Source organism: Equus caballus, chromosome 19, assembly GCF_041296265.1.
Source record: "Equus caballus isolate H_3958 breed thoroughbred chromosome 19, TB-T2T, whole genome shotgun sequence".
NCBI lineage: Eukaryota > Metazoa > Chordata > Mammalia > Perissodactyla > Equidae > Equus > Equus caballus.
In genome coordinates this window covers 47,008,797-47,297,154 of record NC_091702.1, presented here as the reverse complement: position 1 = coordinate 47,297,154, position 288,358 = coordinate 47,008,797, and the positions used below count along the sequence as shown (strand labels likewise).

General features: G+C 39.3%; 7 protein-coding genes, 1 long non-coding RNA gene and 1 other non-coding gene across 20 annotated transcripts; 5 read left to right on the top strand and 4 right to left on the bottom strand.

Annotated features, from left to right (window-relative positions):
• Positions 1-10,614: 10,614 nt before the first annotated feature.
• MIX23 (mitochondrial matrix import factor 23) lies at positions 10,615-33,545 on the bottom strand. Of its 3 annotated transcripts, XM_005601937.4 has the most exons (6): positions 32,543-32,659; positions 29,009-29,066; positions 24,163-24,288; positions 18,637-18,783; positions 13,831-13,890; positions 10,615-10,915 (listed from the first exon to the last, which is right to left on the bottom strand). In XM_005601937.4, exons 3-6 carry the CDS (start codon positions 24,271-24,273, stop codon positions 10,865-10,867), a joined length of 369 nt encoding a protein of 122 aa, XP_005601994.1. In that variant the 5' UTR covers positions 24,274-24,288; positions 29,009-29,066; positions 32,543-32,659; the 3' UTR covers positions 10,615-10,864. The 3 variants fall into 3 exon arrangements, with proteins under 3 accessions (XP_005601994.1, XP_023479427.1, XP_001502187.1); XM_023623659.2 differs by lacking the exons at positions 29,009-29,066; positions 32,543-32,659 and adding an exon at positions 33,144-33,545; XM_001502137.7 differs by lacking the exon at positions 29,009-29,066 and having other exon boundaries at positions 32,543-33,509.
• A 9-nt stretch (positions 33,546-33,554) lies between these two features.
• Positions 33,555-58,689, top strand: FAM162A (family with sequence similarity 162 member A). Its single transcript, XM_001502128.7, has 5 exons — positions 33,555-33,788; positions 50,044-50,166; positions 52,607-52,715; positions 55,956-56,064; positions 58,426-58,689. Exons 1-5 carry the CDS (start codon positions 33,755-33,757, stop codon positions 58,516-58,518), a joined length of 468 nt encoding a protein of 155 aa, XP_001502178.1. The 5' UTR covers positions 33,555-33,754; the 3' UTR covers positions 58,519-58,689.
• A 1,656-nt stretch (positions 58,690-60,345) lies between these two features.
• Positions 60,346-63,024, bottom strand: WDR5B (WD repeat domain 5B). The gene is made up of 2 exons (XM_070243709.1): positions 62,891-63,024; positions 60,346-62,495 (listed from the first exon to the last, which is right to left on the bottom strand). Exon 2 carries the CDS (start codon positions 62,420-62,422, stop codon positions 61,430-61,432), a length of 993 nt encoding a protein of 330 aa, XP_070099810.1. The 5' UTR covers positions 62,423-62,495; positions 62,891-63,024; the 3' UTR covers positions 60,346-61,429.
• A 46-nt stretch (positions 63,025-63,070) lies between these two features.
• On the top strand, positions 63,071-65,152 carry LOC138919228 (uncharacterized). The gene is made up of 3 exons (XR_011429232.1): positions 63,071-63,157; positions 63,289-63,498; positions 64,844-65,152. It is a non-coding gene; the product is annotated as an uncharacterized lncRNA (long non-coding RNA).
• A 3,619-nt stretch (positions 65,153-68,771) lies between these two features.
• Positions 68,772-142,314, bottom strand: KPNA1 (karyopherin subunit alpha 1). The gene is made up of 14 exons (XM_023623658.2): positions 142,065-142,314; positions 118,321-118,454; positions 103,637-103,744; positions 100,917-101,016; positions 99,090-99,184; positions 92,215-92,346; positions 91,131-91,219; positions 90,698-90,797; positions 89,937-90,100; positions 88,378-88,456; positions 84,762-84,887; positions 82,507-82,634; positions 73,566-73,744; positions 68,772-72,151 (listed from the first exon to the last, which is right to left on the bottom strand). The coding sequence occupies exons 2-14, from the start codon at positions 118,447-118,449 to the stop codon at positions 71,964-71,966; spliced, it is 1,617 nt and encodes a 538-aa protein (XP_023479426.1). The 5' UTR covers positions 118,450-118,454; positions 142,065-142,314; the 3' UTR covers positions 68,772-71,963.
• A 15,734-nt stretch (positions 142,315-158,048) lies between these two features.
• Positions 158,049-199,722, bottom strand: PARP9 (poly(ADP-ribose) polymerase family member 9). 4 transcript variants are annotated; one of them, XM_005601933.4, is made up of 11 exons: positions 199,585-199,722; positions 196,167-196,269; positions 195,333-195,366; positions 192,652-193,499; positions 189,461-189,688; positions 188,055-188,273; positions 179,915-179,975; positions 175,850-176,227; positions 172,314-172,450; positions 171,522-171,696; positions 158,049-160,593 (listed from the first exon to the last, which is right to left on the bottom strand). In XM_005601933.4, exons 2-11 carry the CDS (start codon positions 196,179-196,181, stop codon positions 160,214-160,216), a joined length of 2,475 nt encoding a protein of 824 aa, XP_005601990.1. In that variant the 5' UTR covers positions 196,182-196,269; positions 199,585-199,722; the 3' UTR covers positions 158,049-160,213. The 4 variants fall into 4 exon arrangements, with proteins under 4 accessions (XP_005601990.1, XP_005601991.1, XP_014588338.1 ...); XM_005601934.4 differs by having other exon boundaries at positions 188,055-188,171; XM_014732852.3 differs by lacking the exon at positions 158,049-160,593 and adding an exon at positions 171,128-171,347.
• DTX3L (deltex E3 ubiquitin ligase 3L) lies at positions 199,703-208,592 on the top strand. The gene is made up of 5 exons (XM_023623656.2): positions 199,703-200,103; positions 201,563-201,774; positions 203,601-205,136; positions 205,581-205,798; positions 206,647-208,592. The coding sequence occupies exons 1-5, from the start codon at positions 199,920-199,922 to the stop codon at positions 206,714-206,716; spliced, it is 2,220 nt and encodes a 739-aa protein (XP_023479424.1). The 5' UTR covers positions 199,703-199,919; the 3' UTR covers positions 206,717-208,592.
• Positions 208,593-212,014: 3,422 nt separating this feature from the next.
• Positions 212,015-273,584, top strand: PARP15 (poly(ADP-ribose) polymerase family member 15). 7 transcript variants are annotated; one of them, XM_070243706.1, is made up of 15 exons: positions 212,079-212,327; positions 221,922-222,324; positions 223,186-223,419; positions 229,016-230,415; positions 230,922-231,038; positions 234,386-234,619; positions 240,107-240,328; positions 241,498-241,576; positions 242,814-242,963; positions 257,828-257,890; positions 260,617-260,784; positions 263,865-264,056; positions 267,979-268,112; positions 270,526-270,700; positions 271,009-273,584. In XM_070243706.1, the coding sequence occupies exons 6-15, from the start codon at positions 234,458-234,460 to the stop codon at positions 271,308-271,310; spliced, it is 1,647 nt and encodes a 548-aa protein (XP_070099807.1). In that variant the 5' UTR covers positions 212,079-212,327; positions 221,922-222,324; positions 223,186-223,419; positions 229,016-230,415; positions 230,922-231,038; positions 234,386-234,457; the 3' UTR covers positions 271,311-273,584. The 7 variants fall into 7 exon arrangements, with proteins under 7 accessions (XP_005601986.1, XP_070099806.1, XP_070099805.1 ...); XM_070243707.1 differs by having other exon boundaries at positions 212,215-212,327; positions 222,058-222,324; XM_070243704.1 differs by lacking the exon at positions 229,016-230,415 and having other exon boundaries at positions 212,056-212,327; positions 222,058-222,324.
• On the top strand, positions 226,089-226,194 carry LOC111769129 (U6 spliceosomal RNA). Its single transcript, XR_002801926.1, has one exon. It is a non-coding gene; the product is annotated as a U6 spliceosomal RNA (small nuclear RNA).
• Positions 273,585-288,358: the final 14,774 nt, after the last annotated feature.

The following is a 288,358-nucleotide window of genomic DNA, read 5'->3' as shown; positions in this document are numbered from 1 at the left end:
TCTTTCTCTTGGCGTAATGTTTTCAAGGTTCATCCATGTTGTTGCATGTGCCAAAATTTTATTCCTTTTATGGCCAAATTATATTCCGTTTTATGGGTATACTACATTTTGTTTATCCATTCATTAGTTGATGGATGTTTGAGTTACTTTCACTTTTGATTATTATGAACAATGTTGCTATAAACATTTGAGCACAAGTTTTTGGGAGGACATATTTTTTTTTTCATTTCTCTTAGGTATATACCTAAGAGTGAAATTGCTGCTTCATATGGTAAATTTATGTTTCATTGTTCAGGGAACTTACAGATTGTTTTCCAAAGCAGCCGCCTTATTTTACATTCTCACCAGAAGTGTATGAGGGTCTATATCCTCATCAACACTTGTTATTATCTAACTTTTTGGTTCTAGTCATCCTAGTGGGTGTGAAGGGGTATCTTATTGTGGTTTTGATTTGCATTTCCCTGATGACGAATGATGTAAATCATCTTTTCATGAGCTTATTATCCATTTGCATGTTTTCCTTTGAGAAGTGTCTACTCAGATCCTTTGCTCATTTTTTAATTGGGCTGTTTGTCTTTTTATTATTGAGTTGTAAGAATTCTTTGCATATTCTGGCCACAAGTCACTTATCAGATATACGATTTGCAAATATTTTCTCTCACTGTGTGCTTGTCTTTTCACTTCTTCATGGCGTCCTTCAAAACACAAAAGTTTTTTATTTTAATGACATCCAAATTATCTATTTTTTCTTTTGTTGCTCATGCATTCGGTGGCAGATCTAAGGATCCTTTGCCAAATCCAAGCTCACGATGATTTACTCCTGTTTTCTTCTAAGAGTTGTGTAGTTTTAGCTTTTATGTTTAGGTCTTTGATCTCGTTTGAGTCCATTTTTATAAATAGTATGAGATAAGTGTCCAACTTCATTCTTTTGCATGTGCCTATCTAGTTGTTCCCACACTATTTGTTGAAAAGACTATTCTTTCCCACATTGAATGATCTTGGCACCCTTGTTGAAAACCAGGCACATGAGTTCATTTTTGGACTCAGTTCAATTTCATTAATCTATTTGTCTATCCTTATGCCAGTACCACACTTTCTTGATTACTGTTGCCTTGTAGTAAGTTTTGAAATCAACAGGTGTGAGTCCTCTAATTTTATTCTTCTTTCCCAGAATGTTTGGTTTCTCTGAATTCTTTGAAACTCCATATGAGTTTTAGAATCAGCTTATAAATTTTTGCAAAGAACTCAGATAGGATTCTGATAGGGATTGTGTTGAATCTGTAGATCAATTTGGGCAGGAGTGCCATCTTAACAATATTAAACCTTCCATCCCATGAACATGGGGTGTTTTCCCAATTATTTACATCTTCTGTAATTTCTTTTGACAATATTTTATAGTTTTCAGAGTATAAGTTTTGCACTTATTTTGTTAAATTTATTCCTAAGCATTTTATTCTTATGGATGCTATTATAAGTGGAATTGTTTTCTTAATTTCATTTTGGCTTGTTAATTGCATGTGTGTAGAAATAAAATTTATTTTTGTATATTGGTCTTGTATTCTTCAAACTTGCTGAACTTGTTTATTGGTAGATTCCTTAGATTTTTATATCCTTCAAGATCATGTTATCTGCAAATAGAGATAGTTTTACTTCTTCCTTCAAATTTAGATACCTTTTATTTCTTTTCTTGTCTAATTGCACTGGCTAGAACCTCCAGTACAAAGTTGAACAGAAGTGGTGAGAGTGGACATCCTTGTTTTGTTCCTGATGTTAGGGGGAAAGGATTCAGTCTTTCACCATTTAGTGTGATGTTAGCTGTGGGTTTTTGTAGATGGCCTTTACCAAGTTGAGGAAGTCCTCTTCTAGTTTGTTGAGTGTTTTTTATCATGGAAAGACATTGGATTTTTGTCAAGTGCTTTTTTTCTGCTTCTATTGAGATGATAATGTGGTTTTGTATTTTATTGTATCGATTCAGTGTATTACATTAATTTTCTGATATTAAACCAACCTTGCATTCCTAGAATGAATCCCATGTGTTTGTGGTGTGTAATTCTTTTTTATGTGCTAGATTTGGTTTGCTAGTAGTTTAGGAGTTTTCATCCATATTCATAAGATATTGGTGTGTAGTTTGCTTGCGATGTCTTTGTCTGGTTTTGGTATCTAGTTAATACCAGTCTCACAGAATGAGTTGGGAAGTGTTCCTCCATCTTCTATTCTTTTGGAAGAGTTTTTGTAGACTTGGTCTTAATTCTTCTTTAAATGTTTGGTAGAATTCAGCAGTGAAGCCATCTGGGCGTGGGCATTTCTTTGTGGGAAGTTTTTTATTATTAATTTAATTTCTTCACTTGTTATAGGTCTATTTTGATTGACTATTTCTTCTTGAGTGGGTTTTAGTAGTATGTCTTTCTAGGAATTTGTCCCTTTGTCTATATTATCTAACTTACTGGCATACAGTTGTTCATAGTATTCCTTCTTTGGCCCTACCTAGTAGATTTTGGGCCAAATTGTTTAGGAAGGAGAAAAGAAGAAGTGGAAGAGAAGGAAGGAGAAAATAGTGAAAAGCCTGGGCGGGGGGGTGGGGGGGGGGTGGAGAAAAGGAAACTTATTTTAAAGATGCCCTAAATAATGTCTTCCTCTGTGTTCTGCATTCTGCTTACCACTCTACTAGTGCCACTTGGCCAATCTCCCTCCTATTATAATAATAGTTCATATTAAGTGCTTATTATACACGAGAGAGCATTCTAAAGACTGTACACATATAACTCATTTAATTCCCATAGCAAACTCATGAGGTAATTACTATTATCCCCTGTTTACAGAATACTGAGCATAGAGAGGTAAAGTTACTTGTCCAAGGCCTCATGGCTAGTTAGTACAGTAAGAATATGATCCCACACTGTTTGCCTCCAGAACCCAAGCAAACACAAGCTCAAATTCATTTGCCCTGCTATTCTGACCCCTGAAGAGGATAAGTAACGAGAGCTTGAAAGAGTGGGTTTTTTTTATAGCCAATGATAGCTCTAAATGCTTCATAATAAAGAAACTGTCCTGTTCACCTTCCTTCAGCTCCCAGCACATAGTTTAGTTCAATCAGTCAACTAAAAGATCTCCACTGGCAGGCTAGTATTAATGCCATAGGGCTTTTAGGTAACAGAGACTACCAGAGACGATCCCACTGGCCTAATAATAAGAATGCTTTTCTAAGCAATGCAAATATGGACACAAACATCTACAGCTGTATACACAGAGCAGCTGGTCAAAGATATACAAAACTTCACAATCAGATTTATTTTTACTTTATCCTGATGTTAGTATAGAAAGTCTGAGTGCAGCACATGTTTAAGGATTAATCTAATAAGGGACAAACAGAACATATGCAAAAACAATTATAGCACTTCACTGTCAGAAATAAAGGACTTCAATAAATGGATAAACATATTCTGTTGCTGGTTAGGTAGACTTCATGTTAAAGAGAACATAATAATAAACAGGAATGAATAGGAAAGAATATCAAGTAAAGTGTGCAGTGATTCTCAATCTTGCCTGCATGTTAGAATCTCTTCACTAACAAATTGAAAAAAAAAAAAATGTTGGGGCCCCAGTGCAGACCAATTAAATAAGGATCTCTGGGAAAGAGTCCATGTGATTCTAATGTCAGCCAGGGTTGAGTACCACTATGACATAAAGGAAAAAGGAAAAAGATTTAGTGGGAATACTTGCCCTAATGGCATTGACAATATATTTCAAAGTTTAAAATTTATTACAAAATATTTCACTTTTCTGATAGTAGGTTAAAAGCACAATAGATGACGGGAACAAAAAAATATATATGTCAGAAAATATCACCCAAATCTGCTTAAGCTAGGTAAAATAAAAACTGTGAGGGGCTGGCCTGGTGGCACAGCAGTTAAGTTCACAGGTTCCGCTTTGGCAGCCTGGTGTTCGCCAGTTTGGATCCCGGGTGCAGACCTATGCAATGCTTGTCAAGCCATGCTGTGGTAGGCATCTCACATATAAAGTAGAGGAAGATGGGCAAGGATGTTAGCTCAGGGCCAGTCTTCCTCAGCAAACAAAAAAGAGGAGGATTGGCAGCAGATCTTAGCTCAGGGCTAATCTTCCCCTCCTCCCTCAAAAAAAAGAAAAGAAAAAAAAGTGTGAAAATAATTTTTGATTCACTAAATGCTGATGAAAAATTACATTTTAGGGAGAAATAATCATTTGGATCCATATTTCATATCTACTATAATAAATTACAAATTAGTTAAAAAGTGAAAAAGTGGAATAGTTTAAAAACAATTTTAACATAGAAGATGATTTAAATGGGAGTGGCTTAAAGGATAAGGAAGTGGTATTTGAGCAATTTGACTTATTCCCCAAGAATTGTTGGGATTTTTCAGAGTAAACAAAAAGAAAATAGACCTACAACTGGATAAATGGTTCATGGAAAGTATATTCAAAAGTTCGTTGGCCATTTAGGGTTTATCCAAGTAAAGGAGCAAGTTTCCCTCCCCCACAAAAAAACCGTCTTCCCTTAGCAATACAATTGCAACCAAAGGAAAAATTACATTTCTAAAACGTTTCCCCTAAATGAATCTGGGAAGTGGAATCGGAAGCAAGAATTTGTACTCTATTGTAAAAATCCTTTTGCCTAACTCCAAAGAGAGAAACTGAGAGAATGTACTCTTGCCTTGCAAAGGTGAGGGACTCCGCCTGTCTGTCAGGCACTCCCAGAATCCTCTGCCACAGACTGTTTTCAAATGACTGGTATTGGACCAAGCGAAGATTCAGAGGGCATGATTCTGCCCCGGGTTGTAGGCAATGCCTACTCTGGTGTCTCTTGGGAGATAGGTTTCTTCACTGACCTAAGGGAGTGAATTGATGAATTTCTGCCTGGTTTCTTTAGGAGAGAGCCAAAGACTCACCCTGGATGCTGGAGGCTTCTGAGGCTTCCCTTGCTGGAACTTAAAGTTCAGACACAGTGGGGAGTTTCTCTCAAGGAGCTATCCAAGCACATCCCACGTGCTCCAAACGACAATATGAGAAAGTATCAGATGAGGAAAAAATGTCCTAAAGTCAATGGATTACTTAAACAGGGAGATATGACTTGGCCACCTGACTTGCTGGGGATGTTCTTGATAGGCTCCTTTGGTTCAACAGAACTTAATTTATTTTATGTAAGGCAGAGACTTATAAAGATGTATCTGCTTAGGAATCTAGGAAATGCCCTACAACCAGGCCACGCGGAGAAGAGGGACCCATACAGAACTGGGTCTCACAGCCAGAACTGGAATCCAAGGCAGCTCTAAGAATGTGGGGAGCTGTGGGGAGGGGGCGGTTTACTCTTGGTCTCTTTCATTAACGGGTCTCGGCTATTCCCCAGGCAGCTGTTTGCATCTCTGTCTCTGTCCACTTTTCTGCCATCTCCAACAAGCATTGTCTTCTATTCTGTATATCTTGTCTCTGCCTCATGGTGTGCATCCTCACAGCTCCTGCTTTCTCAGAACGCTGGACTGCCGTAGCCCCTGTGGTACCTCATCACCCCTCTCCTTCAAGCTTTGCCTCCCACTGCTAACCACACCATTCTCTCAGTATTTCTCAGGTCAAAGCCTTGAAGAATTTGATTGTTCAGATCACCTTTTTGCTCCAGGACATGTCATAGCACATTGGGCAACTTAAGGTTTGGCAGTTCTTGGGTCAGTTTCCCAGCCCTGGTCCAGTCAGCATAGTGGAAAATGGGCTACCAAAGGGTGCTCTTTAAGTCGGAGCTGTGAGCCAAAGTCTTCCCTAGAACGGGCTCTGGTGTAGCAGGTGTCTGATCCACGTGACAAGTAGATGGATGGATGGATGGATGGACAAATGGATGGACAGATAGACAGGACTACTTTGCCCTTAGAGAAGTAAGGCATGATTGATTAGGGGGAGAGAGAGACTTAATGTGGGTTAAATAATTGAGCAAAGACAGAAGTGCATTTGCACATTGCAATATTTGAGTGAGATCTGACTCCAATCCTTAGGAATCAAGTAATGGACAGGCCCTGGTTGAGCTGGCTGTTAATGCCAAATCTTCCTTCTTAGGGAAATGAGGTGGATTTCCCCCCAAATTCCTTCACAAACCTTTCCCTGTTCCTTCCTGTGGGGCCTGGTCTTCTCTAGCCTTTCCCTATCAGAATCTCCCATGGTTCATCTCCCAGTGGAGCAGTCATGTAAAGAACCCAGAATGGTCCCTAATTTGTAGTTAAGCACTGAGCAAATGAGCTATTATTATTATTATACTCTTCATTCCGTGAACAAACATCTGAACAGTGAGCTGCCTATAACAGAATCCCAAATATAGAGGCTTAACCAAATAGGTTAACCACTCCTGTTACATCCCTGAATGAACAGATAAAAATCCCTACCCTCACATAGTAACAAGTTTGGAGACGCAGATAACCCAGGGCTAGAATGGCAACCCACAGTGGCATCAAGGATCCAGTCTCCTTCTATCTTTCTGTTCAGCCATCCTTAACACGTAGCTTTTATCTTTGTATTTGTCACCACTGGGAAAATAGTTAGACCTTATCCTTGTCACTTTTAGACACTCTAACCACACTCCAGGTAGAAAGGAGGAGGAAGGGACAATGCTTTTATCAGGAAAGTAAGTTTCTCAGAAACGCCCCAGCAGCCTTCTGCTTATATCTCATTGGCCAAAACTGCCTCGCTGCTGTCTGGGGCTGCAAGGGAAGCTGGGCACATTGCCATTGTAGACAAGATCAGGATTCTATTATCAGGAAGGGGAAAATGGGCATAGGGCAGAAAACCAGCAGTGTCTCAGGCTCATCCAACCCAGGCACTGAGCACTACAGTGCTAGCCCTCAAAAGCTGGTGGAGGAGAGGTAAACCAGCAATTGAACAGCATGATAAAGATCATGATAGAGGTGTTTATCATGGGAGTCCATAGAAGGGACATCTAACTTGTATTTGAGAGGTAGGAGAGGCCTGCTGAAGAAAGTGACAGCTGACACATGAAGCACGGGTAGGAGTCAGCCAGGGAGGAGGGAGCAGGTGCAGAAGTTCAGGAATGAAACTGGGAGTTTTTTTTGGGTTTTTTTGCTTAAGATTGTCGCTGAGCTAACATCTGTGCCAATCTTCCTCTACTTGGTATGTGGGACGCCACCACAGCGTGGCTTGATGAGCAGTGTATAGGTCCACACCCAGGATCCAAACCTGTGAACCCCAGGCTGTGGAAGCAGAGTGTGCGAACTTAACCACTATACCACTGGGCTGGCCTCAAAACTGGGTCTCTGTGGGAACAGAAAGTAGTTCCCTATTGGTGGGGAATAGAGTGCACTGTAGAGAGCAGTGAGGTTGGAGGTTAGCAGGAGCCAGAGCATGAAGGACTTCACCAGCCATTTTAAAAAAAAAGTATTTCTATTCAAGGCAGTAAGAAGCCACTGAGGAATTCTGAGGAGACAGATTTTGCTTGCTAGTTTTTAGAATTGGAGTGGAAAAATCACTCAATCCATAGCAAGTATCTTTAAGTGCCAGTGGATTTGCTGTCCCTTCCTAATGCACCAGAAGAGCCACAAATTCACCTATGCCAAGTCATCTCCCCTTTACAGGGTTGCCCTCAGCTGGCCACAGTGTTCAGAGGCTGGAAGCTATCTTTGCTTACACTTCTTATTAACATGTTGGGTTTCCTCCCTTACATGATGCTGTGGGGTAAATTAGGCTGCTTCTGGAAATGCTGTCCCTATCAGGAGTAGTCACTTTTTGACTATTTTCTTTATTCTTCAATGTTCATGTTCAACTAAATAAGAAGTACTTTTCTAAGAATCAATCAAGGCCTAACTATAAACCTAAGTACACACAGACATCATGAGTAACCTGTCATCTCTAACGTATTTGATTAAATCATCTAATTCTAGGCAGAATATTCCTTTTTCTTGATTTGAAATGAGACTACACATTTATACCTGATTTACAAGTTATTCCTGGACGATCTTAAATGGGTAGGGCAGCACACAGCCTGACTACTGCAGTCGCACTGGGTACATTATTGCTCCATTTCCTGAACTGCTATCTTTCGAGCACAATTTAAAGAGAACGACTTACTAGAAAACATGCTTATTACTGCACTTATTTGGTATATTTCAGTCTCTCCTACATCAGCTTTTCAAAGACAAAGGCATTATAATATTCTCTAATCAGCTGAAAACAGTCTTTTGCAATCCCCTCTCCCCTCCTCCTTCCCGATTCCTTTTTTTGGAATGGAACTTTATCACCTTTTAGCACACTATATAACTTACTTCTTTTCTATCGTCTGTCTCCCCTGACTACATGCAAGCTCTTTGAGAGCAGGTATTTTTACCTGTTTTGTTCAGTGATGTGTTAGTAGTGGTTAATAGTGCCTAGAATATGGAAAGCATTCAAATACTTGTTAAAAGAATTTGCAAATAGATTATCATCAGTGTTTCTTCTATGGCTAACTTCTGACCTACAGAGGAAGGGCCAAACTTATCTCTGAACTTTTGCACATTCTGTCTCTTCTCTTTTTGGTTAAATCCTACCTATCCTTCAAGCAACAAAACAAATTGTTCTAAGGCAGCAATTACATGCGAGATGCTGTTTCTGTAGGCAAATCAACTTTCAGGAGCAACGCACCACTTTTCTTTCTTCATATTGCAGGCTTTAAATGCCATTCATCACAAACATACTAATAGTCACTTATACCGAAGTCACTCCACACTGCCATATTTGCACATTTTTCATAATACAGTACATTGGAATGATTCAGGCACAGTACTAACATAACTGGATTAGCTAGATACTATTTTAGCAGACCTGAAATTCTGGAAAGGCTGTTATGAATCCTTCCCAAGGATTCTGTTTCTGAATTCCCTCCTGACCATCAGAAAGATCTTTGTTGACTCTTAGTTTTATTTTCGTATGCTTTCTTTCAGTTCAGTCATCCATCCAGTAAACATTAAATTTCAACATTCTGTCAGGTACCATTCATTAATAGGTAAGTCCTACAGAAAATGATTTTTTAAAATTTTTTCACTGCTGTCACCAGAAAATTTTTTCTTCTTGAGAGGATTAGATTGTAATCTCCACAAAAGTAGGTCTTCTTTATCAATATCCTGAACAACTAAAACAGTATCTGACCCCTAGTAAATGACCAAGTTTTATTGAAAGAACAGTGGGCACTTTATGTCTTTATTGCTCACTTGCAAGTGCATGATCTGACGAGAGTCAACATACTCAACACACAGGCCTACCCGTGCCCATTTGGCCCATCTAACTGTGCCAGAGCCAGGTGGCTTGAGTTGAAACTGTCATGGTGAGTAGAATCCTAAAACAGCTCCCGAAGATGTCCACCTTAATCCCTCAGACCGTGAAGCAGACGTTACTTCTACGATCTCACTTAACATAGACAGCAAAAGGGATGTGCAGATGTTATCAAAGTTATAATCAGTTGACTTTATGTTAATCATAAGGAGGTTATTTTGGCAGGTCTAATCTAATCATATAAACCCTTTAAAAGGCTTTGTCTCACTTATAGCAGAAAAGGAAGTAAGATTCCAAGAAGGATTCGATGCACCACTGTTGGCTTGAAGACGGAGGGGACCACGTGTCAAGAAATGTGGGTGGTGGAGCTTAGAGTGGTTCGTGACAGCCAGCAAGGAAACAAGGACTTCAGTCCTACAAACGCAAGGATCTGAATTTTGCCAACAAACTAAGACTAGAAGCAGATTCTTTCCCTAGAGACTTCAGACAAGAGCCCACCTGGCTGACAACCTGATTTCAGCCTGTGAGATGCTGAGCAGAGAGCCCTGTCAAGCCTACCTGGACTTAATAAACAAGTGTGACTTCAAGCTGCCAAAGTGTGGTAATTTGTTTAGCAGCAATAGAGAACATACAATCATCCTGTACTAGAAAGCGCTTTTCTGCAATGACCAAATCCTGCAGTTACAGCAGGTTTTCGCTGACTCATTTGAATACTGTCATGCAAGCCGTCCTCTGCCTCTTCTTTTTCTGAATTTGTTTGACTGCTTTCCTTTTCATTGTCCATGGAAATACTTTCCAGAAAAGAAATTCCACCCAAAATTAGTTTTTGCGTATGAAATAAGTTAAGGTACTAAGAGAAAGCTTCTTATCCAGCCTATAACACTACCTGTTACTTAAGAGCAATAAACCCACAGGGATAAATCAAGGGTTAAAATCATCAGTGACTAAAAAAGGTCCATGTTCATGCCTATAAATTTGATATCAAAAAGGTATAATACAGGGGCCGGTCCCGTGGCCAAGTGGTCAAGTTCCCACGCTCCGCTTCGGTGGCCCAGGGTTTCACAGGTTTGGATCCTGGGTGCGGACATGGCACCGCTCATCAACCTATGCTGAGGCGGCATCCCACATAGCACAACCAGAAGGACCTACAACTAGAATATACAACTATGTACTGGGAGTTTTGGGAAGGAAAAAAAAAAATAAAGGAAGAAGACTGGCAACAAATATTAGCTCAGGTGCCAATCTTAAAAAAAAAAAAGGCATAATACAAATCAAGTCAGATACTGAAATTTTTCTCTTACAAAAACTTACTGTCTCAACTTGTAAAACAATCAAATAAATATGTACACTGAGTCAGAAAATTATTTTAATAGTTACAAAACATCTTTTTTTCACAGAATCAGTATAAAATAGTAGTTGATTTATCCATAATTATCAGAATTATTTATACTTGAGGTCTTGGCTAAGCGGGGCTGAAATCAACACAAGGTCTTGGACTGTTGGCTCAGAAACCACCCTAGGAAGCCCGCCTTGTTGATGTCTGTCATGCTCAGCTCTTATGAGATGACCCGGTCCTTTTTAAAAAAGTATCTTTTTATTCATTCTTTGGAGGCTTGAAGTGAATTCGGCAGCGTTCATTAAACACCTAAGATATTTAAACAGAAACAAAAGTCACTGAGTTGTCCTGTATAAACCAGGCCTGGAACTAAATTCAATTTGGCACGATTCAGGAGGATATAACCGTTTCTGTCCCACGTCAACATATTTAGGAAACAGAGGAGTTTCCTCACGGCGTCAAACTGACTGAACTGGTGCTGAGAGCACGGATTAAGCATCTACAAGGTGCTAAGAGCACAGAAGGCCTTGATATCCATTTATAAGACAATTTTAATAAAATTTAAATCATTCAAGGAAAAAATCATCACAAGCTAGCTTATTTAGCAACTAGCAAACATTCAGTTCCATATGGTGGACATATTTTGGACAGTTAGACAAAAATATCTAAAATAAGTTTAAGATAAAGCTTTTTTTTCTCTTTTTACAACAGATTTTATTTAGACACCTGTTATGTTTTTCTAAACAAGTGCCAGATCCTTCTCACAGTACATATACTTGAAGGGAGACCAGTCTTTTGCTAAATTGTGTGATTGATGTAATGTTTTGTTCTATTTACCTTGTTCCTAAAAATCTAAACAAATGAAGTATCATAAATGTTAAAAGAACATTCTATGACTGTCTGTCAACATGGGACTGTGCTAAACAAAAATTTTGGTACAGCCATTCAATGGAATACAATGCAAGCATAAAAAAGAATAAGGAAGCTCTTTATGTTCTGACTTGAAAAGATTTCCAAGACATATTAAGGGGAAAAAAAACCAAACTGTGGACAGTACACTTCCATTGGTGTGCAAAGGGGAAATATGTGTGTATGTGTTTATGAGTTTATACACACACATACATACATAAAGTTAGAAAAGATACAAATATCTGAAAGCATATACAATCCTTTCAGAGAGAAGGGAAAGGAAGCAGCTGAAAAAGACGACAGGCAGAATTTTTACCGTATACCCTTTAATATTTATAAACAATTTAAATTATGTGTCTAAACATTTCAACTGTCCAAATAAAAAAAATTATAAAAATCTAAAAGAATTTCTTCTCAGAATCTACCCTTCATACTTGACGTAAGGAGAAATCATTTTTAAGGTTAAAAAAAAAACCCCAAACCTAGGCTGGCCATTGTGGACTATCATAAAAATAAAAGAAAAATCTACAGAGGAAGCTTTTAAGATAACCGGTATTATTCAATTTCTTAAGCAGGGTAGGAGATACACGAATGTTCCCTTTATTAATATTCCTTAAATTCTACATGTTACATACTCTTTGGTATGTGTATCTCACAATTAAGAGAAAACATCTAGCAATTATACAGACTCTTTCTGGCTCTTTTGTCTAACAGCTCATCTCATGTCAGTTCCCAGCCCTGACATTTCTCTGGCGTTCCCAATGCTCAGACCAGAGGAGTATTCCGTTTGCTGGCCATGACACACACTGGTTGGGACAATATAGACAACTTGGCTGAGCTTCCCCGAGTCCTTTTCCTTATTGACTTCCTAACCACTTTTGCTAGCCTACTGCACCATAGCTACATTTTCTACTTCTCAAAACAAGTAGAGAGGGGCCAGCCCGGTGGCACAGCGGTTAAATTCGCAAGTTCAGCTTCTCGGCGGCCCGGGGCTTGCTGGTTTGGATCCTGGGTGTGGACATGGCACTGCATGGCACGCCATGCTGTGGTAGACGTCCCACATATGAAGTAGAGGAAGATGGGCATGGATGTTAGCTCAGGGCCAGCCTTCCTCAGCAAAAAGAGGACGACTGACAGTTAGCTCAGGGCTAATCTTCCTCAAAGGAAAAAAAAAAAAAGTAGAGAACCTCACTTTCTATGGAGTAGATGGAGCATATTTAAAACTAATTATCAAGTCCAAAAGTGCTTCACTCTTCCCACTGCAATACATTTACATACATCATCCTCTGCACTTGGTTTTTCAAACCTAATATTTATTCTACCACTCCCCCATCCCCTCCCAAGAGTAAATATTGTCTCTCTGGAGATATAAATGGACAGATACTGCCAAAATCTTTCAAGCAGCAAACACCTTATCACATTGGTAGAAATGGCAGGAATAGGAAATCTTGGCAAAGAGGACAGGATAAAAAAATGTGATAAAGCAAAGAAAATCAATTTGTATTTTGCAATTTATTCATGGCTCTGTAAGTTGGTATATTCTAGTTTTTGGTTCAGTTAACGTCTCTGTGGGTTTAACCCCATTCTGCTGGTTAATTTCAAAGGAGAAAATAGAATTTTCAGTTAACTGTGTCAGGTTTAATAGATTTTGCCCTTTGGAAATCTTGGGAATTTTAGAGAGGGGTACACAAATATAACTTTTTAGAAAACTAAAGTGAGAATTCTGTGATTTTTGACTACATGTGAAGCCCTGGGATCTTGGTCCCCTAATCTAATTCCCAATCACAACTATGCAAGTGGTAATAAGCAGCATGTGAATCTAAGAGCCATACAAGGCCCTATTATCAGATACCAGTAAAGCTATATAAAGAAAAAGTTTCATGATCAGATATGTCAGAAAACAAGCAACTGTGAAGGGTAGCTAATGATATGAAAATTTATGGAAAGTAACTGGGCTCAGAAAGGCTAACTTTAACAAATAACCTCATTGAAGGTTCTGAGCTAACCAGAGTACTAACTCTAAATATCAAATATGCCCATAATTAGTATTACGAAAGATATAGAATGTCTCCAACTCTGTTACCATGACGGGTCATACAATTCTACCATAGGACTGCAAAGCCAGTTTTCCTAAGATGGCTATTTGGATGCTAACCACGCCCCCCTCAAAGAGTTAAAGCCTTCAGTTGCTGTCAGCGGAGGGTCTGCATTCTGCGGAGCCCCAGGGCACTCTTTACTCCCCTCCTCCCTTGGTCTCCCTTTGCTAGTTCAGCTTCCTTCCTAGTTATCTCCAAGAACTAACCACCATTTTATACCTTCCAGCTCCTGTCATTTACCACTTCTTCAACATTCAGTTCTGACTGCATCCATTTCAACTGCAAGAAAGTAAAAAAAAAAAAACAAAAAACTGAAGTTATGAAAATTTAAATTATAGAACTAAAACCAAACTCTGCAACATTTTCCAAACAAAACCAGCTGCTGCTCCTGCATTCTTTGTTAATGGTATTACCTAGGCTAGATGTTGGAACCCTCTTTGACACACCCATTCTCCCTGTATGTAATCATCAAATCTTATAAAGCCATGGTTCTCAAGCTTTGCTGCATACTATAATCACCTTGAGAGCTTTAAAAAAATCTCAAATGCCCAGGTAGTTCACAAAAGAAATACAAATGGCCAATAAACATATTTTTTAAATGCACACTCTCACTCATGTATAAAGAAATGCAAATTAAGCCATACTATGACAAAAATTTTAAAAAATGAAGAAGTCTAATAAAACCCAGTATCAGTGAGGGTGTGGGCAAAGATACATTCACACACATTTTTAGTAGAAGTATAAATTATTGCAACCTCTATGGAGGGCAACTGGGTAAGACTTATCAAAAATGTAAATTCACAGGTCCTTGAACTCATTAACTACAGTTCTAGGTATTGATCCTACAATGCAGATTTGTAGAGATAGCACAGAGGGATAAAAAGAAGGACAAGGAGGTGGCAACCTGATTTGGATAAAGAAAAAAGAATCAGGAAGAAAAAGAGAGAGAGAGGAAGGAGATGTCTAAGGCCTACGTGATGTGCAAAGGCCTGAGTCTCCCACGCCGTCAGCACAGAGCCGCATCTGAGGCTACAAATGCTCAAGTCTTGCTAACTTTCTTCACACCTGCCAACGTAAGTATCCATCAGAAAAATACCTATTCCGTTGCTAGGCCCAGACGGCAGGGCCCATCATACTCCTAATCACCTCTGGTCAGAGAGCTTGAGAAGAAAGAAGGTGGCTAGTTCCAGAAGGGGGCTTGACAATATACAGGAAAAATTATGAGAAAAAAGCATGGACTAGAGGCTGAGCCAGCCAAGAAGTTAAAACCAGGATGATTTCCTTGAGCCAAAGTCAAGACCAGGCCAGGAGATTTGGGAACAAAATGCCAGAGAGCTAGCCAAGATCCCAGGCAACCATGCTTCAGGGACCCAGGCCAAAGAACCTGACCAATGAGGAGTATGGCTCGGGCAGGAGGTTTGCGAAACGTGCATGTAACACCAGTCACACTGGAACCTGGTGCCGATCCAACAGTTCCTTTTAAACTCCCTTCCTGGGCTCAGAACTGGTGTCAGAGGGTAGGCGGCACTGGCACTGAAACTGTGGGACAAGGGGAAGGACTGCATTCTGAGGACTGGTGCACTGCGGAGCAGGAACAAGCCTAGAGAGGCTCAGCTGCTGACACCAAAGCAACCTCCATTTCCGATTTTAATCAGCTATACAGACCCGAAATCATGAAAGTTGCACTGCTCTGTCAAAGCCTGGACTGAATGCAAAGAAGTAACACCTCCAGACAAAGAACAGTGTCATCATGTGCCACTAAGACAGTCTCCCTAACTACTCCCAAGATTTTCTGTTTTTTTTTTTCTGAGGAAGATTAGCCCTGAGCTAACATCTGCTGCCAATCCTCCTCATTGTGCTGAGGAAGACTGGCCCTGAGCTAACATCTGTGCCCATCTTCCTCTACTTTATATGTGGGACACCTACCATAGCATGGCATGCCAAGCAGTGCCATGTCCGCACCCGGGATCTCAACCGGCGAACTCCGGGCCGCTGAAGCGGAAAGTGCTCACTTAACCATGCGCCTCCAGGCCGGCCCCCTGCTCTCAAGTATTTAAAGGGATGTCATGCAGAAATGGGTTTAGACTTATCCTATACAGCTTCAGAGAGAAGACTAAGGAGCAGTAATAACAGATTTTCATAGTACGTAAGAAAATCTTGGAACAATTACAACTGCCCAAAAAGAAACTGCACTGCCTCAGAAGATGATGAGTTCCCCCACCCCCTGAAGTAGTGGTTAAAGAAAAGGTGGAAACCACTGGTTGGGGGATACCGGAAGGAGGATTAATGTAGCACATATTGAGTCCCAGAGACTCAAAAAGGAAAGGAAAAGAGCCACTACTTTCTACCAGCCAATATGCTGGCTCTTACATACATTATACAATTTAATCCTCACCAAAAAAAGAAAACAGGGACGTTATTAAGTATCAAATACATTTTACAAACTAAAAGTCAGAAGTTTCAGAGCAATTAATTTATAAGGTTACAAAGCCACCAAGTGATAGATGGGATTTATTTCCTTAGAGTTGTCTGCCTTTATAACCTACATTCTTTCTACTCTTCAACCTTGCAGATACTATAGCCAACTTCTAATACAATTTCAGCACCACCAACAAAATGCTACCTCTGAGACGATTGTTTTTGAGACTCTGAATCTTAAACAGACAAACATCCTCTCAAAGGCTGCTACCAGGTGACAGTAGTTATATAGTTCCAGCAAGGAATGTGCCTTTTCTGAGTTAAGGGCTCAGGGAAAGAACTGGGGACTTTTAGACTGGCATCTCTGTACATAAATATGTTCACTAAAGTAATCAGAATTTGACTATTACTCACAACTTAACGTAAAAACCCTGACTGGATCCAGAGTCAGAAGAGATGGGTTAAAGTCCCAGTTCTACCTCTTACTAGCTTGTGACTTTGTGGACGTCAGGTAGTGTCTGAGTCCCAGGTTCCTCCTAGAGAAAATAAAGACGTAGAGCCGGAACGTCTCTAAGAGCTGTCTCTTTCTGATTCCACAGTCATCACAGCAAGCTTGAAAATAAAACATAATTCAAGTGTCCTTATTTGCTTAAGTACTCCTCATGGTTACCCTCTAGTCCTAAACAGTATCGGGCTAGAAAGGTCCCTCTCATAACTGGCCAGCTGCTTTCTAAAACCCCTCCCTGCAGCAGTCATCCAGGGAAGTCTCTCTGGGCCCTGGAGGCAGAAGGCAGAACTGAGGGCGGACCAAATCATGTGCCTCGATCACTCCCACTCAGCAGTTTCTGAACTTTGCTCTCCACTAACAAGAGTCACTCTATTCTTTACCTCACTTAATTTGCAAATAGTGCTTTTTCATTTTCTGATATGATAGCCCTGCCCTGCAGTTTCCTTTGTCAATACCTTCCACAGTCAGTCAAAATACAAAATCCAAAAATAACTAGATTTTAACCAGCTTTATCTAAATTATCTATAGGTCTTCATAAATACTGAGAGTAGAGTAAGATGACCATAACAGCCTAAGTTCCCTGTCTGAGGAATCCACCACGGCCTGATGAAAGAATGAGCAGCCATGGCGCAGCTGTCACGAACAAAGAGAGCAGCGAAGGCAGTGGAGAATCTTGAATCCAGTGAGACTGCATCGGTGGGATGACTGAGAAATGGCACACACTCACCTGTGTGCAGCTACAAAGACAAAGCCTTGAGAGGGATGATAAGGTCCCCTTTCCAAGCTTGGCTATATCTACTAAACAAAGGGCAAACCTCACGACTGTTCAGTATGAAAATGATTCCATCTCACACTGGATTTTCAGTCACCCGACAGGCAAGGATCAGTAAGTCACCTATCGTGCCATGTTAAAATACAGATAGGATTTTGATAATTGTACAGTGGTCATGTAAGAAAAAGCCCCTGATCTTAGGAAATAACCAACACATGTATGAGGAAAGGAGAAAAATGTGTCTAACATTCTCTCAAGAAGGTTCACGAAAAAAAAAAGTCTATGTGGGGTCAGGAGGAGACAAAGAAAGAGGGAGGGAAGGACGGAGGCAGAAGGGAGGTGGAGAGAATGAACTGCAAAGCAGGCGGGGCAAAATGTAAACAATAGGAGAATACAGGTAAAGGGTACATGGGAGTTTCCTTGTACTATTCTTGTAAGTTTTCTGTAAGCTTGATATTATATCAAAATAAAAAGTTAACCTTTAGCCCCCATTCCAAAAAAATGGCAATACATTCCACATAATAAAATATGGTATCCATTTCAAGTGTTGTCTTGACACGTCACATTTAAGGGCTATAAAGAAATAGTTCTGCTTCATTAACCATCTCTGAGGTGTACACCCTATCTGTATTACAGCTGACTTTGGGAAGATAAGGCTTCCTCTGACCTATCACTCAGTGGACACTTGCTGTTTTCTTAAAACCCACAACTTCAGGGATGGGAGATGAAGTGGAAACAAAGGAGTGTCCAAAACCAGCCAAAGACCCATAGCAACTTCTCCACAGCAGGGAAATAAATTACAATGAGGTTCTAGTGTATCTGGCTGTATTTAAATAATACTACATTTTTATGGCTGAGAAGGGTAATATCCTGAAGTTAAACATCTGTATTACATTTCAGCAGATTTCTATAGATGAAACCAGAGGTAAATATTTTCAAAATGTAAATATATTAGAAAAATGTTTCTGCTCAAGCCTCAAAAGAGATACAGATGTGACTTCCCTAGATTTTAAGTGTTGGTCTGTATTAACCCTTTTATCTTTAACAGTGGAATATATAAAGGAATGGAAATAAAATATTATTACATGCTTCTTTTAGCTAAAGCTGCTACATTGCATATGTTTATGAAATACACATTAATTTACGAATTAATATCCAAATGCAATAAAATAAAGCCCACTAAAAATGAAGTATTACTCTCCTGGTCATTTCTTTTTTTAGGTAATAAGCATATCTTACTCTAAATTTTTCTTATTAAAAAGTGCCTTTATTTTGAAGGCTAACTTTGGAAAAACTGTCTCAGATATGTAAATCTTGTTCAACTTACCTTCGTCTGTTCTTTTCTAAGTTGCTTTAATAACGTTAAATCATCCAAATTCTTTTCTCTCTCTTCTCGGAGGTGTTTTACTACTGCTGAAGTCTGAGCTATACAATTTTTTATGACTCTATCCCTACTAGCATGAGCCTCCATCAACTAAAAGAACAAAGGAATGAAAAGAGAAAAATCACATCAATTTATCACGTTAGTGTTTTTTTAAAAACCTTACTTTCAGACTACAGAAATGTAACACTCTCTAAAACAATTTTTTTTTTAAGATTTTATTTTTCCTTTTTCTCCCCAAAGCTCCCCAGTACATAGTTGTACATATTTTAGTTGTGATTCCTTCTACTTATGACACGTGGGACGCCACCTCAGCGTGGCCCGACCAGCGGTGCCATGTCCTCACCCAGGATCCGAACCTCGAAACCCTGGGCCACAGAAGCAGAGCGTGCGAACCCAACCACTTGGCCACGGGGCCAGCCCCCTAAAACCATTATTAAAAATTGAATCTATTGAAGAGAAGATTGTGCTGAATCAGCTAAACCACCTAAAAACAGATCAAAAGAAGCACCTCTGACCGTAGAAGGTGTGAGGTCGGGTCGTCTTCTTCCTTGAGCTACTCCCAGGGCTTCCTGTTCTTCCTGCATCCCCCACACTGGGCTTTTCATTTCCGTCTCCTTTCCCTACAACCCCTTCTCTCCCCATTATTCCATCCATGTGTTCCTCTATCCTTTGCCCACCCTCACACACCTTCTGGGCCACTTCCTACTGTTACTCCTCCTCTCTTTTTTTGTCCTTTCAGCCTCATGTTGTCATCAAGTGCAATAAATTCTAAGATAAGCGATATAGAGAAACTCTTAGGTACAATAAAGAAAAACAAAGAATGCTGCATTTACCTATGTAAGACAGAGCCCTTTTCAAGATTTTAAAGTTTAAATATTAATAAGGAAAAATTGTGTATGAAGTACAAATTATTGGCTCCATCAATTATGTTGATCTGACAGAGCAATTCTTTACTAACTTTCATCTTAATGTAACAAATCCAGTACAACAATTCACATCTATTTTCTGCCTTGAGATTCACAAAGTATGATGTTCATGTTTGGCTACACTCCCATGACCACAGCCAAATTTTGATGACACCCCAAAAATTTGGGGAAGAGGAAACAGCAAAACACTAAAATAGTATGTAATCACCATTATAATTATGGTACCTAAATAATGGTGTTCACCTCCAACTAAAATTTAAGTGTTAACTTGCTCCGTGTAATCATATCATATCATTCCTTCTTCCCTCTGAACAGAGAATATCCTAATGCTATGCTAGTGATAGTTATAATAGGGTAAACCTAACCTAACCATTATATATATATATATTTATATAAAATATAGGACTAACTTAGCCATCCTATAAGCATTCTTCATAAGTTACTTGAAATACATCTCTTAAATGATCATATCAGGATCCAGTGGTTGAGAACTACTGGTCCAATAAATGCCAAGAAAGAATAAACCTTTGCACTTCTAGAGTGCAATACTAAAAGTGCATTAATTATAAATCATACCAATGTGAAAAGAAGGAAATTAAACTGCCTAATAGCCATTAACCCCACCTCAATTTCTCTAATATGCTAATTTTTTTCATTGTAACATTTAAGATTCACAAGGACAGCCTCAAGGTCCATATTTCATTGGGTAATATGCTGCTTCTGTTACCTCTTCAGGTATAATTACAGAAAATTAAAGAAGCCATTGAGGGTACGGAACTACTCTTCTCAAAACAGAATAAGAAAAGAACCATCTTCAGAGTTAAGAAGTTCTCCCTGTAGCTGTGTGAGACTGGCTAAATAATTAAAATTTCCAGGCTTTAGTTTCCTCTTTTGTAAAATTATGGATTATGAGTAAATAATCACTACTATCCTTTCTACCTCTAAAATTTAGGGGCAACATGATCAATGCACTGCTCAGATGTCAGATGCTATTTAACCACTTTAATATTTTGTCTAACTCGCCAGCAACTGGTGAAATAGCATGAGCACCAACTAGGAATGCATCACAACATTCTCATTTTTCTGTCTGCATTTTAAAATCAAATTCAAATTGTATGCCCTTTTTTAAAATGTTCAATATTTGACTTTCAGTCTCTCTCACCAGTCCCCCTCCTTGGTTGGGCTTTCCTCTGCTCTCCTCCTCTTGAACATGGGCCCCTCTCCTGTGGAGACACTTCTAGCCACAGACCACTGTCCTATCCTCACCTGCTTACTTTTCCTTCAGATCAGCCCCACTGTGAACCCACTCCCACGTGGACAGAAATTACTGGGCAAATCATCTTTTACTTTATATCATCAATTATTTCTGTCTGGTTTTCATGACCATCCTTCAGCAAAATTCAGAATTAAGACCCATATACAAGAGGAGTATGCATGGACTTCTGCACATGTATGTCAAAGAAATGAGGACGCTTGTAACTAGTGATAGACTGTGTGACATGAGCCTACCAGAGAAATATACAGCACTAAACCAGGCTTATTAGCTCATTAGTAATTCAGATGCTTGAGGATTTGGTCACACGAGAACTGTTTCTGATTATATATAAAGTTGTTATCAAAGGAACTCAGATAAAATTTATTAAGAAACTCAGTAAGGTAAAAGGCAAGGCCTTTGGTTAAAGGAGAAAAATCTTGAACAATAACCATATCACAACCATATTTCTTTTGATTTGGGGCAAGCAATTTTGAAATGAAGGCATTTGGAGTGGGGCAAGACAAAGATTCAAAAGTAGTCTAAAGGGGCTGTACCTAGGACTTCCTAGTGTTACTTTAGTGTACCAGAACTCTGAAAACTTCTTTTAGTCCAAAATTTTCACTTACTATCTTTTAATCATTATTTTAAAACAATGCTTTTTGACTTTAAGGAAAATATAAGGCAAACAGTTTCCCTGATTATAGTTTTTTGGTATTTTTCTTTCTAGAACAAAGGTTGATTGTAAATTAACTCTAAATTAAATTCTGATTTCCCAAACATCTAAAACATTTGTTTTAGAACCCTGACAATGACCCTTGATTTAACTATCATTAAAAACAAAACAAAAATTATAAGTTTTTGTCATGGCCTTTTTTATGTTGTAAATCTTCCTCCAGAACTTCTGACAAAAGGATGCAAGGGGAAGCAGACCATTTAAACATATATTCCAAAAGTTCATTATATTAAAGAGATACTTTTCAAACTTAGCCTAAATCAATCATTATGACACCAAGAATAGTTTTGCATTTTCAAAGCACTGTTCCAAGTTCACAGACTTCTTATTGTTCAGTATTGACTTTTATGTTTATCTTGAGAATAAATGATAAACAACGTAAAGCTAGAAAAATTTCATAGATTGAAGGGAATATGCTCTAATAAGGGGATTTCATTGAAGTTATTTTATTTTTACTAAGAGTATACTTTTAAGGTTTAGAATTTCTAAAATTAGTGCTTCATAATAACTTTGCTGATCATCTCCTACGAACACGTTATTATCATTAGAGAATGCAAACATTCCTTCACTGGCTATAGAAGGAAGGGTCAGGGACTAAAGTAAGTCAGAGTGACCATAAGCAAGATGGACATTTCACAGTGTTCCACTTGTTTTTTTTTGAGGAAGATTAGCCCTGAGCTAACACCTGCCGCCAATCCTCCTCTTTTTGCTGAGGAAGACTCGCCCTGAGCTAACACCCATGCCCATCTTTCTCTACTTTATATGTGGGACGCCTGCCACAGCATGGCTTGATAAGGGGTGCCATGTCCGCACCCAGGATCCAAACCAGTGAACCCTGGGCTGCCGAAGCAGAATGTGTGCACTTAACTGCTGCACCATGGGGCTGGCCCTAGAGTTCCACTTCTTAACCCAGACAATATTTAAGGGAACTCAGTGGTACTTATTAGCATGGGCACTCTGCTGCAGGCCTGATCCCTGGCTCAAAGCTCCTGGATAACCAATCCTTTACATGACATTTGTGTTGCTGGATCCCTCTAGGATACAGACAGACAGAGAAAAACCCAAACATGTACACAAGAATATCCAAAACAGAAAGGTTCCAAATGAACTAGGCAAGGTTATCCTGGTTCAACAAAGGGATAAGAAATACTGCTGCTACTACTACTACTAGTACTACTACTACTAGTACTACTGCTAACAACAATGACAGGAGCAGCAAGCGGTTACATGTAAAACATTTAGTACAGTAAACACTTCATATTAACTCATTTAATCCTCTAACAACCCTATCAACTAGGTACTATTATGATACTATTTGACAAATAAGGAAGCTGAGGCAGAGGTTATGTAACATGTTCAAGGTCACCTAGCTAGGAAGTAGCAGAGGGAGGAGTCAGGATCTAGATGTGGAATCCCGGTTGTTAACCACTACACCATAAACCTCTAGGTTACTCAAAAGGCTATAAATGGAAACAACTGAATACATTATCAGGTAGTGTGGGGACTATGAGTAGCGGGGGGGAGTCACTAAAATGTTGGTAAATTTTTAGTTCTTTAGACAGAGCTACCCAAAGAAACTCAGTGAATGTCAAACAACCTAACAAACTAGGACGTGGACCCACACTCCACACTTCCAATACTGGATTCCACTCATTAAAGCCCACAACCCTGCAATTTCCTCCAGCCACAGGAATTACCTGACCACTCAATAACATAATGTACTTTCACATAAAAGCAGAACAAAAATATCAGCAGTTAATGCTCTGAATTTAATTGATATGAACAAACTGATTTAAAATTGATTTTATTTTCGTAATTGAGGAAGGAACTTCAGGTTTTAAGTAATACCTTCTTTACAAAACTATGAGTCCAAATAGTAATCTTGTGGTAAAGCCTAAGAAAAGGAAATGCCATTTCAACATTAGCTTCATTAATGAAAAGATATAAGTAAACTATAAAAAAATACTTAGCTACATCATTATCTCCTTTTGCTTTTGGAAATTAAAAGAGAAATAAAGGAAATCTTTAAGAGGCAGTGAAAAAACATCTATTTGAGAAAACAAAGCCTTTCCTCTCTTCCAGCCGCCAAATGCTTCTATTCCCCTTCCTGAGGAGGGAGGGAGAAAAGAAGGGGAGAAGGTGTGAAAGGTTTAATTCCTCCTTATATCAGCTATCTGGCTCCTTACAATTGATTCACTCAAAGCCCCTGCTCTGGTTTCACGTAGGAGGGTATGTTTTACTTAACTGTTTCACTCTCTCCTTCATTCTTTGGTGCATGAGGTTTCCTTAGTTAAAGGCTGCCCACGAGGGGGCCAAAACCCGACTGCTCTCCTTCCTTAGAACCGTCTCTTCACACACATGTGCATAAGATCACGTATTTTCCTTAGTTTGTAGAAACCAAATCAAGACTTACACACAGCCTCAGGTATGAGCAAGAAAACATAAAGATGTCACTCTTTTATCCACAGTATAATTATATGTCGATTGCTTTCTCATTTTATCTGCAAAGAAGGTATAACAGAAGCATAAAAGAAAGACTCAAAAGATACACTTACAGACTCATAAAGTTGTTTACAGGTTTGGCTGGCATCAATTTTCCCTGCAAAGGAAGCTGTTGGAACCGTAGTGTTTAATTCATGTACTATTCTGTCATCAATCGTCCTCATCACCTTGAGTAATTCCTATACATATTAAAAATAAAAGAAGAATAACCTGCATGGAAGGTTAAGTGATAAAAAGGAAGCATTTAAACAAAAAAATAAAGCTCTTGCATATTTTACAACTCTCTAAGTTAGGAATGGGGAAACCACACCAAATATACTACAACCACAGGAAAATCTTTATTACAAGAATGATAGGAGGTTATGTAATAGTAATTCCAACAATGGGCACCAACTCTGATTCCTTTGCTGAAATGTGATTACCTTAAGGACAAAGATGATTTTATTCATTTTTAAACCCTATTTGCAGGCACAGTGCTTAGCAGATAGTGTGCTCTTTCTGTCTCCATCATACAGCCAATAAAGGGTTCTACTGAACTTGATTACCTCAAATTGGCCAAAACAATCCAGCAAAATTCTTGCTCTATTCCTTTGTCTGTCATTCTAAAGCGTGGTGCTAGATAGAAAACTTCTAGAAAGCTATACAAGAAACTATTAATAGTGTTTAACTTGCAGAAATTAATCTATACCCTTTTAGGCTTTTTTTTAAAGTTTTTTTCTATAATTGTGTATTATTTTTGTAACAAAAATAAGTAAAACAAAGCACACTGCTAGAAAGGGAATTAAGTCTCTTTGTGGCTTTCTTGGTCAAACAAGTAGAAATTGGTTTTACCTTTTTATTTCACATTTCCCAAGGATCTCTTCCCCCTGAAAAAGGCTCCAACTCCCAAAAAACAAACCAAAAGAAAAATAGTACCAAAACGGTAGGGGACTTAGAAAGACTCTGCTGAGTGTACCTACACAGCATAGTCCCTTCTCCCCACATTTTGATTACAATACTTCTTTTCACTTGTCACCAGAGAAATGCTGGGCATCAGCTACGTTCTAGCTCCAGATAACATGAATTCTAGAAAAAGTTTCTAACAGTATACCCTTCTCTTTCTTTTTCAATTGTTTCTTAAATTCTCCCTCCCTCACCTGCCCCACAAAACAAAATATGATCACTGAAAAATCATCAAGAAAATAGAAGTATATAATACTAGGAATATACTTATTGAAAACATACAATAAGTTAACATTCAATATTAATGTGTACTAAAAGCAACTTTGCTTGATCCTCTACCTCCCTCAACATATCAACCTATTTCTTTCCTTTACCAAACTTAAATCCATGACTGAAACCTACTCCTTAATTCTTTCTTAATCCATTTGTTAAAATAAAAACTTTTATTATGATTAAAGTATTACACAATCATTCTAGAAAGATTAAAAAAAAATTTTAAAGAAAATAAAAATCATCCTTGTTAACCATTATTAATACTACAAGATGTCCCTTTAGTTTTTTCTACACATACCTAGGAATATTTTTATAAATTGAGGTATTATATAACATTTTAAAGTCCTGCTTGACGACACTGTACCATGAGCATTTTGTCCTCATTACTAAAACTGCCTTGAAGACATTTTTAATAGTTGCACAAATATTCTACCCTATGGAGGTATCACTACTCATTTGACCTCTTCCCTAATAATGAACATTTAGGTGTTTGCAATTGTAATAACCATTCAGGCCATTCAGTCTAAGCCTGCAGTCTAGATTCTGTTCCGACCAGTCTATTAATCTTTAGTAATTTAATAATTTAGTAACTTAATAGCCCTTTCCAGATCCCAACCTAAAAGTAAAACAGCTTGTAGAAGGCTCATAATTTAGACTAATACAACACAGGCAAACATCAGGTCTAAAACCAACTTCACTATCTTAGCCTCTCTTCTTGTTATCTTTCTATTTTTGTCAATAGTATTATCATTCCCTGTAAACTAGAATTCTTTATTTTTTTTTTTTAAAGATTGGCCCTGAGCTAGCATCTGTTGCCAATCTTCCTTTTTTTCCCTTCTTCTTCTTCTCCCCAGTGCATAGTTGTATATTCCAGTTGTAGGTCCTTCTAGTTCTATGTGGGACACTGCCTCAGCATGGCTTAATGAGCGGTACTAGGTCCGTGCCCAGGATCTGAACCAGTGAAATCCTGGGCTGCTGAAGCAGAGGGCACAAACATAACCACTCGGCCCCTAAACTGGAACTCTTAAGGAATAATCTCAACATACTCAGCACTTTAGAGCAACCACCACTATAAATAATCTTTGTAAGTGGTAAATTCCAAATGAATGGTGACAGCACTATTTAGGGAGTCAAAAAATAGGTAAGTAGCAGACAGGAACCTTTCCTGCCAGCTTTCCCTCCTACAACTTGCCTATTAAAAAAAAAACAACAAAAAAACGCTCCTTTAAAATCTCTCTCTTCTTTTCCCATATCTAAATCAAACTGATCTTCTGAGGCCAAGGTTTAAATTATACCTTTTAGATGAAGCTTTCCCTGGTGGTGAGTCCTCAACAATCTTTCTTCTTTAAACACATGCAGCAGTTATAGAGAGTACCGCAGAGTTAATTCATTTATTAACTCACTCTGTATTCAAAAAATATTTACCGGGGTGGCCCATGGACAAGTGGTTAAGTTTGCGCGCTCTGCTTCAGTGGCCCAGGGTTCGCTGGTTCAGATCCTGGGTGCAGACCTACACACCACTCATCAAGCCATGCTGTGGCAGCATCCCACACAGAAGAACTAGAATGACTTATAATTAGGATATACAACTTTGCACTGGGGCTTTGGCAAGGAAAAAAAAAAAAAAGAGGAAGACTGGCAACAGATGTTAGCTCAGGGCCAATCTCGAAAAAAAAAATTACCAATGTCTACTATGTGTCAGGCACCATTCTAAACACCAGGGCCACAGTGGTCAATAAAACAGAAAATGTCTGTGCTCTTACAGAGCAAAATTCTCATGGGGAAGGCAGATAATAAACAAGTACCCCAATAAACAAGATAATTTCGGTACTGAAAAGTACTACAAAACAGAAACCAAACCAAACCAAAATGGGATGAAGAGCAAACACCTAGTGCGCTGTGGCCGAGGGGCTAATACTTTAGATAGGGAGATCAAAAAAGGCCTCTCTAAGGACGCAGCATTTGAGCTGAGGCCGAATGATATGGACAAGCCAACTAAAAGAACATCTGGGGAGATAAGTCAAAAATTATGAGGCAAGAATAAATTTTGGGGTGTTTGGAGAACTAAAAGACAGCAAGTGGGCTGGGAATGAGTAAGAGGAAAAGTGGTAATAGGTGAGGTCAGAGTAGACCACAAAATGGAGAACAGAGACCATGGAAACAATTAAATACTGGGTTTTTGTTTTAAGTTTTTTGCAGGGAAAGATTCACCCTGAGCTAACATTTGTTGCCAATCTTCCTCTTTTTTCCTCCCCAGGGATCGCGAACCTGCAAACCCCAGGCTGCCAAAGCACAGCGTGTAAACTTAACCACTACACCACCAGGCCAGCCCCTAGAGCTTGGCTTTTAATATAGTAGACACTAGCCATATGAAATTATTTTAATTAAAATTAAATACAATTTAAAATTCAGTTCCTCAGTTGCACTAGCCACATTTCAAGTGCTCAAGAGCCACATGTTGCTAGTAGCTACAACACCAGACAGCACAAATTTCCACCATCATGGAAAGTTCTATTGGACAGTGCTCAATTTGAGAAAACATAGTGACAATCTCAAAGCTGATAATGTACTTGTTTAGGGATTGCTGAGAACTATAAGCTATTCTTAAATGTCACAGAAAAGATACTAGAAAAGCTAAAGATAAGGGGGAAGGGGAAATGAGATTCAGGAAGGAATTTCTTTCACAATCGCAGAGGAAGAACGAAAAGAACTCTAAATACCTCATTAGGCACACATTTCTTTATAGCACAAAAAGTGCCAGAGCTCTTATGGCAACTCCCAGAGGGTCTAGAGAAAAGCCTGGGCGACCCTCACAGACGGAAAGAAACTGAAGGTTAATGTAGGCACAAAAGTGCTGCCGTTAAGTCACAGGTATCATTCATAAGGAATTACTGGCTGCATATCTGATGCCTAGCTCCAACAGCATCCCCTCTCCCTCTCACAAATTCACCGAGAAAATATACAGAAGATGCCCCTGAGCAGACATCATACACAAAAACAGCAACACGAGCCCACAGAGATAATACAGAAATACACATAGTTCAGTGGCTGTCTGAACACTACGTCTCTATATGGGATCTGGAACCCTAATCAGTTTCTAAATGTCAAAGTATAGCAAAAGATAACTCCCCAAATTTTATAGTGTCTCAACTTCTCCTATCTTTCATCCTCCTCAAAACAAGAAGAGATTCTGATATATCATGAATCTCTAATTTTAGCTGACCCCTTAAAATTCTTCAGGTACTTACCTTGGAATTGCATTTTATGTCTTATCTGTAATTGTGGGGTGAAAATCTCATCCTCTTGGAGGGCAATTTCACTACCGAAGGAGTGCCCATATTTAGTCGTAAGGAAGGGTAGAGAAAACTTTCTGTTGTCCCTACAATTATACTATACTCCATTCCTAAGATTAATCCTTAGGAAAATTCCTCTTATTATTTTGGGCAGCTTTTAGGGTATTTGGGGGAGTGGTAAAAGGTCTATTATATGACAGTAAAATAAAAATGTACTTCGAAGAATGATCCAGAATGTCTTAACCTTTCCTCTCCTCACCCTCTGCCTGAAGGTACCCAGAAGTAGATCTCACTCACATGGTGCTCTTTTCAGACAGACCTGATTCCTTGAATTCCATTTTTATAGCAATGTTCACGCTGTGCTCCCCCCAAGCCAGAAATACACACTTGCCTGAAACTGTCAGAGTCCTCTAACACCCAACAGCTCCAGGCACAGGAACAGAGAGCAGCTGGGCATGTTGCAAAAGGAAACATCATTGACGCTAGAAAATAGTCTATTTAGTCTGTACCTAATTACCATACAACTCAAAATCAATTGTGTATAAATGAAAAAATATTTCTAACAGAAATACCAAAACCCAAACATTCTGGGGAAGAAATACTTAGTTGATTTTGTTCAGGTGAAATATGAACTGGGTCTCAGGATGAGGAAGAAAGGATTTCAAGGGGGCAACACGTGAAAACAAGCACAGAAATGACAAAGAGCACAATGTGTTTAGGGAAAAGTAGGCCTATGTGGCTGGACAGCAGAGTTGAAATGTATGTTGGAGGTGGTGGGGCTGGGAAGAGAGAAACGTATGAATAAGGACAGAGGTAAGAGATAAAACTAGGGAGAGGCACTTTGGGATTGGATCCTGTATGCCATGTTAAGTAGTTTAGACCTGGTCATATAAGCCTGAAATTAGATGCACGGTTCAGATTCTAAAATTTAGAAGATACCAGTATGAAGCCAGAGTATTATGGAGATCAGATTGAAGAGGGGATATATTAGAGAAAGGAATGCTGCAGACAAGGAGGGCTATCGCAAAGCTAGTTGCAAAAACTATAGGGCATGAACAAAGACCATGGCAGTAGTGATGAAGCTTCCTAAAGCATCTCTGATAATTTCACCCCCTCTGCTCAAAAATGACTCCCTAATCTCACACTTGGCATTCAAGGCCTTCCATAATTTGGTTCCAATTTTTTGTATAATCCCAATGTGCCTCTGTGTAAATCCTCAATTCCAGCAATACTGATTTGCTATTTCTCCCAAATACATAAGATTTTCTGCCTATATATAGTTCCTTCCACCTAGAATTCCCTTGGTCCTGTCCACCTAAGGCCCTACTGAATTACTATCTTTCGATTTATTTCTTTCTGAATTATTATTGTATTCAAATTCTCAGTATCTTCAACACATTTCATATCCCCGCTTACATTAAGTTCCTTGTTTTATATCCCATCCACTGGGTTTCCCCAAGTGCCTCGTACCTGGCAGGTATCTGTTATGAACTAAACTGTGCGCCAAATTTATATGCTGAAGCCCTAACCTCCACCGTGACCGTATTTGGAGACAGGGCCTTTAGGATGGTAATTAAGGTTAAACGAGGTCATAAGGGTGGGGCCCTAATCCCATAGAACTGGTGTACTTATAAGAGAAAGAGACACCAGAGATCTCTCTCCCTCTGCATGCAGACACCAAGTGAGGACACCCATGATGAGATGGCAATCTAGCTTTAGGTGTGTAGTAGGCTACACCATCTAGGTTTGTGTAAGTACACTTTGTAGTAGGCTATACCATCGAGGTTTGTGTGAGTACACTCTATGATGTTCATGCAATGACAAAATCGCCTAACAACACATTTCTCAGAACCTATCCTATCCTATGCGTTCAGTGACGCACGACTGTATAACAAATTAGACTGTAGAATCTAGACGGTGGGTATGAGTGTTCACTGTAAAATCTTCTCAAATTTTCTGTAATGTTTGAACATCTCCACAATAAAATTCTGAAAAATCTATCTAAATCTTTACAATAAAAAATACATGATTTCCCATTTCTCTTGCACAATATTCACTGCAGTGCTTTTCACATTTAGGGTACTTACATTCAAATGTAATGGTTTCATAGCTTTAAAAAAATATAAACTTTGATTATTTGTGAGTATGCCAATTAATCACAGTTTATAATTTTATCAAATTCGTCGAAGCCTAAATGTTATACTAAAATTTTACATTTTTACAGTGCCTTCGTTTATGTGCCTCTGAGGCAGCAGGGGCAAATGTTCTTACACTCATTTACAATGAGGTTAAATGATATGCCAAAGCCAGCCCTGGAAAACGAGATCTTCTGACTTTTAACCCAGGATATTTTCCGTTATAAACCACAGATTTGGTTTATAGATAAAGAAACTATCTACAAACTTCCCCCAGGTTTCCTTAATGAGACTCATTTTATGATCTTTTTATTTACATTATCTCTGTGAATGGAATGGTTCTGCAAGACAGTTTAGCTTTTACCCCACTTACAACATCTTACCTGACCTGCCAGAAGGAAAATCAAAGTGTTCTTTAAGCACTGCTGGATGTTTTAACAGCTAAAAGAGATCTTTTGAAATTTGGTTTTAGAGATTCAAAAAATAATGGAGATAGAAGGAATTTTAAATGTTACTTATTTTACAGATTCAAAAGTTAATTCCTGAAAGGGTTGAGTGATGAACTCAAGGTCTCAAAGCTGTTAACAGCAGAAGCAGTGCTAGAACCCAGAACATCTAACTCCCTAACCAGGGCTCTTTCTGATTAACCTTAAGGCTACCATTGCTCAATTATCTGAGCTCATGAACTCAAGTTAAGCCACAGTACTAATGTGACAAGACCAAGGCCACAAATGGGCCAGTTAATCTTAAATATTCCATTTACTTTAGATTCCAAGTCTTTCTGCTATCTTAAGGTTTTTATTTGTATTTGCTGACCACTTTGATCACATCTGAACTCGGCTGCTCTTGTGCTGATCTAATCTGAGGAGCAGCTGAAGTGGTGAAGAGGGTTGCAAGAAATGATGAAAAGACCCCATAGAGACTTCTTTGGCCAAATCTCTGTCAAATAATTCAGTTTGTTGAGGCTATCTTCAAGAATACCACTCCCTACAAAACGGCTCAATGCAAAAAGCTTACTACAGATAGGCCAACGATATGTGAAGTAATTTTTCAATATCTTTAGTTAAAAACACATTTGTACGGTCATGATTTCTTAACTCTTTACCTACACTGCAGCACATTTATGCCTACATTGGAGCAGATAACTTTCACAGCAACGTGGTCAAAATTCAGATCCCTGTTCTTTAATTCCTAGGGTTAATAATTAGCCCTAGACTTCCGGTGACTGAATATATACACGACACAGCCTTTTTCTTAAATGTTACGTTTTCTCGAATGATTAGGAAGACAGTAGCACCAGAGCAGGTATTAGAATTAATGACTCTTCCAAGGCTCCAAACGTTCTGCCCCACCAAAATAGTAAAACTTCTACCAAGTGTTTTGTTTTATCAAATAAATAAATTCTCCTTCACTTTCTTCTGTCCTACAAACGCTCAACTTAAAGGAGGGGAATGGCACAGCCTAGGAACTGAGTTCGGGGATGGCTAAAAGGTTGTTACAACCTCTATCCGTTGGGCCCGAGCTCGGCTCTACCACCGCGGAACCACCCAGAGTTTCCCAGTGCGGTTACTCAAGGCCTTGGCAGCGCCGGGAGAACCATGAGTCCCGCGGAGCAGCCTCTCTCCTTAAGGCCAAGCCCGCGCCCCCATGACCTCCAATGGCTCGAAGAAGGAACCTTGAGTTGCCCGCTTCTCCCGCAACTGGTTCGCACTCCCTCCCAGGTCGAAACAAGAATATGGTGAGGGGACAAAAGGAGGGACGCGTCTGTCACATGAGGAAAACCCCATCACCTGGAACTCGGCGAACTCCTCACAGTTCACACCGCCACTGGGCGCCGCCATATTGGACAAACGCGAGGCCCCCGCCGCAAGCCAATCAGCGCGGAGCAAAGGTGTCCACGACGCCGCCTAACAAAAAATATTCCGAGGGAAATCAGCGAGCACGGGGTTTGTCTTTTCCCTGGTCCTCATCCACATCGAAGGCTGTAGCTTTGCTGTCCTTTTCACTCCTACCTCTTTAACATATTCTCCTAGAACTGGCCCTGATGCACGGATCGAAGAATGTCAGAACTTAAAAGGGATCGTTTTACTCCAATCTCATTTTCTTAGAAAAAGAGAAACAGTTTTCTGGTCGCACCGACCAGGTCGTTCGAGGAAGAAATCTAGAATAGAAGTGAGGTTTTTTTAAGCCTTTCCTCTCCATTATTTACCTCCCATCCCTGGAGCAGAGGAGTCTTTGTTCGTTAAGAATTTGGGACCGCTAAGAACTAATGAAAAGACATTTCTGGCAATGTGGGGTAAGGGTTGAATAAAGTGTTTAGGTATGGAAATAATAAAACGTTTAGTTTTATTTTTTTAAAAAGGCAAATAGCAAACAAAATAGAGACCATACCTGTGAATTTCTCAGGTAGCCTGAGAGGTACTCCCAAAGCCAATAAGAGAAAGGGCCACCGGTCGCCAGGAGCCCAATTATGTGTTTTTGATAAAGGCAAGTATTCATTGAAAACACTAGAAAAAGTGTACTGAAATACGGGTTTTTCTAGGCAGTGTGATTTCGGGGTCTACAGCTCACAAAAGTTCTACAACGAGCACATTATTTCTCTTCTATTTTAAACGGGTACTTCCTTAGATGCAGCGAACTTTGCAAACGCCCCTGATACCTAGACTCCGCAAAAGCATCCTCAAGGATGCGTTCGGGACGCCGCGCATGGCAGGACAGGGCTCGGCGCGCCGCCCGCACATTCGGCTCGTCACGCACGTCCTACACGCTCGGCGCAGCGCGCAGGCCCCACCCGCACGCCCCGCCCTCAGGCCCCGCAAATCACACGGGCCCCGCCCCCACGCCCCGCGAGACCGGCACGCCCCGCTCGCTCCGCCCACACGTCCCTCACGCCCCGCCCCCCAGCGTCGTGGCGTCCTTCCTACAGCAGTGCTTGATGACATTGAACGCGCTGGCACCGCTGCCATCACCAGGTGCTGTGCTGGTCGGCGAAGTAGGTGGCCATGGGGAGCCTTCGCGGCCTGCGGCTGGCGGCAGGTGAGACGCGGGCCTGTCTAGGGGAGGGCGGGAAGCCAGCTCGGCCGCTGGGGTGGGGGAATCTTGCAGCCTCCCCGGGGCTGGTAGTTGCTCCGTTGCTTCTCTCACTCCCCTCAGGTGGCTTGGAATCCTACCCCCATGGTAGTAATAATGGGAGAGAGCGAGGGCTGAGCGAGAACTGCTAAGCAGACACTGGGGCCTGGCCCAAGTGACCCTTGCACCTGGCAGTCCATCCACGCAGCTCCTGCCAACTTAACGAGCCCTTGCTGCCCGATCCCTCTCCTCCGCCCTCCTCATCCGTAGCCTCCTCTGAGCTCAGTTCTTAATGCACTTGCCGCCCCTAGAACTCCATTCCTTGTTTTCCACCCTAATCTCTCCCCTCCGTTGCTCTACTTGAGTCTTGAGTCTCCCATCCCCCATCCCCCACCATCCCCAGAGTTTATCCTTGCTCTCAAAGAAAACCTCAAGTCTAAGGTTTCTTACCCATTTAGTGTTTGCTTAGGCAAGGGGTTTTTAAGGTCTCACAGAATAATAGTATTTGTTTTCTTAAAATGGGGGGTACATTTCTTTTAACCAATTCTACAGTTAAGTGATTTGAATTTCTTGGATGGAAGTGTTATGTAAATGCGGGATCTGGAGTTTGTTTTCCTAGTAGACATTTGTGTAGTGAGTCTGTAGAGTCAGAGCTTAATGCCCCTTTTTGGGAGCCAGTAGAGCCTTTGCTTAGTAGGGGCTGAGAAATCAGTGTTTGCTTCTTGGCCCTTTTCTAGGCACCAGGGCAAATCACTCTTTCGGTCACCTTTATGAGCTTTGATAAAGCGTTGTGATTGATCTTTTATTCCTTCGTACCAAATTACTAAAAAGTTGTTAATTCAAATTTTAGAGGAAGAATCGCCCCAAACTTGGCTATTGAAATAATATCACTGTCCATTGTAAATGTAAATAATGTAAAAAAGAAATTATCCTTTACATGGCTTATTTTGCGTTCCAGTGGAGAACGGACTGGAAAACATGTCTCAAACTGGAGAATATTGTTTAATTTCTTTAAAACACACACCCCTTCCACTAAAAGAGATTGATTTTATTGATTTGTTCAGCTTTGTTGAACTAATTTGCCTAAAATCTATTTTATACGTCCTGTTAACTTTTCAGCAAGGTAAGTGAAAGAATCATTGCTCTGTAAAAAAGCTACAATAGACTGAGTGAAAGGGATTTGATGCCGTAGGAACTAAGACTGAGTGTGTCTAAGTAGTTCATCTTCTTCCTTGAGAATATATTTATGTGTTATAAAGATTCCAGAGGCTGTCTGCAGACTCGTGATGTTTAAAACTTCACCATCGGGCACTCACTTGGAACAGAATTCTGTGAGCAATGTAAGAACGATTTCTTTTACTCCAGATAGATCCACTAAGGATGTTACATGAGCAGCTCTTCCCAAAGGATCTTCTCTGACTGTCTTGTTTTGTGAGCAACTCCAAGCGAATCTGCTCAAACTTTCACCCATTTTTGTCTACTTTATAGCTGAATACTTTGACGTACATTATTGTATTTGATTGATTATTCATAGCAGCACTCTTATCCTCGCCTTTCCATTTTACAAAAGAATAAACATAAGTCAGGGTTAAATGACTTGTCAAAGATCACTTCCGCCGTAAAATGTTAGAGCAGGAAGGTGAGTCAGTGCTCTCATCTTGGAACTTGTGCTTTTTGCTTTGTCCAAGCTGCTTATTCAGGATAGGTGTGTATACATATGTGTCATGCTAATTGGGTCTCTGAAGTGAAGTGGAAGATTCATGAAATGCAGATTTACTTGTGAAATGGGAGCACACATTCATATGCAAATGAATTTTCAGGTGAGGGCATTTAGCAGGCAACTTTTTTGTTGTTTTTAAAAGATTGGCACCTGAGCCAGCAACTGTTGCCAATCTTTTTTTTCTCTGCTTTTTCTCCCCAAATCCCCCCTGTACATAGTTGTATATTTTAGTTGTGGACATGCCCTTCTAGTTGTGGCATGTGGGATGCCACTTCAGCATGGCCTGATGAGCGGTGCCATGTCCACGCCCAGGATCCAAATGGTGAAACTGGGCCGCCGAAGCAGAGCGCGCGAACTTAACCACTCTGCCATGGGGCTGGCCCCTACAGGCAACCTTAACCAAAGGAATGATAGATCAAGTAGAAACATAATCTAGGCACGCCTCACTCATTCAGAATATCATTTGGAATAAGATACTCTAGGTAAGTGAAATTTTAAATAGCCAAAGCTTAATCCTGTAAATGATAGCCCTTTATTTTTAATTGTTTATGTTGAAAATCTTTACTATACTCCCTTAGCAAACAGAACATAGGCTTTTATGAGCTTGAATTTGTTTATTGTTTTGTAGATGTGGCTGTAGATATAGGTTCGGGTTGTTAACTTGTGGTTCTGGGACCCCTTCACAGATGAGAGATCCTGTGAACCTCTGGAATTATATCCAAATTTTTCTGACTATATACCTGTTTGGGAAAGTAAAGGTCCACAGCTTGCATCCATTACTCAGAACTGTCTGTGCTCTTTAAGTTAAAAAGCACTGATATGATGATTTGGAACTAAATGGCTAATGACCCACACTACGTGGGTTCCACCAGGTGAAGACTGGGTCTGTTTTGTTTTTACTAAATCTGCAGCACTTACCAGTGTCCACCTCATAGTAGACAGGCAATAGATATTTTTTTCGATAATTATTTTCAATAATTATTTTTGAAAATAATTATTTTTAATAATAATTTTATTACTTTCTACAGAATAATTATTAGGTCAGAAATGGAATGGCCTTGCAAGAATGTTTCTTCACACCTTCAGAAAAGTTTAACTGCCCTAAACTCCTTTGACTTATCAGATTTTAAAATGAATTTATTATTATCATTGTTATACCAATGCAGGGGACAATGGGCAGCCTCCATGTCAGTTTAACTCACATCCCAGAGCGTTCGAATCAGGAGATACCTTACAAGTCTTGTCGTCCAGTCCCGTAATTTTACAGATGAGGAAACCTATGGCCCAAGAAGGGAGTTAACTTGCTAAGGGTCACACAGGTACAAAGCTAGGACGTAACCAGTTATCTCCTGGCTTCCATTCTGCTTTTTTTCCCACTACATTCTGCTCCTTCACTGTTTTTGCTAACCAACTCTATGAGTACATGCTCATTTTTACAGCTCCAATCTTTGGCTTTGCTTATCACTTCCTCCGGATCTTGCGAACAGGTTTTTACTGAGCATTCCTGTGCGCCCTGTACACTGTGAAAAGTCTAACATGAGCGGACTGCCACTCTTTGTAGGGCTAGAGTTTATTGCAGTAACCAAATATTGCTATATAATACACCTGGAGAGCTTATACAAGACAGTATATATTAAGTTCTAGATTGCAGAACGGAGTTTAAGTGCTGCTGTGAAGTCCTCAAGCAGGTTCCTACTGGCTTCATGCACATCTCTTCCCAATTTCACAGTCATGTTACATTGGTGGCTTGAAATCTACCATGGTGAGGGTTATTGGCAAACACTACAAATCAAGGCGTTTCCCTGCCAACCCTCTCGCAAGAGCCAGTATACCACAGTATACCACTGGCTTTAAGAATTCAGAGCAGGGAAGAGTAGCGTAGGTTAGGATTATCTACTGAAGGCTCCATTGGAACCGAAGGGAGAGGAGAATGGCATGAGCAAAGGCAGGGGCAGTAGTGAGTCTGGAGACGTGGGGGCTGGGAAGGGCAGTAAAGAGAAAAGGTTACCTTGGATTTTGGTGAGGAGCTAATAGGAGATACGGTGTGGCCTTTTGAGGGTTTTGAACCAGATGAATTTGGACAAAGAGGAAGCCTTCAAGCAGAAGTCATTGAAGAATCATTTTTGGACAATTAACATGGCCTCTGAATACAACATGAATAGCTGCTACATGTGAAGATGTTACAGTAATCCATGTGTGAGGTGACGATGGAAATGGCAAAAAAAGAATATATCTGGGAAGTGTTTGAAGAAATTATTAGTATGACTTTGAGACATAGAGTGATTTAAGGAAGGACTTAAAGATTGAAGTTTTTGAGCATGGAGTACTGAAGGAGTGTTGCCCCACTATAAGAAATAAAGTTGGGAAAGGATACTGGTTTGGCAGAGAGGACGGTGCATTATTGGGTGGTAGGTGGCATTGAGCTATAGGTGAGGATGGGACCTCTCAGTTGAAGACCTGAGGACAAAGGAGAGGTAAAGTTAGGGAAATATATGGGAGCCACTAGTGTGGAGCTGATTATTAAAACAGAATTGAGTCCTCTCAGGAGTGCGGAAGAGAGGCACTGAACCTTGGAGGCCTGACATAGTGTAGGTAATAGGCCATGGCAAAGAGGACATTAAAGATGGCAGATCACAGAGGTCAGAGATGAAGGGAGAGAATGTGGTGGTATAATATAGGGAGGGACTTAGACCTTGTGGAAGGATGAGATCAGTAGAGTCATAGCCACAAAGATGGGAAGAGTAGAGTCAAATGAGCAAGTAATGAGATTCTAAAAAACATACTCATGACTAGAAAGAGATCACGAGTGTTGTTAGAAATCTTGTTAAAATGTTGTTAAAAAAATAAAAAAGAATCTTAAAAGGGTTCATAGCTTTTAACCTTCATATCCTTTAGCCTTTCACTACCAGGATTCTATATAAGAAAATAATCAGAAGTGCCATCAAAGATTTATGTAGAAACTGTTTGTTCAAACATTATTTGTAATAGTGAAAAATGGTAAACAACTCCAGCCATAGGGAATGTTTCAGTTCAGGTTATATCTGTGTATTGGATGTTATACAGCTATCAAAAGTTGTTTGTTTTTTAATTTAAAGATTGGCATCTGAGCTAACATCTGTTGCCAATCTTCTTCTTTTTCTTTTTTCTTTCTTCTTCTTCTACCCAAAGCCTCCCAGTGTATAGTTGTATATTCTAGTTGTAGGTCCTTCTGGTTGTGCTGTGTGGGACGCAGCCTCACCGTGGCTTGACGAGCAGTGCCATGTCCATTCTCAGGACCTGAACCGGCGAAATCCTGAGCCGCCAAAGTGGAGCGCGTGAGCTTAACCACTCAGCCGCAGGGCCGGTCCAAAAATATTTTTCAATGAATATCTTGGAAAAGTGTTTGACATAAGCAAGATATAGTATTATCTGACTTTGAAAAATGTATATGTTGTATATAAGCATAGGAAAAGTCTAGGAAGAAATAATCAGGTTATTATCCCTGGACGGTGTGATTATGGGTGCTTTTATTTTTCTTCATGCTTTTTTTTTAGCTTCGTTTTCTGTAATGAGCAAGTGTTACTTTTATAATTTAATTTTTCTCTTTTTAAGAGTGGGAAGACAACATCTGGCAGGAAAAGGACAGTGGAAAGGCAGGATCTAGAGGTTGTAAGATAAGTTGAGTACTCTGTCCCTCAGTGAGAGGCATCACAGATGGAGTGGTTCGCTAGTCCAGAGTGAAGGAAGGACTAGTGTGCTTCCAAGCCTCCAGGGAAGGATGAGAAAACAGATGGAGAGATAGGGAATCTGTTTCTGTCACAAAACCATTTAGGTCAACAGCTAAGGCCAAGAGAGTTTCAGGTAACCACTGTTGGAAAGTGGGCTGGAATGTTGATGGGAGGGAAAAAGATCACCAAGGAGTGGCTTCATCTCACTGAAGTTTGGCCACCAGATAAATAGTATTGCAAGACTTTTTTCCATACAGTTTCCCCTCAACGTAAAAACTGGCTGGGTTCCAAAGGTTTATTTATAAATCTGTTTTTTGAACTCTAGAAGTTTTTCCCATAGAAACAATGTTAGAAATGGTGATTAGGATTCTCGCCAGCCCACAAAAGCTCATAATGTCAATCTGTCTTGTCCATTTTTCCTCCCTAGTATTTTTCACATCTGTTAGGTCCTCTCCATAGGACCTATAGCTAAGCCTGTTTCCTTTACACAACCCACTTGAACTACAGAGTTGTGATACCACCTAAAAGGAGGTTTGCATATTCATGTCTTCCTACTTCTGCTCCCTTTACCCCAATTCTCTCCTACCCCTGGCTTGTCCTGCATTCTGCACTCAGATTTATCTTCCAAAATCATCATTGTTAGTGTTATTTTCCTGCTCAAAACTGCTCAGCCTGTTTCCCAAGTCCTTTCTGGGGTGTGGTAGACAAAAGGATTCTCACTGTAGGGGAGCATGGATTGGCACAATACCTAGAGCCAGAGTGAGTTAGTGCCAGGATCATCACTTAAATTCAGAGCCCTAGAACATCAGCATGGACCTCATTAACAAGGCGCTGTGACTTGTGAGCATTGGTAGCCTGGCAGGCAGATCCAGAAGTCTGTCACATACAAGAGCATGGTAAATCCGAGTTTGAAGTCAGAAAAAATACATCCCTTGTCAGAATAGTTGCTGACAGGAGCTATCAAGCTGTTCAGCTCTGGTCATTGAAAAAGCTCAGAGCAAGTTAATATCTCAGGTCCGTTCATTTCTTTTGTTGTGGTAAGCCAGGTTTACTTCTAATGTGCAAACTAAGTCAATGGTTCTCTATTCCCAATGAGCTCTGGGTGGGAATAAGAGCTCCAACTTCCTCAAGCAACATAATTCTCCTAAATTAATCATTCTTCTTTCTACTAGGTCTACTGAGCAGCTACAGACAATTGACATACAATTTCATCATAATTATAAAATATGGTATTGAGTAGATAGTATATGTGTGTGAACTTTGCCATCCTCAGAATAAGCATACATTTAGCTTTTTCCTCCTGAGACTTAAAGTTGACTCAGACTCGCCGTCTCCTATCCAGCAAACATTTTAGGACTAGCAGTATTCTATTTCAATTCTAAAAGGATTAAATAGGCATTTGTGGGCTATCGTGAAAACTGCCTCAGTATTTAAGCTTAAAAAATCTTTCCATGGGACATGAAAAAGGAATATTGTTGCCCCAGAAACAATCGTCTTCCCCCAGCTGAGGTCAAGGTAGCTGCTGCTGCTTCTGGAACACTTGGAAAAGAGAACAGTCTGACTCACAGCAGTGCAGTAGGATCAGCTCGGAGAGCTCTGGTCATTCATTGTGAGATAGTCAGACACTGGCTGTTGACCAGGGAGGGGCAGCCAGCCAGCGCTGTGGTGGAGGGATGTGAAATAGAGCCTTTTCCATGGGGGATGAGGATCAAGGCAACCGTGCAACAGTTCACACTGCATGTCATCAGTACGTAGCGTATCAGAGACTGCTTGCTCTGTAAAACCTGAAAGCTGGGCATATTTTAATATACTGCACAGGGATTCCAACTCTCAATGTAATGAGTTACATATTATTGATATGCAGAAGTGAGAAATAAAGCAGAGCTTCCTTTCAGTAAATTAGCTGTTGAAAAACGGATTTTGAACCCAGCCAGAGACATGGGTATGTCCTGTGTCTGCTCTGCAGGTGTGCCCTGGTCATTCACGTAGCCTGTGCTCAACAGGGACTCTAGCTGGTTATGTAGGAGAGCAGAGATTCGCAAACATGGCGGCACATTAGAATCACTTAGAGAATCTTAAAAAATACTGATGCCAGAGTCCTGCTTCCAGAAGTAGGGATTTAATTGGTCTGGGATGGCCCTGTGCGTTTTTGTTTTTAAGGTAGTCTGGTGATTCCAGTATGCAAAGTTTAAAATCCACTTTTCTAGAGCACTGCTTCTCAAACTTTAGTATGCGTAAACATCACTTGGAGGGCTTGTAAAAACGTTTTTTTAGGCTCCATCCCAGGAGATTCTGAAGGTTTGAGGTGGAGTCTGAAAATTTTTATTTCTATGAAGCTCCCAGCTGAGGCTGAATAGCACTGTTCTAGACTCTAGGGTATGTGGTTTTGGTTTCCATGTGTCTGGTACACAGTAAGTACTCATCAACTGTTGAATGAAGGTGGGTGTCTATTTGCTTCTCGAACTTTAATGTTCATATAAATCACTTGCATATCTCATTAAAAATTCCATACGTCTAGGGTAGGAGCTGAGAGTGCATTTCTAACAAGTTCCCAGGTGATGTCAACTACACGTGAGAATAGCAAGGTGTGACAAGATACATACCACCATGTGTAATTTGCTCCTCTCACTTCCACCGGTGTACACTAGTCAGATGACCTTCACCTGCACGTCTTTGGTCTGCCCTATATTGGGCAAATTTCCTGCTGTACTCCATTCATTTCTTTTTCTATCGCATTCCAAAAGCATCGTGGAGTGCAAGTGCGTGAGAGTGACATTTTTATAGAGGTAACATCAAATTCTCTCTAATTTTTTAAAATATTAAATATCAAGTAAATATAAAATGTTCATAAACTATGTATAAAGTAAAAACAATAAGATATAAATAATACCCAAGTATCCATGTTTTAAAAAATGTTTTTATTTTGGAATAGTTTTAATTTACAGAAAAATTGCAAACATTGTACAGAGTCTGTATACCCCTCGCCCAGTTTCCTTTAATGTTTACATCTTACATGACTACAGTACATTTGTCAAAATTAAGAAATTAACATTGGTACATTGCTGTCAACTAAAGGACAGACTTTATTCTGTTCTCACCAGTTATTCTACTGATGTGCACTTTCTGTTCCTGCAGCCAATCCAAGATACCACATTGCTTTTAGTTGTCACGTCTTCTTAGTCTCTTCTGGTCTGTGATAGTTTCATATTCTTTAATATTCATGACCTTGACAGTTATGAAGAATGCTGGTCAGATACTTTGTGGAATTTCTCTCTTTTGGGTTTGTTTGATGCTTTCTCATGATGAGACTAAGGTTATGGGTTTGGGGGAAGAAGAAATAGCACAGAGGCAAAGTTCCCTTCTCATCCCATTATATTAGATGGTACATGATACCCACATGATTTATGACTGGTAATTTTAACCTTGTCCAGTGTGTTTCTTGATGTGAAGTTACTGTTTTTCATTTCCAGTACTTGGTTCTTTGGCGGCAAGTCACTAAGTCCAAGCCACACTCAAGGGGAGAGGAATCCAGGAGAGAAGTGTTTCTACATATATTTGGGATTTTTCTGTAAGGAAGATTGGGACAAATGTCCCCCCCCCCCATTTATTCATTCATCCAGTTATTATGTCAGTATGGACTCATATTTTATACCTTAAGTTATCTGTTACTACATTATTTATTTTCTTGCTCAAATTCTTCCAGTTTAGGCTCTATCAGATCAGCTCCTGTCTGTTTACATGCCCCCATCCTTTTGTCTTTTGAACATTTCCTTACTTTCTAGCACTACAGGATGTTCTGGACTCATCTTGTATTTTCTCTGCCCCAGCCTAGAACCAGCCATTTTTCTCCAAGGATCCCCGATTCCTTTTATTGAATAATGGTATTTAGAAACCAAGATCTGGGCACTGAGTGTGCTTGTTGCTAGTGAAGTGTCACTGATTCCAGTGGGTGGAGCTGGGAGACACGTCTACTAACCCACGTGTACACACATACTTATAATTTTGTCTATATCCATCTATCTAATATCTCTCATCTCTCTCTATATATAAGTACATACAAATTTTATATATATATATGTGTGTATATATATATACAACATATAAAGCTAAAGGACTGCAGACTGAGTTCTCTGACTCTGATCCAGCACCAGAGAGTTCATTCTAGCCTTCCATCTTTGCTTTTGGAATTTCTTTCTCTGACAGTGAGAAACTGGCTCTCATTATCTACCGTTTATTTACTTATTTGTCAACCCTAGTATACTTGTAGTTTCAGAATTGTTAAATCATGCTTCTATAAGAAACTAATTTGTCAACTGGGGTACAGTGTTTATACATAGTTGTTTTTGTCTTTAGTCTTAACCGTTTCCAGTCAAAAGAACATTTTCCAGAGTTACTTAGGTCAGCTCCTTTTTTCCCCACCTTGAAGGTTATGAGGCTAGGTTATGTCATACATTTCTAAAACGGTTAGATACATTTGGCACAGTCTGCATTTCATCCTGGGATTCCCTCGATGTCCTGGTTAATTTTAAAATTTGCATATATTAAAGCTCTTTGTGATGTACAGTTTTATGGGTTCTGACAAATACCATGATTTTATTCTTTAAGCAAACCATTGGCAAACTTCATAGCCAGCAACATACTTGCAACACACCTGACACTGATCTTGACACAGGTTAAGAGACACTAAATTAGATAATCTGCTAAAGACCTTTCTTCTCTAGCGTTCCTTGAGCCTTCATTTATCATCACTGATTCCCAGAGATTGGTCATGTCCCAGGTCACATCACTAATGGTCATGTCCCAGGTCACATCACTAATGGTTATCTCCAGGAGGGTCTTGAAGGATTCTGAGGAAAAAGGCATCCCCACCCCTCCGCACTGTCCGTCACGGGGTTGGAAAGGCTTTTTATGGAAAGGAGAGGACAACAGGGCAGAAGCCGTACTTGAACCAGCCTCGCCTGGGCTGACCCACTACAGCCTCCAGCTAGCAGTGAGACCTCTAAGGCACTGGTTTTCAAATTGTGAGCTCCCAGACCAACAGTATCAGCATCACCTGGGAAATTGTTAGAAATGCAAATTCTCAGACGCCACCCACGCTGAGTCAGAACCTCTGGAAATGGGTCTAACAATCTTTGTTACAAGTCCTCTGGGTGATTGTGATACACACTGAAGTTTGGGAACCTCTACTCTTAAGATTAACCAGCCATGTGCCAGCCAGAGCCTTGGAGGCAGCTGTGAGTCTTCATTCTGACTTCCTGCTAGGGCCCTGGGGATGCAGAACTGGCCAGCCAGGGGCAGGCTACAAGTGCAGCCAGAGGGTTAAAGGGCTGTTTTTCTTTTGGTTTGTTTTTAATTGTGATCTACCAGAGGATGGAAAATTTCTGACTTGGATGTCTGGGGCAATATATTCTATCTCTTTGAGACAGAAAAAGAACGTCGTAATAATGATACTAAAACTTTTTTATGCTTTAATTTTTTTTTGTAATTGCAAAATGAAAACCAAAATCACATCAAATGCTTCATGTTTTTTTAAAAGATGTCAGTTCTTTAAATTGTTTTTTACATTGGTCTGTTATTTCTAATGTGTGTAATATGATCATATTGGTTTATGTTCTAATCAGCATTCATACTTTAGGGAGGTAATGATTATTGGCCAGTATGAAATTGTAGTAAGAAAAAGTTGGGAGATTTACGCTAGCCTTGAAAACTTTTAGGGTTGCAATCATAGTAGCTATGAAAACCAGCAGCCTAGCAGGCACTGAAGATGGCAGAATGTATTTGGAGCACTGCAAAACCCCCAGCCCCAGAGAATTGTTACTGTTCAACCTGTCTGGCAGTTGCCTGGAAACCCTTCCTCACAGAGCTCGCCTTTTTTTTTTTTTTTTTTTTTCACCTGTCTCACAGCTAATTCAGTGCAAACAGCTTCATCACCCGGGCCACCCTCCCCCCCCCCCCACAACCCAGGGTGTGCTGCAACACACACACACAGCCTTTCAGCAAAGGCTGGCAAACTTGTTGGTGGGAGGCATTTAAGGAAGTCTCTGTCCAGTTGTTAGCTGACTACTAAGCTAACATAGAAGATAGACTCTTGTGGCAAAACACAACAAAGAGTACAAGGGAACAAGGGAATATAGATTAGTGGAATAGAATTGAGAGTCCAGAAATCAACCCTCGTATTTATGGTCAATTGATTTTCTATATTGTGCCAAACAATTCAACAGGGGAAAGAATAGTCTTTGCAACAAATGATGCTGGGACAACTGGATAACCACATGCAAAAGAATGAAATTCGATCCCTTCCACACAAAATATTCCAATATTAACTCAAAGTGGAACAGAGATCTAAATCTTAAAGCTAAAACTGTAACATTCTTAGAAGATAACATGGGAGTAAACCTTTGTGACCTTGTATATGACAGCAAAAGCTCAAACAAAAGAAAAAATGGGTAAGTTGGACTTCATCAAAATTAAAAATTTCTGTACTTAAAGGACATCATCAAAATAATGAAAAGACAACCCATGAAATGGGAGAAAATATTTGCAAATCATATATCAGATAAAGAACTTGTATACAGAATATATAAAGAACTCTTAAAACTCAATAATAAAAAGACAACCCAGTCAAGAAATGAGCAAAGGAGCTGAATGAACATTTTTCCGGGAAGATATACCAATGGCCAATAAGCACGTGAAAAGATCCTCATCATCTTTACTCAGTAGGAAAATACAAATGAAGACCACAATGAGATACCACGTCATACCCACTAGGATGCCTTTAATAAGAAAAACATAAGTGTGAGCCAAGATGTAGGGAAATTGGAACCTTCACACATTGCTGATGGAAGCCTAAAATGTTGCAGCCAGTGGGAAACAGTCTTGCAGTTCCTCAGATGATTAAACATAGTGTTATCATGTGACCCAGCAATTTCGCCTCTTCATATATATCCAAAAGAAATGAAAGTAAATGTTCACTCAAACACTTGTAAAGAGGGAGCTGGCCTTGTGGCGCAGTGGATGAGTTTGCACGCTCTACTTCTGCAGCCTGGGGTTGGTGGGTTCGGATCTGGGGCGTTGACCTACATGGCTCATCAAGCCGTGCTGTGGTGGCATCCCATATACAAAGTAAAGGAAGATTGGCACAGATGTTAGCTCAGGGACGGTTTTCCTCAAGCAAAAAGAGAAAGATTGGCAACAGCTGTTAGCTAAGGGCCAATCTTCCTCACACACATACAGAAAAACTTATACAGAAATGTCCCTATCACCTTTATTCATAATAGCCAAAAAGTGGAAACCACTTAAATGTCCAGCTGACTAATGTGTAAGCAAAATCTGGGATAGCCATGCAGTGGAATAAAATTGGTCAATAAAAAAAATCAAGTACTGATACATGCTACAACGTGGATGAAGCTTGAAAACATGCTAAGTGAAAGAAGCCAGTCATGAAAGGCCGCATATTGTATGATTTCATTTCTATAAAATGTCTAGAATACGCAAATCTATAGAGACAAGGTAGGTTAGTGGTTCCTAAGGCGGGAGAGGAAGCAATGGGGAGTGAGTGCCCGTGGATTTCGAGTGTCTCTCTGGGATGACGGTGGTCTTCTGGAATCAGTACTGCTGTGTACACAACTTTGTGAACATAGTGAAACCACTGAATTGTACACGTTCAAGATTTTATTTTTCCTTTTTCTCCCAAAGCCCCCGGTACATAGTTGTGCATTTTTAGTTGTGGGTCCTTCTAGTTGTGGCATGTGGGATGCCGCCTCAGCATGGCTTGATGAGTGGTGCCATGTCCGCGCCCAGGATTCGAACTGGCGAAACCCTGGGCCACTGAAGCAGAGTGCGCGTGGGGCCCGCCCCGAATTGTACACTTTAAAAGGATGAATTTTTATGATATGGAATTATGTATCAATAAATGTAATTTTGAAAATCTTTAAACAAATATAAACATATGCCCATGAGAAGTCCACAGCAATATCTTTTAAATTGTTATGTTTAGTTTTTTTTTTTAACAGCAAGAGGAAATAAGTGAGGAAATCATATTTCTCACCAGCTTTGGGAGGTCCACCTGTGTAACTGTGTTTTACTCCTATTCCCTCTTTTGCCTCCCCTTAGTGCTCCAAACTCTGAGGCTGTAAAGACGCCCACATAGGAATTTGGAACTTCAAAGATACAGACTATCTGTCCACTCACAAATAGATTTTAAAAACCATGTGAACTCTACTGTGAGCTTTTAACCACAGAGCTGTGAGGGCACACTCTAGTTGCATTAAAGGCAAGTCTCGGGCATTCCTTTTTTTGTCACCAGAGCATCATGGTGCACCAGGACCCTAGTCATATTTCTCACTGGTGCCTTTCCAGCTTTCTTTTCTGATCCGTTCTGCTTCACAGTGCTCGCTTTCTTGCCTGTGCTGGGACCCTAGGGCTCTTCTGTGGTCTAACTCTGAATCCTATACCAGCCCTGGTTTATCTTGTACCGTGACCCTCATATTCAGAATTATCCCCTTTCTCCCACATTCATGCAAACTGTTTCTGGCTGTCTCTGCTTTGAATTCTGATCAATTATCGACTTATTAAAAATTTTCATGCTGAAGGTGAAAATTGACAACTGAAACTAAGTTTTTAAGCATACTTTTTTTTAAAGAACGAATGTATTTCCCAGCTTTTGTTCACTGACAGGGCCTGGAACAATAACATACCCAGTAACAAGGAGCTTCCCTAAGGCATCTCTAAAAACATTTCCTGCTTAAAGGAACCAGAACCCCTGGAGGAATGTGATTCCAAATCAGGGGCAGGAAGCATTCAAAATGAGTCAGGACATCTTGTCAGAAAGTAAGGAAGCTATCAGTGATCACACACATTGAAAGGACTCAGGAGCCAACTTAGAAGGATTCCCAGTGACTAAAAATGGCAGTATCTGAGCATCAGAAAGCAAAAAAACAATGGACTGGAGTACGTCATGTGTGTTAAAATGCAAGAGTTTCTTATGCTACTTTTAAACAAAAGGTCACCTGTGGAAGTTGCAAGGAAACCAATTCATTAATTTGAAAACTGGCAAATAAAGGGAAAGAATCAAGCATTTATTCCACATTTCCTGTATGACTTTTACCTTAGGATAACCAAATAGTTAACGTGGAAAAGAATTCTACCATATTGCAACCCCTAATGAAACAATAGATCTAGGCTGCGATCACCAATGTCTACTAAAAACATTAAATGAAAGGTTGATAAAGAACTTTATAAGGGATGGGTCAGACTGATAGCATCTACTGATCAATCTTAATATCACAAAAAGACAAAACCGATGTATGCCCCTTGATGTGATGCAGTAGGAAGTACACAATACCATGTCTGACATGTTGCTAAAGATTCTAACTTGAATCTGATCAAACCTCACAAGATCTGTTTACAAGAAATAGAGGAGTTAGAAAAATATGTTAACACTATTGGGATGCAATCAGCAAAATCTAAAATAAGGAAAATTCTATAAAACTAATGACCTAGTTTCTTCAATAAATAAATGACAAGAAAAAAGGGAAGGGGGTAGAAGGGACCTACAAGCACCAGTCATATTCAATGTGTGCACCTATTTTCAATAAACCAACTGTAAAAAAATTATGTGCCCATTCAAGGAAATTGAGTCATAATATTATTTCATCATAACATGCTGATATCAAGGAAATATTTTTTAGTTGTATTAATGGTATTCTGGCTATGATTTTGAAAAGTTACTATTGTTTTGAGATGTATACTGAAGTATTTATGGATAAACTAACATGATGTTTGGGATTTGCTTTAAAATAATTCAGTAGTGGGGGCCGACCTGGTGATGCAGTGGTTAAGGTCGCATGTTTCGCTTCGGTGGCCTGGGGTTTGCCAGTTCGGATCCCCGGTGCAGACCTACGCACTGCTTATCAAGCCATGCTGTAGCAGGTATCCCACATATAAAGTAGAGGAAGATAGGCACGGATGTTAGCTCAGGGCCAGTCTTCCTCAGAAAAAGAGGAGGATTGGCGGCAGATGTTAGCTTGGGGCTAATCTTCCTCAAAAGAAAAAAAAATTCAGTAGGGGTTAAGGGAGTAGGAGGGGCTCAGATGAAAACAATATTTATTGGCCATGTATTAATAAGTGTTGAAACTGGGGGGTGAGCACATGGAGATTTGTAATACTACTCTCTGTAGGTGTTTAGAGTTTTGATTTTAAAAATTAACTACCTATGTTCTTATCTATAGTAATATAGTTTTATACATTTATATATATATATATATATATATATATATATATAGTTTCAAAATTACACATAATTCATGACTACATCTAAAGTTGATTTCTAATTGGAGAATTATGGCTTGGAAGGAACAAGGCTTTCTAGCGCCCTTTGCTAGCCACTGGAGCCCCCTCCCCAGAGTTTACCAGAATAGTATTGGTAACTTTGTATCTTGGTTTATTACTTCTGAGCGATTGCTGATCTTTACCTAAACAGCTGGGTGCCATAATACATAATGCTTCTATCAACCATATTGTTATAATAAGACACAAGTGAGAGGTACTTTTGTAAAACTTACAGGTGATAAAATGTTTATGTCGTAAATTCCTAATTTCCTAATCAGCAAAATATGTATATTTTAAAACAGCACCAGGCATAGCACCTTACATATATGTATCTCACAGAGAGAGTAGTATATTCATTTTTTAAATGAGTTAAACTTTATAAATGAAATATATACCTTACAGTCATTTCTCATTTTGAGACAACATAAAGTTTTCTTTCTCTGAAACATGTTTCTCTCTTTTCTAGGAAGTTGTTTTAGGTTATGTGAGAGAGATGCTTCCTCGTCTCTAAGGCTTACAAGAAACTCTGATTTGAAGAGAATAAATGGATTTTGCACCAAACCACAGGAAAGTCCAAAAGCTCCATCCCGTAAGTTTTTGTTAGTTTTTCTAGTTATAGACTAGGAAGCTCCCAAAGAGTTGGACAGCTTGGAATCAAAAGAACCCAAAAGAGAGGTGGGCATGGGTCTTCCCACGTCATGTGCTATCATGTAGTTCAGGCCTTCCAATTGTACTTATACTGGCTGGCTGTGCCCACATGTAACGTGTAGCAATGATGTCTTCATTTTCCTCATTTGTCATTTTCCTCTCTTGCCTCAAGGGTTGGACTGGAGCTTTTTGTAGGAAAATAGATGCACCAAAGTAAATAGTGGTCTAGAAAATATCTTTTAAGGAACCCCAAAGATGAAACAAATCAAGAAATTAGGTTTGGGGAAAAATATAACTAGGGCTTGGGCGTTAACTTCAGCCACGTTTTGTCCTGTCCCTAACTAAAACTCTGGTTACTGTCACCACCATGGGAAGAAGGAGCATAATGGATATCCTGTAGTGTCCCAGGAACTATTTGCTTGTTGCTTCTTCATGGGAGTATGCTAGGGCAAGGCAGGTCTGGGTGAGTGGAAAGGAACCATCCTCAAAGATTAGCAAGAGCATAAAAATGTTTATCCCCTTCAACCTGGTATTTCACTTCTGGGATCTAGCCTTATGAATAACCCCTTTATGTGTATAAAAGCTTTGAGTGTAAAGGTGTTCCCATTTTTTTGTATATAATGGGAAAATGGGAAATAAATCTAAATGTCAGATAATCTGGGAATGATTAATTATGTAGGTTAGATCCACTTGATGAGATTATGTAGCTCTTGGAAATGGTGCTAATAAATACCATGTACTGGCATGGAAAATGTTTGTTGTAATGTTAATGAACAAAGCAGGATACAGAACTTTATACTTTGTGCAAGCACAAGCGTGATAGACATATGAATTATACATACATACATATGAGGATAAGACTTAGGAAATACACCAAAATTAAAATATAGTGCTTATGCTATGACAAGGGAATTAAGGGTGATTTTTATCTTTTTCTTTTTTCACATCTATACCTTCTGAATTGTCTTTAATGGGTATATAGTACTTAAAATGAAAACAAAAAAAACTATAAAGAGAATTATGCCAAGTGCTGGAAGTGTTAAAAGGTAAAACTACAGCGTTACTATTTCTCTATTTCCAAACCTCTTTTTTTGCCTTTGGTTCTTTATGGATTTTTTTCCTAGTAACTTTCCCGTTCCTTCTAGTGTTGCCTTCTGATGAAGTGGACAGAACAGCATAAGCAAAGATGTGGAGGTGGGAATGAGTGTGATGTGTGGGTAGCGGTCAAGGAGATGGTCTGTCTGCAGGAGAGACGTGGGCAGTATGTGGAAGCTGGATGAAATTACCTCCAGGTGCCCTTCTAACCCTGACATTCTGTGCTTCCCTGACTTTTTTTACTCTTTATCTTCGATGACTTCCCCTTTCTTTGCAGACCCTTTCTCTTACAGTCAGTGGTTGTGTACCTTTCTTGTCCATATGCCTCCTTGGCCGCTCCACTCATTTTCCTCAGCTGCCTCTCTCCTGTCCGCTTTGCTGGGTCATACCCCAAGGCTCAGCTCTTGGCCTTCTGCTCTTCTTTATCACCCTTACTGGCTCTCCTTTTGCACCAATGGTTGTCTCTACCTCTTGACTTATTAATGAAACCTGCTCAGGTGGCATAAATTTAGACCCAATAGATCTAAAATGGCATTCCTGCTTTTTCCTTTCCTAACTGGTTCTGTTCACAGTTTCCTCATTTTAATTAGCAGTACTGCTGTTGTCTCAGTCATCCAAGTTTGAGGTTCTTCATGATTCCTTCTTTGTCTTAATCAGTCTCCAAATTCTTGCAGTGATCCTCAGATTGACTTTTTTGTTTCTCTTCCCACTGTTAGATCTCTGGTTCAGACCGCCTCACCTCAGCCTTGAACGACAGCCTCCTCTTTGCACTTGTTGCCCCCTCCATCCTGTCCTTCCTTTCTCTCTTCCGTCCATTGTGCAGAGTAATCTTCCTAAAACATTAACTTCCTCCTTGCTTCAATGTGTACAGTGGTTCCCAAATCAGGTCTAAAAACCTTAGCCTGGCATTCAAGGTCTTTTATAATCTGATTTCACCTTACAAACTTTTGCTTAGTCTGCTGAAGTGAAACAAGCTCCTCACTGTTCGCCTCTGAGTTCATCCTTACCTTCATATCTTTGTTCATGGTGTTCTTTCAGCTTCCAATGGCTAGGGCTTATATTGAAAAATAGTGTTTTTATTTTACCTCAGTTCTCAAAGAATTTTGGAATCTCACTTGAGAAATAGGCATCCTAAGAAATTCCATTCAAATTAAGGCTCCAATTATGTTGAGGTTTCTCCATGGTTCTGTTTAGTGAATAGCTAAAAAGCACAAATAGCACTTTTCTGTTGCTAAATTTGACAGTCATAATCTCAAATAAGATTTCGTGTTTTGTTTTTCTCATAGACACTTACAGCCACAGAGTGCCATTACACAAACCTACGGATTGGGAGAGGAAGATCCTGATATGGTCAGGTCGTTTCAAAAAGGAAGATGAAATCCCAGAGACTGTCTCGTGAGTGCTGAACTTAGGGTTGTAAGCAGCTTTTATTTCTCACTGATCTGTTTTAGAGGGAAAGCACCTCCTCCGAGTCTAACTATTTAAACCCTTTTAATCAAATTTTAAAACAGTTTTCACTTCTCTAAATGTTTCCTCTTTGGCAAGTACATGGAATAAAAACAGTGCTGGAAACTCCATCTCTTATCATTGATGTGTTCTGTAGTGCCCAGTGAAAAGCTGTCAGGTCCCTAAAGTCAACTGATTTGCTTTCCTCTCCCAGCTACAGAAACATAACTGGTCAGTGTTTGAGTTATTAATCTGGATATATCAGTTAGGTACCAGTGACAATAACTTTATTCTATAAAATCCACTCAAGTATTCAGCCATTGGCATAGAAGTATTTAAAAGCAACATCTCTTTCTGGGATCCAGGAAAGGGTGCCTCCTGTCATGGGCTTCCTTAAACCCAGCTCTGGCTTGGATCTTGGGATTTTTTCAGAGTCTGGAGATGATGAGTACAGATTCCTCTAAGCTGGGGTTTCTCAACCTCACCACTATTGTCATTTTGGGCCAGATAATTCTTTGTTGTAGGGGGTTGTCCTGTGCATTATAGGATGTTTAGCAGCATCCCTGACCTCTTTACCCCCTAGATGCCAGTAGCACTCAGTTGTGACAATCAAGAATGTCTCCACACATTGCCAAATGTCCCTTGCGGGGCAGAGTCACCCGTAGTTGGGAACCACTGCTCCAGCCTGATGTTAAAGACCCTGTTTGGTTTACATCTTGGCGGAGAGAGTCTGAGAAATAGATGCCATCTCCCCTGTGGGGCATCATCCTCTTCAGAGACAGGGACTTGGGACAAAGCTCCTGGATGTTCCCTTCTAGCAAGAACCTAGACCTTCTGGCTTGTGGTTTCAAGTCATGATTGAAAAAGATATGGGTTCATTCAGGGTATCTTTTTCCAGGAAGTTAAATTTCTGTTTACAACAGCTTTAACAGAGCCCTTCTGCTTCCGCCAGTCAAATTAAATAGCACATTTTGTCCACTAAAATTATTTCAGCAGGAAAGCCCTGGTTCTTCTTAGCTTAAGTGACAGTGTACTCTCCTGGGAAATAAGAGCATGCTGGAAATAACAATGCCATCAGTTCTTGCTTGTACCCTAATTTCTTCCTGAATATCCCAGCAGAAAACAAGCTGGTAAATACCCATGGCCCTACTAGGTGCTGTCTAGACTTTGCTATGGAACACCTTCCTCAGTCTGCCTTGTAGGCGGTTCCAAGATCCCCTCAAGCCCGAAGTACTACCTGATGAGTCATCTTAGAAGGCTCTTCTCTGGGCCACCATTTATCCTTGTGCTGGTGGTTCTGAACAAGCACTGCTGAACTTTCCCATTCTGATTGCTCTCTGTGGAATGGAGGGCAAGCTCATGGCCTTATTTAAATGCATTTTACCTTTTTAATGCTCTCTCAAATGTAAAATATTTCACTTTTCATAAGGATCACAACACTTCAGTTGGAAATGCCAATTCCCATAAAATATTGTAAACATTAGTAGTTAGTTTGTGGTTAGCGGGACCTCAGATACTCTTAATAGAGCAATTCACTGTCCTTAGCAGATGTCCCTGGTTCTTCCCCTCCTGCAGGCCCAGCTTCAGTGCCTGGAGAATGCCGACCACACTGCTGCCTCACTGGGTCCAGCTCTTGCATCACAGTGTACATGCTTTCAGGGGTCTTCTCCTACCTCCTGCAGCATCCTGGACCCTGTGCCTCCTTCCAAGTATTTTTAAAGTACTTCCCTTCAATCCCCCCAATTTCAAAAGTAGTATGTTAAAAATCTGGGGGAAAAAACACTCCAAATCCCATCATCTGGAGATAATCACTTCCTATTTACACCCCTACTGAGTAAGCCAGTACTCTATCTTGGGCCCATTAGGCCTCCACATGCCCTGCCCTGAGACTCTACCAGCCACCCAGGTAATAGAACTGCAACCCACTGCCTGTGTGAAGAAGCACCAAGGTGAGGTGGCCGTGTCTTTAGACTTGTCCTTGTTAGACCTCTTAGCTTTCACACAAGAATGATAATCCAACCCTCAACTTTCTTTTTCTTTTGTTTCTTTTTTCTTTTCTTTCTTTCTTTTTTTCCTCAGGAAGATTCACCCTGAGTTAACATCTGTTGCCAGTCTTCCTCTTTGTATGTGAGCCACCACGACAGCATGGCCACTAACAGACAAGAGGTGTAGGTCTGCACCCAGGAACCAAACACAGGCCGCCAAAGCAGAGAGCGCCACACTTAACCACTAGGCCTCCGGGGCTGGCCCCCTCAACTTTCTGTTAAGGCACATGGATTCAGTGGAGAGGTTAGGAAAGGCACAATCTCAAGTTCACTGTCACTCAGTTTTAGCAAAACGTTAAAAGATAAACATTGCTTAAAGGATCTTTCTGCTCTTCCTGATACCCTCAAATCTATTTCTGGTTCAAGGCAAACAGCAAAAAGCTGGGTATAAAGAGCATATTGTTTAACTCTCTCCCAGTTTAGTTTTCTTCTGAATTCTGCTTTGTGCTGAAACTCATGAAGCTCATTGCAGTATCTGTTGTCAGGATATTGTTCAGATAATCATTATATCACTTATCTTCTTAAGAACCCCAGGGAGAAGGAGCTACTGCTTTCACTTTTAGATTGGCTGAGAATGTGACACTTGAGAGCCAAATGGGGGCCTGCCATAGCAAGTGTGGATTAATATGCCTTTCTTCCTTTTTTTTTTTTTCTTTGTTCCTGGCTCCAATTTGTCTTCACTCTTTCTTCTTTTTTTCCTACTTTATTTTATTCTTTTTGGTGAGGAAGATTGTCCCTGAGCTAACATCTGTGCCAATCTCCCTCCACTTTGTATGTGGGACACTGCCACAGCATGGCTTGATGAGCATTGTGTAGGTCCACACCCAGGGTCCACACCTGTGAACCCCGGGTCACTGAAGCAGAGTGCATGAACTTAACCACTATGCCACTGGGCCAGCCCCTACTCTTTCTTCTTTTTTCCTGCTTTAAATTTATACTGTCTATTGTATTTTATATACATATATGAAGTTGTGAAAATGCCCCATTCTCCCCAAAGTCATACAAGATCTCCAGGCCCCACTTCCTTTTTTATATTTAAAGGCACCACTCCACTTCTGATTGTGGTACACAGAGCTTTATACCCTGCTGGCAACTTCAGAAAGAGAAAAGTTAACTTTCTGTCATGATCTCTTTATATTATTAGGTTTGAGATGCTCGATGCTGCAAAGAACAAGATCCGGGTGAAGATCAGCTATTTAATGATTGCCCTGACAGTGGCAGGGTGCATCCTCATGGTTATTGAAGGCAAGAAGGTGAGAGTGGACTTCCTCGCTATCTCTGTTTGTTTTCTGCAAAGGACCTAAAGGAAATCAGAAGTTGACCCTCATGTTTATTCTCTGAGAAAAGAGGCGGCTGCTTTCTACATGAGAAATGATAACAAAATAAGACATAGTAGGGACAAACCTGGGATTTCATGCCTTGGATAAATAGCAAATGCTAACTTTGACAAGGTGAAGGACTAAATCAGTTTCATGTAAAGTTAAAAAAAGTGTTTAGGGGCCAGCCCCGTGGCCGAGTAGTTAAGTTCGCACGCTCGGCTTTGGCGGCCCAGGGTTTCACCAGGTTAAAGCACACTCAGTACATGGGCTTATTAATCCTCACTCTGCCTTAATCCTGGTGAGAATTCTTATCACCATTCTTTACTCGAAGCTTAGCCAAACTGGGCCATATGTCTAAGGACCATAGCTCCTAAGTGGTACCTAGGAATTCAAGTCCATAAATCTTTGTTTTAGATTATTATTTAGATTATTTGGATCATTATTAATGGCTGTCATTAAGTGTGTACTCACTGTCTTCCAAATACTTTGCTGTTATCTCATTTGAACCTCACAACACTGCAAGATTGGTACTATTATTTGGACCACATCTACAGATGAGGAAGCATAGCTCAGAAAGCTTTAGTAACTTACCCAAGGTCACACATCTCCTTAATGGCAGAACCACAGTTTGACCTTAGACGTGTCTAATTGAGGTGATGGTAAAGTTGCTCCCACTTACCAAGTGCTTATCATATGGCAGGTACTGTTAAACACACGTAATCACCACAATAACCCTAAGAATCTCAGAGGTAGGTTCTGTTGTTATCCATGTTTCATAAAAGAGGAGCCTGAAGCTTAGAGATGTTGAGTAATTTTCCCGAACTCACATAGCAAATAAGTGGCAAGATAATTTAGAGCCAAGTTTGCAAGATACTATAGTATCTTGTGATTAAAATAGTGAATTTTATATGTAGCAGCATTGGTCAAACCCTTATTTTAATACCATGTGTAATTCTGTCTATCACAACTTCCATGTGGAAAGAGATTTCTTGTATCTATTATCAAATATTAAAAAAGGTTCTTCTACAAACCCAGTGGCAACTGACTTATCCCCAGTGAGTCCAGAGTAAAATAAAATGAACTTCCGGCTCTAGAATCTTGGAATGGAAAATACTGACCATTTAGGACCTCATGGGAGCAGGAAGGGCAAGTTTGCAGACCTGACTGAAGTTCTCTGGACAATTCTGTTCCTGCTCCACTTCAGTTTTTCTTCTGTCTCCCTCTTTGACCTCTCATGCTTAGTTCTCGGACGTGAAACCTGCAGAAGCATGTGGACAGGACATAGGGGATTCTAGAGTTCCGAGAAATCTGCATTGCTTTTGTATACTTGATTATACTAGCTGGGTTTAAATACTTCAGAAACAAATTACTCCCTGGGATTTCTGCTAGCCTCATCTAAGGGTATCCGCTGTGTACTTTAGAGAGTTCCTTTCCTGTTCTATACCATAAAATTGTATTTGTCTTTTATGGAACTATCCATTTCTAAAAAGTTGGTAAGTGCTACTGGAATGGAGAACTTTTGAACTTAATGTAATTTGGAAGAAAGAAATATAGCCATTGTATGTTTTGGCCTCACTATCAACTTTACATTCTCATTCTCTCCCCATGTGTAATTCTTTACATGTGAAATTACACAGGTATAAGAAAATACTGCCTTATAGGGTGCTGGTTTCAGTTATTTGGTATACAAATTTTGAAACTGGTCTGTTTATGTAAGCTTCAGAGGATGTGACAGGCACATGGAGGGAAACAAGGGAGGAGGATGGTTGCCTCTCCCCGACTGCTATTTGTTCTCACAGGATGGAGTGGAAGGATAGGCACCGCTGGAAGTCATCAGTGGTAGTAGTTGGTAAAGTCTCCGAGCCCCAGAGCTGAATGTGTTTGGTACAAGAGGAGTAAGGAGCTAGAAGGGTGTGAAGGTATACCATGAGTTGGGGAAGGAGAAATGGTAGCAACAAAGAAAAGTGAGAGAAGACATTTGATACTAAAGAGAGGAAAAAGAAAAAGATGGGAATAAATTATAAGGGAAGAAGAGGCGCTAGAAGGTTTAAAGAAAGAGGCCAGAAAAGGAGAGAAGGCAGAGGTGTGGTATTTCTGTGCTTGAGTGCATGGGCTATGTCTGTGAAGCATGAGAGAAGCAGAAGGCACATGGAGGGGACTGCTGTGCCCCGTGTGCAGGCAGCAGACCGTCCCGTGCCTGTACTGCCCTAGTTACCTGCTGACATCAGTGCACGGTAATGTCGTCCTCCCCAAGCCGGCTTAAATAATCACCTATTCAAATTTGTTTCACTTTAGGCTGTCAAAAGAAATGAGTCTTTAACAAGCCTGAACTTAGAAAAGAAAGCTCGTCTGAGAGAGGAAGCAGCTATGAAGGCCAAAACAGAGTAGCAGAGGTATCCATGTTGGCGGGATTTTGAAAATCCAGGAATAATATTGCAGCAACAAGCCTGTATTAAAAAGAATGTGGTATGAGGATCCATTTCATAAAAGTATGATTTGCACAAGCTTATACCATGTCCCTATTTCTGCTCTAAGTACAAATAAATTTTCCTAAAGAAATGAATTGTCTATATTTTATGGCTTTGATTCAGATAAAGGGCAGCCTCTCAGCTTTTTGGAGAAAATGAAGAATGAAAAATGAGACAATTTATTTCAACTTAAACTCTCCTTTAGAGAGTTAGGTACCATTTCCTACTTTAATTCTCGTTACCAAAGTGATTTCTCCACAGAAGCCAAAGTGACCTCTAGTTTTGCGTCTCTCTCTTCTGTATACTCATTTCTGGAGAGAGAAAGGCGGCCAGCTGAGTACACTGTCCAGGTGCATCTTGGAGAGCTAACCTCCCCAGATGCCATGGTGCTTCTCAGAGCCTTGGGAGGCAGCCAGACACGCTCCGCATCTTCGGGCATGCTGGCAGACAGAGGCTTTTAGGAGGGCAGACTTTGAAACAAAGTCCTGGCAAGGGGATGGGAGTGGTCTTGCCATGAGTTTCAGAGGACTTTGAAACCCTGGCATCGTGGAGTAGCTTGTGGCCAGCACAGTCACCTCCTCTGCTCCACGGCTTAGAATTCCCAACTGGTCCTTTTCCTTCTGCCTTTACACTAAATTTCTCAGTTATAAAAATCTGTCAAATGCATTTTCTTATTAAATGAGTGTTGAAAGATAAGCATTTGCACCTGGGACGTATCTCATTTACACTTTGGTGTGGATGCTGGTTTCTGTTTTAAGTGTTTCATTTATTCTCACATGCTGCATGAGTGTTAATGGATGACAAGTCCTCATAGCCATCCCAACCTGCTAGTTCTCCCAGAGGGTTGTAACAGATTAAAAAATAATATATGCAGCTGCTTGGGAACTTGGTTTAATACAATACCCAGGAAACTGTAAAGCACCAATCCACCTGTAGCTTCATAAACTAGCTGATGATGTTAATGATGTCTGTATACTTTAGAGTAATTTGACCTTAGCTTCTTTTTAGATATCAAGTTCTTTGATTTTTATCACTTGCAAATTCATCATCAAAAAGCATTATTTCTTATACATTTTAACAGATTGGTTTTTCTTATTTTGGAACACTTGTTAAATCTTACCTAAACTAATGTTTTAAATATGGGTAAATTTTAATGTAGTCCTCTTAAAAAGAAGGAATCTTTCTGCATAGAACATTACCAATTTTAACTTCTAAAGAAGCATTTTAAAGTGTTGTATCTTGGAGATTTATTGTAATAAAAATGTTTCATTAAACCAAAGCTCACAAATGTTACCATGGAGCAAGAATTTACACAATCATTTCTCATTTTTGTCATTCTCCTACTCAGTAACTTATGGTGACTACCTCTTTATGGGTTAAATATAAATGTCTTGGCCAGAATTTCAGACCTGCCCCTCTCTAACACCACTTCTCCCAGTACCCTCACATACTAACTTCTTAGCAGTCATACCCTACTACTAATTACTCTAATATCTTACATTCCTCAGAACTTGTCAAGCAAATCAGATTTAACGAGCACTACTATAAGGTACTATAAAATACAAAAGAACGACAACACTTTTGTCCTTGTTGCTTTCAATTAAATTATTCTTGTACTGTTTTTTGCTTAATTTTTAGACTTTTTTCATGTTTATTATGTCTCTATAGGTAATGTGGGCAGAAACCATTTTCCACTTTATATTTCCTATAAGCCCTATTTGAATAAAGTTAATACGTGAAGCTATAGTTGGATACTTCTAATTTTAATCAACAAAAATAATAGTATGAGGAATTAATTCCAAAAATTTACTGAAAGCAGGCCACGAATGAATGAAGGTGTGGTGGTGGTATAATTCATTGTCATTCATAAACGTTACTTGAGTCTCTTCTATATATAAAAACTGAGAATACAAAGATGCATAAAAGATACTTCTTGACTCCACAGAGCACATAATTTACTGGAAACATGGCCCATGAAACCATTACAATACAAATTAGTAAATGACATTCTAGTTTTATAACAGGAGCTATAGAAAGAAGCAAGAAAACCTAACAGCTGTGATGGCTCCACAGTGGTAACTTCTGAACTGAACTTGAAGCATGGGCAGGAATTAGTAGGTCAGACACATAAGGGAAGGGAGCAGCCTCACCGTTCACACATTTAGCTTGCCTGAACATCAGGAGAGGGCACAATCTGACAAGGTAGTGAGAGGTCCTTCAGTAAAATGTCGTTCATAATGTTTTGGTTTGTTTCTGGTTGTAATCTTGATAAAAACTTAAAAATTTCAGACTCTCAGAAGAAACCTAACTGTGGCTTATTTTTCCCAATTTACAGACTTGATTACACAGACCATTTCATATCCCATCATGTAAGCTATCAAAGTGTGTGAGAGGCATCTTCTGTCTCCAGTCCACCACCGTCCCAGGCTTATGCTCTTAGCCCTCTGATCTCCCAAACCAAAAACCTGGGAGTTATTCCAAACTCCCTAGCTCCCCACATTTAATCAGTCGTCTTGTTTTCTGAACCTTCTAAATATTTCTCAAATGTACTGATCCTCTAGAACAGTCATTGAGAGAAACAGAATGGGTATCTGTTCAGGGACAGACATGAGATTAATAACAGACCTCAAGATTAAAAGTCAGAAGCCCTAGGTTCTAGACTTGCTTTTCCAACTGTCTTGCTTTGTAAATTTAGGTTATAGGTATTAAAATCTTAAAACCAAGGCAATATTAAAAAGAAATACAAAACCGTGCCAAAATTAAGGGAAACCATCTTTTGAATACCTAACTTTTTTTGCCAACTTGGCTCTACTACTAGATTTCTAAAGGGTTTAGTAGTTACTCGTCCACAGTTTAATTGTTCTGTCATTTCCTAATGCTGCTGATGCAATGATGTTTTCTGTAGGATGACAAGCTGCTGAGATTACGACATCTGTATGACCTTGTAATGTCTGTACAATCTCTTTAGTCTGGAGGTTCCAAATGTAAACCAGGTTATCCTCTGAACCAGACACAATCCACTTTCCACCAGTAACTGAAAAATTGGCAAATATGCAGTATTTCTCATTCTTATGACCCGTGTATGTCTTCAGGCATCTGCCTCTGCTATAATCCCATAGTTTGAGAGTATTGTCCAAAGTTGCAATGAGCAGATATTTACCATTCGGAGAAAATTTTACAAAAGAGACTGGAGGATTATCATCATCAACAAGCATTTTTAAACACTGACCTGATGCAGCATCCCAGATTCTACAGACACCATCATAGCTACCTGACACTATCAAGGAGCCGCTACAATTAAAATGAACAGCAGAAACTGGGTCAGAATGAGCAGACAAAGTCTTGAGGCACTTTCCTGTTTTCACCTCCCATATTTTCACGCTCTCATCAAAAGATCCTGAAATGATGAGGTTGGATGGTGGATTGAAATTACAGCAAAAAACATAATTACTGTGCCCCTTCAGCGTTTTCAAACATTTTCCAGATCTCACATCCCAAATCTTTAGAGTTTTATCATCTGAGGCAGAAACAAGACGACTGGAATCTGATGACCACGCAACGTCTGATATTTCCAGACTGTGACCATAAAGTGTTTTCTCATATTTTCCATCATAGGCTCCCCAAATAATAATTACTTTATCAGCAGAAGAACTTGCTAGCCATTCTCCACTAGGACTAAACTTAACTGATGATACGGCTTCCGTGTGTCCCACGAGAGTACACTTGAGGGCATAGTTTGGTTTTTCAGAGGCTTGCTGGCTCGGATTGGCTGATGGGCAGAGGGCCGACTCCGCTCCTGCATCGCCCGACTCCTTCGCCGCCATGGCTCTGAAGCTCCGAGTCAGCAGGTTGGCTAGGCGAGCGGCCCTGGACTCGGCAGCCCAGTATTTTGGATATCTGCCCAGCAAAGTGAAGATAAAAACATCGGACTAAAAAAAACTGGTCATTTAACGATTCTAACTTCTGGGTGGTCTTTAAACTACGATATACACTGAGTCGGCAGCACAGGTTGGACCTCTGTCCTCGCTTCCTCCTTCGTCAACAAATACCTGAAAAATACTATTAAAAGTCTTCTGTGCGCTGTCGCAAGTCAGGCACCACTGCTGGGTATTTCGCCAACGTACAGAACTGTCCGCAGCCGCGCTACAGAAAGTAGTTTTCGCCGCCCTTCCACCCACCTCGGAAATGTTTGAGAACACCGAACCGCCCTACCAGTCCGACACACTTCAGGTACTTCAGTGAATCACCGCCCTAAACAGAAGACTTCGAAAGCTAAGAGAAAACCTGCGTACCCGCCGATACTTGAGGTCCAGGCCACTGGCTACTGTTGTCAGAGACCAGCAGGTCCGCACAACCTCGACACCCACCGAGACAGCGGGCTGGACCACCGAACGCATGCGCAGAGGGAGCCCCGCCCACCACCACCACTTCCGAGCCGAGGTGGCCGATGGGAGAGGCCTGTCTGCGCTTGCGCAGAAGGAGGCGCCAGGCTTTGTGTCCGGTCCTCTATGCCTCTCTTCTCCACAGGCAGAGGCTGGGCGGCCTTCCTCGGTGGCTGGGTAGGTGGACAGCGCTTCTCCTAGACCTGACTGGCTAGCGTGCGAAGCAATGAGCATTTCAAAGAACATTCCCTTCTCTTTGGAAACCATGTCACGAGAAAGGACTGAATTTTTCGATGCCCCTTCTACAGGGTTAAGCCCGCTTTTGGCCCCTGAGCTGCCCAGACGGTGCGCATTTCGGAGATGGAGCTAAACAACCGTCGGTCCACGCAGCCGGCGGCGAGCCATGCCCGCTCTGCTTCGCGGGTGCCTTTGGTTCTGCTCGCTGCTACTTGTGGTGCAGAGCCTGGTGGCGTGTACGTAAGGCTGCAAATAGGCAAGGGGAGCGTGAGTCTTGTGGTGTAAGTTTTCCCTGAATGTTCCGGGAAGGATAAAGAATATGTGTTAGGGACCCTTCAAGGTCAGTGCTCGGATAGCAGGACGGGGTAGTGCCGGGGAAACGAGCAAACGTTTGTTTTAGCGCGTCCTTATAGTTTAAACTTCCAGAGAAAAATTAAGAAAGGTGTTCAGGTCTTCCTAGGCGCTTGAGACAAAAAAGGACAAAGAAGTTGGTGGAATTGAGTGAGAAATATGTAAGGTTACTCCGATTAGGCTTTAGAGAGCTTTCCCTAGTTTTAAGAATTAACCGCTGTGAAAGTATTATGTAAATGATACATGCTTTTCAGATGTAAATTACTGTAGTTAGACAATAGGTTTACTAAAAAATTGGAAGCCCCTAGTTTCTCCAATCCTGTGCTCAATAAAGACTGCCCAAGAGAGGGAGTAAGTGTTCTGTTTAAAAGGCTTTCCCGGTAGCCGGGTTGAAGTCAAGAAGCAAGTCTCTCTCATGATGTCTTCTGTCAGTCAAGACTTAAAGCGTTTGGAAACAAAAGGTTTTCTATTGTATACTTATTAGGGGTAATTGAAAGTCTTGCCTTTATAAGGCAGAACAGCATAGGTCACCTATAATAATCGACTATAGTAAAAACCTCGTTACTTTAAGACCCTACTACTATAGTTTAGAATTTAGACAGGAATTGGACAAATGCTTGTCTTAGCTAGTGCAAATTAACCGTGTAAACACAGCGAGGAGGGGTGGGAATGGGAAGGGCATCTTTAAGAGGGTTTGGAGCATCCATTTATATACATTAAATTATGACTTCTTAGCTATTAAGGCAAGGCCACCAAGGACCCCACCCCTAACATTTTAAGAGAAAACTTTTTTCCCTTTGTAAGATGTCTTAATAGTTCAATTCTGATTAAATTGCCTCCTCCTTCTTCTTTCCTCCTCCCATTAGCCTGGATTAGTGATTTTACTGGGAAGCTTAGAAACACTGTTCTGCATCAATTGAAACTATTTCCATTTTTATTGTCATTAAAAAATAAACTTAAAAGCACTTCAGAGAACCAAGTGTAGGCTTTATTTCAAAGAATTTAAGAAAATCTATGTTTTCCCAATAACTTTTATGCACTAAGAGAGGAAAGAAAGAAGAAACTGGAGAAGGTAAACACATGACCTAAGAGCTAGGTTGGGGTGTTGGTGCTGGAGTATATTTAGCCCACTAGAAATAGCACAAGCAATGAGGGCACACAATGAAGATGTCTTGATAGGAATATCTAGACATGATTTACCTTCATATTTTCCCAGAGTTTGACTGAAGAAATTTCCAATATTAAAATCCATGTCTTTTTTTTTTTTTGAGGAAGATTAGCCTTGAGCTAACTACTGCCAATGCTCCTCTTTTTTGCTGATGAAGCCTGGCCCTGAGCTACCATCCATGCCCATCTTCCTCTACTTTCTACATGGGGCGCCTACCACAGCATGGCATGCCACGCGGTGCCATGTCCGCACCTGGGATCCAAGTTGGCAAACCCCAGGCTGCCGAGAAGCAGAACGTGCGCACTTAACCGCTGCGCCACTGGGCCAGTCCCTAAAATCCATGTCTTGATGTCTGGAATTTTTTGTTTACAAATGGCATCAGGAAATCGTGTAAAGAAAATTAAAGCTATGAACATAACTAGTTAAATCTTTATTCATTAGCCATGTTCAAACAGTAACATGTAGTCCTTATGAATTAGGACTAAGAATGTCATAGTTTACTCCTTCGGGAGGAGGGGAGCATCAGCAATTGAGGAGTGTGTAGGAGCAGGGAATCCTGATATAGGTAAAACCAAAGTGGCAGAAACTATAATTAGAGATTTGCATTTGGGGCTCTCATGCAAAGTTCCTTACAGGGTTCTGTTTTTACCAGTTTCTAATTTTGCTGAACTTAATCTTTACCAGATAGGTGATTTGGAAGTTTCCCTCCCTGTCGACATCAACTCGTTTTAAATTTCCCATAAAAGTTTTAGAACTGAGTCTCATCTATAGTTGAAAGGTTTATCCCTCTTGTCCTTCAATAGTTTGCAAATATTCTAAATAGAAAGGCTGCCACAGATGGGTCATGTGTTTCTTTTTTAATTAAAAACACTGTGTGTGACAGACCTAACCATGGCCTGGCAGTGATTCCTACATTAAGGAACGTCTTGACTGACTTCATAGCAACTTGTTACCAAATCCAGTACTCAAAAATCAAGCATAATCAAACCACATACATATCCAGTTGCTTAAGACCACTAGCAGTTTAAATATATGAGAATCTAGTTGTGCTAAATATGGTCTGGCCATATAATTTATCTAAACTGAGACATTTTTTAAAGTGAAAGGGGGTCACTAAAATAATTTAACTAATCTACACTGGAACTGCCCCAACGAGCCAGTACAGTCACTGCTGACTTCCCAAGGGGACTCCCCTCATAATCACAACTCAATTTTGGAAAATTCTACTCTTTACATGGTAGTTTACACCCCAGCCTGCCCGTATCTCTGTCAAATCCTATACTATTCTCTCCCCACCACTGTGATCTTCTGGGTTCCTATTTTCTCTGTACTCATCACTCTAAATAATGGTGGGCCCAGGTGTTTTAGATAGGCAGTGATATATATTGGGGACACCCACCAGACTCCATTTGCTTCCTCAGGTTAAGTGGGTACATAAAGGAATTGAGTAATTTTATTCTTTGCAAAAAACATTCAAGATCATAGAAATGACCATATACTGATTTTAAAATTAGAAAAAACATAAGACTTTTTCAAACTGGCAAATGAAATAGGGGCAACAATCATCTAAGCTAGCTTTAATAAACTTGTAAACCCAACAGTTTTTGTACTATAGATGACAGTGTTAGTCTACAGGAACTAAGGCTATGTTTTGCTTTAAGAATTTGTTTTGTTCTCAGAAAGAATACCTGATCAGTGGACTCTCAAAAATGATAGAGAAGCAATCATGGAGTGAAGAAATACACCATCTTTCTATTTCTACAGATCTGTCACTTAAATTCAAGGAATGGATAAAGAAAATGTTCTCATGCAGCAATACATACAATACATAAAAATGAAAAATCCCTATCTAACAGCCTATGGCAACCACCAGCTTCTACATCACTTGGATGTAATTGGCCCCCAAAAGTTTTTTTCTTAACTTTAGAATATGTTAAAAGAGATCAATGAGCTATTCTTGGTATATATAAACACATGGGGTTGATTATAAGTTATCCTGTAAAATATACCCATTAACTTTTCTCAGACGGCATAGGTTTTTTTCGGCTTTTATGTAACAAACCTCTGCTATGACAATGTTTACTTTTGTAAACTTTGGGTCAAATTATGTCTCCTGAAAGGTAACTACATATAAAACACTTACATGCTAAGAAACTAGCTCTAAGAGTTGTTAATCCTGGTTTCAAACAGCAGCATAAAGGAATTCCTTTGAACTTTCTTTTGAAACCGAGTACCCTTTACTAATATCACATAGATGCATATTCCTTCAGTCATTTAGTAAGTATTTATTCAGTGTCTACTCTGTGCAAGGCACTCACTCAGGGCCTGACAGACCGCATTCAAGTACAAAGAATCATTAAAACCATTCCAAATCAAAGTGTAAGAACACTTTGAAAAATGATAGAGTGGTCAGAATGACGAGGTGAACAGAACATAACAACATACATTAAAAGGTGATCTTTTAAACTTCGGACACTCCTTGGGCCAGTACTCCTAAAGGAGGAAGTCAGCTGTGTTAAAGTCACATCCAGGGATGGCACTGCTAAGGCGGTATTCATTCCAAAGCCTTTCCTTCTGTCTCAAGACCTTCTACATTTTTGTTGAATGGAAACATGTTTCTGAGTTTAGCCATTATGCTACTAAACTCAAAATCAATCACTTGCATTTTCTTTTTAACTTCTGTTGTTTTGTCAGGTCACACAGAATTTTAGTGCCACAGAAGGGCAAAGATGTTTGGGCTGAGAGGATCTACACACCAGAATACGTAACTTCAAAGTAACGTATACCTGAGTTAGTCATTTTAAGGGTGCTGATGATGAGAGGAACAGTCAGAAAGAATGGTCCAGCAAAAAGAGAGCTGGCCCAGCTCTGGCTGCTCTAATTCTGGGGGTTGCTGGGACAGAACACCTCCACCGTGACTGCTGCTTTGTTCAAGACACACAACCTGCAGGGCTCTTGCCCACCTTTGGACAGAGAGTCTAAGAGTTGTGACCTTGGGGCAAAGTAAATTCTCAGAAGTCTTGATTTTGTGACCGATAACATAGTGACAGTTAACCACCTCAAAGGGCAGTTGGACTAAATGAGAAAAAGTGAAAGCCCTTAGTCAGGCACCTGGCACACAAGTCTCAAATAAAGACTGGTTGCCTTCATCTACCCTTTCTATCTTTTCTTCTTACCCCAAATTTCCAGATGCATTTTATATCCAGAGCAATTTGATATTTGTAAAATTAGCATATAATGATCTTAGCTTTACTTTATCACACATTCTTCTGATGCCCTGATACCCACTATTAACCTTTTTCTGACAATAATGCACGTTATAGAATATTTTCCATATTATAGCAGATTTACTGTACTAGTGCCACATCTGGCCTTCAGTTACTTTAGTAACTTGTTTTAATATATTACTTTAGAGGAGGACTGGCAGTAGTTAGCTCAGGGCTAATCTCCCTCAATAAATAAATAAATAAATAAATAAATAAATATCTAACTTCAGCTTTTGATGATAGAAAAAGGTAGCCAAAAACATTTCCCAACTGGGCAGATGTTTACTCTGCTTACAGAAGAAAATGGCTTTGTTAATTTCAGATGGCAAAAAATTCAGATTTGAGACTTCCATATATAGGTATACCTATCTGTGCAAATCAGCAAATTTGAATGTAGGAGGTAGAATATAGTATACAAGTATGAAAAGCAAAGAATGCCCATTCTAAAAGTGGATCCCTTTTCTTTCCTGAACGTCATACTTAGACATCACAATTTCCTATATAAAAGTCCCAAGCCCTAAAACAGCTATAATGACTTGCCTATTAATATAAAAATGTTCACAAAACTAATCAGCAAGAAAGAAAAGAAATCCTTCAACCTGAGGATGCAATCCCAAATTGGGGGATTCAATAACTGAAATGTTTATTTAGCACTAGAAAGTAAATTCCTAGTTGCCTGTGGGTGGCCATGTACAAGAGGATTTAGTTGACAAAGTTTGGTTTATAAAATAGACTACGTATTTCTTCTTAGGCAAAATCAGCAACAATCTGGAATAATTCAGATTTATTATGGGATAATTGTCAATGTTTATATCTGTGACAATAATGACGAAAACGACCCAGAGCCCATTCAGCTTTATCTGGCAGATGGAAGAAACAATCCTAGGGCAATAGAGTTTTCAAAAACAGTACAGCTGACAAAGGTAAGTTTAAAGCATCCTAATTACTTAGTGATAAGAACATAACTGAAAGTGTTCCATGGAGAACTCTGTCTCCTAAATCTCACCATTCTTCCTATCGTCTTTACCTTTCCTGGTGTTTCTCAATCAAACCATATCTACCTGTTGGTCCTTCAGATACAAGGTGCTTTTATATCCCAAATGTTCTCAATGCTTTCCATCCCCCAACCAAAGTTCTCATTTCAAAGAAGGTACTCTGAAAGTTTGGAGGAGGGAAAAAAAAGGGAAAGAAATCAAGCCACTCTCCCCCGATCAATATATAAAACTGCAGAAGAGTTTCTGTGTGTTGAAATTAACATGCTAGTGTAATGAGTAACATCTTAGTGATGGGGTATTGAATAAATTGAAAGTAAATTAGTAGAATCTACCAGGCAGAGAACTAAAAATAGGATTTACAGTTACCTCCTAAAATGTAATTTCAGTTACCAAAAGGCTGCTTTATCAGTTCCAACAGTTATGCTGGAATTTTTTAGTTTAATTCCAATTTTTATATTAAAAAAAATTTTTATTGCAAAAAAAAATTTAGCTCCTATCTCATGGCTCATCAACTTGTGGGCCAAGAGCAAGATAAACTCCTCTGATTTAGACAGAAAATGGATCCCATTAGATAAACAGACTTTCCTTGTTTTAATTCATTCATTGAAACACCTGCAAATGCTAGTAAAAATTCCCAATGTATGTTATGTACTAATTTGGGGAAACAACTGTGCTTTATATTTTTTCCATTCAAACTGGTTTATCAAAATGAACTGAAATTTTTTAAAATTATCCAATAGAAGGTACATAATTTAAAACATCCTAGAGAAATAATGTTACCAGTAATTTACAATTTAAAAAAACTCAGCCACAAAAAGTCAAAGCTAAAAACAAGATTTTTACTATGAATCAGTGCTTCTATTACCCTTCTGAAAGAAGTTATATTTTAATGTGATGTAAAGGCAACATTGAAAGTTTTTCTTTAAATTAACCACCTAATTTGTCCCTAAAATTACAAAGAATCAAAGTCTTTTACAGGTCAAGTGCAGTAAACTAAAATGTTCTTTCAGCACAAAGCAGCACTAGAAAAAGTAACAATTATAGATGGGAGTTGCCTAGTTTTGCAGGGACTGCTCCATCAATAACAGACAGACATCAGACGGTACCCATCCAGAGCACAGACACAACTACAGATTAGATGTGAAGAATGCGTCACACGCTTGGCTGATAAATGTCCTTTGTCTTTGTATCTTTCTACTTTGAATGAAGTGGATTTTTTAAAGTTTAAATCAGGTCACATAAGTTGGCTGCTTAAATAACATGATGAGGTATGAAAGCTCTGAATATCCCTATCATTCAGCAGGATTTACCAGAGATGTATAATAGCTCGTCAGGGGAACTTCCAAATAGTTACACTTTGGGGTTATAATAAATTCTAGAAGAGGACAAGATTAAAGAGGTTAAAAGGGTATTCTCTGAAACAGAAGTGAGCAACTTTTCCTTCAGAATTCATTTTGAACAGCACATCAACAAAAAATCTTCTCTGATACTGTGTCCCAACATTGAGTCAAGATGGCCAACTAGCACCAAGAAGTCGTATTGAACTCAGTTGCAGTTCTCTTGGCAATTAAGCTTATTCTTTCATCCCAGTCCAAGCACAAACGTGGATCACTGAAGACAGTTCTGGAAGCGCCATTTGCAGGTACAGATTGCAGTCATCATTGAATGAGGCAGAAGGTAGAAACTGCTTTTATTTATGGGAGGGAGTTGACTGGGCAGTACTAATAGGAGATGAAATTAAATGATTAGGGAACAATGAGGTTATAAGGAAAGATCACTGCCCTTATTTGGGTTAAACAAGTCATGTTGAAAAGATGGTTATTTGTTTAAGGATGCTACATTAAAGGGATCATATATGCAGCATGACTACATTAGAATCAAGCTGCACTGGACGAAGAAAATAATTCCCTAAGTAACCTTTAAAAGTACGTGTGATCTGCCAGTCAGGGGAAAAGCACCTAGGGTGAACTTTCAATTTAATGAGGACCTTGATCAGGACCACAAAGCCTGAAACATTGTTTTAATGCACAAACACAGCCTCTAGTCACACTGGTTGAGTTTGTGAAAATTGGAGGAGTTTTTTTTTGCTGTTTTTCACTTTTTTATTGAATTAAAAGATATGGTTTCAATTACTAAGGATTCTAAATCTTCATACCAGCATTAGAGTTGAACCACTTCCAAATCCTAAGACACGTAAGACCAAAGAGAAGCAGTAGCCATACAAATTAATATGTGCCCCTCTCCTTTCTGCTCTAAGAGAATCTTCAAACCAGTATCACATTTAAGAGTCAGTGTTAATTCTTCAGCATTCCTGACAACTAGAAAGCACATTCATTGAAGGCTGAAGGTGAGGGAGCAGATGGTTTAACTTTAGTATCTGTGAAGAATGGCGCCAATAAAGGAGAGAGAACCTCCAATCTCAGTAAGGATTAATGCAAATTTGGCTAGAAAAAGCCACCAGGTAATCCAAGGGTTCACTGTGGAAGAACTCATGAAAAGTACTCTGAAGTATACACAACAAGTCTAAACATCTCCCTTGTTGCAAGAGTTGTGTGAAATTCAAGATAAAGGTTTAGTCTCATCTTTTAATGTCAGTGTTTTTCCCCACTTTAAAGGGAATAAGGAGGAGTCCTCTTTTTTCCCCCACAAAAAAAGGGAGCCACATTAATATGTGTATATTCCCATGACTCTTATAATATATAAGTGCAGATCTCCAAAAGCCTAGGGATTTTCCATAAGAGAGTGGGCCGTTCTGGTTACCCTTTTATTAGAAGGGTATTCCACCACAGAGAGCCAGAGGTTTTCCAGAGGTGTATAAGAGAGCAGGTGCGCAAGGCAAGCAAATGAGCGCAAACAGTATTATGGAAAACATTTGAGAAGTTAGCTCCATGAGGACTGTGGGCTCCACAAGAGGACTTGACTGGGTAGCCTTGTCTGACACAGGAACATGAAAGCAGAGTATTGCTTCAAAGCTGGAAACCTTCCATAGGAGCCTCACACTGCTGGAAGATGTACTGCTGCTGGCTAAGGTCAACCTGGGGTGCGATGCTGCTGTCCTCATCCTCGGTCCCGAAGTAATGCTCAATAAGATCAAAGGCCTTCTGGTAGATCTCCTGGTTTTCATGACTCTGTAAGAATTCAATTTTATCCAGACCTAGAATGAAGAATAAAGGAAAATCTGTTATATATCTGTTGGGAGTTCCAGTGAAACTATATTTTGCCATGTCTCTTTCCTTGATGTAAAGGAAGACTGCTCTTCTCTAACTTATATCTTCTAAGTATTTTGTAATAGCAAAGAAAGTACTGCTGGGATTACTTCTGAATATTAGCATTACAAACTGACACCTTAAACACATAGGCAAGCAACAACCAGTCCCCAAAAGCAGCAATTTCTGTTAACAGTCACCACATCATCCAGTGCCTAAGGTCAGTAGCTCCCATTGGACTGTATCTATGGCCTAATTAATTCTTGGCTCTGGTTCTATCTACCTAGGTTCTGAGCTATCCAATATCATTTCAACAAATGTGTAATATCCTTAAATCAGCCAGAATCAATTTCTATTGTTTAAGAAGTTTGACTAGAACAATTTAGCCAACACATCCCTTTTATTAAGTTTAAGCCCATCTGAGCTAGGCTTTCTTTTACTTGCAGCCATACGCAGTCTAACTGATACAGCAATAGCAAAAATAAGTGTTAACATTGCTCAAAAGAGAAAAAACCACATATTCCTCTATATATCCATATTAAAATATACATACATCAAATAGTTAACAGTTATCTCTGTGGAGAAAGATCTCTGGGTAGAGGAACATTTTTCTTTTTTATACATTTCAAAATTTCTTACTAAGCAGGTATAGCTTTTGTCATCAGGTTTTCTCATCAGGTTTTAAAAAAATGTTAAAAACATTTTTGAAAACAATTCTGCATTATCTGATAAATTTGAAGATGAACATATACTTTGATACCTGATTCCAATCTTAGGAATAAACAAACCCCAGAGCAGTAGTTTTCACCCTTGGCTATGCATTAAAATCACTTAAGGACCTTAAACAGTAAAAGTACACTGATAAACCAATGATTAAAATTAAAGTTAAGACTGAGATTGGAAGAATGAGGAAACCAAAAGGCAGACAGTGACTCCTCAAGATGAAACTCTTAAAAACCTTTAGAGTCAGGAACATAGGAATTGGGGGATGCAATTAAAAATAAAAATTCTGACTCTTGCAAGGGAAAAGCAGTAGAGTCAAACATCGTCTAAAGTAGACATGGATGTTCTTGAGGCTCAGGTGGACTAGTAAGAATACAAGACTATCCACAAGGGCAAGCAGAGTCAGAGGACTGGGAAGATTCTAAGAGCCCAGTGTAAAAATGGCTAAATTGAAGGGTACTCACTTCCCTTCACACCTACAATGCATAATCTTTTCCAATTCTGCATACTAAACATTATTATTCATAAGAGAACAAGTTTTTCATATGAGTTTGCTAATGACAGATGTGGACAGGCCAGAAAAGCAAGGAGAAAAAGAAAAAAATAATTTCAGGACAGCTATTAAATACTCTATCTTACCATAAGCTTCTTCAATCAAAGCACAGTAAGGGTTAATGCCAGTGCCGTTCCTTTTGGCTTCTTGTTCTCCAAGCCTCAGGATATTTTCCAAGCCATTTAGGGCAACCTGTACAATCTTAGAGTCCATGACTGTGAGGAGATCACAGAGTGGCTTGATACAGCCTAGTTCTACGAGGTACCTAAATTAATACAAAGAACAATTTAGTCAAACAAAGCTTTTGAGTTCATAAAACTCATGAAATTGGTGGAAGGGTCTGTGGAGATAAAAATAGGCACTCATCCAACCATACAAGCTGTACCTTACTACAAAAAAAAAAATTTAAAAAGGCTACAAATAAATTAAACAAAACCAGTCCTCTGGAACCACCTTCATTCTGACCTCCCTCCATAATCAGTGGACTCCAAGAAACTGGAATACTTTCTTACTTTAATATGAGCAACTCATTGAAACGTTATACTTTTGATTGGTTAATTTCATCTTTGTTTCTATAGATAACCAAACCTCAGAAACAGGCCACACGTGGTGCTAAAGCCAGCACAGGCCCAAAAGATCAATCCTATTTTGTACAGAGAACTCTTAAAACTCAAGGTAAGAAAACAAACAACTCAATTTAAAAATGGACAAAAGATCTGAACATATACCTTACCAAAGACACAGCACGTGAAAAGATGCTCAACATCATAACATTATGTCATTAGGGGACTGCAAATTAAAACAACAATGATGCCACTACATACCTATTAAAATGGCTAAAATCCAAAACACTGACAATACCAAATGCTGGCAAGGATGTGCAGCAAAAGGAACCCTCATCTTTTGCAGGCAGGAATGCAAAATAGGACAACCACTTTGAAAAACAACCTGACGATTTTTTAAAAAGCTTTCTATATGATCCAGCAATCACACTGGTAGACATTTACCCAATTTAGATGAAAACTTATGTCCACACAAAAACTTGTACATGAATACTTACAGCAGCTTTATTCATAACTGCCAAAATCTGGAAGCAACGAAGATGTTCCTCAACAGAAGAATGGATAAATAAACTATAGTACAGGCTAAATAGGTCAAGATTGTGGCACAGGCAGATCCTGAACTTATCTCCTCCCTGGACACAACAAATATACAGCTAAATATGGAACAAATCCCTCTGAAAGGAACCTGAGAACTAGCTGAAGAACTGACCCCTAATCAAGGATACAGGGTTACATCCAGATGGGCAGGAGAGGCAGAGACAGGCTCTTGCTAAAAACTCCACCACTGGTGCAGCGACCCACAATGGGAAGGGATCCCAATCAATCAATCAGCCAGTAAACAAACAAACAAAGCATCTCCCTGAGGCACAAAGGATTTGTACCGCCACACCAAGTACCCCAACCCTTGAATCCTGCACCAAAAAGAGGAGCCCCCAAAACATCTGGCTTTGAAAATCAACAGGGCTTACATTCAAGAGAAAACTGGGCAATAGGGAACAAAAATTCTGCTCTTAAAGGGCTTGTGCACAGAACCACTCACCCCAGGACCCAGCACAAAAAGCAGCTATTTGAAAAGAGCCTAGACCACATGTGAAGGAGATTCACTTGCTAATCTTAAAGCACCTGCCAGAAGGGCAGAAATCTGCTGGGACTCTCCCCGAGGAAGGAACGCTAGAGGAGGCCATTTTTACAGGCTTCCACTACCTTACTGGTGTTGGCACTGGCAGACATCATTTTTGCACTCTCACTCAAACCTGCTACAGATGTTCACCAATCTCGGGAAAAGAATGGATGAATACAGTGACATCTTGAATACAGAGAAAGAAAATATAAGAAATTTTCAAACAGAAGTTATAGAGCTGAAGAATATAATAACCGAAATGAAAAATACACTAGAGGGGTTCAATAGCAGACTGATTGAAGCTTACAAGTGAGTCAGCGAGCTGGAAGACAAAGCAACAAAACTCACCCAGACAAAACAGGAAAAAGAAAAAGGAATTTAAAAAATAATAATAACTTGAGGGACCTTTGGGACAACATCAAGCAGAATAACATTCACATTATAGGAGTCCCAGAAGAAGAGAGAGAGAAAAAGGGCCACTCAGAAATAATGGCTGAAGGGGCTGGCCCTGTTGCCGAGTGGTTAAGTTCGCGCACTCTGCTGCAGGCAGCCCAGTGTTTCGTTGGTTCGAATCCTGGGCGCGGACATGGCAGTGCTCATCAAACCATACTGAGGCAGCGTCCCACATGCCACAACTAGAAGGACCCACAACGAAGAATATACAACTATGTACCGGGGGGCTTTGGGGTGAAAAAGGAAAAAATAAAATCTTTAAAAAAAAAAAAAAGAAATAATGGCTGAAAACCTCCCTAATCCAGGGAAGGAAACAGAGATATAAGTCCAGGAAGGCCAGAGAGTTCCAAGTAAGATAAACCTAAAGAGATCTACACCAAGACACATTATAATTAAAATGGTAAAAATTCAAGAGAAACAGAGAATCTTGGGGCTGGCCCCATGGCGTAGTGGTTAAGTCTGGCACGCTCCACTTCAGTGGTTTGGGTTCACAGGTTTGGATCCCAGGTGCAGACCTATACCACTTATCGAGCCATGCTGTGTCAGCGACTCACATACAAAACAGCAGAAGACTGGCACAGATGTTAGCTCAGAGCTGATCTTCCTCAAGCAAAAACAGAAGATTAGCAATAGGTATCAACTCAGAGCAAATCGTCTTCACAAAAGAGAAAAAAAAAAAAAGAAAAAGATAAAGAGAACCTTAAAAACAGCAAGAGAAAAACAACTTATTACTTACAAGCGAAATTCCATAGGCTAGCAGCAGACTTTTCAGCAGAAACTTTGAAAGCCAGAAGAGAGTGACTTATTCAAACTGCTAAAAGGAAAAAACTTCCAACCAAGAATTCTCTACCCAGCGAGGTTATCATTCAGAATTGAAGAGAGATTAGGAGTTTTCCAGATTAGTTTTTCCCAGCAAAAGCTAAAGGAGTTCATCACTACAAAACTGGCGTTACAAAAAATGTTAAAGGAATTTCTCTAAACTGAAAAGAAATGGCACTAATTAACACCAAGAAAATATACGGAAGTAAAAATCTCAGTGGAAAAGGTAAATATGCAGTAAAGGTAGTGGATCAATCACTTATAAAGCAAGTATGAAGGTTAAAAGATAGAAATAGTAAAATTAAAACTACAATAATTAGTTTAGGGATACATAAAACAAAAAGAAGTAAAATATGATATCAAAACTGTAACACGGGCCAGCACCAGCAGTCTAGTGGTTAAGTTTGGCATGTTCCATTTCAGTGGCCCAGGTTTATTTCCTGGGCACAGACCTACACCACTCATCTTTCAGTGGCCATGCTGTGGTGGCAGCCTTCATACAAAAAGAGGAAGATTAGCAGCAGATGTTAGCTCAGGGAAATCTTCCTCAGCAAAAAAAAAGAAAAAAAGAAAAAAAAATTTAAAAATTAAAAAAAATAAAATATGGGGGAGGGGAGAAAAATGTACAGATTTGGAATTTGTTCAAATCTAAGTTTCTATCAACTTAAAACGGATTGGTATATACATAGGAAGTCATATATGAACCTCACAGTAACCAAAAACCAAAAACTTACAGTAAATACACAAAAGAAAATGAAAAAGGAATCTAAACATAACACTAAAGAAAGCCATCAAACCACAAGGGAAGAGACAAAGACAAGAAAGGAACAGAGAGGAACTACAACAACCAGAGAACAATAAACAAAATGGCAACAATCCCATACCTATCAATAATTACCTTAAGTGTAAATGGACTAAACTCTCCATTCAAAAGACACAGAATGGCTGAATGGATAAAAAAGAAAGCCCATCTATATGCTGCCTACAAAAGACTCATTTCAGAAGTAAGGACACATACAGACTGAAAGTGAAGGGATGTAGAAAGATATTCTATGCTAACGAAAATGAAAAGAAAGCTAGTGCAGCTATACTCATAATAGACAAAATAGAGTTTACCACAAAGAAGGGTATTACATAATGATAAAGGGGTCAATACAGCAAGAAGACATAACATTTATAAATATATGTGCACTCAACATAGAAGCACCAAGATATATAAAGGAAATATTAATGGACCTAAAAGGAGAAATTGACATCAGTACGTTAATAGGAGGGGACCTTTAAAACCCCACTTACATCAATGGACAGATCATCCAGAGAGAAAATTAATAAAGAAACACTGGCCTTAAAGCACATTAGACCAGATGGACTTAACAGATATATACAGAACATTCTATCCCAAAGCTAGAGAATACACATTCTTCTCAAATGCACATGGAACATTCTCCAGGAGAGATCACGTTAGGCCACAAAATAAGCCTCAGTAAATTCAAAGAAGACTGAAATCCTATCAAGCATCTTATCCAACCACAATGCTATGAAACCACAAAAATGTGAAGATTAAACAAGATGCTACTGAACAACCAATAGGTCACAGAAGAAATCAAAAAATACCAAGAGACAAACAAAAACAGAAATACAACATACTAAAATCTTTGGGATGCAGCAAAAGCAGTTCCTAAGAGACAAGTTCACAGCAATACAGGCCTACTTCAAGAAACAAGAAAAATCTCAAATAAACAATCTAGCTTTACACCTCAAGGAGCTAGAAAAAGAAGAACAAATGAAGCTCAAAGTCAGCAGAAGGAAGGAAATAATAAAGATCAGAGTTGAAATAAACAAAATAGGGACTAAAAAGACATAGAAAAGATCAAAATGACAAGAAATAACAAGCGGTGGTGAGGATGTGGAGAAAAAGGAACTCTCAGACACCACTGATGGGAATGTAAATTGGTGCGGCCACTATGGAAAATAGTATGAAGATTCCTGGAAAAACTAAGAATAGAACTACCATATGATCTAGCTATTCTGCTTTTGGATATTTAACTGAAGAACACAAAACACTAATTCAAAAAGACAGATGCACCCCTAAGTTCACTGCAGCATTATTTACAGTAGCCAAGAAGTGGAAACAACCTAAGTGTCCATCAATGGATGAATACATAAAGAAGATGTGGGGTTTGTGTGTGTGCATGTATATATACACAATGGAATACTACTTAGCCATAAAAAGGAATGAAATTTTGCCATTTGAGACAACATGGATGGACCTTGAGAGTACTGTGAAAGTGAAATAAGTCAAAGACAATTACTGCATGATTTCACTTATGTGGAATCTAAAAACACAAAACAAACAAAACAAAAATAAAACTAACTCATAAATACAGAGAACAGATTGTTAATTAAATAGGTGACTTACACATCTGCACTTAAACTTCACTGGCCTATACAGGCGAGACTATTGAATACTAACTGGTATTTCAGTGACTTGTTGAGAATCTCAAAATTGTCCTCAAACTTGATCCTGGTCCGCTCTTGATGTGATCTTTTCTCCCCACTAGAAATCTTGGCTCAGTGACCTCTGATCCTTATATTGCTTTTAAAAAATTCATTTAGTTTTCTAATACTGCCTAGTTGCAGAATCTTGTATTATGAAAAGCAGCGTACTGAAAACTTGATTGAGGATTAAAAACAAATTTTAAGGTGACTAGAAAGCTTCTAGAACTTTTATATAATTGGTTAAATGAATAAACACAAACTATACAATTATTGACTAAAACTGTCTTATTAAAAAACTCTACCCAAAAATGCGCTAATAAGTAAATCTGGAGTTTTGAAGATGTGAGTATTTTGGCACAATTCATTTAATGAGTTCTGCATTCCCAATTCTAGCCCTTTAAACTATTTTAATATAGATTACTATAACTGACAAGCAAACGACCACTTTCTTTCCAAGAACATACAGCATTAAAAGCTCTGCTTTCAGGTCAATGGTGCCATGAGTGAGACAGCGGATACTATTATTCCTTAAATACCTTACAAGATCAGAGGAATCGAGGGTGATATTTTCTCATACAACCACTCATCTTTGGAATGGTATTTCACTATTGATGCAAGTTTCTCCAAAGACAACAATTAGTACCTAAAAGCAAAACAAATGACTAGGGGACCTGAGCTATGCAAGAGCTAGGAAGCTATAATAGTCTGAGACAAGCATTACAATGAAGGAATAGTTCCCTGGGAGAAGTTTGAAGATGTGAAAAGATGACTGGAAAACAAGCATGACGGTATTGTTTAAAGTCTAGGAGTGGCTCCTATGGGTGGTATATTTCGAACATCTGGATACAATGATCACTGGTCATCAATGCTAGCTGACTCTTATGGCAGAAAATGCCTCTATTAAGAAAATTTTCTGGGTAAGGAAATTTATTCCACAAGAATACATTATCTGGAACAGTGAATTATATTTCTGAAATTATATTAATGTCTCAAACCTGAAACAGCTGATTTGAGCTGAGAGAGCTGATATGATTGGTAATTTTACATTCAAGAGTTCCTTTAAGAAGGAGAAATTTGGGGCCGGCCCCATGGCCGAGTGGTTAAGTTCACACGCTCTGCTGCGGTGGCCCAGGGTTTTGCCGGTTTGGATCCCGGGCACAGACATGGCACTGCTTATCGGGCCATGCTGAGGCAGCAACCCACATGCCACAATTAGAAGGACCCAGAACTAAAAAACAATATACAACTAAGTACCAGGGGGCTTTGGGAAGAAAAAGGAAAAATAAAATCTTTAGGAAAAATAAAAAGGACAAATTTGAGGAAGAAATCCAGATACTCTAAAACAGAGGAAAGTGACTTTTGAGAATGAAGTGACAGTCAGATTTTCTTTAAATGAGCAACAAAATCACTGTGTCTAAAACCATCTCCCTCAAACAGGAGGTTGCTTCCTCTGTGTCCTAATTTTTATCAACAGCACCACCATTTTCCCCAGTCATCTTTGACTCTTCCCTTTCCTTTACTACCTACAGCCTGCCACCAAACCCTACAAATCCTTCTTTCCAATATCCAGACCTATACCTCATGCTACAACAATTATCTTAATCCTGGCCATCACTATACTAAATTACCACAATAGCATCTTAATTGTTCTCTTTCCTCTCCTCAAAACACTATCTTCTTCATATCACTCACTCTCAAGGTTAAAGATACTCCAGGTCTTCCCAATATCCAAGACTAAGACCTTTATCCCAGTTTTCAAACTCCATCAATTACTTAATTCTTCATCCTTGCAAAGGAAGAACCTATAGCAAGATTGATTTGCCTGTTCCAATAACATTACTGTGTACATTCCCTCACACTCCTCCTGATGCTATTCTCTCTCCTCCACAATTGCCAAATCTCTATCCAAATGGCAAGTTTCATCTCTTTCATGAAACCTTCTCTAATTCCAGGCAACATTCTTGATCTCACATTCTTAAGAACCAGTGCATGTATGAGCATTTGTTTATATTTAACCTAAAATTATGAGTATTTCCTAAGTAATTCTAACTTGTTCTTGCATCTAAATCTTGTCTCCTCAACAAGAATATGCAGAAGCCACAGAGATGTCTTTTATCAGTGATAAAGTCAGTTTATTTTCTGTTATTTGGACTGCAATATCTTTGTAATTATCTTTCAAGATAATTTTTCATCTGGTTAAAAAGAAACTGCTAAGGGGTTGAAAATTAACTTCATTATTATAAATAGCTACGCTGAATTTTAAAAGGAGATAGTAGTCATTCTACTCTTCTATAGCAGAGCAAAATACCCCTAAATACTTTCTGATGAAAGATACCACAGTATTTTAGAAATGTTTATAAAATATGTATGTGTACAGCTTTTAAATTAAGATAATATACTTGGTATACAATGTAGAGCCAAGTAATAATTATAAATCTGAGTTTGAAAATAAAACTTGACTATTAACTGTTCAAATAACTTCTATATTACTGCCATCTGGTGGCTGGATAATTAGAATCACAGTACCCGAGAACCAGAATCTTGGAGGTTGAAAATGACCTAATCTATGCTTCTAAAGATCACTTGAAGTCTTCCTTGAATAACCTGCCCTTGAATAACCAGTAGCAAAATGGCTACTGTATATGTTAATCTATTTAAATTGTATTATTTCAGGTACATATTTCTTATCCTCTGTACCTGATCAATTTCTGAAATGTTCGGACGGACTATTTCACCTTTTCATTTTTAAATTCCCAACAGAGCACTAAAAATTAGCATCGGTTGAGCGCCTACATTTAACCTGCAAAGCAACAATATGAGAAGTAGCTATGTTTTCCAGATATTACATATGAAGAAGAGGTTAACGTTTTAACACTCATTCGTAACTACCTTCTCATCTGAATTCCCCATAAAAAAGTTATGGCAGAGTCTAGGTTTCCTTTTTCTCTTCAATAGCACTTTTTTCTATCTGAAATACTGGATGTCCATAATTTAGCATTTAATTATATGATGTTCCTTTGAGGAATTGATTCCTATCCACATTTATGCCTTTTCTAGCCACTAAGATTATAAGCTGCTATCCAAGGGTCCATTTAAGTCTCAAGCTAATACAGATCTCTCCCTTTACCGAATATCAAGTACTTTAGCAGACCCTTGTCTCTACCGAACTTGGCACTTTATTCCAAGCTATACCTCTCTTTAAAGTCTGGCCCAATTCTACCATTAAAACATCTAAACTAGAACTAGCAAGGGTTAGCTATTAAATTTGGACTCTAAGGATTCTACAAATAACCTTCTAGACTATCCAAGATGTTCTGACCAGGCAGCTCCAGAGTAGGCTGAAGTCACTTCTATAAATATTTCTATTGCCTCAAAACTCAATTCTGCCTTACTACATCCCAGAATTATTTTCAGTAAGAAGGAATGGGAGAGGTATGAGGAATTAAATATATATTTGAGTCTAATTATGAAACTGAGTAGAATCTTCCAAGAGGCTAGAATTGAGCATTCTTAATTGTAGACGGAGTAATTTTCCCTTTAATTTATAAGATACTACACCTGGCTAGTACTTACTTAATCTGTTCAGCTGATCCTCCAGAAGTTGCATTTGTGATGGCCCAAGCTGCTTCCTTCCTTGTCCGAAACTCAGCAGTTTGTAATATACTAATGAGGGCTGGAAAAATGTTGGCATCTATCACAGTCTGAAATTAAAGGAAAAATTACATGGGAAGGGAAATTACAAGACTTGTAAAAATGTTCATGATACTAATTCTAACTTTTCAGCTAGCTTCACCCCTGCCCCTATTAAAAATAAACCGAAAGGTTAAAAATAGAAATACCTTATGACCCAGCCATCCCACTACTGGGTATCTATCCTAAGAACCTGAAATCAGCAATTCCAAAAGTCCCATGCACCCCTATGTTCATCACAGCATTATTCACAATAGCCAAGACATGGAACCAACCTAAGTGCCCAGCAACTGATGATTGGATAAAGAAGATATGGTGTATATATACAATGGAATACTACTCAGCCATAAAAAAGGACCAAGTCATCCCATTCACAACAACATGGATGGACCTTGAGGGTATTGAGTGAAATAAGCCAGACAGAGAAAGACCAACTCTGTATGACTCCACTCATAGGTGGTAGTTAACATATAGACAAAGAGAACTGATCGGTGGTTACTAGGGGAAAGGAGGGGTGGGAGGAGGGCACAAAGGGTGAAGTGGTGTACCTACAACATGAGTAATAATAATGTACAACCGTAATTTCACAAGGTTGTTAATTATCATAATCTTAATTAAAAAAAAAAAAAAAAACCAAAAGGAGGTAAGTCTTCATTATCCCTAACTTTCTGGCTATACTTGGTATCACTGATAACACCTTCCCTGGAGTCTGTGACTTTATAATCTCCTAGTTTTCTCCCTGAGTTGTTTGCTCTTCTATTGTCTTCTCTGGCTCCACCCATAATAACAAATTGTAAAAGTTCAATTCTCTGTTCCTCTGCTGTTTCTTCTCTCATAGCATCCACTCTGACATGAGTGTAGTTAACTCTGCAGTCCTCATTTCTCACTGGAGCCTTAGCCCAAGGTAGCCCACAGCTTACTTTAGATCTCTACTCACCTCCAACATATCACCTGCCCTCTCTACCAGGTCTCCTTTTCAAGTCCCTCTAGTTCACAAAGGCTCTTTTTGTATTTATTTATTTATTCTAAATTCAGTCACCAAGTCTCCTTTACATTCTCAATTTAAAACACCCTGAGTCCATCTCTTCTTTTCCTTTAGCACTATCGCCATCCTATTCTAAGCCACTACCTACCACCCAGATTACCAGCAGAGCCATTAGTTGGACAGAGTACTTTTACTCACTCCTTCTCATACACTAACTAAAGTGGTCTTCCTCAAATTACTTTCTTCACGTTTCTCCTTAGCTCAAAAACCTAAAAAGGGTTCATGTCAAGAAAATGAGAGGTTCTACGTGATAGCCTGGTGGTAGTGGGCAATCGACTGCAGCTGAAGTCACCTCGTATGCATGCTGTAAACTGCAATAGCTATCAATCTCAGTCCCTGACAGCACTCTCGGGATGACTAACCATGGCTTCCTGGTCAAAAACTTTTCTATTGCACCAATGAAGGAAGTCAGCAAAGTTTAGCAGAAAGACACTTCATCTTGGTCCTGTCATTTAACAGAGATGCCCTTGAGCAAATTATCTTATTTCTTTGAGCCTCAATTTCATCTTTAAAGGAGAATGTTGGTTTAGACGACCTCTACGATTCCATCAGCTCAAAGCCTCATAAGCCTGTGTTATATCTTCTCCAATCTGTTGTCCCAGCCTTTCTCAAGGCCTATGTGGAACCATGTGGCTCAATGCTAGTCATCCACCTTGAGTTACTCTCCTACTGAAAGGCAGATAACCAGTTGTAGAAAAATGCGTCCCCAAAAGGTTCATGAAAAATTGAAGCAATCCAATACTTGGGTCCACTAGAAAATAAATATTTTGCTTGGTAAGAGTAAAACTAATCTGTTTAGCATAAAGTCCATCAAAACATTTCAAAAATATTAAGACGCTACTTTTCAGATCTTGGCAAATGATCAAATATTAAAGGTGAAGCGAAAAACCAAGGCCTAAGTATAAGTTTCAAAAGACTTAACTTCTATAAAGTAGGATAAAAAAAAAAAGCGAGAAGTAGACTAAAAAAGACAACATTGGAAGTTACTGGTCTCTAAGGCAATAATGAAAAATATATATATTTTAAAGGCTGACTGAAAAAACCTTACTTATCAATAAAAATATAGGAAAAAAGACAGGTGCTATGAGATTACCTGGATCTGTGCCCTATTTCCAGCTGTGATATTAGATATTGTCCAACATGCTTCCTTTTTGATAGATTCCTTTGGACTACTCAGCAAATGCAATAAACTCTGCAGAGCTGAGCAATTCAAAATTACCTAAAAAGGAAAAGTTTGAAAATTTTACTTATTGTACTGATCCAAATCTTTAACTAAAAGACTTTATTTTAGGCAAAAATAAAGGCCAAGAAATAACTTAATGTCGCCCCTTGAAATTTTAGAAGTAACTGTATATATGTAAGAAAGTATTCACTACTAAAAATTAGTTTCTAAGATTATCAAAGCAGTTTCATTGTAGACATTCATAACTGTTAAAACTGTACTTAATAAGAAACACTAACGTATTAGTTACTCATCTTCCTATCCTTACAGCATATTAAAATGTCTTTTGATGGGTAAATATACCAAGTGGTCAGAAATTCAGAAGTGGTCTCAGATTTTTAAGTCCTCTGATAACTCTCTACCTGATAGTCAGTGAACCAATACATACTTAATGAAGTACAACAGGTGCTTTATAGGATACAGTGATAAGAAGGATATGCCCCTAGCTACCAAACAACTTACAAAGATGAGGGAGATCATACAAATACACATGAAGAAGGTGATCTACTCTAAGAGAAACTAAACCATAAAGCTATAATGATTAAAATAGTATGTGGCAGGCTCAAGATTCAGTCACTGAACAATAGAATAGGCATCTAGCCCAGAAGCAAATGCAGGTATTTATGAAGAATTTACTTGGGATGGAGTAGTCAGACTTCACAGAGGGTAGCAGAATGCCTTGAAACACAGGATTTCATAAGAAAAGAAAAAGGAGGATACTGCAGAGAGAGAGGCTCAAAATGAGAAAACAATGAGACAGGCTACCACAAAGTAGCAAACGAAGACAAGAAGAGACCAGCGAGGCTATTAAGGAAGGGTTCTGTACCCAAAAAATTAACAGTAAACTAGAAAGAAGAATGAGACTAAAATCTTGAAGTACAAATTCCATAGAGTCTTTGGAGGTTCTATCTCCTAGGCATTAAAGAAGCTCACTGTTTCTAAGTGAAAAATAAATAATGTGAACAAGGGTGCTTTAGGGAAGATTAAGGTGTTATTGGGGAGAATAAACTGAGAGGGGTAAACACTTGGGAGAGTAGGAAGATAAATTAGGTCTGTACAGCAGCAACTCTTGTGTGTGAGAAAACAGGGACCAAAATAAGAAAATTAGACACGAATCTGGTAACAACAGGAATCAAGAAGACCCGGTGACTTGCTATAGAGACACCAGATATGATAGCAAAGTTTCAAGTGTGGGTGAATAGTGGTATCATTAATTGCAATGGGAAAAATCAAGACTTACAACTTGCTTCGTGGGGGAAGAAGATAAACTGAGAGAGAGAGAAATGTGAGTTACACAAGCAGAAGTATCTAACAAGCTAGTGGAGACATGGGAGAGAAGTCAGAATTAGATATACATATTCAGAACTTACTCCATTCAATAAATATTTTTTGAGTCCCTATACACTGTGCCAGGAACTATGAGACTACAGAGGCACAAAAATGAAGAAGATTGGCACAGTTCCCCCTCTAGAAGTTTACAATCTAGTGATTAAGACAGTTACAATACAGTGTGATAAGTGCTAAGACAGATGAAACAAAAGAAGGAACATCTAACATAAGAGTCTGGGAGCAAATAAGGCTTCTCAGAGAAAATAATGTTAATATCAAGACCTAAAGAATGAGAAGACAGTGGAAGAGTGTGAGGTAGTGGTCAGAGCAGAGGTGGGGGTAGGGGCATACGTTCCATGCATGTGTCAAAGCTCAGAGTTTAGTGTGGTCATAGCTAATTCAAGGAATAAGCCTGGCAAGAGCAGAGAGTATGGTATGGAAAGGGGGAGATAGCAACTTTCTTTGAATAGCAAATACACTGATACAGTTTAAAAATTCAGAAAGTATAAAGGACTATACAGTTAAAAGCCTCCTTTCCACTCCTGTACCCCAGCCACCCAGTTCTCCAGAGACAAACAATGATATTAGTTTCCTGTGTATCCTTCCAGAGAAGTTTTATGCAAATATAATCAAACATACATATTGTTTTCTTTTCCTCTCCTTCCCACTCTCCTTTTTACACACTATTCTGCCCCTTGTTTTTCCTTTAAAAAAATATAACCTAGAAATCTTTCCATATGAGTGCCTAAGAGCTTCTTCATTCTGTTGCATAGCATTCCATTATATAGATGCCGAACTTTTCTTAAACACCATCCAGGGACAAGAGAGGGCCATAAAAAGATTATAAGTAGGACAATGACATACTCAAATTTACATCTTACAAGGATCCTTTTGGTGATATGGCAATGGTACAGGAAATGTCTCAACTAAGCGCTACAAGAGATGAGATGGAATAGCAGGACTTAGTGACTGATGAGAGAGGTGGAGGAGAGAAGACACAAACTGATGTCCAGGTTTTTGGCTTGGGCAACTGTTGGTGCCATTCACTGAGATAGGAAACATAAATAAGCAGAGGCCTAATATACAAAGGAAAACAATGAGTTCCCTTGTGGACAGAATAAATTTAAATATTAGAGTTGGAAGACATCTCAGAAAACAAACCCAATCTCCTTAATTTTAGAAATTAAGAAAGTGAAGACATTAAGTGTCTTGCTGAAAAGTCACAGCTGGTTAAGAAAGAGCTAAGGCTAAAACCTAATTCTAAATCCAGGTGCACAAAGGTGAAAGCTGAAGTTATAAATAAGATCAATGAATGAGGCTAAACAATTATCTCCTGGAGGATGCCCACAAACAGGAAAAACAGGAAAGGAGCTTGCTAAGTAGAAATATATGGTCACTGAGGCAGGAGACCCAAAATATGTCAATACCACAGAAGCCTAAGAAAAATTTAAAGACAACACCAATGCATCTGAGAGATCAAGAAGAAAAATGACTAGAACAATCCACTGTGAGTGATATATCTTGATATAGAAGTTGAATGGAGTAGGGAGTGACATTAGGAACTAGGAGGGAAGAATCCTCACACAGGCGACTTACCATGTACAAAAAGGAGGAAGCTATTAGAGAAGATGAGATGAAGATGACAGAGATAGAGAAAGAATGCTACTGAGAGCTTCTGATGCTCACAAGAACCATTTCAAGTAGAAGGAATAATGGGAAATAAACTCGCCTGATCAAAGGATAAGTTTTATCACAGGGGAATCCAAAATTGCTACAAGCAACAGGTCAAGACAGAAATAGTGAAGGTATTGAAAGTACAGTCATAGCCCACATAACAGTGTTTCAGTCAACGACAGACTGTATATACAACAGTGGTCCCATAAGATCAGTACCATTTAGCCTAGGTATGTAGTAGGCTAGGTTTGTAAGTACACTCTATGATGTTCTCATAATGACGAAATTGTCTCATGACACATTTCTCAGAACATATCGCTGTCATTAAGTGATGCATGACTGTAGTTGCCTAAGCCAATATTTTTAACAAACGTTCAGTGTCAATTCTCCCCAATAATATGGAATTAAATACTATAATAGAAACATAATCATGGGGTTCAATGTACTGTTTTTGAAAGAAAAAACAGTTACCACTTATTCATACCTGTGTCTGAATATCATCCCCTGTGACAATGTTTCCCACAGCCCGCAGAGCAGGAGAAACCACTTTATAATCATTATGCCTGCAACCATAAAAAGAAATGTTACATCTAACAGTGCTTTCCTTAGTTACTCTTCCTTAGGGCTTAAATCAAAACCTAATAATGTAACAGGATCTTAGAGTAGGAAGGTACCTATAGCGGTATTAAGGGACCCCTATTGCGATGATGGAATGTTTGGTGTCCCCTAGAAGGGTTGTCTTTCCCTTTATTAGTATTTTTGGAAAAAAACTACAAATCTTTCCTAATAATCTTTCTCAGGTATTCCATCTCCTGGATTGCAAGTTTTCCCTCTCATTCTTTAATACAGGTTTCATTTCCTCTTCACTTGATCTCTATGGTTACTGAGATAATGGAGAGCAAGAGTTAACACTTATACAGTACTTTTAACTTTCATAAACTGTGTAATTTTCAGAGATGAAAATAAGTCAACAGTTGAAATAACTTGAAAATGAAAGACAGGCTTCACACTTCATACAGTGAATTCTTTCTACTAAACCTCAGCTGACTTACTAGTCAAAGAAAAACCCTCCACAAACTCTTTATATATTTGAAGACAGATATTAAGTCTTGATTTCAAGCAAAATAAGTTAATATACTTTAACTTTCCTTAAAAATCCTATTTTCTCCCCCCTTTAATAAGATTGATCACTCTTCCCAAAACTGTGCCAACTCCTTCACATTTATTTTGAGATCTGAGAACTAAGAACAAATGGCTAAAATATATAGTAATCTAGTGACTAAAGAGTACAAAAGATTACTTCCCACATTTCGAATACTGTTAATTCTGACTCCTGCAGCATGTTATTGCTTTTAATTCACAATAGCATTATGCTGCTCATCTGCATGCAATCTGTGGCTAGCTATAACCCTGGAGTTTCGTGTTCTGTACAGTATACTTATCTAATCATCCATTCCACGTGTCACATTTGGGGCAATGTCTCATTGTATCTACTTTGTACCTACTTTAAATTTTCTGTGGCTTGTAGTTGCACCATTTCTCCATTAGGTTATCACTCTAATTTTTTTCTTCTAAAGTACTATCTAAAAACTTGATTAACACAGTCTCAAATTATTTATGCCATCAGTAAATCTTCCACTCCATAAATCAAAGATCACATAGAGACAGAGGAAAATAAAATTCAAGTCTGATACCAGTCTAGTCTACCTCTAAAAGAGACAGAAAGACAAGGAATGACTATTTTTAGTGCCAATATGCTTTTTGCTATCCAGTGATTAGTCTCAAGTCATTAAGTATAAGCTAGAATAACATGGATCAGTTTTCCAAATGTTTCCATTGAAGGACTGCTAACAGCAGAAGGGTGAGAGGTTCTTTATAAGCCGCAAAACAAAGAGATTTGACATCAACGTAAAAAAGTAACAAAAGACAGCAACCCAAAGCACAATAAATCAGTATAATGTATTAACTCATATTTGAGTATCAGCAACTAGAAAACTAATATAGAGACAAAACAGCAAACACATTTTCTTAAAGATAACTTACATCAGCAGCTCCACAAGTCTCCTACACACTCCTGCATCAATGACTGCTTGAATTTTATCATTAGGTCCATCAGACAGATATGAGAGAGCCCAGCAGGCATCAGCAAGCACATCAGTGTCACTGACAAACAGCAACCAGGAAAGCACATTCAGACAGGGGGAAACCTGTAAAGACAAGATGATATGATTATGAGACACAATAGAATAAAAGTCAGAAGTGAGGTAGGAAACTCCAGAAAGCAACCAGGCACAGCCTAGGTGACTTTTGGGGGGATTAACACTTCTAGAGATGAAGTAGCAAGTGGCCAAGGGGCATTGCCATCTTTGGGAATGCTATCAGCGGCCTTGCAGTTTACTTTAATGAGGCAGTCATAGCCTGAGGAAAATAATTTGAGAGAGTAAAGTCTAATATATACCAATTCTCAGAGTGAGATTCCTTGTCAAAACACACTTTGTAGATTAAAGAGGTAAAGGAACTTTCACAAGTGCTAAAGCTACAAAATTCTGTATTTTAGATATTTTCTTATGAACAAAAAATGCTAGGTTTTAAGATTAATTCAGAGCTCTTTATAGGCAGTGAAAATTTATCCCAAATTAAAAGAAAACCAAACAACGAAAAGTCCTATTTCTCTGAAAACAGATAAAATTCTAACACATTTTAAATTTTATCAAAAATTATCATCTCTCTTTTCACATTAATTTGGTGGCTACACTCTTTTAATTCTTCCTTTTCTGCCAATTTCCCACAAGCATAATCTTTACCTTTGCAAATTCTGGAGGTGGACTTTTCCCTCTACAGAGATTAGACAAAGCCCATACTGCATTCCGAGTCATGGTCAGGCGGTTCTGCTTTGAAAATAACCTACAAGCATGAGGATACAACGGTAAACCACAGAATAAACATTAATTCTCTGATGGCATAAGAAAAACATTAAACCATTTAATGCTATTGATAAACAGAGGTCTTCAGATAGCTTTTCTCCAGAACAATAAAGTTTATTAATTCAAACACAACTAATTCAGAATTTTGGCACTGGAATAAGGATGCATGAAGAAACGATCTGAACAAGTTACCAAGAAAGTATCTATAATGAAAAATAACACTAGGAAATCCAAAATGATTTCCAAAAATGCACTGCTTTCTAAGGAACTTCCCATATTTTTCTTAATAAAAAAAAACAAAACAGAAACTTACTGCAAAAGAGGGGGAAGAATGTTGCAGTCTAAGACATAGTCCCTGCACATGGTACTATCTCCAGCAATGTTGCCAAGAGCCCAGACTGCCTGTGAAAGAATTATTCATTAATGGCAGGTTGTATAGTTTAATTCTCTCATAACTCTTTCAAAAAAGATGCCAACATATCACAACTCTTTATAAAATTATACAGTAGTTAAGCAACATACTATACACGGACATTAACTACTATTAACACTCCTAAGTTGACTCATCAGAAAGTCAAATGAAATAGTTGTGGGATTAGGGGAAGAGGATCAGTAATATTATGAAGATCAATAATATTATAAAGTGTACTGTAAACAATAATGGCAGTAAGCTTATTAAAGGGAGGAATCAGTTCTTATACATATTCTTTACCTAAGGGGACCCCATCCCTAAGTAATATTCCATACAGCCCTTGGTACAGAGCAGAGATTCAAACGGCTTACTCAGCTGATTAAAAATGTATTTTAAGCTTGCTTACAAAAGAAAACAGTGAACAAAGAATTTAAGAGCCATCAAAATGCAGATAATTCTATTAAACTTTTGCGGGTGATAGATATATTAATTATCTTGACTGTGATGATGTTTTCATGAGTATATGCATATGTCAAAACTCTCAAATTGTACACTTTAAATATATGCAATTTATTATAAGTCAACCATACCTCAAAGTTGTAGAAGATCATACTCACTCGGCAGTAATTTATATTTACACATTTGTGTTTGCAGTAATAAAAAATTCATGTTTTCTAAGTCTTTTACTGCAAAAAAGTGGCAAAGACCTGCTACTTCAATAACACTAGAGATTCATACAAGAAAAAGCAGAGTAACTGCTTATGTGGTCTAAAAAGTACATCTATAGGAGTTAAGGAATTTCAGAGTTGGAAGGGAAAAATGGTTTTATGTTTCTAGGACAAATTATGCCTATATTCATTATGAAATATTCTGTTTTGGTTAAGGATTGTCATGGCCAAGTGGTGAAACTGAGGTCCTAAATCTAGGACCACAGAGAAAAATTGTATTCTTTCATCTGCTTCTCTTTATCTGTTTCATTTTTTACCTGCTCCTGGACATCTTCAAACTCTGAGCTGAGCAACTCTATGAAGATAGGCACAGCTCCCGCCTGAATCACAATCCGGGTCTGAAGAGAATTTCCTGAAGCAATATTTGTCAGTACCCAAGCTGATTCAAACTATAAAGATAAAAATAATTTCATTATCTTATTAGAATTTAAAAGCTTGTTTACTTTTAACTATAAGGTTTTCTGTACATGAAGAAAAGAATCTGAGATCATTATTTGCATATAATCTAATACATTAATTTTAAAAGAAGGTTTCCCAGAAGAAATACCTCAGCCTAAAGGAACAGTCAGGGTGCCTAAAATTTCAGATCAAAGTAGAGTTAACATGAGACCAAAGCAATGACAGCGCTTCATGTGCTGATATGGAATGATCTCCTAAGAAATGAAGGAAAAAAAAAAGCAAAACAGTGTATATTAATATGGTATCAATACCATATTTTCTAAAAGAGTTAAGAAGGACTACATGCATTAATTTACTTATTGCACAGAATATCTCACAAGAAACTATACATATCTGTTACCCACATGGAGAAGTCAGGGAACAAGAATGGAAAGGAAAGGCACTTTCATTGTAAAGCTTATGTACATTTTGGCCTTAAACCACGTATATTATCTAATAAAAAATTAAATAATTTCTATAGGATTGGCAAAAGTAAAATGAGGAGTGCATGTTAGTATAAAATGTACAAAATATAAGCAGAGTGAAAAAGGCAAAAGATATTTTAAATGATAAATAGGCTAAAGAGAGTTAACAGGCATACAATTATTAACAGAAACGGCAACTTCTGAGCATAAGAGCTTCCAATAAATGAGAACACTCCAAATCAAGGCACAAAGGTAAGTCTTTCTTTTTCTTTTTTCATGAGGAAGATTCGCCCTGAGCTAACACCCACTGCCAATCCTTTTTTATTCATTTGAGTAAGATTAGCCCTGAGCTAACATCTGTGCAATCTTCTCTACGTTGTATGTGGGATGCCTCCAGAGCATGGCTGATGAGTGCAGTAGATCCACACGCAACCAGGATCCAAACCCGTGAACCCAGGCACCAAAGCGGAGCGCACGGAACTTTAACCACTCAGACACGGGGCTGGCTCCAAGGTAAGACTTTTTTAAAAAGAGCATTCTTAAAGGTTGATAAATTGATCAACAGAAAGTATGAAGGAAATTATGGTCAACAAAAATACAGCATATTACTAATTTTACTATCTCTACAATAACTTGACTCTCTAGCCTAATACAGAGAAATCTAAGCATGAACTCTTACAATTCTATTTAGTTAACAGTTCTTAAACTTTAGTTTTGTTTCCTTCTCCCATTCTGTCTTCTATTTATCGTTTAATGAAGCACATAAGCAGAAAAAAAAATTCAGTGGTATGCTCCTTAAATGAGAGACCAATAAAAAGCGATCAAAAGATGGAGCTGTGACTCTTCTAAGCTTTTCAGTCAAGAGAAAGGCAGCTGTCAAAAGGAAAACTAAATCATCATTCATTGGGGGTGGGGGAAATGGAACAAAATGGGAAGATAATCTGATTAGCACAGTTCAAAGCCATATGAACGACAGCAAATTCACAGCAGAAGACACCTAAAGAAGCCAATGTTCAAAAAAACCTATAAATGTGACATACACAAGTGAGACAAAATGGTTTGGTAGCCTAGCTGGACGGTGATACCAGGCAGCATGGAGGCCCAGACTAGGAACACCACAGTTAAAGGAAACATATTTTCTGACTGGTAACTTTTTGTTATAAGAGAAGTACAAGAGACTTTTAAACAGTGAATATCACATATCACCTCTGTAATTAAATCACTACTAAAACCAATGCTCAAACCTTTCAGTCAGTCTGAATTGAAACTTTACACTTGTACAGTAATTTATATTTTCAAAGCATTTTTCACATACTCTCAGGTGTTCCTCACAACAACCCAGAAGTCTGGCTTTTTTAGTTTATGAATGAGGAAACTATAAGAAAAAGATTCAAAAATCTGACCAATGAGTTCCATCACAGGACTAGATTATGGCCTTCTAAGCTAGCAGGCTTATCCCAGCCAGTTTCCTCTCCGAAACATACCTGGTAACATTGACAAAAATCTTTCAATTGCTTGTAGTTTTGCTAACTAGGGCGAGAAATTTCAAATAATGATATGCCAGATTATTTAGTGACTGCTAAAAAGAAAACACACTTCAGCTAAAATGTAGTTTCTTTTGCTTACTAGAAAAACTAATTAGTAAAACAAAGGCATATGATACGAGTACAAAAGCAAACTTTCCTACCAGAAGGCAGGCTCAAAATTCAACAGAGTAACCAGATACAGTAGAGACCAAGTCAAAGAAATGAAAACTATGAGGAAAAGTAATGTGTAAAGGATGAGTACGATCAGCATACACACTAATCCATATCAAGGAGAAAACAGATTGCAGTGAAATTTTGATGCAAAAGACACGGTAATAATAACCTCAGTATAGGTTATATTAAAGACTTATCTTTAATGAGACAGAAGAAGAAATTATAATATTAATTGCTGCCAGAGTTCGAAGTGCTATCTGTCTGATAAGGTTTAGCACTAAACATCTCACAAGAAATGCAAGGGAATTCCAGATGCTACCGAAGTAAATAAAATAGAAAGATGGAGAATAAGTGAACAATAGCCTGAACATGGATGGAAGAAAATTGGAAATCAGAACATCTCAGCAAAAGAAGAATGTACCAGACTTAGTTTATTTACTAAGAAGTACACAGTGAGGATAACCCCTGAAAGCAAAGAAGATTCAAGGTCTCTCTTGGTTAAGAATAGAAATCAGAAAGTAGTTTTGCCATTACTGGGGACAGAAACAGATGAATAACTATAACCAGGAGGCCACTGAAAACTCAATCATATTCATGCATTAATAAGGCATTAAAACACATACACACACACTCTCGTGTGGTGATTACTTTGATGTTTACCTTGTAAAAAACTTACCACACTATATCTATGCAATGTTCTATAATACCATGTGTGTATGTGTGTGATATGTATGTATGTATGAGAGAGGAGGAGGAAGGAGAGAGGGAGAGAAAATTCCTCCCATGAGTATAGGCCTCTGTTAAAGTGTTGGGAGAAACAACTTTCAAATGTGTTTAATATGTAAGTATATTTTTTAAAAGCTGGTTGTACTTTGAACTACGAAACTTCTCTTTCACTGGGTCTTTTTTTTTGAATGTTTGGGCCTTGGGTCCCAGATTAGAATTTAACACAAAAGAGAGTTGTGAAACAGGAAAGGCCAGAATTGATAGCAAAAACAACTGCATAAAGTTATGACAGAGATGGCCAGAAAAAGTAATTTAAGTAAGTAACCATGCGACTCAAGAAAAAAATCAGTAAGTTGAAAAAAATCTAAGAAATAGTATTACCTAAAGTAATAAATAGTAGCCAATGTAACTATAATCTCTGCTTCCTCTTTGTTGTTTTAAACTACTATATTCTTAGTGTTCCAAGATGGCATCATGCCAAGGATACAAGCTGTCAAACAGCTGTGAATGCTTATAAACTGTAATGCCACTACTATTTTTCACTGTCTAGGACTTGCTAAATAAGCCTACAACTGAAATCTGAAGGGCACACTGAAGGTTTCAGATTTCTCTCTTCCCTTTCTCAGTCTCTACCTTCTGGTGCTCAGTTCCTAAAATAAGGAAAATGAGAATTCAAAGCTGAAGTACTTCTGACCTCCTATCAAGTTTCCCACTCCAGGTTGAGGTACGCCTGGTTCCCTTTCTCCATTTGGATCAGGACTCTGATGCTGGCCACTTTGCCGGGTCCACTCTGGTTCCTAGCAAATGCCAGGCTCACCTGGAGAGCAAGTGAAAAGAGAGGCTCACATCAGAAAAATAAACCCAGATATCAAACTCTGCAGAGAATGGTGCCTGAGTCATCTAAGCAACCTTTCAAGAAAGGGAGAGGGATCAACGAGGATGGGAAAAGACGGAGGAGGAGGAAGCCTTACTGCAGTTTATCGACACATTAAGCTCTAGAGGGGCCAAGAAAGGAGGAATGGGGAAACTAAACAAATTTAATTCAAATTTACAACTTTAAGAGAAGGATCTGTCTAATGATTGGAACTAAAAGGCAATTTACTTATTTCTAGCTATTTTTATAAGCTTCTATAAGAAGTTTTGGGAATGCAACATCTCAGTACTACATAAGATAGTAAAGGATGCTGGGCCTGGACTCAAAAAACCAAATAAAGTGGGGACAGGAACTATACCATAAGGCAGACCAAGCTAACGTCAAGACATCAAGTATGTCTGAAGCCTACATGTCACTGAGCTTGAGAATGCTCTTAGCTAAATTGCATTGTTCACTTCTAAAATCCTAGATTCCACCCATGTTCCTCTCATTTGAGGGGAAGCGAGTATGTGGGTAGCACTCACCAAAGTAGGCATTTTTATGTCCCTAGTTTGAGATACCTCACTGATCTGGGGATAAGGAAAGCCAAAAAAGAAGTGAAGAGACCGTTCCCTAGGATTCACAGTTCTTTACAGAATGAAGGGATTAAGATTGTCCACAGGATTTATTAGTGAGTTTAACTATTATGACCATATATTACTCTCTTTCTGGAAGAGAAATGGCAAAAGCCCCATTCCAAAGATACACTTCAAATTTCTAGTAAGCAGGTAGGAGTATCAGGGACAACTTGCATCCTAGTGCTCTCCAAGAAGACAAAGGAAGGAGTACCCTCCAAGCTTCCCAGAGCATGTCTAATCATTTGAGCATGAAGCCTCGTGGCTCTAAGGTCTCCCTCAATATACTTGCTTCTCCTGCTTCTGGGCTGGTCAAGGTTACCTGTTAATCACTAGAGAAAAAAAACACTACATTGTGCTTAAATGTACATAGAAGAAAAGCTGGGGAAGATGCCCTTTAGATAATAAACAGATTGGTTATTTTTCAGTCTTTGGACAGCTAAGGTGAAAAGCATGAGGTGCTCACTTCCAGAGGAATCACTTCTCAATCATTCAGCCTAATTATTAGTTTGCTTGAGGGTGGAATCTGAGAATTTAGATAGAAAGAAATTAGAGATTTCTGAAGGCTTTCATCTTCATGTGTGTTAAGATACAGGTTCTAAGATTACAAATCAAAAATGATGTAGAATTTACATGTGTGAGCCAGGAGAGGACACTGTCTGAGAGAATATACTGTTCTCTTTAGGGAGTACTAAAGAACGCAGAGATGCGGAAAGACTATTTCTCTGATTTTTTTCATTTTAGGCCTAGGAGGTTATATCATCTTTCTTTAATGCATTAAGTAAGACTGGACCTCTGCAACTACCTATTAAAAATTGCTAGATCTATGAGTACATTCAGTGTCTCTGGACTACTCTCATGTCAGAGACAGGAGAGAAACATTTTTACATGAACAAAACAATAATTTTCCCTACCTCCCTTGTCCTATAAAGCTTTTCAAATGATAAACTGCAGTAAGGCTCTTCATTTGGTCCCTCTGGTTCTCTTGGCAGGTTGCTTTGGGGCTCAGGCTCTGTTCTCTGCAGTGTTGGTTGTCTGGATTTCCTTTTTTCGGAAAAAAGGCTCTCTTTCCTTGTTCTCTAGGTGTACCTGATTATTTTTCAGGTGTCTGGTGATCCTGGCCTTAGATGGGGACCAGAATTACAATCCAGGAGGCAGCTAGCAAAACAGAATCTTAATTCAAATGAACTTGGGAATTAGTAAATGTCAAACTGGAGAAGAGAAACTGATGGGACATTGAAGTACTCTACCTTTTCTGGATTTCTTGTTTTTCCTCTGGAAGGAACTCATCACCGCAACAAAGAGAGTAAAAGGAGGAGAAAGATGGGGTGGGAGGAAAGGAGAGAAAATATCAAGACAAAGCATCAAGTCTTATGAATTATTTACAATGCTCTGGACAGTAAGGAACCTGGGGACAGGGGCTGTCATTTACCAACACACCCCAATCCCTACAGCCTTAGACCAAAGCAAAAGCAAATGAGGGGGTGAGAATGATCTTTATGATTCCCTTGCTATTTGCAAATACTGACTTGGAATGATCACCCCATTTTGTGATCTACTTGGCACCTAACCCATTTTTATGGTTGCAGAGTCTCTCTAAAGGGCCTGAGCCCTTTAGATTAGATCCTACAAGTGAGAATTTAGGTATCACAGGTATCTGTAACAGAATAATACAGAAATTGATTCAGTTGATTACTCCAAGGAAGTCTAGTTACTGAAAAATTACCAGTTTACTAAAAATCCAACTTTATTCAGGAAAACAACAGTATTTTAAAATTCTGAAAATTATCCAATCCAGAATTTCTTCTTGGAAATTTTAGAATTTCTTCTTGGAACCCCTATATAATACAGTATTGACAGACAATATTAACATAGCAGAAAGCATACAGATTCCTGACAAAGCTATCTCCTTGTCAGCTCTTCTGGAGACAGGGGAGGATTAATAGGAGCAGGTTTGGGGATTCCTGAGTCTCTGATCTAGCCCATGTTACACAGCCCTGAGAAACCCAACAAGTATAATCTAAAAAATCCTTCAAAACCAAATTTTGCGTAGCCCACGCTTGGGTCCTATCTATAACGGCTCCTCTACGGCAAACAATTCCCTATTAGATAAGTATTAACCACAATCATCATAAAATAATCTTTTACGTAACTAAAAATGACAAAAATTCTAAAAAGTAAAACCAAGGGCTTGGATGTTAACAAAGCTATCAAAGCAGCTTGCAATGTGGTTCTCAGGAACACCATTATAAAATTAACCCTTCACACAGATTAAAATAAGTAACAAATCTATGTACAACATGTAAGTTTCAAAGGGAATTAAGATACGAGGCAAGAAATGAAAACAGTTCATACCTGGAGTGTACAATTCTCTTTTCGTTTGAGGAACTCCACAAACCTGGCCACTACTCCTGGTGTGCTGATGACTTCATCAATAGGAGGATTAGGTTCTGTCTCCCCATAAAATAAAAGAAGAAAAACAATCCTTTGATTTCAATGCAAGCACTTTACAGCTCAAAAGTACTTCATACTATCCCTCCCTCCATTTTAGCATCTCTTTCACGTTGGAAATCTTAAAAAGAAAGAAAATGTAAAATTGAGTTCAGTCTCACTCAGACTAGGGTAGTTTGAAAAGTTTCCCAGTAAGGTAAGTTTTAACATGGAAATAATAGTCAAAATTCTTAAAAATTAAGATTACTGCCTCTACTATTTTACAAAATTTAGGAAGTAGGGGAAAAAACATCCAAAGGCAAGCATTGTTATTATTTTTGTATACTTCCTTCTAGCCCATTTTCTCTGTAGGCGTTTTGAGTCTGTCTGTTTTGTTTAACATAAACTGCCTTAAGAAACTGGATTAGGAGATTCTGAGTGTGCTTGTAAGATTTAATTTTACAGCTGTAGTGATAAGCAGAAGCCAGTAAGAATTCACTAACGATGACTTGCCAAATTAATCTCATTATCTTTTATGACAAGAGTATCTTATAAATGAAGTCATTCAATGGAAACTTGTTGGGTGAATAGATAAGAAACATCCTAAACAATCAGCATGGCAATTTCAGCAAGAGATCTGACAAAGTTTTTGATGACAATCATGAAACAACGGAAGAAAAATGGCAGTCAGATTACAGGACTACTAGGAATTCTTAGCCAAGTCAATGGCCTTACTGAAAGAGCTGACTAACGGTCCAATGTTAATTTGGAGAGCTCTAGTGACATTACTTTCTCTGATTCAACATTTTAATCAACCATTCAGACAAAACACAGCAAATAAATATGATGATTACAATAAAGATGAAGTATGGTACATTATGGAAACAACATACGGAAAGAACAATAAGCCAAAGTTAGCAATAAAACAACAGGGACAAAGCAAACTTCATCAACTGAACTACTACTATAGGGTTTTAAGTATTTACTACTGACGTTTTAATATGGTTCAGGGTTCCAAAGTTTTTCTTTTTGGAGGAAGATTAGCCCTGAGCTAACATCTGCTGCCAATCCTCCTCTTTTTGCTGAGGAAGACTGGCCCCGAGCTAACATCCGTGCCCATCTTCCTCTACTTTATGTGTGGGAGGCCTACCACAGCATGGCTTGCCAAGCGGTGCCATGTCTGCACCCGGGATCCAAGCCAGCGAACCCCAGGCTGCTGAAGCGGAACGTGCGCACTTAACTGCTGTGCCACCGGGCCGGCCCCCAGAATTCTTTTTACTTGCCCAGGATGACAAGAAGCACCATTCTACCCTAGTTATACAAAAAAGTAAGGCGACACTGCTCACCAAGAAACTCATACTTAAATTTCAGTCATAAACTGCTAACATTAAAATCAATAATCATTGCTCTTTCAAGTGATATTTTAAAAGTTTTTCTTAAAAAAGAGTGGAGCTGCTTAATTTGAATTAACATGAAATACTGACTACTGTTCTTATCACTTTAAGGTCTTTTATAAGACATCTCAGAAACGAAAATTATGCTGCTCTCTGGTCCTGGTAAGATTGCATAAATAAGGAAATTCAAAAGTTAGCCATGGCTCATAATTATATATATGTCTCTATGTGTCCTTTTATTCTATTTATAGACATACTCCAAAGCAAGTTATATGTGGTGTGGGAAAAACAAAAGACTATGGGAAAGTAACATTTTGAAAATAAATGAAAAGATATACCTAACATATTCAGAACTCACCTTTTGAAAGCAATTTTCTGAATTTCTGTGTTGCTGAAAGCTGTTGTTCTGGGATATTGGAAAATATCATTTCAATCATGTCAGAAGTAATAACACCACCCTGGGATCACAAATAAAAAGCAAAAATAATAAAATTTTAACTTTTATTCAAAGGAAAACAAAAACAGTATAAATTGTGGTCAAGTCATTAAGTTAATCATATTAATCTAGAAGAGTTACACAAAGGTAGGACAATCTTTACATGTAGAAATGTATGAGATGATTAATAACGTGATGAAGCCAACTTCTTTGCCTATCATTAAAAAGCTCACAACAGTGAGAAAGCAATCTTAGCAGTAAATACTAAGACAAGGTGTTTATTATTCTTCCTCTCCTTGCTCACCACATGGCTCACTGTTCCTTGTCATTCAGATTAAATTTTAAATTCTAAGAGAAGGATTTCATGACTTCAAAATCTAAAGCAGCCACTCTATCTCTATCATATCGCTCTATTTAAATCCTGTGCCCAGTCCTTTTCACTATCAGATATTTTTCTTGGTTATTTCCTTACTGCCCACGTTCCCCCAGTATACTGTAAGCTACTTGAAAGTCAAAGACTGTCTATCTCACCACTCTACCACTGATGGCTGGCATACAGTTCATGCTCAACAAATACCTACTGAATGAGTACAGAATAGTCTTGTACAAATCACAGATTCTAGCCGTCACCAAATTCAACAGCTGACTCAAATTTATTTAAAATTCCTATTTTCTTGCCTTATTAAAACTTTTAAGTTTCCCACTATTTTCTGGCTTTATTAGAACTTTTCTATTTCCCACTACAACCCATCTACAGTATTAGTTGTTAACTTTCTTCTCAGGATCATTTGTCATAATGAAAAAAAGTTCTTATTTCATGAAGGGTTACAGTCAACAAGATGAACTGAGAAGAAAGCTGCACTGAGTTGTAAACACTAGATGGTTAGTAAGTAATATGCAACATTTAAGAACATTCATGGGGAGAATGAAGCATTCTGCTATTAAGAGTCAGAAAAGTAACCTCTTTGAAACTTACAAGACTGATTCCTGAATAAACAAAGGTACCTATATGATTTTGTTATGAATATGTTTGCAAATATTTATATACTTCTGTTTTCTTCCCTCTTTTATCTCCTTATTACATAACATTAAGATGTACTGACTTTACAGTCATAGTACTGAAGTATTGTTAACCTTACATCATAGTATTTAATTCACAAGATATCAAGGAGAGGAACCAACATTACCCAAGGACTTTGCATCCTCTTCTGGGGAAAAGGTTAGTGCGTTTTCAGTTGCATGCAGGACAGTTATACCATGTTACATGGATGTATGACTTTACTGTCTTTATTTGAAACTCAGTATGGTTTAACGGTTGTGTATGGATGCCAACTTGACAAGGAGTGAACTAGGATGATAAATTTTATGTCAACTTGCTTAGGTGTACAGTACCCAGTTGTTTAGACAAACATCAGTCTAGATGTCACTATGAAAGTACTTTTTTTATATCTGATTAAGATTTAAATCAGGACACTTGAGTAAAGAAGACTACCCTCCAAAATGTGAGTGGGCCTCATTTAATCAGTTGAGCAAAGACTGAGATTTCCTGACGAAGAAATTCAGCCTCAAAACTGCAACATTAATTCTTACCTGAATTTCCAGGCTCCTGGCTTGCTCTATGGATTTTGGACCTACCAGCTCAACAACTGCATGAGCCAATTCCTTCAAATCAATCAATCAATATCTCTCTCTCCTGTTGGTTCTGTTTCCTCTGTAGAACCCTGACTAATACAGTCCACAAAATGCTTCATATTCATTTAACATCCACTTGAAAAAAAAATGGACAGCTCAACTTTGTGAAGGGCCTAGAAGAAATCACCCCAAATGGTAATATTGGCTACAATGTCTACATAGATTCCAAAGGAATTTAAACAGCTCTCCTAATTCCAAAAGAAAACTAGTCCATAAAAACTGGAGATCTATGAAGCGAAAAAAGAAACATCTATAAAATCCTGTGCACAATATGCCACTATTTGCCCAAAAAAAGTGTGGGGGGGTGAAGGGTTGGGGGAGAGGGGAATTTTTCTCAAAAAGAGTAAATAAGAATCTAGTAACAGTGGTTGCCACTGGAAAGAAACTGGGTGAGATAAAAGAAAGACATATTTCTTTTTTTTGAAAACCATGTATATATATATGATCTAGTAACACATTACATAATTGATTACAATAAACTGGAAATCTAGACAGGTGTGATCCATATAAAGCGTATTAACTAAGTAATTTTTACCTGTTTATCTGACTTCAAGAAAGTTACAATATAGGTTATAATAGAAAGATTTTAAATCATATAAACATGTCCAATTTTATAACTGAAATGAATAACAAATTAGGATTTCCTTTAATGTACCCTTTGTTACTCAACTTTTAAAGAATCCATTTATTTTATAATTATCCTTGTCTAAGTTTTAATCGCTGAATTAATCTTCAAAATTTAGTTAATTCTGTTTAACTGCATGTTATTAAAAATATAATAAACATGTAATGAACCATTAGATTAAGTATATGGCTTCTTTTGAAAAATGAAATGCCAAGTACTTTTTGTAACCATCTAACCTCTATTTTAAACCCCAAAAAAACAGATCTAAACCTCAGATCTTCAGCAGAAAAACACTAAAAAGAGTTTCTTCCATTATCTTACTCACTGGTGCCATCTCCATGTTATTAATCTGAGCCTCATGGAAACCTCCATCTGACATAACTTCTTCTTCTGTTTCTTCTTCTGCTGTAGCAACATTTCTTCGTTTGAATAACTGAAAAATAAAAGACTATTACTAAAGTAATGCTAACACAAGGGAGTTCAATATCCAAACACTAAGCACTCCACTTAAAAGGCAATAAGAATGGAGCTTTCTAAAAATCATTTTAAAAATTCTAAACTTTTTCAATTTTACGCTGACTTCGATCTTTCCTGACGAGGACCTATTTCAGAATTCTTCAGTCTTATAATCTGATGCAGTTAACTATCAAAACATGCTATTACCAACACTTGATACAAGGTAAAACTTACTAAGAGAGGCCTGACACTGCACAATATATCAAAAAGGTAAGGTTGGAAAAACGAGCTGGGGCATGTTTGGCCATTTCCCTTTTCCCTCTATGCCAAGTAAGTGATAGGACAGTATTACCAATACATCAGGGGGAATGAATATAAAAATGACTTCACGATGACTTAATACTTCCCTCCTAACCATCAAGGGTAGTGAATTCAAGCTTCTTGACCTTCCCAACCTGTCCAGCAACCAGTGATGACAAATGACTACTGTTTGAACACTACCTTTAAAGCATCCATTAATTTGTGCATGCAAAGGAGAATAGTTCTCTCCAAAGGCAGCAACTAAGGTGGCTTGCATTATATCCTTAAGAGTCCTGGGCAGTACGCTTATTCATCAAGCCATGATAGAGTAAAAGTTACTTATCCTCTCAGCCTGTGCAACTAAAAAACCAGACAAAATCCATGAAATAACGGGTTTCAGCCATCAGACAAGCAGTTGCACGGACAGTGACCCTTCAGAAAAGAAAAGAAACAAGATTAGCCCTATGATTGATTCAGATTATTGTCTGGACAGAGTTTCCAGGCTGCAGTACAAGGAAGATGAACCCAAACAGGGCCTTCAGGCTCCCTCAGCTAAGGAGACAGAATTCAGAACTGAGGAGGCCAAGACACGTAGAATCCAGAAGGAAGAGTACTGAAGAGGAGAGATCAACACATAAAGAACGCCACAAATCTGCAGAAGATTCCCCTTGAGTCTTTAGCTAGTACTGATCACGACTGCCGTGTGAGGAAAAGATCCAAAGCTGGGAAAGGAACCACCTTCAAAGAGCATGCAGAACAATTGTGGAGGTCACACAGGTCAAGGGATAGTTCATGTTTCAACCAGTGGGAACAGAAAAGACTTCCTAATCTATGTGACACTGAGTAGAATACTCATGGGTATTGACTCAATAATGAGGCTAAATTAGCCCTAGATTAGAAGCTGTTCTGGTCCAGCCCTATGAAACATAAAAGCAAACTGGTTCCACTTAACTACATCCATTGACAAAGTCAGGATTATACATATTAAAAGAATACGAAATTATATTTATTAAAAGAATATGAAAAACTCCAACACCAAATGAGGTAAAATTCACAATGCCTGGCATTCAATCGATAACTACCAAGCATACAAAAGAAGTAGGAAAAGACTACCCATGAGGAAGAAAAAAAACTATCATATTAATCAAAACCACCTGAAAATGACAAAGATGGCAAACTGGACAAGGACATTAAAATAGCTGTTATAAATATATTCCACATATTCGAAAAGCAGAAGAAAGTATAACCATGAGAAGGACAGATAGGAAGATATGACCAAAAAAAGCAAATCAAAGACCTAGAAATGAAACATACAATTTTTCAAATGAAAAGTACACTGGATGGAATTAACAGCAGATTAGATATTGTAGATTAGTGAATTTAAGGACATACACAGCAACAGAAACACTCCAAAATAAGACAGAGAAAAAAGGCTGAAAAAATATGTACGAAACATAAGTCAGCTATGGGACATCAAGTGGCCTAATATACACACATTGAAGCCCCAAGGTTGGGGTGGGGGAACATATCTGGAAAATTAATGGCCGAAAATTTTCCAAACTTGTGAAAAATACAAACCCACAAATCCAAAATTTCAAAGAATCTCAAGAAGAGATATGAAGAAAACATGAAAGCACATCATAATCAAACTGCTTAAAATCAAGAATGAAAAGATAATCTTAAAGCAGCCTGAGGAAAAAAGACTTTTTCAAAGCAGGAAAACAAAAGATAAGAACGACGGCAGACTTGCTGCTGAAAACAATGAAAGACAGAAGAATATGGATCAAACATATTTAAAGTATCAAAAGAAAAAGACTGGGGGCAGGCCCCATGGCAGAGTGGTTAAGTTCCCACGCTCTGCTTCAGCGGCTCAGGGTTTTGCCAGTTCGGATCCTGGGCGCGGACACGGCACCGCTCATCAGGCCATGTTGAGGTGGCATCCCACATGCCACAACTAGAAGGACCCACAACTAAAATATACAACTATGTACAGGGGGGATTTGGGGAGAAAAAGCAATTAAAAAAAAAGAAGATTGGCAACAGTTGTTAGCTCAGGTGCCAATCTTAAAAAAAAGAAAAAGACTGCTAACAACAAAGGTGAAACAGACTTTTTTCAGACATATGAAAGCTGAAAGAATTCATTACCAGCAGATCAGCTCTGTAAGAAAATGTTAAATGACATTATTCAGACATAAGGAAAATGACACCAGATGAAATATAAGAGCTACAGAAAAGAATGACGAGCACCAGAAATGGTAAAAATGTGGTGGAATCAGGGCCGGCTCCATGCCCGAGTGGTTAAGTTCGTGCGCTCTACTGTGGTGGCCCAGGGTTCGGATCCTGGGCGCGGACATGGCACCGCTTGTCAGGCCACATTGAGGCGGCGTCCCACATCCCGCAACTGGAGGGACCTGCGACTAAGATATACAACTATATACAGGGGGGGTTTGGGGAGATAAAGCGGGGGGGGGGGGGGGGGAGGGAAAAAAAAAGATTGGCAACAGTTGTTAGCCCAGGTGCCAATCTTTAAAAAAAAAAAAAAAAAAACGTGGTGGAATCTTTCTAAAACTTTCTCATTAAAAAAAGAATGTCTTTAAAAGACAGTTGACCACTTAACACCCACTAGCATGGCTATAATCAAAAAGACAGATAATAAAAAGTGTTGGCATGGATGTGGAGAAATTGAAACCCTCATACATTGCTGGTGGGAATATAAAATGGTGAAGCCTTCTTAGAAAACAGCTTGGCAGTTTCTCAAAATATTAAACAGAGTTACTATATAATCCAGCAAATTCCACTCCTAATATATTTTTAGGGGGTATATACTCAAGAGAAATGAAAACATATGTCCATACAAAATTTGTACATGAATCTTCATAGCAGCTTTATTCACAGTAGTCAAAAAGTGAAACAATCCAAATGTCCATCAACTGAATGAATAAACAAAAAGTGGTATACCCACACAATGGAATACTACTTAATAAAAGGGTTCAATGAAGCACAGGCATACCTTGCTTTATTGCACTTCACAGATATTGCATTTTTTTCTTCTACAGATACTGCTCCACCAGCAAAAGCATTGTCTTGCTGAAGGCTTAGATGATAATTTGCATTAATTAGCATTAAAGTATTTTCTAATTAATTTATATACATTATCTTTTTAGACATAATACTGCACACTTAATAGACTACAATACAGTGTAAACATAACTTTTATATGCACTGGGAAACCAGAAAATTTGTGTGATTCACTTTATTGCAGTGGTCTAGAACTAAATCCACAATATCTCCAAAGTATGCCTATACCATGTTACAACATGGATGAACTATGACAACATTCTGCTGTGCAGAAGCCAATCACAAAAGACCATATATTGTACGATTCTAATTATATGAAATGTCCAGGAATAGGCAAATCTAGAGAGACAGAAAGTAGCTTAGGGATGGCAGGTGGGGAGAGACAAGAAATGGAGTGTGACAGCTAATGGGCAGTGATGAAAACAATCATAAATTGATTGTGGTGAAGGTTGTACAACTCTGAGAATATACTAAAATCCTTTGAACTGTAAACTTTGCATAGGTGACTGTATGGTATGTCAACTATATCTCAATAAAGTTGTTAAAAAAAGATAAGTGACAATTTAAAACAAAAGTAGTAAGAATAGACTGGGGGTTTAATAATGCACATGCAGAAGTAAAAACCATGAATCATGAAGTGGTATAATATCAGTTGAAGGTAGACTATAAGTTAAAGATATAAACCCTAAAGGAAACACTAAACATATATATACACCTCTAATAAAATATATGCTGCCTGTGTAAAACACAATTTAAACATAAAAACACAAATATGTTAAAAGTAAAAAGGAAAAAGATTGCTAATTAACAATGCAAGTTAACAGAAAGCTGGAATAGTGATACTAATGTCAGACAAAGTTGATTTCAGAGAAATAATATTATGAGAAATGAAGGTAATTTCATAATGATAAAGAGATCAATTAGCCAAGAAGACATGAATTCTAAACAGTTATGCACCTATTTAACTGGGAACAGAAGGGAACTTCCTTGAACTCATAAAGGAAATATATGAAAAATCTACAATTAACATCATAATTAATAAAAGATTGATTACTTTTTGCCTAAAATTAGGAGTAAGATAGGTATGTGCAATTTCACCATTTCTATTCAAAATTGCATGGTAAGGTGCTAGTCAGTGCAATCAGGCAAGTAAAAGAAAGAAAAGGCATCCAGATTGGAAAGGAAAAAGTAAAAATGTCTTTACCTATAGTCAACATGATTATCTATGTAGAAAGCCCAATGGAATCTACAAAAAAGCTACTAGAACTAATAAATGAGTTTAGCAAGCTTTAAGATGAGCTACAAAATAAAATTTTATACAAAAACAAACTATGTCTAAATACTAACAATGAACAATTGAAAACTGAAATTTAAAAGATACCATTTACAACAGCATCAAAACCTATGAAATACTTAGGGGGAAATCTGACCAAAAAAATGTGTAAGACCTATACACCAAAAACTACAAATCACTGAGAGAAATTAAAGACCTAAATAAATGGAGAGAATACAACCATGCTTATGAGTCACAAGACTCATTATTGTTAAGATATCAATTCTCCCCAAGCTGATCTACCAATCTAATACAATCAATTTCCCAGCAGGCTTTCATGTACAAATTGACAAGCTGATTCTAAAGTTCATATAAAAATGAAAAGGACCTATAAGAGCCAAAACAATTTTGTAAAGGAAGAACAACGTTAGAGGGCTAACACTACCTAATTTCAAGACTCATTATAAAACTGTAGTAGTCAAAGACAGTGTGGTATATAAGATAGACAAACAGACCAATGGAATAGAGTAGAGCTCAGAAGCCAACTCACACAGATATGGTGAAGCGATTGTAAAAGGTTCCAAAGCAATTCAATGAGGGAAACCAACCTTTTCACTAAATGGCATCTGAACAACTGGATAGCCATACGCAAAAAAAGCCCTCTTTTCCCCCTTACTTCACACTATATACAAAAATTAAATGCAAATGATCACAGACCTAAATTTAAGCCAGAACAATAAAACTTCCTAGAGAAAATCTTAAGTGATCTTGGATTTGGCAAAGATCTTAGATTTGACACACAAAAACACAAGCCACAAAAAAAAAAAAAAGAAAAAAATTGACACATGGAACTCCAAAATCAAAAACTTTTGCTCTTCAAAAATCACTCCTGAAAATGAAAAGGCTAGCCATTGACTGGGAGAAAATATTTACATAACATATATCCAACAAAGGACTTGTATCCAGCAAACAACTCAATCAAAAAACAAGGAACACATAGCAGACTTCACTAAAGTAGATATACAGATGGCAAATAAGCATATGAAAAGATGCTCTGAACTTTAGTCAAGAGGGAAATGCAAATTAAAACCACAGTAGCATCCTACTACATCTTAGAATAGGTAAAATGAAAAAAGACCGACCATACCGAATGTTGACAAGGATGCGGAGCAACTAAAACTCTCATATAGTGCTGATGGGAGGATAAAATAGTACAACTCACTTTGGCAAACAGTTGACAGCTTCTTAAGTATATAGCTTCTTTACCTACTATAGCATCTTTTACCTACTGTAGCTTCTTTACCTACTATACAACCCTATAGATATATCCCAGAGAAAAGGAAATACATGTCCATACAAAGATCTGTCCATGAATGTTCATAGCAGCTATATTTGCAATCATCAAAAACTAGAAACAATCCAAACTGCCATCAACAGGTGAATGGACAAACCAATTGTGGTTTATCCATACAACAGCATACTACTCAACAACAAAAGAGAATGAACTACTGATACATACAACATAAATGAATCTCAAAATGATTTAAGTTGATTAAAAGAAGTCAGACAAAAAAGAATACACATTGTATGATTCCATCTATGCAAACTAACTAGTGGTCACAGAAAACATCAGAAGTTGCTTGGAGGCAGGGGGATAGGAATGGGGAAAAGGTATTAACCAAGGTGTACGAGGAAAGTTTTGGGAAAGATAAATATGTTCATTATCTTAATTACGGTAATGGTTTCATAGATATACACATATGTCAAAACATCAAATTTTACACTTAATTGTATGTACACTATACAGTCATAAAGTTGTTTTTTAAAAAAGACTCAGAAAAGAGTAACAGCTGAAATAAACTGAAATACATCTACTATGTTAATCATTATGAGTTCCTAATAATATTAAAACATACAAGTGAGCCAACCCTGATGGCCTAATGTTTAAACTTCGGTGCACTCTGCTTTGGCGGCCCAGGTTCAGTTTCCGGGCACAGAACCACACCACTCGTCTGTCAGTAGCCATGCTCTGGTGGCGGCTCACATAGAAGAACTAGAAGGCCTTATAACTAGAATATATAACTGTGTGCTGGGGGTTTGGGGAGGAAAATGGGGGGCAAAAAAAAAAAAGAAGAATGGCAACAGATGTTAGCTCAGGCAGAATCCTTCCCAGCAAAAAAAAAATAAAACATACACTTTACTGTTCCCTTTTGAGGATGTTAAGGAACAAACTCATATTTTGAAAATAAATAAAGGGAGAGAATCAAGTATTTCTCTTTCCTATATGATTAGTAGTTTAGGAAAACCAAAAGTTTGTTGAAGAAAAGCTCTTCTTTAGAGCTAATAAAAAGCAGAAGGAATGATAGAATGATCACTGCAACTCCTAGTAAAGTAATGGATCTAGGCAACGACCATCAGAGGCTGCTAAACCTTGAGGTGAAAAACTGATGGATGCTGACTAGATGCTTGATATTAAGCAACTGTTAACTTTTTTCAAGTACAACACTACTACTCTGGTTTAAGTTTTATGTTTTAGAGATACACACTGAAGGATTTATAAATAATTTGACGTCTGGGATTTGCTTCAAAGTAATCCAGGGCATTATTTTACTTTTGTCTAAAGGACATCCTTAACATTCCTTTAGAGCACGTCTGGTGGCAATGAACGCTTTCAGTTTTTGTATCCCTGAACACATCTTTATTTCACCATTGCTTCTGAAAAATATTTTTGCCAGGTACAGATTCCAAAGTTGACAGTTTCTTTCTTTGAGTACTTTAAAGATGTTTTCCACTGTCCTCTGGTTTGTATTATACACTGCCAACGAGAAACTTGACATCACCTTTCTCTTTGCTCCTCTGCAAGTAACATGTCTGTTTTCTCTGTGTGTTTCTAAGACTTTCTCTTTACAGTAGGTTTTAGGTAGTTTGGTTGTAACGTGCCACAGTGTACTTTTCTTCATGTTTTTTACGGCTGGGATTCACTGAGTGTCTTGGACAAGTAGGTTTATAGTTTTTGATACTTAAGAAAAGTTTTTAGCCAATATTTCTTTAAATATTTTTTTCTCTTCCATCCTCTCTCCTCTCCTTCAGGGACCGAAACTGTCGATGTATTAGGTTTCTTATAAGTTGTCCCATAGTTCACTGATGTCTTCTCTTGTGTGTGTGTGTGTGCGCGCGTGTGTGTGTATTCTTTTACCTCTTTTTCATTTTCGATAGTTTCTATTTCTATCCCTTGAAGTTCATTAATCTTTTCTCCTGCAGTTTCTAATTTGCCACTGATCCACGTATTTTTCTTCTCAGACATCATTGTTTTCATCTCTAGAAGTTCAATTTGAGTCTTTTTTATGTCCTCCATGATGCAGGGTCGGTGAGCCGAGGAGTCGAAAGAAAGATTTCTTGGACTCTCAAGATCTGGAAGTAGTGCTCTTTTATTTAGAGACTAGTGTGGAATAGCACGGGGACAGGACCCATGGGCAGTCAGAGCTGCTGCTGCCGGCATGGGGACAGGACCCATGGGCAGTCAGGCTGCTGCGTGGGGACAGGACCCACGGGCAGAAGGAGCTGCTGCTGCCCCCGCTACTGCTGCAAACATGGGTGGAGAGTAAAGCTAAATTTAAGGCATAGGTATGTGAGCCATCTCTTTACAAGACAAAGGAAAGAACATGTAAAAAAGTTAAAATGGTATCAGTGCAGGTGGGGTCTGGCCATTAGATGGTCCCACAACTTTTAGATAAGAATCAAATCGGATTAAGTAAAGGCCAGAAGCCACCACCCTAAATCAGTTACATGAGGTTGCCAGACAGTAACCAACTTAAGTTCTTGCCTTCCCCATTAAGAGTTTCCAGAGATAAGGCCATCCCCCCTTCCTCCTGGCACAGAGAGGGAGGCATCTTTACAGACGGAGGTTTCCCTTACAAACGTAAATGTTTCCCAACAAAGGGCAAGCAAACTCCAGTCCTCGGAGCCTGCTTCTCATCTGCGGTTTTAAAATTAACCAGCCTAAAAATCCTCATCACTCCATGTCTCTACTTAACTTTTTGAACATATGGGACCTAATTACAATACTGTTTTAATCTGATTCTCTGCTAATTCGAGTATCTTGGTCAGTTTCGATTGACTATTCTCCTTATTAATGATCATGTTCTCCCACTTCTTTGTATACCCAGTAATCTTTGTTTGGATGCCATACTGTCAATTTGACTCTCCTGGGTACTGGATATTCTTGTATTCCCATAAATTTTCTTGGGTGGTGATCTAGTATGCAGCTAAATTACATGGAAACAGTTTGATCCTCTTGGATCTTGCTTTTATGATTTGTTAGGTACGTCTGGAAGAGTACTAAGTCTATGGCTAATTAATCTCCACTACTGAGACAAGATGCTCCTGAATACTCTACCTAAAGCCCCATTAATTATGAGTTTTTCCAGCCTGGCTAGGGGAACAGGCACTATTTTCAGCTCTGTGTAAGTGCCAGGCACTGTTTCCTCTAATCCTTTTAGATGATATTTAGAGAACCTCTAGCCTTGTGTAGCTTCCTCAAACACATGTGCTGATCAGTACTCTGCTGAAAATCCAAGGAAACCCTCTGAAGATCTCCAGGGTTCTCTCTATAGTATATACTCAGGTCTCTCCTTTCTGGTATTCCATCCTATGAACTCTATTTGCTTTGGTCTCCCTGGATTCTAAGCTCTGTCTTAAATCAGGGAAGTTGTGGGCTCTACCTTAGTTCCCTCTCCCTGTGCTGCAACTTGGAAACTCTCTCAGGTAGTAAGCTGAGGGAATCATGGGGTTCGCTTCATTTGTTTCCCATCTCTAGAGATCAGTGTCCTTCACTGCTTAATGTCCAGCTTCTTCAACTGTTGTTTCATTGATTTTGTCTGTTTATTCTTGGTTGTTTGAGGAAGGAGGGTAAATCTCAGCTCTCCCACTCCACTTTGGCTGGAAGCAGAAGTCCTCAAAGTACCCTTTCTGATACCCAAAATATCCCACTTTTGGCTAACGGGAGATTATTCAAACCATCTCCTGAGTCTTTTCAACACAATTTCAGTGGTCTTAGACAACTCCCTTGCTTTATGTTATAAAACAAAAATTATGTGTTCATCTTTTTTTCCTTTTTTTCTCTTCTTTTTTTTTCCTCAATATTTCCTTTCTTTTCTTTTCTTTTTTTTAGTGAGGAAGATGGGCCCTGAGCTAACATCTGCTGCCAGTCTTCCTCTTTTTTCTTTCTTTCTCCCCAAAGCCCCAATACATAGTTGTATATCCTAGCTGTAAGTCATTCTAGTTCTTCTATGTGGGATGCCACCACAGCATGGCCTCATGAGTGGTACTATATCCACTCCCAGGATCCAAACCAGCAAACGCCAGGCTGCAGAAGTGGAGCACACAAACTTAACCACGCGGCCACGGGGCCGGCCCCTATGTGTTCAAGCTGAATATTCCCTATCTTTAACTGAGAATCAGTTATTTTTCCCAGGAGCATTGTTTTTTCAAGAGAAAAATTCTAATGACCACAATCTCAGAGTGCCAGGAGTACAGACTGCTACAAGGTATTTCACTATTTCTAGGCCTTTTTAGGACAGAGTTGGGTGTGTATGCATGTGTGTATATATGTGTGTGTTTAAAGAAAATACATCATGAATCCCTAGTGATATTAACAATTCAAATTTATGTAATTCTTTGATTTCATATTTCTCTATTTCCTTAAGCTAAAAGATCCAGGTTCCTAATACTAACATAAACACTTATTTGCTGTATTCATATACAAATACATACAGTTTCAGAATATCTATCAATCCTATATGACAACTAAAAGGAGCTGAAGATTTGTTTACACTTTTTTGTCCTTAAGATATATCCCAAAAGGGATTATTAACCATATTGCCATATTTTAAATGGTATTAAAATAATTCCTCTCTGTGTGGTTTAGCCACAAGCATGACACAAAGTCAGGGCCATTTAATTCCTTTTGTTTATTTTTAAAAATTTCTTCCCTCGTTCTGATTTAATTTTGTTTTACAATTATTTAAAACATTACATGACTCCAAAATAAAACCTAATCACTAAAATTATACCTGTTGCTAAAGCAAAATTTATATCCACAGGCAGTGTCTTTAATGTGGTATGGCAGGATGCTGTTAGTGATCTTTAATTACTATAGATGATGAAAAATACAATTACTGATGAACAAGTGGAATTTGAAATTAAAAAAACAATACCATTTACATCACAAGGATCAGGACAAGGAGAGGAGAAATTCCCAGCAAAAGGAAGTCCGAACAACTACAGCTATAAAGCCCGTCCATTGGATAAATAATACCAACAGGAGAAAGAGGACAAAAAACGTAGGGTAGAAGTCTCCAGAGGAAAAAAATGGAACTGATAAATTATCTGAGAAGTTTAACCAATTAGAAAATCAGACAAAATAATTTAGAAGAGCTATAGGAGAGAAGAAGACAGCCAGGAATTCAAAGAAAGCCAAATAGGTAAAAAATAAGACAATTAGCTCCAGGAAAAACAAAGTATAAGAAAGGAAACGTAACCACAGTATACTATTCAGCTCCAGCAATGAATAATATTTACACATTACAATATAACTACACTATGAGGATGGATATAAGGGAAAGAGTGGTATAAGAGCTTAAATCTTCCCCTACACTGCTGGTTTGGTTTCAAGTATTTCAGCACTACAGTTATGCATCACTTTAACAACTGAAAAAGTTCTGAAAAATGTCATTAGGCGATTTTGTCATTGCGCAAACATGACAGAGTGTACTGAAGGGAAACAAAATTTGTCACCCCAAAATGTGTGTCTTTAAGTTGAGGATAATTCTAGGCTGATTATTTTTAAGAAACAAAGACTCAGAAAGTTTTTCCTGCTACCTCCCCCTAACTGCCTAAAAGAATTCAGATAAAAGATCTGTCTCAGGAAGCAAGCTATCACCTTAGCATTACATGAACTAGGTGGTAGACAGGGAGGAACGTAGAAAAGCCTGTTTGTTGGGCTCCCCTTTGTGTTCTTCTGTTTCTGTGTGGCCAAACACTTGCTTTCCCAATGTTTGCTCCTTTTCGCCTACCTGTGAACTGCCTTCCTTTCCTTTGAAGTCCCTGACTCTCCCCACCCTCTGGTGGGTATTTAGCTGAGGATAATATTTAACGTGAGAGCTTCAGCCATTTTGGCAAGTTACTCAGTTTTCCTGGGTTTCTCCCATGTATACATGTAATTAAACTTTTGTTTTTCTCCTGTTAATCTGTCTCATTTCAATTTAATTCTTAGACCAGCCAGAAGAACCTAGAAGGGTAGAGGAAAATTTCTTCTTCCTCTACTACACTTACACAAACCTAGACGGCATAGCCCACTGCACACCTAGGCCATATGGCACTGATCTCGTGGGACCGCCATTGCATATGCAGTTCATCACTGCCCAAAGCGCCGTCAGGTGTCACAGCACTGTACTGAACCTTTCCAACTATGTGCACATACCACTCAAGAGGAACAACCAGCTTTCAAAAGAGAAAAAAACTGCCAAAACAATCATGTTATGTACCTTATTTATAGACTACATGTTGCCTGAACTTGCTAACAAAGTAAATCAATGGGAAAAGTTGGCTGTCCACAACATTATCAACTTGCTCACTTCACAAGCTATTTCTTGTAACTAAAAACATCAAGCAAGCCTCCATTCTTCATCACTATGGTTTTTACAAACTTTTTGGCAGCACTATGTTACCTGCTCACATGTTTAGCAAGGTTCTGCTTAAGAGTAAACATAAAATGTTCATCTTCTAGTACAGGCTCAATCAGAATGAGATCAACTAGGAAAATTTTTTGCCAAAAACAAATTTTAATTTGGTCTGTGGGTGCCAAATGGACAGAGGTCATTTATACAGTGCTGCCTAGATAAGAGACATTAAGTGCTAGTCTGCTAAAAGGATAGCCCTAAAAGATGCAGTTATCTTTTGTGTACTTGGCAGCATCAACTCCTGTACTACCCTCAAATCTAGCTGTTCAGCTGGCCTAAGCCTGTGACTTTTCCAGATAGATGACAAAGCAACTGTGGTAAAATAAACAAGACCTAAACAAATCTATATTTCACTGATGTTTACTATTTTACCAAGTAGGCATGAAACAAGTACTGCTGTGATATTAAGAAGCTTGATTACTTTTACCAGTTTTCACTATGTAAAATGGCACATATGAACTGACAAAATTAAGATTTTAAATAGAGCAATATTCCAAAAACTTATCACAGCAACTTATTAAAAGCCCAAGCACAATTTCCGATCTCATACAATGAAGATGATAGAATTTCAACTCCAAACGTATCAGATATGTGGGGCCATACTTGCCACTTGATATATGAAGGATATAGAGCATTTGCCTTCAAGCAAGTAAATGAATATAAGAAATTTATATAAATTTTACCATGAAGTCTAATTACATGAAATCACCCATTGACAAAAAGAAGCAGAGTAAAATGAACACTGTTAATGGCCAAGTGCCATCGCTACATCTTCAAAAGGCTTTATGCCAAATATGATGTGTAGGTTGGTAGTTAGATTCAGACCCATACCTGTGCTCTTGTGGGTATACACACATATTCATATTTACATATGTGAATATAACTACATAACAATGCTGTTGTGATTTCTGAAATTTACCCCCAAAATAGAAGCTAATGTATTAAAAGCTCATCCAAAGAAAAGGTTCCACTTCAAATAAGACACAGGGATGAATAAAGAAGCAACAAGACACCAAGAGAAACTCATCCTTTTATGAATAAGTGGTCACTTTCAAAGATGATAAAGTAGAATGTCAAGAACTCATAACTTAATTTGCTGCATTTAATATAAACTCTATTACAACAGTACAAACTCTATTTGCCAAAAAATATCATAACAGTAACAATAAGTGTTTGATTCAAACATCTACAGTCATTTTAACAAATAAAACACCGAGGTTGTACTCTTGGACTTCAACTAACTGGATTATTGTGCAGTGCTACTCAAATGAACAGGGTATGCTGAGAAGAGTTCACTACAACTCCAAAATATTTATGACAGATTACCTTATTTCTCAGGTATGAAGGATTCTGATTCATTCATTTGCCTTTTATGGAGCTTTTGTAGTGTGGGGGTCAAATGGTCCCTGCAAGTTCAAAAGTCACTCCTTTGCAAAAAAAAGTCACCTAAACGTTATGTCTTTAAATTCTTTGTCAAAAGTGATGGACCATTTGCCCTAAGTAGTTTTAGAGGAAGATAAAGTGAGGGTGAGTCCCAGATTCTTCTTCAGACGTTCTCAGGTTAAAGATGATCAAAAATCAATGTCATTAATATCCTTATGAATAATACATAATTAAATTAGGGGTGAAAAGACATATTCCTTGAGATTTTGCTTTAAAATACTACATAATAAAGAAACGTAAAGCTAGACAGACATATATGAAGTATGGCAAATTATTGATGACTACTGAATTAAAAAGAAGGGTTTATGAGGTTCACCATCTATTCTTTATTCTTGTACATGTTTACAAATTTTCAAATTAAAGTTAAAAGCAATGTTTTGTTGGTCACTTGAGAATTTATTAACAAACATGCAGATAAAATCTCAAAGATGTCACAACTTTAGAAAAATAAAATACACTAAAAACAAACAGGCCAACATACTACACAGTGGTTATATTTGGAACGTGGGAACCTGAGAGATTTCTTCACTCTTGTATTCCACTTTTCATTACCCCATCTCCCTCACTCCCAAAAGTTGATTTTATATTGGTGGGGGGAGAACACACATATATATATTATATATATTAAACATTGTTAACATTAAAATAAAAGAAGGTGATTTCAGGATTAAAATGGAACATTAAGTCCTTTAAAAGAAATGCTAAGGGTAAAGGACTCACCTGCTCTTCTCTTTTCTGCTTGCGTAACTGCAGTCCTTCTTCCTCTCTCCTTCTGCGCATCTCATCAGGATTCAAGGACTTATTTTTGTAACTTTTCAGGCGAAAGTTCTCTTTTCCTGGGGTACTCATGATTTCTACAAAAATAAAAGGTGGGGAGGTAACAGATAAGCCTGGCTGACTGTAAAGGGCTCTGTTATTCTAATAGCTCAGCCTTTTAAATATGTATATGCCCAGACCTACCCCACAGGGACACCAGAAATGGTGACTTTTTTTAATAGCTTTATTAAAGTGTTCAAAAAAAACAATTCAATGGTTTTTAGCATATTCGCCGCTATGTGCAACCATCAGCACAGTCAATTTTTTAACATTTTCATCACCTTGTCAAAAAGAAACCCTGTGCCATTTAGCTATCACTCCAATTCCGGATATTTCATATGAATAGAATCATTATGTGTGATCTTTTGTGCCTAGCTTCTTCCACTTGGTGTAATACAGGTTTCCCTCGCTATCCAAAAGTTCGCTTTACACCACTTAGCTTTTACGAAAACTTAAAAGTACTACCTGTTTTCGCTAACCGCGAGAAAGCCAAAAAGGATTTTCGCTTTTATGAAACAATGAGAAAAGCAAAAATAGCATTCAGTGTTTATTCTGCAGTGAGCCGTTACACAGAGTCAAGCGTACTGTCATATTTGAAGCCTTCCACATCAGCCACAGCAGATGATGAACCTCAACCTTTGACATCGAGGCAGGCAACACAGAAGGTGTAGCTGTTAGGGACATGCCTGCCCTGATGGGTTCAGACGACAATGAGATCTTAATAGATGACCCTCCTCCTTTCTCTCCTACACCCCAGTCTCCTATATCTCCCACAACTCGGCCTAACACACCATCATCACCACCACCACCTCAGCCCAGTGTGCTGTCTTCCTGATCCCGGTAAGTGAAACTACACTGTACATAAACCATTTCTACTTCACATAGGCTGTGTATTTATCATATCATTCCTCCTTTTACTATATGCTAGTGTTATTTTAGGTTTTATGTGTTATTTGGTATAGTTAAGGTTATTTTTTGGGTATAGAAATGCTCAAAAGTTTTTCCCAGATGTCAGCATCCTGGCGCAGTGAGTTCTGTTTGTTTCTCTTCTCTAAGTTAAAACTAAACGGACATCCATTAAGCAACAGAGGATTCCCTACCCAACACCACAGGATGCCTGAGAGATCCACTCAGCTATACATCTGAAGGTGGGTCGAGTGGATCCCCAGGAAGCAGTGGAACCAAATGAGTGGACCCCTACCCCTCACCGTCCCTGGCGGCAGTGATCCAGACCAAGGATCCTCACAAAGTGGCCAACACAACTGTGAGTAGAGGCAAGAGCAGGCAGACCTGCACACCAACACTTTCAGAGTGGTAGCCCAGCCCACAGGAGCATCCACCTACTGAGGTGGCCCCACCTACACAAACACTCCCCACTGAGTGGTGGCGGCTCAGGGGCACATATGTATGGTGACAGATTAGCTAGACTACCAGGGGTGAGCATGATGCAGTCTATACAGAATGTGATATATAATAATGCACACTCAAAATTATACAACGTTACAAACCAATATGACCTCAATAAAATAATTAAATTTAAAAAAGATTTTTCCCATAGAAATTAATGGTAACTGCTTTTTTGCTTTATATCATTTCGGCTTATTAAAAGTTTCATACGGGGCCAGCCCAGTAGCACAGCAGTTAAGGTCACACATTCTCCTTTGGCAGCCCAGAGTTCACCGGTTTGGATCCCAGGTGTGGACCTACGCACCGCTTGTCAAGTCATGCTGTGGCATGTATCCCAAATAAAATGGAGGAAGATGGGCACAAATGTTAGCTCAGGGCCAGTCTTCCTCAGCAAAAAGAGGACGCTTGGCAGCAGTTAGCTCAGGGCTAATCTTCCTCAAAAGAAAAAAAGTTTCACAGGACTCCTCTACTTTCAGATAGCAAGAGAAACCTGTATCCATGTTGCAGCATATATCAGTACTTTATCCCTTTTTATGGCTGAATAATATTCCCTGGTACGGATATACCTCATATTTATCCACTCATCAGCAGATGGACCTTTGGGTTCTTTCCACTTTTTTGGCTATTATAAATAATGCTTCTATAAACATTTGTGAACAAGTTTTTGTGCAGACATACGTTTTCATCTCTTTTGGGTGTAGATCTAGGAGTGGGTCACATGGTAACTCTGTTTAATCATTTGAGAAACTGCCAAACTATTTTTCTAAAGTGGCTGCATCATTTTACATTCCCACCAGCAGTGTAAAAGGGTTGCCAATTCCTCCACATCCTTGCCAACACCTGACATCACAACTTTTCTGTTCTAGTCCTCCTAGTGTGCTAGATGTCTTTTCACCTATTTATTTGCCAACTGTTTATCCTCCGTAAAAAAATGTCTATTCAAATTCTTTGCCCATTTTTAAATTGCGTTGTCTTTTTAAGATTGAGTTGTAAGACTTCTTTATACATTCTAAACAGAAGTCCTTATCAGATATATGATTTGTTAATATTTTCTTCCATTCTAAAGGTTGTCTTTTCATTTCCTTGATCGTGTCCTTTGAAGTACAAAGTTTTTAATTTTAATGAAGTCCAGATTAATCTATTTTTTCTTTTGTTGCTCATGCTTTTAGTGTCGTACTTTTAGGGATTCTTAACCCTAAGTTTCCTTCTAAGAGTTTTAAAGTTTTAACTCTTACATTTAAGTCTGTCACCCATTTTGAGTTAATTTTTTGTATACAGTATGAGGTAAGGGTCCAACTTCATTCCTTCGCATCTAGCTATCCATTCATATGGTGAAAAAACTTATTCTTTCTCCATTGAATGGTCTTGAAACCCTTGATGAAAATCAGTTGACCATACATAATTTTATTTCCTGCTTATCAATTCTATTCCATTGATCTGTATGTGTATCCTTGTGCCAATGTCACACAATCTTACCTTTTTTTTTTTTTTTTTTTAAAGATTTTCTTTTTCCTTTTTCTCCCAAAGCCCCCTGGTACACAGTTGTGGATCTTTAGTTGTGGGTCCTTCTAGTTGTGGCATGTGGGATGCCGCCCCAGCATGGCTTGACGAGCAGTGCCATGTCCGCGCCCAGGATTCCAACTGGTGAAATCCTGGGCCGCTGAAGCAGAGCACGCAACATTAACCACTCGGCCATGGGGCCGGCCCCTTGATTACCATTTTTGTAGTAAGTTTTGAAATCAGGAAGTGTGAGTACTCCCATTTTATTCTTTTTTCAAGATTGTTTTAGCTCTTCTGGATACTTTGCAATTCCATATGAATTTTAGAATCAGTTTGTGAATTTCTACAAGTAGTCAGCTGGGATTCTGATATGGACTGCATTGAATCTGTAGATCAATCTGGGAGTAATGCCATCTTAACAATGTTAAATCTTCTAATCCATGAAGACAGGAGGCTTTTCTATTTACTTACACGTTCTTTAATTTCTTTCAACAGTGTTTAGTAGTTTTCAGAGTGCCTTACACTTCTTTTGCTAAATTTATTCCTATTTTAATCTTTTTGATGTTATTATAAACGGAATTTTCTTAATTTCACTTTCAGACTGTTCATGACAAGTCTATAGAAATACGACATTTTTGTATACTGATTTTGTGTCCTGCAACTTTGCTGATCTTGCTTATTAGTGCTAATTTTTTTTAGTGGATTCTTCAGGATTTTCTATATACAAGATCATGTCACCTGTCAGAGATAGTTTTTGCCTCTTTCTTTCCAATCTTGATGCCTTTTCTTTTTCTTGCATAATTTCCATGCCTACAACCTCCAATACAATGTCAAATAGAAGTGGAGAGAGCAGATAGTATTGCCTTATTCTTGATTGTAGGGGAAAGCAGGCAGTCTTTCACCATTAAGTAGAACGTTACCTTTGGATTTTTCATAGATGTCCTTTATCATGTTAAGAAGTTCCTTTCTACTCCCAGTTTTTTTAGTGTTTTTATCACTAAACGGTGTTGGATTTTGTCAAATGTTTTTTCTGCATCTATTGCAAGGACAATGTGACTTTTGTTTTTTATTTTACTGATTATTACATTAATTGGTTTGTGAACTTTACACCACCCTTGCATTTCTGAAATAAATGACACTTAGTGTATAAATCTTTATATATGCTGTTGAAGTTGCTCTGCTAGTACTTTGCTGAGGATTCTTGTGTTCATATTCACAAGAGATATTGGTCTGTAGTCTTCTTGTGGTATCTTTGGCATCAGGGTAATACTTGCTTCATAAAATAAGTTGGGAAGTGTTGCTCCTCTCAAGTTTTTTGAGGAGTTTGTGAAGAATTAGTATTAATTCTTCTTTAAATGCTTGGTAGAATTTAGCAGTGAAGCCATATGCGCCTGGGCTTTTCTTCCTGGGTAGTTTTATGATTAACTCAATCGCTTCACTTGTTAGAGGTCTATTCAGATTGTTTCTTCTTAAGTCAGTTTCAGTAGTTCCAGTCTTTTCTAAAAACTGATCCATTTTTTCTAAGCTATGTAATTTACTGGCATACAGTTGTTTACAGTATTTCTTTATAGTCCTTTTAATTTTTGTAAGGTCAGTAATACTGTTCCCTCTTTCATTTCTGATTCTAGTAATTTGAGTCTTCTTTCTTCCTAGGTCAATCTAGCTAAAGATTTACCAGTTTTGTTGATCTTTTCAAAGAACCAGTTTTTGGTTTCCTTAATTTTCTCATATTGTTTTTCTATTCTCTAGTTCATCAATTTCTAAACTAATCTTTATTTCCTTCCTTCTTGCTCTAGGTTCACTTAGCTCTTTTTTATCCAGTGACTTAAGGCAGAAGGTTAGGTTACTGATTTGAGATCTTTCTTCTTTCTTAACAAAGGCATTTATTGCTAGAAGTTTCCTTCTAAGTACTGCTTTAGTTATATCCCATAAATTTTCTGAGGTGGTAACTTCGTTTTCGTTTATCTCAAAGTATTTTCTGATTTCCCTTTTAATTTCTTCTTTGACCCACCAGTTATTTATGAGTATGTTCTTTAATTTCCACATATTTGTGAGTTCCCCAAATTTCTTTCCATTGTTGATTTCTAATGTTTTTCCTTGGTGGTCAGGGAATATCCTTTGTATTATTTCAATACTTTTACATGTATTAAGGCTTGTTTTGTGGCCTAGCATATAGTCTATACTGGAAAATGTGCCATGTGCACTTGACTGAGAAAAATATATATTCTGCTGTTGCTGGGTAGTAGTGTGTTCTATAAATGTCTGCTGGATATAGATGGTTTACAGTGTTGTTTCCTTGCTGACCTCATGTCTACTTGTTCTGTCCGCTACTGAAAGTGGGATATTGAAGTCTCCCAACCATTACTATTGAATCTTCTATTTCTCCCCTCATTTCTGTCAGTTTTTGCTTCATGTATTTTGACGCTATTAGATACATGTATAACTGTTTTGTCTTTCTATTGGATTGACCCTTTCATCATTATAAAATGTCCCTCTTTATCTCTAGTAATATTTTTTGTTTTAAAATCTATTTTTTCTGATATTAGTAGTCATTCCAGCTTTCCTGTGGTTGTTGTTTGCATGATATACATTTTCCCATCCTTACACTTTCAATGTATTTGTATCTTTAAACTTAAAAGTCTGTCTCTTGTAGAGAGCATACAGTTGGATCCAGTCTGATAATCTCTGCCTTCTTCATTAGATTGTTTAATCAATTTATATTTAATGTTATTATTGATAAAGTTGGATTTATGACTGCCTTTTCATTTTTTGTTTTCTGTGTGTCAAGTCTTTTTCATTCCTTTATTACTCTTATACTGCTTTCTTTTGCATTAAGTGAATATTTTCTAATGAAGCACTTAAATTTCTTTAGTGACTTTTCCCCCTTAGTGGTTGCTAGGGATTACCATATACACTTTAACATCCTAATCTGATTCAGACTTATACTAGCTTAATTCTAGGAAGACATAAAAATGTTATGCTATATAATTCTATTCCCTTTTCTTCCATTTTATGATATTGTTATACATATTACATTTATTAATGTTACAAACCCAACAACACACTTTTATAATTATTATTTTATCATCTATAATCATTTCCTTAGCTTAACATAGCTTTGTTCCCACTTACCTCTTTTGTGCTGTTATTGGAAGATACACGACAAATATATTACATTTCTATAATATAGGCCCAAGAATACATTATATATGTATTATTTTACACAGTTGCTTTTAAAATCAGTTTTGAGAAAAAAATAGGTGGTTATACTCTTCTAAAACTACATAATTACCTTTACTGGTGCTCTTTGTTCATGAAGAGTCTAATTACCATCTGAGGCCCCTTGCTTTCAGCCTAAAGAACTTCCTTTAGCATTCTTGCAAGGTAGGTCTACTAATAACAAATTCTCTCAGCTTTGGTTTATCTGGGAAAGTGTTTATTTCACCTTCATTTTTAAGAGATAGCTTTGCTGGATATATAGGATTCTTGGGTGACAATACTTGTCTTTGAGTACTTTGCATATATTATTCCACCGCCTTCTGGCCTCTACTGTTTCTGCTAAGTCAGCTGTTATTGTTATCAGGGTTCCCTTTTAAGTAACTCCTTGTTTTTCTCAGTGCTCTGAAAATTTTCTCCTTGTCTTTGACTTTCAGTATTTTTACAATGTTGTGCTCATTTGTGGATTTTCTTGCATTAATCCTTTCTGAAGTTCTTTGGACTCCCTGGATGTACAGGTCAGTGTTTTTCAATAAATTTGAGATGCTTTCAGCCACTATTTCCTCAAGTGATTTTTCTGCTCCTTTTTCTCTTCCCTCTTCTTCTGGTACTCTCATTATGTGTACTGTGGTACACTTCACGCTGCCTTACATTTCTCTGAGGCTCTTCAATTTTCTTCATTTTTTTCTCACCCTTCCTTGAATTTCTATCGATCTATTGGCAAGTTCACTAATTTTTTCTGCTACCAGTCCAACTCTACTATTGAGCTGCTCTAATTAATTTTTCATCAGTTGTTAACTTTTCAATTCCAGAATTTCCATTCGGCTTTTCTTTAGAATTTCTGTCTCTGTACTGATAGTCTCTATTTGATGTGAGTTGTTATCACACCTTCCTCTACTTCTTTAATCAAGGTTTCCTTTGATTCCCTGAACTACATATTTATAATGGCTACTTCAAAGTCTATTTCTGTTAAATCCAACATCTGGTTATTCTCACAGGCAGTTTCTGTTGTCTGCTTTTTCGAGTATATTAGCCACACTTTCCTGGGTTTTGTTTTGGCTTTTTGTGGGTTTTTTCATGTCTCATAGCTTTTTATTGGAAACTCAATATTTTATATAATAGTTTGTGGCAACTCTGGATACTGGTTCGCACCCCCTGCCTCCCAACCCCAGGTTTTCTACTCTTACTTGCTTATTCGTTTAGAAATGTGCTGCATTATTTTAAAGAAGTCTATCCTGCCCCTCCCCGCTGCAGTGTTAAGCCTCTGATGTTGGTCCTCAGGTGGGCAGAGCCTGGATATGCCCACAGTCACCCTGCCATGACACTAGTTTGGCAGGGCTTTCTTTCCCTGACTAATCCTATCCGTTAATCTCCACTAATTGCCAGCTGATTGCTCTACTGTTTTCAACAACAGCCTCAGGCATAAACTGCTCCACAGAAGAATTCAATCAAATTCAGGTTTCTCTGAAGGAGTAGTTCCAGAGTCAATGTTTGACACTTCCTCTGACCCCAGGAAGGCTCCTTCCAGCTATCTCGTATCCCAATTCTCTCCTGCAAACTAGCTAGCCTGCAGTTTAGCCTATACCTTTTCGAATCTATAAATCTCCTCCCAACTGCCTTTCACTACAGCTTGTCTCCACTGCTTTTGAGAGTATCCTTAGGTTTGAACTTCTCCAGCTCCGCGGCAAAGTCAGTTCCTCAAGGAAGAGATTAGTAGCTATCTGTTTTATGACCTGTTTCTCCCCAATACACCCAAGCAAAATCTCTGAACCAGGGCTCTCAAGCTGGGCGTGTGTACACCAGCACAATTCTCTGAGTGACACTCCCTTTCGTCACTCAGTCCCTGACAGAGTATTTGGCTGGGAGTGGGCAGTAGCCTGAGGACTTCTCAGCTTGTCTCTCCTAATGTGGAACCACCAACTTATAAGTCAGGGAAACGGTGATCTGTTCCCTAGGACTCTCAGCAGCTCTGCGACCAAGATAGAGCCTCTGTTCCACAAGTGGGAACTGGATAGGTGGTAGTTCCCTACCTCTCCACCACATTCACCCAGAACTTAGCCTCAGCAGCAGGCAGCTAGGGGAAGGATGAGAAATCCTGATGTCTTGCTCCTCCCAGAAAGAAAAGTTTCCCTCCGACTAGAAGCTCTTCATTTATTGTATGCCCTAGGACCATTTCCAGAGACTTTAAATAGCTGTTTGTTAATAATTTTCCCCAGTTTTACTAGGGAACAAGTCTTCAGAGTTCCTTATACTGTCACGTGGGAAGTCACAGGAATAGTCATTTTTAAGATGATTTTAATGCAAGCCTGGACTGAGAATCACTGATTTATAATGTGCTGTGTCACATCACCTATTTTACCTGGATCTCTTAACAAACCTATAGCACAAGCATTATTCTGATCCTTTACGAGTAAGGATTCAGTAGGCTCACAGAGATTAAGTGACTTGGCCAGGGTTACACACTTAATACCAGATAGACCAAGGATATGAACCTAGGTCTCCTGATTATAAACCTATTGGTCTATCATTACAGACTGAATTGTACGGCCCCCCACCCCACCCCTGCCCCGCATTCATGTACTGAAGCCCTAACCCCCAATGTGACTGTACTTGGGTATAGGACTTTTAAGGAGGTAATTAAGGTTAAATGAGGTCATAAAGGTGAGGCACTAATCCAACAGGAAGAGATAAAAGAGATGGCTCACTCTCTCTCTGCATGTGCAGAGAAAAGGCCATGTGAGGACAGAGTGAGAAGGTGGTTGCCCACAAGTCAGAAAGAGGCCTCACCAGAAACCAACCCTGCTGGCACCTTGATTTTGGACTACTAGTCTCCAGAACAACAAGAAAATGAATTTCTGTTGTTTAAGCCACCCACTCTGTGGTACCATTTTATGGCAGCCCAAGCAGACTAATACATATACCCAGTGGTATTTTTTCAGATTGGGCTTTATTAGACTGAAAGGCGGGTGCAATGCAGATGAGAATTTGCAAATAATTCTGCGTAATATTTAATGGTGCTGAGAAATGATATAGAGAAAAGAGCTGGATTACTGAAGCAGGTATTTTGGCTCTGAAATATAACAATATAGCATAATAACAGCAGTATTGCAATGAAGATCCAAATTCAAGAATCAAAAGTTTTAGGGTGAAAAAGGAAAGACTACAGTAACAGGGCAAGACCTGGATAAAGTTTAACAAGACCATAAACCAATTAGACTTAAGTAATTGGAAGCCTATATTCAACATGGAACTGGAAGAGCAAGCAACTAAGGAAAGGCAATGTTGGGAACACACATACACATATACACAGAAAGAGAATAAATCAGAAAGCAAATGAAGTAAAAGGTAAACTGAAAAACTGGGGAATGTGGATGAAGGGTAAACAGGTGGTCTTTAAACACTTCTTAAAACTTCTGTAAGCATAAAATTATTTCAAAAGTAAAAGAAATATATACCAGAAAATCTAAAAGGGAAGAAATGTTCACACAAAAATTAACTATTCACTTGCTTCTTTTTATTAAAGTGACATAAGAAGCAAGTCCAGAGAAGATGTCTGGCCTTGAAACACTGTTTTCAAATTTACTTCTTAAAAAAATGATGTAGTGATGACACTAAACTTTTGTGAGTCTTGTTTTCCTCATTTGCACAATGGAGATAATACCTTATAAGGTGATGAGAAGTAACATACGAAGGCATACTTCCACTGTCCAGCCCGTATATAGCTCACATCTGATATTTGTGTAATGAAGAAATGGCTATAAATAGCTCTAAAGGTTCAAAAAAAGATCTCTTCTGACTAAAGTGATCGGGGATGGCTTCACAGAGAAGATGGTGTTTCAGCTAGGTTGTCAGGGATAGACAGGATTTTAGCAGTTGAGGTTGAAAGAGAAAGACCCACAAAACAGAGAGAAGAGTACAAAATAAAGGCATAGACATTAGAAAGCACAACTGATGAGGACCAGCAGCAAGTCCTGTTTAATCAGAGCAACTCTTCTTCAAAAGGAGTAGGTAGACAAGAGAAATGCCAGTGTCTCTTGGTTTTCTTGTTCTTTCTTGCTTTTTTTGTTAAATTGTGGTATCCAAGAACTCACAAATGACTCTAACACCCAAACTAACAATTTCTACCATTCATACAATGTACCTGTGCCTTTGAAATATTCTTCCCGTTTAAATTACAAAAAGGCTCACAATTTCAAAAAGGACCCAAACAATATGAAAAGGTACAAACAAAAAAATGAAAGTGTACCTAAAGGTCACAAACAATGCTGTAACCAAAATCCTCTTTCATGTTTTTGCACATATTTTGCCATTATATCCATGAATGAATTCTAAACAGTAGAACCTCAAGGTCAGAAGCATGTATATTTAAAAATCTGATGTTGTCCAAGTGCCCTCTAAAATACTGCACCAATGTACCAGTGAATACGACTGTGCCAGTTCCCCACCACCACCATCACTAACCCAGCACTGATTCAAACTTTTCCATAGTTGACAATATGATACGTAAAAAAAGGTTCTCATGAAAACTACTTTCATAATACTACTAAGAAGTTCTATGTTTTTTTCACTTTCATAAGTCTTTCAGAAGCTTTGTGACCTGATGGCATCATCATTCTGATGCCTAATGGAATGTGTGCTGTGTATGCCTGTGTTTTAAAATTTGTTTTAATTTCTAAAACAGTAAATATTAACAGATATAAAACAGTAACATAAACAAAAGTTATTTGGGGTCCTCAATAAGTTAAGAGTTTAAAGAAGTTCTGAAACCAAAAAATTGGAGAACCCTTGATCCAGATATTCTTTTCTATCTTGATAAGGGAAAAAAATCCCTTTGATATTCAGACAGCATTCAATTCAAAAATTAAGGAAACTCAACATCTTTACAGCACTGTGTCTTCTTGGTCAAGAATTAAATATGTATTTCTATTTATCTTTTTTGTTATAATGATAAGTGTAAAGTTTCCTTCCATTATATTCTAATTGGCTACTGTCCATATAGAGGAATATTACTCATTACTATATATTAATTTTTTTAAGCTAGCCACTGAACTAAATCAGCTACTGAATTATGTTCTGATACTTTCAGTTGATACTCTTGATCTTTGATATCCATAAAAAATTATCATTTGGGGGGACTTCATCAGACTAAAAAGCTTCTGCAAGGCAAAGGAAACCAGGAACAAAAAACAGACAACCCACCAACTGGGAGAAAATATTTGCAGATCATATACCCAAGAAGGGGCTAATCTCCAAAATATATAAAGAACTCACAAAACTCAACAAAAATACAAACCCAAACAAAAAATGGGCAGAGGATATGAAGACATTTTTCCAAATTAGACACAGATGGCCAACAGGCACATGAAAAGATGTTCACTATCACTAATTATTAGGGAAATGCAAATCAAAACTGCACTGAGATATCACCTTACACCCATTAGAATGGTTATAATTACCAAGACAAAAAATAACAAATGTGGGAGAGGATGTGGAGAAAAGGGAACCCTCATACACTGCTGGTGGGAATGCAAACTAGTGCAGCCACTATGGAAAACAGTATGGATATTTCTCAAAAATTAAAAATAGAAATACCATATGACCTATAAATATGACTACTGGGTATTTATCCAAAGAACCTGAAATCAACAATTCAAAGAGACTTATGCACCTATATGTTCACTGCAGCATTATTCACAAAAGCCAAGTTGTGGAAGCCACCCAAGTGCCCATCGACTAATGAATGAACGGGTAAAGAAGCTGTGGTATATATACAATGACTACAACTCAGCCACAAAAAAAGACAAAATAGTTCCATTTGCAAAAACATGGATGGACCTTGAGGGTATTATGCTAAGCAAAATAAGCCACACAGAGAAAGACAAATACCTCATCACTTCTCTCATGTGTGGAAGATAAACAAACACGTGGACAAAGAGAACAGATTAGTTGTACCAGAGGGGAAGGAGGTTGGGCAGTGGGCATAAGGGATAAAGGTGCACGTATATATGGTGACTGATAAATAATAATGTACAACCGAAATTTCACAATATTATAAAATATGACCTCAATAATTTTTTTAAATTATCATTTTTGTCTTCTCCATTCTAATGTTTGTATCCCATTTCACTTCCCTTCTTAAAATATTAACTAGTACTTCTGCAACAACGTTAAGCAAGAAAGGTTAGAGTTGGCATTTTTATCTCATTTCTGATTTTGATTTATGTCTAGAGTTGTGCCAGTAAACATGACACTGGGATTTTTTTTTAAAGGTCAGGTTTATTGAGGTATAACTTACCATTTAAGTAAACACCACCACCAATTAAAATAGAGAACATTTTCTTCACTATAAAAAGTTCTGTCAAGTCCCTTTCTAGTAAATCCACTCCCTGCAATCCCAGGCAACTGATTTATCTTCTGTCCCCACAGTTTTTCATTTCCCAGAATGTCAAATAAGTGAAACTATACAGTATGTACCCTTTTGAGTATGGCTTCTTTCACTATTAACTAATCTGAGATTCGTCCATGTTGTGGTATCTATAAATAAATCATTCCTTTTACTGCTGCATTGTATTCCACCGTATTCCACCATTTATCTATTCACCAGTTGATAGACACTTGGGTTGTCTGCAGTTTTGGGTGATTATAAATAAGCCACTATAAACATTCACATATGGTTTTTGTGTGGACAAGCATTTTCATTTTTCTTGGGTAATAATCTAGGAGTAAGACTGCTGGATCATATGATAAGTATATATTTAACTTTATAAGAAATTGTCAAACTGTTTTCCAAAATGGCTGTAAAATCATGCATTCCTATCAGCAATGCATGAGAGTTCCAGTTGAGTTGCAGTATTGTTTTGAGATACTTTTTTAAAAAATCACATCTAAGTACCACCCATCCATACCTATTTTACTGTAGTTTTTAAAACCTGAAATGTATGTTGAATTACATCAAATGCCCTTTTGGCAGTTATTAAAATAGCCACTGTTTATCTCCCTTGACCTATTAAATATGGTGAGATACTAACAGATTTCTTAATATTGAATGATTCTTGATTCTCTGAATAAACTTGGTCATGGTGTATCATCCTTTTTAATTCTATCTGTTAATATTTTCTCAAAAATTTCTATACTGGTATCCATAAATGAGATTAATTATTTAATATAATACCCTCCTACCCTCCCTCTTTAGGAGGAGACAGGTCAATTTGTCACATTGAGAGCTTTTTGAAAAACACATGGCTATGATTCCAATTACACGACATTCTAGGAGATAGAAAACTATGGAGATAGTTAAAAGATCAGTGGTTGCAAGGGGTTTGAGGGGTAGGAGGGATGAATAGCAGAGCACAGGATTTTTAGGGCAGTGAAACTATTCTGTAAGATACCATAATGGTTGATACATGACATTATACATTTGTCAAAACACAGAGAATGTACAACAGGAAGAATGAACCCTAATGTAAACTATGGACTTTGGGTGATAATGATGTGGTGGTTCATTTATAACAAACGTACCACTCTGATGCAAATGCTGATGGTGGGGGGTATTGTGCATGTGGGGGTAGGGGTACAGAGGAACTCTGTCTTACCATCCAATTTTGCTGTGAACCTAATACTGCTCTAAAAAGTAAAGTCTGTATTTAAAAAAATCTTAAAGATTTCTTCACCAGTATTCATAAATGAGACTGGCTGGCTTCCTCTCTTTCGGGGAGGAACAGGGGATTATATTTGTCATGTGGGAGAGCTCAACTGTCCTTCAAAGAGTTTGATGAATAGGTCTGAGGGGCACACCAGGTCTCTAGTGTTTTGCTTTTTCTTTTAAAGATTCCCAAGTGAATTCTGATATGCATCTGCAATTGAAAATCACTATAGTGAAGCAAAAGTTTTACTGGAAAATAATGCAAAATACAGCTGAAATGTAGGCTTAAGTTGAAGAGAGCTTTCATAACAAAGAAATGAAGTAAAATCTACAGAGGTTTATGAAAAGAGGAATAACAAAATAATAGTATGAGAAAATTATATTATTCTAAGCAGATATTTTTAAGCTATTATTGCCTCAGCGATTAATTAAACAATTTAAGTTATTGTCAATAACTTTTCAAAGTGCCCTCTCAGGAACCAGAGGCCTTTAAAATTAAAGCCATTATGTGAAATTTTCCTCTTGTGTTCTAGGGAAATAAAGCCAAAAAAAGCAATAAAGTTAAAAACAAGACACAAAACTGGTGGTAAAACAGAAATGCACTCTACTCTTCCAAAATGAGAGCTCCCACTTTCTCCTTCATGTTCATTTAATTAACAAATTTTGCTCATTATTCCATCCAAAGTGTTTGATTTTATCTGTTTCTGTCTATTCTCACTGCCACCAGTCTGGTCCAGGTCCTTGTCATCCTACAGCTAGATAACTGCAACAGCTCTAAACCACCCTTCCTTAACCTCAGACTCTGCTCTTCAATTCATCCCTCACATGGCTCTCAGATTAATCTCAACACCTTTTTCACTGAATTACTTCAATGCCTAAGGACCATGAGTCTTTATCACTTCTTAGATCAAATTTGAACTTTTCTGTCCTACAAGATCCCTCGGCATTGATTCATTCAACACTCTCTTGATTCTCCATCAACCTATACCAAAGCACACTGAGTACAGATCTTTTCATATTTTTATTATATTCAGAATAGTATATATTCACTGTGCTGAGTCAATCCACCCTGTCAGTAAATCCCAAACACCTTAAAATTCTGAATATTTAATATTCACCATACTCTTTGTGGAACACCTAAAATGCTACAATACTTAATTCCATCATATAAATTGAACCTAATTTTATTAGAAAACATGCACTTAATATTAAAAAACCAAAACTACGATGGGGCCAGCCTGGTGGTGCAGTGGTTAAGTTCGCATGTTCCGCGTCATCAGCCCAGCATTCACCAGTTCAGATTTGAGGTGCAGACCTATCCACCACTTGTCAAGCCATGCTGTGGCAGGCATCCTACATATAAAGCAGAGGAAGACGGGCACAGAAGTTAGCTCAGGGCCAGTCTTCCTCAGCAAAAAAGAGGACGATTGGCAGATGTCAGCTCAGGGCTAATCTTCCTCAAAAAAAAAAAAAAAAAAAACCATGAGAAAGTACAAATACAAAATAAGTTACGGATTTATAAATTTAAGCATAAATGAATTTAAGTATAAAAAACTTTTCAGTTCATTTGTGAATATTAATTATTCATCTGTTATCAACTTCTAGTCAAATGACAGCAGGTCCTTTTAAAAGGTTTTAATAAAAATCAGGGAAGAAAAATAAAACTGATATCATCCCACTCATTTTTTTCCTGTAAGATAATTAAAGAGTACCTTTATTTTAGTGACAACATTCTAGATTCAACGAGGGCAAAGTTTGAAAAACCCTGCAATAAGCCTCTCCCCTGAGAAGTCAGTGCTGCAGACATGATTCACAGGTGCTCATCTCTGGTTACACCTTGTAGCTCTAACCCCATTAATCTAATAGAAATTTCTATTTTCTTTCATGTCCCAGTTTTAGACCTTCTTCTACTGAGAAGTTTTCTCTAACCTTTGATCCTAAATTCTGACCTCACTTTCCAATATCTATGGGTTGCCAACCTGCAAGGTTCCCCAAAGACATTCTCAATATCCAAACATTTAAAGGAAAATATTTACCAAATAGGAATTCACACCCTAGGGTTGAGTAATTTCACTTCTGGAATGTACCCAAAGTAAATAAAATGAGCAGTATGTATAAGAATGTTCACTGCAGTGCAACTGTTACAGTGAAAAATTATAAACATAAAAAATCCCAAATGAGGGCTTGGTTATGGGAAACGATCATAATATACTGAGAAGTGAGGAACACAGAACACTAATATATGCAAAATCTGTGTTCTAGAAACAAAAACCCAACTTATTCTCTACACTCTTAAAAATATTTCATAACTTAAATTAGAATACAAAAAGTAGAGTCGAGGGGCCAGCCAGTGGCAGGGTGGTTAAGTTCAGTGCATTCCCCCTCAGTGGTCTGGGTTTGCAGGTTCAGATTCCGGGCCTCGACCTATACTCCTCATCAGCTACGCTGTGGCAGCAACCTACATATAAAGTAGAGGAAGACTGGTAACAGCTGTTAGCTCAGAGCCAATCTTCCTCAGGGAAAAAAAAATTAAGAGTTGAAAGCATATATTTACCACAATGAAGCTTCCCAGACTATCCAAATATCTAAAACATTGAATTATTTACTTTTGGCTAGACTTTTACCAACTCAACATGTTGTTTCATCAAAGTTCTGACTGAATACTATAGGTCTTTATGAAACAGACAAATTACTTCTTCCCTGATAGTTGGATGGTTTTTAGATAAATCTTTCCCAAAAATGGCAGAAAGGGTTCCTTCATGGTAAAAAATAAATAAAATTGCACATTTGCCTGTATCTGATTCATATTCATTACTGAATTTAACAAGTTCTGTAATATATCTATTACATGTACACTTAAAGGGGTTTCACATTTCAAATTAAGAATTAGGACATACAAGATGTACTTTTCTACCCAAAACGTACTAACAACTCAAAGCTCAGAAATTTTAATCTTCAATACTAAGCACAGTACTGAGTATACAGCAGTCACTCAAATGCTGTGGAAGGAATGAACAGACCAGAAAATAGTTTATGTAAAGAAATAAAATGGCAGATTTGGTAATTAATCCATACTAAAACTATAACTTTTTTTTAAAAAAAGAATGAACCACAAGGAAAGAAAGAACAGGAAAGAAGAGAATCACAGATGATAGATGACATGTCAAAACCTTTTTAGAAGCTGTAAAACAGATGGTCCAAAGGTATTTTACTAGTAAAGTGGAGAACTCTGAAGCCTAAGCATCTGCAAAGAAGCTGATGCACAATGCCCACAAGGAGGCTTCACAGATAGGAGGCCCACGGCATCCCCAAAGGTAGAATGGGACTAAAAACCAGCAGCTTAGTTGAAAGTCTACATGAGAGCTAGCACACCTTGATTTCCTCCCCGACTGTGCACAGCCAGGCAACCATCCCTCCCTAGTGCCTCCAGATGCTGAGAGGATTACTCTGAACTAACTAGGGGACTCCACTAAAGGTGAGGATAGGGGTGAAGTGCTATACAGAAAACAGGATTACATCAACACAATTAACAGTGAGAACTCCAGCTCCTTTCTCAAAAGGTAGCAGCCAAGTGTATATCCTCCAGGGAAGAGACTGGAGGCTCTTTCTCAAGGAAACTGACCAGCCCAAGAGAAAAGACCTGTAAGTGCCCCCTTCCCCTATAACTGACCACTGGCTATCCTACCCACCCTGCAACATGTCACATCTTAGACCTTCCAATTCAGTTTTTTACACTTCACTCATAAATATAAATGGACAGTCATAAGATTACCATACATATGGAAAAGCCCCTATACAGAAAGAGTGCAAGGAAAACAAAGGAACCTAGCAGAAACAGAGCAATGAGGGGAACAAGAGAAAACTTAAAAAAAAACCTATCATTACTATCCTCAGAAGGATTATCATCTATGAAACAAGAGAAAGATACTGTAACATAAAAATGAGCTCTAAGAAATTTAAAATATAGATAGAAATTAAAAATTCAATAGAAAAGGGGGCCACCGCCCATGGCCAAGTGTTGGTGCTCTGCTTCAGTGGCCCAGGGTTTCGCCAGTTGGGATCCTGGGTGCAGACCTACCACCGTTCATCAAGCTATGCTGAGGCAGTGTCCTACATGCTGCAACTAGAAGGACCCACAACTAAAATATACAACTATGTACTGAGGGGCTTTGGAGAGAAGAAGGAAAAATAATTTTTTTTTTTTTAAAAAATGAGAAATATATTTTTAAAAAATTCAGTAGAAAGGTTGTAACATAACACTGAGGAAATCTCTCAGGAAACAGAACAAAAAGACTAAGCAATGGAAAATAGAGAAAAGAAGAAAATTAAAAGAACAACCTAAGAGTTCCAATACCCCAATAACACAAATTCCAAAGAGAGAAAAAAATTGATGAGGAAAAGATCATCAAAGAAACAATGCATCAAATTTAGAACATCCATTCAATGAAAGACAACATGGACAAAATTGACAGAAAGACGACAGGCTTAGAGAAAATATTTTCCAAGCCTAAAATCAACAGACCATTCAAATCTAACCTCCACAAGGAACTTCTGCAAACCAAAAAAAGATAGGAAACCCAAAGGAAAGAGAGACAAGGACAAAATAGACAATTATCAAAAGGGGAAACATGAATGGATCCAAGAGATGCTCAAACTCATCAGTAATCAGAGAATGTAAACTGAAACAATGAGATACCACTTCATACCCATCAGAGTGGCAAAAATTAGAAAGTTGGATAAAACCAAGTACTGGTAAAGATGTGGGCAAACAAGAACCCTCCTGCATTGCTAGTAGCCCTAAAAACTAGTTCTCCTATTCGATGACCCAAGAATCCCACTCCTGGGTATATATCCCAGAGAACTTCTCACACAGGTCCATAAGGATGTACAAGCAAGACTATATTTACCACAGTGTATTTGTGATGCCAGAAAGGCAACCCAGGTGTCAATCAGGGAATGAAAAGTAAAATGTGGCAGATACACATTATGGAATTCTACATCATATACAACTATATGTACACACAACAAAACAGAAAGGTCTCCAAAACAATGCTGAGTGAAAAAAGGGAAGAAACAGGACAAGGTCTATAACACAATACATTAAACACATACACACCCCACTACACAGTTCACAATGATTCATATATAATCAAGGAATCTATCAACCACAATGGAGTGAGTGCCTGCTGGAAAGGCTAATGGAAGGAGGGCTCAGAAATAAAAAAGAAAAATTTAAAGGACCTTGTCAGATATGGTGTGATGATAGTGTGTCAAGAACTGAGAAGCATAATTAACTCTAAAACTCTTTTTACTTGAAGTCCAAAAAATAATAATAAATTCCCAGAACTAAAGGACATGAATTCCAGCTTGGAAGGGTACATGGAACACCCTTAAATGAAAAAAGACCTACATCTAGGCACATCATTATGGAATTTCAGGAGTTAAAAATAATATCCTAAAAGCTTCTAGGGATTGGAATAAAGATGGGGAAGGTCACACACAAATAAAGAATCAGAATGGGTTTGGATTTCAACCGCAACATTGAAATGCAGAAAAAAAAACAGAGCTGTGACTTCCAAACTTTTTAAGCCTACAATTTTATACCCAGCCAAATTACTGATGAAATGTTAAGATAGAATAAAGATTTGTTTTAATCACGCAAGATCTCAGAAAGTTTTCACTTCGTAGGTACCCTTTCTCAGGAAGCTAAGAAAACATGGAAAACAGGACATCCAATACAGGAGAAAGGCAAAGAGAATTTTAAGGGTGACATAAAGTCCCAGGATAACAGCTGTGAAATAGGCCTAGAAAGTAACCAGTCCAGACTGCATTAAAAGAACAAAGTTCCAGGACAGCTATCTCAGGAAATGAAGGAGGAAAAAGGTATTAACTCCTGGAAAAACAAAAACTGGTTAAGAAATGATGTCATACTACACTACACGGTTCAGCTGTGAATATTTACACAGTTATAATATTGTAAACACACTGAATATTGACTTAATAAACATGTGTGATAAGGGAGGAAGGGAGAGGCAGTATGTATATGTAGAGTCGATAGATAATGCCTAAAATTGCTGTTATCAGGAAACAGCAATAGAAGCAAGTTATTTATAAATATGAAAGAGGAAACAGCTAAAAGAGAGAAAATGGTAGCCTCTAAAGTGCAGAGGCTGGGACAGGAGACAGTTATTTTTCAGATATTATTCTAATTTAAAAATTGTACTTTTTAATGGCAATAAAGCAAGAAACTTCAACAGCCAGCCTTTCAGCTTTTAGTAAATTAGTTTCACAGTATCATTTCATGATGCTAAACGAACTACATTTGTTCTGCTGGAGAGACTGAACTGCAAACAGACAAAATCAAGCTTGAATAATGTGAACATAGTACAAACAGCCCTGTGTTTGAATCCCAGCTCCTCCACATACTCTGTGAAGTAGGGCAAATTACCTAACCACCCCGCACTTGTAACCACCTCCTCAAAGTGGTTTTGCAAGGATAATTAAGTGAAAGCACCTGATGTAGTGCTTGACCCATCAATAAATCTAAGTACCTTCTGCTTGTCTTTCTGTTTCCTAGCTACAAACCCCCCTTCTGACCCCAAGCTGCCTTGTTGGTCAGAGTACAGAGACTCATGGACAACTCAGCACATATCCCTCCTCATGCTGGAAAATCAATGATGATGAGCAAGCAGACTTATCTTTGCATATGAAGGGCAGCATTATTCTTGTTATGTGAAGGAGATTATCCCCATTATCCACATTCTGGATTATTGCCTGCTTTCAAGAACTGTCCCAGTTAGTCTACTATAGTAGGTCAAAACCATTTTATCACTTAGGTCTGCTTTGTAGGGTCATAACATCCTAAACAAAAACACACAAACAAAACTACGTTTCCATCAGTCTTCATCCCTGCTGTCTCACTGCAGGACCTCAAAATATTCTAATGGAGGCCCTATCTTTCCCCTACCCCCCATTGGCCTGGGGCCACCTCCTGCTTACTGCAGCAAGAATAGAGTGAAATCAGCCCCAATCAGCTAATTGAATTGTTTACCCGTTTCCAACGTTTTCTTCCATTATGGCTGAATTCATAATACTCTGCAAAGTACAGAGATCTCAAAACAAAGAGCAGCAATAGGGAATTCTCTTTATCACTAGATCAGTCATCTTTATTTGCATAACCAAAAGTCTTAATTGATTTTATACAATGTATTCATACATACTTCTAAAAACATACTTCTAAAAACAACCTGACAAACTTAAACACACAAACATCATAAATCAAGACTATATCAATAATTCAGCACGATGCCAAAACACTGGAGATAAAATAAGATATAATCTCTACTCCCAAATGAAAGGGAAAAGGTAAAACCAAAATCAAGAGCAACAGAGAACAAAGAAAATAGTCCAGGAAACAAGTGACAGCAATTCCAGACACTCTGGTATAATTTATAACATAGTTGAGGCTAAGGAAAATTACAAAAGTTGGACACAGCTCTGAGCCTCCTGACAGCCAAAGTGTAAAGAGAAACAGGATGGCTTACAGAACGCAAATGATCCAATAAAAGCAGTCATTCATTTTTCGTTTTTAAAGATCGGCACCTGAGCTAACAACTGTTGCCAATTTTTTTTTCCTGCTTTTTCTCCCCAAATTCCCCCAGTACATAGTTGTATATTTAAGTTGCGGGTCCTTCTAGTTGTGGCATGTGGGATGCCGCCTCAGCATGGCCTGATGAGCGGTGCCACGTCCACACCCAGGATCTGAACCAGCGAAACCCTGGGCCACTGAAGCGGAGCGCGTGAACTTAACCACTCAGCCATGGGGCCGGCCCCTGTTTTTCTTTTTCAAAAAAAAGCAAAGAAAGAAAAGAAAAAGGCCATCACTAGGGTCTTAAAAAGAATCTGTCTCTAAAGTTTCTACTCTATAAAGGTCAATAAATCTTTAAGAAATAGTGTCTTGGATAGCGATGAAGACTTTTTTCATGTGCCTTTTCTTAAGTACCAAACCTAGATAAAAGTTAAGGTGCATAATATTAAATCATAGTTCTGTGAAGAAACTTCTATGAGGATCTAAACTAACATAATGCAGTATACTAACTTCAGGTGAGGCATTTATTTCTGTCATTTAGTTTATTCTGGGTTCTTATAAAAGTACGTTGTTTCTCTACTAGATTGTAAACTCCTCAAGGCTTATGCTGTCTGATTCCATTTGAACTTCCTTTGCTATTTAGTAGAGTACTTTACAATATCTGCTCAATTATGACTGATAAAATGTCATGCAGTCAGTGTTTATATTCATCAGTCTTCCCCACTACGCTATAAATTCCACGAGGACAGAAACAGTGTCTTGACAGTGTCCACATCCCCAGTCTCAGGGCACAAGATCACTCCATAAGTATTCACTGAACGGGCGCAGTAAAGAAAGAAACGAGTCAAGAGGTATGAAAGGAGAGGAGAAATCACTCTCAAAATGGCAGTGACTTTGGGTGCTCAGGCTTGTTCCAACAAGGGCTGAAGACCTTACTAAGTTACTTAACTTCTCTGACCTTCAAAGTTTTCAACTGTAGAACAGAAAAAACTACCATCTACTTCAGAGTTACTGTATTAAATATTTTAAGATACGTAAAGTATTTAGCACAATATCTTGAACGGAGCTCAATAAATGGGAATTCCTTTACTTTCTCTCATGTCCTCCATCTTAAAATCACATATTACTTATAAAACAGTGCCTTTCAAGAATAAATTACTTCAGTAAAAATATTATAGATTTCATAGTCACTTTCATTTCTTCAATCTAAAATGAAGGGGGACTAACTTGCGGATTACTTTCAAAATATTACAAATACAAGAACAAGTTAAGGAAAAATAATGTCCAGAATGAGCCTTGAAGCAACAAGAGGGGGGTAAAAAACCACTGACTCATCTACTGCTAAGAAATAGCAGTTTTCAAGAAACCGTCTATTAAAAGAAAAAAAAGGATTGAAAAACTTAGTAATATTATTTAATAATGTTTTAGAAAAAACACTTCGAAATCGTTTATTCTGAATTTAAACCTTAAAAGTCAATTATTTTGAAATCTTTCACTTAAAAGTGGAACATTAAATACTCCCATTCAACCTAAAACATTCATGCCGCCTTCCCCGACTCCAGTCATCCTCCAGTTTTCTCCTCCCATTTCGAGCTTCATCTAATACTTCGCTGCTCCCTCGCATCGCCACTTACACACGCTGGGAGCAGACGAAGTTCTGTCATTCCTATAATTACCACACCCGTCAGCCGCTTCGGGCCCGGGTTGTTATGACATCTGTAAACTGCAGTCGTCCGTCTCCACCCCACCCCCAAGCCACCGGCTCCGACTCCGGCCGTAACTTGTGAATTCCCGAGGTGGTCCCTTCCCGCCTGGGTCAGGATTCGTCCAGGCCTCCCGCCCCCCTACCCCGCCCCGCTCTGCCCGGCCCCGGTCACGGCGCTCCGTGCTGCCCACCCCCGCCCGCCCGCCCGCCCGCCCGCTCGGTCGCTCGGTCGCGCCGGGCCGCGGCGCAGGCTCCGCGCTCGCCGCCTCTCCGCCCCGCTGCCTCGGCGCCCCGCAGTCCCCGGCGCCGCTTCCAACCCCGCCGCCGCCCCGCCCCGCCGCCACCGGCGCTCCCGATGGCCCTTGCACAAGCGCTCCCCGCCCCCACCCTCCCGTCCGCGGGCCGCGCGGCCGTTAGGACAGCCGGGCCCGTGACGCACGGACGCGCCGTAGGCGCCCCGGCCCAGGTACCCGAGCTCAAACGCCGCCGGCGCCCGCCCTCGCCCCGGGGCCTCTCCCGGGTCCCGCCGAGGACTGCCGGAGCCGCCGGAGGGAGGGGGAGGGGCCGGGTCGCGGGGCCCCCGCACTCACCCGACTCAAGGCAACCGATCCCGGTGCCACTGCTGGGGGCAGCCGCTGGCTCGCTCGCCTGCCCGCCGTAGCCCTCCCGCGCGCAGCCTCGAAGAGCGGACCCGCGCCTCAGCGGTGCTCAGCAGGCCTCGCTCTCCGCCGCCGCGCACCCAGCAGCGAGACCCAGCTCAGCCGGCGTTCGCAGGGCGCCTGCGCGCGGGGGCCGGCCCGAGCGCCTGCGCGCGCCCTCCGCCGCCCTGCTGCAGAGGCTGCCGGGAAGCGTAGTCTCCCAATCGTGTTTCTCTGGAAGCCTTGCGGTTAGCCTGATTCAGTGAAGAGTCGGGGGTCAGAGGGAAGGTTTCGCCGAGGAGGTTTGCAGTCAAAGGCAAAGGTCGGAGAATCATGGTGGAGTGACACTGAAACGGTACTTCTTAGGTTAAATTGCAAAGTTATATCTACAAACCTGTCTTCGAAGCTTTTCCAGGGCCGACGGGTGCTCGCTCACCTCCGTCTGTAGCGAGCCTCTGTCGTGGTTGGTACCTCAGCCACGTTTGCTGAATGAATGATGAAATGAATGAAGGCTGAGGGAGCGTTGCGAAAGTGTTAAAAGTCACCGCCTCATGTCTAAGGCATTCACATGCGGCGCGTTTGAGGAAGCTTCTGGGAATTCCTTTTTTTAGTTCTCTCCCATCCCTTTTGCCTGATAATGTATGAAGAGTATCAAACATCACTAAGAAGTTAAATGAAACGCAAATACTTGCTTTACTCTCACTAAATACTCTCCAACGAAAACTTGGGGCAAAATAATTGTTACTGCTAAATTTTATGGAATTCTCTTTGGGGAATTGTTATTGAGCAGTGACTTCAAAAGAAGCTTGAAGCCAGCCACGCAGAGGTCTCAGAATAGACAGTCTCACAAGTGACATGGCCTGTCAAATCGATGTAAAACAGCGGCCGGGAAGCAAGTCGAAAGAGATGAGTTAGATTAAAACATTTAAAAATGTGGGAGAAAGGACCACACTGCCTGAATCCTAGGCTATGCAGTGTTTGTTTGTCCTGGATCTCTCTCTGCTCCATCAGTATTCTCCACTGATGGGATGTTTACTGGGATCAGAGTCGAGTTTGAGCAAAGCGGCTGGAAAAAGGGAAGGTGTGCTAAGGGAGAAACTTAGGGGCAAGTATGCCTGACCACAGCTAAACTGAGAACAGACCACTTTATTCCAATCAGGAACTGAAATTATTCAGAGTCGGACTCTGTTTATTCGGAGTATAGTCTTTGTGGAAGCTAGTTTATTTCCTGTTTACCCTTACTCCTAGCTAGGGTGTCCCTTGAGAGTCCCAACCAAAAGTCTGGGGTATTTACTGGGGCCTCTCCCCCTTGGCCCGGCCTCCTCAGCATCATGAGACAACCAAAAGCTCTGCTCGGTTTTTCAGCCACTACTTTGGGAATTACCAATCACCTCAGGTGGAAAAGTGATGGCACTCGTCAGGCTCGCCTCTCATGGCTTCCCTTTTCTTCCAGATCTTGGATCCACGAATTCTCATTGCTGTGGTACCTCCCTAATGCCTTGATGTTTTTTATATTTTGTCCAGTTGTTCTCAGTGGTGGTAGGAACAGTAGGTCATTGCTGAAGAATTCCTGTATATATATGTTACTTTTACAAAAATGTTATTATACCGCACATGGTGTTTTATTAGCTAATATCTGACTAGATCTTTTTGCATTTTGAGAAATTTAAAAATTACAGAACGATAGTTTTCCTATTACAAACAATGCTGCTATGAACATCCTTGTACATATCTTCACGTGTGTAGGGAACTGCTAGATCCTAGGACATTGCATCTTTAATTTTACTAGATGTGGTAGGCAGATTTCTGAGACGGCCCCCATGATCTTTGCCCCCTGGTGTTGCCCTGTATAATCCCTACCCCTCGAGTCAGTAGAATATGGCAAAGATGATGGTATGTCACTCTTTTTGCTACATTTCAATGTCTGTCTCTATCTTAGCAGCCCAGAGCTAGACACTCTGCTGCTGGCCTTGAAGAAGCGAGCTGTCACTTTGTGAACTGTCTATGGAGAGGGCCACATGGCAGGGAACTTCAGATGGCTTCAAGGACCTGAGTGCAGCGTCCATCTGACAGCCAGGAGGCCCCTCAGCCCTACAACCACAAGGAAATGAATTCTGCCAACAATGTGAGAGAGCTTGGAAGCAGACCAGGTGAGAAGACAGCCTGACTTTTCCTTGATTGCAGCTTTATGAGACCCTGAGCAGAGAAACCAGCTAAGCTGTGCCTGGACTCCTGACCCACAGAAACTGTGAGATAATAAATGTGTTTTAAGCTGCTAGGTTTCTGGTAATTTGTTACAAAGCAATAGAAAACTAATATATTAGATATTGCTGAATTATTTCACAAAGTGGTTGTACCAGTTTATACTCCACAAGCAATGTATAAGTCTCTTTGCTAAACATCCTTGCTAACATTTGGAAATGTCTGACTTTTTTTATTTTTGCCAATACAATGGGTATGAAAATAAATAATAATATATAATAATTATACATATATATTCTGTTGTATTTCTTTTCTGTTGCATAAATGCTGTTACTTAAAATAGCAATAGGACTAGTTAAAAGCAGGAACAAGTGGGGCCGGCCTGGTGACATAGTGGTTAAGTTTACGCACTCCACTTCAGAAGCCCGGGGTTCACAGGTTCACATCCTGGGCACGGACCTACACACCACTCATCAAGCCATGCTGAGGCAGTGTCCCACATAGAAAATAGAGGAAAATTGGCACTGATATTAACTCAGGAACAATCTCCCTCAAGCAAGAGGAGAAAGATTGGCAACAGATGTTAGCTCAGGGCAATCTTCCTCAGCAAAAAAAAAAAAAAAAAAAAAAAAAAGTGGCAACTTGTAGTTAATAGAAGAATTATTAATTATCATTAATTAAGCAAATAATAGCTGTGAGAAAAATGTGACTATTTTTATAACAGAATATTTTTATGTTTCTTTCTGTCTCTGGTACAGCAATTTAACTTTTTTTAACTTTATTGCATATTTAAATTTTGTAGACTATATTATTCTATATTCTTAAGATATATAAATGTGAGAATTTGTTAAAGGAGAATGTAAATACAATAGAAGTAATTAAACAGATATTACCTATATTAAATAAAAAATAACAATGAGGGGCTGGCCCCGTGGCCGAGTGGTTAGGTTCGCGCGCTCCGCTGCAGGCGGCCCAGTGTTTCGTTGGTTCGAATCCTGGGCGCGGACATGGCACTGCTCGTCAGACCACGCTGAGGCGGCGTCCCACATGCCACAACTAGAGGAACCCACAACGAAGAATACACAACTATGTACCGGGGGGCTTTGGGGAGAAAAAGGAAAAAATAAAATCTTTAAAAAAAAAAAAAAAAAAAAAAAATAACAATGATATGTTTCTTTCTGTCCTATGATACAGTGGGATATTTTTACTCTTTCCGTTTCCTTTTCCATTAATACTTCTCTGAACTTCCTGGAGCCTTTAGGACATCTGTCTTGTCTTTTACATAACAGTAAAACTGAATATAGTCAAATATAAAATTAATGTTGACTTGCAGCTCTGTTCTTCTGCCTGCATTGCATTGATTGCTGCTGTTGAGGTAAATGACACCAAGCTAAATATTCTCTCCACAAAAGTGTTTGAGCATAGAAAACTTAGAATTTTATTTGCTAGCACAGCACGTTTCTAAACTTGTGGGAATTCATTTCCAGCCCTCCAAATGTCTACCCTCTTTATTTCTACAGTCTTGTTTTGGTAAACCAGCTATTTGTCAGTCACGTCCTTTGCATCGATAAATTAACCGTATGGGCTCTCCATATCTAAAATGCCCATTCTTTTTAAAACACTCTGAAGCACATTGTACGTCATCTTAAGTTGGAACTCTCTTCACCAAGGAAAATGGTTTTAAATCACAGAGGTAATTTGAACTTGTGAAATTGAGGTTAGATTCCAAATAAGTTTACAGTTTTAGTAAAGAAATTCAGAAAGTTCTGTTTAACTTGCTTGGCTTTTTCTAGGGACTTTTTTTTAAAGTTCTGAAACAGTCTTATTTCAAAAAATTAGTCTTTTTTTTTTTTTTTTTTTTTTTGTCTCTTGGAGTTTTTGTACACAACCTAAGTATAACACTGAATAACTCAGGTGCAGTTGGTGCATCCTTTTCTAGACTCCTATGGTCTCTTCAAGGATTATCAGACGGTTTTGGAGAACCAGCATGTTTGTTTCTTTCACTGTAATCCTCACCGTTCTCGTCCTCGACATATTTCCAAATTGGAGCAGGACATTCTTCTTGTTCCACGCTTTGAAAATATGATTTTATGACAGGCCAACATTTTAGCATCTTTTCTCTGCCTGGCAATGATAGCCATCTTATTGGCACATGTTTAAGGAAGCTACCTTCTTCCATTTCTGTAAAGTCAAAAACTTCATTAAATGCTTCTGCACATTTTGAGGAAACTGAAATGACCAAATACTTTCATTATGAAAACCTCCATATTCACAAGTAAGCAAACCACACCCCTCTTTTAGCTTGGGCATAAGGTGCTGTGTATAAGGTGTTTAGCAGATGAGATAGTTTCATTTTCTTTGGTAAGAAGTTTAGAGACTAAATAGAATTTGTCAAAATTAGCATTTGCACAGAAAGCAAATAAATGAGCCAAGTCTGCTTTGTCTTTGGACAAGATACAACACCATTTGTTTTATGTGTTTGTGGTTTCATTAAAATCTTGATACACATCATGAAGACTTTTTGAAACTCCATTTTTCAAGTCAAATTACCTTAAGAGCTAGGAGAAACATTTTTTTGAATCAGGAAATGTAACTTTACTCAGTTCAATAGAGCAATCAAAGGCACAATACAATAATGCACGTCGGTTCATGTGATATGCCCAAGGTAATTCAGCAGCCACTATTTTCAACTGAGTGTTGGGTCTTTTGGGGAAACTAAAAAACTTTTGATTGATTTTGAAATACTTGTCTATCTCATCCCAAACATATAAGATACAGTCTCCATATGTGCTTTCACATCCTCTTCTCCACGATACCCAATCCCAAATTCTCTGCATATTGTGCAATATGCTCTGTTTTTCTTATTTACCTTTCTAATCCAGTTATATTGTCCTTCTATCTGTCATTAACATTACAGTCATTTAGCTTTCTTTTGCAGTGATGTCTGGGTCATGCTGCTGTTGGTATTATAATCATTCTCATTTTCATTATCTCCACTCATATAATCCACAGGCAAAGCCAAAGATGGACTGCCAATGCTTATGATTACAACACTTCTTAAATTGCACACTTAAGTCATATTCCTCAGAATCGCATAACAATGGATGATCATTATTGCGAACTGCAATTCATGGCTACCAATATCAGTGGGCAGGGGAGAAAACAATGATAGTGACTATAGAAGTCAAATAATCTATACTATATCCATTTGACACTAAAAGCAGTGTTGCTTTCAGCCTCCACTTTTATTTATTTGTTTGTTTATTTTTTATTACGGTAACATCAGTTTATAACATTATATAAATTTCAGGTGCACATCATTATATTTCGATTTCTGCATAGATTACATCATGTTCACCAACCAAAGACTAATTATAATCCATCACCACACACATGTGCCTTCCTCCCTCCCTCCTTCCCCTCTGATAACCACAAATCCAATCTTTGTCTCTATGTGATTGTTCGTTGATTTTATCTTCTACTTATGAGTGAGATCATACAGTATTTGACTTTCTTCCTCTGACTTATTTCACTTAGCATAATACCCTCAAGGTCCATCCATGTTGTCACAAATGGCTGGATTTCGTCGTTTCTTATGGCTGCGTAGTAGTCCATCGTGTATAAATACCACATCTTCTTTATCCATTCGTCCCTTGATGGGCACCTAGGTTGCTTCCAAGTCTTTGCTATTGTGAATAATGCTGCAATGAACATAGGGGTGCATGTATCTTTACGCATTCATGTTTTCATTTTCTTTGAATAAATACCCAGCAGTGGAATAGCTGGATCATATGGTAGATCTATTCTTAATTTTCTGAGGAAACTCCATACTGCTTTCCATAGTGGGTACACCAGCAGTGTATGAGGGTTCCCTTCTCTCCATATCCTCTCCAATACTTGTTGTTTCCTGTCTTGTCAATTATAGCCATTCTGACAGGAATGAGGTGATATCTCATTGTAGTTTTGGTTTGCATTTCCCTGATAGTTGATGATGTTGAACATCTTTTCATGAGCCTGTTGGCCATCTGTATATCTTCTTTGGAGAAATGTCTGTTCAGATCTTTTGCCAGTTTTAATTGGGTTGTTAGGTTTTTTTGGTTGAGATCTATGAGTTTTTATATATTTGGTTATTAACCCCTTATCAGATACACAGTTTGCAAATATCTTCTCCCAATTGTTAGGTTGTCTTTTCCTTTTGTTGATGGTTTCCTTTGCTGTACTTTCCTTTTTAGTTTGATGTAGTCCCATTTGTTCATTTTTTTCTGTTGTTTCCCTTGCCCAGTCAGACATGGTATTTGAAAATATGCTGCTAAGATCAATGTCAAAGAGTGTACTGCCTATGCTTTCTTCTAGGTGTTTCATGGTTTCAGGTCTTACATTCAAGTCTTCAATCCATTTTGAGTTAATTTTTGTGTATAGTGTAAGATAATGGTCTACTTTCATTCTTTTGCATGTGGCTGTCCAGTTTTCCCAACACCATTTATTGAAGAGACTCTCCTTTCTCCATCGTATACTCTTGGCTCCCTTGTCGAAAATTAGCTATCCATAGATGTTTTGGTTTATTTCTGGGCTCTCAATTCTGTTCCATTGATCTGTGTGTCTGTTTTTGTGCCAGTACCATGCTGTTTTGGTTACTATAGCTTTGTAGTATATTTTAAAATCAGGGAGTGTGATACCCCCAGCTTCATTCTTATCACTCAGGGTTCCTCTGGCTATTCAAGGTCTTTTGTTGTTCCATATAAATTTTAGGATTCTTTGTTCTATTTCTGTGACAAATGTTGTTGGAACTTTGATAGGGATTGCATTGTATCTGTAGCTTGCTTTAGGAAGTATGGACATTTGAACTATGTTAATTCTTCCAATCCAAGAGCACAGACTATCTTTCCATTTCTTTGTGTCTTCTTCTATTTCTTTCAATAATATTTTATAGTTTTCAGTGTACAGATCTTTCACCTCTTTGGTTAAGTGTTCTCCTAGGTATTTTATTCTTTTTGTTGCAATTGTAAATGGGATTGTATTGTTAATTTCTCTTCCTGCTACTTTGTTGTAATTGGCAACAAAGGCAATTGATTTTTGTATGTTGATTTTGTATCCTGCAACATTACCGTGTTCATTTATTATGTCTAAAAGTTCTTTGGTGGATACTTTAGAGTTTTCTATGTATAAAATCATGTCATCTGCAAATAGTGACAATTTCAGTTCTTCCTTTCCAATTTGGATCCCTTTTATTTCTTTTTCTTGCCTGACTGTTCTGGCTTGGACTTCCAATACTATGTTAAATAAGAGTGGTGAAAGTGGGCATCCTTGTCTGGTTCCTGTTCTTAGAGGCATAACTTTCAGTTTTTCTCTGTTGAGTATGATAGTAGCTGTGGGTTTGTCATATATGGGCTTTATTATGTTGAGGTACTTTCCTTCTATACCCATTTTATTCAGAGCTTTTATCAAAAGTGGATGTTTTATCTTGTCAAATGCTTTCTCTGCATCTATTGAGATGACCATGTGATTTTTATTCTTCATTTGGTTGATGTGGTATATCACATTGATTGATTGTGGATCTTCAACCATCCTTGCATCCCTGGAATAAGTCCCACTTGATCATGGTATATGATCTTTTTAATGTATTGTTGCATTCGATTTTCTGGTATTTTTTTGAGGGTTTTGCATCAATGTTCATCAATGATATTGGCCTGTAATTTTCTTTTTTTTGTTGTCCTTGTCTGGTTTTGGTATTAGGGTAATTGTGGCCTCGTAGAATGAGTTAGGAAGCTTCCCCTCCTCTTAATTTTTTGGAAGAGTTTGAGACGGGTAGGTATTAAGTCTTTTTTGGATGTTTGTAGAATTCACCAGGAAAGCCGTCTGGTCCTGAACTTTTATTTTTGGGGAGATTTTTGATTACTGTTTTGATCTCCTTACTGGTGATGGGTCTATTCAAATTCTCTATTTCTTCTTCATTCAGTTTTAAATGGTTGTATGATTCTAAGAATTTATCCATTTCTTCTAGATTATCCGACTTGTTGGAGTATAGTTTTTCATAGTATTTTCTTATAATCTTTTGTATTTCTGAGGTGTCCATTGTAATTTCTCCTCTTTCATTTCTGATTTTATTTATTTGAGCCTTCTCTCTTTTTTTCTTGGTGAGTCTAGCTAAAGATTGATCAATTTTGTTCATCTTTTCAAAGAACCAGCTCTTTGTTTCATTGATTTTTTTCTGTTGTTTTTTTAGTCTCTATTTCATTTACTCCTGCTCTGATTTTTACTATTTCCTTCCTTCTGCTGATTTTGGGCTTTGTTTGTTATTCTTTTTCTGTTCCTTTAGGTGCACTGTTAGATTGTTTATTTGATATTTTTCTCATTTGTTGAGATAGACCTGTATTATTATAAACTTCCAACTTAGAACCACTTTTGCTGTATCCTATAAATTTCGGCATGTCATATTTTCATCTTCATTTCTCTCCAGGTATTTTTTGATTTCTCCTTTGATTTCTTCATTGGCCCAGTTGTTGTTCAGAAGCATTTTGTTTAATCTCCACCTATTTGTGGCTTTTCTGATTTCCTTCCTGTAGTTGATTTCCAGTTTTATACTGTTGTGGTCAGAAAAGATGCTTGCTATTATTTTAATATCCTTAAATTTATTGAGACTTGTCTTGTGGCCTAATATGTGACCAGTCCTGGAGAATGTTCCATGTGCATTTGAAAAGAATGTGTATTCTGCAGTTTTTGGATGGAATGTTCTGTATATATCTACTAAGTCCCTCTGGTTTAAGGTGTCATTTAAGGCCAATGTTTCCTTATTGCTATTCTGTTTGAATGATCTATCCATTGATGTAAGTGGAATGTTAAAGTCCCTTACTATTATCATGTTACTGTCTATTTCTCCTTTTGTGTCTGTTAATAATTGCTTTATATATTTAGGTGCTCCTATGTTAGGTACATACATATTTATAAGTGTTATATCCTCTTGTTGGATTGTTCCTTTTATCATTATGTAGTGCCCTTCTTTGTCTTTTGTTACAGTTTTTGTTTTAAAGTCTATGTTGTCTGATATAAGCATTGCTACCCCAGCTTTCTTTGCATTGCCATTTGCATGGAATATCTTTTTCCACCCCTTCACTTTCAGTTTGTGAGTGTCTTTAGGTCTGAAGTGTGTTTCTTGTATGCAGCATATATGGTCTTGTTTGTTTATCCAGTCAGCCACCCCATGCCTTTTGCTTAGAGCATTTAGTCTATTGACATTTAGAGTAGCTATTGATAAGTATGTACTTATTGCCATTTCGTTACTTTTTTTTCTGGGTATTTTAGTAGTTCTCTGTTCCTTTCTTCTTCTCTTGCTCTCCTCCCTTGTGGTTTGATGGCTCTCTTTAATATTATGTTTGGGTTCCTTTCTCTTAATTTTTTGTGTATTTATTTTAGGTTTCTGGTTTGTGATTACTATGAGGTTCATATATAATAACATACATATATAGCAATGTATATTAAGTTGATAGTCTCTTTAGTTTGACCTCTTTATAAGAGCTCTACTCTTTTACTCCCCTCCTCCCACATTTTATGTTTTTGACATCATACCTAACCTCTTTTTGTGTATGTGTTTATCTGTTACCCTCTTATCATGGAAATATGTTATTTCAGTACTTTTATCTTTTGACCTTCATATTAGCTTCATAGGTGGTTGATCTGCTACCTTTAGTATATTTTTGCCTTTGCCAGTGATTTTGTTGCTTTTTTTTTTTTGGATAATTTTCTTATCCCTATTTGTAGTCTTTTTTTCCCCCACTTAAATAAGTCCCTTTAGCATTTCTTGTAAGACTGGCTTCTTGCCAATAAACTAATTTTTGCTTGTCTGGGAAACTCTTTCTCTCTCCTTCCATTCTGAATGATAACCTTGCCAGGCAGAGTATTCTTGGCTGTAGGTTTTCCCCTTTCAGCACCTCAAATATAATGTGCCCCACCCTTCTGGCCTGTAAGGATTCTGCTGAGAAGTCAGCTGATAGCCTTATAGGGTTTCCTTTGTATGTGAACTTGTTGCCTTTCTTTTGCAGCTTTTAGGATTCTCTCTTTATCTTTAATTCTTGACATTTTAATTATAATGTGTCTTGGTGTGGGCCTCTTTGGGGTTATCTTGTTTGGTGCTCTCTGTGCTTCCTCTTTCTGGATGTCTGTATTCTTCCTTAGGTTAGGAAAGTTTTCAGCTATTATTCTCCAAATAGATTTACTGCCCTTTGTCTCTCTCTTCTCCTTCTGGGACACCTATTATATGAATGTTAGTGTACTTGATGTTGTCCCAGAGTTCCCTTAGACTGTCCTCATTCTTTTAAATTCTTTTTTGTGTTCAGCTTGAGTGATTTCCTCTAGTCTTTTGTCCAGCTCACTGATCTGTTCTTCTGTCTCATCTACTCTGCTGTTGAGTCCCTCTAGTGAATTTTTCATTTCCAGAATTGTATTCTTCATTGCTGATTGGTTCTTTTTTATATTTTCTAATTCTTTGTTGAAGTTATCCATTCTTTTCTATTCTGAGTTCATCCATTCGTCTCCCAAGATCAGAGAACATCCTTATGACTTTTTGTTTGAACTCTTTGTCAGGTAGATTATTTCTGTTTCATTTAGTTCTTTTTCTGGGGTTTTGTCCTGTTCCCTTACTTGGAACATATTCCTCTGCCTCCTCATTTTGCCTCTTTCTCTGTGCTTATATCTATGTGTTAGGTAGGTCAGCTATGTCTCCCAATCTTGGAGAGGTGGCCTTATATAAGAGATGCCTTATGAGTCGGCCCCTATTTTTTGGGCTGTCATATGGGTTTTGTACTTTTCCCTCAACCTTCCATATCCATCACAAAAGACAGGGATTTTTTTTGTATGTCCTGGGAGGGTTTCCCAGGATGAGGGAATTTGGGTGCTAAAGCCTGGAAGGTCAGGCAAATCAGGACAATTGGTCACTCTTCCCCACCTTTACTGGCCAGATGTATCCCCTTCATCTGCCCAGTACAACCATTCCCCTACCTGCCATGAGTGCTGGCTGAGAACTCTTGCTGCCTCCTTCTCTGAAGAATTGCAGGCCCAGCAGGAACCAGCTTGCTAGAAGGCTCTCACTCCCACCCTCAAGGACAGACCTAGGCCAATAACTGATAGCACTTCAAAAGACCAACCTTTGCTACAGTATTTGACTTACTCTAACAGTACAATTTGTGCTGTAGAGCTTTCCCTTAGAATCAGACTGAAGCTAGTCTTCAAATAAGACCACACTCTGGCTAGCTTTCCCCCTGCCCTATGCCATCTCCCATATTCCCAAGAGTACTCCCCCAATAAGTCACTTGAATAAGAATCCCCATCTCAGGCTCTGCTTCTAGGGAACCTGACCTAGGACAGGATCCAAGTTTATTGTTTTTCATTTCCTTGACCAGTTGTCCAAGACCATCTATTGAGATTGGTCCTCCATCATTCATATATATACACACACTCAGTGCTCTATCTTGAGAAAAGTATGCATACAGATAGTCACATAATACTCAGAAAATAAAAAGAACCAGTGAGCAAAAATGCAAATATCAAATACTCAGTTTTGACTTGAACAAGGAAACTTGAATAAGAAATCACTTGTATTCTTTATTATAGAAATTCTGACTTTTAAGTGGTACTTAGCTTCTAAATGCAGATATTTACTGGGAAATTTTAAATGTGCCATAAAAATATTGACACCATAAGACCTGCAGTGTGAAAAGGTAAATCACAAATATTGCAGAATATTTATATATATTTATATAATTTATATAGTATATATATAGATGAGATGTATCTCAGACATATTTATAAATTTATATGTACATTTTATGTATATTCAATACATATATAGTGATACATGTATATTTAATATGTATATATTCGAGATACATATAAATATATTCAAGATACATACATTCTCAAGTTTCCATCTTGGCACAGGTCTGTTTTGGAGCTTTCTATTCTATTCAGTTGGTCTGTTTGTCCATCCCTGCACCAATATTACATCTTGATTACTGTGGTTCTATAATAAGTCATGATATGTTGTAGGTCAAGTCACCTCAACCTTCTTTTTCTTTAAAATTGCCTTGGCTCTTCTTGGGCCTTTATATTTAATATAAATTTTATAGTTTCTCCATCAAGTTCTATGAAGACAATCTGTAATGAGTTTCATTGAAATTGCATTGAATTGATTAAGATTAATTTTTGGAGAATAGACATCTCTATTATATTGAGTCTTCCTCTTGATAAAGAGATAGTATCTCTCTCCATTTATTTAGATCTTCTTTAATGCCTTTCAGTGAAGTTTTTAATTTTTTTCATGAAGTTTTTATACATCTTTTGTTAAATTTATTTCTACTTACCTTATTTTTTTGCTGTTGCTATTGTTAATGGTATAAAAAATGGTCCTTACATTTACTGTTTCTTGTGCATAGGAATGAAATTGATTTATGTATAACTTCTATTTAGAACCTTGCAGAATGCTTTTATTAATTCTAATAATCTCCATATTTTCTTGGATTTTCTATAGACAATCGTATTTCCTGTGATTAATGACATTTTTTCCCACCATTTTTAGTGTTTGTTTGTTCTTCTTTACTGTGTTTGCCAGGAGCTCTAATTCATTGCTGAAGATAAGTGGTGATGGGAAGCATCCATTGTCTCATTCCTGATTTTGAGGGCAATCATTCTAATGTTTTACCATGAAAGAGGAAGCTTGCTTTAGGTTTTTGATAGATATCTTTTTATGAATTGTCAAATGAGTTTTCTATATTTATTGAAATGAGCATACCCTTTAATATATTTATATGATGAGTTACATTAATAGATTTTCTAAAGTTAAATTATCCTTGCATTTCTGAGATAAACCCAATTTGACCATGATTTATCTATTTATACAGAGGTGAATTATACTTGTTAATATTTGGATTAGGATTTGTGCATCTATATAAATGAATCAGTCTGTATATTTCCTGTTATACTGTTGTCTATTTTTGGTATCAAAGTTAAACTATCCGTGAAAAATTTGTTGGGGAGTGTTCTCTCTATTTCTGTTCTCCAGAAAATTTTGCATAAGATTGGAATTATCTGTTCTTTCAAGATTTGATAGAACTCACTAGTAAAAGCATCTTAGCCTGTTGTATTTGTTTACTTACTAGGTAAAATTTTAACTACTGATTAAACTTATTTAATGGATATTAGAAAACTCAAGATTTCTAGTTCTTCAGTCAGTTTTGGTAGGTTATATTTTTCTAAGAAAATCTATATTTTGTCAATTTTCAATTAGCACAAAATTGTTTCTAGTATTATCTTATTGTTAGATCTCTAATGTATCTTATTTACAGCCACTTTTTATTCCTTAAATTCCTTATTTGTACCTTTTCTTGTTTTATCTTCATCAGTCTCAACAAAGATTTGTCAATTTTTAAAATCTTTACAAAGAAACAGCTATTGACTCTACTTCTCTCTGTTATATGTTTTGTTTCTATTTCATTACTTTGTTTTTATTCTTTTTTCAAGTTTACTCTAATTTTCTTTTCTTCAATTGGATGCTTAGCTGATTAATTTCTGCCTTTTTCTTAAAATAAGCTTTAAGGTTATGAATAATATAAGCACTGTTTTAGCTGTGTAAATCACAAATATTGCAGAATATTTATATATATTTATATATATAATATATATATATATTTATATAATTTTATAGTATATATATAGATGAGATAGTCACAGAACATGGTCCAGTTGAGAATGTCTTTAAAGTTGTTGGACTTAGAGTATGGTCAATATACATAACTGTTGAGTATATACTTCAGAAGATATGTATTCTCTAATTGTGGGGTAGATGGCTCTGTATATGTACATGAGGTAAAAATTGTGTTATTCAAATCTTCTATAGTCTTACAAATTTTTTTTTTTACTGTGTCAGATGACACAGTACTGATTAGTACTGGGAGAGCTGTGTTAAATCTCTATCATAGTTGATTTATCAGTTTTGCCTGTAATTCTGTCAGTTTTTGCTTTATATATTTTGAGGTTTTGTTATTAACTGCATACAGGTTTATCATTATATCTATTCCTGATTAATTGAAACTTTTATTATCAAATAATCATCTTTATCCCTAATAACACTCTTTAACTTAAGATCTGTTTTGTCATTATTAATATAGCTACACCAGCTTTCTTTCGGTTAGTGTTTGCTAATTACATTTTTTCTTTTAATTTTCAATCTTTCTGTAATTTTAATGATTTTCTTATATCTCCTGTAAATAGTATGTGGTTGGATTTTTAAAATCCAATCCAGGAGTGTGTGACCTAACTAGCAAGTTCAGTCCAAATTACACATATTAAAATCACTTACAGGCCGGCCCATGGAGCAGCGGTTAAGTTCGCACGTTCCACCTTGGCGGCCCTGGGTTCGCTGGTTTGTATCCCTGGTGCAGACATGGCACTGCTTGGCAAGCCATGCTGTGGTAGGTGTCCCACATATAAAGTAGAGGAAGATGGGCACGGATGTTAGCTCAGGGCCAGTCTTCCTCAGCAAAAAGAGAAGGATTGGCAGCAGTTAGCTCAGGGCTAATCTTCCTCAAAAAAAAAAAAGGTCACTTACATATTTGGAATTATTTCTACCATTTTGTGCTATTTGTCTCACTTTTTTTTTCCTCCTGATTCTTTTTTTCCCCCTTCCCTGCTTTTCCAGACTTTTGGATTTTTTTCTGCTGAGGAAGATTTGCCCTAAGCGAACTTCTGTTGCCAATCTTCCCCTTTTTGCTAGAGGAAGATTTGCCCTGAACTAACGTGTGTGCCAGTCTTCCTCTATTTTGTATGTGGGTTGCCACCACAGCATGGCTGCCAGTGAGTAGTGTTGGTCCACGCCCAGGAATGGACCTTGGGCCACCGAAGCAGAGTGCACTGAACTTAACCACTAGGCCACTGGACTGGCCCCTGGATTTTCTTTCTTTCTTTCTTTTTTTGGTGAAGAAGATTCGCCCTGAGCTAACATCCATGCTAATCTTCCTCTATTTTCTATGTGGGTCATTGCCACAGCGTGGCTGACAAGTGGTGTAGGTCTGTGCCTGGGATCTGAACCCGTGAACCCCAAGGCACTGAAGCATAGCACACTGAACTTAACCACTATACTGTGGGACTGGCCCCGGGATTTTCTTAATTCCATTTTTTGGTCTACTATTTAGAAGTTAGATACTTTATTTCTCTTCTTTTATTGGCCGCCCTTAAATTTTAATCTGTATAATAAACAACGCTAATCTCCTCTTGAATAACACAAGGACTTTAAATCTCTTTAACTATATTCATTACTCCACCATTTTACATGGTTCATTTTTCAATATTTTATTTTTCTTACTTTATTCACAAAATTAGACATTCCTATTGCTGTTGTTTCGTAAAGACAATGATTGTTCATATGTATCAATATTTACCATTTCTTTGCTCATCATGCCTTCTTGCACCTTAGATTTTTTTTGTTTTTTCCCTCCTTCCTTAAGTATATCTTTAAGTTTCTTAAGTGAGAGTCTGTTGTTGGTAAATTCAGTTTTTGATGGTCTGAGAGTATCTTTATTCAAAATTAAGGCAAAATAAAAGTTTGGCTTATTTATAGAATTCTAGGTTAACAGTTAACTTCCCTCAGGCCTTTGAAAATATTATACTAATGTCTTCAGGCTTTCATTGTTGCTGTTGAAAAGTGTATTCATTTTCTTTTACTGCCATAACAAATTACCACAACTTTAATGACTTAAAAGAGCACAAATTTATTGTCTCATGGTTCTATAGGTCAGAAGTCAGGTATGGGTCTCTTGAGGCTAAAATCGAAGTGTTGGCAGGCTTGCTTCAATCCTTTCTGGAAGCTTTTAAGTCCATAACCTCCTACATCTCAGAACCAGCACAGAGCATCATATCCTTCTCATGCTGCCATCTCTTTGAAGCAGCTAGGAAGGTTCTCTCTTTGAAAGACATATAATTAGATTGAGCCCACCTGAAAAATCCTGGCTAATCTTCCCATCTGCAGGGTAACCTTAATCACATCTGCAAAATTCCTTTTGCCATTTAAGGTGACATATTCACAGATTCAGGAGATTAAAGTGTGGACATCTTTGCAGTGGGTGGGGGAGGGCATCATTCTGCCTACCACAGGAATTATGCTGTCAGTCTAATTGTCATTCCTTTGTAGATGATTTGGCTGTTCTCTCTGGCTGCTTTGAAGATCAGATCTTTGGTAGTCTACAGTTTCACTTGATGTTTCTTGGTATGGGTTTTTTTTTTCTTATCCTTGAGAACATTGCTCTCCTCCATCCTTTTTCGAAATCCCTATAAGCTAGATCTTTCAAATCTGGACTCTCACCTTCAGCTCTGTACCACAGGCCTCAGGCACAGGCGTGTAAACACATCGGCCCTCACATCCAAGTCCAATCCCTGAAAATGGTCACCCCTTGCCCATTCTTGCTACAGACTATGGCCTAGTCCACTCTCAGGAGGAGAGACCCAAGAAGGAGGACCAGTCAAGCCCTGGAAATAGACTTGGAGCTGTTTAGGCAGGAAATTTGTGGGTTCCAGGTACCTAGTGGGTGGTTTTGGAGTGAGGTGTGTGGGCTCCAAATGAATAAATTCTCTTGACCTGTGGATTCTCACCTTGTAGAGATAGGCACAGTTGGGGCAAGGCCAGAGTGGGGCCCTCTCAAACTAGCGGTCCAAGGCAGGGCCCCTCTTGCCCATATCCAAGGATGATACCATATGAGACAATAAGCATGCTTCTTTCAAGAGGAAGAATGCTGGTTATGGTAAGATGAGGAGGAGGAAATGTTCTGTGCAAGAGGTTGAAGATGTGAGGGTCAAGAAAGTTTGAAAGTATAGAGAAATATGGATTTCAGAATAGCAAGAGATGCTTGGTGAGATTTGCTGGCTTCTACAATGCAGAACTCTGAAGTCAAATTTGGGCACAGTCACAGTGAATTCAGCCTCTATAAGAGCTATTCTCTCTCTGCATAAAATACTCTTGTCTCCGCTCCTGATTTGCTGCATCTCTTATTCATGTAACTCTTACAAATTCTTCAGGTCTCAGCTTGAGTTTCACTGTTGTTAGAAGGCCTGCCTCCCAACCCCTGATTAATTTATCCCTCTCTCCTTTAAATTTTTCCACAGAATCTGTATATTTCCTCTTTTGTTATACCCAATCACACTTGTTAAGTTTTCCATCGCTGCCTTTTTGACTATTCAGGCTGAAAGCTTTATGAAGACATTTGTCTTATTCAGCATCTTATCTCTAGCACACAGAAAGTGACTGAAACACATCTGGTTATCAGGAAATAGTTGGTGAATTAATAATTGGGCCTCATGGTGCTTGAGTGGCATTGCTTGATATGACTGAATCCCAACAGGATATCAGTAGAATATCAGGCTTTTGATGTCCTTCCACTTCAAATAACTTCATTTTACATGTACTTCTTCAAAGTCAGTTACTCAAATAAAGGTGATTTATTTTGATATCTAAAGCACTGTATAAGATTCTCTGGAAAATCGAAAATCATCCTGCTGTCCTAATATGTTATACTATCACCATTTTAAAAAATAGAGGGCTTGAATTATATACTAGAAAAATCTCTTCGTTACATGTAAGATATTTTTGCTGTTACCTGTAGTAAAGAAGATGAAAGGACATTATGACGGAGAAGGAATGGTCCTGAGAGTGTTTTAGTTAGTATCTACCCACCCCACCCCCAAGAGATGAAAACAAAGACGAAGGCACCAAGATGCTAGTATGTGGCTGGCCCCTTCAGTAACCCATTCAGTCTATCCAGAGCCATTTGACATATTCAGACCAGTCTTTGAGTCATTGATGGTCAATATTTCGTTAGTTTCTCCAAAGCAGGGCCATGCCAGTTGTTAAAATTATGCAGAAGTTAGTCAACAGGGCTGCCACTTACGAATCTCTTCCCAAGCTGCTGTGGAGACGGCAACATTTGTCCTAATGAGTAATCCTCTGGCCCTACATGATCCTGGGTGCAAGTCCACAAATATTGGGGCATAGCCTGCGTGCCACTAAAAATAACAAAGGTTTCAGGGCTGGAGACATTGTCAACCACACTGTCATGGCTATCTATGGCATCAGTACTCAATCGTGGGGGAACAATATTTAACTGATGACCCTCACAGAAGGAGCCTGTGAGTACTTCAGCCTCAAACACATAGATCAGCTTATCTGTGGCAGACGTTTTCTTGAACTGGGATGCTAGATTTTTGAGATTCTTGGTGAAGTATATGCCAGGTCCATACTTTGGGTCTGATAAGAGAAAAAAAAGATTATTATGATCTGGTTAGTCATATTGCCTATGTGGGTACTAATATACATTCTCTCTAGTCCTCCAAATAATCACCACCTCCTGGTCCCAAGTCTCTGTGTCTATAGCACAGACACCCAAAGTTGTTTCCTTGACGCAAATTATCACTGATATCAACATAGTAATAGCCTACATTTAAATACACCTTCCTTCCTTCTTTCCTTCCTTCTCCCATCCTTCCTCCTTCCCTCCTCCCTCCCTCCCTCTTTCTTTACATTTACTTAGGACTTTACCAAACACTGTTTCAGGCTCTAGAGCAACACTGAACAACAAAAATGTAATGTGAATCACACATGTAATTTTAAATTTTCTAGTGGCCACATTAAAAAAGGTCAAAAGAAATAGGTGAAATTTATAATATTTTTATTTAATCTATTAATCCAGAATGTTATCATTTCAACATGTAATCAATGTAAAAAATTATTAAGGAGATATTTTACATCCTTTGCTTTGGTAGTGGTCTTTAAAATCCAGTGTATATTTTATACTTACAGCACATCCCAAATCAGATTAACCACATTTCAAGTGCTCAATAGCCACATGTGGCTAGTGGCTACCATATGGGACAGTACAGCTCTAGAGCTTCAAAAACGACTAAGACATGATCCCTATTCTCAAAAGTTCACAAAGGGAACTCTCCACATGTAAACAGATAAAATACAGTATAATTTTATGTGGCAAGGAAATATTTTGAGATAAAAATCAAAGATGTCTTTCCTAAGAGTTTCTTCTTCCTCTTTGTTCCTCCACCCATTGAGTTCTTCCTACTTATTACCTTGGGGCAAAATGGTTAAGCATAGAACAAAGTCAATTGAATAGACATGTATGTGATATATTTTTGATCATATATAATTGCTTTTTTCTTTTTTTTAAATTTTTTAAATTTTTTATTTATTTTTTTTGAGTTATTGATAGGTTACAATCTTGTGAAATTTCAGTTGGACATTAATGTTTGTCAGTCATGTTGTAGGTGCACCACTTCACCCTTTGTGCCCACCCCCCACCCCACCTTTCCCCTGGTATCCACTAAACTGTTCTTGGTCCATCGTTTTAAATTCCTCATATGAGTGGAGTCATACACAGATTATCTTTCTCTCGCTGGCTTGTTTCACTTAACATAATTCTCTCAAGGTCCATCCATGTTATTGCAAATGGAATGATTTTGTTCTGTTTTGCAGCTGAGTAGTATTCCATTGTATATATGTAACACATCTTCTTTATCCATTCGTCTGTTGATGGGCACTTAGGTTGCTTCCACGTCTTGGCTGTTGTAAACAGTGCTGCAATAAACATTGGGGTGCACAGGACTTTTGGGATTGCTGACTTCAGGCTCTTTGGATAAATACCCAGTAGTGGGATGGCTGGATCGTACGGTAGTTCTATTTTTAGTTTTTTGAGGAATCTCCATACTGTTTTCCATAGTGGCTGCACCAGTTTGCATTCCCACCAGCAGTGTATGAGGGTTCCTTTTTCTCTGCAACCTCTGCAACATTCGTTGCTATTAGTTTTACATATTTTTGTCATTCTAACAGGTGTAAGGTGATATCTTAGTGTAGTTTTGATTTGCATTTCCCTGATGATCAGCGATGATGAGCATCTTTTCATGCGCCTATTGGCCATCAGTATATCTTCTTTGGAGAAATGTCTGTTCATGTCTCCTGCCCATTTTTTGATTGGGTTGTTTGATGTTTTGTGGTTGAGTTGCGAGAGTTCTTTATATATTAAGGATACTAAGCCTTTGTCAGATATATGACTTGCAAATATTTTTTCCCAGTTAGTGGGTTGTTTTTTTGTTTCAATCCTGTTTTCATTTGCCTTGAAGAGGCTCTTTAATCTGATGAGGTCACATTTGTTTATCCTTTCTATTGTTTCCCTTCTCTGAGAAGGCATGGTGTCCGAAAAGATCCTTTTAATACTGATGTCAAAGAGTGTACTGCCTACGTTTTCTTCCAGAAGCCTTATGGTTTCAGGTCTCACCTTTCGGTCTTTAATCCATTTTGAGTTTATTTTGGTGAATGGTGAAAAAGAATGGTCAATTTTCATTCTTTTACATGTGGCTGTCCAGTTTTCCCAGCACCAGTTGTTGAAAAGACTTTCTTTTCTCTATTGTATGCCCTGAGCTCCTTTGTCAAAGATAAGCTGTCCATAGATGTGTGGTTTTATTTCTGGGCTTTCAATTCTGTTCCATTGATCTGTGCACCTGTTTTTGTACCAGTACCATGCTGTTTTGATTACTGTAGCTTTGTAGTATGTTTTGAAGTCAGGGATTGTGATGCCTCCCGTTTTGTTCTTTTTCTCAGGATTGCTTGAGAAATTCGGGGGTCTTTTGTTGCCCCATATGAATTTTAGGATTCTTTGTTCTAATTCTGTAAAGAATGTCATTGGGATTCTGATTGGGATGGCGTTGAATCTGTAGATTGCTTTAGGTAGAACGGACATTTTAACTATGTTTATTCTTCCAATCCATGTACATGGAATGTCTTTCCATCTCCTTATGTCGTCATCCAATTCTCTCAGAAAGGCCTTGTAATTTTCATTATATAGGTCCTTCACTTCCTTAGTCAAATTTACCCCAAGGTATTTTATTCTTTTTGTTGCGATTGTGAATGGTATTGTATTCTTGAGTTCTTTTTCTGTTGGTTCATTACTGGAGTATAGAAATGCTACTGATTTATGCAAATTGATTTTATACCCTGCAACTTTGCTATAGTTGTTGATTACTTCTAACAGTTTTCCAATGGATTCTTTGGGGTTTTCTATATATAAGATCATGTCATCTGCAAACAGTGAGAGTTTCTCTTCTTTCCTCCCTATTTGGATTCCTTTTATTCCTTTTTCTTGCCTGATTGCTCTGGCCAGGACCTCCAGTACTATGTTAAATAAGAGTGGTGATAGAGGGCATCCTTGTCTCGTTCCTGATTTCAGGGGGATGGCGTTCAGTTTTTGCCCATTGAGTATGATGTTGGCTATGGGTTTGTCATATATGGCCTTTATTATGTTGAGGTAGTTTCCTTCTATGCCCATTTTTTTCAGAGTTTTTATCATAAATGGCTGTTGGATCTTGTCAAATGCCTTCTCTGCATCTATTGAGATGATCATGTGGTTTTTATTCCTCAGTTTTTGATGTGGTGTATCACGTTGATTGATTTGCGGATGTTGAACCATCCCTGTGTCCCTGGTATGAATCCCACCTGATCCTGATGTATGATTCTTTTGATGAATTGCTAAATTCTGGTTGCCAAAATTTTGTTTAGAATTTTTGCATCTATGTTCATCAGTGATATTGGCCTGTAGTTCTCTTTTTTCGTGGTGTCCTTGTCAGGTTTTGGTATCAGCATGATGTTGGCCTCATAGAATGTGTTAGGAAGTGTTCCATCTTCCTTAATTTTTTGGAATAGCTTGAAAGGGATAGGTATTAAATCCTCTCTGAAAGTTTGGTAGAATTCCCCAGGAAAGCCATCTGGTCCTGGGGTTTTATGCTTTGGAATGTTTTTGATTGCTGTTTCTATCTCTTTCCTTGTGATTGGTCTGTTCAAATTGTCTGCCTCTTCTTGAGTGAGCTTTGGGAGATTGTAGGAGTCCAAGACTTTATCCATTTCCTCTAGGTTATCCATTCTGTTGGCATATAGTTTTTTGTAGTATTCTCTTATAATCTGTTGTATTTCTGCAGAGTCTGTTGTTATTTCTCCTCGCTCATTTCTGATTTTGTTTATTTGAGCTTTCTCCCTTTTTTTCTTTGTAAGCCTGGCTAGTGGTTTGTCAATTTTATTTATCTTCTCAAAAAACCAGCTCTTTGTCTCATTGATCCTTTCTACTGCCTTTTTCGTTTCAATAGTATTTATTTCTGCTCTGATTTTTATTATTTCTCTCCTTCTGCTGACTTTGGGCTTCATTTGTTCTTTTTTCTCTAGTTCAGTTAGGTGTGCTTTAAGGTTGCTTATTTGGGATTTTTCTTGTTTGTTAAGATGTGCCTGTATTGCGATGAATTTTCCTCTTAATACAGCTTTTGCTGTATCCCATATGAGTTGGTACGGCATGCTATCATTTTCATTTGTTTCCAGGTATTTTTTTATTTCTTCTTTAATTTCTTCAATGATCCATTGCTTGTTCAGTAGTGTGTTGTTTAGTCTCCACATCTTTGTGCCTTTCTCAGCTTTTTTCTTGTAATTAATTTCTAATCCAATTGTTTTAGTTTTTCATTTAGCTCCACTATTTCCTTGTTGATTTTCTGCCTGGATGATCTGTCCATTGATGTGAGTGGGGTGTTGAGGTCCCCTACTATTATTGTGTTGTTTTTAACATCTTCCTTTAGGTCTGTTAATAGTTGCTTTATGAATCTTGGTGCTCCTGTGTTGGGTGCATAGATATTTATAAGCGTTATTTCTTCTTGATGAAGTGTCCCTTTGATCATTATATATTGTCCCACTGTGTCTCTCTTTACCTGTCTTATTTTGAAATCCACTTGGTCTGATATGAGAATTGCAACACCTGCCTTTTTTCCTTGCTATTTGCTTGAAGTATTGTCCTCTACCCCTTCACCCTGAGTCTGTGTTTGTCCTCGGGGCTGAGGTGTGTTTCCTGGAGGCAGCAAATTGTTGGATCGTGTTCTTTAATCCATTTTGCCACTCTGTGTCTTTTTATTGGAGAGTTCAATCCATTCACATTGAGAGTGATTATTGATGCATGTGGACTGAGTGCTGTTAATCTGTCACTCATTATCTTGTTTTCCTGCGTTTCTTTTCCTGTGTGCTTTAGACTACCCATTTAATACTGCAATTTCTTATGCTGGGTTTCTTAGCTTTTTCCTTATTTATGATTTGTGACTCTGTTCTGTACTTTATTTTAGTGTCTACCTTGAAGTTTGTATTTAGAATCTCGTGTATAATATAGTCTATTCTCTGGTGGTCTCTTACCTACTTGACCAATACTGCTTTAGACCCTTTGCTCTTCCCCTCCTAAATAATTACTTTCATTTTTTATTCCAATTCGTCTTATTAATTGGTAGTTAGAGTGCTAAGATCGTCCTTGTTTTGGTAGTTTCCTTACCTTTACCCTAATACTATAATTGAATATTTGCTATCCTGTTCTGGTTCTATCCATCGGTCTCCCTAGTCTGTGGATTGTGTCCCCTTTCTCCCTTTTTTCTTTTTTCAGGTATGAGAGCCTTCTTGAGGATTTCTTGTAATGGAGGGCTTTTAGTTACAAATTCCCTTAACTTTTGTTTGTCTGGAAAAGATTTAATTTCTCCCTCATATCTGAAGGAAATTTTTGCTGGATAGAGTATTCTTGGCTGAAGATTTTTATCCTTTAAAGCTTTGAATATGTCACTCCATTCTCTCCTAGCTTGTAGGGTTTCTGTAGAGAAATCTGCTGACAGTCTGATAGGGGCTCCTTTATAGGTTATTCTCTTTTTTTTCTTACTTCCCTGAGTATTCTTTCCTTATCTTTCCTTTTTGCCAACTTTATTACTATGTACCGTGGGGTAGCTCTTTTTACATTGACAAATCTAGGAGATCTAAAACCCTCCTCTACACACATTTCTCTGTTGATCCCTAGATTTGGGAAGTTCTCTTCAATAATTTTGTTAAGCACACTTTCTGGTCCATTTTCCTTTTCCATATTCTCGGGAATTGCTATGATCCTTATGTTCTTACTCCTCATTGAATCCATTATCTCTCGGAGATTTTCCTCATTTTTTTTAATTCTTAGTTCTCTTTCTTCCTCTGTCTGGCACCATTCAGCCTGTCTATCTTCGATTATGCTAATTTGCTCCTCTATGTTGTCTACACGGGCATTCAGGGAATCCGTATTCTCTTTTATCTGGTCCATTGTGTTTTTCATCTCAAGTAATTCTGTTTGATTCTTCTTTATGATTTCAATCTCTTTTGTGAAGTAACTCCAGAACTCGGCTTGTTTCTCTATCTTTCTCTCTACCTCATTGAGTTTTTTGATTATAGCTGCTCTGAACTCATTCTCACTTAGTTTACCTAATTCCAAGTCCTCAGGACTTAATTCTATGTTTTCATTGTTTTCCTTCTGGTCTGGGGCTTTTATAAATTGCTGGATGGTAGAGGAGCGGTTTTTTCTCATGGTGGTAGAATTCAGTTGCAGTTACAGCCTGTCACCAGTAGATGGCGATCAAGAGGCACGTGTTATGAGCTCTCTGCCTTGGGGCAAGATGGCTGCACCCACTGGCTTGGCGGGGGGGCGGGGGCGGGTGGGGGCTGTTACACGCGCCGGTCTGGGTTCAGATCAGTTCTCTTCTCTGGTCTCCTAAGGCCCTTGATTTATGGGGTCCCCACGGATGGAAGCTTTCCCCCCGTCAGCAGGTCTCCACTGAATCAGCGGCAGGAGTCCTGGATGATCCCCCAGTTGCGCGGCCCCTCCCCCGCTCCTTCCCGACCTGCGCTGCAGCGATCGCAGACTCTAGGGGAGGGAGCAATGTTCTCTCCTACTGTTCCAGTGCCTCCGAGGGTGTAGGCAAGGTTTATGATCTCCGCTTTCTTGGTATTGTAGGTCTCTAACGAGCTGGCATTATGTTTATTCTCTGAAATTCAGTTCTTCCAATCTTTTGTTGTATTTTGGAGGGGAGAGAATCCCAGGTCAGCTCACCCCGCCATTTTGCTCCGCCCCCTAATCCCAAATCATATATAATTACTTTTAATCAAAGCAGGGAATATGGTCTCAAAAGTATGGCTTTCAGAGTTAGGTTTTCTGAGAGAGGAAAAGAGTTTTTTGAATCAAAAGGCTAAAAGCCTGAAGAATTCAGAGCATGGAGTTTATATCATATATAACACAGGAGAGAAGAATACAAACTATTCTAAGAGCAGTTTTCTCACTTCAAGATAAATAAAATTTCTTCCTTCCACCTGCTGGGAAGAGAAGAATCAGAGAGGACATGACTAGAACTCTTGGGGACTCTGAGAAGGGGTTCACTTCACTTCCCCACTTCCTCAAGACAGCCCTAGGAGTCAAGATGGAGCAGAACAATAGAAATCTTAGAAAAACTGGGGAGACTTCCAGAGTAGAAGGGACCATTGCCTGACTCCACTGGGTGCAGCCCCCTCTTCCAGTCTGGCACCTGAGTGGAAAGTAGCAATAGCTGGGGAAGATGTCCAGAACAGATGAGGACTGTCACATGAGATCTCACATTTCAGCTTGTAGGATGTGCACACTCAAAAATTTCCTGCACTATATGAGGGCCACAGAGATGGCCCAGAGAGGAGTTCCCTCAGCATGAAAAACAGGGTGCCCTGTGTAGACACTACCTGAGAGCAAAGGGCACTGGAAATTTAAGCACAGGAGGGTGCTAATGACCAAAGCCCAGGATGGTTTATCTAGCAGAGGATACTGGGAGGCAGAGGACAGATGAGGGCCATGAACCAGACCACCCTCCCGACAATGTCTTCCCCTCATCTAGAGCACTCAGAGAAAAGAGGAGAAGAAGAGGCAAAACCTGGATGGAACTGTTTAAACCCCAAAGGGACCAAGAAAACTCTGAAAATGACTGAGTTCATCTTGAACTGTCAAGAGTTTTTCATATCTGGGGACATGGGAGCATGGAAGCTAGATAAAGTTCAGTTAGAGAACCATAAAGAACACAGGTCCCATGCCTGAGTTTTGTGGGACGGTACATTTTCGTACTTGTTAGAGTTATACATGTACCAAGGAATGGAGGAAGTGCAGGAGCACAGAGGAGGAAACAACTTACAGGAGCTCCTGTGTCAACCAGGAGATGCGATTCCAGCCATGTCTTGAAGACGGAATAGGAGTTTACAGAGCTAAAAAGGGTGAGGAGGGAAGGCATTCCACATGCAAAGGCACAGAGGCATGAAAGTATACAGCATACAGTAGCATACAGTATTTAGGAAACTCTTAAGAAGTTCATGGCTACAATGTTGAGGAACATATTGAGTGATGAGACTGGTGAAATAATGTGGGGCTGGGGCCTTACATGTTCTGCTAAGGAGTTTGGGTTTTTACCTCATAGGCAACTAGGAATGCAGATGTTAAACAGGCATGTAATTTTTAGCATGATATTTCTGGTAGCCGAGTAAAGGATAGGTTAGATGGGGTGGTTTTGAGGCAAGGAAAAGACCTAGTTATCCTCTAGGCCTAGGGGTCGATGAACTAAGGCAGTACCAATAGAGAGGTGAGGCTGGGCTGAGAGCTTTATTGAGAGAGAATCACTTGGACTGTGTGACTGCCTAGCTATAAGAGTGAGAAAAAAGAAGGAATGGAGGATGACAAAGTTACCAGCTTAGGAGACCTCTTAGATAGATGGTGATGGTATTGGCCAGGTTAGGGAGTATCAGAAAAAGAGCGTATTTCTTAGGGGAAAGTATAGCCAAGAAAAGAGTTCAGTTTGAGGTGGCCATGGGACATCTAGGTAGAGATGTCCAAAATACATCGGAAATATGGACCTACAGGTCAGGAGAGAGGTAGGGGGTCAGAGCTACAAATTTGTAAGTCATCACCATAGAGGTAGAAGTTGAGGCCAACGGAATAGGCACAATCACCCAGGGGGATATTGTAGAGGAAAAAGAGGGAAGGTTTCCTTCAGAACTCCAGAAAACACCAACATTTAAGGAATGGGCAACAGATGGATTCACTAGATTATAAATTATATGGGCTGAAACTCTATATTTGGTTTGCTGTTGGGTCCTTCCCACCTAGCACAGGGCCTGACTCATAGAATGTGCTCAATAAATACTTGTGGAATGAATGAATGAACCCAATACAGAAACTGCAAGCATGTAGGCTCATTCTTGCTACATTCAGTCAAGTCCTACAAGCAAGATATGAACTCAGAATAGAACTGGCTGGAATATAAGCAAAGATAGAAAAAAAAATAATAAACCTTTGGTAATAGAAGCCCCCTCTGCCTAAGGGTGGCCATCTAAATTGACTGAAAGTCCCATAATTTGGAACCTTGCAGGAATGACAAAGTCAAGAGCCTTTGTACTCCAAATGAAAACTAGGTAAAAAAAATGGGTTGTGAAACAGCTTCAGTGGTGATAAAATTGACGTCCCCTGGGTTTCTCAAGCACCTTCAGTTAAGCGTTCTCATCAGAAATGTTGGCACAAGTCACATTTTGGGTAGCGTCTACCCACTGAGTCTATTGTCTGAATTGCTTCAAGGCAGTGGTACTTAAGCTGAGGGCTAGAGAGATGGGCAGAGCACAGAGGCCAGTAGGTAAAAGACCAGAACCTTGAGGCTTAAAGACTAGATGGAGACAAGATCTTTGGCTAGGTTATAAAGACACAAACTTGACCAGAAGCAAACAGGCCTCATGCCTGCTGAGTTTTTAAAGGAACTGTTTTGCTGAAGAAACCACAAGCCTAGCCGTCAGTAGCCTGAAAGCATTCTAGTCCCTGAGGCAGTCCGTGGACCCTTGGTTGGCAGTGGACCTAGAAATGCCCAAGGGCAGCAATACATAGGGAAGATTTTTCCCAGAGTGCAAAACAAGGGTCTTACTCCACTCTCAGAATCAAGAGTCCTCACTATTCTTGTCCAGCAGTGTGTGTCTAGTGGTATGGACCAGTGACTTGTGTGTTTCCTTTTCCCCTTTTGAACTGGGAGGTTTTAATTGCAGTTTTCCTGCTCCTTCTCCTATTGTTATATGAGTGTGTTAGGGCAATTACCTTGCCTTTAAGCTTTAAGAGAGGACTGCCCAGACTTGAGGCTGATGATGAGACAGGGTGAGACTTTGGGTCTGTCTTCCTTGGAAGGATGGTGTGTTATTAGATGTTTTGGGAAGAAAGATGTGTACAGATGTTGGGTAGGCAATTAGCAGTGTCTGCCACAAGACTGAAAAGAGGGTACTCAGTGGATTTGGAAAATGGGGGACAATGATGATCTCAGTGAGAGTAGTTTAAGTAGAAGAGTTGGGGGGCGGGGAGTGCAGAGAAGCCAGTTACAATGGGTTTAGGAGCAAATGGAAGTTCTGAATTTTTAGGTCTTTACCAGCGAAAGGACCATACTGATCATCACTTTCCTGGTTACACTCAAAGACTTCTTGGTGGGGATTCATTTATCAACTTTTACCCCCAGGAATTGTCCATGTTCAATTTTTATCCCAGGTATTGCTTGTGTTCTCTCTGAGGCAAAGAGAAGATGATTTCCAGACTGTTTCCTTTCTAGAAAACAAGATTGGAGTTAGCTCTAGGGCAAGGATTATGCTACATATTTTGAAAGGTAAAGATCAAGAGTCACATATTTAATAGACCAGGAAAAATCAAGTTGCATTGGTGGGTACCTTCCATGATTATTACTAAGCTTCTTAGCCTCCTTTGGGGAGATCTAAAGGGGACAATATAGCAATTAAGTAGGCAGTATTTTTGTACAGCTGAAAAGAGACATGGAAGCTACACGTAGAACTCCCATAGCTGAGAAGGATCTTCAGGTGTTATTCACCTGCCAGATGATATCTAACTCATTCACTCACTAGCAGGCTACAGGAAATGAAGAAGATGGAAGAGGAAAGACCAACTTTATTAACTTCAGGAAAATGCCCTTTTAATTAAGGGATGAGGATGGTTTGGTAGTGTTAATAATTTTGTGGAGATAAGGAAAAAAAAGCGCGATCCTGAGTGCTCCCTGCAGATAAGACACATAAACACAGAAAGAAGAAAAGTAGCGAACTGTAGATCTTACTGGTAGCACTTTCAACATAAAACCCATCAGCAACAAAACCTATGAAGGAAAAAGAAAAAATATGACCCTTTCCAAATGACTTTGCCACTAAGTCCTAGTCACAAATGATCCCCTCACCAGAGCAACAGATGCTCTTGGCAGTGAGTCATCTGCTGATATCTGCTCGCCACTTCCCACATATGGCAGCCCCAATTAAGAGGGGCTGACACCTACCGTGGGGCACCGAGTACATTCTTTGAAAGCCAACTCTGCAAACCACTTCACAGAACTGGTGTGGGACTTGCTGAAACAGCCTCTGGCTCACAGGTGCCCTATTCTTTCTCTCTTCCATCATTTTCTTCTTTCTTTGGAAGGCAGCCATGAGAACCACATTGTCTATCTTCTCCACCTGGAACCCAGGAAATGAATGAAAAAGAGACTGGAGAACTGCTATTTAAATTGCCTGATACTCTGCTTCAAAACTAAAGGCATTTATGTGCATATTACTGCGTATGTCATTTGCTTTCCATATAAAGTTGTATAAGAGTCTCTCCTGGCCCCAACCCTCTCCTAGTCTGACTTCTATTTCTTCAAAGTTCCCTGTCCTTTCTTTGATAAATTCATTTAATCAAAATTCGCTGAGCAGTCACTATGTGCCAGGCACTGGTAATGAAATTGTCAACAATGTAGACACAGTCTTTGGCCTCTTGAAGCTCATAGTTTATAGCGAGACATAAAAATAGGTAAATAATTATAATACAGTGTGATAAATGCTATTTCATTACTTTTATTTTCCTTCAAGACAGGCAGATAGCTTTTTCCTGAGTCTTGATCTATGCTTCTATACCTTTTGATTTCCTACTATAACCCTTGTACCTGCCTATCCGTCCCCTCCTTTCAGTCACATTCCTAGGATTCCAGGTCAATGAGCAGCTAGCTTAGAGTTATCAGCAGGTGAATTTTTCTTTTGGCTATAGACTCAAATAATAGCAAGATGAATCAAATCCTTCCCTTAATGAAGTATACCTTTATAACTCGCAAACCACAGTTTTTAAACCGTTTCTTTTGATCCTGAATTTCTTCAGCTGAAAGCACTACATGTTTCTGAAATGTAATTTCTTTCATTTCATCCCAGTTTTTTGGTTGCTGATCAGTCCATTGTCCTAAAAATGAGTAACACAAAACTTTGTCTCAATGTTCTGTGAGAGGAAAAAGGTTTGTAAAGAAATTTAATGAAACAAATTATAGAAATTTGGAGGAATAAGACTAGCCAGTTTAAATTGTATGACCCATAAGTGTAGGACATGCAAGGAGAGCTACAATAGTATGAAAAGTCGTAGGGTAGGCGCCAGCCCGGTGGCACAGCAGTTAAGTTCGCACATTCTGCTTCGGTGGCTCGGGATTTGCTGGTTCGGATTCCGGGTGCAGACCTACACACTGCTTGTCATGCCATGTTTGGCAGGCATCCCACATATAAAGTCGAGGAAAATGGGCATGGATGTTAGATCAGGGCCAGTCTTCCTCAGCAAAAAAGAGGAGGATTGGCAGATGTTAGCTCAGGGCTAATCTTCCTCAAATAAAAAAAGGAAGTCATAGGATAAATAGGGGTTAATAAATTTGTCCTCGGATGATTCAGATTATGAGGCTGAGGGGATGAGAGAAAAAAGAGCATTAATATATACTCCCCTCATCACTGCTATAATGATGATATATAATTGTGTTGCTCATAGGAAATGTTTGTATTTCTAATCAGGATGCCCATCAACAAAAAAAGACAGGCCTAAGAAAACATTAAGGAATGATGGACAACAGTATGACATTTATATAACACTTCAGCGTTTTCAAAAAGATTTAATATCTCTACCTCATTTAGCATTACAACACTAGCACTGAAATAACTAACACAATTTTACAAATACGGAAATTGAAACTCAGAGAATTTAAGTGACTTGCCCAATATCACACAGCTAATAAGTACAGATCCAAATTATACACCTGGCTTTCACCAGTGCTTTCTGCAAGGGGCAAGGCAGAATATTTGGTACATGTATCACTCATATACCACCCAACCAAGAAGAGCATAATTTGGAGACAAAAGTCTACTGTGTCATATTTTTCCTTCCTTCCTTCTTCCTTTTTTTCTTCCTTCTTCCTTCCTCCCTCCCTTCCTTAACTTACTTCCTTCCTTTTTTAAATTCAAGGGACAACCTGTTATTACCCAAAGGAGCTCCTTATTGGACTAAATATACAGATGGACAAATGGAAACCCCAAAAAAGGCTCAGTAAATTTCAGTTTGACTAGGTATACCAAAATGAGCTCATTCCCCAGCACATTATCTAATTGAGTTGGCTCAATTTGTTTTCTTTTTCTTTTCTTTTTTTTTTTTCCTGCTTTTTCTCTCTAAATCCCCCCAGTACATAGTTGTATATTTTAGTTGTGGGTCCTTCTAGTTGTGGCATGTGGGATACCGCCTCAGCATGGCTTGATGAGCAGTGCCATGTCCACGCCCAGGATCTGAATCTGCGAAACCCCGGGCTGCCGAAGCAGGAGCACGCGAACTCAACCACTCAGCCATGGGGCCGGCCCCTTGAGGTGGCTCAATTTAACCACAAAAAGCAGATGATAAATCCAGAGAAACTTGCTATAGGGCCAACATATAAATCTGGAAAGCAGAGAGGACAAAACTCCATAAAAGCCAGGAAATTTCAAAGGAAGAGACTGTAAATTAAATCTGGAGGGCAATAGCTCACATTTATAAAGTATGGTATTAGCGTTCAGTTCACTTGAGTTCAGCAAACATTTACTGAGCTCCTACTGCATGCCAGACACTGGGCTGGGCAGTGGAGACTCAAAGATCCACAAACTCCTGCTATCATAAGTGCTCACCAGGAAGGATTGAGAGAGAGGAGATGCCGAACTTCTGTTATTTAAATCTTATTGTTCTGATGGATAATTGATGTTCCATACAATAATAAAATTATCCATTTTGTTAATAAAGATCTTAATCTGATTAAAAGAGGGTGAATCTGTATGAACTTCTGAAACACTGCTGTGGAATAATATGCTTAGTCATCAACTACCAAAAATGCGACCTTGCAGCAGAACAAGGGACTTATATGACTAAATTGCCAATAGCTGGGAGAATGGGTCAACCTTAGGAATGCAATTAGTTTAAAGTAATGCCACAAGCTTTATAGGGTATCAATGTTTCTTTGTTTCTTGTTCTCTTGAGAAGTATCAGTGTCAGTTTAAATATCCATAATCATTACGTTTCAAAAGCTAAGTAAAAATCATAATCTTGTGTCTCACTCTTGTGTATTATTTTTGTCCATGTTTTCTGACACTTGGTTTTCTGTGGAATGTGGATACAACGTTTATTGCAAACTCCCACTCACTTTGACCATTTCTACCTGAATTATTTTTACAACACATGGTGAAAATAAGGTGTCCTATGAAATTTTGCATCTGAATTTTTGTACTAAATCCATTCTCCACCTAACAATCAGTGATCTTTCTAAAATACAAGCCTGACCTTATCTTTGCTTAAAATCCTTCAAGCCTCCCCATTTTTTCAAGAAAAACTCTGAACATCTTTCATGTGATTTATAAAGTCTTACATAATCTAGGCTCTGCTATGTTCTGATTTCTTGGAAGTTTCTTTCTTTGCCTTATTAACCTCTACTTAGTCTTCAGTTCTCCCTCTATGACACCCATTCTGAGAAGCTTTCCCCTGACCTCCCAGGTCTGGGTTGGGTGCCTCTTCTAGGTGCTCCCAGAGCACTTTTACCCTCCTCTTTCATAACTAACCTGCTTACTTCTTGGTATCCCCAATTAGACTTTGGGTAGGAACAACTTCCATCTTATCACTGTCTCCCCAGCACCTAGCACAATGCGTGGCACATATCATGGATGCAATATACATTAGTTGAATAAACGAATGACATAAGCCTCTGTCTCCCAAGTCAGTGTTTTCAATGATATAATTTCCCAGTTAGCTGTAGGGCTATGTTCAAAGGATCTCTCCAGGCCCAAATTCCCCGTCATCCTGATGGATTTTGCCCCACTGAATGGGTGATACTTGAGTGTACTTCACAGTACCAATGAATAATTTACATTGGTGAGAAGCCTCAAAGTAAGTAATTTTAGGGTTCCTAATGCTGCCAGCAACAAATAAATGCAATAGATCTCAAAGAAATGAATTGATCAAATGGAATCTGTCTACATTAGAATGCTCCTCTGCAGAATTAGAGATGTACTTTTTTCCCCACAGCCTGGGCTTGGGTTACCCTACGCTTTCCATGTAATTGCCTCTTAGGCAATCCATGTCATCATAAGTAAATCCAATTGTGTGTGTGTGTTTTCATTTATTAATAATTAACCCTGCTGGTAGAAAGAGAGCCAAAAAATGGTTATAAAAGTTTATGGCCTAACACAGACCAGTATAGTTTGCTGTCTCTCTTCTTCATTCTCTCTCTTACCCACATACACACATGCATGGTCACATACAAAAGAAGGAACAATTGGAAGAGCTGACTTTCCAACTTAACAGAAAGTTACTCACCGGACAAGCTCCAAAGGTCTCGCTCCTTTTTTCTTGCCATTTCCTCTTGAACTTTACAAAGTATACGTTCAATGTTCATAACCACCTCAATAAGGTCAGCCTGGGCTCCTTTAATCTCTAAACTTGCCTTTCCAGGACTGATAATTTCTGAGATAGAGACCCTTGAGGTTTCCTGAAGCTGAGACAAAATGTCATGTTCCTTTTTCCCAAGGTAGAGGATATGATTATTCTCAATGATGTGGTCCTGGAGAGTGAGTAGCCTTTGGATCCAAGCTTGGGCCTCAGTCATCTTTTCTGGGTTGGGTCCCATCAGAGTGATGGCAGGAGATTTAGCTTTGAGCCCATTTTCTCGTTTCTCCCCTCCGGTCCACTGAGAGACTGAAAAGATTATCATAAGCAACCATAGAAGGCAGGTGAGTTTTAAACCAGAGGAGAACAAAACACCATGGCCAGTGTTTACCGCAAGGTTATTGTCACCATTGTCAGCAATAGCAGCTTCAATTAAGCACCTATCTCTGAGATCTGTGCTGGGTACAAAGGAAATCTAAATATATAGTTTACAGTTTCCTTACGAACACCGAGTTTAGCTTGTAAGGGTTGGCTTTATCAAGTTTTGCCCCTGCTCTGTTGCATTTGTCAATTCACAGATGGGTTCCCCTTGTGATCTCACTCTGGATGGTAATCAACTATTTCCTGCAGAATGGGATTTTCCTTAACCTCTTGCTATGACCAGGTTTAAAATCAAACATCTCTGCAAGCCAGAGAGCTTAAAGAGTGAAAATTCTTTAAAAACAACATGTATTTCTGATTATAAAAATAATACATGTTTATTATTTAAAAATTGGGAAATTATCAAAGTATAATGAAAGGAAGAAATACTTATAATTCCACTACCTGGGACTCCTTTTTATATTTTATATATGTGTGACAAGACATTTTGCATCTCCACAAAAAGCATGTGGAGCTTAGAAGCTATTGCTGGACATAGTATATCCCAGCAGAAAAGGAAACAGGACTTGATTCCAACTCACTCATGTGTACCCCTCTCCACAAGGAGTAAACATAAATATGAAGAGGAAGAATCCCTGATGGATTAGAGTGACTCTGAACCCAAATTACAAAAAATAAAAATAAAAAAGGAAGGGTGGGCAATGGACTAGCTGAGAGGGAATTCATAGAGGAGGCAGTATCTAGAATATGCAAAGAATTCCTTCAAATCATTAAGAAAAAGAAACAACCCAGTAACCAGCTGGGCAAAAGATGTCACAGAAGAGGAAACACACATGGTCCATATATATATGTGAAAAGATGCTCATCTTCACTGGTAATCAGGAAAATGAAAAATCACCCACCAGATTGGCAAAAACTCCTAAGTCTGACAATATCAAGTATTGAGAAGGATGTAGAGCAACTGAAACTCCTGTATATACACAACAGATGTAAACCTGGAACAACCACTCCTGTAATTATATTATTTAAAGAAATTTTTGCACCTGTGTGTCAGGGGACATGTACAAGAAAGTTCACATTCTTGTTTTTAACAGAAAAAAACTGGAAATAACCCAAATATCCTTCAACAATGATATATTATTATAGCAATGAAAAGGAGTGAACTTTAGCTACATGGGTCAATCTCAGAAACATATTTTAAAGGGAAAAAGTAAGTTGAGCACTTACTATGTTCTCTAGGCATTGTTCTAGGTGTTTTACATATATTATTTTATTCAATCCCCACAACCCTATGAGATAGGTACTATTGGTAGCCCTATCTTACAAATGAGGTAACTGATTCAGAGAGTTAGTAAGTAACTTGCCCATGGTTATAGATCTAGAAAGTGGTGGCCATGGAGCTATTAGGTGCGGGCAGTCTGACTCCAGTGCTCATACTATTCTGCCTCCCAATGAGTGATCCCAGGACAATAGTGGTAATTAGCATCTTTTCCCTGATATAGCAGTTGGGTGGTACCAGGAGCTATGAAAAAGTACCAGGACAGACCTAGAAGTAAGGGGGAGTATGGGCTCTGAGTAAAAATAAAAGCCAGTGTTTTACACAATATTAAGAAGCGATAAAGGTTCTTAAATTAGAGGCATACTTTTTTTTTAAACCCCTATTCTGCTTGGGAGCTTATATGACTTTTTAGGAGAAAATAAAAACAGTACATGATGATGCTTCATTTAGCCATCACTATCAGGAAAGAATTGTTCTTCTAGATAACTAAATTGTTCAGATCACTGAAGGATACTCTTCTAGCACCAAAACATATTTGAACTATTGAAAAGTTAAATATTTCTAGCAGAAACACACTTCCCTACCTTCCTAAATTGTTTAACTTTCCCTTGATAATCTGAGGTCATTATCGTTAATCATTATTAATGTCAATTATTGTCCTGTGCTATAATTCCTTTACAGATGTCCTCAAGAATTACTGAAGTAAATGGTAATGCCTGGCCCCGCTATTCAGATTAATGACATAAAGACGTGTGTATGTTTCTCTTCCATGTTATCTTCACCTAAAACTCCTGCTATCTAGCTTCCCTAGATTCCTTGTGGTTCCCCAAACATGCATTGCATTTGTTTGCGTCTGAGGGTTTTCTTCACGTTGGGTGCCCCACCCCACCAACTCTGGCCATTGACAATCTTGTCATCCTCAAAGCCCAGTTTAGAACCATCTCATCCATGAAGCCATTCTTGATCCCTTCCAGTCAGAGGGAAGCTCTCCCTCCTCTGGGCCACCTGGAGAGTTTGTCTATCCTCTCATTCGTTATTTATCCCCTGGCATTTGTTTAGTGCTTTGAAACTTACAGAGCATTTTTACATACATAATCTCCAATTATTTTCACACGAGTCTGTCGTCATTTTACAGATAAATAAACAGGCTCGTAAGAGACACAGTCACAGACCAGAGCTCTTAAAGTTCCCCCTTCTTTTCCAGCACAGCCGGACCATGGAACGTCCATAAGTGAACTCTTCTATTAAAGGGTGTAAGCAAATCATTTTGACCCTAATGGGAGATATCATAACAGTTTTATTGCTGGTTGAATGTCTAGTGTTCTTTTTTTTTTTTTTGAGGAAGATTAGCCCTGAGCTAACATCTGCCAGTCCTCCTCTTTTTGCTGAGGAAGACTGGCCCTGAGCTAACATCTGTGCCCATTTTCCTCTCCTTTATATGTGGGACGCCTGCGACAGCATGGCTTGCCAAGCAGTACCATGTCTGCACCTGGGATCCGAACTGGCGAACCCCGGGCCGCCGAAGCGGAACGTGCAAACTTAACCAGTGTGCCACCAGGCCTGCCCCTAGTGTTCTTAATATCTATACAACACTGTACATTAACAGACTATTTCAGAAGTACACATCCTAGTTGTCATGAGGCAATTACATTTTGGTCCACTCAAACTCCACTAAAGAAATGGAGTTCTAAGACAAAGTTAGTCCTTCTCCACCCTCAGCCACCAGGACTGGTTTAGTCTGGTGATCCCCAAACCCGGTTCAGCAGCAAAACTGACTAGGGAGCACTGAAAAATATACATGGTGGGCCCAGACCCAGAGTTTCTGAATCAGAATCTGTAGAGTCAGGGCCTATACATATTTTTGTTTGTTAAGGTTTCCATCACGATCCCAGTGATTATTCAGATTTGGATAGCATTGGGTTAATCCATTTATTATTATCTGGTGTTACTGAGATGTGTTTTCTATAATTACTAATCAGTAACCCCATTTAGATGTAACTCCATTCAGAGCAGAAAGAGTAACTGTGGCTTTGTCACATTATGAAGGACAGAACTTTTTCTTAGAAAAAAATTATAGGCAGCTATTTTTGAATGAACTACCCAACTGTGGATTACCTACTGAAACTTGGCCTCTCTCTGTTTATATCTTGAAATTAGACTGAGCAAAAATAAGAATCATGGTCAGGTAGAGAGCAGGTTGGTATCCAAGCAGGAACACAATAAAATACTTTTGGCTTATTTCTTCTTCTTCTCCCCTCCATTAGTTCAGATGATCAAGAAAAGAATGAGCCTATGGTGAAAGACTCTACTTCTAGGCCTGTGAATTTCTTACTCACCACTGTAATTGTTGAGACCCTGCAGCTTGGACATATTCTTTGCCATTTCAGCCCAGAAAATCTACAAGAAGCAAAACAGAGCAGAGTCGTGAGTCGACATTTTAGCCATTGTCGTCAAAATCCCTCTCTACTTGCACACACCACACTTGACCTCATCCACTCCATCAGCCCCCATTCCCACTGCCACAAATCTAAAGCAGACTTTTGGAGGGGCTGGCCCCGTGGCCGAGTGGTTAAGTTCGCGCGCTCCGCTGCAGGTGGCCCAGTGTTTCGTTGGTTCGAATCCTGGGCGCAGACATGGCACTGCTCATCAGACCACGCTGAGGCAGCTTCCCACATGCCACAACTAGAAGAACCCACAACGAAGAATACACAACTATGTACCGGGGGGCGTTGGGGAGAAAAAGGAAAAAAATAAAATCTTTAAAAAAAAAAAAAAGCATTTTAAAGCAGACTTTTGGAGTCCTAGGGAACAGCAAGTGCAGCACCACAATCTATTAGAACATGTAGGAGAAACAAGTATAGGAAAAATGAAAAGAAAATCAAACTCTGGTTTTAAAAAGCCAAAGCAAAATATAATCATTCATTCAACAGATATTAATGCCCTGCTCATTGCATATTAGACAGTGAACGGAAGCTGTGGATATGTGAAGAAGACAAATATAGACAGATGCTCTTGTAACAAATAAAACAAATTCATTTTAAAAAGTTATATAGCACACCAAGCGTTGCCTGTGGTTGAATAAATGATCAATTCCTAGAGGTAGGTACTTAAAATTGTACCTGGCACACAGTAGGCATTCAATATATGTAAGCTATTGTAATTATTACTAAATGACAGTCTATAGACAAAGGTTTGTGTATTTTGCCATGGAGATCCTTTAATGTAGTGTCTATTTGAAAAATTTCATCTCTCCTGGGGTTTGGAACCAACAAATTCAGTGTCTTCCTTATTTAAAGTTGATTCAATTGGCAATAATTACTTCACTGAAAAGATGATAATAAGGTAAAGACTAGATTTTGCTTTGCATTTGAACTGTAAAAGTGAAGTTTCTTTTTTTTTTTTATTGAGTTATTGATAGGTTACAATCTTGTGAAGTTTCAATTGTACATTAATGTTTGTCAGTCATGTTGTAGGTGCACCACTTCACCCTTTGTGCCCACCCCCCACCCCACCTTTCCCCTGGTATCCACTAAACTGTTCTTGGTCCATAGTTTTAAATTCCTCATATGAGTGGAGTCATACACAGATTATCTTTCTCTCGCTGGCTTATTTCACTTAACATAATTCTCTCAAGGTCCATCCATGTTATTGCAAATGGAATGATTTTGTTCTGTTTTGCAGCTGAGTAGTATTCCATTGTATATATGTACCACATCTTCTTTATCCATTTGTCTGTTGCTGGACACTTAGGTTGCTTCCACGTCTTGGCTATTGTAAACAGTGCTGCAATAAACATTGGGGTGCACAGGACTTTTGGGATGGCTGACTTCAAGCTCTTTGGATAAGCTGGATCGTATGGTAGTTCTATTTTTAGTTTTTTGAGGAATCTCCATACTGTTTTCCATAGTGGCTGCACCAGTTTGCATTCCCACCAGCAGTGTATGAGGGTTTCTTTTTCTCTGCAACCTCTCCAACATTTGTTGCTATTAGTTTTAGGTATTTTTGTCATTCTAACGGGTGTAAGGTGATATCTTAGTGTAGTTTTGATTTGCATTTCCCTGATGATCAGCGATGATGAGCATCTTTTCATGCGCCTATTGGCCATCAGTATATCTTCTTTGGAGAAATGTCTGTTCATGTCTCCAGCCCATTTTTTGATTGGGTTGTTTGATGTTTTGTGGTTGAGTTGCGAGAGTTCTTTATATATTAAGGATATTAAGCCTTTGTCAGATATATGACTTGCAAATATTTTTTCCCAGTTAGTGGGTTGTTTTTTTGTTTCAATCCTGTTTTCATTTGCCTTGAAGAGGCTCTTTAATCTGATGAGGTCACATTTGTTTATTCTTTCTATTGTTTCCCTTCTCTGAGAAGGCATGGTGTCCGAAAAGATCCTTTTAATACTGATGTCAAAGAGTGTACTGCCTACGTTTTCTTCCAGAAGCCTTATGGTTTCAGGTCTCACCTTTCGGTCTTTAATCCATTTTGAGTTTATTTTGGTGAATGGTGAAAAAGAATGGTTAATTTTCATTCTTTTACATGTGGCTTTCCAGTTTTCCCAGCACCATTTGTTGAAGAGACTTCCTTTCCTCGATTGTAGGCCCTCAGCTCCTTCGTCAAAGATTAGCTGTCCATAGATGTGTGGTTTTATTTCTGGGCTTTCAATTCTGTTCCATTGATCTGTGCACCTGTTTTTGTACCAGTACCATGCTGTTTTGATTACTGTAGCTTTGTAGTATGTTTTGAAGTCAGGGATTGTGATGCCTCCCGTTTTGTTCTTTTTTCTCAGGATTACTTTAGAAATTCGGGGTCTTTTGTTGCCCCATATGAATTTTAGGATTCTTTGTTCTAATTCTGTAAAGAATGTCATTGGGATTCTGATTGGGATGGCGTTGAATCTGTAGATTGCTTTAGGTAGAACGGACATTTTAACTATGTTTATTCTTCCAATCCATGTACATGGAATGTCTTTCCATCTCCTTATGTCGTCATCCAATTCTCTCAGAAAGGCCTTGTAATTTTCATTATATAGGTCCTTCACTTCCTTAGTTAAATTTACCCCAAGGTATTTTATTCTTTTGGTTGCGATTGTGAATGGTATTGTATTCTTGAGTTCTTTTTCTGTTGGTTCATTACTGGAGTATGGAAATGGTACTGATTTATGCAAATTGATTTTATACCCTGCAACTTTGCTGTAGTTGTTGATTACTTCTAACAGTTTTCCAATGGATTCTTTGGGGTTTTCTATATATAAGATCATGTCGTCTGCAAACAGCAAGAGTTTCACTTCTTCCCTCCCTATTTGGATTCCTTTTATTCCTTTTTCTTGCCTGATTGCTCTGGCCAGGACCTCCAGTACTATGTTAAATAAGAGTGGTGATAGAGGGCATCCTTGTCTCGTTCCTGTTTTCAGGGGGATGGCGTTCAGTTTTTGCCCATTGAGTATGATGTTGGCTATGGGTTTGTCATATATGGCCTTTATTATGTTGAGGTAGTTTCCTTCTATGCCCATTTTTTTCAGAGTTTTTATCATAAATGGCTGTTGGATCTTGTCAAATGCCTTCTCTGCATCTATTGAGATGATCATGTGGTTTTTATTCCTCAGTTTTTGATGTGGTGTATCACGTTGATTGATTTGCGGATGTTGAACCATCCCTGTGTCCCTGGTATGAATCCCACCTGATCCTGATGTATGATTCTTTTGATGAATTGCTAAATTCTGGTTGCCAAAATTTTGTTTAGAATTTTTGCATCTATGTTCATCAGTGATATTGGCCTGTAGTTCTCTTTTTTCGTGGTGTCCTTGTCAGGTTTTGGTATCAGCATGATGTTGGCCTCATAGAATGTGTTAGGAAGTGTTCCATCTTCCTTAATTTTTTGGAATAGCTTGAAAGGGATAGGTATTAAATCCTCTCTGAAAGTTTGGTAGAATTCCCCAGGAAAGCCATCTGGTCCTGGGGTTTTATGCTTTGGAATGTTTTTGATTGCTGTTTCTATCTCTTTCCTTGTGATTGGTCTGTTCAAATTGTCTGCCTCTTCTTGAGTGAGCTTTGGGAGATTGTAGGAGTCCAAGACTTTATCCATTTCCTCTAGGTTATCCATTCTGTTGGCATATAGTTTTTTGTAGTATTCTCTTATAATCTGTTGTATTTCTGCAGAGTCTGTTGTTATTTCTCCTCGCTCATTTCTGATTTTGTTTATTTGAGCTTTCTCCCTTTTTTTCTTTGTAAGCCTGGCTAGTGGTTTGTCAATATTATTTATCTTCTCAAAAAACCAGCTCTTTGTCTCATTGATCCTTTCTACTGCCTTTTTCATTTCAATAGTATTTATTTCTGCTCTGATTTTTATTATTTCTCTCCTTCTGCTGACTTTGGGCTTCATTTGTTCTTTTTTCTCTAGTTCAGTTAGGTGTGCTTTAAGGTTGCTTATTTGGGATTTTTCTTGTTTGTTAAGATGTGCCTGTATTGCGATGAATTTTCCTCTTAATACAGCTTTTGCTGTATCCCATATGAGTTGGTACGGCATGCTATCATTTTCATTTGTTTCCAGGTATTTTTTTATTTCTTCTTTAATTTCTTCAATGATCCATTGCTTGTTCAGTAGTGTTGTTTAGTCTCCACATCTTTGTGCCTTTCTCAGCTTTTTTCTTGTAATTAATTTCTAGCCTTGTAGCACTATGATCTGAGAAGATGCTTGTTATTATTTCAATTTTTTTTAATTTGTAGAGGCTTGCCTTGTTTCCCAACATATGGTCTATCCTAGAGAATGTTCCATGTGCCCTTGAGAAGAATGTGTATTCAGCTCTTTCAGGGTGGAGTGATCTATATATGTCTATTAAGTCTAATTGTTTTAGTTTTTCATTCAGCTCCACTATTTCCTTGTTGATTTTCTGTCTGGATGATCTGTCCATTGATGTGAGTGGGGTGTTGAGGTCCCCTACTATTATTGTGTTGTTTTTAACATCTTCCTTTAGGTCTGTTAATAGTTGCTTTATGAATCTCGGTGCTCCTGTGTTGGGTGCATAGATATTTATAAGCGTTATTTCTTCTTGATGAAGTGTCCCTTTGATCATTATATATTGTCCCTCTGTGTCTCTCTTTACCTGTCTTATTTTGAAATCCACTTGGTCTGATATGAGAATTGCAACACCTGCCTTTTTTTCCTTGCTATTTGCTTGAAGTATCGTCCTCCACCCCTTAAAAGTGAAGTTTCTTAATCGGTAGGACATTTTCTTCATAAATTCTATCTGCAGCTGCTATTTCCAGAACAAAAAGCCCTCAATCTTACCATAGTTAGTACCTAGAGAGGTCATAAAAGGGTACTTCCCTGCCCTCCCTGTCCAAGGACTTGGAGATAAAACAAATGAGATAACACGATCTGCTGATAAATAGACTAATAATAGCTGCCAAGTGCAAAATGGATAAAAATCAGCTCTCTCCAGAAGTCACTTTAAAAGTCAGGATGTATCACAGGGTAAGAAATCAATTAGGCAAGTCTTTTGCATTAGATGTGAAAGAAAACTGTAACTTAATCAGTATCAATAACATAGGAGATGTGGATAACAAGGAGATGGTCTGGAAGGAGTTTGGAAAAGTCGACCCAAATGGCAAGAATTTGGCAGTTTTTCCGGCTCTATCCACAAATGACCAACACCTAATGTGAGGCATGTCAGTAGTCTGTTCCTAGAGAAGGTGTTCCTTATTCTGAGACATAATGTCTGGCACAAGTTAGATATGCCATAAATATTTGTTAAGTAACCAAATGAATGACTATCCATCGCCTTTTACAAATACTCAGCTCCACCCAGGACCTTTATCTTCATGAAATACTGGTGAACACAAGTATTTCAGTCACTTGGGGAGTTATTTACTCACTGTCATTCATGAGTTGGAAAATTCATGAGTGTGTATCAGCATCACTTTATTGTGAGTTTAGTGTAGGTTGGTCTTCCTGAGTCAGGTCAACTCTGGATGTCTACAAATGCATTTTCTGGAATGTAGGTAATGCCCTCTGTAAGGAACTGTGTAAGTTGCCCTCTGATCTTTCTGAACACACAGCCCTCATTCAAAGACTTATTTGGGAAGAAAAGATGTGCTTCTCAGAAGGCCAGAGGTGTATACATATGTGTACACATATGTCACACTTCCACATGGATATAATGTAGTGTTAATATTGACAAAAGCCTGAAGGAATGGTCAATGTTCGGGGTATAATGTAAATTACTGTGTAAGATAATCCTCTCCTTTGAGTTACAAAACTGAAAGATGTATGATCTCTCAAGTTATTTTTTCTGTGTTTTTGTTTAGTGGTTGAGAACACAGGCTTTGGGGTTAGACAGACAGACTCAGGTTGGAATCTTGTTTTGGCCACTTGACTAGCTGTGTACATGTACTTGACTAGCTCTGGGTTAATATGCTTCCCATTTGTAAAATGGAGATGACAATCGTGGCTTCATCACAGGACTGAGGGGAGAATGAAATAAGACATCTTCTTAGCACAGTCCTTGGCCAATGCAATACATGGCAGCTATTTTTATTATTAGCTCCTAGGGGAGCCCTCAGACTGTGGGTGATCTTTCCACTTTTATTGAAGTCCCAAGTACATTTTTGTTTGCGTGTTGGAAAGAATGAACTTTCTTTTCTAGATGTGGTTAATTCCTTTTGTAGGGATACGGTGCATCATGAGCAGTTCAGGGATGTACTCAGGGCACCCATCTGGCCCCAGTGATAGTCCTCTGCTCTAGGGGGAACAGGTGAACTCCATTTGAAGGACAGGATGATTCATTTTGTCTAGAAGGCAAGCTACTTCACTGGGTAATTAGCCACCATCTTGCAGTTGTGGATGAGACACCATGGTGTACTGGAGCCACCTTACATTGGCTCACAAAAGTCCATTGTGAACATCTCTTCCCAACTCCACCTTCAGTGATGTCATATTGATAGCTTGAAGTCAGCAATGTAAGTCAACATATGCTACAAACTTCCCTGTGTCTAATCAGGTAGTAAAAAGAATAAGAACCTTTACACTTGTTCGAGGAAGGAGCAAACTAGAACAAGTATAAGTTCGTTTTCTTGTAGGGAGAGATAAAATGGCAACCACCCACATGGAGACAGGCTGGGAGGTGAGAAAGTAAGCAGTCAGAGGACTAGTGTTCAGAGCCACACTCTACCAGACACTAAGCAAGACCTTTTATACCTAAAACCTAGACACATGCCTGAGAAGTGGCACTAGCACTTGGATGTTGCTGTTGGGAGAATCACAAACTGATGTCTTGAAAGCCTATTTTAACAGGCTGTATCTTATTTCATTTCCTTTTTATTCTTCCTTAACATCACTAAACTCCCTTTTGAAAATGCCAGCTAAGTGAGAATAAAGCACAGAGATGGTACTTTAAAGACAGAACAGCACAGCAATATATACTAATTATGCTGAATATATCGGGGAACTATTAACATATTAGAAATTTAGCTTGATCTGGCCACTGTAGAACAAAAAGCTGGGGTGAAGTGAAACTAAAGAAGCTAGACACATAGATCTCTGTCCTCAGACACACAGACACACTCCTCTACACACAGGTCCCTCCATTTGTGTTAGACCACAACTGACTTCCCTCTGAGGTCACCTACAGAGGAATTAAGAAAGAATAGATTGAATTTGAGGGTAGTACTAGGGTCATGGCCAAAGTAGCCAGATGTACCCCTGGTATAAGTTAAAGAACTTATAATCTAATTGGAGGAAAAAAAGATAAACAATTCACTTAATTTAGTATTCAGTTCAGCACTCAGGGAACTACAGCTCATTACAGCTGATATAACAACAGCTAACCTTTATGGAGGGCTAACTGTGTGCCAGGTACTTTTCTAAGTGTTTTACATGGATTAACTCATTTAATCCTCACAACAGTTCCATAAGATGGTAGTTATTATGCCCATTTTAAAGATGAGGAAACTGAGGCACAGATAAGTAAATTAACTTGCCCAAGCAAGTTAACTGATTGGAGAGAAGACAAAGAATTTGTTTTAAATATATAGATTTAAGACGACAGTCAGATATCCAAGTGGAAAAGAGAGAGGGTTGGGGAAGTGAGTCTGAAGGTGGCTCAGAAGACAGGACTTTACAGAAGTTATGGCAGAAGTTGTAAGAACAATTGTGTGATTAGAGGGAGAGAGAAGAGAGAGGAGCAGAGGACTCCACACTAAAACTAGGAGGTTGCTTACCTTTAAGAAGCAGAGGGAAGAATAAATGCCAACATGAAAAGAGAGAAGCCAGGTAGTGGGGTAAACATGGCTTCTATAATGACATTCTTTACTAGGTCAGAGGTGGGAAATCTATAAAAATTAAATTTCACCAAGTTAGAACATCACCACACTGCACAGTGCTTGGCCCCATGTCTTTCATTGGAGATACTAAACAGATGCTGTGGAATGAATGAATGAATGAATGAATGAACTGTAGGACAGTTCTAAGATATTTACTTACCTTATACGTCTCCAGTTCTCTTGGAAAGATCACAAACTTTACAGTTAATTGTCTTTTCAAATGCTGTTTGGCAAATGTTAAAACTTCATCAAACATAAGCTCTGCTGCTGTACTCTTCTGCATACCAATGTTTCCAGTCCCAAGGGCAGGAAAGGAAATGGAAGTTACACTTAGCTCAAGGCATTTTTCCAAACACTGCTTTATTGCACTTTTCAATGTCTATAGGAAAAACACAAATTTAAGATCAGCCTTTGAGTCAAAAATAAGACTCCACTTACCCCTCGATTCTGCCCATATTTTACAATGCCAACCTCCACTCTCCCTCAGGACCATATCCATGCCTTTTCAAAGGGCAGGAAAGGTCCCACTCTACAGGGAACCCACTACAGCTATAAGGTTAGATGATGAAAAATGAAAAGGGCTGAGAAACTGAAGTAATTGAGTGGTCCATTTTGTGCTATTCAGGACATTTGGGCACCATTTCTCCCAGTTTATATAGCATTGCCCATCTCCCCAGGTCAGAGCGCCAACCATCAATTTATCTCCGCTTACCTGCCACTTCCAGATCAATATAAAGAGCTCTTAGAAGTTTAATAAAGGAGGTAGAGGTTAAAATAAGTAAGCAGCATTTATTCAATGTCATTGGAACTGTCATGTGGTTTCTCCTTGAGAAGTGCTAGTGCATTTGGCAGATTTAAACTTCCCATCAACATTTCACCATTGAAACTGAATCCTAATACAGGAAGATTGTCTGGGGAAGGACCTTGGGAAACCAAGGGGTAAAGAGTGATTGGAAGACCAATTTGGGATTAAAGGGGTCTCTAGCCAAGAGTGGACCAGAAATGGTGACAAAATAAAGCTAGACAGACAGAGAGGGGATTAAGTTCCCCTCTCTCCACATCTGAGAGGGCTCCCCCTATTCTTTAATAGTGCTTTCTGTGCCTCAGGTGTAGAGTCAGCAAGAAAGCCAGTCTCTACCACAGGCACAGGTGGGAAGAGACCCCGGGTAATAGATTTGACTGGAATGGTGCTGGAAGGGAAATCCTAGGTCCTCCTGGAATGTAACAGATGAAGGGAAATATGGAGAGGATGAATCCCAGGCCCACTTAGGTAAAGGCCTACAGGGTCATTGGGTGTGGGGAGGTTATCAGGGGTGCAGACTGAGGGAGCCCTGGTATTTCTGTGTCCACTTAAAATTTAGACATATGTTAGGTAATATTTTAAATTAAACTTCTTAAGATAACTTGTGGCAACACTTGTTCAGTATTTCAGGTATTTACAGGAGTGGTAGATGTTGGGGACTACACTACTTGACAATATTTCATGAATGTAATGACATCATGGAAATCCAACAAAGACTACATAGACTATGGAGCTACATAAAGATAAAGTTACTTTGACCTTACCAGATTTGGTGTAGGACATTCTGAATACCACAACACGTGGTATACATGTTGACAGGACAATTTAAATCCTTTTGTGACCAGTACCAACTGGGAATCTGAACGTATCTTAGTCTTTTTATTGTTAAATTCCTGTTCCATTTCTTTTCCAGCATGTTGTAGAATTGACTTCGACACTAGTCCTCTGCTAAGCCCATCATGTGGATTTACAGAATTAACAATTACATCCGTCTGAAAAGGGAAAAAATGGACAGGATTCATTGTTAAATTACCTTGTCTTAAATGACTAATTTTTTTTTTTTTGAGGAACATCAGCCCTGAGCTAACATCTGCCAATCCTCCTCTTTTCGCTGAGGAAGACTGGCCCTGAGCTAACATCCATGCCCATCTTCCCCTACTTTATATGTAGGATGCCTACCACAGCATGGTGTGTCAAGCAGTGCCATGTCTGCACCTGGGATCTGAACTGGCAAACCCCGGGCCACCAAAGCAGAATGTGCACACTTAACCACTGTGCCACTGGGCCAGCCCCTAAATGACTAATTTAAATCTTTATTTCCCTGAAGAGCTTTGAAAGATACTTTTTTTTTGGTGAGGAGGATTGGCCCTGAGCTAATACCTGTTGCCAATCTTCCTCTTTTTGCTTGAGGAAGAGTGGCCCTGAGCTAATGTCTGTCCCCATCCTCCTCTATTTTGTATGTGGGTCACCGCCACAGCATGGCTTGATGAGTGGTATAGGTCCACACCTAGGATCCAAACTTATGAACCTGGGCCACCAAAGGGGAGCATGCCAAACATAACCACTATGCCACTTTTTGAAGATCCTAAATCCTCATAAATATAATTTAATAATGGTTAGAGACTCCTATTTCCAAAGAGTGATCATTTGATTGCCATGAGCCTGTTTGTCCTCTTCAGAAATCAGGTAAAGTGTGTTAATGATACAATTTTTATTGCAAACATGTGTCAGCTCCTTGCTGGCTTATACTCCCCACCCTCCCCATATTCCCAGATTCTGAGCATTCCCTGTGATTTGTTTTAAGCTCTATCAACAAATGGTTTCATTCCCTGCCCCACCATCATCACTTTGTGCTATTTCTCTGTGGATTTTCTATTTTGTTTTGTTTTGAACAGAGTGGAAATAAAATTTCTCAGAAACTTCTACCTCCTAATGCTTTTATTTTTTAAGGTAAGTAGTACATGGTTAAAGAAAGTACAGATGAGACAAAAAGGTCTTGAGTGAAAAGTAGGCCTCCCTCTTGGTGGGGTCCTCAGATCCCCGACTCACCCACCCAGCCTATAGGCAACTGCTTTCACAGTAGTTCTTCCTCTGTATGTTTAGAAATAGACTGTACATAGTTATGGGCTGTATTTTAAGTAATATCACCTCCTAGTTAGACCTCAGAGCTGTGCTAAAGGGGAGTTGTATCCTTTTTTCCCCCCATGCCTAAATCCCCCTGAATCATCCTGATGGCTTTGGCTCCCTTTGGGAGTAACTTAGGTACTTCTCATGGATGTTAATGAATGCTTCCCTTTGAAACTGTAATCAGAATTTGCAATCTGGGGGCACTGGCCCCTTTAACAATTTTAAGGTTCCTAATGTTGTTGACCATAAATAAATACAAAAAAATTTCAGTTAAAGGGATAAGTTATTCAACTAGGATGTTTTCACTTTAATTTTAAATTGGCATATTAATGACTTATCGAGTATTTCATTTCATGGGGTCCCCTTGGTCTTCTTTCTAATTGTCTTGGAGGCAATAAGTGGCATTTTTTCACTTACAATTAAGTCTATTTGATTGTGACCACAGGAGAGTCTTAAATGTGGTATTACTGATCCAGAAAAAAAAAAGAATATAACCTTATATTCTTTCTCTCCCTCTGTTGCAGGCACTGCTCCCTGCTGCCCCCTTCACTTATTCATCAATAATTTGCTGAACACTTAGATTCATACGCCAAGACTGGGCCCTGGGGTACACAGATGAACAAGCCATGATCCCTATCCTCAAGGCACTCTCTGCCTAGCAGGGGAGCCGCATTAACCCGGAAATACCTAGGTTCGCTGTTACCCTGACTCTCTCCCTGTCCTGCCTGGGCCTTTGCCTATGTGCCCAGTGAACCTGGCTAAATGCTAAGTTACACTTTGTATTCTCCACAGCCCCTGGCACAGAGCCATAGACTCAGAATGTGACTCACAGCTCCACCTGGGTCTCCCGACTGGTCCAGCCCATTATTTTCAGTCTGTCAGTTCCTCTGTGTCTCTCTGATCAAGTCATTCTAACCACCCAGGCCTCTCTTCTCCTCCTGCCAATCCATACCCATCATAGCTGAGATCAGCTTCAAAACTCATATCTTCTGAAGTAATCTTTCTTGGTCCACTCCATTCCATTCTTGTCACAAATTTACATACTCTTAAATATTATGAATTCGCATTGTAAGACCTGTTTATTTACTATTGATTTGGTTGCTTCAGAAATGTTCATATGGCTTGTCTCCCCAATGAGATTTTTCAAATAGAGAATTTTTTTTACATAAAAAAATATAAAAGATTTTCGTTTCTGTAGAATCAAAGATTGTTCTATATCCTCACGGTGCCTAAGAATTATAGCAATAATAAATACTTACCGTGTGCCAAGCTCTATTCATTTTTTGTGTGTGTATGAGAAAGATTGACCTTGATCTAACATCTGTTGCCAATCTTCCTCTTTTTGCTTGAGGAAGATTGTCGCTAAGCTAACATCTGTACCAGTCTTCCTCTATTTTATGTGTGATGCCACCACAGCATGGCTTAACGAGTGGTGCTAGGTCTGGGCGCAGGATCTGCACCTGCGAACCCTGGGCCGTTGAAGCAGAGCACACGAACTTAACCTCTACTCCACTGGGCCGGCCCCTATTCTAAGCATTTCATGTGTATTGATTCCATCTCTAAGATGTAAGTGCTGTTATTATCCTCATTTTACAGATGAGGAAACTGAGAGCAAAGGATAAAGTAACTCAATCCAGTTCACCCAGTTAGTAAATGGCAAAACTGGTATTCAAATCCAGATGGTCTGTCTCTGACGTCCATACTCTTAACCTTAACAAGATGCTTTCTAAAGCGTTTGAAATAGTATATACTCAAAACATCCTTGATAGGTAATAAAGAGTTCAGGGATCCCCTCTGGCAGTGCAGGAGAAGAAAAACAAAGCCTTACCTGCTGCAGTTCAATGTGGCCCAGGACAATCTGGAGAATCAGGTTGTTCACAACCATCATACTGGAAGGAGGAGTGGCTACCTGACTCACCGAGGAGTCCAGCTCGTTCCTCCCTAGGATGGCTTCTGAGGCAGTTTTAAAGGCAGCAACAGTAGGGTCCTCATTGCTTACCAGGTGGATTTCTTTCAAATAACTGGCTGCTTGCTTTCCTTGGAAATAATGCTTGATAGTGTCCACAATGATGTTTGTACACAAACCCAGAGGGAACTGGAAAATCCCAGAGCTCAGGGCTGGAATTGCTATTGTCTCAGTGTATGGATCGCTATAGGTGACGTGATTCAGAATATTTATAATGGCTCTTTGCAGCTTTTCCATACACCACTGTCTATCCTTTGCCTGCCACTGAGGCCCAACAGCATGGATAATGAATTTGCAGGGAAGCCTCCCTGCTCGTGTGACACCTATGTGACCAGTAGGTATTTTACCGGATCTGGAAACCAATGATGTGCTCTCCTCTTGGATTTCAAAGCCGCCAGCTTTCACCAGGGCCTGGGCCAGGCCTCCCGCATGAATAAGGTCTTCGTTGGCTGCATTCACCACAACATCAACAGCATGTCTGGTGAGGTCATCCTTCCAGACAGATAACTCTAGCCCATGAGTCAGCATTTTTCTGAAGACTTGCAGAGACTCCTTGTTACCTTCACGGGCTGGAGAGACCAGGGTAGAAATACAGCAAAATTTATTCTGAAGGACTTCACAGAGCTGACTCTCATTATTTTTTAAAATTTGGAAGTCATCGTGACTAATGGGAATTTGCCAAGTATAGTTTTCTTCAAGGATGTCAGTCTCTGGAAAAGAAGAGAAGATAAAAAATAAAGAAATGAGCAAGGGTTCCTCTGAAAAGATGTAATTCCACTTCACACCAGGAGACACGTTTCCTCTGTGCAAAAGAGACAAGAACTTCTAGTCCCCTTCCTGATTCTCCTTCTCACCTAGACATGTAATTAGACCAAGGATATCCAAGATCTCAATGTCAGGTCACCATAAAGTGCTTAGTCTTGTGCCTGGCATACAGTAAGTACCCAGAAAGTGACAGCTACTATGATACAAGGATGGTGATGAGAAAACTATGTATGGGGGCTCATGAGTTTTTTAAATCTATGTGAAAATGGTGAGTTTGGGAAGACCCATGCTTAAGGCACAAGTATTGGAAAGGACTTAATTATGAGTCAAAATATGTGGAAGCTTTATTTATAACTTGTTTACTTTTGTCAGTGTCTTAGTTTGGGTTCTCTTAGAAGCAGACTCTGAGACAAGGATTTGAGTGTAAGTTTATTTGGGAAGTGATCCTAGCAAACACCAGGGGTGTCGGGTGCAGAGGGCAGAGTGGGAAAGTAAGACAGGGAAAGGAAGGAAGTGAATAAAGGGTGTGTTAAGGAAATGAAGCTTAACTCCACTGAGTGGCAGTGTAGATCAGGTGACTCAGAGTTATACCACAAGAGGGGTAATGGAGCTGGGATAGTTATCCAACTTCTATCCGTCATTGATTGAGGATGCTCCTGTGGGCACACAGTCCAGCAAACAGGTGGAGCACTGACAGTGCTACAATAAATAATTCTTCCTCATACTCTAGTTTCATGGCACAATTAGGGTGGAATTAAAACTGATTGACTAAAAATTATTTACTGTATGTGGCAGACAAGAAGAGTTGCTGCTCAGATCCCCCTTCGATGTGGTTATGAAGAGGAGAATATGGTTAGCCGACAGCCTCCAGTTGTTAGCCCCTCAGTGTCCATCTCAGCTTTTTAGCCAAGGTCACCCTATTAGAGTGGCCCCATCAATGGTTGAGCAAGGCCATTTATGTCCAACATGGGACTCCCATAATGGGCAATCTCAGGCAGGCAGAGCTTTGTCAAGTTTTCATTACACTCTGGTGGCTCTACCCGCCCAATCCAGTTGCCTTTCTTTTCCTTTCACAACCTTTTGCACTCCTAACTCCACCTCAGATTCTGCTTCTTGGAGAACCCAACCCGTGACACTGTATTTCATGGAGTCTAAAGCATCACTATTATATGCCACTGAGAAAGGAAAAACGACGCCAGTTAAACCATGGCACACTGTTGATTGATAGGGAGTAGCCTGACTTCAGAGATGTGAAAAAAATGTGCATCCTAAAATAGATAAAATGTGGTAATCTATTAGATTTTACTTCAACTCCCATTTCTAATCTGAGCCACCTAGAAAGACCTCTGATGGCATGAACTACCTGAAAGAAGCAGCACGTGAGTAGTCAGATCCAATTGGCCTATGCTTTAGTTGAAAATCTCAAGTGGGCCAGCCCTGGGGTTAGGCAAGTTCCATTTGGCTTTTACAGCCCTTGTTGAGCAAGCGGACAAACATCTCTTCTGGCCAAGAAGCTCTCGGGCTCTGGTCAGAGAGTCTCACATCTTGAGGGCAAAGGAAAGGATCGGTGGGAGCCCTAAAGACTATGTCTGCTGGCACCACACTGCCTCTGAGGCAGTCACCCTCCTGAGGCATGTGCCAGGTCACTACAAGGTCCTGCAATCACGCACCCGAGCACTTGAGGGGGAGACATTCTCCTTCTTTATTCCCCTTTCTCCACTGAGGAAAGACATGAGCAAAGATTTTCCGAAACAAGAGTGAGGGTGAGGTGATCCTACCTGATTTGTCATTGGAAGCTGCTGCTCCAGCACCCTGTGAAAAATGAGAGTGATTTAAAAAGCAGTTGAAACCAAAGGACTACAGATAACTGGTAACAAATACAGCCTAATAAACAAAAAGCAACAGAAACCCTGCTAAAGGCACTGGATTTGAGGGAAAAAGGGAACATGTGTTTGTTTGTTTGTTTAATCTGTGTGCCTGAAATACCTGAAATACCAAATTTTCCAGGAAACATTGACCCTACCCTATTTCCCTAGAGGCCAAGGCGCTTCTAATTCAGGATGAGATGAAGGGTTCGAAATTAACACTTGAAAAGGCCCAAAGATCACAGACCAAAATGACCAAAACTCTCAGACAGGCCTCCAATTTCCAAAGGGGTTGTGGGTTTCTCTAGACAGAAGACCTGGGGACATGAGCCTCAACAGCTACACGTCCCCCTCTACCAATGAGGACCCACTTCCTATTGCATATTTCATGACACAAGCCTGAATGTGGAATTTTCCGGTTAATCAAATGAGGTGCCTTTTCTCTATTCCTCCTCCATCCTCCTCCTCCTCCCATCCTACAAAAGCAGAATTGCTAAATGAGAATCAAAATGATACTAAGGTGACATTTAAAAAAAATCATCCATCCTCATGTTGACTCTGTTGACTAGATTTGCATATTCTTAATACCCATCTCTCACTTGGTTCAACGAGAAATCTTTTATTGGGCTATTAAAACCAGGTAAGAATGCCAGGCATAACTGAAGACTCCAGATTTCTTGCTGTTATAGGAAGAACTATTCATGTGCTGATCAAGGTTCACGATTTATATACATTTGTGCTTTTTACCTTGATAGAGTCCATCCTTCAGGTCCCTGGGGTCTTTAAATGTTTATATTCTGTTTTGTGTTTCCAAGCGTAGACTGTTGTTCCCAAATATGGTGGCCCACTTCTAGGAATGAATAGAAGGAGGCAATAAGGATTGACCAGCATAAGGGAATTTAATAAGTATACACCATAGGAAGACGATACATGATTTCGGATCTTGAGTAGTTTTTATTTCACTGGTGAAGGAGTATACATTGTTTTGCTGCTGTTGTTACTGTTGACCTTCTACCCTTTACAGAGAGGTTCCAACAGGGACCAAAGTGGCAGTTCAGCAGGGAACGCTTTATGGAGAGGGTGAGACTACAGCCAGACCTTGAAGGATGGAGTGGGTTTTATAGATTTAGAAGAGGAGGGTGATATCAAGTGGTAAGACTGAGTACAGCATTCAAAGAACAATGAGGGAAAACCAGCCTTATGAGTGAGTGGAGACCCCTGGAGAGGTTTTGAAGAAAAAGGGAACTGGCCATGTGCCTGTGAAGAGTGTATGTGACTGAGTTTGGGATAAATATCCTTGATCGAATTAGAAAGGGGAATAACTAGATAGGGGAAACTCTGGGAAAATATATCTTAACAACTTTCCATCTAATAGGTAGGAATCAAAGACTGAATTTTTAGGAGAATGATGATGAAAATGCTTGAAGACACAGTTGCTCCTACTTGTTGCCCATAGCTGTCTTTAGGCCTCTGAAATGACTTCTAATGCCTTTGCAGTAGAAAAATTTTGTACAACTATCTACAGCAATTAGAGCAGTATTATTCTTACGTGTCAGGAAAAGCAGCAAGTCCAGTAAAATCCTAAAATGCAAGAACAAGATGCATGTTTGCCTCCAGAGGGCACTGCTGTTTTCACAAAAGAAGGAAGCCTTCTGTATCGGCTTCCACTGTAGGCTTCCAATGAGCTTTTGCTTTAAATGGTGTTGCACTTGTTTTTTAATTCAGACCAGGCATTACAGGCCTAGGGCTAGACTTGGCAGTGGGGGGTGGGAGTAAGGGGGGGCATTCATTTAACCCCAAAGAAATTAGAAACAAGGATCATATTGCCCAAAATATTCAATCTATTCTATTTTAAAAACAATAACAACCAAAGCATTCCCGACTTTCCGTCACTGGTTCCTCCTGTGTTCCTTTCTCTTATGGGCAGCATGAAGGAGCTGACCCTCCTCCATCCACCTGCCACTCAACCCACTGTAGACTGGCTCCCACCTCACCCCTAGCACTCCTCTAAAACCGCTCATCAGTGTCCGCCACGTGGTTAACCCCAGTGGACTCTCTTCTGTCCTAATCTTTACTTGATTGCTCTTTATAGTATTTCATTCTTTGATTCCTGAAACTCTGCTTTCTTGGCTTCTCCTATGCCATCTTCCTGTGGTTCTTTTGTCACTTTGCCTTTACAGGCTTTTCCCTGGATTCCCCCCTCACCCCAGCCCCTCCAAAATCCATACTTTATCTCCTGGATTCCACAGCTCGGTAAATGATACACCATTTACCCAATCAAGTTAGAAATCCAGAATCTTCTGTTTTGTCCCACATCCAACCCATCACTGGGTCCTGACCACCTAAATCCCTTTCAGATATGCCTCTACCCTCCTTGCCCCTGACACCACTTCACTTCAGGGCCTCAGGGCCTCTTGCCTGAGCTGTGGCAATACATTCTTTTTAAAGATTTAAATGTATTTAATTTTATATTTTATTGTTTGAATAGGTATTACATTTACTGGTTCAAATTTAGAAATCGTAAAAGTCGCCCTCCTACTCCCCTCACTAAATTCCCTTCCCAGAGGCAATCAATGTTATTAGCTTCTCCTGTATCCTTCCAGAGGCATTTTTACACAAAAGGTAGCATCTTACACACATTCTTCTGTGTCTTGCCTTTTCCATTTAACGTCTCCTAGAGATCTTTCCATATCAGCCCACAGAGAGCTGCTTCATTCTTTTTCCTGCTCATTGCATTCCATTGCACAGATGCACTCTAAGTTATTTAACTGCTAGTCCCCCTATTTATAGACATGTAACGAGTTCCCAGTCTTTTGATGGTATAAAAAAGGCTTCAAAGAACAACTTTGTACATAGGTCACTTCATACAGGTGCTAATCAATCAACGGGACAAATTCCCATAAGTGGAACTGTAGAATAATAAAATATATGCAATTATAATTCTGATCGTTCTGCCAAATTGCTCTCCATAAAGACTGACCCATTTCCAGTCTTACCAGCCAAGTGTGAAAACTTTATCTCTGACCTTTCTGCCTCCATTCATCCCTGCTTGGAAATGTGTCCTCCACATGGTTGTCAGCACCAGCTTTCCACAGTGCACATCTGACATGTCCCTTTCCTACTTCCCCTGCTTACAACCCTTCCATTTCTCCCTGCTCATCTTCAAGACCTTTCACCAGCTGGACCTGTGCCATCCAGTGTGGGCCATTAGCCACGTGTAGCTCCTGAGGACTTCAGATGTGGCTAGTCCCAAATGAGATGTGATATGAGTACGAGATAAACACTGGATTGATTGCAAAGACTTAGTATGACAAAAAAAAATGCAAAATATCTCATAAGTTTTTAACATTGATTACATGCTGAAATGATTAAATTTAGGATATATTGAGTTAAATAATATATCATTAAAATCAATTTCACTTGTTTATACTTTTAAAAAATATGGCTACTAAAATATTTAAAATTACATATGTGGCTCCCATTATATTTCTATTGGACAGCACAGATCTAGACCCCTCCTCCCTCATCTCCCTCAACCATCTCATCTTCTCCAGGGTTTCAGTGCTCCCTCTGTGCTTCAGAGCATTGTGGTCCCTGCGCCTCAGATGCTCCTCACCCCTCACTCACCCCCTCCCCCGCCCCCCCCCTCGTTAAAATTCTGTTTGAAACTTCCTCTTGGAGGCCTTCAAGAGATTTTGCTTCTTTATTCGCAAGTCCCCCTCCCTTTATCAGCCTGTGAGGTCAGGCCCCAGCTCTTATCTTTATTCCCTAGTCCATAGGGCAGCACGCAGTTTAGCGCTGTTGGCCGAATCAAGGAATGAGGGCCGTAAAGCCCTCACTGGCAGTCCCAAGGATCGAACGCAGGTGAACAAATTCAAATTTTTTTTAAATATAGGTGAGTTTAATCTAAATTCAGAATGTGAATTACATTTTAGCAGCAAATAGTAACACTAAGAGTTCAAAGGAATCCCAAACTCAGGAGAAACTTTTTTGACTTAACCATCTGCCCAGTCCCATCCTCGCAGGGGGAGGTCTGGTGGCCCTGGGAACCCGCTGCTCGCCCGCCCCAGCCCCAGCCTGCAGGAGGGCACACGCGGGAGCCTCTAGCGCCCGCCGCCCCGGGGCTGGGAGACAGAGGACGGGGACGGGGTCGGGACCGACTTACCGCGGCAGGGAGCGCAGCAAAGAGAGGAAGGGGAGCGGCTCTGCCGAGAACAGGGAGGGTTCTCCGGGAAAACGAAACTGAAACTTGGCGGCCCGAGGCTGCGGGCGGGACGCACCCCCGCCCCGGTCCCAGCCTGGCTGCCTCCCGCCCCGCGGCGCTGCCCGACGCCCTGAGCCACGGCCTTGGACCTCGGCCCGCCGTCCCCGCGGCCCGCGCAGGCGTCCGAGCCCGGCCCCGGGCTACGCTGGCAGCTGGAAGGCGACCTCCAGAAACGGCCGCCGGCCGCCGGGGAGTGCAGCGTTCGGCCCTTCGACCACAGCCCCCGGGACACCGCCATGGCCTCGAACCTCGGGCCGCCGTCCCCGCTGCTCGTTCGGGTGTCCGAACCCGGCTCCCGGCTGCACAGGAAGCTGGAAAAATACTTCCAGAGCCGGGAGTCGGGTGGCGGGGAGTGCACCGTCCGGCTCTCCGACCGCAGCACCCAGGACACCTTCGTGGTGGAGTTCAGGGAAAGGGCAGGTGAGCTCCGGGCCAGGGCTGGGGGTGCAGAGGCCGTCCCCGGGGGCCCAGCCCCGCGGGGCTCCATGCAGACCCGGTTCAAGCGGTCCCAGGAGAGAGGGCGGGGCAAGTATGGCAGGGTCTGTCGGGGACAGGACCCGGGGGGCTCCTGCTGCCGAGAGACGCAGCCGACCGCCGAGGATAAAGCCCAGAGGTGCCCAGTCCGAGATCTCGTCAGACGGCGCGCTAAAGTTGACACTTTTCCGGTATCCTCGTCCTGGCTCATACTTCTCAGCTCTCACAAAAACACCCTCTCACCCCCAGACGCCTGTCCCCCCTCGTCATTTAGGTATTCCACTTGAATGTTTTAAATAATTATTCCATTGATTTTTTATTTTTGAGAATTACAAAAGTAACACATGCTCACTATAGAAAAGAGAGGAAAGGAGAAAGAAGAAAACCACCTGGAGACAAACAATTGAACATTTTGGTATATTTGCTTCCAGCCCTTTTCTATGAATGTCAGTAAACACGTATGTTTATTTACAAAACTCTTAGTCTGCAATTTTGATTCCTGATTTTTTCACTTAACTTTGTTACTGAACAAGGTTTGTTTTTCCCACCCCACAAAATGCCAATCACGGAAAGGAGGAGTTTGCAGCAGAGAAAGGATTTATTCACAAGGCAGCCAAGGGAGAAGGGAGAACAAATCTCAAATCTGTGTCCCCAAAAATGTGGATTAGGGATATTTATGGAACAAAGGTGTGGGATGGTCTGAAGTGTGAGGATGGATGATTGGGGGTGAGGAGAAGTGCGGTAACTGACGATCTGCGCAAGCGTAGTCAAGCTTCATGGCTCTTCACTGGACGCACGTTCACAAAATGGCGGCAGGAGCATGATCTGGGGGTGGAGTTTTCAGCCACTTAATGTCTGGGGGTTGCCTGTAAGGGGATTGCCTACTGGTATCCTCGCAGGCCGGGTTGATGAGTCCATGATCTTAGCCGGCCTGTAGTGGACAAGGAGTCCACTCTTAGTTCCTGAAAAACTTAAGTATCTCTTATGATGGTGACCCAAGAGTTAGAGATGTTATCTGTAGTGTGGGCTTTAGGAATACATTATCTAACTACTTTTGCAAACAGACAACTGAGTATAGTTAAACAAGTTGGCCCCCGGTTTCAACTTCATATAATAAGTAGTATTCCTTGTCACTGAAATGGGAAATTGGAGACTGTTTCAGAAACATGACTTTTAATGAGAGGCTGACATTCCATTATCATTAAGCTTTCATTTCTACATTAAAACTTAAGTTGCCCACTTTAGAGTTTTGAAAAGCTTCCTCATGTCCCTGTTACCAACCACCATTCCAGGATGCAGGGAGCAGCCCTTACCGGGAGGGTATGGGGCAGATGCATGAATAAGAGGATTATTTGAAACCTCTCCCATTTCTCTGTGTATGTGTGTATTGATGTCTCCACTGAAGCTAAGGAGGGAGTGTTGAAAAAAAGAGAGCACCAGATTGTGGTTGACAGCAAACGTGTGACTATTTTCCTGGAACCCACTGAAAAGCCTATAGAGAAGAATCCACGACCCAGAATGTCTTCACTGACACAGTCACGAGAAGGGGTGAGGTTTGGTGAGAAGCATCCACATGAAGAACATATTCCTAATGCTGTGGATTCCTGTGTCCAAAAGGTGAGTATTGAAAGAAGGACTTGGGTATGTTCCAGCTTCTTCCTCTCCACTCACCATAATTTTCATTATTGGTCCAACGACCATTTGCTGAGGACATACTATGAGCCAGGCACTGGTTTTGGCACTGGGACACAGGTGAACACACAGATGAGGTCCCTGCTGGGGGTGGGAAGATACATAGAAAGATAATAAGCAAGTAAACAAATAAATAAAGTAATTTTAGAGAGTGATATGTGCTAAGAAGAAAACATATAGTGGGGGTTTGCCTTAGAGAGTGACAGCGCCAAGGAAAGGAAGGGGAAGAAGGAGGTGGTGTTCTCGGAGGAGGGGAATGATGAGAAGGAGCCAGCCATGCAAAGAGTCATTCAACAAATCAATAGCAACTGCATACTGTGTGCTAGGCACTGTCACAGGAGCTGGGGACACAGCCAGGAAGACAGCACACACTGCCCTCAGGTGCGTTACATTCTAGTGAGGGAAACAGACAATAATTGTAAACTAATAGACCTGTACTAAATGACTGCCAGTGATAAGTGCTAGCAAGAAGAATAAAGCAGGATAAATGATAGACAGTGACAGGACCGCTATTTTAAATAAGATATCAAGTAAAACCTCTCAAATGAGGTGACATCTGAGTGGAGACATGAGTGAAGTAAGGGAGCTGGCTAAGTGGATTCCTGGGGGATGAGTGTCCTAGGCAGAGGGAAGAACAAGTGCTGAGGACCAGAGGCAGGAGCTTACACCCCGAGCCCCAGGAGCTTCAAGAGGGAGGCCAGTGTGCTTGGAGGGCAGTGAGCAAGGGAGACAGTGATAGGAAAGGGACAGAGAGGAACCCAGAAGTCAGGTCTTTGGCGGCATGAAGGTAAAAACTTTAGCTTTTAACTTAAATTTATCAGAAGGTTTTGAGCCAGGGGAGTGGGGCAATCTGATGTACTTTTCTAAAGGACCACCCCGGCTGCTGTGTGGAGAACTGAATATAGGAAGGGGCTGGAGTGGACGGTCAGAGCCCAGTCAGGAGGGGTTGCAGGGGGCCAGACGCAGGATGATAATGGCTTGGACTCTGGGTGGTCTTGATGGAAGTCTGAGGAGTGGCTGGATTCAGGAAACATTCTGAAGGCAAATGTAGAGGAAGGATGTTCCATGCAGAAGAGCGAGCATGTGCGAAGACCTTGAGGGACACAAAGCATGAGCAATCTTGCTTTTATATTACGTTCAATTTGCCTCTGTCCTTTTTAGCTGAATCACATGTGTCTGTCTCATATTTGAGCTCCTAAAGGCCAGGGTTTAGGGGACCCAGCAACATTGCATGCAGTTAGATGTTTAGTTAAAAAAAATTAAAAAGGAGGTAAAAGAAGAGAAAAAACAGTGATAGGAAAAAACATCCTCCTCCGATTTATGGTTCCCTTCCAGGCTCACAGACTGTCTTATGAGAAACACAGCAGCTTGCCCAGAAGGCAGAATTGCCTTCCCTCCATCCCATCCCCCAAGGTCAGACAGGTCGTGGCAGCTCTAGAATCCAGACTTATGGTCCACGGAGTTTTAAAAAATGTTAGTGCCCAGGTGCCACATTTATATTGGGATCTCTGGAGGTGTGCCTGGCCTTGGCTTTTTTTTTTTTTTTAACTCCCCAGGTGATTCTAATGTGCAGACAGGGCCCAGAGCCTCTGAGCTTAGCATGCTGCATCCTCCGCAAAAAGGATTTGAAAGAAGCACCATCTGCTAAGGGAAGACATAGTGGTTGTTCTCTAGTCTCTAGACATTCTCCTGAGAGGAGACAATAGGCCTGGATGTCTGAGAGGTTTTATTTGTTCCTTTTAAATTTTCAGATCTTCCTTGCTGTCACAGCTGACCTGAACTGTAACCTCTTCTCTAAAGAGCAGAGGGAACACATAACCACCCTCTGCCCCAGTGTCAGAAGAATGGAAGGCCACGATGGCATTGAGAAGGTGTGCGGTGACTTCAGCGATATTGAAAAAATACATCACTTCTTGAGTGAGCAACTCCTGCAGAGTGAGCAGAAATGTGAATTGTCCACTTTGACAAAAGAGAGGGATCCACTCCTCCAGGGGGTGTGGAACAGCTGTGTTTCTCCTTCTGAACCAACAACCAGGTTAGAAGAAGAAAGCAAGCGTTGTGAAGTTCCCTTGCCTTTCTTTGAATACTTCAAATATAACTTTCCTCATAAAATAGACTCAATAGAGAGAAGATTTCATGTAGAAATAAAAGCTCAGGAGAGTTCTTCAGATATGGTCTATTTAGACTTCATCTCAAGCCAGTCAGACGACAGTGAAGCAGCTCGTGATTATTTTGCCAGTGAGTTTCAGAAGATGGTACCAACTCTGGGGCAGGAACGCGTTCCTTTTGCAGACAGTAAGCAGGCAAACAGGATCAAACAGGAATTGAATCGCCAGTTTACAAAGCTCTGTATAAAGGAGAAAGGAGGAGAATTAACTCTCCTTGGGACACAAGATGACGTTTCAGCTGCCAAGCATTTTCTTGCCCACCAAATCCCTGAAAGTCGGGTCAAGGCACCTGTGAAAATACGCACTTCTGGGTGCTGGATGAATGGAATTGAGGTTGACACCATTCACTATAAGCTTTTAGAAGCTGAATTACTCCAGGAAATGTCAGAGATAGAAAAAAAGTACAATACTAAAAGTAAGGTTTTAGGGAAAACCCGCATTCTATTTGAACCTAAGGACAAGGAGTTGGATCTGTCTGTGCATGCTTATGAGAGTTTCATCGATGCCTATCAACACTTCTCATGTCAGCTGATGAGAGAAGTTCTTGCGCTGAAACCTTTGGGCAAGGAGAGGAAGCACTTACATGGCACCAGTTTTGCTGATGAATTTAAAAAAAAGCATCCACATATAGACTTTGTTCTAAATCAAGAATCAATGACTTTGATTGGGTTGCCCAATCACCTTGCAAAGGCAAAGCAGTATGTCTTAGAAAGAGGGAGAATGACTCCATTAGCTGGAGAGAAATGGAATGAGGATCGTGAAACATCCATGGACATTGATAGTAATGATTCAGAAACAGCTTCACCAACATCCCAGCATTCTGCCAGTTCTGGAGCATCAAGAGTGGACAACGAAAAGGACACATGTGTCATCTGTATGGACATTATTAGTGACAAACAGGTACTACCCAAGTGCAAGCACGAATTCTGCAGGCCTTGTATCTACAAAGCCATGTCATTTAAGCCAGTCTGTCCTGTATGCCAGACTTCCTATGGTATCCAGAAAGGGAATCAGCCAGAGGGAATCATGACTGTCGCTGTCTCAAGAAACTCACTTCCAGGTTATGAATCCTGTGGCTCCATTGTGATTGATTATATTATGGAAGGAGGCATACAAACAGTAAGTGTTTCTGAGGTCCAGGAATTTCTTTCCAGGGGATTACCTGGATAATCTTTGCTGAGATTACCAGAGCAAAGGAGACTGTTCTGTTGTCAATTAGACCATGGATTTCCCAGGGAATTACTTACATGGTCATATGCAAAGGCTTAAATAGTGATAAAGGTAACAATGTTTCCTTATAACTTAGGTATCTTTTGTGTCTATTAAGGCAGAGAAAAGGCCGGTGGTGATTATGTGTCAGTGTGGGAAGAGTCAGGAAAGTGGATAGTGTTCCCAGCATAAATGTGGGGAAAGAGGAGAAATATGAATTATTGGGAATATGAGCAAACCTTCAATACATTTTTTGGTTTTGATTCGCTCTATCTGTACATGAACACATTTATACGTATAGTAAAGTTTAGACATGGGAGTGTTTTCATGTGAGATTTTCTTGTCTTCGTACAGAAAGAGCACCCAAATCCAGGAAGGAGATACTTGGGAATCCACCGAACCGCGTACCTGCCTGATAACAAAGAAGGAAACGAGGTTTTGAGACTGCTTCGTAGGGCCTTCGACCAAAAGTTGATTTTCACAGTAGGAGACTCTCGAGTAACAGGAGCCTCAGATGTCATTACGTGGAATGACATCCACCACAAAACATCCCCGTTTGGGGGACCAGATAAGTGAGGACCTTTTAAAACATAATGATTGCTAAACAGAATTCAGAAGTCATAAAATATAGCAATTTGAGGATGTGGCTATAAAGAGACTGTTGATAGCAGTGGGACTGGATATAGGAAAGTAATTTGAGAGATGCGGATCTCAAAGGCAGAAAGATGAGTCCCCATCACTTTCTCCCTCCCAACCACAAAGGATCATACCGTTAGTAAATTTTGCATCAAAGGGCAGGGGTCTTCAGAATCTAAGATGAAAGGTATCTAAGGTGATTTAATTTGTAGTTTCATGTCTGTTTGAAAGGTAGAGCCTAAGAATGATATTGACCTTGCCTTGTTTTAAGCTCACCCTTTCTTCTCCCCTCCCCTCTCATCGCTCCATAGAGATCCAAAATTCACTTGGCTAATAGCACTCTAGAAAAAGTCTTAGTTAACGGTGGTGGAAGTTGTATTATAGGCAATCCAATTGTTCTTCATGAGATTCACATAGAATACCTCACACCCTTAGTGTTCAGAAGGGAATATATCCTGAGACTTTTGCAAATTTCCCAAATTTGAAAATCCTCCTCTTGCATATGACTACCTTCCATAAAAATATAGTGTAGTATGACTTCATGAGAGTCACTGCTTACCATGAGCTGAAAATAAAGTCTGGTTGGAAGGCAGATCCTGCACAGACAGCTAGGCTCACTCACTAGCTGGATGACTCACATCTGCATGTTACCAGCGATTATACCTCATCCGCCTTCAGGACCGCTTGTGCGTGTTTGCAATGCTGAACGTTAGTGCCAGGGATCTACTGTACAAAACTTTTAAAACCACTTATGATGAAGCTAAAGGGCTTTTTCCTTCTGCAGGTATGGCTACCCCGATCCTGATTATCTGAAACGCGTCAAACAGGAGCTGAAAGACAAAGGAATTGAGTAAGAAGACTGCTGGAAGGATGTCTTGAGCCAAGCTTTCAAAAGACAGTTGAAGAAGCATAGTAAATACCAATCTAAATCCTTATGTAGGAACAGCTTTTAAACATTTTCTTCTCAGGAAGTGGTTTGTGTAAGAGTAAGACTCTGCTAGTCTGTCATTTCTGGAGTGTTACTTTTTACAGACGATAAAAAGCCCAAAGAGTAGTGTAGTTTTGCCACAGAGGTGTGCTGCCTCATTCTTGTGTCACTGCTCAGGGGCAGAGTGGGTGGAGTGCTGTGGCACTGATAACATCTTCTATGTTCTTCAGTAGAAATACTAGCTGAAAATTGATCTTCTCTTTGTTACTCTCTTTGTCTGGGGTGGTCCTTTAGTTTTTTGTTTGTTGGCCCTTTAAATTCCCTAAAAGTAAAATCTTAGTGTGAATGGAGGAAAGAAAGGCTTTGGCTATGGAAAATTAGAGACACATGTTCCCCTCCCTCCCTCATGGCCAGAAAAGTGGCCAGGAGCAGAGATTGGACAACTTTGGGTAATAAATGGAACAAAGCTATTATTTTTCATGACACAGAGCCAGGTATACAGTTGGTGCTTAATAAATTGTTGCTGCCTGACTCAGGTTGCTAATAACCCAGCTGATTTGGAAAACTGAGTTTCTTACTCCAGAACATTTGGCCTCTGAACTCTGACCAGGCCTCTCACTTGGTCCTTGCTCCCCCCGATCCTTGTCGTCTGCCGTAGGGGTGCACTTGCCCTGTCATAGTAATGCTACACGTTTCTGAACACTTTTTTCCTCTGGATAAAATTGCACTTTTGAGTATGCTCCGCTTCCAGCTGTAACAGATAAATAACCTTACTTTAGTTTTCATAGACTATCATTTTCCCAGTAATTGTAGCCCCCACAGTAGTAGTTTTTCCTTCCTTTTACTAAGTCCCACTAAGTCATGTTTTCTCCCTTAAAATCTTTCTCCCTGATACTCTCTCTGGACAGAGAGAAGCCAAGAGTTGAGCCAACTATAACGAATATAGGACATGTCAAACTTTACTTTTAAATGGTTCTCCAAGTGAGAAGAAAGTTATAGTAGCCAATTATCTGGTTATCCACATCCCTGCCTCTCTCCAAAAATGATGAACGAGATGTCTTTTTCTTTTCCTAAAGATATGGGTACACATACATACGAATTTTTTGGTCAGACAGTCATAGCTAATATTTGAAGTATACTTATTTTGTCCCCTTTATAAGAGCTTTACATCTGTGTGATTGATTCTGTCAGCATCCCCGTTTTATAACTGAGACAACTGATGCACAGAGAGGCTAAGTACTTTGACAAAGGTGTCGCATAGTTAATAAGTGGAAGTGCTGGGATTTGAAGGAGAGAGTCTGGCTCCTAGGCTTCCACACCCCAGAGCTATACGGCCTCCTCCAGGGGGCTTCTCCTCCTGGGAGCAGGCTGAGAAGTTCTTGTTATTCTGAGCTTTTCTCAGAAATGGATTCCTGCGCAGCGCTCAAAGCAGATTTCCTTGGAGGAAGTCCTGTTTGAAGAACTTAAAAACCCAGCATCTTTTCCTTTGTCCAGAGAGTTGAGGAAGCTTAAACTAAATGGGCCTTTTTTTAAAAAAAATCAGATCATACTTTTAATTTTTGGTGGTTCATCAAAGTCTTTACTGTTATGATTGTTTTGTATCTGCTGATCTTTTAGCTAGATTTGCTTCAAAAAAGCAAAAGTTTGGTTCCTGCTGAATTCTGGATCCTTGACTGCAACTTGTGCGCATAGGCGAGTTTCATGGTGTGCGGGGTTGGTGAGCCTTTGGATTACTGTTTTTGCTCTGCGGAAGCTATTATCATCTGGATCTGCTTTAAATAAAGTTATATCCACATTAGGAACAGATTGTCTTGTGTTCTTGCCCCAGTCCTTTTTTCTTTTTTTGTGGGTGTTCCTTACAACACATACAGTGTATGACAACTTACCATGTGTGCAGACATCTTTGGTTGATTTTGTGTGTAGCTATTTGCTAAATGGTATCACAGTAGACCTTAACTACTATTAACCTCACTGCTGCCACTTTCAGCTATGAAATCACATTTCTCAATATTTTTCCTCCTTAACACATTGGTTACTACAAAGATAAAAATAGGCTGCAGGTTTCATCTCTTCTCTCCTAGAGAAAGCATATGCAGCATACCCTATCAAACTACACTTGCCCCCTCCTTGCTCCTAGAGTTTCTGTCTCCCCTTTCTAGCATCAGTGCTGGATTACCCAGTCGGCTCACTGGGCACCAGCAAATCAGGGCACCCTTGTCTCCAAAGAAAAAGGAGAATTGAAAATAACATGGAGATATTTGATGTTTCCCTAAAGATAGTAAGTTTCTGTGCCCAATTCTAACCCGTGGGCTTTTCCCCCACACGTCCAACAATTCTCTGACAGCAGCTGGGTGTCCTACAATTCAAACCACAAGTTAAGGGCTCAGTCCTACAAGGCTACCCTCCATTTCAGATACCAATAGCAAGTCCACGTTGTTACCTGTGCTTCTGACTGAATGGCTATAAATCTGAGGTTCCCAGGACCACCTTCTTGGGTTCAATTAATTTGCTAGAGGGGCCCACAGAACTCAAGAAGTAGATTTACTCACTAGATTACCAGTTTATTATAAAAGGATATAACCCAGGAACCACCAGAGAGAAGAGATGTATAGGGCAAGGTATGGGGAAAGGGCTCGGAGCTTCCATGCCCTCCAAGCGCGCCACTCTCCAAATCTCCACTTGTTCACCAACCCGGAGCTGTCCAAACCCCGTCCTTTCTTGGGTTCTTATGGTGGCTTCATTATGTACACATGATTGATTAAATCATTGGCCACTGGTGATTGAACTCCATCTCCAGCCCCTCTTCCCTCCTCAGAGGCCAAGGGGTGGGACTGCAATTTCCAACCTGCAGAGCCGCCATCCTTAGGTGCTTTCCAAAAGCTACATCATTAACATAACCAAAGACATCCCAGACACAGGGACAAAGACCAAATAGATATTTATCATAAATCATAACATCACAGATAGTATCAAAGCAACCATTACGAGAAAAAGCAAACCTTTCTTGGGCTTCCTTATCTTATGGTTTAGAACTGTTTTTGCTTTCATTTCCACATAAGAGTTAGGCACTATTTCCTTTTCTATTGATTGAGTGTTAAGTCCCTAAAACACAGAGCCTTAGGCAATGATCAAAAATTGGTTTGGGAAGTGGAAGCCCAGGTCAGTGAAGGTAAGGACAACAAAAAGAGAAGTGAGACGAATATGTGATGCAACGCAATGCCTGAGTTATCACCCTGGCCACTGCTTCACAAAGAGCCTTGAAAAGACAGCAGGTCACTCAGCAGCTTTATTTGCTTGGCATATGAGTTGAAAAGGACGGCAGAAATTATCTTGTTTATATGCTTTATTTTATAGAGGAGGACACCCAGTTTATTTCCTGTGAAAACAACAAACAATGTAAAATATATTCCATTTATAGCACATTAAACTGCAGCCCTAGTGGCACCTTTGTCTTCTCCCACTCATCCTATACATCCATTGTCACCAGTCCTGCGTCTCCTTCTTCACTTCGAATCTCATTGCCCAGTTCTTCATCTTCATGGTTCTCTCACCAGAATGATTAAAATATTCCCTAAAGAATATTTTATCACTCTGTCTCCATCCCCCTTCCTCCTCCCGCCTCAAACTACCTTCTGAAAAAACAGCTCTGATCTCATCACCCTTCAGTATGATGATATGCCTTCAGTGACTCCTGATGCCTACAGCAGTACTGATCGAACTTGATCTTGTGTCAGCATCCCTGAAGGCCTCAATAAAACGCAGGTTGTCTTCTAAGACCCAACCCTAGAGTTTCTCACCCATTGGGTGTGGAGTTGGGCCCAAGAATCTGCATTTCTAACAAGTTTCCAAGTGATGCTCATGGTACTGGTCTGGGACCATTGGCCTAGAAAATAAAGTTCAAACCCCACATCACAGCCATCAGGGATTTCTCATTCTACTTTGCTTACCACATGTCCCCTCCTCTCCACAAAGCCCCTGTGGTCCAGTCACACCAGACTACCAGCTCTTCCAAACCACAGTCTATGCTTTTATTCTTCTGGCCTTTGTACCACATGTTCTCTCTCTGGATGTCCCTCCATTTCGTCCTGCTCTTAGAAATCTCCTACTTATCATTCAAGGTGTTAGTCAAATGCCACTAACTATAGGAACTTTCCTCCAGTCGTCTCCATATTATGAATCACTTGTTTCCCTGTGTTCCTAATACTTTATACATATTTCTATTAATGCAGATGTGCTATCAAAATCCACTTACCCTGCTTTCTGCCTTGGAGTGCTGCTGGGCCCTGACCTCTAGGTATTGCATTGACTCCATTCTCATGCTCTCTGATTGCTGTTGGGTTCAGCAATGCGAGGTTCCAGCAAGAGATGGGAAGGTAGGAGGAGAGAGAGACTGGGGGATTTATTCCCCCTGTTGTCTCCCAAACTCAGCCACATCTCCTCTCGAATAGCTCTCTCCTATATGTATGGCTCTTATCAGGCTCAGTCCATGACCCCTCCCTTGCCCCTTCAGCCTAGATGATAAGGGGAGAGTGGGGCTGCTTCACCATTTCGTACTGATTTCCCTTAACCCTTTGCCCACACCTATCTAGGTAATTCCTTTATTAACCTCTCTTCAATTACCCATTTTGAGTATACTATCTATATCCTGCCAGGACCTTCCATGACACACCAGGTAAATGTGTATTTGTCTGTTTTTCGCATCTCTTCTGTTCCTTCCACCCCCATCTCAGACAGAAGGGATTGTGTCTAATTCATCTTTATAATCTTAATGCATTGCCAGGCATATCAAGGGCCTTCAATACAAGTTGGTTGAATTAAATTAATGTCTTGTCAGGCTAGACCTGATTCCAGCCCTGTCTTAGGAGGCATGAAAAGACCCCAGTGTATTTTTCTGAAGATATATGTGTAGGGAAAGTGGGATGGGGTAGGAATGGGATGCCCAGCAGAAACGGGAACTAATATTGATATATATATATATATTTTTTTTAATGCCAGGCACTCTAGAGACTTTATCTGATTTAATCCTCATGATAGTATCATGAAGTAGTTATGGCTATGCCCATTGTACAGATGCAATTGACTGAGGTTACACAAGTGATGAATTAAAGAGCCCAGGACTCTGACCCAGAATTTGTCTGACAGGAAGGTTTCTCTCAAAAGGGAGACATAATCTTGAGGCAGCTGTTTCCTCTCTGAAGACTGAATACTGCTGTCGAAGCGTTTCACAGAAAAGAAAGCGAAAGAGAATCTCGGGACAAACTTTTTGAGCGGAGCGGGCTGGCAGTGGGGACAGAAGAGCAGAGCTGAGGATGGCGGCGCACAGCCCGCCGCTGCTGATCTGAGAGTCCTGGTGCCCTGGGGCCCCGAACCGCACCCCCCCCGCCCCCCCACCCCCCGAGGAACTTGGGCACCAAGCGGCAGGTGTACTTCCAGAGCGCGAGGAGATCGAAGAGATCCGGAGGCTGGGAGCGTGAGGTCCGCCCGCCCGGAGCCGGGCAGCCCAACCCGCTTCCTGGCGTTCTTCCTCCAGGAGGATGGTGAGGGGCGCAGGGGCAGGGGTGAGGAGGGGGCGACAGGATGCCCTCCAGGAGCCGGGCGCACGCGCGGCCCTGCAGCTGGGGTGGCGCAGGGACCCCACGTCCCTCCGAAGGCTTTCTTCTAGGAGGCAGTTACCACCTGACTTGTCCCGGAAGGGAGTGGAGTGCCGGGCACCTTTGTCCTTTCCCCTCACATTTTAAAAGTTGCTTGTAAATTAGGGAGATTCGTCTTTTATCTGTGATATTTCTTATGGATATTTCCTTTCAGTTTGTCATTCGTCTTTTTTTTTTTTTTTTTTTTTTAAAGATTGGCACCTGAGCTAACAACTGTTGCCAATCTTCTTTTTTCTTTCTTTTTTCTTTCTACTTTTTCTCCCCAAATCCCCCCAGTTCATAGTTGTATATTTTGGTTGTGGGTCCTCCTAGTTGTGACACTTGGGACGCCGCCTCTACGTGGCCTGGTGAGTGGTGCCAGGTTCCTGCCTAGGATCCGAACCAGCGAAACCCTGGGTTGCCGCAGCGGAGCCCTCGAACTTAACCACTGGGCCACCAGGCTGGCCCCTATCATTTGTCTTTTGAGTTTGCTTATGGTGGCTTTTTTTCCCCCATGCAAACGTTTTCTATTTTTATGTAGTGAAATTTATCAGTCTTTTGTTTTTTTGCATCTGGACTATCTGGACTTCTGGCCGCATTTTAAGAGCTTTCCCCTTCACCCAGGTTATAGTTGCCCATACTTTTTTCTCTTTGCTAATGCTTTATTTTTTACATGTAAGTCTCTGATACATTTAGAGTTTATTCCTGTGTTTGGTCTGAGGAATAGACCTAATTTTATCTTTTTTTTCCAAATGGGTATCCACATTTTTATCTCTGGTAAGACTTAATAAATTCCAACACCATTTATTAAGATTATCGCTGCCTCCGTAACTTGAGATACCACCTTTATACTAGATTTTTAGATGTAGTTTGGCTATTTCTGGAACTTGTGTTCTATTCAATTGAGCTGTTTATTCATCTGTTTTGGAGGGGCTCTGTCATACGTTTTAATGTCAGGGCCCCCTACATAGCTCCTCCTTCTCAGTGATTTCCTAGTCATTCTTGTGTGCTTGTCTTGCCTTATGAACCTTGAGTTTCAGTTCTGATTTATGATGAGTGTCCAAAAACAGCTGATTGGGATTTTTATTGGGACTGCATTAAACTTATAAATTATAGAGAGCTGACACCTTGAGATGATGTTGAGATGTTCTAACCAAGAACAAAGGATGCCATTTCATTTGCTCGTCTACTTTGTGTCTTTAAAGAGTATTTTATAGTTTTCTTACATAGAACATTACTTTTTGTTTGTTTCTAAATATTTTATCATTTTTCTTGCTATTGTAAACAAGGTTTTCTTATTCACTCAATCTTCTAACTAATTATTTGTGCGTATGAATGCTATTGACTTTTCTTTTCATTTTTAAAATTAAAGTATAATTTACATACAGCAAATCCCTACTTCTTAGTGTACAGTTCTATGAGTTTTGACAAATGTATACAACCATGTAACAATCATAAGATATAAAGATATAAAAGAGTTTCATCACCCCCCCCCCAATTACCACCAGTCCTTTTGTGGTCAACCTCTTCACTCAAGGTGAGCCCCTGGCCAACACTGGTCAGATCTTGGTCCCTGTAGTTCCAGAATGTCATATAGGTGGAACCACACAGTACATAGTCTTTGAGCCTTGCTTCTTTCACTCAGCATAATGTAGCTGAGATTCATCCATTTAGTTGCAGGTATTATGAATTTTCTGTTGCTTTCTAATTTAATTCTATACTGGTTAGAGAACATATTTCTTATTGTTTGAATCTTTTAAAATTTATATTTTGAGATTTGTTTTCTGGACAGAATATGGTCTATCTTGATAAATTCCCATGCACACCTAAAAACACAATGTGTTCTGTTGTTGTTGCATGGAGTATTCATTCATGTTGCTTAGAGCAAGTGGTTGATAATATTGTGTGATGACTCCTATCCATACTGATTTTATGTCTAGTTGTTCTATCAGTTATTGAGAAGGGATGCCGAAATCTCCAAATATAATTGTCGATTTATTTTTCCTTGGAATTCTATCAATTTTACCTTCATGTATTTTGAAGCTCTGTTATTAGGTGTATAAATGTTTAGGGATTGTTATTTCTCCTTGATGAATCTTTTCGTTCGTCAGGATAAAATGACATTTTTATCTTTGTTAATACTTGCACTGAAATCTACCAGTCTTCTTTCTTTTTAACTTTTAAAAATTGTGATAAAATACACATAACAAAATTTACCATCTTAACCATTTTTAAGTGTACAGTTTAATAGTGTTAAGAATATTCCCATTGTTGTGCAGCCAATCTCTGGAACTTTTTATCTTGCAAAACTAAATTAGTATCTCTCTTTTTCTGACTGGCTTATTTCACTTAGCATAATGTCTTCAAGGTTCATCCATGTTGTAGCATGTGTCAGAATTTCCTTCCTTTTTAAGGGTGAATAATATTCCATTGTATATATATACCACATTTTTAAAATCTATTTATCTGTCAGTGGACACTTGTGTGGCTTCTATCTTATGGCTACTGTGAATAATGCAGCAATGAATATGAGTGTACAAATATGTCTTTGAGATGCTATGTGCAATTTTTTGGATATATGTCCAAAAGTCATATTGATGGGTCATATGGTAATCCTATTTTTAGTTTTTTAGAGCAGCTGCACCACTTTACATTCCCACAAACAGTACATAAGGGTTCCAATTTCTCCACATCCTCACCAACACTTGTTATTTTCTTTCTTTCTTTCTTTCTTTTAATAGGAGCCATCCTAATGGGTGTGAGGTGATATCTCATTATGGTTTTGATTTGCGTTTCCCTAATGATCAGAGATGTTGAGCATCTTTTCATGTGTTTATTGGTTATTTGAATATCTTCTTTGCAGAAATGTTTATACAAGTCCTTTGCTCATTTTTCAATCAGGTTGTTTTGTTTTTGTTGCTGTTGTTGAATTGTAGGAGTTCTTTATGTATTCTGGATATTAACCCCTTATCAGATATATGATTTGCAAATATTTTCTCCCATTCTGTAGGTTGACTTTTTACTCTATATATTTACTGTTTCCTTGCTATGCAGAAGTTTTAAACTTTGAGGTAGTCCAGTCCGACTTTTCTGTTCTTGTTTTTGTTGCCTGTGATTTTGGTGTCATATACAATAAATCATTGCCAGGTTCAGTGTCATGAAACTTTTTCTTTTGTTCCACTGATCTATATGTCTGTATGCCAGTATCATATTGTTTTGATTACGGTAGCTTTATAATATGCTCTGAAGTCAGGAAGTGTAAGGCCTCCAGCCTTTTTTTTCTTTATCAAGATTGTTTTGACTATTTGTGATTAAAAGGAATTTTTAAAACAAGGAAAACATTATTTTATATTTACTCATGTACTCACTCTTTTCATCTGGCATCATTTTCCTTCTTCCTGAAGAACTTCATTTAACATTTCTTATAGTGCAAGTCTTCTTGTGATGTTTTTTCAGCTTTTGTGTGTCTGAAAGGGTTTTTATTTTACATTTATTTTCGAAAGATGTTTTGTAAGTTGACAGCAAAGATGTTGCTTCCCTGTCTTCTGGCTTCCATTGTTTCTGACAAGAAGTCTCCTGTCATTCTTATACTTTGTCTTTCTGTGTATAATTTTCTCTGTATTTTTAAGATTTTTTTTCCTTATCACTGGTTTTAAGCAACTTATGAAGTGTCTGGGTGTAGCATTCTTCATGTCTATTGTGCTTGGAGTTCATTGTGCATCTTGGATCCATGGGAATATAGTTTTCATCAAATTTGAAAAAAATATTGGCCATTACTTCATCAAATATTTTCTTCTGTCCCCTTCTCTTGTTCTTTCATTCATGTATGTTATTCAACTTGTCACACAGCTCACTGATTCTCCACTCATTATTTTCTCAGTCTTTTCTCTCTGTCTTTCATTTTGTGTAGTTACTATTTTTATGTCTCAAAGTCAACTAATCTTTTCTTTCTGCAGTATATAATTATCCTTTTAATCCCACTCAGTGTATTTTTGACCTAAAACATTGTATTTCTCCTCTCTAGAAATTTGATTTGGTTCTCCTTTATATTAAGTCTCTGCTAAATACACTCTTGTTTTCCTCTACCTTCTTGAAAGTATGCAATATTGTTATAATAATTGTTTTAATAGCCCTGTCTACCAATTCTATCATTTCTGGGTTAGTTTCAAATTATTTATTTTTTTTTCCATATTATGCATCATATGTTGCTTCTTCTTAGTCTGGGAATTTTTGGTTGGATGCCAAACATATGCATTGTGCCTTGTTGAGTCCTAGATATTCTTGTACTTTAAAACATATTTTTGAGATTTTTATCTGGGTCACAGTTAAGTTACCTGAAAACAGTTTGATCCTTTTGAGGCTTATTTTTAAGCTTTGTTAGGCAGGAGCAGGGTAGCCTTTAATCTACAGCTAATTTTTCCACCACTGAGGCAAAACACTTCTGAATTCTTTACCCTATATCTAAAACTTCTCATGAGGTTTTCTTCTGTGGCTGTTGGGAACAGGCACTTTTCCCAGCTCTTTTGGAGCTGAAGGCTCCGGGAAGAGCCTCTGTAGACCTCTGGAGATCTTTGTGCATCTCTTTCCTCTCCCATATTCTGACTTGCAATTTCTGGTCATTTTGGCCTCCTCAGAGTCCTGAGTCTGTCTCCTCAACTCAGTGAGGCTACCAGGCTTCCCCTACGTTTCTCCTTCCTGCACTATGGCTTGGAACCTCTCTCCTTATGGTAAGCCTGGAAGGGAGCAATTGTTGGGCTCACCTCATCTGATCACTGTGCCATATTGCCTGTTTCCAAACATCTGCAGAAGCATTGCTTCATATCTTTTATCCAGTTTTTTAGTTGTTTAAGGTGTGATAGTAAATCGGTTACTCCATATTGGCCTAAACGGATGTCCTAGAGCTATCAATCTTTGTGTGCTCATTTTATGTCTTGCTACTAGCTGAATTTTTTAATTTTTATTATTTATTTTTATTATTTTTAATTATTATTTTATTTATTTTTAATATTTTTATTATTTATTTTAGGATTTTCCAAGTAGACATTGTTACCTTCAGATGAAGATAGTCTTGTTTCATCTTTTTCTAATCTACACTCTTATTTTTTGTCAGATCTGTTTGCATTAGTTAGCATGTCCCGAACAATGTCAGGTGGTATTGTAGGTTGTCACCATAGTTGTCTTGTTCCTGACCTTAATGGGAATGCCTGCAGGGTTTCCCTAAGTAAGTTGCTGACTTTAGGACTGAGGTATAGATATTCTACTATGTTAAGGAAATAGATCAATCCATTTCTATTTTTTCAGGAGATTTTGTTAGGAGTGTGTGTGAATTTTGTCCAATGCTTTTTCAGCAGATATGGAGATACTCACATTGTTTTGCTCAGACCTACAGTGAATTATATTAATAGATTTTCCAATGTTGTTCCATCCTTGATTTGCTTGACTTTCATGTAACTCATATTCTAGTGCATTAAACACTGATACTTCTAAAGCTGCCTTTGGCGTGCTGAATTGCACTTTTCATGAATCGTCTGATGGAAGACTATTTTGATTTGTCACATGGAAGCAATAACCTGCCATCCCCTGTTCTGTTCGTAGAATTTTAGACAATTTACTGCCCTGGCTGAGAGGGCCCTATGCTCCATTGTATTAATCTATCAACCTGCATTTCTTGAGTTTCTGCTGTGTTGCAGATATCTTTTTATTTTTATTATTGCTTTAGTTTTTTATGTGAATCTATTTAGATTGATATCTCTAGATCTTCTGTTTTGCTTCATTAGTTGAAAATTTTTCACCTTAATACAATTAGTCAAATAAATATAGAACTTTTATTCTAACACTTTTGGAGTGTTTAATGTTAACATTTCTAACCCCCAGGGGTTAATATTATTGTAGACAGGTATTGATTGTGAGGTATGAATTGATATCTAATTTTCTTCATAATTGAGACTCCCCTTCGCAACAATATTTATTAAGTTATGATTCATGTCTCCACTCTCTTAGTCCTCTTCCTTCTTCATATCTTAAACTTTTTGATAGGTTAAGGCTTATTTATGGAATTTCTGTCTTACTTCTTGTCAGATTATCTATTCTTAATTCAGAACAATTTAGTGTTATACTTATTACTTAAAGATGCATTTTTTTTTTTTTAGAAAAAATAGAGTTTATTTTTTAGAGCAGTTTTAAGTTCATGGAAAAATGGAGCAAAGGATACAGAATTCCCATATACCTCCCCATACACAACCTCCCCAATGTCAACATCCCACGCCAGAATGTTACGTTTCTTATAACTGGTGAACCTACACTGATAACTTTATTATCCCTCAAAGTGCGTAGCTTACAATAGAGTTCACTCTTGGTGTTGTACATTCTGTGGGTTTTGATAAATATTTAATGGCATATATCCACCACTATAATATCATACAGAATAGTTTCACTGCCCTAAAAATCCTCTGTGCTCTGCTGTTCATCCCTCCCTCTCCTCTAATCGCTGGCAACCACTGATCTTTTTACTGTCTCCATAGTTTCACCTTTTCCAGGTGTTACACAGTTGGAATCACACTACAGCCTTTTCAGATTGGCTTATTTCACTTAGTAATATACATTTAAGGTTCTTCTATGTCTTTTCATGGCTTGGTAGCTCATTTCTTTTTAGGATAATAATATTCCATTGTCTGGATGTACTGCAGTTTATTTATGCATTCACCTATTGTAGAACATTTTAGTGGCTTCCAAGTTTTGGCATTTATAAATAAAGCTGCTATAAACATCCAGGTACAGTTTTTTGTGTGGACATCAGTTTTCAACTCCTTTCAGTAGCTTCCAAAGTGTGTGATTGCTGGATTGTATGGGAAGAATATGTTTAGTTTTACAAGAAACTACCAAACTGTCTTCCAAAGTGACTGTACCATTTTCATCCCACCAGCAATGAATGAGAGCTCCTGTTGCTTCAAATCCTTGTCAGCATTTGGTGTTGTCAGTGTTCTAGATTTTCACCATTCTAATAGGTGTGTAGTGGTATCTCATTGTTGTTTTAATTTGCAACTCTCTAATGACATATGATGTTGAGCATCTTTTCATATGCTTATCTGACATCTCTATATCTTCTTTGCTGATTTTTTGATCAAGTTGTTTGTTTTCTTACTGTTGAATTTTAAGTGTTCTTTATATATTTTGGATAACAGTCCTTTATCAAGTATGTCACTCCCAAATATTTTCTTCCAGTCTGTGGAAAGATGCATTTTAAAGTGTAGCATGCCAAGTCTCTCATGATTTCCTTCGGTATTGTTTTGTTTTTTAAAATTCATTTTATCAAATTTGATAATTTACCATGTTGGTATCTTAGTTGGGCTTAAATTAAGATATTTTATTGATATATCTATAATTTAACTTGGAGATTATTATAATCATAATGTATTTCTGCAAGGTCAGAGAATATCTGCTCAGACTTCATTTTTGCCATTGAAATTCGGCGGTGCTCTTAGTACGCCCTACATATTCCCTAGGAACTGCTTTATTGAGTCTTATTCTTTGGTAACAGCTTTGTTGAGATATAATTTACATGCCATAAAATTTACTCTTTAAAAGTGTACAACTCAGTGGGCTTTAGTATATTCACAGTGCTCACCACTATCTATTTTTAGAAATTTTCATCACTCCCAAAGAAATCCCATATCCCTTTGCAGTCACTCCCCTTCGTTGTCTCCCCACCAAGCCTGGTAACCACTAATATACTTTCTGTCTTTATGAATTTGTGTATTCTAGGCATTTCATATAAATGGAATCATATATGTGTGGTCTTTTGCAACTGGCTTCTTTCACTTAGCATGTTTTCAAGGTTCATTCATGTTGTAGAATATATCAGAACTTTCTTACTTTTTATTGCCAAATAGTCTTCCAATGTATGGGTATACCCATTTTACTTTTCTGTTCATCAAGTGATGGACATTTGGGTTGTTTTCACTTTTTGACTATTGCGAATAATGCTGCTACAAACATTTTTTGTCTCAGCTCAAGCTGCTATAACAAACACCATAGCCTGAATGGCTTAAACAACAACCTTCATTTCTCACAATTCTGCAGGCTGGAAGTCTAAGGTCAGGATGCCAGCATGATCGGGTTTTTGGTGAGGGCCTTCTTCCTGATTGGCAGATGACCCTCTTTTGCTATTTTCTCACCTGGCTCTGTTCTCTTCATCTTTTAAGGGCACTGATCTCATCTTGGGAGCTCTACCCTTATGACCTCATCTAAACCTAGTTACCTCTCATCTGACCCCACCTCCAGATACCATCACATTGAGAATTAGGGCTTTAAAATATATGAATTTTGGGGGGACATTTTGTCCATAGAATTTTTGTACAAGTTTTTGTGTAGACATATGTTTCATGTCTTTTGGGTGTAGACCTTCCCGGAAGTGAAATTTCTGGCTCATACGGTAGCTCTAACTTTTTTGAGGTACTGCAAAACTTTTCCCCAGTGGTTGTATCATTTTATATTCTAACTGGCAATGTATGAGGGTTCCATTTTCTCCACAGTCTGGCCAACACTTGTTATTGTCTGTCGTTTTTTTTATTTTAGTTATCTTAGTGGGTACGAAGTGGTATCTCATTATGATTTTGATTTGCATTTTCTTAATGACTAGTGATTTTGAGCATCTTTTTGTGTCCTTTTATGTCCTATATATGTCTACTTTGGAGAAACATCTTTTCAAATCCTTTACCTATTTGTAAATCGGGTTATTTGTTTTTATTGTTGAGTAGTAAAAGTTGTTTAATATTCTAGATACAAGTCCCCTATCATTTAAATGATTTGCAAATATTTTCTCCCATTCTATAGTTGTCATCTCACTTTTTTAATGGCATTGCTGATTTTTTTAAATTTTTGCAATATATTGCTGTATTATTTGTAAAGAATGACTGTTTTTGATTTCCTTTCCATTTCTATGTTTATCCTCATTTCTTTTCCTCACTTTATTTTGATGACCAGGAAGAGTTCTAAATAATACATCGAATAGAAGTGGTGACAGAACATATATCTGATTTTTGGTTTATTTTGTTTTATACTACTTCTAAGGAGAGTGACTGTTGTGTTTCTTCGCTGTGAATACTGTTGATTTCTGAGTTCAGAATAAGCCTGTTTATAATGGTAAGGGGAAAATCCCTTTATTTCTCTTTCAAGGATTAAAAACAATGAAAACTGGAAGTAAGAGTCTCTATTCTGCCAAGAATGTCTAACCATACCAAATCTTCTTTGTGACTATGTAACATTTTGTATTTTAGTTATCTCTGTAGATTGCCCTTTCATTATGCAGTAACAGAAACTTCTTTCTTTTCAGTAACAAATTGTGGTTCTATTAATTTGTGTTGGTGGATGAGCACCATCATTGCATGCCATGTTTTTACTTTTTTCCCTGTAGTTTCATCAGTAAATTTGACTTTAAAAGTATAATGTTTAATTACTTAATCGTTTAATCAAAGAGTTACTATTTTCTTTTTTTTTAATAAGGAAATGAGTGAATTCTATCTTCTTCCAAAGTATTTAAGACATCAGAAAGTAATATGAAAGCCAAAGCTTGTCAAATCTCAAATCAGATATAAAAACTAACATCTCGAGTGTTTCTGTCTCTCTAAAAATTGCGAAGTCAGAAGACCTCAGTACAAAAGTAATATTTTTCAGAAGAGTGGATAAAATAGATGACATGGAAGTGGATGAAATAGATGAATTTTCGAAAGATCCTTCACAAGCCTCCCTTTTGGTGCATTTCACAATATCCAAGACACTATGACTGAGAATGTGCTGTCCTTGTTTGTGGAATCAATTAGCGGCCTGTCAGAAGCCAATGGCAACTTCAGGGTGGAAGTAATACCCAATATTAAAATTGCTGGCTTCATTTTTCTCAAAAATATTGGTAAGACGGACAATAGTTTTTAATCCTTCATTTGCAAATTGTAGTTGTATCTTATTTTGAGATTCCAGGTATCCCTCAATGGGTCTTCTTTAAAAGTTGTGCTCTTTCTAACTCTCAGTAAGAGAATCGTGTGGGAATCTATGTATTATTACTCCTGGTGCTGCTAATAACTAACATTTATCAAGTGCTTGCTCTCTGTCAAGTATTCTGCTAAGTTTTTACTTACTTTCTGTCTTAACATATAGCACCATGACATAGGCACTATTATTATCTCCCATTTTACAAATGAATAAATCTGGGCTTAGAGAGGATTAAATTACTTGCTCACAGTCACACAGCTAGTAAGTGTTTGAGTCATAATTCCAAATCAGACATTCTGATTTCTGAGTGTATTTTCTTAACCACTGTGTATGTGCCCTCAAATCTCCAAAGAGTTTTATTAGTAATTGGACCTTATTTTTATGATAATGGCATGTACAAATAGAGACCAAGATATGGTGAAGTTAGTAGGGGGAATGAAGTGAAATAAGATTTAGCAAAGATTATTATATTACAACCATTATTACCATTATCAGCTTACAAAGTGGCTGTACACACTTGATTTCATTTGGAGAGGTAACTGTTGATCCATGCTCCCAAAATGATCACAAATGGAGGTCACTGTTAAAGATAGCTGTGCGCCCAGGGTAGGCAATGTGGGATAGTGGGAAGCTGACACTGTGAAATATAACTTTACATAGAAATTTTGCATCTAAATTTTAAATCCTAGTTATAGCCTCAAAGTCAACTTCCTTTGTAAAATCTGTTTTCTTCCAATATGAAATGAAATTACAGTACCAATAAACTGGTTTTCATTTGTAGATGTCAGGATATTCGTTACTGTTTGTCACAGACACCACAAAATTCAGCAACTTCAGATTTTTCCAAGACTTCTGGAACTGACAAGAACCATTAAGATTGAGAATCTGCCACCTCATGTTGATAATAATTATGTAACAATTGTCTTTGGAAACCCCCAAAATGGAGAAGGAGTAACCAATGTCTAGTATTTCCTGGAAGAGTGTTCAGCCCCGGTTGAGTTTTCTGACTACAAAGGTAATTAATTTCTCTTCTTTCTTCCTGTTTAAGGTTATTATTAACCATTTCATGCATGACTGACGTTAGATTAGGGGCCACTCAGGTGATTAGGAAATCCATCAAAGCCACCACATTCTTACTGGGATAGGCTATGAATTAACTCAAGGCTTTGAACAGGTCTCTGTGGAGATCTAGCTAAAAGAATTTGTTTTTTAGCAGTAATAAAAAAAACTAACAACAAAAAACTTCCTTTGACCTCCCATTTCCCTGTGCCATGTTAAATGGTCATACTTCACCTGCACATCCCCTCCCAGCTGTGATCCATAAGAAGAGGTGGTGAAGCCAAAAAGTATCTCTGAAACTATAGGTGGGGATGGAAGACTGGAGGGGAAAGAGAGTGCGGTCAAGAGGAGAGAAGCAGGTATTAGGATCTTCCTCATGGAGCTTCAGTGGCAACCAGTCAGGTGGAAAAGCCAAAAATTGAGACACTATCTAGAAAGAAAAGGAGCTTACATTTCAGTAGTGATTTAAGAAGCTAATAGTCGTGGCACTAGACTGAAATGATACCTGATTCTTAGTATAGCAATGAATTGATACCACTGGGTATTTTTAATTGGTACCTTGTGAGAAGACTTAGTTTAGGACTGGTATCCCTCACTTAGCGACTTCTGCATTTAAAACTGTCTAATTCTTAGGACTGAAACCAGCCTTCCCAACTTTCCGAATTTGAAGGCCCCGTGTCTCTCACACACTTCTCATCTAGTTCTTAATGCTACTGTTGACATCTAGAGAGCCTTTATAAAAAAAAAACAGTTAGACATTGTTATACTCTAGAAAATGGCTAATGGTTAAGCATATTCAATCTTTCCGGAGATAACGTGCAAGTTGGGCCGACTCAGAGCCTCAATCTGCACTCCAGCAATTAGTGAACTAAAGAAACCAAGAGAGGAGGCAGGGTGATATAAAGTGCAGTGCAGCATTTTATAAACTTTTTTTTTAACAACAACACATCATTAAAAAAAATATATAGATAGATATATAATATCCGAACCCATCTTATATGAAAATGAAGGTGTTTGTAGCAATTTTGGAGAATGTTTTGTTGCAACATGTGCATTTCTCATTAAGGAACTGATGCACTCTATTTTCTATTCTATTTTAACATATATATATGCATATTTATAATTTTCCATTAAGACCCTTAAAATTCGTACCCCTGGCGTAGTGGTTAGAGGTTGAATTTCAGCAATGACTTTGCCAGAAAGGGTTAGGAGGTAGGGGTTTTAGTCTTATCCCCACTCTCTCCATCAGCCTGCCTCTTCAAGTCATGCTGAAGAAGCATACAATCTGTATTAGTTTTCTATTGCTGCATACCAAATGACCCCAAAGTTTAGTGGCTTTACGTAACAAACATTTGTCCTCTTATACTTTTGTGGGTCAGGAATTTGGGAACAGCTTAGCTGGGTGATTCTAACTCAGGATCTCTCATGAGTTTGCTATCAAGATGTTGGTTGGGGCTGCAGTCATCACAAGTCTTGACAGGGGCTGGAGAGTCTGCTTCTAAGCTCACTCACATGGCTGCTGCCAGAGACCTCAGTTCCTTGCTATGAGGGCATCTCCACTGGGGGTTCATGACATGGCAGTGGCTTCTCCTATAGTGAGTTATCTGAGGAAGGGAAGGAAGGAAAGCTGTAGTGATGTTTGTAACCTAGCCTCAGAAGTGACATGGCATCACTTCTGCCATCTTCTGTTGGTCGCACAGACCAATCTTGATACAATATGGAAGAAGACTATACAAAGGTGTGATTACCAGGAAGTAGGGATCATTGGGCGCCATCTTACTTGCACAGTCAAGAAAATACAGCTTTAAGACAATCTCCCTTCATCACCCCCTACTTCTGGCCAGATTGTCACACCTAAGCCCTCTGTATAGAAATTCTGGAGCACCACTGACCTTTAGAGTCCCAAAGGCATATATCCAAAATCTTCTAGAGTATACTAGCTGGATAGCAATAGCAAAGTTACTTTCTGATTCTCTGTTTCCTCATTTAAAAAGTGAAGATAAAATCTATCTCACGGGGTCATTGTGAAGATTAAATTAAATGGGGTAATATTTGTAAAATATCTGACACACAACAGGTATTCACTAAATAAAGCTCTTACAATTATCAAATTAGGCAAAAATGGAAAACACAAGTTACTAATTTGATTCGAAATAATAGATATGAATTGCATTTTAGATGGTGGTATGTCTCAGCAGATGCAGAGATAAACTGCCATTATTAAATGAGATTTAAATAGTTCAGTGTCCTTTGTTTTGGTGTTGTTATCACCTCTGACATAAGAGTACTGGAATAAACTATTTCTACTGGGTAAAATGTATTTGAAAATAGGTTAGCGAATTCAATTAAGAAAAATATGCCTCCCACCCCACCACAAAAAAACCCAAAAACCACAAAACAGTTTCTCTAGAAGTAAAATCAGACCACTAAGTGATGGCCCATCTTCTGCTTCCTGGGAACTCACCATCTCATTGACCCATTCCACCTTAGGATGGTTCTAATTATTTTTTAAAATTTAGCTTTACATTAAGCCCAAATATGTTTTACTGTAGTTCTACCCATTAGTCCTTGTTCTTCCACTTAAAGTTGTAGAAGTCAATCCTTTTATTATGAGACAGCTCTTCAGTGCTTGCTTGGCAGCTCATCTACTAACATTGGAACAATACAGGGAAGATTAGTGTGGCCCCTGTGCAAGGACGACACGTATGTTCCTGAAGCGTTCCATATTTTTATCACAAGAAAAAAATTTTGTAACTATGGATGGTGATGGATTCTAGACTTATTGTGGTGATCAATTTACAATATATACAAATATTGAATCATTATGTTGTACACCTGAAACTAATATAATGTTGTTTGTCAATTATGCCTTAATAAAAAACAGAATTAAAAAAATTGGAGAGAAAAAAGATAATGAAGGAGTTACGAAAACTGCAGCAGTTGTCAGGATCCTTAGGAACGCTGAAGGCCCGTGGGCATTCAGTGACTCAGACAGGTCTTTACCTCAAGAGACCAGTGCTGCCCTTGCTGGCTTAACAACATCATCTCAGTTTTTGGATCTTCAAAGATCACCAGATTGGTGTTTACCACATCTAGATCAAAATCTGAAGATAAAAGTGATTTTAACCTGGGGAAAACTGAACGAGCTCTGTAGAAGATTTATAGTTAAATAATACTTATACCAAGATCAAACTTGCCCTACCCAAGCAGGTGTCAATCTCACAGGCATTGATTGATCAGGAGCAGGGGTCAGAAAACTTTAGCCTGTGGGCCGAATCCAGCCCGTCATCTGTTTTTGTAAATAAAATTTTATTGGAACACACACAGACACACACACAAACACACAAGGTTGCCCTTTAAATGTTTAAGGGCAACTATTATGTCCCGTTCCCTGCATCCCACCCCACTCGTTACTCTACCTCTGCAAGTTAAACAGACTCAGTTCCTTTTGTATATCTTCACGTGACATGGTTTTGAGTCCTTTCACAACCTCAGTTTCTTGCTTCTGAACATGTCTAGTTTTCATAATCCCTTTGCAAAGTTTGGCGCCTTGAACTAAACACAATACCCCAGGCGTTGCCTGTTTTTACCAATGAAAAGTAGCATAGGGTTATTATTCATCAAACACATTTGTGTTACTATGTTTCTATAGTTAGAGTCCCAAATCATTATTACGTTTTTTTAAAGCAGCTTTGGTTTTCCAGAAAAATTCAGCAGAAAGTCAAGGGAATTCTCCTATGCCCCCTGCCCCTGAGACAGTTTTCCCTAATATTAACTTCTTGCATTAGTGTTGTGCATTTGTTACAATTGATGAAAAATATTGATATATTATTATTAACTAAAGTTAATTACATTAGAATTCACTGTTTTGTGGTTCTATGGGTTTTGACAAATGCACAATGTCATGTGTCCACAATTACGGTTTCATACAGAATAATTTCAGTGCCCTAAAAATTCCCTATGTTCCACTTATTCATCCCTCCCTCCCTCCTCCAAACCCCTGGCAACCACTGATCTTTTCCTGTCTCCGTAGTTTTGCCTTTCCCAGCATGTCTTAGAGTTGGAATCACACAATTTGTGGCCTTTCAGCCTGACTCTTTCACTTAGCAATATGCATTGAAGTTTCCTCCATGTCTTTTCATGGCTTGATAGTTCATTTCTTTGTATCTCTGAATAGTATTCTACTTTATGGAAGTACCACAGTTTATTTATCCATTCACCTATTGAAGGACATCTTGGTTGCTTCCAAGTTGACAATTATGAATAAAGTTATATTGCTGCTATTAACATTCCTGTGCAGGTTGTGTGTAGATTTAAGTTCGAAGTTCATTTGGGTAAATACCAAGGAGCATGCATGCTGAGTCCTATGGTAAGAGCATATTTAATTTTGTAGGAAACCTCCAAACCATCTTCCAAAGCGGCTATACCATTCTGCATTCCTGCTAGCAATGAATGGGAACTCTTGTTGCTCCATGTCCTTGCCAGAGTTTGGTGACCTTTTTTTTTCTTAAACACAGCTACATCGCTGTTGATTTGTACTGAGTTGACTGTCAACCAAAATCCCTTAGATGCTTTTACTCAATTTAGTTGCTAAGCCATGTTCTCTTTCTCTCTAACTTGTGCAGTTTTTCTTTGCATTTCCTTTGGTGCTCTTCCTTTCCTTTGGTGCTTCTCGCAGATCTCTGGGGTCTCTTGTATTTATTAGGTGCACTCATAATTCAACCGCTGTATTTATTACTGTTAAGGACTCACATTTACAACCTCCTCCAGACGATTTCCTTTGGGAGACTGAAGGTCTGGAGCCTGGAGGTTCTAGGCAACTGACATTCATCTCCCAACCAGGATGGCCCATAGATGGTAACTAACCACCAGGAAGGTGCAAGAACCCAGCTCCTTTGCCTCAAGGTTGGGACAACACTGTGATGCAATTTATATATTCCAGGGCTCCTTGTAGGGTCAGGAAGAGGCCAGGCTTAACCTAAAACCACATTCTGTATCTTCATCTCTCACTTCCTACAGGTTTCTCCTGAGGGCACAACTGTAATAAATCACTTGCACGTGAATCGCCATCTCAGGCTCTGCGTCTAGGGAATCTGACCTAATTTTATGACTTCTTTTGATTACAGCACACACTTGTTTTTAACATTTTTGACTGTTGTAACTATTCCTTTTTGTAATGGTATTGGCTTTACTTCTAGTAGGTTATTTCAAATTGCTTAAGCATTATTGTTTCTATTTATTGTATCTCTGAGGGCTAGATTTTTTCAAGGAAAAAAGTTACCTTTCCAATATTATAATAGATGTCAATGTGAAAATGGGATTAACTTTTAAAAACTTCACTGCAAAGTAAACATGAATGGAACAGATCTATTCTGTTAGGTGAGGATTAGCCCTATTGCATTCATGAATGTCACATCTTTCATTGAGCTGCTTGACAGTGGTACCATTTGAGGTAGAGACACTGTATTTCAGAGTCTTATTAGTATCAGGATTTCTTTTGGTGCCAAAGATTTTGTCTGAATGATATCTCCCTTTCATTTTTTATTTTTTAGTGGTAGACACCTGCTTGGCCAAAAAGTTTGTCTTCAACGAAAGGTCCATCTCTGTGTTTCCATATTATATGTCTTTGGGCATAGCCTTGCATGGAAAGAAGACAGCCTGAGACAGTTGCCAGCACCTTCCTGGTGGTCCTGGATCCTCTCATATGAAAGCTCTTGCAGAGAAAGCATCACCTGATTGGAATGACAAATTTTAAAAGGGGAAAGTGTCACTGTGAGATAAGATGGCCCCAGGTCACCTGTAAGGGGCTGGAGGTAACACTCAGGTCTGCAGCCACCTAACTCACTTAAGGAGCAAAAGTCAATGTCATCAAGACCTGGAAAGAAGATGTTTCTAAAACATTCTCCCGTATCATGTCTAAATGTCAAGTCACCAAATAAAATGTGAAGCCAGTGGTATGAGAGGACATAAAAATAGCATAGAGAATGATAGGATTTTGATTGAGTCTGGTATATTCAAGGAGATGGTCATAATAATAGGTTGTTTGCAGGATGCAAAAAGAATTGTAAGAAAATTAAAGACATCAACTAAAACATTGAAAAGAAAAAACACAATTTGACAGAGAATGTGGCGATTCTTCGGGAAGCTTTTCTAGTCTTCACTTCAGTGTTTTGAAAGAGTCTACACACATGGAATTCTCAGAGTGGGAGGTCATTGATAACGCTTTCACGAAACATACCAGACTGCGTGCAGGAGACTGTAAAGCGAAGAATGAAGTCCCTGAGCAATGAAAAGGGCCGCTCCAAGAGCCATTCCCAGTCCTTCTGGAGTTTTCTGTTTGTTACAGAAAGCAGAGTGTGGAAAATTCTCTAAGACTATTTTAAGCAGAGAAAATTCTTATCCTTTTTGAGCTAGACCAGGCTTGCAAATACCCTTCATTTCATGGGTTTCCTCTGATCAAATCATGGTTGTTGACTAGAGCTCTGTGTTGAGAAAGATCCTGAGACTGTATCTGGGTTGATTGAGAAAGAGTGCTGATACCAATTATATTGTCTGTCAGAGATGCAGGGGGCAGCAGTGGAAGGGTGACACAGGCCATGTTTTTACCATTCATAAGTGTGAGAACGTTGTCAGGTAGATGGACTCCTCTTCCTTGACTCTGTGAAGAGCAGATTAAAGTACTGTGTCCTTTATTAGCTAGTAGTTTGGCTCTGAGCAAGTGGCTTCATCCCTTTGCACACTGGTTTCCTTGTCAGGAGAATGAAGTTTCTGAACTGGATGATCTGTGATGACCCTTCAAATTCTAAAATTCTGTGACTGATGAATACTCAAACCACCAGTGCATTCTTGTGGAGGACTGAGGGGTGTGTCTTAGTTTGGGTTCCCCGAGAAGAGGACTGAAACAGGATTCAAGTGCAAGTGATTCAGTAGGAAAGTAAAGGACACTGATAGGGTGTGTTATCAAATCAGTTACCACTTAATCCCATTGGGGAAACTCAGAGCAAGTCCCATCTGGGAGGCAAGGTTGCTGGAGTACTTTTACACCAACTCCTGTCAATGGTTGGATGAGGGCTTGGGCAGTTGGAAGGATGGCTTAATTTACCTGCACTTCCTCTTGGCTGCACAGACAAACAAAGCAGGCTTTGGCACTCCAGCAAGCCCTCAGGCAAGAATTACAGTTGTAAATATGACCGGGCATCCTTAAATAGTAAGAGCCAGGGATATGGACAGGATATGCAAGGCTAGGATTCTTGGGGGGGAATGAGTCAAAGAGCTCACCGACATTTGGGGTATTAAATACAATTGAGACTCAAATGTGATAATAAATTGTTTGCTTTTGAATCATGGGTTGAGTTAGATAAGTCTGTGAAATCTAATGGTTATTTTCTCTTTGGATACCTATGAGGAAAGTCCTCAGATAGCATTGCCTGGTAATGCTTTTTCCTGTTTTCTCAACAGTCAGGAGACCAAGGCAACAGGAAAGATCACCTTTCAAACATAAATGTTATAGCCTCAACCCAAACCAAAGAAGGTCTGAACCTTGTGTTGATACGTGGGGATGTTTTATGTCTCACGGTAAGTGGTGCTATTTAGTAAATCCACCAGGGAAAAATGGGATCTAACTGGTAGTGTGATTTAAGGTCAAAGATTAAGATCATCTAAATTTGCGAAGTTAAATCCACCTGAGGATTTAACTCATGCAGGGCTGTATTTACTATCCCCTACATTTATTCATGTGTACTCATAGGAAGAGATCCAAGTTTAACCACAAACCAGGGTGTGCAAATCCACCCCTTTTATTTCTCTGTAGCCTATTTTGACCTACTTTCAACCCAGTTCTGTTTTTCTCTCTTGTTCCCATTAGCATTAATGGGGAAGACATATGTACGTCACATTGTAATATCACCCTTCACAAAAACACCCTGTTGCTCCTGCCTGAGCACTTTCCCAGACAGAGGCACAATGAGGAGGGAGAAAGGTCACAGTACAGGTACTACATGCTCAGCCAGGATCTTGCCTGCCTCTCCCCTCCTACCACTTCCTTTTCCTTGGAATCACCAGTTAGCAGGAGATGCAGGCCCTATATCCCATCCCTATTGACATCCATGACACTGAATATTGGCTGCACGTCAGAATCATCTGGGAACTTTTAAAAATGTGGAAGCCCAGGCCCCATCCCTAGAGATCCTGATTTTAATTGGTCAGGTCTGTGGTCTAGCTATCAGTAGTTTTTGAAGGTGTTCTAGGTGATTCTAATATGCAGCTAGGGCTGAGAATTACTGATTTGGATTGTTCTTCAGAATTCTATAGCACCCACCATTTTGACACTTGATATTTACCTTCAGAGGGCACACAATCCAGACTAATAGACAGAGAACCCTTCTGAGAAATTTGGAGACTCATGGATTATGAGCCACTGGAAATATTCTTTGCTTTTGTTGCAGCTACTGAGATGGCAGAGGAGAGACAAGCCAGCCGCTTTCTTCATGTTCTCTAGAGTAAATAGAGTCCTTAGACTTTTAGAGATGGGTTCAGGACCTTGTCCTCAGATCTGCAGGTTGAGAAGTTGAATCTTATCATTTACCCAGACTTGATCTGACTCACACTAATCAAACTCAAGAGACCTGGTTATAAAACTGGAATTGTAGTTATTTAATGTGCAATGAGAATGATCATTGCCATGGAACCAGGAATAGTGAGATCCACATGAGTCACTGTGATGAGATTGCTTAGTGAGTACAATCAGACCAGAAAAGAACTGGATGACACAAAAGACAGTGAGTTTCTCTTTCAGTCTAGGAGGGGGTATAGAGTAGTGGTGACACAGACCAACTCTAAAAGCCAGTTCTGGCGGGGATCAAATACCACTCTACCACTGACCAGCCATTGATCTTGGTCCACATCCCCTTTATACCTCAGTGTCCTTGTCTATAAATATGGATGATGACAATATTAGGATTGTTTTGAGCATCTTCATGGTACATGGTAAAAATGAAAGCTATCATCATCATCCACTCACAATGGACCACTTTAAATTTTACCTTACCCAACCAGTACTACAATTTAATTGAGATAAACATTACTCACCCTCATCTCATAGATCAGGAAACCAAAGTCTTTCCACTGCATAGTCTGCTAAATTGATTATTAAACTCTTGCCAACTCAGGTCAGGGTGCCTATTCTCACCATTGGATGGTACTGTGTAAACTTTGGACTGTGTAACCTCTTTAACTCTTTCTTCTCTGAGTTGCTTTTCCCATCCAATTCATTACCAGGCCTCCTTTCACAAGGACTCATGTGCATTCCCTTTCCTTTTCATTCCTGCAGTCACCTCTCAGTACTGCCCTAGCCTACTCACCTTTAGTGTCTGTCACCCTCCAATATGTCTTCTACATTGCTGTTTGATGCATATTCTAAAAACATTGTTTTATCAGGTGCTCCCCTGCACAAAAATCTTTAATGGCTCCCTACTGCCTATAGGATCAAGCCCAAAAAAATGTGACTTTCAGAGTCCGCCATCATCTGGCCCCAAATCTCTTCCCAGCCCTGTCTCTCACTATCAAAACCCTCCTGTGGCTCAATTGGACTCCTCTCTGACCTTTCTCAATTCTTGGTCTTTTCTTAGATGTTTCACCCCCCTAGAATGCCTTACTGCCTTGTTTCTACCTGTCCCAGTAACATCCATTCTTCAAGCTTGTCTTAAATCCTTATCCCCTTAGTAAAGCTCTTACTAACCAGTCCAGTCTAAACGATTCCTACCATTTTTTGAAATTCTATAGCAATTAATATTTGTATATTTAACACAGTTTCTCTTGGTTATCTTGAACTGATTTAAGCATTAAATCAGACTATTTTACTTTTTTACATGTTGATGTATTGCTTCCCCAAACTGTAGGAATCAGTAAGTAGAGAGTGAGGCTGCAAGTGGGAGTGAAGAGAAAGTAGGCTGGATCTAGTTTTTTTGTTTTTGTTTTTGTTTTTGTTTTTGTTTTTGGAAGCATCCCTCATTCTTGCCACTGCAGGGGGCTTCTCAGGTCTTGATATCAGTTTATGCTAACTAACCTTGTATAAGATGGAGGTGTACCCATGGATGCCAATTATTCACTTAGAGTGAGAAATGCAACTATTACGTGGCCCAGAGACATAGACACCTTTTAATTTATGAGGAAGAGATCCCCAAGGAACCAGAATACTCAAAATCCACATGATCAGAGCATTCTCCCCTCCAAACCTGAACACAAAATTGGAATAAATGGAGTTGCATGAATTGAATGTCTAATATCTTTTGACATCAGCTATGACCCCATCTCACCAAAGGGATGGCCTCAGTGCAGACATTGGAGAACTCAATGCCTCTGGACAGGCTTGAATAAACCCTGCCTCCCTCCACCTCAGTGCCCTTCGTTTGTACAGGCCTTCAGGGCTGACCAGATGCCACTTCACATGGACCTATTCTTTCTTTAGTAGTTAATGAAGTCAAAACAATTACTCTCAGTTCCAGCCTAAAAGCAAATCTCTCTCTTCCTCAGTCTCTCTCAATTTTTCTATGTTTTTGTCTCAGTCATTCTCACCATCTTTTGCTTTCTGCCTCTACCTTTCACTCTCAATTTCCTTCTTTCTTTGTCTCTCTCTCTCTGTCTCTGGTCTCTTTTTCACTCATTTTCACAGCTCTGCTCCAACTTATTACATGTTGACTTGACAGTAGTGGCTAATATATTTTCTTCATTTCTAGGTTTTGTGAGTCACCTCAGTATGGCATTAAGTACTAATAACAGATTGTAAGTTCCTTGAGGGTAGAGCTGACAGGTCTGTATGATAGGCAAACATATCTTGTGCATTACCCTGTAGTACTTAGCAAGTCATAGGTGCTCAATCATTACTTACTGATTCAATCTAACAAATTGTTTCTGTTTTCCTTAAGGCTGATGTCATTGTCAACACTGTTCCCACTGATCTTCAGCTTGGAAGAGGACCACTATCTCAGGCTCTTTTGATGAAAGCTGGTCCAATGCTCCAGAAAGAGTTAAATGCCACCAAGCAGGGAGCAGAGGAGGAAGTGGGTAGCATACTCATGACAAGTGGCTGCGATCTGGACTGCAAAGCTGTGCTCCATGTCGTGGCTCCAGGCTGGGATAATGGAGCAAGATCTTTGCAGGTAGAGAAAGACCCTAGTTCTCTGCTTCATTTAATAGCCTTGGTAATCTTCTTCTGGCATGATGTAGATCAGTGGTATTCAACCAAAGTGAGTTTGTCTTCCAGGGGACGTTGGCTTTTGATAACTGCTCCTGGTAACTAGACAGTAGAGGCCAGGGATTCTGCTAAATATCCTATAAAGCGTACTCCAGGCTCCACAGGAAAGAATGATCTGGGCCAGGTTGAGAAACCCTAGTATTGATTGAACCCTGTCTATTTATTGAAATCTTTATTATATTCCGTGGACAGTCCATCACAACTACCAGTTATTTCAGAGTAACTGACTCTCAAAAGTAGTAACAATCATTGGGGTTCTCCAGGAATGGTGTCTGAAGATTCGTGTAATAATCCTTAAGTACAACAAAGAGATGTGGCCAGAGCTGTGGTGAGGAATGAAGACGGGTCAGTGTCCTTTTTTTTTTAAAAAAAAAAAAATTATCTTTATTTTATTGAGGTCATATTGGTTTATAATGTTGCAAAATTTCTGGTGTACATTATTATTTATCAATTTCTGTATATACTGCATCATGTATACTACCAATAGTCTAATTTTTGTCCATTACCATATATATGTGCTCTTTTACCCCTTTTGCCCACCCCCTTACCCCCTTCCCCTCTGGTAACCACTAATCTGTTCTCTTTGTCTATGTGTTTGTTTATCCTCCACATATATGTGAGATCATGTGGTGTATGTTTTCTCTGTCTGGCTTATTTCACTTGACGTAATATTCTCAAGGTCCATCCTTGTTGTTGCAAATGGGATGATTTTGTCTTTTTTATGGCTGAATAGTATTCCATTCTGTAAATATACCACATCTTCTGTATCCATTCGTCCCTTGATGAGCAACTGAGTTGCTTCCGTGTCTTGGCTATTGTGAGTAATGCTGCAGTGAACATAGTGATGCATAAATCTCTTTGTGTTGTTGATTTCAAGTTCTTTGGATAAATACTCAGTAGTGGGACAGCTGGATCCTATGGTATTTCCATTTTTAATTTTTGAGAGATCTCCATACTATTTTCCATAGTGGCTGCACTAGTTTGCATTCCCACCAGCAGTGTATGAGAGTTCTCTTTTCTCCACATCCTCTCCAACATTTGTTATTTTTTGTCTTAGTAATTATAGCCATTCTGGCTGGTATAAAGTGCTATCTCATTGTAGTTTTGATTTGCATTTCCTCAGTGATTACTGATGTTGAAGATCTTTTCATGTGCCTATTGGCCGTCTGGATATCTTGTTTGGAAAAATGTCTGTTCGTATTCGCTGCCCATTTTTTTTTATCAAGGTTATGAAAGTTAACATCCTTGTGAAATTACTGTTGTACATCATTATTAGTCATGTTGTAGGTACACCACTTCACCCCTGGTGCCCTCCTCCCACCCCACTTTCCCCTGGCAACTACTGACCAGTTCTCTTTGTCCATATGTTAACTACCACCTATGAGTGGAGTCATACAGAGTTCGTCTTTCTCTGTCTGGCTTATTTCACTCAACATAATACCCTCAAGGTCTATCCATGTTGTTGTGAATGGGACGACTTGGTCCTTTTTTATGGCTGAGTAGTATTCCATTGTATATATATACCACATCTTCTTTATCCAATCATCAGTTGCTGGGCACTTAGGTTGGTTCCATGACTTGGCTATTGTGAATAATGCTGTGATGAACACAGGGGTGCATGGAACTTTTGGAATTGCTGATTTCAGGTTCTTAGGATAGATACCCAGTAGTGGGATGGCTGGGTCATAAGATATTTCTATTCTTAACTTTTTGAGAAATCTCCATACTGTTTTCCATAGTGGCTGCACCAGTTTGCATTCCCACCAACAGTGTATGAGGGTTCCCTTTTCTCCACAGCCTCTCTAACATTTGTCACTCTTGGTTTTGGATATTTTTGCCATTCTAACAGGTGTAAGGTGATATCTTAGTGTAGTTTTGATTTGCGTTTCCCTGATGATTAGTGATGATGAGCATCTTTTCATGTGTCTATTGGCCATCCTTATATCTTCTTTGGAGAAATGTCTGTTCATGTCCCCTGCCCATTTTGTAATTGGGTTGTTTGATTTTTTATTGTTGAGTTGTGTGAGTTCTTTGTATATTATGGAGATTAACCGTTTGTCGGATAAATAACTTGTGAATATTTTTTCCCAATTAGTGGGCTGTTTTTTTGTTTCAATCCTGTTTTCCCTTGCCTTGAAGAAGCTCTTTAGTCAGATGAAGTCCCATTTGTTTATTCTTTCTATTGTTTCCCTCATGTGAGGGGTTATGGTGTCCAAAAAGATTCTTTTGAAGCTGATGTCAAAGAGTTTACTGCTGATATTCTCTTCTAGAAGACTTATTGTTTCAGGCCTAATCTTTAGGTCTCTGATCCATTTTGAGTTTATTTTAGTAAATGGTGAAAAAGAATGGTAGATTTTCATTCTTTTACATGTGGCTGTCCAGTTTTCCCAGCACCAGTTGTTGAACAGACTTTCTTTCCTCCGTTGTAGGCCCTCAGCTCCTTTGTCAAAGATTAGCTGTCCATAGATGTGTGGTTTTATTTCTGGGCTTTCAATTCTGTTCCATTGATCTGTGCATCTGTTTTTGTACCAGTACCATGCTGTTTTGATTACTGTAGCTTTGTAGTATGTTTTGAAGTCAGGGATTGTGATGCCTCCAGCTTTGTTCTTCTTTCTCAGGATTGCTTTAGCAATTCAGGGTCTTTTGTTGCCCCATATGAATTTTAGGATTCTTTGTTCAATTTCTGTAAGGAATGACACTGGAATTCTGATTGGGATAGCGTTGAATCTGTAGATTGCTTTGTGTAGTATGGACATTTTAACTATGTTTATTCTTCCAATCCATGTTCATGGAATGTCTTTCCATCTCTTTATGTCATCGTCGATTTCTTTCAAGAAGGTCTTGCAGTTTTCGTTGTATAGATCTTTCACTTCCTTGGTTAAATTTATCCTAAGGTATTTTATTCTTTTTGTTGCAATCGTGAATGGGATTGAGTTCTTGAGATCTTTTTCTGTTAGTTCATTGTTAGCATATAGAAATGCTACTGATTTATGTATGTTGATTTTATACCCTGCAACTTTGCTGTAGTTGTTGATTGTTTCTAACAGTTTTTCTATGGATTCTTTGGGGTTTTCTATATATAAGATTATGTTGTCTGCAAACAGTGAGAGTTTTACTTATTCGTTGCCTATTTGGATTCCTTTTATTTCTTTTTCCTGCCAAATTGCTCTGGCCAAAACCTCCAGTACTATGTTGAATAAGAGTGGTGAAAGTGGGCACCCTTGTCTTGTTCCTGTTCTGAGAGGGATGGGTTTCAGTTTTTGTCCATTGAGTATGATGTTGGCTGTGGGCTTGTCATATATGGCCTTTATTATGTTGAGGTACTTTCCTTCTATACCTATTTTATTGAGAGTTTTTATCATAAATGGATGTTGGATCTTGTCGAATGCTTTCTCTGCATCTATTGAGATGATCATGTGGTTTTTGTTTCTCATTTTGTTAATGTAGTGAATCACGTTGATTGACTTGCGGATGTTGAACCATCCCTGTGTCCATTCTCTGCCCATTTTTGATCGAGTTCTTTGTTTTTTTGTTGTTGAGTTGTATGAGTTCTTTATATATTTTGGATATTAACCCCTTTTTGGATATATGATTTGCAAATATTTTCTCCCAGTTGGTGGGTTGTCTTTTTGTTTTGTTCATGATTTCCTTTGCCTGGTAGAAGCTTTTTAGTCTGATATGGTCCCATTTGTTACTTTTTTCTTTTGCTTCCCTTGCCTTAGTTGACGTGGTATTCAAAATATGTTGCTACAACCAATGTCAAAGAGTGTACTGCCTATATTTTCTTCTAGGAGTTTTGTGGTTTCAGGTCTTACATTCAAGTTTTTAATCCATTTTCAGTTAATTTTTGTGTATGGTGCAAGATAGTCTATTTTCATTCTTTTGCATGTGGCTGTCCAGTTTTCCTAACACCATTTATTGAAGAGACTTTCCTTTCTCCATTGTATGTTCTTGGCTCCTTTGTCAAAGATAAGCTGTCCATAGATGTATGGGTTTATTTCTGGGCTTTCAATTCTGTTCTATTTGTCTGTGTATCTGTTTTTGTGCCTCTACCATGCTATTTTGATTACTATAGCTTTGTAGTATATTTTGAAGTCAGGTATTGTGATTCCTCCAGCTTCCTTCTTTTTTCTCAGGATTGCTTTGTCTATTCAAGGTCTTTTGTTATTCCACATAAATTTAGGATTCTTTATTCTGTTTCTGTGAAGAATGTCATTGGGATTCTGATTGGGATTGCATTGAATCTGTAGATTGCTTTAGGTAATATGGGCATTTTAACTATGTTAATTCTTCCGATCCATGAGCATGGAATATCTTTCCATTTCTTTAATCTTCTTCAATTTCTTTCAATAATGTCTCATAGTTTTTAGTGTATAGGTCTTTCACCTCTTTAGTTAAATCTACTCCTAGATATTTTATTCTTTTTGCTGCAACTGTAAATGGGATAGTATTCTTGACTTCTCTTTCTGCTTGTTTGTTACTAGAGTATAGAAATGCAACTGCTTTTTGTAAGTTGACTCTGTACCCTGCAAATTTGCTATAGATGTTGATTATTTCTAATAGTTTTATGATGGATCCTTTAGAGTTTTCTATATAAAGAATCATGTCATCTGCAGAAGGGCCAGAGAGTGCTCACCTATCTCTACCACCTCCCCGGGGGTGGTCCATCCACCTTTAGATGTATCATTGCACGGGTCTCTCAGGTGTCCTGTTGTGCTGTGTGGGTGTCCTCCATTGATCAATGACTGTCTATTTAGTTGTAGTTCAAAGGGGGAGAGATAAAGGAAACAGCTCACTCTGCCATATTGCTAATTTCACTCTCCCAGTGTTCTTCTTTTGATGACTTAATTCTCATGTCTACTCCCAGTTTAACCTCCCATCTTTGTGTTTTTCCGAATATAAAAGTAATATGTGTACATTGCAGAAAATACGGAAAAGTAAAAAAATAAAAATCATAATCCCACCACCTAGAGATAACTTTGGTTAACATTTTACTGCATTTCTTTCAAGTTAATTTTATGTATATTTATTTCTTAGTTGAGATTCCCTTCTAAACTTTTTTTAATCCTGCTTTTTTAACATAAACATTTCCCCATGTTGTTAAAAGTTTTCATAAAAATGTTCAAAAAAATCTTCATAAACTTCACTTTAAATTACAATGAGATACCATTGTTTCTGTAACCATTCCCATACCTTTGGACTCTCCCCTCCTGAATGAGTTGGAGTCTCTCTGGAAAGTTCTCTCCCCTCTTTCTTGTTCTCCCTTTCTGACTCCTTAGGCCCTGACAAGGCCAAGAGTAGCAGAGAGCCGAGTCAGTGTTGCTGAAGCCACGATTCTTTCTGTTTTCCAGCTTGAGCCCTAACTTATATAAATGTACTTTCTACATTTCAGATCATGACAAATATAATCAAGAAATGTTTGATGAATGTAGAGCAGCTTTCTTTCTCATCAATCACATTTCCCATGCTTGGAACCGGAAACTTGAGGTTTCCCAAAGCTATTTTTGCTGAACTAATGCTTTCAGAAGTGTTCAAATTTAGTAGCAGTGAGTGGCTGAAAACCTTACAGGAAGTTCAACTTCTGGTACATCCAGATGATGAGGAAAGCCAACAGGTATGGTTACATATCACTTCTGGTCATTCTGTCAAGTCAACCTCAGTGCAATCAGATGTCTTTGCAGATCTGTCACTAACAGTGTTTTCTACTTCCTTGCACGTAAGTGTGGGTTGCTGATAGAGAGTTGTCAAATGGATTAAGTAGGAGGTAACACTGATAACACATACATCCTTCCTAGACAGTTTATAAAGAGACAAGGTAATCTATAATAAATAAATCCTTAGAAAGAAGCAGAAAGTTATTGGCATAAAAGTGGCCTAGACATTTAACACCGTCTAAATGAAAGCTAAGTCATGGCTTTGTCTACAGGGAAAAGACTGGAAAAGGGAAGCCTCAAGGATTTAGTTATTTAGATAGAATACAGCCAGTCTATACACATCTCTGAGGGTCTAAAGCTAGAAATACCAGCACCATATTCAGTGACGGAGAAGCAGTCCAGCACATTTCCCAAGTGCTCAGTACCGACACTGCCCTTGGAAGGTGACATTCCTTGAGGAGGGCTCCTCAGCTGATTGGCCCATGCTGAGCACCAAAATCTGGTTTTCACCCTTGAAAAAGTTCTATTGATTTTATGTAAATTGTGCATACTTATAGCAAAAATGCAAACAACATAAAAGTACAAAGAAGAAAGGTTTGCATCTTGGTTTTGCCATTTAAAGGTCGAGGGAGGTAACATCTCTGAATCTCAGTTTTATCGTGTGGAAAGAGCGTGGCAATAACACCTCTCAGAGTTGTGAGAATCGAGAGGATGGATTTGAAGCGTCTAGCACATAGCAAGCCTCAATGCTGGTTGTAGAAGTGGTTCTTCTTACCTTTTTATTACCTGAGTTTGAGAGCAATTGCTGCAGCTTACTAACATTAGCACTTAAAAAAAGATATGGAAGATAATGTTGTCCTCCAAGTTCCTAGTTCTTCTTAGGCATTTGGGATAGAATTGTGGTCTTCCCATGAAATAAAGTCAATCAGCACTGGTATTTATTGAGAAAATTCCTAGGTTGAACTACAGTTCCTTAATTAAAAAGTCTCTGAGACAAGAGGAAATCTATTGAGAATTGTTGTTCCTAACTGATGTCTGATAATCAACGTTCCAAAGAATTGGATTGGATCAACGTTTCTACAGAATGTTGTTGTGGCAGAGAAAGTAGCTGTGTTTCTTTCATTTCCAGATATTTTTAGATGAATTCACTAGACGGTCGAACGGAAATCTCAACAAGGATGGGATTCTCAAGGCTGGAGATATGCAAGGTCTGGTAAAGTTGTTCTGCTTTGCTTGGCAACTCTTCATTGTTAGATGGAGTCCAATAGAAGGAGACAAATTCACATGAAGACCAAATCAGTGATGGAAGAGGTGTCAGAGCCTGTTCCATTGTCTGGGCTCACAAAGAACAAACCTTATTGATGTGAACCAAGTCGTTGGTAATGAGGCCAGAGTTTCTAATATGTGATAATAAAAGATAACTAAAATATGCCTAGCACAGTAAACTGTACTGATGGCTTTCATATATATTATATTGTTTAACTCATACAATAGCCCATGGGCAGGTGGTTCTGTTGCTACTGTATAAATGTGGAAAGAGAGAACTGAAGAGTTTAAGGGACAAGTAGAAATGGCACATCTAACTTGTGAAGCCCTAGAGTGTAGAGTGTACAGTAATATTCCAACATGTTTTAGGTAATTTCCTCTGAGCAGCCTAAGTATCGCCACCCCAGCAAGATGCGAAATGGCAGGAAGAGCTCACATCTCCAGTTAGTGAGCCCTTGTTTCACATTGGACAGATGCCTTGGCCACTCTGAGACCATTTTCCTTTTTGTAAAATGGTAATAAAAGAATCTCCCAGGAGCACAACATTTCAGTTGTAAGATGAATAAATTCTGAGACCTAATATACAGCAAGGGGACTCTAGTTCATAACAAAGCACTGTATCCTTGAAATTTGCTGAGAGTAGATCTCAAGTGTTCTCACCACACACACACACACACACACACACACACACACACACACAAAGGTAACTATGTGAGGTGATGTGTGTGTTAATTAGCTCGATTGTGGTAATCATTTCGCAATGAATATGTATATCAAAACATCACATTGTACACCTTAAATATATACAATTTTTATTTGTCAATAAAAGCTAGAAAAAAAATAATCTCTCAGAGATGAAATGGGAGTGCGGTCTGCAGTCTCTCCTTCCTCCTCGCTCCTTTCTGTGACACGGCAGCAACTTTCGCAAACAGACAGATGGTCCAATCAGATGTTTCTGCGTCACCCTATTTAACTGAGAAAATATAGATACTGCTACTGCCACAAAGCATTCTTTTCTAATTCCCTTAAAAAAGAAAAGGCAGCCGTTTAACAGGCTAGGAGACATGGTAATGTTTGGGTTTATGTAGGGGAAGAAAGGGGACTGGGGAGAGAATAGCCCCATAATGTTTTTTCTCCTCCAGAAGCCTGCTATCCCTTCATCCATCTCTTCCCTTTCAGATATCTTCGGGGCTGTCTCTAACCCTGAGTTTGGAACATATGAAATGAAAATTGGTGCGATTACTTTCCAGATTGCTTCTGGAGATATCACCAAGGAAAAAACAGATGTTCTTGTAAACTCGACAGCAAGGACATTTAATCTGAAATCAGGTACTTTATGTAAGCAATATACTTGATTGTAACTATTATTATAACTAATGTATTACTGGGAGGGAAATTATGCCTAATGTTGCCCTGAGTAGACAGAGAGTGTTGTAGAAAATATACCAGCCCTGGAATCAGAAAGAACTGGGTTTGATTCCTGGCTATACCACTTACCATTATGTGGCCTTGGACAAATCATTTAACCTCTCTGTGTCTCGGTTTCTCTGCCTGTCAAGTGCCTATTTCCCAGAGGAACATTAGATGGGTTATAACTGATGTAAAGGTGGGTGTAACCAATGCATTTTTCTAAGTCAATGTCAGCTCTCTTCCCCTTTTTAGCTCTGAACTATCAAATTTCCACACTTAAAATTTGATAAGCTTTAAGTTCCTCTATTTTTATTTCCTTTTTTGTGTAACTCACTTGGTACTCACATCTCACCTCCTGTAACTCAACTCTTCTCTATACTATACTGACCTGAAACAAAATTCAACCACTTTTTCTTTTCTTTTTCTTTTTTTTTTGAGGAAGATTAGCCCTGAGCTAACATTTGCTGCCAATCCTCTTCTTTTTGCTGAGGAAAACTGGCCCTGAGCTAACATCCATGTCTATCTTCCTCTACTTTATATGTGGGACGCCTGCCACAGAGTGGCTGGACAAGCAGTGCATAGGTCTACATCTGGGATCCGACCCAGCAAACCCCGGGCTGCCAAAGCGGAACGTGCAAACTTAACCACTGCGCCACCAGGCCGGCCCCATAACCCCTTTTTCTTTATTTTCCCTAAAATCTTTGACCATACCTATTGAATAACACTTTTGTGCATACCCTTCCCAATATAGCTTACATACACTCTTTTGCTAATATATTTTGTGTATTACAAAAGATTAATGTTTAAATTAAAAGGGTAAGATAAAGCACAAATAGAAATCGAAGTTTAAATACTTTCCAAGCCGCAAAATATTATGGAACTTACTCTGTAGAAGTGAGTCTGTAATATAGCCATTCAATTTATCAGTCATTCAAAGTGTAGACCTAAAGAACCTTGAATTATTTGAAACCTGGTAAACTAAACTTATGCATTTATCCCTGCCCCTTTTGAAACTCCACTAAAGCACGAGGGAATTAACAAAAAGGGCACAAACTCACAGGGAAAAGGAGAGTCGGAGGGAAAAAGAGATAGCAACGTATTTCCAGAAGACAGGAAGCAGCTAGCCAGTGGAGGTAACTGACCCAGAGTGGACAAGACTGAGAACCCGCCAGAGAGAATGGCAGGCCCAGGAAGACGCCGGAGTGGAGGCAGCAGGAACCTGCGAAGGCGGGGGGCCAGTGAAGAGATGAGAACAGAATGGGATGGAATTCTGTATGAGGCGCACTTGGACCTGTTGATTCTGTCCCCCATCCTTTGCACCAGTAACTTCTCTTGCTCTTCCCTGGCCAGCCATGGGAGGTTTATTCTCTAAAAGTTCTGGACTGAGAACACAGGCACAGGCGAGGGTGGGGAGCTAGATGGAAGCAGCGATTAAGGGAAATCTGTACTGAACAGCAAATGCCCAGTCCCTGTCCCCAGGGGGCTCCCGGAACAGCACATGGGCTTTTGCCCTCCCAGCATGAGATTGGAGGGTCTTTTTGGGGAGCCTGACTGCAAAGTCCAGTACTTACTACCTGCTCGCCTTACACTGAAGCTGACCCATCAGCCAGCCTCCTGCACACGGAGCTTCCAAACTCACTCTTAAACGTGAATGGACTGGCAAAGATCACAAATGTTTGAGGAAAACCTCCACCATGGCAAAGTCAGAGACCAAAACGAACAAACAGGAAAGGGAATTTTTAAAAAATAGACAATTCATAACACACACACACCACACATAATCAAGGAGATACAGGTAGATAGAGAGACAGATCTTTATAATGATAAAACAACTAGCATTTATTCAATACTTTTATGTGCCAGATTCTGTCTAAGAATTTTTCATCCACTCTATCATTTTTATTATTTTTTGTATTGAGGTGACATTGGTTTATAACATTATATAAATTTCAAATGTACATCATCATATTCAATTTCTGTGTAGATTACATCATGGTCACCACCCAAACACTAATTACCATCCATCACCACACATGTATACCTACTCACCCCTTTGTTCTCCTCCTTCCCCTCTGGTAACCACCAATCCAATCTCTATATCTATGTGTTTGTTGGTGTTGTTTTTATGTTTTATTTATGAGTGAGATCACATGGTATTTGACCTTCTCCCTCTGACTTATTTCGCTTAGCATAATACCCTCAAGGTCCATCCATGTTGTTGCAAATGGAGAGATTTCATCTTTTTTATGGCTGAGTAGTATTCCACTGTGTATATATACCACAGCTTCCTTATCCATTCGTCCCTTGATGGGCACTTAGGTTGTTTCCAAGTCTTGGCTATTGTGAATAATACCACAGTGAACATAGGGGTGCATATATCTTTACGCATTTGTGTTTTCATGTTCTTTGGATGAATACCCAGCAGTGGAATAGCTGGATTATGGTAGTTCTGTTCTTAATTTTTTGAGGAATTTCCATACTGTTTTCCCTAGTGGCTGCACTTGTTTGTATTCTTACTAGCAGTGTTTGAGGGTTCCCGTCTCTCCACATCCTCTCCAACACTTGTTATTTCTTGTCTCATTAATTATAGCCATTCTGACGGGTTTAAGGTGATAGCTCATCGTGGTTTTGATTTGCGTTTCCCTAATAATTAGTGATGTTGAACATCTTTTCATGTGCCTATTGGCCATCTGTATATCTTGTTTGGAAAGATATCTGCTCAGATCTTTTGCCCATTTTTTAATTGCGTTGCTGGTTTTTTTGTTGTTAAGATGTATGAGTTCTTTTTTATTTATTTATTTTTTTTTATTGAGTTATTGATAGGTTACAATCTTGTGAAATTTCAGTTGTACGTTAATGTTTGTCAGTCATGTTACAGGTGCACCACTTCACCCTTTGTGCCCACCCCCCACCCCACCTTTCCCCTGGTATCCACTAAACTGTTCTTAGTCCATAATTTTAAATTCCTCATATGAGTGGAGTCATACACAGATTATCCTTCTCTCGCTGGCTTATTTCACTTAACATAATTCTCTCAAGGTCCATCCATGTTATTGCAAATGGAATGATTTTGTTCTGTTTTGCAGCTGAGTAGTATTCCATTGTATATATGTACCACATCTTCTTTATCCATTCGTCTGTTGCTGGACACTTAGGTTGCTTCCACGTCTTGGCTATTGTGAACAGTGCTGCAATAAACATTGGGGTGCACAGGACTTTTGGGATTGCTGACTTCAGGCTCTTTGGATAAATACCCAGTAGTGGGATGGCTGGATCGTATGGTAGTTCTATTTTTAATTTTTTGAGGAATCTCCATACTGTTTTCCATAGTGGCTGCACCAGTTTGCATTCCTACCAGCAGTGTATGAGGGTTCCTTTTTCTCCGCAACCTCTCCAACATTTGTTGCTATTAGTTTTAGATATTTTTGTCATTCTAATGGGAGTAAGGTGATATCTTAGTGTAGTTTTGATTTGCATTTCCCTGATGATCAGTGATGATGAGCATCTTTTCATGTGCCTATTGGCCATCGGTATATCTTCTTTGGAGAAATGTCTGTTCATGTCTCCAGCCCATTTTTTGATTGGGTTGTTTGATGTTTTGTGGTTGAGTTGCGACAATTCTTTATATATTAAGGATATTAAGCCTGTGTCAGATATATGACTTGCAAATATTTTTTCCCAGTTAGTGGGTTGTTTTTTTGTTTCAATCCTGCTTTCATTTGCCTTGAAGAAGCTCTTTAATCTGATGAAGTCCCATTTGTTTATTCTTTCTATTGTTTCCCTTCTCTGAGAAGGCATGGTGTCCGAAAAGATCCTTTTCATACTGATGTCAAAGAGTGTACTGCCTACGTTTTCTTCCAGAAGCCTTATGGTTTCAGGTCTCACCTTTCGGTCTTTGATCCATTTTGAGTTTACTTTGGTGAATGGTGAAAAAGAATTGTCAATTTTCATTCTTTTACATGTGGCTTTCCAGTTTTCCCAGCACCATTTGTTGAAAAGACTTTCTTTTCTCCGTTGTATGCCCTCAGCTCCTTAGTCGAAGATAAGCTGTCCATAGATGTGTGGTTTTATTTCTGGGCTTTCAATTCTGTTCCATTGATCTGTGCACCTGTTTTTGTACCAGTACCATGCTGTTTTGATTACTGTAGCTTTGTAGTATGTTTTGAAGTCAGGGATTGTGATGCCTCCCGTTTTGTTCTTTTTTCTCAGGATGCTTTAGAAATTCGGGGTCTTTTGTTGCCCCATATGAATTTTAGGATTCTTCTAATTCTGTAAAGAATGTCATTGGGATTCTGATTGGGATGGCGTTGAATCTGTAGATTGCTTTAGGTAGAACGGACATTTTAACTATGTTTATTCTTCCAACCCATGTACATGGAATGTCTTTCCATCTCCTTATGTCGTCATCCAATTGTCTCAGAAAGGCCTTGTAATTTTCATTATATAGGTCCTTCACTTCCTTAGTCAAATTTACCCCAAGGTATTTTATTCTTTTTGTTGCGATTGTGAATGGTATTGTATTCTTGAGTTCTTTTTCTGTTGGTTCATTACTGGAGTATAGAAATGCTACTGATTTATGCAAATTGATTTTATACCCTGCAACTTTGCTGCAGTTGTTGATTACTTCTAACAGTTTTCCAATGGATTCTTTGGGGTTTTCCATATATAAGATCATGTCGTCTGCAAACAGCGAGAGTTTCACTTCTTCCCTCCCTATTTGGATTCCTTTTATTCCTTTTTCTTGCCTGATTGCTCTGGCCAGGACCTCCAGTACTATGTTAAATAAGAGTGGTGATAGAGGGCATCCTTGTCTCGTTCCTGATTTCAGGGGGATGGCGTTCAGTTTTTGCCCATTGAGTATGATGTTGGCTATGGGTTTGTTGTATATGGCCTTTATTATGTTGAGGTAGTTTCCTTCTACGCCCATTTTGTCTAGAGTTTTTATCATAAATGGCTGTAGGATCTTGTCAAATGCCTTCTCTGCATCTATTGAGATGATCATGTGGTTTTTATTCCTCAGTTTGTTGATGTGGTGTATCACGTTGATTGACTTGCGGATGTTGAACCATCCCTGTGTCCCTGGTATGAATCCCACCTGATCCTGATGTATGATTCTTTTGATGAATTGCTGAATTCTGGTTGCCAAAATTTTGTTTAGAATTTTTGCATCTATGTTCATCAGTGATATTGGCCTGTAGTTCTCTTTTCTCATGGTGTCCTTGTCAGGTTTTGGTATCAGCGTGATGTTGGTCTCATAGAATGTGTTAGGAAGTGTTCCATCTTCCCTAATTTTTTGGAATAGCTTGAAAAGGATGGGTATTAAATCCTCTCTGAAAGTTTGGTAGAATTCCCCAGGAAAGCCATCTGGTCCTGGGGTTTTATTCTTTGGGATGTTTTTGATTGCTGTTTCAATCTCTTTCCTTGTGATTGGTCTGTTCAAATTGTCTGCCTCTTCTTGAGTCAGCTTTGGGAGATTGTAGGAGTCCAAGAATTTATCCATTTCCTCTAGGTTATCCATTCTGTTGGTGTATAGTTTTTTGTAGTATTCTCTTATAATCTGTTGTATTTCTGCAGAGTCTGTTGTTATTTCTCCTCGCTCATTTCTGATTTTGTTTATTTGAGCTTTCTCCCTTTTTTTCTTTGTAAGTCTGGCTAGTGGTTTGTCAATTTTATTTATCTTCTCATAAAACCAGCTCTTTGTCTCACTGATCCTTTCTACTTCCTTTTTCATTTCAATAGTATTTATTTCTGCTCTGATTTTTATTATTTCTCTCCTTCTGCTGACTTTGGGCTTCATTTGTTCTTTTTTCTCTAGTTCAGTTAGGTGTGCTTTAAGGTTGCTTATTTGGGATTTTTCTTGTTTCTGAAGATGTGCCTGTATTGCGATGAATTTTCCTCTTAATACAGCTTTTGCTGTATCCCATATGAGTTGGTATGGCATGCTATCATTTTCATTTGTTTCCAGGTATTTTTTTATTTCTTCTTTAATTTCTTCAATGATCCATTGCTTGTTCAGGAGTGTGTTGTTTAGTCTCCACATCATTGTGCCTTTCTCAGCTTTTTTCTTATAATTAGTTTCTAGCCTTGTAGCACTATGATCTGAGAAGATGCTTGTTATTATTTCAATTTTTTTTAATTTGTAGAGGCTTGCCTTGTTTCCCAACATATGGTCTATCCTAGAGGATGTTCCATGTGCACTTGAGAAGAATGTGTATTCAGCTCTTTCAGGGTGAAGTGATCTATATATGTCTATTAAGTCCAATTGTTTTAGTTTTTCATTCAGCTCCACTATTTCCTTGTTGATTTTATATCTGGATGATCTGTCCATTGATGTGAGTGGGGTGTTGAGGTCCCTACTATTATTGTGTTGTTTTTAACATCTTCCTTTAGGTCTGTTAACAGTTGCTTTATGAATCTTGGTGCTCCTGTGTTGGGTGCATAGATATTTATAAGCATTATTTCTTCTTGATGAAGTGTCCCTTTGATCATTATATATTGTCCCTCTGTGTCTCTCTTTACCTGTCTTATTTTGAAATCCACTTGGTCTGATATGAGAATTGCAACACCTGCCTTTTTTTCCTTGCTATTTGCTTGAAGTATTGTCCTCTACCCCTTCACCCTGAGTCTGTGTTTGTCCTCGGGGCTGAGGTGTGTTTCCTGGAGGCAACAAATTGTTGGATCGTGTTCTTTAATCCATTTTGCCACTCTGTGTCTTTTTATTGGAGAGTTCAATCCATTCACATTGAGAGTGATTATTGATGCATGTGGACTGAGTGCTGTTAATCTGTCGCTCATTATCTTGTTTTCCTGCATTTCTTTTCCTGTTTGCTTTAGACTACCCATTTAATACTGCAATTTCTTATGCTGGGTTTCTTAGCTTTTTCCTTATTTATGATTTGTGACTCTGTTCTGTACTTTATTTTAGTGTCCACCTTGAAGTTTGTATTTAGAATCTCGTGTATAATATAGTCTATTCTCTGGTGTTCTCTTACTTACTTGACCAATACTCATTTATACCCTTTGCTCTTCCCCTCCTAAATAATTATTTTCATTTTTTATTCCAATTCGTCTTATTAATTGGTAGTTAGAGTGCTAAGATCGTCCTTGTTTTGGTAGTTTCCTTACCTTTACCCTAATGCTATAAGTGAATATTTGCTATCCTGTTCTGGTTCTATCCATCGGTCTCCCTAGTCTGTGGATTGTGTCCCCTTTCTCCCTTTTTTCTTTTTTCAGGTATGAGAGCCTTCTTGAGGATTTCTTGTAGTGGAGGGCTTTTAGTTACAAATTCCCTTTTGTTTGTCTGGAAAAGATTTAATTTCTCCCTCATATCTGAAGGAAATTCTTGCTGGATAGAGTATTCTTGGCTGAAGATTTTTATCCTTTAAAGCTTTGAATATGTCACTCCATTCTCTCCTAGCTTGTAGGGTTTCTGTAGAGAAATCTGCTGACAGTCTGATAGGGGCTCCTTTATAGGTTATTCTCTTTTTTTTTCCTACTTCTCTGAGTATTCTTTCCTTATTTTTCCTTTTTGCCAACTTTACTACTATATGCTGTGGGGTAGCTCTTTTTACATTGACAAATCTAGGAGATCTAAAACCCTCCTCTACACACATTTCTCTGTCGATCCCTAGATTTGGGAAGTTCTCTTCAATAATTTCGTTAAGCACACTTTCTGGTCCATTTTCCTTTTCCATATTCTTGGGAATTCCTATGATCCTTATGTTCTTACTCCTCATTGAATCCATTATCTCTCAGAGATTTTCCTCATTTTTTTAAATTCTTAGTTCTCTTTCTTCCTCTGTCTGGCGCCATTCAGCCTGTCTATCTTCGATTATGCTAATTTTCTCCTCTATGTTGTTTACATGGGTATTCAGGGAATCCGTATTCTCTTTTATCTGGTCCATTGTGTTTTTCATCTCAAGTAATTCTGTTTGATTCTTCTTTATGATTTCAATCTCTTTTGTGAAGTAACTCCAGAACTCGGCTTGTTTCTCTATCTTTCTCTCTACCTCATTGAGTTTTTTGATTATAGCTGCTTTGAACTCATTCTCACTTAGTTTACCTAATTCCAAGTCCTCAGGACTTAATTCTATGTTTTTATTGTTTTCCTTCTGGTCTGGGGCTTTTATAAATTGCTGGATGGTAGAGGAGCGGTTTTTTCGCATGGTGGTAGAATTCAGTGGCAGTTACAGCCTGTCGCCACTAGATGGGGTTCAAGAGGCGAGTGTTATGAGCTCTCCGCCTTGGGGCAAGATGGCTGCGCCCACTGGCTTTGTTAGGGGGGAGGGGCTGTTACTCACAGGCGCCGGTCTGGGTTCAGATCAGTTCTGTTCTCTGGTCTCCCAAGGCCCTTGATTTATGGGGTCCCCATGGACGGAAGCTTTCCCCCCCGTCAGCGGGTCTCCACTGAATCAGCGGCAGGAGTCCCGGATGATTTCCCGGTCGCACGGCCCCTCCCCCACTCCTTCCCGACCTGCGCCGCAGCGATCGCAGACTCTACGGGAGGGAGCGATGTTCTCTCCTACTGTTTCAGCACCTGCGAAGGTGTAAGCAAGGTTTATGATCTCCGCCTTCTTGGTATTGTAGGTCTCTAATGAGCTGGCATTATGTTTATTCTCTGAAATTCAGTTCTTCCAATCTTTTCTTGTATTTTGGAGGGGAGGAATCCCGGGTCAGCTCACCCCGCCATTTTGCTCCCAAGATGTATGAGTTCTTTATATATTTTGGATATTAATCCCTTGTCAAATACATGGTTTGCAAATATCTTCTCCCAATTGTTAGGTTGTGTTTTCATTTTTTTGATGGTTTCCTGTGCTGTGCAGAAGCATTTTAGTTTGATGTTGTCATGTTTGTTTATTTTTTCTATTGTTTCCCTTGCTTGGTCAGACATGGCATTTGAAAATACGCTGCTAAGACTGATGTCCAAGAGCGTACTGCCTATGTTTTCTTCTAGAAGTTTTATGGTTTCAGGTCTTACTTTCAAGTGTTTAATCAATTTTGAGTTACTTTTGTGTATGGTGTAAGATAATGATCTACTTTCATTCCTTTGCATGTGGCTGTCCGGTTTTCCCAACACCATTTATTGAAGAGACTTCCTTTCTCCATTGTATGTTCTTGACTCCCTTGTCGAATATTAGCTGTCCATAGATGTGTGGGTTTATTTCTGAGCTCTCGATTCTGTTCCATTCATTTGTGTGTCTGTTTTTGTGCCAGTACCATGCTGTTTTTGTTACTATAGCTTTGTAGTATATTTTGAAACCAGGGAGTGTGATGCCTCCAGCTTTGTTCTCTTTCCTCAGAATTCCTTTAGCTATTTGAGGTCTTCTGTTATTCCATATAAATTTGAGGATTCTTTGTTCTATTTCTGTGAAAAATGCCATTGAAACTTTGATAAGGATTGCACTGAATCTGTAGATTGCTTTAGGAAGTATGGACATTTTAACTATGTTAATTTTTCCATTCCAAGAGCATGGAATATCTTTCCATTTCTTTGTGTCTTCTATTTCTTTCACCAATTTTGTTATTTTTCCTGCTTTTTCTCCCCAAATACCCCCAGTATATAGTTGTACGTTTTTTAGTTGTGGTCCTTCTAGTTGTGGTATTTCACCAATGTTTTATGGTTTTCAATGTACAGGTCTTTCACCTCTTTGGTTAAATTTATTCTAGGTATTTTTATTCTTTTTGCTGCAATTGTAAATGGGATGGGGATGTATTCTTAATTTCTCTTTCTGCTACTTTGTTGTTAGTGTATGGAAATGCAAGTGATTTCTGTACATTGAATTTGTATCCTGCAACTTTACTATACTCATTAATTATTTCTAATAGTTTTTTGGTGGAATCCCTAGGGTTTTTTATATATATATAAAGTCTTGTCATCTACAAATAGTGACAGTTTCACTTCTTTTCCATTTTGGATCCCTTTTATTTCTTTTTCTTGCTTTTTTTTTTTTTTTTTTTTGAAGACTGGATCTGAGCTAACATCTGCTGCCAATCTTTTTTTTTTCCCCTTCTTGTCCCCAGAGCACCAGTACGTATCTGTATGTTCTAGTTGTAGGTCCTTCTAGTTCTGCTATGTGGGATGCTGGCTCTGCATGGTTTGATGAGTGGTGCTAGGTCCACACCCAGGATCTGAACTGGTGAAACCCTGGGCTGCCAAAGCAGAGCACATGAACTTAACCACTTGGCCAAAGGGCCAGCCCTGTGTTCTAATTTTTATTATCGCCTTCCTTCTACTGATTTTGGGCTTTGTTTATTCTTCTTTTTCCAGTTCCTTTAGGTGCACTGTTAGATTATTTATTTGAGATTTTTCTTGTTTGTTGAGGTAGGCCTCTATTGCTATAAACTTCCCTCTTAGAGCTGCTTTTGCTGTATCCCATAAATTTTGGCATGTCATATTTTCATTTTCATTGGTCTCCAGGGATTTTTTTTTATTTCTCCTTTGATTTCTTCATTGACACAATAGTTGTTCAGTAGCATTTTGTTTAATCTCCACATATTTGTGGCTTTTCCAGTTTTATTCCTGTAGTTACTTTCCAGTTTCATACCACTGTAGTCAGAAAAGATGCTTGGTATTATGTCAATCTTCTTAAATTTATTGAGACTTGCTATGGAGCTGAATGTGTGATCTGTCCTGGAGAATGTTCCATGTGCATTTGAAAAGAATGTATATTCTTTAATTTTTGGATCAAATGTTCTGTATAGATCTACTAAGTTCATCTGATCTAATGTGTCATTTAAGGCCAGTGTTTCCTTATTGATCTTCTATTTGGATGATCTATCCATTGATGTAAGTGGAGTGTTAAAGTCCCCTACTATTATTGTGTCACTGTCTATTTCTCCTTTTATGTCTGTTAATAACTGCTTTATATATTTAGGTGCTCTTACGTTGGATGCATAGATATTTACAAGTGTATATCCTCTTGTTGGATTGTTGCCTTTACCATTATGTAGTGCCCTTCTTTGTCTCTTGTCACAGTTTTTGTTTTAAAGTCTATTTTGTCTGATATAAGTATTGCGACCCCAGCTTTCTTTTCTTCATCATTTGTGTGGAGTATCTTTTTCCATCTCTTCGCTTTCAGTTTGTGATTGTCTTTAGGTCTGAAGTGTGTCTCTTGTATGCAGCATATATATAGGTCTTGTTTTTTTATCCAATTAGCCACTCTATGTCTTTTGATAGGAGCATTTAGTCCATTGAAATTTAAAGTAGCTATTGATAAGTATATACTTATTGCCATGTTATTACTTTTTTTCTGGATGTTTTAGTAGTTCTTCTCTGTTCATTTCTTCTTCTCTTGCTCTCTTCCCTTTGGTTTGATGGCTTTCTTTAGTATTATGTTTGAATTCCTTTCTCTTAATTTGTTCTGTATTTATCATAGGTTTCTGGTTTGTGATTATCACGAGGTTTGTATATAATAAGCTACATCTATAGCAATCTATATTAAGTTGATGGTCTCTTAAATTTGACCTCTTATAAAAGCTCTACTCTTTTAATCCCCTCCTCCCACATTTTATGTTTTTGATATCATATTTAATGTCTTTTTTGTGTATATCTGTTATGCTCTTATCATGGAAATAGATAATCTTAGTACTTTTGTCTTTTGACCTTCATATTAGCTTCATCGGTGGTTAATCTGCTAACTTTACTGTATTTTTACCTTTACCAGTGATTTTATTGTGGTTTTTTTCTTGATAATTTTCTTATTCCTATTTGTGGTCTTTTCTTTTCCACACAAATAGGTCCTTTAACATTTCTTGTAAGTCTGTTTTATTGGTTATAACTCCTTCAAGTTTTGCTTGTCTCGAAAACTCTTTCTCTCCTTCCATTCTAAATGATAACCTTGCCAGGCAGGGTATTCTTGGCTAAGGTTTCTTCCTTTCAACATTCTAAGCATATCAGGCCACTCCCTTCTAGCCTGTAAGGTTTCTGCTGAGAAGTCAGCTGATAGCCTCGTGGGATTTCCTTTGTATTTAGCTTCTTGCCTTTCTCTTGCAGCTTTTAGGGTTCTCTCTTTGTTGTTAATTCTTGACATTTTAATTATAATGTGTCTTGGTATGGGCCTCCTTGGATTCATCTTGTTTGATGCTCTCTATGCTTCCTGTACCTGGATGTCTGTTTCCTTCCTTAGGTTAGGAAAGTTTTCAGCTATTCTTCCTTCAAATAGATTCTCTGTCCCTTTGTGTCTCTCTTCTCCTTCTGGGACACCTATAATATAGGTGTTAGTGCACTTGATGTTGTCCCAGAGGACCCTTAGCTTGTCCTGATTCTTTTTAATTCTTTTTTCTTTTTTGTGTTCAGCTTGGGTGATTTCCTCTAGCCTTTCATCCAGCTTGCTGATCCATTCTTCTGTATTGTCTACTCTGCTATTGGGTCCTTCTGGTGAATTTTTCATTTCCATTATGATATTCTTCAGTTCTGATTGTGTCTTTTGTGTATTTTCCAATTTTTTGTCGAAATTCTCACCATATTCATCTGTTCTTCTCCCAAGCTCAGTGAGCATCCTTATGACTATTAGTTTGTACTCTTTATCAGGTAGATTGTTTATTTCTGTTTCACTTAGTCCTTTTCCTGGGGTTTTGTCCTGTTCCCTTATTTGGAACATATTCTTTTGCCTCCTCGTTTTGCTTCTTTCTCTGTGCTTATATCTGTGTATTAGGTGGGTCAGTTATGTCCCTGATCTTGGAGAGGTGACTTTATGTAAGAGATGCCTTATGAGGCCCAGCAGTGTGCTTCCCTCTCATCACCAGTTCCAAATGTTTCAGAAGGGTTCCCTGTGTGGGCTATGTGTGTCCTTCTCTTGTGGCAGGGTTTCTCTTGCTGCAGGTGCATGGGGAGTCTAAGCTGTACCCCTGGCCAGCTGGTTGTAATACTCTACTGCATGCAGCTGCTGTGGTCTCTTCAGTCACTTTATCAGGCGGGGGGTAGCCCCAGCACAGTTGGCTGCAAGGCCTAATAGCACATTCCTGCTGCATTTTTTATGTTAAGTGAATTGGCCCCCAGCACGGCTGGTTGCTAGGCTTAGGGACTTACAATTGCTGGAGGCCTCTGGCCTGCAAGGCTGTTGTCACCTACCTCAGGGTTGCAGCTGAGTGGGGCTGGCCCTAGACATAGCAGCACACAATTGTTTCAGGTGTTGGAAGGTGGGGCTGATACCCTATGTGGCTGTTTAAGAAGCACAAGTCTGCTGCTGCTGACTAACCCCACCATCTGCAGGCCCGTGTACCCCGTCAACTCAGTCCTCCCTGTGCATATGTCCCACCCACAAAGCAGACCCACTCATCCTGCTGCAGAGGTCCCACACACCCTGCCTATACAGGCCCACAAGTTGCCTGAGGGCTTGCTGTTGGGTGGGGCCAGTCCCTAGGGCAGGCTGCCTGCCCTGGCTGAGCTGGATTAAATCAGTGCCTTAGTGCGTAGAGCAGACCCCTGCACTAACAGGCCAGGGTAAGAACTCCAACGGCATTTCCCAGTGTCTGTGTCAGCACACCTGTAGGTCACAATGAGGCTGCCGCCAATGTCTCAGTCCATGGGTAAGTGGTCCAGCTGCCTCCTGCCTCACCAAGATGCACTCAGAGCCTCTCAAGTGAGTCTTTTCACCAAAGGACTGTGTACCTTTCTTTCTGGTGATTTTAAGTTGCTTTCTGAAACAGGTGAATTTGTGAGTGGGCCCTTTATGAGCAGGTTTTTCTTTCTCTTATAGCTTTCTCTCTCAGTAGCTTTTCTTGGGGTATTCTCCATCGTATTTAATAGCCAGGAAAGCCAGATGTTATGACACTCACTTCAGTTGTGCTGAGTTCAAAAGCTGCTTATTATGGCAAAGCTCTCCTGCTCAGATCCCCTGCTCCTCCAGGGAAAGCTGTGTACCTTAAGATTCCTCCCAGTGGTGAAGTGCCACCGCTAGATTGTGGCTTTTTCCACTCCATAAAGGAATGTCTGCCTCTTCCACCTCAGTTAGGACTGTCCCTTATTGAGGGGGTTCTTTCTATCCAGTTTCCCGTTCTCTCTCAGGGGTAATTTTTCCAAAGGTAGTTGTAAATTTGCTGTCTCTGTGGGAGGAGATGAGTTCAGAGTCCTCCTATGCTGCCGTCTTCCCAGCAGTCTCCCCTTATCTCTTGTAATGCTCAGATAACTGTGAGGGAAGTACTAGGCTAGGTTCTGTGTAACAGATGAGGAACTGACTGGTCACGTAGCAGCTCGTAAGTGGTGGAGTCAACTCCAGCCCAGTCTGTCAAGATACAAAGTCCATGTTTCCAACCACTTCACCTGGCTGTCGTTAGATGTGAGCAAAGTTTTGAAACTAAAGCCTTGATTGGAAGATTCACTGGACTGAAGCCAGCCAACTATGTCTAGTGATGAAAAACAAAACAAAATTAAACAACAGTCAATGAACTTAAGTAAAATGCTCAATTTTTTTCAGATTTGAGATCCATGCTTCTCATTAGTGTCAGAACTTTTTTTACGTTTTTCATCCAACTTTATGAAGTAATAAGATAGAATGCAAAAAATTTCAAATAACGCCAAAAATCTCCCCGTACAAATTGAGACAGTAAAGCTGCAGACCCTGGAGACCTTCAGCTGCTGGGCAGTGCCACCATGCTGGGGACCAGATTGTTTATTAATCAGCCATTGAGTGGAGGTTGCCATAGAAAGGCAGTTTTCAGGGGGAGGGAGGGCCTCAGTGCATTATGCACAAAAGGGTGAGTTGAACAAAAGTCTAATCTAAAAAAGCTATAACCACTTATTGAATTTTAACTAATGCCTTTTACCATTAACATGTCTTATTTAGGAGTGTCAAAAGCAATTTTAGAAGGTGCTGGCCCAGCTGTGGAAAATGAATGTGCTGTACTAGGTATGGTCACATGTTCCTTTTGGCTACAACCTGTTGAAAATTGGAGGGCTGAGAATACTGTGAGAGGACCCACGGGAGGATGAGGGTGGAGTAAGTGGTGAGCGCTTTGGAAGAAGGTTGGTTCACGGGGCCAGCAGACATAGGTGGTGTGACTTGGAGGCTGTGGGGCAGAGGTCCTTTCTCCCACCATCCCATCTTTCTCTTCCTTCCTGGGTATTAAAGGGAACCCAGGCCTGGGTCCTAATGATCCAGGTTCCACCATATACTGAGGGATCCTGGGCACGTCATCTGACCTCTAAGAACTTTGCCTCTCTCACCCTCAAGACAGTTTTACTAACGAGGAATCTGGTAAAGGCTTTCTCACAGGTGGTTGTGAGGATCAGAAGGTACAATGAATGTAAAAAGTTTTGTAAACTGTAAAGTGCCGTACAAATCATCTTTTATTCTCCCCAAGCTTGTTCCTCTTCCTATAGCACATCATGTAGCTGACTTCTAATCCTTTTATGAATGAATGTGGGAGCCTGGGTGGGTCTGAGGTGTTTTCTGACACCAACCAATTCTCTAATTCCACTATCTACCTGGAGTTAGCACCAGATGCCACAAGTTAAAGGACTCAGTCCCCCGAGACTGCCCCTACTTCAAACACCAGTTGCAAGTCCCAGAGGCCACCGGGACATCTGGTGGACTGGCTATAAATTCAGGGTTTCCCACAACCCACTTCTCAGTTTTTACTCACAGAACCCAGTGAAACACTTTTCTTACATTTGCCAGTTTATTATAAAAGATACAACTCAGGAACAAGCAAATGGAAGAAATGTGTCCAATGACAAAGCAAACAATTTAGTGAGAAGTTTGAGGTCCTTTATTCAAGGGAAGACAGTCCGTGGACTGGGGAGTATAGTGCCTCTCAAGCAGTGGAGTGCTCTTCCTGAGGGATTGTGGGCGAGAGCGACTTTACAGAGCACTAGAGGAGGCAATGGGGAAATTGAGCATGCTTGGCTGGGGTTGCATATCTGACCTTATTTAGAAACATTCAGGGAAAAGGAAATAAGTATAGAGCCCAGAGTTGGCCTGGCATTTAGGGATTGGCTGACTGGATATACTGTGTTTCTGATCTAATGGGGCATTTACTGGAAAACAAAAGTTTAGTTTGAAAGTTCAGTTTGCTGATGTGTCACCCCAGGCAGAAGCAGCTCCATCTTGGGCCTAGAAATTTATTTGAACAGATGTGTAGGGCAAGGTGTGGGAGAAGGGGCACAGAGCTTCCAAGCCCTTTCCAGACACGCCACCCTTCCAGTACCTAGATGTGTTTACCAACAAGGAAGTTCCTGAACCCTGTTGTTTAGGGTTTTTAAGGAGGTTTCATTCTGTAGGCAAGATTGATTAAATCGTCGGAATTGTGATTGACCCTGGAGGTCAGGGGGTGGGGCTGAGAGTTGCAATCCTCTAATCACGGCCTGGTCTTTCTGAAGACCAGCCCCGTTCTGAAACTGTCTAGCCCCGCACCCTGGAGGAGTCATCTCATTAGTGTAGAAATACACTCTTACCCCTCAGGAGATTCCAAAGGATCTAGGAACTCTGAGCCAGGAATCAGGGACTAAGACCAAACATTTATTTTTTATTACATCACAGTGGGGATCCTGTAAGAGTGATCATAAACTATTTATCCTTCAAAACCAAGACTCATGCCTTGCCAAGTAGCTAGTCCGCCCTGAGTGTGATTTGAAGGAATCATAGGTGTCCTACATTTGACAATAATACGTTCCCACAACTTGATCTGCTATCGTGCCTGAAACTCCCACTTTAATAGCTCTCCTCTGGTTAAGACATTTTCTCTGGAGGAGTGAATTCCTGGAGAGAGATCAGAGGCAGGAAATATTGATTACCAGCATGAGGATGTTAGCAAGGATCTCTGCACTGGAAGAGCTAGCTGAACCTTGGAAGGCAGAAGCAGAGAAGGAAGCTGGGTTGGACAAGCTGGAAAAGCCTAAGGAGGCTGCCTGGGAGGGGGGAGCAGGTGGGACACCTGAGAGGCGGCAGGGAGTGCCTGGGCAATGGGAGCTCAGCAGGAGGACAGGGTGGGGTGGACAGGGACCCAGTCCTGTCCTAAGTCCATTTGCTGGAGCCCTGCCTTACTCAGGGTACAAAAGGTCCTTAAAGCAGCCCTGGTAATTTCCATGAGCTCAAGAGCTCTCGGGGTCCTGAGGGAGGGAGAAATTTTCATCCTTTCACACCTCCACACAACAGAATACATTGCTTTCACCTCCTTGAAAATTTGATCTGGCTGAATGAGCGCATAATTGCTCTTCTGGACAGAATAGTGGGAGTTAAGAGTCCTGGACACTGATTGCTGGGGTTCAAATCCTGGACAATCTTAGGCTACTGACATTACCTCTCTGTGCCTCCATTTAATCTGTGAAATGGAGGGAACAGAACCTACCTGATAGGCTTGTTTGGAGGATTGATTGGGTTGATGCAGATAGAGCGCTTTTGAATAGCACCCTAAATATTCAACACTGTAGCTGTTGAGTTAAAGAATCCTGATTGTAGAGAAAATGAGCCTGTCACAGTCCCAGTGAATGAAACCAGATGGGTGGAGGGAGATTGGACTCAGACAGGAATCTTCTCGACTTTTCCTGATCGCAGCTATTTTCAGTCCTCAGTGATCAGTGTTGCTTAGAGTAAGTACGTGCTATGTGTGTTTCCTTTTCTTCCTTTTTTTTCAGCTACACAGCCTCACAGAGATTTTATAGTTACACAAGGTGGATTCCTAATGTGCAAGATAATAATGCATGTTCTTGGGGAAAATGATGTCAGGAAAACGGTCTCCAGTGTTCTGGAAGAGTGTGAACAGAGGAAGTACACATCTGTTTCCCTTCCAGCCATCGGAACAGGTTTGCAGCCTCTCGTCACTCAAAGATTCTGAGTGATCCAGATTCCTTTAGACTCAGTCTCGCTCTTAATGAACTCAGTGCTGAGCCTAGGCAGCAATAGTGATGTCAATCAGAGAGTGGGCAGACTTTCAGACCCTGACAGCCATCTGTGGGACCTATGCCCCTTTCTTCTATACCATCTTTCTTCTTTGTGTTATGTTCCCTAAGTATTTTCCCAGGTTTGGCCTTTTTTTTTTTTAAAGATTGGCACCTGAGCTAACAACTCTTGCCAATCTTCTTTTGTTTTTTCTGCTTTTTCTCCCCAGATCCCCTTAGTACATAGTTGTATATTTTAGTTGTGGGTCCTTCTAGTTGTGGCATGTGGGGCACTGCCTCAATGTGGCCTGACAAGCTGTGCCATGTCCGCATCCGGGATCCGAACCAGAGCTGCCCTGGGCTGCCTAAGTGGAGCGTGTGAACTTAACCACTTGGCCACGGGACCGGCCCTGGCCTTAACTCCATGGTTTTCTCACTCTTCCTTTTGTTCCTTTGGGGGATTCATTTACTCTCCTTATCTCAGTTACCATTTCAGCTCTGACTCCCAAATCAGCGTTTTCAGCCTTCTCCAGGATCTCCTCTGGGAGATTTCTCTATACCAGAAACTCATTTATAACAGAGTCCACACTCATCATTGTCACCATCATCCCTGGCTAAGAGTCACACTCTTGAGTTGTTTTCTAGTTTCCTCCTTCGGTGGTGCCATGATGCTCCCAGCTGTCCTACCACCCTTGCTTCTATGTGCCCTCCGACCCCCATGGTCAGCCAGTCCTACTAAATCCTCTTCCGGGAGGGGTTCAGTTTCAGCCTTCCTTTTACTTTCAAAACCCCGAATACCTCCCCCGTCTGGTTTACTGCGGTGTCTCCCACAGGCTCCTCATTGGTACATTCATTAAGTTGAAATGCTGTTGACACCCAGGCCCTGTGCAAGCCACTGGGGATAAATCACGTGTAAGATGCAGTCGCTAACCTTAAGCAACAAGCTCAGCCTCGTCCTGCTCACAGTTTCCAGGAACACTTTCCTCATCGTCTCCATCACGTCATACAATAATTTCCTTAGTGGAAGATGATGCTAATGACCTGCTCCCTGATTCATTCACCTCTCAACGGCACAGGCTTTGTAAAAGCCCCAAGAGAAGCGTTAATAATGCTTTTACAAGGTTATGCGCCTTAGTAAAACTCCAAAAGTACAGTATTTTAACCACCGTGGGTTAAGACCACTGTTTCTCCCCACTTCCCCGCTTCCCACTCAGACTTCTCAGACTCCCCCTGACCCGGGGTGTTGGAGTGGCTGCAGGCTCTTTTGGAATACAGCTAAGGAAAGTTGACTTGGAAATACAATTTTCAATATTTTAAAATTTATACTTTATTGTGATCTCTTTTCTGATTCTAAACATTCACTTTTATACATAATTTTATATTTGCGATTTTGTATTTTTTTTCTGAGATGTTTAAGTTTCAAACCCTACAAACCCTGGACCCACCCCTGACTATTAGTTTCCCCATTTTTCTGATAAGATTCTGAGGTATTAAAGGACAAGGTTATACAGCTAGTAAGCAACATAACTAGGTTCAAACCCAGGCAGCCTGGCCTGTACACTTCAAACATTGCATTTTGTTTTTCACATTAGGTGTTTTCTTTTCTCATCGTGCTCTTGATTACTATATTCTTAGCTAGCACATTCGTTTTTGTTTGTTTTGTTTTATTTTAACGATTTTTTTTTTTTTTTCCTGAGGAAGATTTGCCCTTAGCTAACATCTATTGCCAATCTGTTTTTGTTTGTATGTGAGCTGATGCCACAGCATGGTCACTGACAAATAAGTGGTGTAGGTCCACGTCTGGGAACTGGACCCAGGCTGCCGAAGCAGAGTGTGCTGAACTTAACCACTAGGCCACCGGGGCTGGCCCAGCTACCGCATTCTTATCTCTATTATCTATTACCTTCTATTATCACTCCAATTATATTGCTGAGTAAACCAGAGTTTAGAGGTGTTACGGGCTGAGTTATGTCCCCCTAAAATTCACATGTTGAAGTCCAAACCCCTAGTGCCTCTGAATCTGAGTGTAACTGGAGACAGGGTCTGTAAAGAGGTTATCAAGTTAAAATGAGGTCGTTAGGTTGGTCCCTAATCCAATATGACTGGGGCCCTGATTAGAAGAGGAGATCAGGACACACAGGTACAGAAGGAAGACCGTGTGAAGACAGGGAGAGGACGGCCTCGGAGGGAGGCCTCAGAAGACACTAATCTTTCCAACACCCGGACCTCAGACTTCTAGCCTCCAGAATTGTGAGAAAATCAATTTCCGTTGCTTAAGCACCAGTCCCTGGCAGTTGGTTATGGCAGCCCTAGCAAACTCACGTAAGAGGGATCAAATGATTTACCCTAGATCACACTGCTGGGCAGTGGAGAGCCAGGACCCAAAGCCACACCTTCTGCATCCAGAGCACACGTTCTTTTCTCTGCACGGCCAAAGCCCTGCAGCTCAAGTCCACCAGGAACACACGCTGTGGGGAACCGTGCACTGTCTCAGCGGGAGGTTGTTCGAAAGGACTTATTAGTGGATTTGAGTTTATACTAGGAGATTTTGTGGCGGTCTCAAGGAAGTGGAGCTTTGCTCTGGATTGGCTACTTCCAGGAAGCAGACATAGTTCTATGACTGAGTATCTCATCCAGGAGAGAAAAGCTGTGGTTGGCAATAAAGCAGCTGTCACTCACAGTAGTCAAGATGGAGGAGGTTTGGCCATTTTTGTGGTTTGGAAAGTGTTCATGTTTTTGTCTGTGGTCAGACATGAGTATGCAGTGGTCTTGTTTTTGGCTTGCTTCATCCCAATCACAGCGTGGTTACGTTTGGTGATGTTCTGTGAAATTGTTTGTGTCAAGTTGGAGAGACCCCAGGCCCCAGCTGTGAGTGCCAGGGCAGTTCCTGGCTGTCAGAGGCTGCTTCCACTTTTTCAGCATCAAGAACCGCGTTTGCCAAATCTTGTCACATGAGCAACGCCAGCTGAAACTTCTTTCTGTGACTTCAAAAAATTTTTTTTCAGGAAATGGTGGAAAAAACCCTGTCATGGTTGCTGATGATATAATCAGTGCAGTTGCAGACTTCGCATGGAAACATTCCACTCCATCATTGAAAACAGTTAAAGTTGTCATCTTTCTAACTGATCTGCTAAAGGTATTCCACGACAGCATGAAAAAAAGAGCAGTCTCCACATCCATATTCTCCAAGACTGCATGTAAGATGTTCATCTTTAAAACCTCACGTGGTATCTCTGATATCACTTAGAAAGTGTTCAGATGTGAATGCTCGCTGTTTGTATCAGGTTCAGGGCTTTACAGACAACCTCCTATGATACGTGTGAAAAGTACAAGAACGATGGGACACAATCTCCTGTCAACTGATTCTTCTTCTGAGGGACAAAATCAGGCCTGGGAAACGGGAATAGCAAATGAACAGGAAGAGAATAGAGATGAGGAAGCAGAAAAAGGGGAATAGGCTTGAAAATCCTAGCCAATCATCTCATTATTGATTCTTGATTGGTACTGACTCTCAGTGCCCTTGCCTCGATGAACTAGCTGATCAGTGCTGGTTATTGATCAGCCACCTGTAGACCAGTTAGCCTGGGAATGGAGACAGATGCAAGAAGGGAGTGGCCAGAGTCCTCTGGTTGTAGCAAATTGCGAGCAGGCAGATGCCCAGGTGCTGTTCTGTAAGGTGTGTGCTTATGCATTGTGCTTAAGTGTCTGTGTCGACCTGCCCCTCTGACCTAGCTTTCCCCCATTTTGTGACTTCTGTATTGCTGTTAAAATAACTAGAAATGCAGCCTCCCCTGGCAATCACTGTTTTTGCCATTTTGAGCACTCACCCACGAGGCGCTGTGAGTTTTACTACTGATGAGGCACACCTGACGTCAGCAGCCTCCCCAAACTGAAATTGTTGCCTGCAGCTGCCAGCAGGAATTTCAGTTCTCTCTACACTTATTTCCCGACCACTGTTTTCCTCAGTGTAACGTAGCACATGTAAGAGCCACACACACACACGAAATAAATAAAAATAAAAATGATAGTTGCATCTGTTAAGGCTCTTGCAGTAGCAAGTAATAGAAAATCCAGTTTGAACTGGCTTACACAAAAATGGAATTCACTGACTCACATGACGATAAAGTCCATGCCTACTGACTTAAGGTACAGTTTTATCCAGGTACTCACATGGTATTATCTAGACCCTAACTTTCTTCATCTCTCACTCTCTTCTCAGCTGTGTTATCTTTTTCCTCAGGCTTCACATGGTGAAAGATGGCTGCTGGCAGCTTCAGGCCCATATCTTGGTTTGGTCAGGTCCCATAGGAAAGAGCATATTCAGTGGAGATATATATTTATCATCGGGAGAGTGATACCTAAGAACAGAAATGCTCCTATAAGGCCCAAGATTCCTTCTAACTGGACCAGCTAGATCATCACTGCTGCCAGGGAACCAGAATTACACTGACTGACCAAGCCGGAGTCACCATGCTCCACACTTGAGCTGGTGGGAATCAATGTCTGAAGCAAGGGGGAAGGGTTGTTCCCAGAAGAAATTCAGGATGCTAGTGCCAGGGGGAAAGGATGCAGGGCAGTTAAAAATAATTCATGCCTACTGTAGTCTCTAGAGATCCAAGAAATTAACCTATTTTTTCCCTTTGGTTTTGGAGAAGAAAATTTTTACTTAAATATAAGAGCAGTAAGTCATTATCAGTAAAGTAAAAAGTAAAGTCAAACTGGCTCATCCACTGGCTGCTTCCATCAAGAATTTACATGACCTTACAAAATTTAAAAACAAAACGGGACAGCTAAAGAGAGAAGCAAACAAAACAATGACGAAAATAAGCAGGCAAGTGGCCATATGGCACTTGAGGGAAAAATAACAACAATAAAACTGCCTTACGTGGTCCTTGTTATAGATAAGAAGAATAGTACAGATAAATGTCAGGTGAAAGGAAGTTTGTTGGCAGACACAAACTGAATTTTAGTAATAATTTATCATACGGACTTCTTTAGAAGAGAACTTAAAGACAATAGCTTTAAGCTTCATTGGAGTAGATGATACACAATTAATTTTCCAATGTATGTTAAAGTTGTTCACTGATTCAGAGAGCATTTATTGAGCACCAGCTGTATATCGCACACTAGTGACACAGATTTGGGAGTCATGTAAGTAGGTGGGAGTTGAAGCCAGTGCGTGTGAATTGGACCATCCATGGAGAGAATGAAGGATGAAGAGGGTGAAGACTGAAGAGCCAGGGTTCTTGGTGTTTAATCCCACCTCCACGTGTGGAGAGGAGACGGAGGCCTGGCGCACAAGGGGAGGTCCGGGGGGGGGGGGGGGGGGGCGGTGGGCGGCATTGATCCTGAACATCGGGAATGGAAGAGTAGAGTGACATCTATCTTTTACAGGAGATTGATAGAAAAAGGGCTCAGGCAAGTGCCTGGCACGTGGTAAACACTTACGGAAAGACAGCTATCGTGTTATTTTCCAGGAAGCGCTGGGCTGCAAGTTAAGAGAACAAGATTCTGTTTCTTCCTTTGGTGGAGGCCTTCCTTGTAACATAGGATGTGCGAGTACTCAGCTTTCTGGGGAGTCGCTTTGCTCATCTCTAGGTTGTCTAGCCAGAGTCACCTTTTGTCCACAAGGCAGAATACATAACACAGTTTAGTGTGGCTTAAGGATGTGATTTAAGTCTTTCCTCTCAAGAAAATACCCTTGGCTTTACACTTTACTCCCTTTTTAAGTACAGATACCTCTGGAATGTAGAAAAGATCAAGCTTAATCTTTTTTTTTTAAAGAATAATAACTGTATATTTATGAAGGACTTGGTATTCCCTAAAGTGCTTCCATGCCCTTTATTATATTTTAAATTTGTAACGATCCCATGAGTCGGTAAATAGAGCAGATCTTGTCATTTCCACTGTATAGATGAGAAAATGAAGACTCACGCAAAGTGGTGTCGCTTGTTCCATGCCACATGGCTGGTCCCAGGTTGAAGCAGACCAGGTCTTCTGATTCCAAGTCCTGGTAGTTTCTGCTCTGCAACCTCATGGCATGGAAGGAAGAGGGGGCCCGAAGAAACACTTCACTTGCTTACTTCCCAGCCTTGCCTGTTGCAATCAGAGAAAAGAAAGTAGCAGGTCAAGAGGACGCTAAGGCCTAGGACTAGAAATGATTAGGCCAAAAGATCTGAAAGGGGTGCACAGTGGGGGAAAGGAAAGATCTTAATTTGCAGAAACTACACACCATATTGGTGGGAAACTTCTCCAGAAAATCTCTTTTAGAAGGGAATTTGAAAAAGGCTTCTAGACTAGGGTTAGATACTTCCCTTGGTCACCAGAATTTCATTCCCTGGGTGGACCTGCTAGACAAGAAGGGAGTGACCTGGACCCGCCTCCAGGGCCTGGTATACCTTTGACTAAAAGTGAGTAAATTGTGGCTTTGTTTGTACGGAGAAATCCTCTGGTTTATACCTGTGGTGTTGTGCCATTTTGTGGCATTTCTTCTCTGTCCATATTTCTGCTAGGCATGCCATCTCAGCAAGTTGATGTGTAGCCTCAATGGGTTAGAAGTTTCTGGAAGCCATTGGAAAGCAAAGGAAAACTTTGAGCTTCATCACTTTATATGAAAGCATTCACTTGACACTTCCACTATTTTCTTTACATAGTGTTTTCTTAGCGTAGAAGATGGGATACAGATCAATGTGCTTTAAATATCTTTAACAGGGTCATCATGTTTCAAAGGAAAAATAATAAAGAATCACACTAAATAAAACTGATAGAGGTGAAAACATCAATAAATTGGCTTTCATGTTTCATATCAGTTTCTTATGGAATTAATTCCATAGAATTTTCTGAGAAAATTATAATTTCAAGCTATAGTGACTCTAAGTTTATCTAAAAATTTTAGCTAAATCGTAGGTAAACATGTCATATTAGTGTCAGAACCGTTTGAATCATCTGTGTTACCAAATTGAGGATAATAAAAGAAGCAACTGTGAAATGTGTAGCTTTTTTTTTTTTTTTTCAAAGACCAGGATTAGATGAATGAGAAACAAGAACATAGGAAGTGCCCTGATTTTCAGACATCCCTGGAAAGGGATGCTGTGTTTTCACCAAATGCTGACTTTCTAGATAATATTCCTGAACAATGGACTGACATGAATCAGCAGCCATACTGTGTGGTCAAGCTACAACCCGGACAGTCAGAATATGACACCGTGAAGGACAAGTTCTGTGAGACTTGTCTTTCCCACGAAATAGAGAAGGTAATATTACATTAAAGAATTACTTCTTTTAAATATTGGAGAACCAATGTGAAAGCCATGTTTTTCCTAACACTCCTCCTTCCTTTATACCTTACTGTATTAATTTTAATTCGACTCACTCAATCTCCATGGACCTCAAATCTTATTGTTCATTCATGAGCAGTAATGAAGGAGATTCCCAAAAGTCACATGTATATATTTGGATACGTACAATTCACAAACCCACTCAAACTGGCTTAACAAGAAGAAATGTATCAGAAATTAATGGAAAGTCCAGAAGGAGGATGGTCTTTGAAGGAGTTTGATCCAGTGGCTCAATGATGTCATGGATCCAGTTCCTCTGGCTTTGCAGTCCTCGGTATCAGCTTCATCTGAAGACTGGACACTCCTTGTGATTATAGGATGGCTGTTGGTGGCCATCAGGGGTTTCTGTTTCCCCCATTCACATCCCACAGATGAGAAACTGTGTCCTATTCCGTAACCACTGGACAGGAGTCTCAGGCTCTGTGTTGAGTGGACCACTCCAACCAGCCTGTGTCAGGGGAATGCCATATGCCATTGGCTTGGAGCTGAGCTATTGGATCACATGATTGTGTGCTGCCATCATGAGAGTACCCTGATTGGTTTAACCCAATTAGACTCCACCCTAGAACTATAAGTGGGTGTTGCTGCACAGTAGGGATGAAGTGGAAGGGATGTTCAGAGATTCCTATGATGTCCACTATGCTACATAGAAATATTAGCCAGTAAAGTATGAGAGTTTTTAGAAGGTCATTATCACACCACGTATATCAGAGTGGGGTGTGGCAAGCTAGTGATTTAAAATCTAGCTGCTGCTTCCGTAAAACTGTGAACTTAACTACATTATGGCACTTATGAAATAGTGCTTTGGTAAGCTTTCGCATGCCTGACTCCCCCATTAGACAGTGGGCTTAAGGTAGGAGTCGCATCTTACTCATCTCTGCATTCCCAGAACTTAGCAAAGTGCCTAGCATGTCGTAGGACAGAAAGGACTTAATTGAATGAATGAACTTACTTCCTCAGAAAGAAGGAGAATCAGAAGAGAGAGACTCCTGCAGAAAGGACAGAATTTAAAGGAGAGATGCTTCGTGATGTTAAAAGCTGTTGAGAGTACAAGAACCTCACTTCAATTGTGTTTACCCCACATCTGCAACTTTCTTGGCTCTTGTCCTTCTGTCATACCCATTTTGAAACACCTTAACTTTGGATTTATTCCATAACCTACCTTCTCTCCTACTGCTCCTAGATAAAATCATTATAATTCACGGTGCCTAACAGCTGGACCCTCCAGGTGCCAGGAATCCTTCCTTGCTTCCTCGGGTCTATTTCCTCATGCATTCTCCATTCCAAACTGTCATCACTCTCCTTGAGGCCTCCATGGCTCTCAGTAAAATAACTTCCCCTCCTGCTTTTATTACTTGGTCTCTCCTCAACATCTGCTACAGGTATCCGCTCCATTCTTCTTGAAACTCTCTTCTTCCTTTGTTCTATAACATCATTTCCTCAGAGTTCCTCCTCCCTGTCTAGACATAGATGATCTGGATCTCTCTCTTAGGCCCTCATAGTCTGTGTGTGTTCTCCTAACCCATCTCTTATCTCTCTGAGGGGTAGTGATTTGTTTTCTTGCCTTTCTCCTCCATTAAACTAAAAGTTTCTTGAGGGCAGAGACCCAACACAGGGCTTGATTCATAGTAGATGTTCAATAGGTGATTATTGAATGTATGTTAAATTCATTTTCCAGAAGGAAGAAGAACCCATAGAGAATCATATTTTGAAAAAAAGTTAAAGACAGAGTTTTAAGGAAGGGGTGGTTCATGGTTTGAAGTGCTATTGAGGGTCTAGAAAGAAATAGTCATTAGATTAGGCAATTATGAGGTGACTTATGACCATAATTGGAGCAATGCAGAAAAAACTGTTACTGGGAAGAAGACACGTGGAATAGATTTGGAGATCCGAACGAGTTGAGGAAATCATTATTGAATGATCACAAATTTTTGAGTAGAAATTTGAATGTCAGTGAATCTCCAGGAATTCCAGGGAACATGTATAGGTAAACATTTTTGTATAAATTATAAGTTCTCTTATGTAAAATAGGTAGTAATAAACACTATTACAAAGTATAGATACTAATAGATACTTTTAGCCTTTCCTTTTTCTAAAGGCACAAAGGTACGTACTCTCTGAATTTGCTGTTTATTTGCATTTCTTACCCTTTTCTTTCACCTCTCCACCTTCCTACATCCCCAGCCACCCCCTCCTTCTCATCCTCCCCTCCTCACTCTTGTCTCTCTTCTCCTCCTCCTCCATATTGCTTCTTTTAAAATCCACAAAAAACACTATGTACTGAGCTCTAAGGTCATTTCCAAAATGTTTTGCCTTTTGTGATTTACAGATTGAGAGGATACAGAATGTATTTCTCTGGGAGAGCTACCAGGTAAAGAAAAACCACATGGACACCAAGAATGGCCATACCAATAACGAGAGACAACTCTTCCACGGCACAGATGCAGACACAGTGCCGTACATCAATCAGCACGGCTTTAATCGCAGTTATGCTGGGAAGAACGGTAAGGAAGCGAGTAATCTGGCTGATCAGAACGAGGCAAACAGTAGTTCTAGTCTTGACTATTCAAACCCAAGCAGTGCAGAACCGTAGATGGTGCCATATTGTCCTCGTCAGGATGAGCTCACAGGATGTTCCACTGAAAGGGGACTGGCCACCTTCTGGACAGATGGAGTGAATTCCAGAAATGATGAAAAGTGGCTTTGGTGGGCAAGAACTTCATTTTTTAGAAATCCCTGTTTGGTATGGGCGTGGCTCTACATACCGTGATGATTCTATGTTCTTAGGAAGCTTTTGTCTTTCTCTTTACAGCTACAGTCTTTGGAAAAGGAACGTATTTCGCTGTTGATGCCAGTTATTCTGCTAACGATGCATACTCCAGAGCAGACAGCAGTGGGAGAAAGCATATTTACGTTGTGCGAGTACTTACAGGAGTCTACACAGTTGGACACGCAGCAATAAAAAGCCCTCCACCAAAGAACCCTGACAACCCTACGGATCTGTTTGACTCTGTCACAGATGATACACGGCATCCAAAGCTATTTGTGGTATTCTCTGATCATCAAGCTTACCCAGAATATCTCATAACTTTCAGAAAAAAAAATGTTTCTTAAAAAACAAAGAGATGATTTAGTCGTCGATTTATAAGAAGAATTTATAGATAAATCATAATTCTTAAAAAGTAAAATAATTTTTCTAAAAGAATTTTTTTGAAAAAAGAACATAGATTTTTTTGTCATTGCCTTTAACTTGTTTACATAAATAAAAATCTCCTTGTTAAGTGCTGAAATACTTAGAAGAGCCTTTTTAAAATGCTCTGTTGCTATTTGTAGCATACTTCTCCTCTGAGCCTATTGATGGGTGGAGGTTGACAAACGTAAAGAACACAATTAGAGCTACAGTTATCCACAGACACCCAGTCTACAGAAGAACAAAGAGCACATTGCTTTTTTCTATTGAAAAAGAAATTAGATGGGTCATTTTAAAGCCAAGATATTATTGTTAATTGGAACATACTGGAACATATTAAGACATCAAACTGTGTTGAGTTAACCATATTTCTGAGAGAATAGGTTACTATGTGCATCTGTAACAGCTTGGAATTTTGCCTTCTTAAGAAACACTTATTAGTAACAGCTCAGCTAGAATGGACTGAATCAAAGGATAGTACCTCAAATCTGTTGTGGAACAAATCAGGTAAAAACGTGTTGTATTGGGGCTGGCCCCATGGCTTAGTGGTTGAGTTCAGCGCATTCCACTTTGGCAGCCTGGGTTGGTGGGTTCGGATCCCAGGTGTGGACCTACACCACTCATCAGCCATGCGGTGGTGGCGACCCACATATAAAGTAGAGGAAGATTGGCACAGATGTTAGCTTGGGGGACAAATCTTCCTCAAGCAAAAAGTGAGGAGGATTGGCAGCAGATGTTAGCTCAGGGCTAATCTTCCTCAGCAAAAAAAAAAAAAAAAAAAAAGAGGAAGAAGAAGAAAGAAAGAAAAGAATGTGTTGCATTGCTATCTAATGCTACATAAAAAATTACCACAAAACTTAAAGGCGTTGTGGGTAAGGAATTCAGGCCCAGCTTAGCTGAGTCATTCTGACTTAAGGTCTCTCATAAAATTGCAGTCAAGATGTTGGCAGGGGATGCAGTCATCCAAAGGCTTGAATGGGGCTGGAGGATCTTCTTCCAAGATGAATCACTCAAGTAGCTGGCAAGTTTTTGCTGGTTGTTGGCAGGAGTCCTCAGTTCCTCTCCATGTGGGCCTTTCCACAGGCTGCTTGAGTGTCTTCATGACATGGCAGCTGGCTTACTCCACAGTGAGCAATTCAGGAGAAAGAGAAGATGTCTTTTATGATCTAGCCTCTGAAGTCAGACTCCATCTTTTCCACAATATCCTATTGGTTACGTGGATAAGCTTACTCAGTGTGGGAGGGAATTATGACAAAGGCATGGATACCAGTAAGCAAGGACCATTGGGAACCATCTTGGAGGCCATGTGAATGAGTGAATGAATGATGAATTGAAGAAATGTTAGCAGCAAAAAGGAAGCTACAGGTCATGTAGTCCCACTGTCCCCTCTCCCTTCTTCTCCTACCTTCCCCCACTCCCACGGCAAAGAGCCCTCTAGCCTCTGCTTGACCGCTTCCCACACTCAACATCTTGAGGGAACCTATTCCACTGTGGGACAGCTGTAATTATTGGAAAACTCTTGTGTAAACTCTTGGGTTTCCCTGAGTTGAAATCTGTTTTTCTATGTCTATTACCTGCTGATGACTGTCCTACCTTCTGGAGGACACAGATCATCTCTTTTACAGATGGTGGCCCTGCAGATTCATCCCTTCTCTCTATTATATTAGTCAGGTAAATTGTTTAACTATTTAGCAGCTTATTTATCCTGAAGCATCACTGTTCAAGAGTTGCAGACATTGAAGAAGTGTTTACATTCTCATAACGCACATGCATGGTAAAAAGAGTATAGAACAGTATACGGGAAATAACCCTCTCTCACCTGACTCCATCACCCGTGATTGGAACACTCAGAGGAAACCACTGCCAATGTTCTTTTGTACTCCCTTCTAGATTCTTCTCCATCTACCTTCAGCAAAGTCAAAATCACAATTTATTCAATTACTAACTATACAATATTTTATCTACCATTTTTCATTTAACATTACAAGTATTCCCCTCATGTTATTAATTTTTTCCATAAACATAATCTTAATGGCGAGTTATTCTGCTGTATGTTGTCCTCTTTTTGTGTGTATAGAATAATGAAGTTTTAAAAAATGTCATCATCTTTATTCATAGTTTAATAATCCAAGTTTTCTTTTGTAAAGTATCTGTATCAATTTCCCCACTAAATATGTCATTAAATACCTTATACCTCATTTTAATGGTTGCATAGTATTTCATTGTATGTTTCTACATCCATGTCGTGTCAAAATAGGGTGCCTATACTTCTAGGTAAATATATGGTTAGACTATGAGATGCAAAGTCCATAAACCAGCTTCAAGAAGACACTGCTCCCTAAACCTCTTGAGGGAAATATAGTCCTGGAGAACAAGGCAAAGTTAACTAATGCTCTGTTACTACCTGCGCCTTGGCTTCTAACTGCAGTGCAGAATTCCAGAGAACCAGGCTGGAACATGAAAGGACTCCTTTGACTTAGGTTAGGTGGGCTCTTACTTGCGATGTAAACTGCCATCTTCTGTCGCCTCTGAGGCTGTTACTCAAGGGCTCCCCAATTTATTTTGCTGTACTCCCACTTCAGTAGTAAGACACAGAAGTCTTGAGTATAATACACTTGAGTTATTAAAGTTGTGATGGTTTCTTGAGGAACAAAATCTATAATTACAGTTATTATAAATTCTGCCTTCCGTCAGTCTGAAGCTAAACCATGTTTTTCCATCTTGTAAGTCCATCTCCTTCCCAGCTGACTTGGCATTCTCTATCCATATGACTAGAATGATCTCTACTTCTCTCCTAAGAACCCACTGTTTCAAATTATTCAAAATTAAAAGTCCTTCTCAAACTTGATTAATTACTGAAGAAATGGATTTCTTCTCTATGGGTTTTTGAACGCTTCAGAGTTCAGGCCGATGATACCTGACTGATCTGAGGCCAGAGACTGTGAGCTACAATCCTGGACTGGTGGCCTGCTGTCGCAGAGGGCTTTGTTATCTCATATCTCTTTTCTCCTCTTGTCACGAATACTGGCTCAGCACAAGGTTGACGTAAGGGAAACCATATTGTAGAAAGGAAACCATATTGTAACTTTGAATGACCTCTGATTAGCTATCCCAGCTGCAGTAAGTCCATAACTTTATTCTTGTGAGTTCCTTAGGAATGTGATGTCCCCCAGGCAGAGAGCCTATGCTGATAGCCATCATCTATGATCAGTATATAGGGCGTTGCTCCGGTCTCTCATGCATATCCAGTAAAACAAAAAATTATTAGGAACAGAAACTAGGACCAGATGTCCGCCCCACCTGAAGACCAGATATCTGCCCCACCCAGAGAGAAGATACCTCTCCCACCAGGAGACCAGCCTCCTATATAACTGCCCTGTAGTCTTTCTTCTGTAAGATGGTCCTTTCAGACATTAGTCGGCCATAGTCCCCCTTGCTAGCAGGCTTTAATAAAACCCTTGGTCTCCTACCACCTTGCCTCTCAAATATTGGCATGTCTTGCAGGAGGCAGACAACCCTCCTTTGAGTGGTAACATTACTTCTCCTTCTTATTCCTTTTTACCCCTCCAATCCTTTCCCTCACTTGTGGAAGAATGAAGACACATATGCTGCTTGGATCAATCAGAGGAAACTTTCTTTTTCCCTGCATCTATAGTAGAGAGCCAGTCAAATTCCATGTAGTATAAATGGTGATGAGTTAATTGAACACAAGGTTTGTGAATTCATTTGCAGGTTGGCGAGTGAATTATCACAAGGCTGGTAAGATCATTTACAGCTAATATGAACAAATTCAACTTCTGCTAAACACTTTATTAGAACAAACCCAGCTTCCTATGGTAAACGTGTTTTAGAGTAAACATGCTTTACAAGCTTAATTGATTAAATTATTACAGTTACAAGATGTTGAGGAAAACTCGCTCTTCTTGTGTGTTTCTCCTTTACTCTCACACTACTACCACACTCACAACACCTGTGATACCAGGTGTGTGGGTTTTCCCACACACTATGCAATTCTCTGCAACATCAGCTGGGTGTCGCACAATTTAACTCAATTCTGAAACTACCTACCTGGAGATCCCACAGTTTAAAAGCTCAGTTCCACAAGACTCCCCCCAACCCACCCACCCCCACACTTCAGATGCCAATCACAAGTCCCAGATCATCATCTGTGCTTCTGACAAACCAGCTATAAACCTGGGTTCCCGTGACTCCCTTCCTTGGGTTTGAAATTTGCTAGAACGGCTCACAGAACTCAGGGAAACATTTATGTTTACTAGTTTATTATGAAAGGTGTGATAAACGGCACACGTGAACAGCCAGATGGAAGAGTTACATAGGGCAAGGTGATGTGGATCAAGGCTGCCCCAGGGAGAGAAGCCCAAGGTGTCCTGGCCTACATGCTGATCTATATCATCCTCCGGGAAGCATAGGACGTTCCGACCTGATTAGACCCGATCCGTATCCAAAAGTATATGACCATCCGCTAAACAGACCCCACCTGCACTGATACCACTTCAACAAATTGTTTGCATGATCCATCCTTTGTCTTGTAAACAAATATCTCACATACCTATGCCTTAGAAATTTAGCCCTACCCTCAACACATTGCAGCTCTTCACTAGCCATGGTCCTGTCCCCGTCTATTCTCTGAATAAAGGAGCAATACTACCAGTCCTGGAGAGTCCAAGAAATCTTTCTTTCAATTCCTCAGCTCACTGAGCCTGCATCACTTGTACACCTTAAACTTACACAATGTTTTGTGTGAATTGTATCTTAATTTAAAAAAAGATTTTTTGGTTTTAAAATATAAGAAGTTAAAACGAAAATTTTTAAGGCAAAATGAACCTGTTTCCAAGAGAGGTGGATTAGCTAGTGACAGACCAGTGCTCACACCTAAAACAACCGGAGAATCAAAACAAAACAGAGAAATCATCTACCGTTATCACCACATAACAATGTTTTGGTCAATGATGTATCACCAGTTAGTTACCCCAAGGAACTCAAGGGTGGGTTTGGATATTTTAACTGTTTTTCCAAATTATTCTTTTTCCTTTTGTTATGTTTAGGAAATGCAATCACCAACCTCTGTGAACCAGACTGAGCCCCACCACAAGAGCCATGCCTATGACCTTTGACTTATTTTTAATGCTAAGATCTCTCCAGGAGGAGCTAAGGCCTTATTACCATCATCTGCAGTGTGTGTGGAAGCACGTTTTCCAACTGAGCCTGCACAAGCGAATACCCACCTCTCCCTTTTGCATATTCATTCCCCATCCAAAATAAAAGGTCTCTGCTTCCCTTTGTTTGGGGACGCCATGACTCTGGAAATGATTCCTCATGGTCTCCTACTTGCCACAAATATACTTTACTTTGTGAGACATCTACCTCTTGTGGTGAGTCTGCTTTAACTTGCCGGGAGGGAACCCACTTTGGTTTCAGTAACAGACGGACCATATATCTGAGATGGTCCTATAAGATTCTAATGGAGCTGAAAAGTTCCTATCGCCTAGTGAAGCTGTAGCCATCCTAACATTGTAGCACATATGTTACTCATGTGTTTGTGGTGATGCTGCTGTAAACAAACCTACTGAGCTGCCAGTCATATAAAAGTACAGCACATACGATTATGTACAGTATGTAGTACTTGATGGGGATAATAAACGACTATGTTATTGGTTTATGTATTTACTATGCCATACTTTTCATTGCTATTTAATTCTTTCTACTTATAAAAGAGAGTTTACTGTAAAACAGTATGCCATGTTATGCCAGCAGCAGCCTCATACATCTTGTGTTGACCACGTCCCTTCATTACATGATTTTCTCTGGTGCTTGATTTAATCTCATGTTGTTTTGTTCATCATGGCCCCTAAGCATACAAAATCCACTGCTAATGTTGCCAGTAAAAGGCCACCTTGCGTTACTGACATGGAAACAAAATTAAAAGTCATTAAGGACTATGAAGGTGGAAAATTAACGATTGTTATTGCTCACCAGTCGGGCATGTCTCATTTCACCATGGCTATGATCTTGAAGGACAAGAGCAAAGTGGAAGACGTTGTTAAAGGACCCACTTCATTGAAGGCAACAATGTTAACAAAAATTTGAGAAAGGCCTATATCAGATATGGAGAAGCTTCTAACAATCTGGATTGAAGACGAGACACAGAAACGTATACCCCTCAGCACCATGACAATCATGGCCAAAGCAAAAGGTTTGTTTGTGAAGTCGCAAGACAAAGCTGGACCCAACTATGATGCTGAATTTTCTGCTACCTCTGGGTCGTTTAAATGATTCAAGGATCATTATTCATTACATATTGTAAAAGTGAGTGGTGATGATGCCCTGATATCAGTTCCCTACATTAAACCCAGCATATGTGGGGTTAAAACCAAAACACTCATTTCCTGCTTACTCCCTGGCTTCCTGGCTCGAGAATCTACTCCCCACCATGCAGACAGGCAACTAAGGACAGCCACCTGGATTCCTTATCATCTCCTCCTCCTCTCTGCAAGCAGCATCCCAAGGCCAAACACAGGCTAGTGGGAAAGCTCCAACCAGCAAGGCCACTGACTCCCCCTTCCTCTCTACAAGCAGCCACATTCCTCACAAACCTTTAAAGTCCCTGGCCTCCCACCTTTCAGGGAGATGAGAAGAGATGAGATGCATTTGAGGGCTCCCTCTCTTCTCCTGACTGATATCATCCAAAATAAAAACACTTTCTTTGCCATAAGCCTGGCATTCCAGTTTTTACTTGGCCCTTTTTGTGTTGCGGGTAGAAAATCTATGTTTGTAGGCAGTAACAGTTGGTGAGCCAGCCAGGAGGCTCTTGCCTGAGGCTCTGAGGTCCCAGGCCAACTGGGGTTTCCTGGGATGCAGTCCAGCAGCTGCCTAGGGGATTTGCCCTAGGGACTGTCCCCAGTACTTTCCATCTGACCCAGCACCCCTGACCCTAGGCACATTTTCTTATGGCAAGGAAACAGGTTCTAGATTTGTTTGTTTGTTTTTCCTTCTGGTGAGTCTACGGACTCTGTCTGAAATAGGGTAAGTAGCCTCAGGGACTCTCATGAACTTCCTTCCCCTCCTCTGGGGTCCTTTCCATTCATGGAGGGGCCATCTGGGCATGCTTGCTGAGTGGGAACAGTTGTATGATTTTCTACCTTAGGTCTGGAAACTGGTTCACTGATGTCTGGCTCTTCTGTGTCTGGATCTGTGTGTCTGTCTGTCTCTGTGTATTGGAATGGGAAACATGCTGTCTGTCCCCAAGCAGAGCCCATTGGGGCTGATTCTGAGTAGATGGTCTAATTATAGGTACAAGCCAAGGTCTAAGAAGGGATGGTTGTCTTCTCTAACACCACATGGCCACGATATTCTTTAAACTCTGAAGAGAAAATGGCCAAACACTGGATCCTTAAGTTGGAAAACTTTTAGTGAACTCTCGTCATAAACAGCTGTTTTATTGGTACCTATGAAAAGACCAAATTAAAAGGGAAATACAATGACTAGTCTTAAAACCTTAATCAAACTTGGAGTCTCAGCTTCTTCTTGTGGTCTTACAGAGGCTAATGAAAACATTAAGTTAACAAAGAGAACTCAGAAAGGGAAGAATCGCAGGACTCATCCCAATGGGATGGAAATCTTTAGCTAGTTATTAAAAAGGAAAATAGGATGAATGGAACAGATAGAAATAAAGTTAAAATAAAGGTTTTAATAAAGTACTGCCTAAGGTTGGATGGGCTAAAGGGAGCCCCTTATTGGCCCCCCAACATTAAAGGACATCAGATAGGCCTGTTCTATTCACCCCAACTGGAAAAAGTTTTAAAAATCAGGAGGCAAAATCACAGTGCAAAACCTGACCAACAATTGTTTGGGGCAACAGTTAGGCTGATCAGGTCAATAAGACTATAAAGATTAAAATTTAAGGTTAAAGTTAAAGATTAAAGTTTAAGCTAATATTATATGAACAGGTTATATTAACTTTGTCTGAACGTTTTTTGGGAATGGATGTTATGTCTGGCTGGATATGCTTCCCTTACAGTGTATTGTAATACTGAAATGTGGTAATGAAATTCTTTTCTTTTTTTAAACGCTGTGTTTTTTTGTTTTTTTTTAAAGATTTTATTTTTCCTTTTTCTCCCCAAAGACCCCTTGTAGATAGTTGTGTATTTTTAGTTGTGGGTCCTTCTAGTGGCATGTGGGGACACCACCTCAGCACAGCTTGATGAGTGGTGTCACATCTGTGCCCAGGATCCCAGCCAGGGAAACCCTGGGCCACCGAAGCGGAGCACGCAAACTTAACCACTTGGCCACTGGGTCAGCCCCAATGAAATTCTAATGTAAATTATAATTAGCGGTATAAGAGTTGATAAAATTAAGACAAAGTTTTGTAAAAAAAATGATATATTTAAATGGGCTTTATGTAAAATAATTGCATCTCTCTTGTCTGATTGTATTATAAATTATGCTGTGGGGATAAACATTATGTCTCACTGGGGAAGCCTTTCCCTGCCTGATATAATAAGAGCATATAGATCCACCCTTCCGGGAATGTTAGTGAAACATGCTAAAGGAGATCTCACTTTAAAAAAGCCAAAAGGGTGCGATTTCAGTTTACCGAAACTAGTGTATTTACATATGCAATTGGAAAAGCCAGCTACCACAATGGGAAGCCTACTCCAATCTTTCGAGGCTTCTAAATAAAATCAGGAGTACTTTACTGTCTCTTTTAAAAAAAAAATTAAACATGCTAGTGAAAGGAAACCAAATCTCTCTTCTCTTGCTGAGCTTCCCCACAAATTCCTGATCTAAAATTAAAGTAAAAACAAGTAAATTCTTGAGATAATTTGGACTTTTAATAGCCATTCTGGGGAACCTCTGTTTCAGATGAGCCCACCTTAAGCGTCACTCTTAAAAGAGAGGATTCAAAACCTCTCATAACGGAATGCAGTCTTTAATTTATTTGCAAAATCTTCTAAAAGACAAAGTTATTTAACATGATGTAAAATGATCTTTGGTAAATAAAAGCCTGTTTAAGTTTTTTGGTTTGATTAAAATATGTTTTCAGAGTTCTCAGCATTGGGTATGATGCAAACATACATCTGGGTTTACTGGTCAAATGAGCTCGTGTTATCTCTGTTACAAAATTTGTCAGCAAGAGTAATAACTTAGAATAATAGCTGATTTTGTTTAATGTCTCGTGGGGTCTTTGTAGATGATCTAAATATAATTGTTGAAAACAGGTAAACTAACTAGATATAGAAGGATGAATGTTTTTGGAGAAATTTTTAACAATAATTATGTGTTATTATGTATGTTCTTAAAACAACTTAAGATGATGGCTAACTGTTTTAATGTCACATGAAGTCTTTGAGAGTAATCCAAACATAATTGCTGAAAACAAATAATTTAAGTAGATCAAAATGGGCAAAAGTTTTTGAGCACAATAATTATGTTTTATGGTATATACAGTTGAAAAACAGCTCCCAAAGACTTTTTAGTAACTTAAAACTTTAGAGTTTTCCTAGTCAATTTAAATGACAAAACCTGTTAAATATCTAGGTCATTTTTGGATAGAATGGAACGCTGACGCATTATTGCTGAACATGTCTAAGTTTATCTACTTTTGGCTTCTTATTACAGAGAAACTAAAAAGTGTTTTGGCCTATTAATAAACACACCTTGTGTTTTATGACTACAAAGTTTCTAAAAATTATAAAAGGTATTTATAAATTTGTCAAGACACAGAATGCTAATGTAAAGGAAAGTTTATCAGTTCTTACTTAGTTTATACTTAGAAATTAAGGATTCTAAGGGTTAAAAATTCTAATTAATATATGTAATTAAAGCTACTAAAATTCTTTTAAAAACATCTTTATATTAAAGGGAAGTAAAATGTATGTTTTCAGTAAGAAGGTGTAAAAAATAAAAGTATTTTTATTTGTTGGGTTAAAAAAGATAAAATTGTCCTGAAGTACTAGAAGAGAAGAAAGAAAACCTGGGACAAATTCTAAATATAAAAAGTAAGTGACAAAATGTTTGTAAAAGTAAAATCCTAAGGAGTTTTGTGCCTGGTCAAGTTGGCAAAGATTAAAGTAAATCGATGTAAGTAAATGAGTTTTAATGTCAAAAGTAAATTAATAAAAAATTAAAACTTTGTCTTCTCTCTCTTAAAATGATAATTTTCCTGAACTTTTAGTCTTCTCGTGGTAAAAAAAACTATGAAAGGTTTTTTTCCTTGAGTAGTCTACCAGAAGGATAAGGATTTTATGTTTTATCAAAACAAATTTCCTATATTCTTTTTATCAGGTCCTTAATCACAGATGCTAAGGTTTTTCTTACAGCTATTTAATTCTCTGTATTCGCCTAAAATTCTTTAACTGTCACCATAGTTAAACGGACAATTAGACATTGCTCCATGGGGACTTATGATATTGTCCTGGTAAATGTTATGAATATAAATGTTTAAAAATTGTATAACATTACTAAAATTCTGATCTGTCCTGGTGATCAGTCATAATTCTGGTTAAAGTGTTATATGTCACCAAATTAGCTAAGTTCTTTGTCAATTGCCATTTTTAAGTCTTTTGTTGTTTACAGACAATTATTTTACTCTGATTTTTTACAAATATGTTTTACCTTTAGAGAAGTTCATAAGAAAATTATAACACTCTGGAATGCAGGTTTCCTATAAACTTTCAGATTATAAAAGTGAGCTGGATAAGAAATTATAGAACTGTAACTCAATTACTGATGACTTCATAAAACTGCCATCAGAAGATCAAAAATCTGTCACACATGACTGAATGAACTGATGAGGATAATTATAATTTTTATGACCTTTGTTTAAACTATTGTTGATTTTTTAATGTTTTCTGTTTTGTTTTCTCAGATTTCAGGAAATCTTTTTTTCCTTTCTCTTTTATTTATTTATTTATCTTTTGTTGAGGAAGTTTGGCCCTGAGCTAACTTCTATTGACAATCTTCCTCTTTTTCTTTTTTCCTCCCCAAAGCCCCAGTCCATAGCTGTATATCCTTGTTGCAAGACATTCTAGTCCCTGTGTGTGGGACGCACAGCACACAGCACACAGCACAGCTTGATGAGTGGTAACTCCATGCCCAGGATCTGAACCAGTGAACCCCAGGCCACCAAAGTGGAGCACGCAAACTTAACCACTTGGCCATGGTGCCAGCCCTCTCTTTTCTCTTATGCTAATGATGACTTATAGCAATTTGATGAAATTATACATTTGCAAACAAAATTAAAACATTTATCTTTTTCTCCCTATCTGATCCCTCCAAAATGTAAAAGCTCCTCATGAGTAAGTATTCTTATTTTCATGGTTGCATGGTGTTTGTGTAAGTTCAATAAGAATCTGTTCTTATGACAGGACATGTTTGGAAACACTGGTTTTATTACCAAGGCTTTGATTGGAACGTCATCTTTGAAAAAAACATACAGACTTGGATATGACAAGACAGCTTTTGAGGAATAAAGGTTGACTTTCTGGAATAAAGCCACTTGGAAATAATGGCCTAGTACCTTGCTTTGGGTTCCCAGTAAACTGGCAAGGGTGAGTAAAGAATGTCACTCCCTCTGGCAGGTACAAGGAACCTCAAAATTTGGGGGGACCTCAGAAGAGAGGAGTTCACCCAAATCTGTAGGTATTGCAGGTGAAATCTGATGAAAAGTTCTTAGTTTGGCTTTCCTGGCCTTGAGAGACCTTTAAAGTTCAACCTGAGATTCCTTATAAAAAGTTCCACCAAAGCAGATTTAAAAGAGTCTATGTGATCAATGGCTATTCTTGCTGTACTTAGGTAAATAAGTGGGCCAAATTTATTGAAATGAGATTTATTTTACAACTCAGTCAGTCTTAATTTAGCTGTGCTTGGTAAAATTGAGGGTGATTTTAGAGAGAAAAATTATGTTTCATTAAAGACTAGAATACACATTTGCCGATATTAGATTCTGGTTCCATTAATTGTCTTTGAGGGTTTTTTTAAATATCTGTTAACTGAACTGGATCCTGAATTCTTCTTGTCTCCTAAAATGTCTGACTACAAATCTCCAAAATAACATTTTCAGGTTTTTTCCCATAATTTTCATTCAGAATCATTGAGAACTGAACCTGTTCTTTTTCCTGAAGCTTTGCAAACTGAAGCTGTACGACTTGATAAAAACTTAAGAGACATTTATGTCTGCTGCTGTGTAAGCCGCTCAGAAAGATACCTGAGGGCCCAATGACATCATCAGAAACATTCAAACTGCAAAAGACGCTTTCACCCTGACTTCTAGAATCTTCTTTACTGACTGCCCCCTGTGCTCAAGAACTGTTTTACAATTTGCTCCAACCATTAACCTTGTTTTTTCTTTTTGTTTCTCTAGAAATGCTTCTTATTAAATACCTGGTTACTTACTTACACAATACAGGCCTAATTTGGGGAGCCCACCTGCATCACTGCCTTATTAAAAGACTGGTTTAATGAGATGGAACAATCTACATCCTGATTCAGCAGGAAGGAGCTAGATTGGTCCTCACCCCAAATCCCTCAAGATTGAGAAATGAACATAAAATAGGGGGGGATTGATACCAGTCCTGATATCAGTTCCCCTAAATTAAACCCAGCATATATGGAGTCAAAACCAAAGCACTCATTCCCTGCTTACTCCCTGGCTCCCTGGCTCCAGAATCCACTATCTGCCATGGAGACAGATGGCCAAGGACAGCCACCTGGATTCCTTATCATCTCCTCCTCCCTGCATGCAGCGTCCCAACGCAGAATGCAGGCTGGTGGGAAAGGTCTGGCCAGCAAGGCCACTGACTCCCCCCTCCTCTCTACAAGCAGCCACATTCCTCACAAACCTTTAAAACCCCTTGCTTGCCATCTTTTGGGGAGACAAAAAGCACAAGATGAATTTGAGGGCTCACTCCCATCTCCTGGCTAGTATCTGAAATAAAAACCCTTTCCTTGCCATAAGCCTGGTATTCCAGTTTTTATTTGGCCCCTCTTGAATGGCACATAGGGGACCTATGTTTGTAGGCCATAATAGTGAATCTGTGAGTGCTGAAATGAAGGCAGCTGAGGAATTATTGGAAACGCTAGATAAGCAGATTGTGGAGGGAAATTACTTGCCAGAGCAAATATTCAATATGGATGAAACCTCCCTATTCTGGAAATGGATGCCTGAAAACACTTTCATCCATAAGAAAGCCAAGTCAATGCCAGGTTTCAAGGCTTTTAAGGACAGGATAACAGTCTTGCTTGAAGGCAATGTTGCGGGCTACAAATTGAAACCCTTTGTGATCTGGCACAGTGAGAACCCCAGGGCCTTCAAGCATATCAATAAGCACACACTGCCAGTGTACTACAGGAGCAGTAAGAAGTCATGGATGACTCAACTCCCCTTCCAAGATGCCCTCCTGAATTTCTATGCCAGAGAAATGGAGAAGTACTCTTTGGAGAAGAACACACTGTTCAAGATTTTGTTTTTGATAATGCTCCCAGACATCCTCCTTTATTGTGATCTTTATGCCAATATCAAAGCAGTGTTTCTCCCTTCAAATACCACCTCTTTAATCCAATCAATGGATCAAGTAGTTATAGCAGCTTTTAGGGCCTACTACCTGACAAGGACCTTTTCCCAGGCTATTCCTACAACTGAGGAAGACACTGAGAAGACACTGATGGAATTCTGGAAGGATTAAAACATCTATGACTGCATCAAGAACCTTGCTTGGTCTTGGGGTGATGTCACCAAGGAGTATATGAACAGCATCTGGAAGAAGACACTCAAGAAGTTTGTCCATGACTTCAAAGCATTTGCTAAGGATGAGGAGGTGGCAAAAATTGACAAGGCTGTGGTTGAGAGGGAAAACAACTTTAATCTGGGTATGGATGAGGATAACATTGACAAGCTCCTAGAGGTGGTTTCTGAGGAGTTGACTAATGAGGAGTTGTTGGAATTGAAACAGAAATGCACAGCTGAAGAAGAGGCAAGAGAAAAGGAAACTGCAGGAGAAGAAAAAGAAGAAGAACCCCCAAGAAAATTCACAGTGAAGAGTTTAGCAGAAGCTTTTGCAGACCTCAACAAGCTCCTTAAAAAGTTTGAAAATATGAACCCCAACACTGAAAGGTTTTCATTAATAGACAGGAATGTTCATGGTGCATTATGGGCTTACAAGCAAATCTATAATGAAAAAAGAAACAAACCAAGCAAACCACCATGGACATATTTCTGAAAAGTGACACCGTCCCCAGAAGAGCCTCAGGCAGGTCCTTCAGGAGCTATTCTAGAAGAAGGTATTGTTATCACAGAAGATGACAGCTCCATGCATGTTAGTGCCCCTGAAGACCTTCCACTGGGACAAGATGTGGAGGTGGAAGACAGCGATACTGATGATCCTGACCCTGTGCAGTCCTAGGCTGATGTGTTTGATTGTATCTTAATTTTTAACAAAAACTAAAAAACAGAAAAAAAAGAAATTTTAAAATTAGAAGAAAGCTTATAGAATAAGGATATAAAGAAAGAAAATATTTTTGTACAGCTGTACAATGTATTTGTATTTTAAGTGTTCTTACAAAAGAGTCAAAAAGTTTTTAAAAATGTTCAAAGTAAACAAGTTACAGTAAACTGAGGTTAACTTATTATTGAAGAAAGTTTGTTTTTTTTTTTGAGGAAGATTAGCCCTGAGCTAACATGTGCTGCCAGTCCTCCTCTTTCCAGTGAGGAGGATCGGCCCTGAGCCAACATCCATGCCCATCTTCCTCTACTTTATATGTAGCACACCTACCTCAGCATGGCTTGCCAAGCAGTGCCATGTCCGCACCCGCGATCCAAACCAGCAAACCCTGAGCTGCTGAAGCAGAACATGTGCACTTAACCACCATGCCACCAGGCCAGCCCCAAAGAAAGAATTTTTTTTTTAATTAAGATTATGATAGTTTACAACCTGTTGAAATTTCAGTTGTACATTATTGTTAGTCATGTTGTAGGTGCACCACTTCACCCTTTGTGCCCTCCCCCCACCCCCCCTTTCCCCTGGTAACCACCGATCAGTTCTCTTTGTCTATATGTTAACTTCTGCCTATGAGTGGAGTCATACAGAGTTCGTCTTTCTCTGTCTGGCTTATTTCAATTAACATAATACCCTCAAGGTCCATCCATGTTGTTGTGAATGGGACGACTTTGTCCTTTTTCATGGCTGAGTAGTATTCCATTGTATATATATATACCACATCTTCTTTATCCAACCATGAGTTGCTGGATACTTAGGTTGGTTCCATGTCTTGGCTATTGCAAATAATGCGGTGATGAACATAGGGGTGCATGGGACTCTTGGAATTGCTGATTTCAGGTTCTTAGGATAGATACCCAGCAGTTGGATGGCTGGATCATAAGGTATTTCTATTTTTAACTTTTTGAGAACTCTCCATACTGTTTTCCATAGTGGCTGCACCAGTTTGCATTCCCACAACAGTGTATGAGGGTTCCTTTTTCTCCACAACCTCTCCAACATTTGTCACTCTTGGTTTTGGATATTTTTGCCATTCCAAGAAAGAATCTTTTAATAAATTTAGCATAAATTTAATATAGCATAGGTGTGCAGCGTTTGTAAAGTCTACAGTAGAATGCAGTGATGTCCTAGGCCCTCACATTCACTCACCACTCACTCACTGACTCACCCAGAGCAACTTCCAGTCCTGCAAGCTCCATTCATGGTAAGTGCCACATACAGGTACGTCATTTTTCAGCTTTTATACCATATTTTTACCTTACCTTTTTTATGTTTAGATAGGTTTAGATTCACGAATACTTACTGTTGTGTTACAGTTCCCTACAGTATTCAGTACAGTAACGTGCTGTACAGGTTTGTAGCCTAGGAGCAAGAGGCTACACCTCAGAGCCCAGGTGTGCAGTAGGCAATCCCATCTGGGTTTGTGTAAGTACACTCTATGATGTTCACACGACAGTGAATCGTCGAACAACACATTTCTCAGAATGTATCCCCAACGTTAAGCCATACGTGACTGCATATTATGGCAGAGGAGAGCTGCTGAATCAATGAGGACTGGAGAAGCCAGGTTCCAGAGAGGGAGAAACTTGGAGAGGGAGAGCTGACTTGGCGGCCACTTTACCTGGGGTCATTTGCGGATTCTGGGCTGATAATCCCAGGCCTTGCACCCATGGAAGACCAGTGCTGGGACACAGGCCAGTGGAAGAGATTTGAGAGGTCCCTTCAGAAAGTCTGTTAAACTCTGGGAATGCATGAGGCTGGAGTCTAAAAGTAGAAGCAGAAGGATCTGAAAGCAGAACAGAGCCTTCCAAAATCTTATGAGGCAAAGATTAGAATTGCGGATTTACCAGGGGGATTTCCGCTGAAAATCCTGAAGAGACAGGAGCAAAATCGAGATAGACTGAGCCTTACCTGGGCTGCAACTCAGCCTCAACTCAGCACGGTACATTATTGGATTCAGGTGACCAGCCATGGATCAGAAATAAGATGCTTCATAAAATTAATGTCGTTTTTATTTTATATGGAAAAATAAACAGGCAAGAACATGAAGCGTATTCTGGATTCAAAAGGGGTCATAAGAAGAACTTGTCCTAGCAGACATTGAAATGTATTGGTAACCAATTGGAGACCTATGGTACACAAGAATATCAATAATGAGAATATTAAAAAGACTCACACTTTGCACTATACTCTCCAAAAAGTTTCAAGTGGATTGAAAGTTAAATACTTCAAAGTCAAAACAAATACTCCCACCTACGTGAACAGACTAGCACTAGGGGAAATCATTTTGACTGTTGATGGAATGGAAATGAAAAAAAAGGTGGACAGCTTCATTACTTAGATAGTTTTAGCTTTGATGAAATGAATATCAATAATGCTGAGATTTACAAATTCAGAAGAATGGAGAAAATGTTTGCACATAAACACGAAAGTTCAATAACTAAAAAGTATAAAGAGCT

What these genes read in the sequence shown, in the direction of transcription:
- PARP9 (XM_005601933.4), bottom strand. An exon ending in GGGTCTCAACAATTACAGTG is followed by an intron (nt 176,228 to 179,914) that starts GTGAGTAAGAAA and finishes TAATCTTTTCAG; the next exon opens with TCTCTCAGTGGACCGGAGGG. An exon ending in GTGGTTTGCGAGTTATAAAG is followed by an intron (nt 171,697 to 172,313) that starts GTATACTTCATT and finishes CCTGGGTTCCAG; the next exon opens with GTGGAGAAGATAGACAATGT.
- FAM162A (XM_001502128.7), top strand. Translation starts at nt 33,755, where the DNA reads ATGGGGAGCCTTCGCGGCCTGCGGCTGGCGGCAG. An exon ending in CGGCCTGCGGCTGGCGGCAG is followed by an intron (nt 33,789 to 50,043) that starts GTGAGACGCGGG and finishes TCTCTTTTCTAG; the next exon opens with GAAGTTGTTTTAGGTTATGT. An exon ending in TGGTTATTGAAGGCAAGAAG is followed by an intron (nt 56,065 to 58,425) that starts GTGAGAGTGGAC and finishes GTTTCACTTTAG; the next exon opens with GCTGTCAAAAGAAATGAGTC.
- DTX3L (XM_023623656.2), top strand. Translation starts at nt 199,920, where the DNA reads ATGGCCTCGAACCTCGGGCCGCCGTCCCCGCTGCTCGTTCGGGTGTCC. An exon ending in TGGATTCCTGTGTCCAAAAG is followed by an intron (nt 201,775 to 203,600) that starts GTGAGTATTGAA and finishes TTAAATTTTCAG; the next exon opens with ATCTTCCTTGCTGTCACAGC. An exon ending in TGGAAGGAGGCATACAAACA is followed by an intron (nt 205,137 to 205,580) that starts GTAAGTGTTTCT and finishes GTCTTCGTACAG; the next exon opens with AAAGAGCACCCAAATCCAGG.
- WDR5B (XM_070243709.1), bottom strand. Translation starts at nt 62,422, where the DNA reads ATGGCGGCGAAGGAGTCGGGCGATGCAGGAGCGGAGTCGGCCCTCTGC.
- PARP15 (XM_070243704.1), top strand. Translation starts at nt 223,363, where the DNA reads ATGTCTAGTATTTCCTGGAAGAGTGTTCAGCCCCGGTTGAGTTTTCTG. An exon ending in GACATTTAATCTGAAATCAG is followed by an intron (nt 242,964 to 257,827) that starts GTACTTTATGTA and finishes TGTCTTATTTAG; the next exon opens with GAGTGTCAAAAGCAATTTTA. An exon ending in TTTCCCACGAAATAGAGAAG is followed by an intron (nt 268,113 to 270,525) that starts GTAATATTACAT and finishes TGTGATTTACAG; the next exon opens with ATTGAGAGGATACAGAATGT.
- MIX23 (XM_023623659.2), bottom strand. Translation starts at nt 33,251, where the DNA reads ATGAATACTTGCCTTTATCAAAAACACATAATTGGGCTCCTGGCGACC. An exon ending in GTAAACAACTTTATGAGTCT is followed by an intron (nt 18,784 to 24,162) that starts GTAAGTGTATCT and finishes TTGTTCTTTTAG; the next exon opens with TTGATGGAGGCTCATGCTAG. An exon ending in TTAGAAAAGAACAGACGAAG is followed by an intron (nt 13,891 to 18,636) that starts GTAAGTTGAACA and finishes ACTTTCTTGCAG; the next exon opens with TTGAAATGGATGCAGTCAGA.
- KPNA1 (XM_023623658.2), bottom strand. Translation starts at nt 118,449, where the DNA reads ATGAGTACCCCAGGAAAAGAGAACTTTCGCCTGAAAAGTTACAAAAAT. An exon ending in AGACTTGTGGAGCTGCTGAT is followed by an intron (nt 88,457 to 89,936) that starts GTAAGTTATCTT and finishes TTATGGTTGCAG; the next exon opens with GCATAATGATTATAAAGTGG. An exon ending in GGGATGATATTCAGACACAG is followed by an intron (nt 84,888 to 88,377) that starts GTATGAATAAGT and finishes TTTCCTTTTTAG; the next exon opens with GTAATTTTGAATTGCTCAGC.